The 210,125-nt window shown below is 36.2% G+C and overlaps 3 protein-coding genes across 6 annotated transcripts; 2 read left to right on the forward strand and 1 right to left on the reverse strand.

The window, feature by feature from the left end:
* Positions 1 to 28,880: 28,880 nt before the first annotated feature.
* Positions 28,881 to 174,087, reverse strand: CDC73 (cell division cycle 73). Its single transcript, XM_020984445.2, has 17 exons — positions 173,605 to 174,087; positions 168,052 to 168,157; positions 165,855 to 165,924; positions 163,368 to 163,430; positions 163,228 to 163,280; positions 152,841 to 152,929; positions 147,947 to 148,163; positions 112,202 to 112,300; positions 110,522 to 110,600; positions 106,002 to 106,066; positions 54,410 to 54,467; positions 47,800 to 47,835; positions 46,917 to 47,004; positions 37,805 to 37,966; positions 36,261 to 36,361; positions 34,190 to 34,331; positions 28,881 to 31,958 (listed from the first exon to the last, which is right to left on the reverse strand). The coding sequence occupies exons 1-17, from the start codon at positions 173,733 to 173,735 to the stop codon at positions 31,922 to 31,924; spliced, it is 1,596 nt and encodes a 531-aa protein (XP_020840104.1). The 5' UTR covers positions 173,736 to 174,087; the 3' UTR covers positions 28,881 to 31,921.
* On the forward strand, positions 75,420 to 83,292 carry B3GALT2 (beta-1,3-galactosyltransferase 2). 2 transcript variants are annotated; one of them, XM_020984447.2, is made up of 3 exons: positions 75,420 to 75,559; positions 75,789 to 76,024; positions 80,640 to 83,292. In XM_020984447.2, exon 3 carries the CDS (start codon positions 80,775 to 80,777, stop codon positions 82,041 to 82,043), a length of 1,269 nt encoding a protein of 422 aa, XP_020840106.1. In that variant the 5' UTR covers positions 75,420 to 75,559; positions 75,789 to 76,024; positions 80,640 to 80,774; the 3' UTR covers positions 82,044 to 83,292. The 2 variants fall into 2 exon arrangements, with proteins under 2 accessions (XP_020840106.1, XP_020840105.1); XM_020984446.2 differs by having other exon boundaries at positions 75,420 to 76,024.
* Positions 174,088 to 188,323: 14,236 nt separating the features above from the next.
* Positions 188,324 to 207,754, forward strand: GLRX2 (glutaredoxin 2). Of its 3 annotated transcripts, none has more exons than XM_020984444.2 (4): positions 188,324 to 188,343; positions 195,645 to 195,708; positions 203,415 to 203,591; positions 207,467 to 207,754. In XM_020984444.2, exons 2-4 carry the CDS (start codon positions 195,646 to 195,648, stop codon positions 207,602 to 207,604), a joined length of 378 nt encoding a protein of 125 aa, XP_020840103.1. In that variant the 5' UTR covers positions 188,324 to 188,343; position 195,645; the 3' UTR covers positions 207,605 to 207,754. The 3 variants fall into 3 exon arrangements, with proteins under 3 accessions (XP_020840103.1, XP_020840102.1, XP_020840101.1); XM_020984443.2 differs by lacking the exon at positions 188,324 to 188,343 and adding an exon at positions 188,428 to 188,637; XM_020984442.2 differs by lacking the exon at positions 188,324 to 188,343 and adding an exon at positions 188,429 to 188,648.
* The last annotated feature ends 2,371 nt before the right edge of the window (positions 207,755 to 210,125 follow it).

Raw genomic sequence — 210,125 nt, forward strand, 5'->3', positions numbered from 1 at the left:
CTGGCAGTTGGTCCACTGAGCCTACTTGTTGCTTTCTATTTCTAACATACATACGTGTATATACTTATGTACATGTTATCTCCCCCATTTAAACATAAGCTTCTTGAAAGCAGGGATGATTTCTTTTTTGTGTTGGTTTTTTTCATCCCCGGAACCTAGCAGAGGGAATTGCATAAAGGAAGTACTTCATAAATGCCCGTTGATTCTTTGCTTGATTGACTGGTATTCACTTCCTTATACATGCTTAACCCTCAAACAAACGTACCCACATTTTAGTCCCATATTTTAATGCCTAACTTTTGCCCCCCCCCCACTAACTGGTTTGTCTGGATACCAGATCCTATCCTCCCCTTTTGGTCTACCACCTGCTGATGGTCTTGGGGAACCGCTGTCAGTGAAGAGAGCTTGCTTGACAATGAAGCATATTCTGTTTTCAATATGTTTTCTTCAACCAAAAATTCAGAAGGTAGATTTTCTTTGCATTTGTACACTTTCTGATTAGCAACATCTTGATGTTATTTGATTGAGAATTGTTACCAAAATTCCTTGGAGGATGACTCCCCCTTTAGAGTCAGTCCCCTACAATCCTAAGGATATATGATAATTGGAAATAGAGCACTCTTCATTGGCTGAACCCCAATAAATCACTTATATAAATCTTGAAATTACATTTGATTCATACAAGACCAGACTGCACATTCCCCATTTTGGGAAGATTTTAGTTTAAAACAACCTTGCAAATCTACCCAAAACAGTTTCTGCAGATGAGATAGCTACTTTTCAAAAAGCATACCCTAAAAATCCAGCTGTGCTCACAAATGCACGAGAAAAATGGAATTGGATTATATGTCACCACAACCCCAGTGCTTCAGCCATGAGACATGGAAGTCCTAACCTACACAGACTGCAGGGAGTAAGACAAGTGTTCACACCCCAGGGCTGACACCCAGGAAGAAAAACAGAGAGGTGCACAGTTGCCCAGGACTCAGGCCACGACTCAGTAAATAAGAGAAAATGTCTGTATTATTTTTTAAACCAGAAGTCGTGCGATATATATGAAATGTTTACCTGTTTTATTCTTTCAACCAGAGGCCATACAATATAGGTTGCTAGGTTCAGATTCACCTTCCTAGAAATGCTCTTTTTCTAAGACCTGCCACTACTACCCAAATCCTTCTGGTACCTCAAGAGTAAAGTTACATTCTAAACTCTATAAGGGTACCTATTAGCCAATTTCAATGTGAGCATTTACACCTCAGTCACACTACAAACCAGTGTTTGGTTTATTGTTTTGTTGATTGCCTAGACTTATGAAAGTAATGGAAAAAATGTTAATAAAGCAGATTAAACTGAAAAGTACATTGTGCTTTTTGGAGAGTCAATTTGCTGGCACACCTGTGCCTGCAGTCCTCTGGTTCCCTGGGAGTTATTTCCCTTTAAGAGAAAGGCTGGTTTATATCAGAGGATTTTTGTCCTGTCATCAACTGAAAGATACTCACTTGTCCTAGACCTACCCTTTTTACTTTCAGCCAGGTTTCCAGGATCCAAAGGAGGACACAGATAAGAAACTGCATAAAATAAAGGTTTCACACCGCACCATTGAGGGAGTACCTATTCCAATAAAATAATAAATCCCTCGGCGTAGGGAAAGTAAATATAATTTTGTCCACCTCATTTCAGATCACAAAAAATGTCAATCATTTCTCAAGAACTAATATAATAATAGCAGTTTATATTTATTCAGCTTTTCATTGTTTACAAAGCACTTTCACATAGATTATCTCATTGGACCCTTATGACTAAAGTGTGAAGTGGGCAGGGCCGTATATTATTATTAACCCCATTTTCCAGGCAAGAAAATTAAAGTTCAGAAGTATTAAATCATTTGCCCAAGTTCACATGACTAGTAAGCAATGGTGCTGAGAGTAAAACCTAGGTTGTCTTTCCTCTGGCCAAAGTCTTTTTCTATGGTAGATTCTGTTTTATGCATACTTAAAAAAAATTCTTCAGTGAATTTAAGTTTGATTAGAACCTTTCTCCTAATAATAACATATCAGAATTTAGTAATATCTTTTCAGAATGTAAGAGTATTTAGGTATTAAGATTTAAAACACGGAGAATAACATTACGATATGGTCTCTTCTGTCTGAGCTTTTATGGCTGCTCTCCTGGCTCTCTAAAGGTCCAACCTCTCCTCATCCTCTGTCTCTCTCTGCCTATCTACCTAGCTATTTACCTACCTATCTATCTATCTATCTATCTATCTATCTATCTATCTATCTATCTATCTATCTATCTATCTATCTATCTATCTATTTCCGTTGAGGACATCACCATCCTGGTGACAGAGATTCACTATTTTGGAGTCATACATTACTCTTCACTTTTACTCAACTCCCATAAGCAAACAATTGCCAAGCCTTATTGATTCTGCCTCTATTATGATTCTTACACCTATCCTCCTTCTCTCCCTCATATGGCTACCATTCCAGTTTACGCTATCATGACCTAAACTATTGCAATATCAGGTCAGTCTCTTCCCCCACCCCCAACCCATCTTCCACACATAGCTTTCTACCTCTGGTGTCCATACCTCAGGTCAGTTCTGCCACCCCCCTTGATAACAGCCTTTCCAGAAGCAGCCTCACGTTCTCCCCTCATCTCTGTCTCTACTCATCAGGATTATTACCTGAGTTCTTCCCCCTCCCTACCCCTATGGGGCCTTGTGTCCCAAGCTCCAAGGTGTCTCCTACCCCAAAATGAATGTCTTAGTGCTTGTCCTAGGCCCCAAAATTGCTAGTTATGCCTCTTTGTGTGCCTTCAGTAAACTGTAATTTCCTACAGTACAAGAAACATTTGCCCATAACAGGTGTTTAATTAATACTTCCTGAATTGAAATGAATTTGTTGAGCAAGGTAAGGATTAGAAGACCAAAAATACCCATTCCATGGAATAAAAACATGTTAATATGTCTTGCATAAGGAGGGCTTATTAGCTGTGGGGCTCGAGAAGTAGCAAAGTCCCCTGAGTATTTTTAAAGAATCTTGGCAAAAGATACCTAGAAAATATTCAACAAGTAGAAAAGGAGTTTCCCTTAAAATACATGTTATACAACTTGTCCTTCAACTCTAAGGCAGTGATTTCTCCCTTTCCTTACCACGCCCCTGCCCAAATCATTTATTTGCTTTTCAAGGAAAATTAAGAGAGATATTTATTTGTTGAGGAGACTACTGTTATAATGGAAAGAGGGCTAGACTTGTGTCAGAGTATCTGGGTTCAAATTTGAGATTAGGCAAATCATTTAATCTTTATGGTCTCCATTTCTTTATCTGTAAAATTAGGAAGTTGCAATAGATGGCCTCTCCAATCCTTTCTAGCTCTAAATTTATGATACCATGATGCCATTTATTTCACTCTACAGGACTTTTTTTTTCTTTGTGAGGCAATTGGGGTTAACTGACTTGCCCAGAGACATAGAGCATGTAAGTGTTATATAAGTGTAAGGGATTTGAACACAGTTCCTCCTGACTGCCAAGGCCGGTGCTCTATCCACTGCACCACCTACCTACCCCAGGAGTCATCAAGGCTCGACATGACCCTAGTTCACCAAGGTGGATTCTAAATTCTACCAAGCTAAAAAGGCAGGTTCTATTAGTCTGTAAGGCCTTAGATTATAGAACTGGTAATAGAATGTGGTCTGAAGATCAGTCTGATTTCAGAAAGCATCATTTCGAGAGGGTTGGCTACAAGGTCATACAACTTTTTAGCCCTAGAAATCTACATAATCTATCTGGTAATGTATATGTTGGGTGTAGGGATGTGAATAGGACCAAAATCTTCATGGGAAGAAGGAACAGCCCATTAGTGAAATCACAGACTTCTAAAGTAGTGAAGAGATTATACTGTACCTTTGCTGACTTTTCCCATCAGTTATCATCTGATATCATTATGATGTTGTTTTCAAAGATTGAAAGAAAAATAGATATAGATATAAATATAGATAAATATAGATGTCATTAAAAATGAAGATATATGTATAGATAGACAGATACATACATCAAGATAGATAGATAGATAGATAGATAGATAGATAGATAGATAGATAGATAGATAGATAGATGGATAGAGTTAGCCCCTGCTCGGTATGAATCATGAATCCCCCAAAGTAGTCACACTATTTGAATTTGCACTGAAGACTTCTTTTGGGTTGGTACCAACTACCATTTAAAAATATATAGATAATTATAACTTCTAATATTACAAATTTTAATGCAGAAGACTTCAGAGGGTCCATAATTTGCACTAATCAGGATATAGATTATGCCTATATGTATATATACACATGCATACACAGAAATCTGTATGTATAACATGTATGCATGTCACACATACATACATGCACACACATATGCATCTAGGTTGATAGTAATGGAAACAGAAGGCCTTATTTTAACTTCTAAGGTAGTGGAAGTTTCCATCAAGCTTTTTCACACTGTGTAGACCCATGTCAAGTAGTAAATCCGTAAGTAGTTCAGTTTCTGTGCTCATTCAGCTTTGGACCTTTCCTGTTAAGACTGACAATAAGGAAAGCTGTAGCAATAGTATCTTTTGTGATGCAGCTATTATTCTACTAGAAATTGGACTGAGAACAACTCATTTTACACAGAACATCCAGCCATTGGCTGATAACATTCAAAGTATCAAGTTGTACTGGATTTGGAGCAATGAAAAAACAGGGGGGAGGGTACAGCTAATGCTTACATTCCCTTGGGAATTCAGTCCCTATTTTGTCCCATTTTTCATTTGAACATTTTTTGACTTGGAATATAGCTAGCCAGATTAATTTGATAATTAATGTCACATTAAAAAGCAGATAGAAACAAATACCTGTTTTATAAAAAAGGGACTTAAGAACAGTTAGAGGACCTGAGTTTAAATTCTGCCCCTTTTGCTTACTAGCTATACTTGGTCCCTACCCTCAGTTTCCACATGTGGAAACTAAGGGGTTGGACAAGATAGTATCTTTCTAATTCCAGACCTATGTGATCCTACAAAGTTTAAAGTAGTGGAAATTTTTGGCAGTGATAGGCCATAACTATATTTTAAAGTTAATTATCAAAAATACTAATTTAAAAAGCCATTCATAGTCTCATTCATAGAACTCTTAGAATTCAGAGCCTTGACATTAGACCATCCCTGAGATTGTGTAGCCAGAGATTCTTAACCTGGGATATGTAAATTTAAAAAAAATTTTTTGACAATTTTATTTTCATATAATTGTTTTCCTTTATAATATGATGTATTTAATTTAATGCATTTTAAAATGTTATTCTGAAAAGGGATCCAAAGATTCCCTCAGACTGCCAACTGCCCTCCCCACCAAAACCCCTTTAACACCTCTACCCCTACTCTCCCTCTTCATTCTCACAGACTAAGACAGAACAATTCCATTCCGTCTGTGGTCTTTAAAGAAAATAAAAGTATTAGCTCTTACTTCAAAACTTCAAAGATCTACAATTTTGTTGATGTGGGTAACTACCTACCCCGAACCAGATCTCAACTCTAAGTATTACAGTTCATCAAATGAGATTTTATATACACACACACACACATACACATATGTATGTGTATGTATATATCCACACATAGAAATATATATAATATACATTATTTTGTAAATCTAAAGGTAATACAAATATTAGCTATTGTTATGAGGACTGTTTACTAAGGTATAAATCAACATTGGAAAAAATTACAGTACACTACACATTCATTTATAGATTTAAATCCACACCAATGGTTTTTTAAAATAAGAAGTAGGAAAAAAAAGAACACAACATTTACATAGAAAAGCATACATAAACAAATAGGCAAAAATTCAAGGGGCTCTTTTGAGAAAAATAAATAAAGTTGCCAAGCATGTGGTAGGCACTCAATAAATTCTTGTTGTCTGACCAACTGAGTGGTCAGTGCTACTAAGTGGCAAAAAGTTGATGATGCTAGATTTGCCCTCCTAGACTTTAAAGCATATTACAGAATGGTTATCTTATGGTTCTTTCAAAGGCATGTTACACTAATATTTAAAGAAATACAAGTTAAAGCAGTTCTCTGATACTGATCCAAATGCCCAAATTATTTTTACCAGTGCGTACTGGCATGGGATGTGTATCCACACGTGTATATGTGTGTGTGTATGTGTGTGTGCATATACATATACATATACCTAAGCTTATAATAATGGAAATAGAAACCCATACTTTAACTTCTAAGGTAGTTAGAAGGCGCAGTCTCACATTCCTTGAGCAACTGCAGGTAGGACCTTTTTGAAGAGCAGCCTAGCAACACAGCGAAAAGAGTTTCAGAAATAATCATACCCTTTGACTCAAAAATATCCAGTGATGTTGGTTGCTGATGAGAAGCTGGATAAAGGTCACTTGTAATATCTCCACCTTTTCTGTATTGCTGCCAAGTTAATTTGCATGGCAACCAAATTGAATATAGGGAGATCCATACTAGTGTCTCAAGGATTCAACAGGACTTAAAAGGAAGTTCAGATTAAACAATAGGAGGGGGCAGTTTCACATTCACGATCCTTCACAACCTGCCTCCAGCTTCCCTTTCCACACTTATTTCACATTACTTTCTTTAAAATACTCTATATCTCAAGTCAGACTCCACTTGACATCGCTCTTACAAGCAATCTCCACCTCTATGCCTTTGCATAAACATGCCCAGAATGCTTTTTCCCCTGTTATAAAGGGGGGGAAGGAGGAAGCAGGGGAGGGAATGGGGTGGGGGGGAGAAGATACATACACATATCCACAGATAAGTAAATACAAAATAATTTTCCAAAGGGAAGAGTATTAACAACTTGAGGGTGGAACAGGGAACCCAGAAATACTTTGTGTAGGAGGTGGCATCTGAACTGAGCTTCGATGAAGGAAGCTAGGAATTGTATGTCAAAATTCCTCATGATTCCTAATGTCTTATCTTAAATCTTACCTTTTCTACAGAAGGTTGAACATGATAATAGGTTACACGTGAGTTTTGTATGGGCCAAATATATTTGGGGAGAGGAAGAGAAGGGGAGCACCAGAGGAGTATGAGCTATTCTTAAACTAATCTAGTAATGGACAGGAAGTTATATCAGATAAGATGGGAAAATAAGTTAGAGCCACACCGTAAAGGTTTCTGAATGCTAGGCTAAGGAATTTGGACAATTCTGAAGGCAAGTAAGTGTCATTGCAGGGTTTAAGCAGGAGAGAAACATAATCAGAGCTGTACATTTGAATGATTATTCTGGTTTTGGTGTGTAAGGTAAATTAGAGTGGACAGGGCCTGGTGGCAGGGAATGTAGATAAATGCTAACAAGTCATTCAACAAATAGTGTTTATGATATATCAGCCTTTATGCTAGGTGCTAAGAATAATAAAGGCAAAAGTGAGAAAAGTCCTTGCCCACAAGGATTTGATGTTCTAATGGGGAACACAGCATATGTTTAAGTATATAGACAGTACATAAAAATAGAAACAAGGTAATTGGGGTGGGGCACTGGCATCTTTGGGCTGGGTGTGGAGAACCATTAAAAAAAGAAGATGGCTTTTAAGTTGACTCTTAGAGGAAACCAGGGATTTCAAGACAGGGATGGAGGGAGAGAACATTCTAAGCATGGGGTAAATAAAGCCAGTGCACATGTTCTACATGAGAGGATAGCAAAAAGGAAAAATTTAGCTGTGTAAATATATATACACACACACACATATATATGTATTTATATGTATATATGTATGTGTATATATATGTGTGTGTATATATATATATGTACATATATATATATATTATATATATATATATATATATATATATATATATATATATATATATAAGTCAAAAATAAGGCTAGAAAGGTCAGAAAGAGGTCAGGTTAAGAATGGCTTTAAATACCAAATGAGGAGTTTACAGTTAAATCAACAAGTGATAGGGAGACATTTGAGTTTACTGAGTGAGGGAATGCCATGGTCAGATTTGTACTTTAGGAATATCACTTTCATGGCTATGTAGAAAACAGATCAAAGTGGGGAGAGGAGTGAAGCAGGAAGACCAAGTAGAAGGCTATTATAATATCCCATGGGAGATGTGATGAAGATTTGTAGCTATATAATTAAAGAGAGCAGGAAATATGTAAAAGATGTGGAGGCAGAAATGAAAAGATCTGGAAACTGATTGGCTACAAAGGGTGGGAAAGAGGGAGGAAATGAAGATAACACCAAAAATGTGAACCCAAGTGGTTGGAAGTATGGTTGTGTTCTCAACATGGTAGAAAAGTTGAGAAGAGGGGTTAGCTTGAAGGGAAAGAGAATAAATGAATTCCTTCCATATGGGAATAACTTATACCCATAGACAGACAGACAAACTTATTCAAATTCCATACCATGAAGTTCACCCATGCATTTGACTGACTAAGTATTTACTGAACACCATTGACATAACTATCGCCTTGCTGAGGCATAAGAGGCAGGTAAGTGAGAGTAACTAAAGAATGACTTGGTAAACCTTCCTGGGGAGACAACACTAATGTGTTAAAAGCAAATAAAGAACAGTGTATGAAAAATTATTAAATTCAATATGATTAGGTATCCAAATGACATTGCTACACTTGGGGTCAGGATGTTCTAGGTTCAAATCCTAACTCTGATACTTAGTAGTTGTATGATCATGAATGGATTGTTTGAATTTCAATTTCCTCTTTTAAAATGGGATTGATAAGCTCTTTAGTATCTACTTCACAGGAATATTGTGAATTTCTAATGAGATAATTTATATAAAGTGGTTTGTAAAAATCTTAGTGCTGCATAATTATCATAAAATTAAATAATTTTATTATTATTTATATTATTCTCCTCTTTTTCAATGGAGTTCATATGGAAACAGTCCTTTACAAGTTGTTTTCCAGGTATTATTCTTTTATATTTAATGTTTGGCAGACATGGGGACAAAATTGCTTTTTGCAAAAGCATAAAAGTACTGAGATTTATGGAAGGCATTAACAGAAGCCATGTTAGGGACAACTCCAGTAGCAGATAGGTTGATATGGATATGCACCACATCCTTTTCTCCCATGGTTTTGATTTTTTCCACAAGGTTCTATATTTTAAAAGCTTTACATTCCACATACATTAGAAATTATGAGTATTATGGAAGTTCTATTTGGTTGTTGTCCATTTTCAAAGAGGACCAAAATGACATCACTATGTTACAGTCACGTTACAGTGTGTCCAACTGTAGCTGATCAAACCAAACTTAGAATGCTCTACCACAGGTTGGGCACAAAGAGTCCATGTGAACATTTGGGGTGGATTCTCTAAATTTGCACATCTTGTGTTTCTCTTGAGCTATTTCAATTCTGTTTTGCTCATAGAGCACAGCACCTTCTCTGATGAGGGCATGCCATGCTAGATGGTCCTGCTGGTTTCTCCAATGTCATGCAATCAATTCCAAAGTTCTTAAGATAAGTTCTATTCAAAATGTTATTCAATAAGAGAAGCTATAATGAGCTACTTTTTGAACCCCTGGGACTTTTGGGCACACTCTTTTTGCTCTTCATCCAATGTACTATTTTCTTGAAAGTGCTTATGGGTTGTTTTAGTGATGTAAGCTGTAAATCCTTTGAATAAAGTATACATACACACATACACACATACATATGTTTGCATATACATCAACACACACACATACACACACATACATATATATAAGCACACATAATTACTCTATATTTGTCAGTCAGTCAACAAGCCTGTACTATGGGCACAGCAGTGTGGTAAGTGCTGGGGATACAAAGAAAGGCAAAAACAGTCCCTGCTCTCAAGAAGCTCACATTCTAATGTAAGGACCAATGATTTTCTCATCATTTGGTACTAGACACAAAATGTCTCCTGTTAAGAAAGGTAGGAGCAGGCTTGCATCTGAAAGGAAGCTGGAAAAATTCACTTCTGGTAATACGTGCACGATCCTGAAGCATTTGATCCAACAATCATACATCTTATCCAATCCTTTTAATTTCTGATTTTACACTAAGCTAATATTTCAATCAACAACCTTAATATAAATGTTCTGTCATTCATCATATTACAGTGCACAAGCTTTCTATTCTGCACTTGATCTAACTTGTGTTTCTGTCACATTGGATTTCTTGAGATCATATATGAAACATTTTCCATTCTTTTTCTTTAAGGATTCCTATTGCCTCTAATTCATCTACTCCTCAAGCCTCTGTAGTCAATTTTCAGTTGATGTGGAATTACTTATTTTATTCTTTGCTCTGCTTTGATTCCTTGCATTATTTTAATCTTTTGATGACCATGTTCAATTGCTGATTTAAAAAAACCCTATAATTTCTAGTATGCTTTTATCTTTCAGATTCTTTTCCATGTGTATTTTTGTTTTTAATCAAGTAATATGTCATTTAAGTTTTTTTTTCTGAATTCACAGTCTTCTTCCAGTTCTTCTATAGCTCTCTTAGGTCATCTCTGCCATTTGGTTTTGAATGCTTGTCCTTAGATGCTTTCTTCTTTCCTCCTATGGCTCTTACAGTGGCAGTGGTTGCTGCATGTACTGATGTGTATGGTTTCTGAAATTTCTTCTTTTTATAATTTCTGTCAAATAATGTGAAAGAATGTATTCATTCTACTTACAACAGCTACAAGTTTTAAAAAATTAATCAGTTTTGGTTTAATTGATCTATTAGTTGCATTCATGCCACCAATCTCAATAAGGGCTATTCAAAATTCCAGCATAAGTATATCCATCTCCTTTTTCAAAATTATGAGATATTGGTGCTGTTTTGTCCTGTATTTTAATACTACTTATAATTTCAGATTTCATTAAATGAAGATTTTCCATAACTTCAGATTATTCAAATTTTCCTCCTTCAAATTGTAATAGCTCCTGAATTTTGTCTTTTATTTCTTCTATTCTAGGGTTAGAGATGAAGTTATGTTTTATTATTACCACGTGTTGGTCACCAATATCCTGTTATATGATGTGGAAAGTACTTGCCTACAACTGGTGACATTTGTATCCAGTTTCAATATGATATAGTACTGGAACCTAATAAAAGCATTCATGTCTTCAGTTCTTTTCATGTGCAATAGTGGTTTCCCTGCTTTATCAGAAAGAACCATCTGTACTAAAGTATTTTTGGAATGTGGCATTTAAAAAAAAATTATTCTGATGTATCATGCCTTTTTGTGGTATCATAACATAAAGGAATACCAGTCACTATGCTGTCATAATGAAGATTTCATGTCAGGTGAGGCAGCATTACTTTGCTGCCCAGTCTATTTCTTAGATTCACAGGAACAGTTTCATCACACTAATAAGGTGTTGAAACAATCTCTGGCTTCTCTAGATCCCAACTGTCCAGGGTTTCAGAGCTTCTACTTGGCCTTCACAGCTATTGTAGTGCTCACAGGGCACATAAAGTCCCTCCTGTACATTGCTTTTGTTGGTATTCTCTTACAGGTGATTATGCCACCCTGCCCACCCCTTTGGAAGATGAACTGGGCTTCAAAAGATGTATTATTATATTAATATTACTATTTTCATTAAGTGCCATGGTGGTCAGGAAGCAAAGGACTCAGTTTTTGTTAGAATTATTTATCAAGGAAAACCTGTTTCTCATGGAGGAAGGTGGAAGAGCAATGGGAAGGAGAGAATAGGGTCAGGCCAGTCCTTTTCTGCCTGCAACTCCTACTGCACCAGAAAATATACAATAAATATGGCACTTTACCTTGAAAAAGACCTGGATGTTTGTTCATGGAAGTGGGTATGGGAAGGATTGCAGCTTGTGATGGATGGAGCCATGAACTCCAAAACTTTCATTCAAGGATGGAGCTCGGCTCAGACCTAGCAGAAGCTCATTATTGAGAAAACCATCATTATCCTACAAAGACTCAATCTCCCCCCTCTAATTAGAGGATGGAGCCATGAACTCCAAAATCTCCATTTAAGGAGGGAGCTTAGCTGACTTCTCACCTGGATGCACTACTTTGGCACTTCCCTGACTTCTCCACCATGTCCCTGTATTTGATGGCACTGCTCCATCCACCACCCCGCCATATCCCCCTTTTAAATTTTCTTTTGTATGTTTTCTTCCCTCATTGCATTATAAGCTCCTTGAGAACAGGGACTGCCTTTTTTTTTTTTTTTTGGTATCCCCAGAACTTAGTACAGAGCCTGGCATATAGTAGGCATTTATAAATATTTATTGACTATTGTGAGTTATTTTGAAATAGTGTTATCTGACAATACAGGATAAAACACTGGTTGAATTGACGTACCTGGTAGAGGTTTGAGGTATGTGTATGTTTTAATTTTATGTCTGGTTCTCTTTCTCAATAAAGAAATACAGCATAAATAAACACAATATTCAAGGTATACTCTATTTGTTCCCTAAATATCAATGACCTTGGAGCAAATTTGTATTTTCAAAAGAGTGTTACAGCAGAACCACCAGAGATTGCTGAATAGCAGAATGACATGGTCAAACCCATTCTTTAAGAAGATCAATTTGACAGCTGAGTGAAGGATAGAGTAGAGTGGGGAGAGACTAGAAAGGGAGACCAATGAGTTGGATATTACAAAGTTGGATATTACTCGACGTTATAATGGCGTATGTTGAAGTGGTGGCATTGTGAGAAAAACAATAATTTCTCAAAGCAACAAATCCCTGCAGATAATACCCATTTGTAAGGTCCCCATTTTCCACAGAATATTTCTAGGCTCTCATAGCAGCATTTATTAGTGGTCTCCCCTCTAACCACTGAGACAAGACTTACCCCTTTCTTTTCCCCTTTTTTAATTCCTCTCTTTGCCTATTCTCCGGTAGGCTCTCATATTCCTGAGAAACTGTTTTTTTTTTTCAGTTAGCCTTTGATTCGATTAGGATTCTTCATATATTCCCCCTTTATTTTCTTCGCCTCCCTCCTTCCCCCCCCCCCGCCTTTTATGCATGGGAACACTGGGAACATTCTGTCATTCAGACCTACAAAAAAACCACTGATTAACTTGTAGGCAGGATGTCACGAGGTTTAATCTATGATGTTTTGGGCCTCTTTCTCCACCTTCACCTCCATTTGATTACAGCTTTCATCTTTGTCTCCTTGCAAACATTTAGAAAGAATTCTCTTAATGGTCTCTCTGTTATCATGTTATTGTTCTTCTTGGTTGCCGTAATTGTTTAGCCTTCTTATATTTCTGTTGTTTGGGGTGTTTGAGAAGCAGATAAAGTCTAGTTTAGTCTAGTTTTCTTCCTTTCTAGGAATGTTTTAAATGTGTGTGTTTTTTTTTTAATGAATGTCTATCTTTTTTTTCATTTATGGTTAGGCTCTGATTTTCTAGATGGGTTGCCTTGCTTTTTTTTCTTAAGCTATTCACTTCTTGGAACATATTATTCCATTCTCTCCTATAATTTTTAGTGGGTGCAGAATAGTCTTGTACTATTCAAATTTTCTTTCCTTCATGTTTAAAAGTCTTTCTCCTGGTCACTTGCAGAATTTGTTGCCAACAAAACTTAAATTTAACCACCATGTGTCTTGGAGTTTGCAGCAGAGGTTTAGTTTTTAGTTGTTGCTTGTTTTTGTTTTATGGAGGTAATCTGTGGATTCTTTTGATTGGCACTTTGTTTTACATGTTCAGAAGTCCTGGGCAAGTTCTCTCTCTTTTTTTTTTTTTTTTTTGCATTATTATGGTGGTGTTTTTTTGACTTGTGTTCTTCTGAAAGTCCTATAATCCTATTTTTGAGATCAATATGTTTTGTATGGAGATCATGCTTTAAAAAAAAATATTGCTTTTGCTTCTCTTATTCCAAATTATCCTTCACTTAGGTGTATTTGCATTCCCAATCACTTATCCTCTCTTGATTCTTTGGTGAGACTTACCACTGTAGATTCAGGCTTTTCTATTCTGTCAGTTATTTCTGCTGTGCAGGCCTTAAGTTCTGCTTTCATAATTCTTATTTCTCTTTTAAACCATTCAGGAACATCCTACTGCAGTTTTATGCTCTCTTGGGAACCCACCGGGTTCTCTGTCTTACCAGGTATTGACTCATTTTCCTTTGTCTTATGTTTTTTCATTGATACTGGAACTCTTTTACCTGATCTGGAGGCCATATTCCCCTTTACCATTTATATCTTCTTCTCTTGGTTTATCTGCTTGTGTTCAAAGTCTTGAGTTTTCTTCCTCATGAAATGTTTGGTACTTTCTGTATTTTTTCCCTTATTTTTGCCTATTGTTCTCTTTCTGACTCTCTCCCCTTTGATGGCAGTTTCCCTGTGGGCTGGATCTCAAAGCCACTCAACCCTCTCCCACACTGGGTAATTCACGGTTCACCAGCTTCAGTCTCTGCCCCAAGTGACTTTTGAGGGGACAGAATTGGTTTCAGGATGGACTCTTTCTGTAAGGCTTGGTGGAGAGGCCTACACATCCTGTTCCCTCTCCCTCTGTTCCTCTATTCTTTGCCAGTGTTTTGTCATGCTCTATCATGACACAGATCACTGCCACACTGATATCATAGTCTGCTATTTTGGTCTCTGAGGCACTAGGAGGATGGAATGAGCATTAGAGTGTACAGTTGAGTTCTGTTGCAATTGAAGGGGTAAGCTTGTGAAGAAGCCCTGATGCCAGGAGCACAGGTGGGTGGTAGGGTATGGAGGCTGAATAAACAATTTAGGAGATAGGGATTAGAGTTCTTTATTATTAGGTCATAGGGTTTTTACCTTGCTTGCATTCTTCATGTCCTAGACTATGGAAAGTTGGAACTTGATTTATCTTTTTTTTGAATAATTGGAGAGGTTAAACACATCATGAGAATCAGAGAAAAAGTCTGGTCCTTCTTCTTACTGGTGACATGACTCAGAAGTACTACTAATTCCATTTTGACTGATTGACTGTAGGTGGAAGTTGGGATTAAGAGAAGGTTTAGTAGAAGTAATAAGAGAGATGGAGGAATTAGAGACTGTGATCAGAGAATGTCAGAGTTGAATTTAATTGAGTCCATGTTTTGAGGTGGCTAAGATAAACAAGGAGAATTATGGGACAGATAAACTCGTACTTAGAGTACTAGGATTCAGGCTGTTTTAAGGGACATATTTATGAACACTGAAGTCATTAAGGATGAGAGCAGTGACTGGGGTGGAAGAAGTATGAGACAAGTGGGAGCCAGGGATCAAGTCCTTGAGCAAGGAGGGAATGACCTTAAGACCAATAGATGACAGCCTCTGGAAAGGGTAATACAAACAAATGAAGTGAACCTCAAAAGAGAGAAGTTTGCCTAGTGATGGTGGAAATGAGAAGCAAGTGTGTACACTGTAGGTTTGTTTCATAGGGGGAATGAGAACAGCGATAGTCACAGGAGATGGTGGCAAAAGAACAATGTCTTCAGGAGAAATTTAAGTTTCTGAGGATACCAGAAGATGGAAACTGTGTGAAAAAAAACATCTAAGCTTAAAGGGAGTTTGTTAAGCATAGAGCAGGGATTTTAAAGGGCATAGGGAAATGGAGGTTTGGTCATGGCAGATTTTACCTCCAGAATGAGAACACTTACTAAAGTTTGCCTTCGGGCCACAAGGAGGCAAAGGAATGTGTAGGTGCCCCTGATTAATTTCTACACCCAGTTGCCTTGTACAAATTTAAAAGTCTTCTCAATGTTTTTTAAGTAGCTATTCATTTAGGGACACTTGAATATTAGGATTGGGAAAAGTTCTATAGGAAAAGTTGATTAGATAAGAGGTCTTCCACGTGGGCCATCTTTTTGGGTCTTAATCTAAAGCGGAAAATATCTGGTCAAATTCATATCATAGCCATAAGGAATGTTGAATCTGGAAATAGGTTTTGTCACTACTATATGACTAAGTAGAAAAGTCTTAGAGAGTTGCCTGAGACACACAGAGGTTAAATGACTTGCTTAAGCTCACAATGCTAGTAAACATGGATGTCAAACTAAGGTCTTCTTGACTCCAAACCATGAATAATGCCAAACTGCCTGTATCACAACTACATAATCAATCAATCAATATTAGGTGACTACTAGCAACCCTTCAATGCTTCAGTGCTAGATCTAGTCATGCAGAGAGATAGCAAGCTATTCATGCTTTTTCTTTTACTTTTAAAATTTTTTTTCATGCTTTTTCACTTATGATTCTTGTATGTACTCTAATAATACCTGGTTATTCTCCCTTTCTTCTCAAAGAGTTCAGTACCTGGGTCAATTTTCTTTTCTCTAACTCCTGCCTTTATATTAATTCAATTTAATATTTATTAAGTACCTACTAAGTGCCAGGTACCTCACTAAGCACTTGTGAACGTAAATAAGAAAAAGATAGTCCCTGCCCTCAAGGAGTTTACAAAAAAGGAAGCAGTAAGGTGGATGTGGTGAGTGGCGTATGTCTTGTTCTGGGGAACTGAAACTAAGCAGAGCTGCAGATGGAAAATTGTAAATACAAATTCTGCCCTCTATAAAGGAAGGCTTTGGGAGTAGTTTAGTGTTCTGTCTTCCAGTGGGTAGGGGTTGATTATCAAAGGCTGAGTAAGCAGCATGGTGATGAGATTAGAGGTGATCGGTTTATCCTAGGAAGGGAATCATATTCTCTGGAGTTGAAACCAAACAAGGCTGCCTATGTCTGGTCTGGATATCTGGAAAATGCTCCTTTCACCTTTGCCTGATAGAATTCTTCACATTTCCTTCATGACATAGCTCAAACATCACTTTTTTAGTTCTCCCCAACTGCTTGTGTCCCTTACCCCCCCCCCCCAACTTTTGTTGTTCAGTTGTTTTTCAGTTGTGTCTGATTCTTTGTGACCCATTTGAGGTTTTCTTGAAATAGGTACTGGAGTGGTTTGCCATTTCTTTCTACCAGGTCATTTGACTGGCGGAACTGAGGCAAAAAGGGTTAGGTGACTTGTCACACCTAGTAAGTGTCTGAGGCCAAATTTGAACTCAGAAAGAGGAATCTTCCTGACTCCAGGCCCAGCACTCTATCCACTGAATTACCTAGCTACCTTCTCATTAACTATCTTGTATTTCATTATCATACATGTACAGAGTATCTTTCAATAAAATGTAAGCTTATTGAGAACAAAGATTATTTCATTCCTTACTTTTAATTCCTAGCAATTCAGGACACATAATAAATACTTGTTGATTATCAGTTAAATACTGGCAGAAGTGGATTCTGACTGAGCTTGAAGTCACAAAATACACATAACTCCCCTCTAATGTTGCTGAGTTGTTTCAGTTGTGTCTGACTCTTTGTGGGGTTTTCTTGGCAAAGATACTGGACCGGTTTACCATTTCCTTCTCTAGCTCAATTTACAGATGAGGAACTGAGGCAAAAGGGGTAAGTGACTTGCCTAGGGTCACATAGCTAGAAGGTGTCTGAGGCCAGATTTGAACTCAGGAAGATGAGCCTTCCTGATTAGTTTTGAACTATGTGATCATAACTTCAGGTAACTCCCTAAGACTATAATTTAAAAAAGACTGATGTCCTACTTTGAGTTTTGTTCACACCAGACTTACTAAAAGTAGTGACTGCCTATGACTTTAAAATGTTTTCTGAAGCCATAAGATAAAAAAGGACCTCTTTCTTAAGTGATGATTATTCTATTATTAAGTAGTTGGACCTTATTTACAAAACCCTCAACTTTTAAAAATTTAAAATTAGGACTTGTATCTTATTAGCCATTTCTTAATTAGGAACACAGACACATCTAAAAACAGAAAGACACGGGAACTGAAGAGGAGATTAAAACCCACATTTTAGTAAGTATGAACTAAATGAAAATTAAATTCAAACATTGTTCATTAAGCATCATAAAAGGAATTTTGTCACAGAAGTTGCACTCATATTACTTCTAGAGCTACTTAAAACTATTATGCTATTGATGATCGGATAATGCCCAAATGATTATTTTACTTTTTAATTGGTTAAAATCAGAACTTTCACTAAAGTGTAAAGACAGTGCTGTTAATAATGTATTAGAATGAGGGACACCTGACTTTATAACCAGACAGTAAATTCAAAAGAGAGCATATACCTTGTTACTCAGCCCATGACCTTATCATTTATTAAAAGAATAAATACTATTAAAGCCTTCCTATCCAACTTAAAAATTCCAAATAACTTTTGTTAGCTTTTCTTGGAAGAGAATATATAGCCTGCTGCTTTTAAGAAAAGCTAACAATGGTATTGATATCTAATACTGATATAAAATCTAATATAATTTATTTGGATTTTTAGAGCCACAAACGAAAAACTGCAATGGGATTAAATTGTTCATCTATCAATCAATCCAACAATCATCTATTAAATGTCTGCTATGTGCCAAGTACTCCGCAAGGTGCTATGGATTTAAGTACAAAGAATGAAATCCTACTTTAAGAGGAGCCCCGGAAAGACAAAAATTCTATATATTGCCAAATGGCAAGACTACTTCCTTTTTAATTCCACTGGATCTAAAGTCAAGACCTAGGTTTGACTCTCGGTCTTATACCAAGAGGTGTGATCTTGGGCAAGTTTTTCTCTGAACTTCAATTTCTTTATCTGTTTTGAAACTAGATGATTCCTCAATTCCCCATCTCTCAACTTATGATCCTCTAAAGTTCTAGATCTAGCCAGGAGACGAGTCCCTTTTTTTCTGATATTTAAATACAGTGCTTTACGTGTTCTCTTAAAACTAGAACTGAAACCCAAAAGTGTTGAGGGCCGATCTTAAAAGAGTCTGATAAGGGTTTAAGATCCAAGGCAGAGTTTGACCTCTGCCCAGGCTTTTCCCTGAAAGGGCTCAATGATTAAGAGGTACGGTTCTCCAATCCCTTCCTGATTAGGAGGTTCCTGAGACATTCGTTCTCATTCTTTGAACCTTAGATTTGCCCATTCACTCCTCTATGCAGGTGGTGCCAAGGCGCCTGGGAAAAACCTTGGAATTTACAACCCAATCTAGGAACCCTGATAACGAGGAAATGTATGTTGTCACATCCTCAGCAGATGTGCTGTGGAGTATCTCAAGGGGAGGACTCTTTGAAGTTAGGCTAGATTTTCTCTATATATCCTGTACCCTCAGATGAATAAACTGAGTCAGTTCTGCTGCTCCGCCTGGCCCATGTCTCAAGTTTATTTCACGCCTCTCCGTTCGGTGTACAATCTGATTGTGGGCAACACAAAAGAATCCAGGTTAAAATGGCATTAAAATAAGAGTACTTTGATTAAGCCATATGGCTAGTTCAAATTTTAGCTTTATTCAAGATCTGCTTACTCAAGGAGGAACACAAATCTGCACTCAGAATGTCACACAACTTGATCATTAGACACCATTCCTGCTGTGTGCATGCTGACTACAGTATATATTAAGTACTATAATCAAGTTTCCCATTTAAGTGGCTTTTAGATAAATTTAAGTAGAGAGAAATAGAATTAAATAGATGCAAACAAAATTCCTAAAGAGTGACAATTTGCAGAAGAGTCTACATATTGTCTACTTACTTTTAGTTTTAGCAACAAAACTGGTTTTAATTCATTAGCTTTACCCATTTAAGAAGGCTTGTTGCATTTTGTGTAAATGTTCACATTTGAGTCTTGAAATACTTAGTACAGTATCTATAAGTACATCTATCCACAAACCCTAAAATGCCACTTTAACCTCAGTTCTGAAAAAGAATATACAATCTAAAATAATTCAGTACCTTGAAGCTGCTTTCTTCCTCTAACCTCAGCATAGTATTTGCTTCTTACTCGTTAACCCTAGTAAATGTCACTTCTATCATCAAAGCCAAGGGATGATGATGTCCTTTTCTTTTGGTTGATAAACTCCCTCAAACACGGAAGGCCTGTGTAATACCCCATCCTCCCAAACATAATCAGTTAATAAACATTAATTAAGTTCCTACAATGTGCCAGGCACTGGGGATATAAAGAAAAACAAAAGATAGCTCCTGCCCTTGAGGAGTTCACAATTTAATGGAGGAGACAATATGCAAACAATTATGTAGAAACAAGTTATATACAGGACAAATAGGAAATAATCAGTGGTGAGAAAGCAGTAGAATTAAGAGTGTTTGAAAAAGGCTTCCTGAAGGTGATTGGATTTTAGCTGGTTCTTAAAGGAAGCCAGGAGGCATAGCTGAAGAGGGAGAGCATTCCAGACATGGGGGACAATCAGGGAAAATTTGAGGAGAGGAGAGATGGAGTGTCTTGTTCAAGGAACAGCAAGGAGGCTAGTGTCACTGGATCAAAAAAATGTGGGGGAAGAAAAGGTGTAAAGCATTGAGAGGGGTGTGTGTGTGTGTGTGTGTGTGTGTGTGTGTGTTGGGGGAGGGGGAGAAGAAAGGGGAAAGCTTGGTTATAAAGGGCACTGAAAGCCAAAGAGAGGATTTTGAATTTGATCCTGAAGGCAATAAGGAGATACTGGAGTTTATTGAGTGACATAGTTAGACCTGTGCTGGAGTAGAGAGATTTGAGGTAGGCTGACCAAGCCTCAAACTATTTCAATAGTCCAATAGGTGATTAGGTCCTACAACAGAGAAACACATCAGAGGGGAGAAAAGGTATTAGAGAGATGTAACAAACGTAAAATCAACAAACCTTGGCAACTAATCAGATATGGGAAGAGATAGGAGTCAAGGATGACGCTAAGGTTGGGACCCTGGGGCACTGGGAAGATGGAGATTCTCTTGACAGTAACAAGGAAGTTTGGAAGGGAAAAGGTTTTTTTTTTGTGGGGGGAAGGGGAAGAGATAATGAGTTGTTTTCAACAAGTGGAGTTTATGATGTCTAACAGGTAGTTGGAAATGTGAGATGGAACACAGGACAGAGATTATGGTTTGCTAGGTCAATGAATGATTTACATAGAAGTGATCTTGCAACTACGGGAGTTGATGAAATCACCAAGTGGAACAGTATAAGAAGGGTAGAGAAGAGGACCTAGGATAGAGTCCCTTAGGATACCCAGTGTTAAAGGGTGTGACCTGGATGAAGACCTAGCAAAGGAGACTGAGTAATGTGAATCAGAGTAGTGTTCTGAAAATCTAGAGAGAAGAGACTATCAAGGAGAAGAGTGTGATTGACAGTGTCAAAGGCTATTGAGAGGTCAAGAAGAACTGAAAAAAGGCCACTGGATTTGGCACTTAAGTGATCATTGGTAAGTAGTTTCAGTCTTAATGATGAAGTCACAAGTCAAATTGTAGAGTTAAGAAAGTGAGACAGGAGATACCTATTATAGATAGCCTTCTCAAGTTTAGCTACAAAAGTCAGGAAAGATGTGGGAGGATTGTTAATGTGGACAAAAAGATCAAGTAAGGGTTTTTTGAAGTAGGAGACATAGGCATATTTGTAGGCAGGAGGGAAGCATCCAGTACACAGGATGAGACTGAAGATAAGTGAGAAAGAAAGAAGGGATGAAAAAGTGAACAATCTGCTGCAGGAGACAGGATGGAAGAGTCACATGTGCATGTAAAGTAATGGGCCTTGGCAAGGAGAAGCACCACCTCATCATATCACATAAAAGAGATAATAGACGATGAGGAGGGGAAAAGAGGAAGCTCTCTACAAATGGCCTCAATTTTTTGAAGATTTCTCAATATGAGAACCTTGCAAATGTGAGGTAAAGTTCTCAGCTGAGAGGATGGGAGAAGGAATGAACATGGGAGGCTAGAGAAGGAATGAACAAGTCTGGAAAAGCCATTGTAGTGAGATAGTGATTTAATTAGGGAAGTGTAAAAATATTGCCTAGCAGCAGTGAGGGCCCAGTTAGGTTATGTAATATTTATAATGGAGCAAATCAGGAAGGTTGCATGACTTTTTCCACCTTCATTTGGCAGCCTGTATGTAGGAAAAAAGACAATGGATTTTGGGAATGATCCAAGACTGAGGCCTGACAGGGCATAATCAGCAATATAATAAAGGGACAAGAAACTCAAGAGAAGACAGCACAGCATTGGTTTACCAAGGGGTCCAGATGGGGAAAAGAGGAGTGTGACTAGTGCATGGGTCATAGCCTGGGAAAAGAGGGGCCAAGAGATGGGAAATCTTGTGTGAATGAAGAGCAAGGTTTGGTATTGAGAGAGAGAGAGTTGGAAATCCAATACACTGTGATCAGTTAAGGGCATTTCAAACTTCATGAACATGGAGATGGTGATTTGAGGGTGATGGAAAGATTAAGAAATGATCATCTTTGTGGGTGGCTAACTTGGGGTGGACTAACTCATGGAAAATTATTTAACTGATGAATTGGGATGTTGGAGTGTTTCAAAGAGTATCAATCAACATTTATATCGAAACCCCTAGTATAAGGACAAGAGTTGGTGAAGATTGTGAGCCTAGTACTGAATTCACTGAGAAGAAGGAATGTCCTGGAGATTTATAGACAATAGTTAACAGGATATTGATGTTCATTTGGTCAATGTGAATTGCGTGAATCTCAAGAGATTATTGAGTAATGGGAATAGGGAGACAAACTGGAAGTCGCAATTGGAAGCAAGTATTTCAACTTCTAACCTTGACCAGTGAGCGAGGGGGAATGAGTGAAAGTACAGCCAGTGCTGGAAAGGGTGGCCAGGGAGGTTGTTATGAGGAGTGAGCCAGATCTGGGTGAGAAGATGCGGGAGTGGGAAAAAATTTAAGATCCAAGCAAGTATGTTGCTTATGGAACAGTCATTTAATAGAATGCAAGGGATGGGGTGAGAGCTTTTTTTTTTGGGGGGTTGGGAGGGTAGTTTGAGTAGAAAGGGAATAAGGAGTCATGCAGTGGTAATAGGAATAGAGTTTGAATGATGACCTAGGGGGTTCAAGAATCACTGGATGGGAGGATATGACCAGGGGTAGTTAAGCACTAAGTGAAAATTTTAAAATTGTAAAGTCAACAGTATTATAACCTAGACATGTGGGGAAGAATGGGGAGAATTCAGAGTTTTGGGCAGTTCAGGAAAGGGAGCTAGGATTTGGAGGACTGGTGATACTCTCCTTCCCCCAAGGCAGGAGACCTAGCTGGAAACATGATGGAATGGTACTCTCTCCCTTCATCTTATGGCAGGACAATGATATGAGGGGAAAAAGCACTTCTCTTCCCTCTAAGGCCGGAGATTAGGCAGGAGAGCTATGGATGTCTGGCAGGATGATGGTATGGCACCTACCTCATCCCTTCTTACTCCCACCAGAGGCTGGAGACTAGGGAGGAGAATCATAGAAATTAGGCAAGGGACCAGCTAGGAATGATAGCATGGCACCCAACTCTACTACCACTCTCACAAGGATGCTGAAGACCAGGAAGGAAAATGGTGGGGCATGACAGTAATGCACCCTTTTCACCTTTCCCTTTGGAGATTGGAGATCAGACAAGAGACACACAGGGCATGCTGGGACGGCATTTACCTCTTTCCCTCCCATTTCCACTGGAGGCTGGAGATGGGTAGGACATGATTGGAATATTCCTCCCTTCCCTCCAGAAGCTGGAGATGGAGAATGATGGCATGACACCAAACTCTCCCTCTCCCACAAGAGACTTGGGGAGAATAGGCAGGAGATATGGAGCAAATTCTTTCACTTTCACAGTAACAGTAGAAGAGTATCAGAAAAGAGAACAGAGGGTGCTGAAAACCAAACATTTCTTAGACTAACAGTATTAACGGCTAGCATCCACAACTGTGACCTCTGTATAATGACCAATCACAAACTGGCCCTAATGGAGGAACTGTACTCCAACACATGAATATTCCTGCTATACAACCCAGGAAGAAGTCTCAGGTAACAGAAAGGCAGCTAGCAGGAAGAGAAGTGAATAAAAGAACTGGCAGATTGAGTTTCACTGGGCATGGAAAGTCAACAAGAATATTTCGTGGGACATTTCCGTAATCCCTTTGCAGATCTGCACAGGTTTTAACAAATACAGACCACCATGCAGAAAATTGCTGTTTATGTGCCAACAATCTATTGCACAGAATGAAGAACACAGAAATTCTATGAAGAACTTGAACATTCAAACATCCTCCAAAGTAATTTAACAGATACCTTGACATTCTGTAACTTTAATTGTGAAAGTGGATCCAGGGGAAAATGATGAAAATAATGTTGGAAAATATGATTCAGAATCAATAAATAAAAGAGGGCAAAGGCTGGAAGGCTATTTAGAATATATATCACAAACTCTTTTTAGGAAAAGCATTTAAAAGTGATAAAGCAGAGTGAGTGGCAACCAAACAGCACAAGAAAAAGTCTATCTTAAGAAAAAAAACTGGTTAAAGCAAGTGTTAAAAAACATCAATTTTTAAAAAAGGATGAGGATGAGAAAGTATTCCCTGGAGTTACAGCAACTCTAGCATGAGTTTTTCAGGTTGCTTTTTTGGATGTCAACACTGAACACATACACAAGGATGCAAAAGAAAGAAAAAAGAACCAACATATACCAAAACATTCTTAACACTGCATGTGTGTATGTGTGTGTACATGTATGTGTGTAGAAGGAAAGAACTACTATAGACACAAACATGAGTGTTAAATGGGAAATGGTTTACCAAGTTGTGGTGTAAATATAATGAGATATTGTGCAGTGAAAAAGGATGCAAATGAAGAAATCAGAGAAAGGGAAATTCTGCATCAATTGAAGGGATAGAAACAAACTGAGATTAATATACATAATGATTTCATTAATATAAACAAAAAAGTAGATAAAAACAGCCCAAGTGGTAGGGTGCTGAAAGAAGAGTGGAGTTCAAGTTCTATCTCTGATATGCTAGCCGTATGACCATGAGCAAGTCATCCAATAGCTCAATACCTCCAAGCAATTCCAATAAACCAATCATCCTGGACATATAAAGGCAAAAATGCAACAGTCTCTGCCCTCAGAGAGATTGCATTCTGTAAGGGAAACAACACATACACATTAAAGTACATGGAAAATCAAAAGAAGCAGGGACACAGCAGCAGCACTAGTTAGTACCTGGTGGAGTTCAGGAAAGGCCAGATGTAGATGGTGCTTGAATTGAACTTTGAAGAAAACTAGAAATTCTTAAATAAGGAGAGATAGCACTGCAAACACAAAAAATAGCCTGTACAAAGGCATGCAGATGGGAGTCAGGCATGTCTTGAGGAACAGTATAGACCACCAGTTTGATAGGACTAGAAAATACATGAAAAAAAGTTGCAGAATAGTTGTGGATCTGCATTGATAGAGGAAATGTCCTCTGGGACTAGAAGGTCCCTTTATCAATGCAATTACAGATCCATATCCCTGCTTTAACTCTATGACAAAAATAAGACATTTAACAGAAGAACTCCAAATAATTGTAATGACCAATCTTGGAGCCCGAGACCCAATTATGACATATCCTCCCTGCCCTTGACAGAGGTGGAGTACTACATACTGTAGTATGTACTAAATTCTGTACATACTGTCAGATGAGATCCACATATTGGTTAATTTTACTTTACTGTTTTTCTTAGAAAGACAGTTTTAATATTAGTGGGGTGGGATGCCATGTCCAGAAATAACAACGCTTATATGATGTAAAAGGCATCAGTTAAAACAGCAAAAATGAGTAAATTAGCTGTTTTCAGTCTTTCTCTTTTTTGATCTGGATCTGTAACTTCATTAGTCAATTATGGGTATGGAAATGGCCTCCAACCAATGCAGTTCACCAACTCTATACCTTATAGTTTTAGATAATTGCCTAGGGCACATAGAGGTTATTTATTTATGGTTCCTTAGAAGGACTTGAATCTAGGTCTTTGGTGGCTTCTGACTCTCAAAAATGAGAAATGCATGAAAAGCCATTGCTTCTTTTACCAATTCCCAGAGAAAGTTAACTCATGTAAAAGTCATCACAATGACATAGAAAGCTTTCTCATCATCACAAGCTTGCTGGCAAACAGAAAACTACAACAGACATGGGCAACTTTCCAATTTGATGATAGCAAAATACGTTCATATATACATATGTAATACATACATGCATACATATCTATGTATGTATATAGGGTCAGGATGGTGTAGCAGGAAGAATGCTGCATTTGAGAGGAGAGATCAGGACACAAATACTGACTGATGCAGTAGGTATACTGTGTGCCCATAGGTTAATCTTACTGTGAGCCTTATTTTCCTCACTGACCAAATTAAGATACTTATAGTCTCTCCATCACAAGATGGCAAAGCTCAATTTGTTGTAATGTGCCTTGTAAACCTTAAAGTGACAAATCAGTTATTATCAAGATGTATTTGTACTAGGAAATCCAAGGAAGCATCAGGAAGAACATTTGGGAAAGGATCTATAAAGAGGAAAAGCAAAATCAATACAGTTTTGGAATTTATTTATAGTCTGACCAGCAAGAGAAAATGGATGATGAGTTTCAGAAGCAGATAGCTATCACAGAAAAAAAATATGGTAATTACATGGACATCTTAGAAAGTGAATTGGGAGTATTCTTTGAGATAGCAAATGTTCATAAAGAAATAGTCACATCAAGCTAACTTTATTCCCCCCCCCTTTCCAAGTTTACCAGACTGGTAGAAATGTCACAGAGGTAGGAGTATGCCTTTAGTCACACCATTTTAAAATATCTCACGACATCCTTGTGGTCAAGCTGGAGAATTATAGGCTAGAAGAAAGTAGCATGAGATGGTCTGGGGAGTTATTAAATGACTGAACCAAAAGTTACATGGCCATCAAGGGTAAGTAATACTTGAAAAGAAGGAGGGCCAGTTACACAGATTTATGAGATTTAATTATGAGAGCCCAAGTCTTATAAAAAGAATAATAAAACGGTCTGTATGGAAGATTAATGGAGATAGAAAATTAAAACATGTGAAGCAGTTAAGACCTGCATCAATGGACACAGTGCCCCATATCCCACAGTAATGAAATCAAGAGATACATTTAAATAATTAATTATGTATATGTTGGATAAATGACACAGATGGAACATGAATTAGGTCAAGAATTGAGCAGGAGTAGAAATGGTCTGGATCACATTTGGGAAATAGTCTGGTACTCTGTGAAATGTGGGTATCGCATCTATTAGTACAGATCTCAACCATTCCTCAGAATCTCATTTTCTTTGCACAAATTACCCAGAGGCCCATTTCTTTTCTTTTCTTTTTTTTTTTTTAAAGGGGGGGGTACCAGTAACCCTTGGGCTAAACCAATCTCATACTACATTTTATAATATGGTCAGAAAAAAAGTGGTTTGATCTCATATTGACATTGTACAGTCTGAAGAGTAACATGGTACTCCTGAGACATTAAAAAACCTGAAGGCGGCCTCTAGAACTTTGGGTGGATCTTCTACTTGGGATTTCTGGGGGAAAATGGGCAACAATTACAAAGGATGAGGTGTGGAAGGATTAGCAATTGATATCAGTGGTATGGTAATTAAGTTTACAGGTTCATCTTATAATCTATTGTCTTATTTTTCTTTAATGCTGGAATCCTTTATTATCTGGAAAGGTGGATACTACTAAAACAGAGTACTTTATAAAGCTAACTCGGCCAGTGGAATGGCATTTTAAAAGTCCTATGCACCGAGGCATACTAAAGGGAAACTTGGGTTCAGGTCCTACCTTTGACCCACTCTGGCTACGTGACCCTGGACAAGTACTTAACCTCTAAATGTTCTAGCAGGCTCTCTTAGACTAAAAGAGTCTCCTTGTGTTGTTAAGAAGGGGCTCCTCAGCAGCAGTGAAATCTCAGGTCAAGTCTGCCCCATCTTCCTAAGTCTCATTTCTATCTTCTTTACAAATAAAATCTTCTATTAACTTAGGACCTCTGTACTGATGCTTAAATGGTCAAAATAAATGAATAAGGACTAAATTCAAACAAGAAATAAATTCAAAACAAAGCAACTAAAGCTAATGAAATTAATCATCTTTTCTTTTTTCTTCTCTATTAACAAAAAATAACCATTTACTGTCAACATTTCAAAATACACAAAGCCAAATTTCTATGGCACTTGTTACTTTACAGATGATTTGTTTTTCACATTGTGCATGAACTTTAACCTAATAGGCCAACTACTTCCTGAGGCAGGGATTTTAAATTTTTCATGAACTCATTGCTTTAATTAAAGTACTCTGCATTAGCTATGGTTTTTGCATTAAAATGAGTACAGCCTCAAAACATTAAAATTTAAAACCACAGTGTAAACCATTAATTTTGACTGACTCTTTTTATAAAAAACTTTTGTAACATGAGACACTAGTCACTATCAGCCTTTTTTGTTGCTGTCATTCAGTCATGACCAATTCTTCCTGACCCCATAGATACCAGGCACACCAAGGCCTTCGATACTCCACTGTCTCCTAAGTTTGTCCAAGCTCATGTGCATTGCTTTCATGACACTACCTATCCCCCTCATCTCCTCTACTGTCTCCTCCTCCTTTTGCCTTCAATCTTTTCCAACATCAAGGTCTTTTGCAATGAGTCCCATCTTCTCATTATGTGGCAAAAGTATTTAAGCTTCAGCTTCAGTATTTGACCTTTCAATGAATAGTGTGAATTAATTTAAGTATTGATTGATTTGATCTCCTGGCTGTCCAAAGGACTCTCAAAACTCAGCCTTTTTTGAGAAACGAGTAATGTTTAAGTTTTTATACACTAATTAAATAAGATAAATCTAAAAACAAATAAGACATTCAAGGAGATGTTTATCTTACACAACTATCATTATCCTTAACATAAATGAAACACTTTAGAAACATATCTATAGTATATCAACATATTACCTTTAGGTAATGATAAAAATATAGGTTAATATATAAAAAAAAGTAAAAAAGAAAAGAATCTACTTTTATTCCCACTTTTCCCCAACCCTTAAAAAAAGAAGCTTATAGCTCAAACTCACTTGTGAGTCACAGAAGAATTTTATTTAGGAAAAATATTTCCTGCAATTGACTACTAGATAATTAATCCTACTTAACTGAAGGATTTAATTTTTAGTGTACAGATTCATTTAAAAATGACCCTTTTATTTGCAAAAGCAAAGTGCTTCTATTTTATTCTGCATGGCAGATAAGAAATGGTTTTACTTCTTTCTACTTTAAATATTCAAGAGAAGTTCTCTCTTAGAAATATACTTCCTCTTCCTCCTCCCTCACATCCTACTCCCAGCCCTCCAGAATTAATGAAACATTGCCTTGTCTTTTAAAGTTAATATCTGATATGGAAACATGGGAAATAAACTATAAGCTTTAATACTAATTAAAATGAAACATATATTAAACATTGTTTAAATATTAAACAGTAAAATTCTCTCTTCTACATTAAATAAGTATTGACATCTTTAAGAGTTTGTCATTAATGGGACCCTGAAAAGATCACTGCCCACATCACCACCAACTGATCAAGGGCAAAGGGCAACCAATATGAAAAAATAAGAAACATAATATTTAATACTTTTGTTTTCAGTTTTCAATGTCAATTTACATTTGAAAATAAATTTGTCAAAAGCACCAAATTCAGGAGTGTGTCCTGCACAAATGAAATACAGTTTTCCCTTTATAGAGCCTGCAAAGTATCTCTATTCATAGTAACTAAATCTTATAGTCATGTTTATTAATTCATAATTCAGCTTTTAAAAAAATTTTGCTTATGCATCTTCATTTCCAGTAAACTACATCTTTGCACACCAATACTGAGTAGTTGTATACTCAAATAATTTTGTAATACATGAGCTGCACTGAAAGTGCATCATTCATTCATGCAACAAATACTTACTGAGAGCTTACTATGTGCAAGGCACTGTGCTGTGTGCTGCTATAAGACTCATAATGACTTTTTATGTGTGAATGAATAGTGATTGCCTGATGTCTGCTTCCCATCCAAAGTTAATTACCCCAGACTGAAATCAGGTACCCAACTTCAAAACAAAAAGCATAAAAGTCCACAAAAGGTACAGAGTATTTTCATTTTGTCTCATGTTCCTTATAGTATTTGAGTCTGTGCATATATAGATGTAAGGCAAATTGAAGAGAAAATAAACTCTGTTGAAAGTGTATGTCCCCACATCTGCACAAATTGAAATTCATAACACACATAGGTATACATACTAAAAATATTTATGGAAAAGGTAGTTGGTACCTACGTATAGTAGTCTTAACAAATATAACTAATGGTTATTTTACCATTACAGTTTACAAGCCAGGACTACAGTATTTTATCATGGCAAGATTTTTCCACATACATAATTATGCCTCAAGACTCGGAAAACAAATCAATACTGTTGAGAAATTGTGTTGTGGAAAACCCAAAAGTCTATCTGGGCAGGGAGAGTTAGACAGAAGAGACTGTCCTAATTTTTCAAAAATAGAAAAACCTTGTAATACAACATTCAACCAGAAAACTTCTTCTACAGAGGTTGAGACTTCCACAGAGCAAACATCCTTTTTACTCTTCATTACTGGTGTAGATTTTTGTGATTAAAAAAAAAATTTACAATTCTGTACTACTTTTAAATTTCAACATGAGCCCTAAGCAATGCCAGTTTAGCACAGATGAAAGTGCATTCCATTTTTAAAACACCATGCTACCCAAAAGAGGTGGTATGAGAAAATGATGTAAAACAGAATGATTATTAATTACTCAATTTATGAAAACTCTTGAGGGAATCCTAATGCTTTTAATTAACAAAAGAGGCAATCACAAGTGAAAAATGTTACTTCGTTGTACACCTTAGACACAACACGCCGGTCTTTATTTAAAGTGGAGAAAGAGGAAAATGCTATATACCCTATTCTAGAAACTTAAAAATAAGGTTTATAACTATTTTGTATGATATTGAAGGAACACACAGAAATACCAGTTTTCTTTTACTTCTCTTGTGTTCACAATTTTCAGTAATTAAATGTATTCTTTGGTGCTTAGGAAATTTCATCAACATTAGTGGAGAGCATGGGACAGGAAATCCAAGACCAAAATGTAAAGAAAAAAATGGTTTAAAATCTCTTTGCCACAAAAAAGAATGAAAATGATGAAGGTTAAGGATTTTATGTCTACATGGCTGATGCACTGAATGAATATTCCATTCTGAAAATCATACTCTGGCTCTCAAAATAAAATGTATTACAACCTATTTAATCAGTGGGTTTAGACTTCTATTTGGAAAGGTACTCCAGTATATGCCATTATAAACATTCTAAGTTTTCATCACTGAAGTCAGTGGGAAGAATGAACATTCATTAAATGTTTCCATAATAACGATTTCTTAGATTGAACAGTTCAGCCACAGCCAAAGGGTGGTTCTTGATTTTTCATTATCCCTTTTTAACAGAATATATAGTACATATACAAGATGACATTTTGATTCTCTCAAAATAGTCATTTCACTTTGCTTATTAGTTTTTCAAATTCTAAGGACTAAAATTTAATATCATTCACAACATAGTATTTTCAAAAAGTAAAACAATGGAGCAATGAAAAAAAAATCAGAAAACCAGAAGCAAAGTGACTAAGAGCCTCATCACATCTACATACACACACACACACACACACACACACACACACACACACACACACACACACGCACACAACCTCTTATCTTCTAAGGAGGAACAAAACTTTTTAAGTGATGCTAATTTAACCAATGGAGAAAACTTCTATCAAAATATACAATTTCCATTATAGACTAGAAGGCTAATATTATTATTATTATTATTATTGTTATTAAAAAAATAGTTATAAGCAAAAAGCTTTTGCTTATAATGATGGCAGATATCAGCCTGTCAAAGCATGAAGCATCAAATAAGGTCTTAGAAAAAAAGATTCATTAATGACCCTCATTTGTAAAGTTCTTGACAAATTCATTAATCAAGAGCCTCAGTCCCCAGAATGGAGCAGTTTCATGCTTCTTAATCCAAATTTCTAGAAGGAAAATGGTAGCCAAGTAATTCAGAATCTCAAATGGGATTTATGCTTCACCATGTACCTGTAAAACAAATAAAAACAAAGAGTATTACATTAAGCTACTGTAAATCTGTAATTTGGAGGCAAAGGAACTGGGATCAAGTTCTTCACTTGCCATTAACTGCTTATATAACCTTTGACAAGTCATTTAATCTTACCAATTTATGTCTCCTGTCTACAAAAGCAGCTAGATGACCTTTCTGGGGTACCTTCCAGCTGTAGATCTACGAGCAAATATGAAATGTAGGTACCAAAAATTCTGAACTAAAAAAAGTATACATGTTTAGCAATGTTTAGGTCACTGGGCCATAGGATTACAGAACCTGGAAAAGAACTCAAAGCCTATATAGTTCAGAGGTTTATCTTAACTCTGGGTGTGTGTGTATGGATACATACATATATACATGCATGCATACACACAACTATATTTCAAATTCCTATGCATTTTTCAGTATTAAGAAACATTATTCTAAAAAGGGATCTATAGGCTTTACCAGACTGAGAAAGTGGTCCATCACACATAAAAGGTTAAGAAACCTTGATCAATTACAACCTCCTCATTTTGCAGTTAAGGAAACTGAGGTCCACTCAGAAAGGGTAAATGAGTTAGCTGCCCAAGGTCACACAAGTGGTAAGCAGTGGAAATGCTTGCCACCAATCCAGGTCCTTTGATTCTAAGGTAAGCTTTTCACTTATGTTTTGACCAAGTGTTACCAGTTAAAATCTGATACTGCATAAATTACAATCATTAAGTAAGATAAAAGAATTTCAGATCATCAAAGTGGAACACTTATAGATAACGGCAAGATCAAGAGTGTGACCTTACCTATGTGTTGCTGAAGACAGCATACAGTCATGGAAACTGAGTTGTTTGAGGAACTGGGAGGTTAAATTATTTGAGAGGACGATAACCTATATGCTAAAATCCCCTAGGAGGAGGGCAAGAGTTGGGGTAAAAGAGAGAGACTGAAAGCATTAAATCCATTTTTTATATGTGAGAGGGGGAAAGTGTTAATAAATAGCTAGGAGACCAATAAAGTGTATTGGAGGGATACCTTAGCAATGTCTTAAAGTAAGTTATACATTTTTAGAGGCAGAAGTGAGGAAATGCATTCCAGACATGGGAAGACCACATGTGCAAAAGTCTAGAGGTAGCAGACAGAATTTTATGTGCAGGGATTAGCTGGTGTGATGGTTCAACTGCATCATGTCCATTTGAGGATCCTTCCAAGGAAATCCAGGAGAAAAAGTTTACAGTATGATGTCTTGAAAGTTATGGAAAAAGAGTATTCAGAAAGCAGCACATGACCAACAGCGGCAAATACTGAAGGGAGGGTAAGGACTGTGAAGCTACTGAATCTGGTGATCATTATTATTTCCCTTTGAAATACCAGTGGCAGAAAAGGAATAGGAGTAAGAAGACTGCTAGGATTTGGAAATTAAACAAAGTGTTGAAGTAAAGACACTAGAAGTACACATTTTCAAAAGGGTTCAAAATAAAGAGAAGAGAAATATGAGATGATATATCTGAGTGAAGGAGAGAGGAAATGCTTTTTTTTTTTAAGCACTTGGGACACAAGTATATTTGTGGGTAAACAGGAAAGGTAAGGGGCAACTAGGTGGTACAGGTCTGAATTAGTTATTCTTCAAAGTCTCTTCTAGCACAGTAGACACAGCACTAGGCCTGGAGTCAGGAAGACCCAAGTTTAAATCTGGCCTCAGACTCTGTCCAGCTGTGTGACCTGGGCAAGTCACTTAACCACTATCTGCCTCAATTTCCTCATGTGTAAAATGGGGATAATTAACAGCATCTACTTTACAGGATTGTTGTGAGGATCTAATGAGATAATAATTGTAAAGTTCTTAGGGCAATGTCTAGCACATAGCAAATGTGCTATACTATCCTATATACTATGTAGTACTATATAAATGCTAGCTCTTATTATTATTGTAGAGAGAGATTAAAGGGATATAAGAGATTAGAATGTACGATTGTTATAGTGCCTTCATATAGAAGGAGGGAGAGAATGGGATCAAGGGATCAGTATGATCAAGTAATGGGTAGAGGGGTTAACCTTAACTAGTTAGTAGAGATACTTTATCCTTTGAGATAAAAGTGAAGAGGAGAAAAAAAGTGACAATATAATAAGTTTTGAGGATGTGGTCCTAGTTTCAAATTTATAATCTATATGGAGAAACAAACAAGTTTGATAACCAAAAAGTAAGTGTTTATATTTTACTATTTAGATTTACCTGTCCAATGTTTCCCAAAAACGTAAAAACACTGGTCTGTCCAAATGACGTTTGTGATAGCTCAATTCTAATACTGTTACATCCCATTTCTGTACATTTGGATCTAAGCGTACTTCATCATACTTTAGATGAAAGGCTTTAACTGTAAGAGAGAGAAAATGAAAGATTAAATGAAAGAAAATTATGACATTATTTTACATGAGATAAAAATACATTTATGTAATATGAGAATGAAACAGAAGGTCCACAAAATTAATTCAATAATTTTTCTATGTAAGCACTATAGCTACGTTTTAGAAGAAGCTTGGAAGTCATAACAAAAGAAAAAAAAATTGCAATTCAGTCTATGTGCAGTAACATAAGATTTCATTATATTTTATGTTTTTAACATACAAATAGAAGAAGGAAGGTGGATAAAATGATGAAATTCATGTGGTAATTAATCTGGTAATGACATGGATTAAAAACCCTAATTGTGATATGTTGAGCATATATTCTTTACTCATTGAAAAAACCTAGCTTAAAATTAAAGACTAAATTGCATTTTCTCCATAAATAGCATTCTGAAAATATCATTCCATGTTAAAAAGACCAGTAAGAAACAACATGACTAGTATTTATAGCTGATATGTTTCATATTCTTCCATTTAAAATTAATCAATTGGTTAAATAAGCATTTTCTAACTGAAGATAATAAATGTGGATTACACCAGAAGTAAAATTTCTATTCATAGGAGTAGATTTCCCAGGATTAAATTATTTAGAAAATTACCCAAGAATAACAAATTGCATGGACACTGAAAGTCTCCTAATGCTAATGGAAAAGAGAGATTTCAAGAACAGCCCTAACCAACCTCTCTGATGTTCTCTTCATTCTGATGTGAAAAACATAACAGCATTAAGCATCCCATAATCATGATAGTTTATTCTACTGGTTCAGACTTGTGGCTTCACTGAAGAAATGGAAATACTAATATAATAAAACGTCTTCCACCAAGGTAGACCAGCAAGTCAACTGTAACTTACATTGTCAGAATGGCCAGGGGTACTAAAATACTGAGAAGTTATGTTACTCGCCCATAGTCACACAGCTAGAGTGTGTCAGTGGCAGGATATGAGCCCATATCTTCCTGAGACTTCCAAGACTGGCCCTCTGCTATACAATGTCAACCCTCAATGATGATTAAGATGATAAGAATAATGACAACAGAGCAGGCACTTAATGACTGTGTGTTGATTGATAAAGGTACATGTGCTGAAGCTTTCATTAATAATAAGGCAGCTAAAATAAGTGGGGTGTAGATAGAATGCTGGACCTAGAGTTAGGAAGACTTGAGTTAAATCTAACCTCAGACACTTACTAGCTATATGAGTGTGGCTAAATACAATCTAGGCAAAGCGCACAATGAAAACTTACTGTTCAAATTAGGGCTGAATTAGATAGATTTTTATATGCATATGAAGAATATAAGCATGTAAAGATCCACAAACCAATTTTTTACATTTCAAAATTAAAGCACTTTAAACTCATTTAATTTAAAAATAAATCTTATAGTCACAACAGACTATTACTAATCCCAGATTGGTATTATGGCCAAGAAAAGTTTGATCTTCTGAGTTTAAAAATTTCCATCTGTAAAAGTTACATGTAAAGTTTTACAAATTACCAATACAGGAACAAACTGAGTTATCTCAATGACAAACTCTATGAGAACTGACAGTATTAAAAATACTCTATTGGGAATTTACTGTGTTTTCTAAGTGTGTGTATATAAAATCTAGAACCAATAACTGCCAACATCAAATACCAAGGTCTTATACTGATTGTACTTGAAGTTTTCAATCAAATCATGTATTTGGTGCCTGCTCCATAATAGAAATTATGCTGGATGTTAAAGATACAAATCAAAAGCAGGATGGACAGTTCTAGCCTTCAAGGAGAGAACATATATTTGCCAACAACTAAAAAAATGCAATTATTCTTTCTTTCTACTAAATTTCTAGGGAAAAAAAAGTGATTCACAAATATTGCAAGGGGAAAATAATATCAAAGAAAAAATGAGAAACTCACTTTTAGCAAATATGTCAACTGGTGATCCATCAGGTAATAGCCATGGCCAACCTTTGAACTGCCATGCAGGGCCCTGTACAAAAACTGCCACAACACGATCCCTATAAATAGAAAAGAAGGAAAAGACACTCTTATTAAAGACCTTGAGTTTTAGTTACTGTAAATCCCTAAGGAACTAGTCTCATAATTATTCATGTGACAGAGTCTGCTGTCAACAGTACTGTGAGGCAAACAGAGCACATTAGCATAATTTCTCTTTATAATGTCACTGTTATAGCACATTAATGACTGCTATACCACCAGCGCATCTGCTTTTTTGCAGTTATATGTCTTTTCAGCACAAATATACATAAAGCTATTTCTATGTGTGATCCTTCTGGTCTTTTATGCCTGTTCTTTTGCTAACTGCAAAATGATCTTAAATTTTACCCTAAGACAAATCTCTTTTGACTGTTACCAGAATTAACTGACTTTAATAAATTATTTTTAAATTAAAAAAAAAAAATCATGTTGACTAAAAAAACATGAAATTTTATAGTATAGTAAAATAGATACTGAAAATACTGAAGAGAAACACTTTGTTAGTCTTACAATGCTAAATAAATTCGAGCTAATGTTTATTTTTAAAAGCAGTGGATTCATTTGTAACCTCTACTTTCATTCTAGTGGCTGCAAGAATTACCCCACTAGTACAATAGTCAATAGTGATATTAAAAAGAAACTATGCTAATATACTGCCTGCTTCACAGTGGGATCACAGATCTTGAACTGAAGCCACGAAGTCCTACACACTCCTTCTGCATAGAAGAAAACTGAAGCCCAAGGAAATTAAGTGACTTGGCAAAGGTCATACCAGTATCAAGTGCAAGATCAATATTTAAGCCTGGTTCCTATGACACCAAAGTCAACATTCTTTCAATTGTAACATAAAATATAACTGTGCTTTTATAATATATTTAACATTATTAAATTTATAATATATTTAACACTATTAAATTTAACATTAAATTTATATGCTTATATTCTTCATATGCAAATAGAAATCTGTTTAATTCAGCCTTAATTTGAACAGTAAGTTCTTATACTATATAGAAATATTACAGGTCATCAAGTTTTGAAATCTCTAAACAATTTAAGTAAACTATCATTTAATTCTGCTTTGGCAAAACAGGCTGATGACCAGGTAGAAATATCCAAATATTGGGGAAGAAAATAATTTTATGTACATTAAAAAAGAAGAGTGTATATAGTGTGTTGCACATGCATGCACAAATTATACTGATCAAGCTTTTAGAAAGATAAGTGTCCTATAATTTAAAGTTAATATAGTCTTTTTCACATTTAAATAAACATGCATATACTGTTATAATGAAAAACAAACTAGTCTTTTTCTAAGTTGTTAAGACAGATTTAGATTTCAAAGACCAAAAAGATTTGGTTATTTTGAGAAACTATGATGATGAAACTTGAAAGCTTAGGAATTTAACAACAAACTTAAAAACTAAAAAATTAATTAAATATTTTAAACTGTAAAACCAACTTACCAGTCTTGAGGCATAAGTTTGAGGGGCTGATCTACTACTCGATAGGGGACTGTTACACTTATGGCAGTGCCCCCGGGCTGCATCTGATCTTTTCGTCTCTGAATGAGTGTTTCATTTTCTCTTTGGCAGCCTTGTTTTTTCTTCTCGTCTGATGGGACAAATCTTTCAATAAACAGAAATCAGAAAAGAGATTAATATCATAAAATATCAGAGCTAGAATGGATTTCAAAGGCCATCTAATCCAAACCACACTTGAACATTATATTTTAATTCCCACAGGTACAAACTTTTAAGTAATGTCAATTTTCAAATATGGATATCCAAATCTGAATATTAAAGTCAAAAGAGAAATTTTAATGTAAAAAAAGTAGTAAGTTCAACATGGCAAAATTCCATGTATTATGTATACAAAGATGAGTAATCTTAATAATAAGACTTATGTCCTTTATGTCTTAAAATTGAACTTACCATTCTGAAATTATATAATACTAGAAACTCAGTATCTGATGAATTCTGACAGGTAATATTTAATTCTGTTCTCCTAATTTACATTATCCTATTTTCTATGCTTCAACTGGCAACTCTAATACTTCAACATTCTCCGAGTGCTTCAGAGACATATTACTACTACTATGTAGATATTTATACTATATTATGCACCATTAAACTTAATTGACAATGGCACACAAACCACAACAAAAAGTGAAACATCTGAAGAGAGAGTGAAAAAGAAACACATATTAAGTCTAGGGGATATACCCAAAGAGAACTGTCTTCCCTGCTAGCTCTTATCCCTAAACAAAGGGCTCATCATCATGTAAACTGTCAATGTTAATGCTATAGTCAGAAAAATGTTTAAAAATTGAGGATGATGAGTCACTAAATATCTGTTCTTCCTTTCTTAAGTATCTCATACTTGTTCTACACAGAAGATAAAACATTTTAATAAAAGCAGTTATATACTACATATTAATCTTAAACCTCTTTAATTAGATATCTTATTATTTTACTTTGGACCCATGATCATTCTGATCATGTGTTTCATTTATGCAGGTTTTGAATATATACAATTCCTCTAAGCTCTATACATAGCACAAAAAGCCAAAAAAACAAAAACAGAAAAACCACCTAACCAAAAATAACACATTTTATGAAATAAATCATTAGCCTATATTAGCTTATATTAAAGCATCTATTATGTATAATGTACAGTGTCAAGCACTATATAAGATACCAAAGTAGGGCCCTCAATAAGTTGCATGACATTGCAAAATAAAACTATATATTAATGTATCTGCACAGTTGCTGGGACGGGAAACATAAAAGCAAAATTTTATAAAAAATGTTAATTAAGATTACCTGTGACCTTTAAATTTCATAATTATTAACACTTCAAATTGATATATAATTCAACAGAAGCCTCTGAAACAAAAGTCTAAATACCAATGAGTAACACAAAAATACTATTCCATGAACACAGCTAAAAATCATTCATACAAGACAAAACTTTTTATCAGTACTAGAATATTCACACGTTCTAGTTTCTTTATTCCTAAATACCACCTGGGCCAAACAACAGCTTCTCCTCTCGGCAGTGGTAATTTAAAACTATTGTCTCAGTGTCACAGCCTCCTAACTCTACCAGACAGACAGACACAGACACAGACACAGACACACACACACAAAGTAATTAAAGCAAGAACTAAGAGAGGATAAGTAAACAGAGATCACTTTTATCAATCTTCATCCATCTGGATCTCTCTATAGCCTTTCAATCACCCTCATCTCTTTAATACTCACTTCTCTATTGGCTTTTGGGACACTGCTCTCTCTCCTGTTTCTTTTCCTACCTGTCTAACTGTTCCTTCTGCCTCCTTTGTTGGACAATTATTCAAATCATGCCTGCTAACTAACCATGGACTTAGGCTCCTGGGCCCTATTCCTTTCTCTCTTTATTTCACTTGATGATCTCATCAGCTCCCAAAGTAACAACTGTCATCTTTATGCAGATGGGTCTTAAATATAATTGTTCAATTTTTTTTCCTTACCTGACAAATGGCCATCCATCTACAACTGACTATTAGACATTTTGAAATTGATGTTCTGCAGACATCTTAAACTCAACATGTCCAAACAACTCATTATCTTTCTCTCCAAACCTTCCCGTTTTCCAGACTTCCCTATTACTGTCAAGAGAAACACATTCCCCCGGTCACACAGACTTGCAACTTAGGTGTCACCCTCAACTCCTTACTGTTTCTCACCACCCCCCTCCCCCACTCTCCCTCACATCCACTCAGTTTCTGACACTACTACCTTAGCAATAATTCTTGGAATACACACCCTTTTCTCCTCTGACACTACTGCCAACCCCAGTGCAGCCCTAATCACTTCATGACTGGACTAATGCAATATAACCTGCTGTTTAGTCTCCCTGCCTCAAGTCTTTCCCTACTTTAATCTATCCTCCACTGAACTGTCAAATTGATCTTCCAAAAAGTACAAGACTAACCACGTTCCATATTCATAAAATAAGTTCAGTACCTTACGGACCAAATATGAAATCTTCTTTTGGACTTCTAAAGTCCTTCATTATCTGGTCTGTTCTTACCTTTCCAGTCTTCTTACTATTACTCCACTTCAAATACTCTGCAATTCAATAATAGCTGCATCTTTGCAGTTTGTTCCTCACACACAACACTCTCGTCTCCTGACACTGAGAATTTTCACTGGCTGTCTAACAAAACTGAGACTCTCTACCTCCTCATCTCTGTCTCCTAGTTTCCCTCAAATATCAGCTAAAATCTACATTTTGCAAGAAGCTGTTACCAATCCTTCATATCTCAGTGCCTTCCCTTCTTAGATTACCCTCAATTTATTCTATTAAACATGTGTTTGTACATAATTGTATGCATGTTGTCTCCCTCATTAGATGTGAGTTCCTAAAGGAGAAACTGTTTTTTTTTTAACCTTTCTTTGTTAAAGAAAGGTTAGCTCAGGGCTAAGCACAGTGCCTGGCGCTATATAAACACTAACTTCTTGTTGTTTGTCCTTTGTTCTCTAAGAGGACCATGACATCATCATGACATTAGGGAAGTGATGCCAAGACATGAAAGTGAATTGGATTTAAGTGAGGGAGGGATATGCAAAGATACCAACTTCACTTTCTCCTCCAGAGCTATCTGGGTCCAGTGGCAAGATATAGATCAGTACTGGAGATGGCCCTGGATGCAGTGGGAGACCTTGGCCTTTTTAAGCTAAAGTCTTTAATAGGTCTCAGGTTAAGGCTAGGTAAGAAATGAGGCACAGAATGGCCTTTCCCCCCCTAGTTTAAAAAAAAAATCAATCTGGGAGGGGGAGACCCTCAAGGTTTCTGCTACTTACATTCACTCTGAGCTAATCAAAGCCCAAACAATGACCAAGTGGGACTGGGCCTGGGACTTGCTGTTGGCCAACTGATGAGAGCCAGAGTGATCTGGGTTTAAGGCATGATCCTTAAGAAAAAAATCTAGCCCATAAACCTCAAGACATCTTGCAAAATAACTGATGACTATACCTAAAGAAATTAAAATCAACATTACATGCAGCTGTTTCACTCATGCAACATCAAAGCCAAATAATAAAGGGTACAACAGTTTTGCTATTTCTACAACTGTAGTTTTGGAAAATAATAAATTGTTGCATTAAAGCTCTAACTGTGTCTAAACATACCTGACGCAAAAGTCAAATGAAACAGATGGACCACTCCTCTCAGAAACAAAGGTAAAAGTTAAGCCAATTTTGTTTTGTCTTGACTACTTTATTAAAAAAAAAAACTTAAAAATAATTTTGATTCTATATCTTTTGCCACAATCTCAATAAATCTACAGTTATCAAACCTTCACTACTTTCCTATGTGATGAGTACCTTATTTCCATTATACAAAACTCAAAGTAGATAAACACAAGCTATACAACAAATTTATATATAACCTAAAAAATGAATTTAACTATTTGAATTCATGCTTTAATTTATTCTGGCAGTGGGGCATAGTGGGTAAAGTACTAGACTTGGAATCAGAAGATCTGAGTACAATCCTGTCTCTGACATTTACTGTGTGACCATAGCTAAATCATGTAATCTCTATGAGCCTCAATTGTAAATGAAGGATACTAAGACCTGCACTTGTAACATGCTATTTCTTACATGGTAGTTGGGAGGTTCAGATAAGATAAAGTTGGAAAATATTTTGGAAACCTTGTAGTCCAATATCAATGTCAGTGATTGTTATGTCAAGAACACTAAAATTTCAATGCAGTAAATGGCATTTAATTGTTTAAAAGTCGGTATATTTTAATTTAAAAACTCATACAGATAACGATGATAAAATGTTTAATACCTGCTTACCATTAAGTTTGAACAGAGCAAAGCGAAACAACCAAAGAGGCCACAATCCTAAGGTAATACATTCTTAATTTTACTTTTAAGCTTAAGTATTTCAATGTTTAATACCTCATTGCAACTGACAGCTTCCCTGTAGTGTAAGTCAGCTGGAGGCCTTGCTATATAATTAATGCATAATTGAAAACCCCCCTCAACACAATTATAGTACCAGCTGTAGCCCATAGTTCATGTTGGCATCGATTCAATTTGGGTTCTGCATAAATTTGAGTATTCTTTTTTTGTCATTTCTTCAAAAAGTCACAATTTTCAAAATATCCGGTTCACAATTGACACAATTAAGTTTATAAATGAATATTATAAACTATTATCAATTATTAAAATGTATGATGTGGAAAGAAATTTTATTTAGACTGTAAAGTTAAAAAGAACATGTATTATAAAACAAAATACTTCCCTATTAAAACAACTTAAGCATTACTATAAAATACTTTCTTAAACTACAATTTTCCCCCTTACAGATACTTGTCACTCTGCACTGCTTCTCTAAAGATTTATATCAAAACACAAAAAGTAAGATAATTTCTAAGGAAAATAATAACTTTGGAATGTTACATAAGCAATTTACATTGATACAATGTACATTTATACCTACAGCACTGCCTAGCATTACATCATCACAATTCATCAGGAAAACCAATTCTCACTTCTGTTTTTTGTAAACATAATCATTTTAATTGTCTCAAATCAGAAAGCAAAGCACTAAAACTAAAGATGATGTTATTATTTTTCCATTAAAATAACATTACATGTGATGTATAAAGATTAAATCAGAAAGAGTTAAGTGCATTAAGGATTAGGCTAGTTTAAAAAACAAACCGCACAATAATTCCAGTTACTTATAAATGCAAACTTCTTTCCCCATTTCTAATTCCTAAAAGTCACAAACTATACTATTTGAAATAAATATCTGAAATAATTTGAAATAAATTATATTTGAAATAAACATACCAGAAATGAAAAGGAAATGACTACTTAGGAAACTAGGTATGAAGGTTGGCTAAGTATTGTGCCAAGCAGATATGGTGTAGAATAACTCCTTTCAAAGGGATTATGGAAACAAAATATTTCATCATTTATTTGAATCAAAAAGGGTTTCTCATCAGGTAATGCAGCTGCACCTACTTTCAAGGATGAAACGTTTATTAGTCTGCTACAAATATTTAAAACTATTAAGTCCTTCTCTGCTGCCTCAATGTGATGTCGCGCTGTAGTATAGAGGTGACTGTGAGAACTCAGTGGCTAAGTCAGGGAAGCCAAACTACAACAACTTCTATCAAACTGGAAAAGGGTCCTAGAATAATTTTAGTGATAGATTACATCTCAGAAGCATTCTGAGAACTAACCAAACTCCATACAAGCAGATTCCTGTGATGAATTCTTGGCTGTGGCAAGCCAAGAAACAAACAAACATCAAAAACAAAATAGTGTTCCTACACAAAGGTAGGCATGGGGGAGGAATGTGAGAAGTTATTAGAAAATTAGGCTCAGAATAACGACAAAGGCTTATCCATTACACAAACACTTTCATCAAGAAGCAGGGAGACTTTGGATAGGGTGAATGAACAACAAACATCACAAATGGATCTTAACAGAAGGGGTAAGACTTTCTCAGAATCACAGAATCTTTGAGGTGGGAGGGAACTCTCTTTCAACCATACTTGAATAAGAAGACTTATGCAAAGCCTATCTCTGATACAAACTAGTAGTGAGACACTGGGCAAGTCTGATCCTTTACAATGAAGATAATATTCTCTATAATAGTTCCTACTTCACATGACTGATGTAAGGATCCAATAAAATAATGAATATAAAGCACTCCACAAACTTTAAAGCACTATAGAAATGCTGTGCATCACTTTTTTTTTTTAACGGACAAGCCACTTTACCTCTATGACTCCTTCTCATCTATGAAATGGAAAAATAGTCCTTGCACCACCTACCTCATGGGTCTGCATTATGAAAAGTATTACACAAATTCGAGCTATTTATTAAGAGTAAATATTAACAGACAATGGCAGTGAAGACAGACTGTTCTCGATGCAAATAAAAACTTTTAATATACCAGGTATACTTAAATTTAGATTTCTGTAGAGGTGGGAGCCATTTCCAAAAAAACTCTCTATATACTAAGACAACACCATTTTGTCAGAAAAAAAAACCCTAAATCAACACAAAATTAAAAAGATACAGTCACATTTGAAACAGCTCCATGCTGCCTTTATGCCAAATAAAAGGATCTATATTTTATACTACAGTTAAGTGTGTGCACTCTTATAAAAAGTAAAGTAACATGGTCAGACCTGTGTTTTATGAATATCAATTTAGCAGTTTTATGGAAAACGAACTGAAGCAGTGGTGTCAAACTCAAACAGAAATGAATGCCTACAAGGTTGCATATTTACTTAGAAAACCACACAGTGGTTTACATTATATTTTATATATTATTATATATTATATAATATGTATTTATATATATATATTATATTTTTTAAAAATATTTATTTCCCAATTATATTTTAATCTGGTTAGGGGCATTCTAGAGTTTGACACTTCTGAATTAGAGAAAGGAGAGACTAGACCAAGGTGACCAATTAGGAGGCTTTTGCAGTTATCTGGGCTGGCCACATGAGCAGAAAAAAGGGATTAGATGAAACAGATGTTGGGGTTTGGCAAGTGATTAGATATAGGGTTTAAGTGACAGGGAAGAGTCAATATAAACTGAAAGGCTGGGGACATAACTAAAACAATGATGATGCCATTAAAAATGCAGATACATAGAAGACTGGTAAGTGTGGGAAGGAAATATAATGAGCTCTGTTTGCTGATATGGAGCTTGACCTGTCTACTGAACAGTTAGGGCAGAGATGTCAGTTAGCTACATTTATAAAGCCCCTACTGTGTCCCAGGTACTGTGCTACGCATTGCGGCTACAAAGAAAGACAAAAAAACCAGTCCCTGTTCTCAAGAAGCTCGCTGTTAATTTGAGAAGGCCATATGCAAACAACTATGTACAAAGAAATTATATGCAGTATAAATTAGGGGTAATCTCAGAGGGAAGACATTAAACTTAAAGACTAGGAAAGTTTGCTTGTTGCAAAAGGTGGGATGTTATGAAGTCAGAAATGACAGAAAGTGGCAACTGACTGGATATGGGAGATAAGAGAGAGTGAAGCTCAAGGATAACATCTAAATGATATCCAGAAGGCAGTAGGTAATATGAAATGGAATTCAGATAAGAGAATAATAATTGCTAGCCTTCATATAAACACTTTAAGGTTTGCAAAGTTATATCATTTGATCTTCACAACAACCCCATAAGATAGATATTACTATTATCACCCCCATTTCATGGATAAGGAAACTGAGGCTGAGTGAGGTTAAGTGACTTGCCGAGAATGACAGTAAGTGTCCCTGGCTAGATTTGAGCCCATGTCTTCCTCACTCCATGTCCAACACTCCTACTCATAGCGTCACCTCCCTGCCTCTAAGCAGGCAGGACCATTTCTTAGCTATATGGTTAAGATCAAATGTTTATTTAAAAAATATGCACACTCATACTGATTTAATACTGATATTCAACATAACTTGTTTCCTTTGAAATCCTCTGCATTTTATTTTATGCATTTAAAAATAACATTCTGTTGGGGCAGCGAGGTGGCTCAGTGGATAGAGTATTGGCCCTGAAGTCAGGAGGACTCAAGTTCAAATCTGGCCTCAGACCAAACACTTGACACTAGCTGTGTGATCCCGGCCAAGTCACTTAACCCCAATTGCCTAAAATAAAACAAAATAAAATAAAATAAAATAAAAATAACATTCTGAGAAGGAATCCTATACTGCCAAAGCAGTCAATGACACAAAAAATGTTAAGAACCCCTTTGCTAGGTATATAAAAGTAAAAACCAAACAAACATTTATACACAAAAGCTTCAAAAAATGTGAGCACCTAGTAAATCTAGTATGAAAATTTAAGTTCTAGTGCTGGTCCTTCCACTGACTGGCTGAAAGAGATTTGATTACATCTAAATTTGTCTGTTTCAAACTCACTGTATTACTTGTTTCCCTATCCTTCTAACAGTTAAAGACACAAAATGCACCTTGATGTTGAAACTTCATAAAATACAGAAAGACTATATACTATTCAGACTCATCTTCCTGATTTCATATCTGGCCTCAGAAAATTCCTAGCTGTGTGACCCTGGGCATGTCACAGAACCCTGTTTCTCTCAGTTCCTCATCTATAAAATGACCTGGAGATGTTAAAAGCAAACTACTTCAGTATCTTTGCCAAGAAAACCTCAAATGGAGTCACAAAGGGTCTCTAACATGACTGAAATGAATGAACAATATACACTATTTCAAAAAACTAATTTTATGATTCTTGATTTAAGTATGTTGCTAATATATAGAATATTATGACAATCATATTAAAGACTTTAAATGAGGGGCAAGTCATATTTAATTGTTTAAAAAGTCTCCAGTCATAAAGGACATATTACCTATCATTCCAAGTGATATGTGTACATTATAACACTAGTAAAAAAAAAAAAGATAAGACTGAGACACAACAATCAACAATAAGCACTACAGTCAGTAACTACTAATTCTGAATGTCACTTCTATATCTGAAGACAATCTTTTGGAAAACATATGTTCATCATCTACTTACTTTAAGTCCTGGAGAAGGTCTTTTGCATTAAGCATAGTTATTAAAGAGGTGGTAGCTGCTGGAATAATGATAATGGGTGTCCGAGAGCCTAGAAACGAGAAGTAACAAATGTTTTCAATGAAAGGAAATGAAAACTGCAAACAGCTATAAAGTGCTACTTCATTCCAAATGCCAAAAATCAAAAAAGCAATAGTCATTTTTAGAGTGACTAGGAAGATAGTATATAGAACTAAGAACTAGTCCAACCATTCTTGAAATCAATTTGTAGTTATACAAGAAGCGTCACTAAACTGCTCATATTCTGACTCATTCTGCTACTAGGTATATATGCCTCAATAACGTCAATGACAGAAGAAAATGTTGCATGTATACCAAAATATCCACAGGCATACTTCCCTTAGTAAACAAAGCAAAAAAACACCTAGAAACAAAAGAGGTGGCCCAATGAATGGGAACAGCTGGCAAACTGAGGCATACGGATGCAGTAGAGAATTACTGTACTGAAATGAATGAAGAATTCAGAGAAGGCTTGTATGAAGTGATGGAAAGTGAAGTGGAACTAGAATAAATGTAGAGTGACTAAACAACTTAACAGGATACAATATTAAAAGATAACCATGGATCAAAGGCATTGGTCAATATTTTGTTAGTTCTAGCAAAGAAGTGGTAGAGTATGAATGAGTAAGAAAATGTTATATGCTGTTAGTTGTGCTCACTATACTGTACAGTTTTACTCAACTTTTAAAAATGAATTTTAAAATGTTTTAAAATAATTGAGATGATCATTTAATTAAATAAATTTTCTTCCTTGGCTGAAAACCCATTTATCTATAGTGCTCATATTTATTTGGTGAAAAACATTTAGAACTATATAGGTACTTACCTTTTTTCTGGTTTGGAGGTGGTCTTGCTTGGGAAACTATAACATAAAAAGAAATCACAGAATTCGGAATGTTACAAAAACTGAATTACTTTTAAAAATTAAGATGATCTAAAAATTTGGAAAAATCACAAAAATGAGACTAGTACAATAATGGTCTAGTGAAGAGAACATAAGCTCCACTTCAAGGGCTAAGAAATTATCATTTCTTTTCTCTACAAACACATCAGAATCTCAAAGTACTAGGTATAGCCTCTAGCCAAAAGTTATTAAAACATAACAGATGATTTTATGTGGTTTTCTGTTGAAAATTCATCCAGAATAAAAAGCTTCACAACATTATTAGTTTTTTAATAGAAATATTTCAGTTCTGGCCCCTTTCACATGTAGGAAGGACATCAACAGAAAAAGAATTAAGTTCGTAAGCAACTGTTTAGCCAACGTCTTTAATATGGTGTATACAATAAGATGTATTTCATCCAGCCCGTCAAAATAAAAGAGACCATTAAAAAAAAACCACAGATAAAAGATGTTTGGTATCCTCAACTCTATGGGAAATAGCCTTCAAGACTATAGAATACATGGAAGGGAGAAAAGAAATGCATGCTTAAATCAGTAGCTAGATGATAAAACTCTTAAGAATAACTGATTAGGCAATTTTGTTATTTGTTAGTAATCAAGGCAAAAAATTTAGTTTCAAGCATTTTAAATTACTGGTCAAAAGAAAAAATATATATACATTACGTATAAGTAAGCCTCCTTTATCAACTATCCACTATTAACGGAAAATTGAAACCATCCCTTCTTAGTTCATTAGCTCTCACCTAGTTCAGGCCTTCATTACCTCATGCCCTGATTATTTCAATAGCCTCCAGTTTCTTTTCCCTCTCTAATTCATTTTGCCTTCTTCCATGAGATTAATTTTATTCAAGAACACACTCTGATCTTATTATTTCCCTACTCAGAACCCATCACTAGTTCACCAATTAATGCCTCCTGAATAAAGTTCACATTTTCTGGCATGATTCTATAACCTGGCTCCAACCTACAGAAAAAGTGGATTAGACTGGGAGGGAGAAAACACATGCCTGAATCCTAATTCTACCACAGAGTGAACATGGGTCATCACTTAACAATTTTTTAAATCTGTTTCCTTTGTGTTATGACAATATTTATACTACTTCACAGGACTTCCCATAATGATCAAATGACCAAAAATATGTAAATGTGTTTTATATAGTGCCATATAAATCTAACTTGCTGGTATTACTTCCTGTGCTCTATTCCAACTATTCTACTCATGTAACACACTCAACTTCTAGAATGTTACCCTTCAAAATCATACTCATAGTATCACAGATTTAGAAGTGAAAGGGATCCTAGATACCGTCTAGTCCAACCTTCTCATTTTATAGATGAGGAAATTCACATATAGTGACAAAAGCAATAACTGAATTCAAGTACCCTAAATTAAAAGTCAGTGGTCTTTCTTGTCACTCCCTCCTTGCCCCCATGCTCCTAGTACCTTTCCTCTGAAACTGCCTTCTATTTACACTGTATATCTTAGATATAGAGTTGTTGTTGTTGTTCTTTGTTTTTGCATGTTGTCTCTCCCCCATTAGAATGTAAGTTCCCTAAGGGCAAAGCTGGTATATGGCCTTTCCCTGTATTCTCAGAGCTTAGCACAGTCCCTGGCACATGACTTAGTTTTGTTCATTCTTCATTTTCAAAGAGGACCAATGACATCATATGTCTTGACTTTTAACGGAACTGGATTAAAGTGAGACAGAGTGCAGAGTCATCAGCCTCATCAGCCTCACTCTCTCTTCCTGAGCCCTCAAAGTCCAGTGGCAAGACAAAAGTCAAGACAACTGAAGATGGCCCAGGATGCAGTGGATGCATGTTAAGTGCTTAATAAATGCTTGTTAAATGACTGCCTCTCAATTTAATCCCATCCCACTGTACCTACTCAACCTATTTTTCAAAGGCTAGCTCAAATGATACCACCCAACAGTAAATGATTGCTCTGTCTTCTAAACTTGTATAGGGTTTATTATTTGTCCCACTATAACCACGATTACTGAATGCCCAGAAAAGAGTTTTCTGCAGTCGAGGGAACTGTGAAATAGTTCAACAGTATAAATGGTTACAGTTTAACAGTGGAAATCACCTTTAAGAAGATATATTATCACCTCCTTAGTTAATGCCTCCATAATGACCTCAAGGCCTTGCCATTGAAACCTATATGTTGTGTTCACCTGATCAAAATGTGAATTCTTTAAGAGCAAGGACTGCCTCTTCTTTCTGTATTCCACAGATGAGCACAGAGCTTTGCACGTAGTAAGCACTTATTAAAATGTGTTTTCATAGGGCAGGTAAGTGGCGCAATGGATAGAGCACCAGCCCTGAAGTCAGGAGGACCTGAGTTCAAATGTAGCCTCAAACCAAACACTTGACACTTACTAGCTGTGTGACCCTGGGCAAGTCACTTAACTCCAATTGCCTTTAAAAAAAATGTGTTTTCATTCATTCATTGTAGTTGCTTATATACAATACAGAAGCATAATTTATGTATATGTATAATTCACTCAACTATATTACAAATTCACATTTTAAACCTCTCTGTAGTCAATTCAGTTCCACAACTATTTATTAAGCACTTATTCTGTAACATTAAAATACTAGGTGCCAGAGATGCAAATAAGAAATTGATAATACTTGCTGCTTGGGAGTAGATGGGGAAGATGAGAGGATTGTGGAGAAAGAATGGCATACACACAACATAATACAAAGCAGAAAGTGATGGAGTAAGTGCTATGAGAAATTAGAGTAAGGCCAGGCCCCTTTACCAGAGGGAGGGCATGTATAAGATTTTATGGAAGGAATGGTAAATGTTTGTGTAGGACCTTGTAAGAAGAGAGGGTCTTCACTTCCTCCCACAGTGACTAGCAAAGTACTTGTTACATGGTGTGGATTCAAAAAGGAAGAGGGTCTGAGATGGGTGCTGAACCTATGATTTCACTGGTATATGGAACTCCAGATGAGAAAACACCCTCTACTGGTGTGTACTGGTTCTTTTCTACAATTTATATTAGAGAGTTGCCTAGGGTAATGAGAGGGTAAGTGACCTGCTCGGCGGTCACAAACAGTCTTTATCAGAGGCGAGGCCTCCACCTAAGTTTTCCAGGCTCTGATGAGGAATAGAGTATATGAAAGGGAGAAATTATTCTGTTCTTGCATAAAAGCACAGTAAAGAGAGATTAGATTTGTTCTGCTTAGCTCTAGAGAATAGAATTTAAGAAAGTAAATTTAGGTTCTGTGTAAAGAAGAAAAGGGCTTCAGTAAATACTTCAATGCAACAGTTCAGTAAGATAGATTTTCAAATGGTTGTATAACTGGACCCAAATAGAGTAGTAATTAACAGGTTGAGGTCAACTTGTATCAATCAGGAGGAAGATCTCTGTAGTTTAATGCCCTACAACTCAGTTTTTTAGCCTTTCTTTTTCTCCACAAGGTTTTCAGTGAGTTGAAAATACAAAGATGTCATTTGATTATCAAGTTCTGGAGATGAAGTTAGCAAGGACTGCAAATTTATTAGTTTACAGAAGTGGGTTCAACACTCTCTTAAAAAGGCTAAACTGATGGACACATTTCAACAAGAACCTCACAATCAGTTTATAAAATTTTAAAATATCCTTGATACGTGGCAAACATGGAATTTCTAAGGAATTTCCACCACTTTCCCCTCACTCACCATAAAGCTAGGTGACTTTGTAAAGAAAAAGAAACTGGACACTATAATAACTGTAGTGACCAAGTCTGGAGCTGGAGAAAAGTGGAGAAAATTCAACTACTTCTCTTCTTTACAGAGGAATGGGTGGGGAATTTTGTATATACTGACAGACACAATGGTTGGCGCCCACTGGTTTTGCTGCTCAAGACTTGGAGTTCAACTCTAGCATCTGACAAATAGTGGCACGTGACCCTGGGCAAATCATTTAACCTCTCAGTAATCGAGACAACTCTCTAAGATTGACTCTATATTGCAAAGAGGGTTTTGACCTGAACTGATTAGGAGCTCCCTACACCAATTAAATCATAAGTCAAATCCTTATTTCCCTACCTACCCATTGCCTATAATTTTGTATAGGAAAAACACTCAACTACAAACTTTTCCAGTACATAAATTCTAGAAAAATAATGAATTAATGTGAAAAGAATAAGAAAATGGGAGAGGTTCAACTTCAGATACTAATTGTCTCATCTCAATAATCCTAATCCTCAGAATTAACTGATCACATTTATACAAAGTGAAGTACATGAACACATATTTGAGGAACAAATTCCTTTAAAAAAAAAAGGCTATGCAACACTGAGACCTCATGGGTTTAAAGGTGCCCCAAGATAATATACAACTGGGGGCCACACGTATATTTATGTACTTCATATAAAGTCAGTAGGAGTAGATGTATTACCAATATAAGGCCTAATTTATGTGTGCTATGTTTCAAAAATGTTTGTTTTAGACAGCTGATAGAACTCATAATATAATTTCCTATAAGACACAGCTTTATTAACAGCAATTGAGTTCCCAGGGGAGCATGCAAAAGTCTACCTAATTCATAAAATCTCCCTAAATAATGCTTTAGAATGTAAGTACCATTTATAAGTATTTCTATGGGAAACTCATTCTGAATTCAAAACTCCTAGAACCTTCTGTTTTCTTACCAGTGAAAGCTTAAACTGAGTTATTTATAAAAGCAAGACACTAGTAGCAGTGGGGCTAAAGAATAAGGAAGAAGGCAGAAGTCTAGAAAGTGATCAAGCATGTACAACTAACACCAACATTATAGGGGTGCAAGAGAAAAGGGAAATTTCAATGGATGGTCAAGGAAGCAAGTCCACTAACCAGGAGAATGTTGTTGATATTTAGGACCCGAGGGTATTAAATCATATGTGACAAACCAGGCTAGACAGCCGTAGGGGCAGGTGCAGAGCAGGGGAAAACAAATATAGAAAATAAAGACAAAGTAGAGTATAAGAGCAATAACAGAAAGGAAAAAAGCTGAAAAAGAAAAGAATGAGAGTTGCAATGAGAATAGAGAATCAACCCTCCAAAATCAAATAGAGAATAAGCCAAAATGAAAAGAACACAAAGAGTACCATTTAAGAAATGTAGGGTAGAAGAAAACCTGAACATAAAAGACTGAAAAGGATGAAGGAACAAATATGAGCAGAAAAAAGAAACTAGAGAAAATAAGTGCTAACACAGTGTAGATAGAGAAGACAATTTATAGGAAAGTAGATAGATGGTCAAAGCATTCAAAACGTAAATAAAAATAATTTTGCATAATCTTAGTGCCTAGTGCACTCAGGATAGATTAGAGCCAGAAAAGAGGTTTGGAATTACTGGACTAGCAATTTTAAAATTTCTTCAAAGAGGTCCTGAATTATACTAGCCTGAAATTCAACTATTTTATGCAAATGCTAAAAAAAAAAAATTGTTTGCTAAACCTGATGAAAGGTAATAATTGACACTAAATTCAATCCAATATGATCTTTTCATGATGCTCAGTTACAGTAACTGTTACATACTGTAAACCTAGCAGCATAGGCACATTCACAAAAGTTTAAATATGAATTTTTGAATGACTATTTCTATTTCTTTCATATTTTTGTATCAAGTACATTCATTCCTATTCTCAAAAACCCTGATAAGATGAGCAGAATAAGAAGCATAACATTCTTACGTTAAAAATTACACAAAAATTGCAAGTAAATTTCAATGCACTATTGCTGTCTAAATACATTTTAAATATTCAATATCTGGCAGGCACCAAGGGGATAAAAAGTATTTTTATAAGAGTAGAACAAAGGGTTATCCTTGCTAAATATTCAGAAACAATGGCCTTCCATATATCACATGATTGGGAAGTAGTTACTTAAAGTAGGAGACAAAATCATATATTAGAGTTATTAAATTCTAGTGGGATTTTTTTTCATAAACACATAACTTAGAAAGTGTTTAACACTATGAAAATAGGACTTAAATTAAAGCTACATAAGAAACATTTCTGCCTAAATACTTTTTTTGTGCTCAAAAATGAAGAACATTTTCTGAAAAATTTATGCCTGGATCATTTTTTAAAAAAGTCATTCCACAAACCTTTTGACCATATTCTGTATCTTATTTAAATGTGTTCACACATCACTTAGCAAGACTTTTTTTTAAAGGATCAAGTCACGAAAGCTTAAAGTTATGTTTAACTTGTGATAATATTAACCAAAGCATTAAATGAAGAAAATTAACTAACTTTTTAAAAATTACAAAGCAACTGTTCACTTCGGAGGTTTATATAGCAAGACAAGAATATAAATAGTCCAATAAGCACCTCTTTTTTTTTTAAAAGTGCTATTGCTTCTATGAAAACACAAGGATAGGATACAATTCTAAGATCTCTCTGTGTGTCCTGAAGTGACCTTAAGAACAAAGAATAAAGTGCATTAGCACACAATTTCAACGTATTTAATTTTTAACTTTTTCAAGTCATTCAACATAATTTTCACCGCTATATTAGCTTTAAAATAAGGCACCATTCTAAAATAATTTTACCTGGTCTTGGTACTGGCTGTGCAGCTGGAGTCTGAGTCTTACGAGCTGATGCACCCTCCTTTAAAATAAACAAATAAAAGTAAAACTTCCAAAACATCCCAACATAAAAACATTTAAATGAATGAAAATCCCTAAGGGCAAAAACATCCATCTTTAATAAATAAAGCATTTCTTGATGCCAGAAACATTTAGGTTGGGAACTAAAAGAGATCTAGAGAAAGCCAAAGAATTCTCATTTTTTTCTGCTGCTGTGGAGTATCCATCCTCCTTGTACAAATGGGTTTGGTGGCATAGTGTCCCCTTCCCCTGAGCCAGGTCATAAGGCATTGTCTGCCCTTGCCTACTTCCTGACAGGGCTAGTCAGGAGCCTCCAATAAAGTTTACATGATCATAAGCAGCAAGAACAAGCAACATGGCAGAAATTCGGGCCAGAAGTTCACTTAACAGAAACACATGACTACCAAGTGTCTGTGGGTTCCATTTCCAGCAACAGCTTCTGGGGAAGTAATCATTCACCATGCTAGTCTTCCAAAATCAGACTCAGGTATTGCTGGACAAGCTTTTTCTTTAAGAAAGTCAAGTCAAGCATTTATAACAAACAATTCCACTGGAATCTCCAGAGTCTTCAGGAACTTTCCAGGTTGATGATAGCATTATTGCTTGTGACCTGGCTCAGGCCACCTTGATCCAGTGATATCATCCTTGCTATTCCTTGAACAAGATACTCCATTAAGACTCATGAAACAGGCAGCTATGTGGTGCAGTGGATAGAGCACCAGACCTGAAGTTAGGAGGATCTTAGTTCAAATCCGGCCTCAGACCAAACACTTGATACTTACTAGCTGTGTGACCCTGGGCAAGTCACTTAACCCCAATTGCAAAAAAAAGGCTGACAATGGAAATTGCTACCCACATCCAGAAAAAGAACTATGGAGTCTGAATGCAGATGGAAGCATACTAGTTGCCCTCCTTTTCCTTTGTTTTGTTTTACTGCTTCATTCTCGTGGTTTTTCCCATCAGTTCTAATTGCTTTTTTACATTATGCCTAGTGGGAAAATATGCTTAATATGAACGTATAAATAGAGGCTATATCAGAATGCATGCTGTCTTGGGTTGGGGGAGAGAAAATTTAAAACTCAAAATCTTATGGAAGTGAATGTTGAAAACTAAAAATAAATGTTTGTTTTTTTTAAAAAGGGGGGGATTTTCACAGGGTTTCTCCATACATGTATTTTGTGGAGCTCAGCTGCCTCATTTATTTCCTCAGGGTTAGCTGAAAAGCCAGCTGAGATCCTTTTCAATTCTCAATCTATGATCTGACAGTTATCTACTATTTTTATTTTACAGATGAGGCTTAGGTAGGTGAAGTACCTTGTCTATGATCACAAGCTAGTGAATTCTAGAAATGAGATATGGACCTAATTCTTTCTTAACTACAACTCTAGTACTCTATTACATCACGATGGGCAGTTAAACAGGTATTTTAAATCTTTTAAGATTTCCTATATACCGCTGCATCATTCAAGATATGTTACCTCTCAGTTTGGCTAAATAATTGGTTTATCTTTTCTAATCACACACTTCCTTGATTTTAATACCACAACACTTCTTATGTATACAAGCCAAAAATAAGAAATTATGCCTTATTTGCCATAAGTCTCCAGTAATGTGTGTGTATGTATGTTTATGCATGTATGTATAAAAAAGTAAACTTAAAAATCAAACGTAATTAATGAAATACTTCTTAAATGTTTAGGGAAAATGACTAAGATACTAGATATGTTACATGCTCCATGGTGGTGAATCACACTTCACCTTCAATGGAATTCATATCATGGGACTGAAACCATGATTTATGAAGACAGAGAAGAAGTACAACATATTTTATATTTAGTTAAGATAGTTTCTCCTCTCAATTCATAATACAAACAAAACAGGAAAACAGGAAAATATTTAGACATCAAGGTTTAGATGAGTTATGAGCTATGGTATCCTTATGACATTGCTAAGGGGTTTTCACATAGATCTAAACCATACTGATTTCTTTTCTTAACTATGCCACTTCTATAACAATTCATAAGACCTCTTCTTCTACTCCTTAAGATACATAGAAAATATTTTTGAAAAACAAATTTAATTATTTCAGAGCAATGCCACTACCAGATTACTATTCTAATGATACAACTGACTCATTTGGTTTAAAGTCAGTTAGAAAGGCCAAATATATTTTTTTAAAGTATATAAACAGAAGCTTCTAAAATGCTTGAGGTACTTTAAAAAATAATTGGTCTCTTACATCAAATAGTACAGAAATACCCCAGATAATCTTATTTGCACAATTATTTTGCTAAGGAAACTATTTCTTCAGAGACTACAAATATAAACTTTAGCCCTACTATACTTGATTTATCAAAAATTCAAAATTTGCAGAATTCAGTGAGTTTTAAATATACGTGAACAAGTCAAAACTACTATAAACATTTCTATCAGACTTCAATATTTCAGCCCCACTGTATCCAAAATCCTGTTAACAAAATTATTCTAGAGTATTAGAATCATAATAATTCCAAAATAATATTTATTCAATCTACTATATGAACTTATGTATCCTCTTTAAAAAGTGAGCGATTTACATGATAAATTGCCATCATTTGGTACAACACGCTGTCACTTGACATCTGTTTTGTTATGAGTGATAACAAAAATGAGTATGAAGAGAATATATTTCACTCTTGATGAAGGGATAGATTAACTCTTAAAATTCTGTAAGAATACAGGTTTATTACCACAGTCATTCTAGCAGCACCTTCCCTTTACCCCAAAGCAAAGTACATTGGAGTTGGAGCCAGATCCCCTTACACCTCAGTGACTTGGGACAAGTCACTTAAATTCTTTTGCCTCACTTTTCTAATCTGCAAAATCAGGGTGATGGACCAGATGATTTAAGTTCTCATTATATTACACTTTTGGATAATTTTTTTGGGGGGTGGGAGAGGGGAGAGATTTCCTCATGGAAACTGTAGACTAAATATAAAAACAAGATGCAAGCAATAAGAGAAATTCATTTTGAAATACCTAGGTGGATGGGAGGGGAGTATAGTGCAATACAACATTTGATTTGAAATAAGATGATGCTGAACTTGAATTTTTGGCTATTATGCTGTGTGCCCAAAGGCAGGCAACACAATCTCTGGGATCCTCAATTTCTTCATCTAAAAACTAGGGGGCTAAACTTTTAATTTCTAGCTCTAAATACTTTGCTCTTATAATTTCAACTTTTCATCTCATTCCCTTACATCAAATAAGAACCAATTAGCTTGAATAATTGCACTAGTATTACACTTATTCTGATTGGAGATAGAGGAGTCAGAAGAAAAGGGAAATCAGTACAAAAAAAGAGAGAACAAAGTTTTTAGGGTCTCTTTTTTGTTTGTTTGGAATAGCAGACGTTAATGAAGGAATAGGCAAACTGGGAATATTTTTAGTCCTTGTGTCAAGTCTAAAGGCAATGTCTAGTACCACCCCCTAACGGCTCCATACTGGAAACCAGCTGTAGCTGTGTTTTGTCATTTTGTCTAAAAAATAATATTTCTCTCATTACTGATAAATAATTATAGCATTCTATTCAATGTTTGGCAGATAGATAGCAGTGAATAAATTAGCCAAAATGTCTCAGTGTATATCCCACAACTTTTTGGACCTTTTTTGTGGTGAAGATCTAAGAGTGTGACAGGAAAAAAAATACATCTCTGGATAGTTGAATGGGTCCCATAAGCGGAAAATGCTCACAGCTGTGAAAACCAACATAAAAAATTATCATGAAGAACATATCATAAAGTGGTACTTTTTAATAAGGCAGAGAAGTAGACCAAGACCTTAAAAAAAAACAACTTTAATAGTTTAGATGTACACAGCACACTGAAGTATGCAAACTGCTTTATATACACTATATTATCTGAGCTTCCTAATCCTGTGAGGTAAATAACATGGTATTATTGTTCCTATTTTACATATGAAAAAGCAAAGACTCAAGGAGGTTAAATGGTCACATACCTAAAGTGACAGAAATAGTAACTAATTCAACATTCATACTAGAATATTAGAGAAAATGAGATGCGGAAGGCAAAAATTTTTCTGGTTTTCTCAGGAAACTTGAAAAAAAAAGATTAAATTTTTCTTTACTCTTTGAATGAAGGCACTGGTAAAATATGAAAGGATTTAGTTTTTAAAATGGAAATTCCAAATGATCACTTTAGACAAGAGAGTTTTTTATCCTATTAATTTACTATGTTACTATTCTAAACTAAAAGTTCTTAGAATGAGATCTATGAACTCAAAAACAAAATTATAACTATTTCTTTTGTAATCTGTATTTTATTTTAAGCACTTAATATTTGGACATAAAATCCATAGGCTACATCAGACCGCCAAAGGCCCATGACACAAAAAAGGTTAAAAATTTTTGTTCTAAGACAAATACAGATTATTAACAGTGGGAAAAAAAAAGTCCTTGAAAAAAGTCTTCAGAGTTGTTCTCTTAAACAATATTGTTTACCTTCTATAGGTACACATATTTAAATTAGGAAAATAATAATCATATCACCTACATCTCAGTGAAGTTACAGGAAAAGAATTTTGGGAACTTTAAAGAGCCATTTACATGTGAGTTATAATCACCATAATAATCACTAAACTAACAACTATTAAGTGCTGCCTATGGAGAATCATAGAATCTTAGATTTTGAAAGAAACTTAGAGATTATTTATCTAAATCTTTTTATTTTAGAGAAAATAAAGGTTAAATAATTTGCCCCAAGACCACAGACATATAACTGATATGGACCCAGAATTAGCAATATTTGATAATAACAAATTGATAATTACCATTCAATATTGAATTTTTCAAAATATTTAGAAAATATTATGTGAAAAATTCTCTAGCCAGGAGAAGAAAGGCATCAGCACCAAAAAAAAAAAAAAAGAGAGAGAAAAAAGAGCTGACAAGATGTGTTAACTGGAGAGGAAAACCTGCTTTCTTCACTGAAGTCAGAAAGAAACCTCATAACTTCTGCCAAGATTTCAAAAGAAAAAAAGGGGGGGGGAGAAAGACACCTTGAATTAAGATAAAAGGAGAGAAATACAGATTCACAGTTGCAAACTGGCAGAAGACAGAGCAGGACACAAAACATTAGGTATTTAAGTCCTCAACGACTTTTTGAATAAATTAAGATTATACCCCAGAAAAAGTAAATAATATAATGTTATTTTACCAGAGAAACAGGTGATTTAATTTTCAGAAAATAAAACATGTAACTTGCATCAGTAATACTGACAAGTATGGTATTATGTAGTTTTAACTCCAGTGAATCATAGTGTGTTTTGGCTGGAAAAACAAACAAATAAAAAACAAAAAACAAACAAAAAGCCCATAAAACACCATACCTGATTCATATGCAGATACTGTGCTAGCTGAAGTCAAGGCTACTAAGTAATAGAATACGAATATTCTTAAACTAATTTTGTCACAAAACTACGCAATTTGAAAAAACATCTGCCTTTAAAAGATTACTTACACAGTATTTTAATAATAAAAAATAAGTCTGTTAAATCTAGTTTTCCTACTTGACTATGAAGGCCATATTCAGTTAACACATAATTTACAAATTTAACATCAAGCTCTTAATCACTTAGGAATAACAAACTAATAAGGATAAAAACAATAAGTTCTAACTGCTCAGTACCACTGTCTTAAGGTTTGGTTTATTGTTAAATATTTGGACATGCAGTGCTCAATTAGGTCAGTCACAGCAGTTCACATATTTTTATTCTAGCACCACAAAATTAGATTTTCCATTACAGTATCTGAAGAATATTCAAATTTAGCAAACTATGCTAAAATCAAAATAAAAAATGGTAGTTCAAAATAAAATTCAATATTCTGATTCCTCTAAGAATATTTAGTTTCCTTACATAGCAGCTGGATTATACTGGATAGATACTGCCAAAGGGAGTGAGATTTAGAAACAAAAGAAAACTCTTTGTCTTTACTATCTACTTCAAGGCATTTGCACTTTTAACACAGGCACACAGAGTCTACTATTGTACATAGACACAAATACATTAATTTGAAACCAAATTTTAACAATTCTAGAGAGTTAAACCTCAAAACCATCACAGCTACAGGAAACACCAGAGATGGAAGTATTAAAACTTTACTAACCTAAACAATTAAGCTTAGAATTATATTCCTTATGTAAGAACATTTTAAAAAATTATAAGAGCTTTCTTATTCCCCCTTCAATATTTACAACCCACTTCTTCTAGTTCTTTATTTTTGTCACTTTCTGCTGAATTCATTTGCTAATGATAGAATGACATAAATAATGTTTTATAATCTGTTATTTTCCATAAATATTCTTCCTTTTTTGGGTTTTAATGGTCTTTAACTGAATTAGTTTCTGTTAAACTTCATCTGTTTTTGTTCTTAAAAACTATTTTACCATTGTTACTAATTAAAAAAAATTACTTAAATATTTCAAATATATGATTTACCTCTTGCTTTACAGTACAGAGAAACAAGAAATGTTAATCTGTTATTTAATCATAGGTGATGCTTTTTTAAGGAACTGTAGATTATACAAAACGTATATAGAAGATAATTTTGAGGGGTTAGATACTAATAACTGAGGGGAATCAGGTAAAGCTTTAGGGAGAAGATGGCACTTGTTTGCATTTGGAAGGAAATTTTGTGGATGACATTGTGTGCTGATTTCATCAAGTCCTAGAATACTTCAGAGCCTCTCAGAAGATCTACCTCCATACACAGGAATAACCAAGTGAACGAAGAAAGTATGCTGACCAGATTGATCTATCTGGACGGACAACCTAAAGAGCCTGGCTATTTCTCTACTCATTTTTAGTTCAGTCCTTCATCACCTTTCACCAAGACTTACAAAGGTCTTCAAACTGGCATCCCTGCCTCAAGTTTCTCACCAGTCCCACTGAATCCTATTGTCAAAGTATTTTTCCTTAAACAAAGATCTTACAAAGTCTTTATTCTACTCAGTCAAATTCAGTGGCATAAAATATACTGTTCTGGTTAGTTTTTAAAGGCCTTCACAACTTACAACTTACTTAAAGGCCCGTACTATTGAATATTACTCTCCTTCCTGTGCCTATGATCCAGGCAAATTGGCCTTCTCTCTGTTCCTCACATATGGCAGGTACTCCTCTCCCTGACAGAATATAAGTTTCTTGGAAATTAGGATTGTTTTTGATAACTGTATCCACAGAGCTGAAAACAGTGCATGGACCACCATAGGCACTTAATAAATATTTGCAGATTGACAGTACAGCTGCATAACCAGTTGGGCCTACATTTGAACAGGAAAAGGAGAGTAGGATGGAATACCACTGAAAACTTATAAAGCTACTTTAATGACATCAAGTTCCTCCCGAAAATAAAAGCTCATTTTTTTAAAGCCAACATTGTACTGGTGTTGTTGTACGGCTGTCTTTGATAAAAGACTATGAATAAAATCACAAAAATGAGTATCACATAGAGGGCAATGGAGAGGCACAAGGTAGGGCTGAGCTCACTGTATCATATAAACAATGAGGAACTTTGAAGAACAGGAGTAAAAAACATCATCAGGGAGATTCATGACAAGAAAAGAAAATGGGTAACTGGCAATGATAAGGGATAACAGGTGGACATTCAGAGAGTTCTTCTGAGACACAGCAGGAACCTAATATATGCCTACTGATTAGCTGATGTAACACTAAGTTAATTATGATGGTAAATTTAAACACAAGTTCAAAATCCTTTATTTAAAAGGAACAAAAGTGGTGCCAACTTTAAAACAAAGGAACTATTAATATCACATATTTAGGCATGATTATGATATTATGTATTAATAGTATGGGTATTTTTTGGAAAACAATGTCCACAAAAATTTCAAGGCTCCTTTTAGTAACTGATTTACCCTTCTATTTTGCAATTCTTCAGATATTCTCTTCAAGTACTTCCTCTAAAAGTGTTTTCGTTTTTTAAGAAGTCTTCACAGTTTAATTTCATAATAGTACTATACTACTAAATTCACCAATCAAATAGGGTCTCATTAACCTGAATGTCATAAATCAAATATTAATTCATTCAACAAGTATTTATTAAGCGGTTACTACATGTAAGGCACTGAAAAGACCTGAAATTATAGTAAGTAAATCTAACAGTTTATGTTCTAGCCATCTAGGCCTACACACCATGTCTTCTTCTGCCTCTACCACATTAGTCATCTTGTTCCCTTTGCCTGCAATGGACTCTTTGTCTGAAAATCACATGTTCTTTCCACTGATTGTGCTCTGGTGCCACATCTTCCTCGAAGTCTTCCTTTAGCCCCACCCCGACCCCAGATATTAGCGATTTTCTCTCCTAAGTCATCAAACCACTCCATTTAAAACTCCTATATATTTATCATAGAGTAACTTATAAATAATTATTTGTGTATGTCTTATCCCTTTCTCTCTAGACTAGAAGCTCCTTGAAGGTGGTCCTTATTTAATCTTTGCATTTGAAATGCCTTGGATAAAATAAATACTCAAATTATTTGTTGAATTAAGGAACAGAGCAAAAATCCTCAAGACAAAATCATTGACTGAGTACATGCACTATCCTAACTTTACAACTTTACCTTTCATGCAATCTTACAAAAGCTTTTCATGCCCAGAAATTAACATGGAAAAAGTTAACTTAGTGTTTCAACAATGACTGACTCTCTTAAAATGAAAATGAAAAAAAAAGAGTGATTCTAAACCAAAGAAATTTAAAGAGTGAGGAAAGTGATGGGGACAAAACAGTAAGGGAAGAAATTTTGTTTCTACTGCCTCAGTAAACACGTTCAGAAAATTTTGGCATGCTCACTGAAGCTTTCCCTGTGTGTCACTGAATCATATGTTATACTCTGAGAACAGCACATTCTCTAAGCTATCAGGAGCTACTGCTGGGGCAAATATGCATTAGAGAATTGAAGTACTTTATAAAAACAGGGGAAAAAAATCTGAAACACTTTCCTCTCCCCCCAGCTGAAGACAATCCTTTCTAGTATCTCTGAAATCTATTCCTTCTTTTCTTGTTCCACTTCCAACTCCCTATTTCATATAACATCTTAACTAGCAACCCAGTCTTTCTCTAGTCTCTCGCCTCCAAATCAGTCCTCTCATCAATCAGTAAAGCATTTATCAAGAACCATCTATGGGTTGTGTACTAAGTATGCCCAAAACTCTTCAATGGCTCCCAGTAGCTATCTAGTAAAATAGTATGCCATTCAAGGCTTGCCCTGATGTGCTTTTTTTTTTTGAGAGGCAACTGGGGTTAAGTGACTTGCCCAGGGTCACACAGCTAGCACATGTCAAGTGTTTGGTCTGAGGCCGCATTTGAACTCAGGTCCTCCTGGCTTCAGGACCGGTTCTCTATCCACTGCACCACCTAGCTGCCCCGCTGATATGCCTTTCTAGAATTATATCCCCTATTCCCTTTCACATAACTTGCAGACTATGTAATTCTGTGACTTTACTCATTCTGCCTTGAATCTTTTCCCTGCCACTCACAGCCTAATATCTGCTTTTGCTGTGTACTGCCATTTTACTCACAAGTTAAGGCCCAGACAGATCAAGGGCCCTCTTCCATGAAGGCTTTTAGCATTTCCTGGCACTTGGATGAAAATTTTCATCTGGGATATGAAGAACCTTCCATGCAAAGAAGAGCAATTCTTGCTTCAATTCTAGGCCACCCATCTCCTGCTACGTTTGTCTTTTGAGGGTAGAGGAGTGATGCCCTGTACTCAATAATTAACATTCTTACACCCAGTCACACCCATTACATCCCAGTGAATCTGAACTCCTGCACACAATAATCCAAATCCTATTCCTTACCCCCTACCATCTCATTCCTCATTCCTATCCCCCTCATTTCTCCTTCCCCAAAGTTTCATCCTAAACTCCACTCATTCCTTCCACAGTATGCTCTGTGATATGTTTCATAGGCAACAAATTTCCCTTCATCTTAAATCTATTCCACTCTTTCCATCTACTAGGTCTTACTGAAACCTGGATTCCCCTTGATAACAGTCTCCCTGGCCAATCAGAATAGTATTGGCTGCCCTCCTCCATCACATAGTCACCTCTCCTCCTTGGAGGGCCATCTTATTCATAACTATCCCCCAATCAAAATCCTAGCTGCTATTATCTACAGGTCATTCTTCTTTCATCCTCAGCAAGTTTGATACCTAGTTTATGAATTTTTGCTTCTCCTTAACTCCTCATACTGGAGGATTTCAACTTACATACTGATTTTCCCTCAAATACTCTAACCACTCAGTTCTTCAACCTACTCTCCTCCCACAAGATAATCCTCTATTCAACCTCAGACCACACAAAGACGGTGATCTTGATCTGGCCATCATCCACAAATGTACCACCTTCACAATCAAGAATTCTGAAATCTTCTTATCTGACCATAATTGGTTAGATTTTTCACCTCTCCCTCTGCCTTCCTCCCTTACATAATAACCCTTCTCTTTACCTGCACTGTACCATGACCTCCAATCTCTTGAACCCTTGATTCTCTCCTCCGTGGCCATCTCTTCTGCACTAGCCTCTCTCTTCTTTCCATCTTGATTCCCTGAATTAATTCAACTCTACAATGTTCCCCTCTATTGAATCACTATCTCTCTTATATTGATAATTACGCCCAGTCAAACCACAACCTTAGATCACTCTCACCATTCGTTGCCTTCACTCCTTCACACAACTGTTCTGACTGGGTCCACTACAAATTTATGTTATAAAACCTAAAGTGGGCCCCAGGAAATCCTACTATACTATAACTCCATTATTTACTCACTATTCCATTCTCCAGAGTGGCTCTTCTAAACCTTTTCATCCCTCCTCAAACCTCCCATGATTCCACCTACGCCCATTCTCTCAGCTGAGAACCTCATCTCATATTTTACAGAAAAACTGAGGCCATTTGCCATGAACTCCCTCTACTCCTCTCTTCTTCATATCCTATCTTTCAGATACTTTCTGCAATGTTCTCCTCCTTTACCTATGTCTTACATGATGAGTTGGCCTTAGTCTTTACCAAGGCTAACTCTTCTACCTGTTCAAGTAGTTCCATTCCATCCCACTCTTTCATTTATTTTCAATCTCTCCCTCTCTACTGAATCATTTCTTACTGCCTATAAACACGTGCATGTCTCCCCTATCTTGAAAAACCAAAAACCAAAAACCCTCACTTGATACCTCTATCCCTGATAACTATTGTTCTATTTCTCTTCTACCCTTTGTGGCTAAACTCTTTGAAAAGACCATCTATATAACAGGTGCCTCCACTTTCTTTCCATACCCACTCTACAATTCGGCTTTCAACCTTATTCCATTGAAACTGCTCTCTCCAAAATTACTAATGATTTCTTAGCTGCCAGATCCAATGGCCTTTTTCCAATCCTCACTCTCCTTGACTTCTCTGTGGCCTGTGACACTGCTGACCACTTTCTCCTCCTTAATACACTCTTTTCTTTCTATCTAACTGCTCCTCTTCTATCTGCTTTGCTGAATCCTCCTCCAGATCACATCCTCTAACCAGAGATGGCCCTCAGTATTCTGTCCAGGGCCCTCTTTTCTTTTCCCTCTACACTATTTTATTTAGTGATCTCATCATCTCTCTTGGATTTTAATTATCATGTCTAAGATGATGATTCTCAAATCTACCTTTCCTGTACCAATTTCTCTGCTGACATCCAATCTCACATTTCCAATTGCCTTGTACACATCTTGAACTAGGTGTCCAGTAGACATCTGAACTCGACATGTCCAAAACAAAACTTATTATCTTTCTGCCCGAACACTCCCCCCACCCCCACCTCCTATCTTCCCTACTACTGCAGAAGGTAACACCATCCTCCCAGTCCTTCATTCTGGAATCCTCACTACTTCAGCACACCTGTATATAACCAAACTGTTGCCATGTCAATTACACCTTTGAAACACCTCTCAAATCCACCCGCTTCTCTCCTTTGACACTGCCATTACTCTAATGTAAGCTCTCATCATAACACACCTTGACTTGCAACAGTCTGCTGGTAGGTCTGCTTGCCTCAAGTATCTCCCAACTCCAATTCATCCTCTATTCAGCAACTAAAGTGATTTTCCCAAAGCTCAAGTATGACCATTTCACCCCCCTAATCGAGACTTCTTATTGCCATCAGGATCAAATACAGCTTCTTCTCTTCAGCATTCAAAGCTCTTTATAACCTAACCCAATCCTTAAGCCCTGACATATACTCTTTGATTCAGTGACACTGGCCTCTGCCTGTATCATGAACAAAATACTGTACCTCTCAAATCTGGGCATTCTTTCTGGCTGTCATCCCCCATGCCTGGAATGCTCTCACTTCTTTGCTCTAACTATGACATCCCTGGCTTTCTTTAAGTCCCAACTAAAATGCCATCTTCTGCAGGAAAACATCTTCAATCCCTCTTAGTTCTACTGCCTTCCTTCTATTACTTATTTTCTATTTATCCTGTAGAGATCTTGCTTTGTATATATTTATTTGCATGTTGTCTCTCTCATTTGGAGAGGTAAGAAGAGAACCATGAGAGTACAGTAACATAAAAGTCAAGGGTGGTGAGAACATCAAAGAAGCAAGTAGTCAATAATGTCCGATGCTGAAAAAGGGCTCAAGAATGATAAGGACTGAAAAAGAGCTATGAATTTGGCAAAGAAAAGTTCATTATTGACCTGTGAAAAAGAAGTTTCAATAGGATTCAAAAAACAAGGGTTTAAGGAATACTCAAAGTGACTGAGAGAGAGACTGAAAATCAGAAGCAACACAGAGACTATTCTTTTTAGGAATTTCATAAGAAAACACAGACCAGTAACTTGAAAGAACAGAAAAGACTTTTTCTTAAGTAGGTGAAAATAGGTAGAATCTGATCATGTGGGGAAGAGAGGGGAAGCAGTAGGAGTTGAAGAGGGAGAAGGGAGAGAAAAATGTATGATTATCAAAAAAAGGCTCTAACAGAAACAGAAGAGATGGAATCAAAAACTGTCATTGTCAGAGAACTGTCATCCGTCCCCACATCTTTAGTGTATACCACAGGAACAGCTAAGTGGTGCAGTGGACAGAGCACCAGCCCTGGAGTCAGGAGGAACTGAGCTCAAATCCAGACCCAGACACATAACACTCACTAGCTGTGTGACTCTGGGCAAGTCACAACCCCAACTGACTTGCAAAAAAAAAAAAATAGTGTATAACACACACAGTAAGTGAAAGACACACCCACCTTAGAAATATAGGCAGCAGAAATAGCCTTTTAACATAAAGCCAGCTCTGGCAGAGGGAAAGGAAGCAGTGCAGCTGCAGCCTGTATTCAACAGTTGACATGGCCAAAAGAACCCCATGAATAAATGACAGGTTAATAAACAAACTATGGAAATATTAAATTTGTTCTTACAATTTAGCTAAATACTAACATAAGCTATGGATTTGTAAAGTGCTTTACATATAAAGAAGCACTGCTTCTAACTGGAAAAAAAATCTGAGAGAATAATAAAGCTCAGAGGACCATTAAACCAGGAGTAGTCAAAGGACCAAAATGTGAATCCTGTCTCTGCTACTTCCTATCTTAACTACTCTAAATCCTCAGACTCTGAATTTTAATAGGACAGCCACCATTCCCTTAAGATCACCTACGCTCCAAGACTTTCAGATTCAATTCCAGGTGACTTCTAAGGTGTTCTTCAATTCTAGATCTATGATCTTATTAATAAAGTACAACAATATACTGTTGGGGATGTGTAGTCACACATGGAAAACTAACAAATATCCACTACCTTCACAATTTCTATAACCAATAACTATTGTCAGCTAATACTCAATATTCTTAGGTGATTGAAAATAAAGTGTTTAGGATAAGTACCACACAAAAATTATGTGTCCATTATGTGAGAAATAATTCATTTGGCCACCTACTCTATTCCAATCAGTATTAATCAGTTTGATATTCTACAGAAATCATATAGGTGTAGATAGGTTCTCATAGTGGGCCTCAAAATTTAATGCAATGTTCACTACTTGTTTACCAAGTTATGAGGCTCACTTGAGGAACCACAAGAATGCTGACAAAGATATCTCCATCCTGTTTTACTCAAATTCCATGTCCAAACCCAGTATGGGCGGGATGCCTTGATGCTCTGGAAAATTCCAATTTATTTTTTTACCTCCAGACCATTCGCTCTTGTCCAACACAAGCAAATGACCAATTTATGACCACTTTGTCAGTGGAGATGCCCCAAGCTTTACCCAATCAATGATTCTCCCCACTACACTCCTCCCACTAACATGTCACTTTAGGCCCTCAAGAGCAATCCAGGTCTATCAACCAATGAGATTCTGTATTTTGCCATACCTCTTTTGCATATTTGGATACCAAATGCTACAAAAACAAGGCACAGGAACAAGGGGGGCATCTCAGATTGTGAGGAAGATCTGAGGTCCATTTCACTAAAAGAGGAACATGGACCTTTAATAAAGAGCCATTGGCTCACAACTCTGCCTAAGTCTATTTTATTGTAGGTTGGACAATTTTAATTACCACAATTAAATAACTATACTTCTTATGCTTATTCAATATTACAAAAGGATAGCATTCAGAACTTCCATTAGACAACTCTATGTTAAGGTTATGATAAGCTCACATCGGTGGGCCATCTAAAAAAACACAAAAAACTACATAACTCCAATTTCCTCCTATGATCTTGTTTTAAGGCTTATAGATTCACTTTTATATTTAACACACAAATATAACAAAGTTATATTTAACACATAAAGCTTTCGCTTCATATCCAAATAAAGTTTTCAGGCTCATTCAATGGCTTTACTTCCAAAATTATCATATAATAAGAAATGGCTAATGGGGCCAAATTAATTTAAGAAATTTCACTGAAAGCTCTGAACTATATTTATTGGAGGGAAAATCAAATATTAACACACACAGAAGATAAATTCATGCTTGGATTTCCACTGTTATATATAGAATGTAATTGGTGAACTTATGAATAATCCATACATGGAATCAAGTCACAGCTTCTATGGCACAGTCCCTGCTGCTACTGGAACTCTTAGGGAAAACAATGGAGTTCTTAGAGAATTTATGGATTATGAAACTTAGACTTCCCAGACAAGTCTATCTTTCTGTCTCAAAATACCCAAATCAATGGTCATCTTATTTTCCCAGGGCAGCTAGGTGGTGCAGTGGATAGAGCACTGGCCCTGGAGTCAGGAGGACCTGAGTTCAAATCTGACCTCAGACACTTGACTCTAGCTGTGTGACCCAAGGCAAGTCATTTAACCCCAACTGCCTAAAAAACAAAAACAAACAAAAAAGAAAATTGCCTTTTTAAAAAATATATATATTTTCCCCTATACTAGTGAATATTTTTCATTTCCCCCTCTCAGACAGCTAGAATTTCTACTTATCAGAGATTTATCCAGTTGACAAATGTATTCTTAAGAATGCAAATACTCCTGGGAGGACTAGGTAGTCATCAATCTTGCACACATTAGTATGAATTATGATGAATGTTTTCCTCTTAAACATTTAGTAGAAATATGCTTCATAAAGAGTATGTAAATTCTGACTAAAGGAAAATGGACACAGGTGATTTTGGTAAAACTATTGAAGTGAGAGGATTGGGTAGTTTGATATTAGACATATGTTGCAAGGGTTTGTTTTTTATGTTTAAAAAAATTGAGTAGTGGAAGAAGTTAGAATAAAAAAATGCTTGTTAATTAGAGGGGATTAAAAAAAGAAATTAGGTGCAAAGTAGAAGAAGGGTACAGAGAGGGATTAGAAAGATATCACAGACAAATTTTGTCTAAAGAGGAAACATGGTGAGTGGAAAGTTAATTTAAATAATAAAAAAGCTGAAAAAATAAGATGACCACTGATTTGGATATGGCTAAACAAACTGTACTGTGTGAATGAAACAGAATATTACTGTTTTGTAAGAAACTATGCATGTGATGAATACAGAAAAGCATTGTCCAACCTACAATAAAAGAGATTTAGGCAAAAGCAAAGACTTAAAAGAACTGATGCAGAGTGAAATAAACACAGCTAAGAAAACAGTATATAGAATGACAACAAAATAAATGGAAAAAACAACCACAAGACAATCATATGTGAACGTTGCAAAATTACAAAAGCATAGATCCAAAGAAGAGATGAGAAGACTCTAGCTCTGACTCTTTTGCAGAAGAAATAGGAGGTCCACAGATGTGGAAGATTTTATATATATACACATTTTAGATTTTTTTTTTTGATACATTGACCATTTTTGCTGAGGGGCATGGGGAAATTCAAGTGACATAAAAATAAAAGATATTATAAACCTCTATGTATTTAAAAAATTGAAGACTTAAACAAGATCTTTATCTCTACCACTTACTAAACTACATGAGAGTGGGAAAGTCATTTAACTCTGACCCTTGGTTTTCTAATCCATAAAATGCAGATTTTTATGACCTACTTCACAGAGCTGTTAGGAGCAAAATGCTCTGAAAATAGTAAATGTAGCAATAAGAACAACTGTTTATATTGATCATACTTCTCAATTTTACTACAGGTTTGCTTTGCTCTCAGGCAAAAGAAAGAGCAGCTCTCTTCTTATCTTCTCTTTTATATATATATATATATATATATATATGTATATATATGTACATATATATACATATATATATATATATATGTATATATATATACACACACATACACACACAATACCCTCTTCTCCTCCAAGAACTCCAAACTCAGGCTAGACTATTAACACTATAGCTTAACTAGTTATCTCTTAAATAGGATCTTGTGAATAAGTCTAAGAAATCACTACACATTATAACATTGTTTCTATGGGAAAATGCATTTTTAATTTCCAAACCATCATTTTCCAAAGTATTACAACACAACCCAACTAGTGAGTTATCAACCATACAAGGTAGGTTACTCTTAGTAGGTAAAACAGAATGAGATCATTCCTTATATAGTTGTATCTTGTTCCTTAAATACACACTTTGTGAAAATATAAAAACATATATGAAAATATTCAGAGTTCACACGCACTTAAACCATATTTCTTTTTGAATACTCTAATTTGGATAAATCAAACTACATTAAAATGATTAGCTTTGAAAGTAAATTTTTAAAATAGTGCCTTTCTTTTAAAGTCAAGATTAATCTTAACCAAAATACCTTATTAGGGTATACTGTAACATCACAAGTATTTAATGATTACTCAAAGAATGAAGTAATAGTTTTACTACATATTAGCTTCTGAGCAACAGTGAAAATCTCAGCAGGAAAATAAAGCAGGCAACACTGACACGTGTGGTCATTCTGAGATTGCCAATTTGCAATCTTAAAAGTTAAGCTAATCCTTAAACTATCTAATTTAATACAAAAGCAAAACAACACAAACATTAAACCTTTTTCAAATAAAAATACTAGAAAGTAAATATATATATATGTGTGTATGTACGCGTGTACATGTACACTGGTAGTACAAAATAGTTTCCTTATAAATGTGAAAAGATTTACCATTTACTCAGAAAATAAATTTAAAATTATATGAATTAAATCTCAGATGAAAAAATTTATAAAAGGAAATTTGTTCTATTTCACTGAAGAAAACGATAACCGCAAAATTTCACATGAATGCCAGCAATGAAGCTTTTAAAATGTTAAAAACAACTTAAAAGTTATTATTAAATACTATCACAATTTATTGGATTAAATCATTTTAAAAAACGGAAATACCTCTATAACCAAGGAGTCACATTTCCAAAGTAGCATCATCAGAAATAAAAGAGAAACACTACAGATGAGTAACATCTGACTTTCAGAACTGTTACCTAACTGAAAACTTTTGCAAGAGCTTTACTAAATAACAATTTAAATATTTAATATCAAATAAGCTTTTACATGTAAAAATCTAGATTACAGGTATACGCCACACAACATTACTCTAACATCATTTCCCAATAATATTACACATTATAAATAAACCCACCCAATCAGCCCTGTGATGAACACTGGAGATAAAAGATAAAAATTAAAAGTGTTTGCCCTCCAGAAGCTTAAATTCTACAACAGTAAAAGGAAAAGTACAAAATATATACAAAGTATATGGAAAGTAACTGGGAGAGGGTATGGGTGTCCAAGTGGCAACCAATCTGAGTCTTGAAGAGAGCTAGAAATTCCGAGAGAGAGAGAGAGAGAGAGAGAGAGAGAGAGAGAGAGAGAGACAGAGACAGAGACAGAGAGACAGAGACAGAGAGAGAGAGAGAGAGAGAGAGAGAGAGAGAGAGAGAGAGAGAGAGAGAGAGAGAGAGGGAGGAAGGAAAACATTCCAGTCATAGGGCACCTAACAGCTTACCGGCCCAGAGGTTGAAGAAAAAGGAATGTCACGAACAGGAAGCCACAACTAACACCCATGTGACCAAGTATCAGCCAAAGCACTTAGCATAACACTTCATACATTTAATGTTTAATAAAAAGTTTCAAGAAAATTACTCATTTTGTTGGTCGGTGGTACAGTGGATAATGTTGTTGGGCAAGCAGTCTGTAAGACCTGAGCTCAAATCTGATCTCAGATTCTTACTAGCTGTGTGACCTTGGGCAAATCACTTCACTTCTGTTTGCCTCAATTCCTCATCTGCAAAATGCAGATAATAATAGTACCTATTCCCTAGGGTCATTGTGAGGTTCAAATAAGATAATAATTATAAAGTGCATAGCACAATGCCAGTCTGGCACATAATAAGTGCTATATAAATGTTAGCTATTATTACTATTCTTATTAACACCTTTATGAAAGGGAGCAGAAGAATATGTTTTTCTTTTTGGAAGCTTTGAAAAGGTTTTTATGGAGAATGAAATTGAAATAAATTGCTATAATAAATAGCAGCTAGGCAGCATAGTGGATAAAAGGCTAGACTTGGATTCAGGAAGACTTGAATTCAAATCATAACTCAAATGACTAAGTCTGTATTACTTAACCTCTCAGCCTCAGTTTCTTAATCTGTAAAAATGAAAATAATAATACCACCTACCTCCCAGGGTTGTTGTGAGTATCAAAAAAGATAATATGCTAAATTCTTTGCAAACCTCAAAGCACTATACAGGCAACAATTATTATTTTTCGAATTACCGACAAAATAAAAGGATTTTGGGACTTCATTCATCCATTCAATAGCTCTTCCCCATAGTTATTTTTAAAATCACCACTCAATACATAAAAAAATATATATCATTTACAGGTGACATTCTTGTGTTTCTGAGTTTATCCTGTTTCTGTACTCTATATTATCACACTGTCTCTTGAAACTAAAATTTATGAACAGGTTGATTCCACAATTTGTATATATACACACATACATTTTTATAGGTATGTGTATTCACATGACAGAATCTAAGACTCTACCAAATCATCCCCAGGAAGCAGGAATTCATTTTCTGGACCTAAATGGATTAATCTCAAGTGTAAGTACTACAGAGGTAAATGCTATAATTAATGTTTTCCTCATACTAATTATTGCTTTTGGAGAACCAGTTATTTTAGGGAAGTACCCTGAGTATTACTAAGCTCCTCAATTTTATCTTGTAGTTAAAATAGAAAGTAGCTGGAGTTAGAAAACCTGGATCTGATGGTCACGATGTGATTTTGGGAAAATCATTTAATATCTCTAGAACTCAGTTTCCTTCTCATTAGTTATCTCTCAGATTTCTCCTTCTGTCCTAAAATTCTCTAATACTAATACAAATATGAATAAATAAATATATATATATATATTAACTAAAAATTTTAAATGGGATTACATATAGAACTTGAAGATAAAGCTTATCTTAATGCACTTGAGGAGATAAGATACTTCCACAACAGTTTAAGGATGTGCTCAGTACATGCTCTGGGATTTCTAGGAACCAGTTATTGTTCTAGACCCTTGGCGCTAAAACTGAAAATGGAAGCTATTACAAAGCCAATTTTCCCTAAGGCTTTCCAAAAAAAAGGGGGAGAGGGAGGGATGTAAGTCCAGAAGGACCGAGGTTAATATCTAAGTTACTACAAATTTGCAAGAAAATGACACTCAGCCATTCTGAAGTTTTAAGATATGTGAATAAAATCAGTAAAAACTCATTAACACCCATAAAGCATCTTCCTCCAATAAGCTCCCCCTGATCTTCCAAAATAATACACAGAATAACATGCTTTTTTTAAGAAAAAGAAATATAAGTTTTAAAAATCTGACATTAGAGACAATAATAAAGGACTACCCTCAAGCACACCAGAAAAACAAGGTAAAACAACGATGACAATTTTTTTTAAACAGGCTACCTTATATCCTGATGTCAGTAAAAAAATTAAAACTAAGTGATTTAGATTAACTTCAGAAATAAGGAAAAACTTCTAAAGCTTTAGAAGAGAAATGTGAGTGGTACTCTTTGGGTCTCAGATATGAAACAGCAAATGAAAAAATTCTGGGGATGAAGAATGGATGTCAAAGGAAGAAACTGTAAAGCTGGTGCTATAAGGGTTAAACCAAACTAAGTTACATAAAAAAAGCTTTACTTCTTACGCACTGCAGAAGTGTGTTAGGAATATGAAAACTAATATCTAACATTAAAAGCATTTAGAAACCCAGTTTGGGAACAAAGAAAAAAATGAGAATAATCTGAAAAAATAAACTCATAAACCATGTTATTTCATAATCATCCCACTTTCATATTATTCACTCATCACTATACTTGTACTGAATATGGATCATATTCACAGAAGTAAAACCTCCAAGCCTCCTCCCTGCCTTGCTTGGGATTTTAGTCAAAATGAATGCAAACAATCACGTGGGATTCAGCCAAGCAGTGACGTTAAATTCTGCTCTGTCAGAAGACAGCATCTGTCAAAGCCCACATTTAAACTGCTGCCTGCCCGTGCAGCAGCTGAGGAACCATGGATTTCATTTTATAGAGCAAAATCTCAGTAAAACTGCTCAAAATCCTTCCTGCAGCTGCTTGGCAACAATGAAAAGAAGAGAGGTAAATCCTATTATTTTTCAATAGACTCAGACCAGTACATTCTAGCTCTAGCTGCTTCACATTGCAGCTCAGCACTAAAAATATGGATACTGAGAAGAGAATACAGCACTGCATTGTCCGACAAGGAAAAAACGAGATGTAAAAAGCTTCAATGCATCAATTGTGGGGGGTAGACAAAAGTGCTCCAAATAGAACGGACAACTAAAGCTCTTTGTTTAAAATTTAAAAGGAAAAAGAAAAAAAACAGGAACACCTCAGAAGACCAGCACACATATGAACAAGAAAGGTAACTCGGAGACAAGCAGACAGATGGACAGATTGGATCCTATGAAAAGCAATCGCAGGAAGCAGACTGTTGGGGGATGTGCGCATGTTCGATAGCATCTTTTTTGCTGAAGTGATGGCGTGCCAAAAGTATTTTCAGTGAGCATAATCCTCTCACCATAAATGGCTTGACCAAGGAAGGTATGTCAAAACATTGTGTGTGATATTAATTTGATTTTGTTACCTTTACAACCCTAGAGGCACAGAGTACTATGCTTAACATTTGAGTTCTATAAATTACTATGTTAAAATAGATAAAGGATTTCTAATGTACACATTTTTGGTTTTGTATTGTTTTGGAGAAGAAAATATAATATTGTTTTATTCAGATAAATATGTAGTTTACAGTTATTTTGTAGTACGTAAGTACAAGGGGAAAGAAATTGAAAATACTAAAACAGAGGTACTTGCAGAATTCACTGGGAAATTCAACTTTAAAAAAAATCTCCGGGGGGTGGGGGAGGTGGGGAACAGACGAAGAGAATGGCACAGTAAAGCAATCCTTTATCAACTGAGTTCATCCTGAATCATTATCTCAACAAAATTAAAGCAGTGGTAAAAATGGCTATATGACCCTATCATCAAACCATCAATCTATGCCATGTAGATAAATTATACTAAGCACCTTTAAATTGTAGTACTGTGAGCTGTTTTTTTTCCCTATACTTCTTTTAAAATATAAAAATGTCATATTAAATAGTAGCCAAACCTAATTTCGTAAATCTGTTTTCTCTTGCATTACCCTCACAGTAAATGTAAAAAACAGTGGTCTTATACAGTAGTCCTATTAGTTACCAGACACAGTTTATGAGTACTACTAAGCTGAAGATACCAAAGCAGAATCTTGACTATAAGATGGAAGTAACCTACAACATGGCACCACAATAAATTGCCCATTTTCCTATTAATGGCTAAAATGCAACTCTGAACAAAAAGACACTAATATTATGCAATTAAAATAATTTGACTTGACACAATCATCTTTTCTCTCTTAACATCGATATCAGAATTCAAAGAAATATGCAGAATCCAAGTGATTTCTTCTAAAATTTACCAATAAATCAAACTAAGGAATTTGAAAGTTAAAATGTGTTTACTATGCTACAGGCTATGCTAAAATGTAATAAAACCAGTGCAACTCTGTGTACTAAACCAAATATGTCGAAATCCAATTAACTATTTTAGCAAGTTACTATTAGAGTGAGAATGGCTGTTAAAGATTCCAAGTGTATTTCTCAAACCTAAGAAAATTAGCAAGGTTCAACATGGTGAACTTTTCTTACAATCACTAAAATTGCTAAATAGGGTGACGATATTAACTAATAACAAAAGGTGAACAACGTAAGAATTAAACAGCTTACTAAACTCCAAGGTCTATTTTTGATTGATTTTTAGCATGGTGCAATAACAATTACTACTGCTTATCATTTAATTACCAACTCTCAATCATCCTATCAATTTTTCTTCTAATAATGAGTTATCTCAGGAACTAAACACAAAAGTGGACGTATTAAAGTACAGAGTCAAGACCCTATTTAGATTCTATTATCCTAATAGTTAAATAAACACAATTCCATTAGCAAACTACAAACTAAACATTTCAAAATAAAATTAACAATATCTTTAAAAGCTGGGGCATTTAAATCTAGCACTGTTTAAGTAAGAAAAAGGACTAAAGAGAACAGTTTTCAGAGGATAAATGAAAATACACTGAAATGATATTTGCTATTATACGGAATTTTAAAATAACAAAATGCAAACATCAAAACAAAAACATTTCACATAGTGAAATGAATATATTTCCCAAGGTACCACATACTTTTTAAAACAAAGTTTTAAAGGCAATTGAATAAATACCACTACCCTACTACAGAATGCAGAAGCCAGATTTTGACAGTTGGATAGTACCTAAACTACTCCAGTATTTTAACATGTAAAATATGAAAATTTTGAGAAGAGAAACAGAATGGCATTTATCATAAATTTTCCTCATCATAATGAATAGCTTTAAACAATTTATTTTTCATAAAAAGTATGAAACACTTCAGAAACTTCTTATCTTAAAGAGCTATACACATTCTTACAGCTGTTTATTTTTAGAAGACTATGAACAAATCGAACATATAAACTTCAAGTTTTAAAAGCCTATCATCTACTCATATAATTATATTAGCATATATAAGTAAAGATATAGATTAACATTTAGCATATGTATATAATTTTAAACTAATGAGATTCTACAAGCATAAAACATTATATTCAGTTCTGACCATGAAGTTGCACAGAATGCTTTCCATGAATGGGTGTTTAAAAAAAAAAAGATCTATAGTTCTTGGCCTTATCCGGTTTTTAAGCACAAGAATATCAAAAACAGACTAATAAACTGTCACATAGTGTAATAAACAAGTAATAAATAATTTGGGGCTCTGAAATTTTAATTGGTGCCTTGACCCTTCCACAGTTAAAAATTTAAAGAAAAGTTCATTTCCTCAAAATAAAAAAGAACCCATGGAATTTAAGAAATCATTCCTTTGAAATTAAAATGGTTAGATGTAGTTTCCCATCTTAGTATACATGTAGGCCAAGTGTTTACAAGTTGAGTGGGGAGACTTTCTAAATCAGAACGTTCAGCACTAACTTTTACAAGGCTTAGCCTTAGGAAATACTTTTGTGATGAAATAAGATAGCTTTGCATTTTCTTTATAACAAAATCATGTAATTACATTCCAATTTAAAAAAATTTACACAAAACATCTAGTCATAAAATTTTTAAACAACTCCAATTCTTTCGTTAGTTATGCTGAAAATGCAAAAAATAAAATTTTCACCAATGAAAACTGCTATAAAAACTCAAAATACTCTGTAAACTTAGAAACTTGAAAAAATCACATAGTATGGCCTGTATAGTACGTAATACTTTAGAAATCATGGCTAAAATTTCCTATTTTCTTGCTCCCCCTAGTGGCTGTTAATAAGATAGTCACAAATTATTTTCATTCATACACTTCAACCACTTCATGGAAGTATCAAGCTTACACATGAATGACAGGAGTAGATTAAATAAAAATTTTCACTTTGTATCTAAGTTTCTACTTCCTTATAAGCCCATTTCTCCTCTTTGTCAAGGTAAAAGAAACAATTAACCATAAATTTAATATAATCAAAATCTAACAGTTCACATACTATCGAATTTACCAACATTAAAGTTATCCATAATTAATTATGAACAATTAGATATTCTGAATTAATCAAAAAGATGTGAGAATAGTAAGTAAATTACAAATTTAACAAAAATATTTTGTAGCTTTTTAGTGGAACTCATGCTATGAATTACTTGTTTTTTCTTCTGCACTCAGAACTCCTGGGTCCAGAAATAAACTAGAGTAATATTACAAACAAATTTGTACCGTGCAATAAATGGCCTGATCTTGGTAAGTGACTAGGTTTTAATATGCAGCATTATAAATTCACCACAATGATTTCCCTTAAACTTCAAAAACAAATGTAGGCTACAATGTGACTGAAAGTTGTAATTATATAACTTTCTATGTACAAATAACTGAATTTTAAAAGTTTTTGAGGTTAACTGTATATAAAACTATGACTACAGTAGTAGCCATATCCTATGCTTTACATTATACAACAAGTTACTGAAAGTAGTTCTTTATTCAATTCTATCATGTAGATGTAATTGTAAAACCATCTGTCTTATCAAAACTATAGACAACGAAAAATAACTGAATGTTAGATTTCAAAATTAATATGAAGACCCAGGCAACAAAATGTTCCTAGAAAGAAAACATGGTATGGTAGAAAGAAGGATGGATTGAGAGAAGAGAGAGAAGTGGTTCCTTGTACTAGCCCTACCACTAACTAGCTGTTTGGCTGTGAACAAATCATGTTATAATTCTGGGTCTCAGTTTCCTCTAGAAAATGAAGGGCTGTGGTTAGTTGATGAATCAAAAAGTAAACATTTATTGTTTACCATGTAATCACTGAAAAAAAAAATTCTGAATTTTAAAGTTTATGAGTATGTTTTTAAGTAGTTAAAATTATTCATCATTTCTTGCTGTCTAAAAAGCCCAGCACAGAGGTTACTAGACCCTGAAAATTAATTTTGACAGGTGCATCTTCTCATTGACTTTCTGAACACAGTAGGGGCCAATGGAAACATGCCAAGCAGTGTACTGTGACTAAATGAACTTTGCTATAATCAACCTTGTACCGTCTGTCCCACTACTAATACATGACCATTTTACAAAAAAAGGCAGCTGACTGTGCACCATACTACCCCACTGTATGTCAAATCAATTTTAATTAATACCAATAAACCTTCCATATGCTATCAAGGCATTTTTCAAATGGCCTCTCACAGGACATAGAGAATAATTTTCTCCTCAAAATGGGTACAGCTGCTTTAAGTCATTAACTTGTGTCAAAAGTAAAACTACATCAAGAGCTTCTGTGAGCAACAGAAAATGGATGGAAAGAAAATCCTTTTTAACAAGAAGTTTACTCAAAGATAGTGGTTTTGGCTCATTTAAGTGGTTTAACTGGATGAAGACAGTTATAATTCAATTCAGTCATTTACTGTGTAATCTACTTTAATATAATACATTAACAAATTATTTCAGTATATTTTTGTAATCTTTTTTCATATAAAAAAAATTAAGTTTACTAAAATCTGTAATTTCTAGTCAATCTAACAAAAAAAAATGCAGAACATTTTGAAATATTCTATTTTTCACTTTTACAGAGTGATTGAAGAAGAAAGCCCTTTAAGATCAGACACAATTTAAAAATGATTACCAAAGAATAGCACTGGTTCAGAAGAGGGAATCATCATTTTGTTCTACCATTATCCCATATCCCATTATTGGATATTTACAACATGCTTCAGTGGAGGAGACGACACTGCTGCTTTGCAAAGATGACCTGGAATGCCAAGAGGTCTTTGTTTCGTATGCATATCATTGGTCTACTCTCTCTTGTCTTTCTTTTTGCTATGTTTCTTTTTTTTAATCATCATGATTGGCTGCCAGGCAGAGCTGGCTTCAAAGAAAATCCTGTAACTTATACTATACGAGGATTTCGATCTACAAAGGGCGAGACAAACCACAGCTCCCTAAGGAACATTTGGAAGGATACAGTCCCTCAAACTCTAAGGCCTCAAACTGCTACTAATGCCAACAACACAGACTTGTCACCACAAGGAGTAACTGGTCTAGAGAATACACTCAGTGCCAATGGAAGTATTTACAATGAAAAGGGTACTGGACATCCAAATTTGTATCATTTCAAGTATATCATAAACGAACCTGAAAAATGCCAAGAGAAGAGACCTTTTCTAATACTCCTTATAGCTGCAGAACCTGGACAAGCAGAAGCAAGACGAGCTATTCGACAAACTTGGGGAAATGAAAGCCTGGCACCTGGAATTCAAATTGCTCGCATTTTTTTATTAGGCTTAAGTGTTAAGTTGAATGGCCACCTTCAGCGGGCCATAGAGGAAGAAAGCAGACAATATCATGATATCATTCAACAGGAATATTTAGATACTTACTATAACTTGACCATTAAGACACTAATGGGCATGAACTGGGTTGCAACCTACTGCCCACATATTCCTTATGTTATGAAAACTGATAGTGATATGTTTGTCAATACTGAATATTTAATACATAAGCTATTAAAGCCAGATCTGCCTCCTAGGCACAACTATTTCACAGGTTACCTAATGAGAGGGTATGCACCCAACCGCAACAAAGACAGCAAATGGTATATGCCACCAGATCTCTACCCAAGTGAGCGTTACCCTGTGTTCTGCTCTGGAACTGGCTATGTTTTTTCTGGAGATTTAGCAGAAAAGATCTTTAAAGTTTCTTTAAGCATCAGACGCTTGCATTTAGAAGACGTATATGTGGGGATCTGTCTTGCCAAGTTGAGAATTGACCCTGTTCCCCCTCCCAATGAATTTGTCTTCAATCACTGGCGCGTTTCTTACTCAAGCTGTAAATACAGTCACCTAATTACCTCTCATCAGTTCCAGCCTAGTGAACTGATAAAATACTGGAACCACTTACAACAAAATAAGCACAACGCCTGTGCCAATGCAGCAAAAGAAAAGGCAGGCAGGTATCGTCATCGCAAACTGCACTAGAAAAGACAATTTGTATCCCATGTGCAATCTGTAAATATTGCGGAAAGCATGTAGAGTAAAAACCAATGAGCTTCATGGGGAAGTTTTTAGTTAATTCCCATCACAGGATGGAATTAAAAATATTTTTTTAATTTCTAAAGAGTTTAATTCTTAAGACAAAAAACAAACAAAAAAACCCCCAAAAGGTATCCTAAGAGAATCTGTGAAACAAACAGCATAAAATCCTTATGTGTGCTAATATGCAGTAATAAGCAGGCACACTTCAGTCGCACGATTTCTAGTTTATGTGCCAATAAAATATAATCCACTCTATTTTCCACACAAAGTGTAGAGAGATGGAGTCACAAAACCCACTTCATTTCTCAATCAGTTTTCTGTTATAAAGAATTACTGTAAATAAAAACATATACAACCTGTTTTAAGAAAACTTAAAACTGTACAAAGAAAAAATTTTCTTTGGTCTACTACCCTAAAGTATTTTCATAGCTACACTCCATGAAATAAAACTTAGTTCAATTATCCCATAAAACATTTACAAAGATCAAAAATTTTACAACACAGGTCTCATCAAGTTACTATTTTAAACTACTGAAATAATCATTTTAATTTAACACTGCTCACAAAGAACAGAAGTATTACTTTGATATGTCATGTGAAAGAATGTGACCATCAGTGTGTCTCAGGCTAAAGTTTAAAAACAAAAGTCACTGAACAGCACCACGTGCACAAACTCTATTTCTTTCTGAGTATGTCATATTACTAACAGCATTCCTTTCTTAACTCATTCAACTAGATCTGCTTATTGCAACTCTCCTAACGAGTGCCATCTTTTAGCAGCAAATGTATTTGATTCTAAAAGATTTGTCATGTTCCTTTAAATGAAGGAAAAGTGGAAAAACAACAATGGGGATGTATTATTGAAAAGGATGAAGAGTGCAGAAGCAGTTTCATTCAATACATTTTAAAGATGCATGTCTGCCAAAGTGCAGCATATGGGAAGCTCATTTCCTGACAGCAGGTGTGCACATGCTGATACTTAATCATTTTATGGCACTATTTCTGTTGTCAGAGTGCCAAGTTTACAACCCTACAATTTTGATTTTCGGGATAACATTCTGCATCCTCAAATAAGACCTTTTTGGGGGTGGGGGAGCCGTACAAATGTTTGATGAACATTTGATTCTAGTACTAAAAAATGTGTATGATGCACTTTTATCAAAGTTTTTAATAAAAAAGAGTAAACAAGAAACCCAAAAAAGCTTTGTTGAGTTTCATGAGTACAACGAATTCATAATAACTCCACATCCTTTGGTCACTAATTTGAAAATGAAAAGAAACTAAGTTATCATCATGACAATATCTAGTTACTTCCAAATCATTTCTGATATATAAATATATCAATCTTCATTTAAAATAGATGTCATTTTTTTCACTTTGATTTTTTAACTGTTTCTTGGACAAAGCATGTGAAAAGAATTTTGATAACTGCATTAAGAAGTTTTGCATTAGACGCTATATTACAGGATCATAGATTTGGAACTGGAAGGAACCTGAAAGTCCAACTTTCATAGATGAGGAAGCTGAAGTACAGAGTAGTTAAGTGACTGACCCAGGCTTTCATAACGAATAAATGTCCAAGATGGGACATGAATTCAGGTCTTTCTGACTCTAGGCCAGTGCTCTATCGATTATGCCATATGAACTATTATTATTTCAAATAATAGAAATAAATTTCCATTGTGTAAAAAAAAAGTTTTGCATTAGAAACAGTTTTTTTTTTTAACATTTCCTTGCTCAAAATTCATGTCCCTGTTTTTCAGATTAGTCATATGTTTAGTATGTTCTACAGGATGATCAAATTTAATCCTGATTCAGGCTTGTTTCTTGTTTTATTTATGAGATCAAAATTACTATATAAGTTATATGTTAAAAGTTATAGGATGTCATTGAAATGACAAATATTTTAAGTTAACACCAATGCTTTAGGTCAAACAAGTAAACTTGATCATCAAAGGCAAATTCAGGAACTTTCCCCAGCGTATTACAAATCCATACACCTTCAATGAACATCATTTTACTATCTGTTCAATTTGTTATTACAAACAGAAACCCTGCATCTATCTTTATGTCTATAAAAATTGATTTTTTTAAATATAAAAGACCTGCAAATTGAATTCTTGAGGGGAGGGAGAATTACACAATTTTCTTCACTTAACTCCTCTTCTTTCATGTAAAAATTTCAAATCATTTCAATATCAATCATGGAAAAAATGTCCCAGATCTTATGTCTCTGAAGAGTTTGAGAATTTTCAAATCAGCAAGTTGTAAAAATATTAAGTTCCTAGGAAGTCACCTATTTATAGTGAAAGTTGTTTTTTTTTTAACTGACTCTTTTTCCTAACTGTACAGTAAGTATTTTATCAGGTAAAAATAATCATCTTTCTTCCCCAAATTGTATCTTTGGTAAAATACATTTCCACTCAAATTCCATACACAGTACAATAATGTTATATATGTATACTTCAAGGATCTGTGATTTCATTAGTGTCAATTCCTTTCATGATGCAGATCAAAAATGCCTTAAAGCCTTAAAGTAAAAAAATGCCGGTGAGTTCCAGGGGTAAAAAAAATATCACCACGTGGCGATGAACCTTTTAGACACTTTGATGAAAGATAGAGTGGATAGTGAGTAACCAATAAATGTAAACTGAAAAAGACAAGCTATAGTCGATGCTTTATTTGGGGGCAATGTACATTAGAAAACAGATGCTTAATAAATGTTTGTTGAATTCAACAAAACAATTCCTCTTCAGAATTATGGAAAAGCATGTCTTAGACCAAAGTTTCCTTAATCAAAGAAGTAAAATGAGGTCTCTGGTCAAAAACAGTCTCAAGGTCACTTCCAATCTATAAATATAATCAAGATTTAAAAATGAGCTTGCCTACATATTTGCCAACCAAGTCTGCTGTTCTTTTATCTGGAAGGAATTAAGAATCAAAAAATGTAAGAATGTACTAAGACTTAACACACCAATTGCCCTAGTTGTGTGTCACTGTAAACTGTAGCAGTTATAATCCATGTAGCAGCAAGAAAACAAACTTCTAGCTCCAGGAATAAATTCCTCTGCATGTGGAATAGGGATCAGGTTTATGGAAGGGGAGAGTAAGGGGGAATTGCAGGAGGAGGTTATTTTGAGGGGGTGGCATGGCCTAGAGAATAATATGTCATAGAAGCCTTAAAGAAGCTTGTGAGATTACACAGAACAATTCCATCTTCAGTTCTAACAGAAAGTGGCTAAACTGAGACAAATATCTAGATATCAGTCTGTTCCACTGTCGCACTGAATTTTACAACTGCCAGTTGTAAGAAGATTTTAAGTGTTGAATATTACTTTTGATGGTGCCCTAACCATATAATTAGGCAGCACAGAGTAATAGAAGGGTATTCCTGGACTTGGGACCAGAGGATCTGCATTTGAATCTTGGTACTGCCACCTGTTTGGCCATGGGCAAATCATCTACCTCTCTGGGCCTCAGCTTTCACATAAATGAAAGAATTGAACTCAATCATTCAATCAGTCTCACCAAGTATACATTATATATACATCGACCACATGCCAGGCACTGGGCAGGTATATGGGTTTCAAGACAAAAATGAAACAATTCCAGTTTTTAGGGGGAGAAGAGAAGTGTACATAAATAGTTCATACAAAATAAATACAAGGTATATTCTGGAAGGGAATCAGGAAAGGATTCATGCAGAAGGTGTCATTTGTGCAGTTTTCTGAAAGAAACAAAAGATTCCAAAAGGCAAAGGTGAGGCAGGAATACCTTCCAGGCATGCGGAAACAGTGAGTGCAAAGTCACAAAGATGCGAGATGGTACAACACTTATTGGGGAGTAATGAATAATAACGTTGGAAAGTTATGCTGGGCCAGGTTATAAAAGACTTTAAAAGATGAGTTTATTTTGATCTCAGGAGCAATGGGAAGACGCTGGAGTTCAGTCAGAGTCAGGTTTGGACTCTAGAAAAAAATTTTGGCAAACTGTGTGAAGAATTAACTGAAGAAAGTTAAGTTCCTTCTAGCTCTAAATCTGTGGTTTTACGAATACTACTAAAAGCAACAGTAATTCTACACGAAATTAATACTGAAAAGGAAAATGAAAGGAGCAATAACAATAAGTAAGCTTTTATATATGGCTTTAAGATTTGCAAAGAATTGTACATGTTTTCTCCTTTGGTCCTCACAACAACACTATAACACAGGTGCTATTATCATCCTCATTTTACAGATGAAGAAACTGAGGCTGAGAAAGGTTAAGTGCCTTGCCCAGGGTCATACAGCTAGTGTATGACGTAGCATTTTAACTCAAGTTGTCTTGACTCCAAAAGCACCTCTCTTACCCACTCAGCCACCAAGCTGACTCATTTATTTTCAAATGCATGATTTAATAACAAAATTCTTTTGAACTTAAGTAGATAATAATGCCACCTACTAGCATTAATCAGTTCTCCCAAAATATGAACAATATTTTTATAAACAGCAAGTAGTTCTATGAGATGTATATACACATACAACAAGCAATATGGTGAGACTGTCCAAAGATGCTAGCTGAATGACTTTATGGTAAAGTTTGGCCATAAAACAAATGACTTTATAATGAAATAATATTTTTAAGAGCAAAGCTCAGGAGACAGAATATAGTTGGGAGCAGATCACAGATCCGAGAGATAAAAGGGCCCTCAGAAAACATCCAATGCAACTGATTCTACTTAAGTGACAGGCTCAAGATTACAAAGCACTAAGTTACAGATGCAGAATTTGAATCCAGTTTTACCAACTCTAGGGTTAGTGTTCTTTCCCCTGTGCCTCCCAATGACTTCACAGACAATAATGTAATAAATAATGGCTGGTTTCATGCAGCAGTTAAAATACAAATAAAGTACTCATTTCAATACAGAAAACCAACAAGATTAGCAAGTTGTCATAGAAATAAGCTTGCTAAATATTTAGGATTTAAGCTTATCATTTCAAAAGAAGCTAAATGATAATTGATTATGTTACGTTAAGACTGGGCCTTCGCTATTCATAGCCATAAAACTTTAAAGCAAATATCAACTAACTTCAGAACAAAACAAAAACAATTTTAGTAGCCTTCCAAATTAAATTAATGCCACTCTCATGTTTTAAATAATGTAATAAAACTAGAGTGATACTATCATATAATATTCTGTAAGATGACCTTATCTAATGACAATATATCACATTTAAAAATCTTTAGACAAGGGTTCAAAACAACCTTCTATTGAATTTGACTTTAGGAACACAACTTTGTAGCTAGTGCTTGTAGAGTGTTTTTGATATTTTAAAACAAGGTAAAATGCTTTAGGTACAAGGCATTTAAAATCCTAAACTGAAGAATCACATATAAAACCTCATTAAAAAAGAAGGAAAGAATATATATATATACATATATAATATATGTATATATATGTTTGTGTGTATTTGTATGCATTAGTAATACGCATGTTTCAATGGATTTAACAGAATTTACTGATGCTAAGTCAACTAGTGGTCTTAAAATTGGTCAGTCACAAGGACAAGAAAAAAGCACCTCTAAGGAAATCCTAAATTAAAGATGTTAAAAATGAGTTGCATTGTATAAGTTGATTATGTTACAAGAAAGTTGATAAAAGTGAATAAAGCATACGTCTATATAAAGATAAAGATCAGCCACAAACCTAGAAAATATGCATACTTGTTTCCTTCTGTAAAACTGTACACAAACTACAAATGAAGCCTTTTACCAGCTAATCAAAATGAATTTAAGTATTTCTTAGGTGTTGGGGAGGGGAGGGGAGAGGAGGGAAGGAAAAGAACCTACTGTCAAACAGTTTTACCATACTCCAAGCTAACCTATTTCAGTATCCAAAAAGTGATATGCAACACTGCTCTAGATTGTCTACCATTTACCAGTGGGACTTAAGAGTTGTAGACCTGCAACTATTCAACATGAGGGCTGTGGAGCAGATCCTATCCGTGGGCTTAGTAGGAGGGAAAGTTCTCTATTCTATATGCATTTTTGTTTTTTCTTTTTTCTCTGCCTGTGGATGGGCTATAAATATCTGACAGGAGGGAGAGGTTAAATATGTTAAATAACTGGCATTAAGTGTCAAAGAACTGATGGATATAGGGAAAAGAAAGATTTATTTTATTCATGAACCAACAGATAGGTCAAGAGTATTTATTAAAATTATATGAACTTCCCTCTGTGCAGACTCCTACATCTAAAAATGGATTAAAATAAATTGTTTTACCATACCTACAGTGAGTGACTGTGTATTTATAAAGGTCTATATGAAAATAGGCTGCCCCACTGCAAAAAAAAATGAATCTTTTTTAAAGAACAGTATCAAATACTTTTTAAAAAACCCAGAACCTTTTAGTCAATGTTTCAAAACAAACCTTAAAAATTATTTTAAAGTAATTTTGAATGTTTGTATTTTCATTTATTCATTTTGGGAGCTGGGTCTCCTAATCTTATTCAGGCTGGAAGTTAAGTGTTCACGCAAGCCCAATCCCAGTGCTGAGCAGCAGAGAAGCTCTGGCCCGCTCTTTTCTGACCTAGGCCAGTTTGCCCCTTCTTAGGCAGCCTGTGGGCTTCTCTGTTCCCAGGGCTTTATCCTATGAAAGCAAGACTTAGTCCAGAGAGCTGTTAAGGTTTTAACCCAAATGAAGCTCAGAACCCCAAAATTTCAGCAATTCAAATAGCCTCAGCCTCCTAGGCAGCAGAGACAAAAGGAGTGTGCCACAATACTTAGCTCCATTATACTTTTAAATCCCAGATTTGTTCTGAAAGTAGGGCAGGCAAATTTTCCAGGCTACAAATGGGATAAATGGGGCAGCTAGGTGGCACAGTGGATAGAGCACCTGGCCTGAAGTCAGGAGGAACTGAATTCAAATCCAGCCTCAGATACATAACACTCACTAGCTGTGTGACTCTGGGCAAGTGACTTAAACCCAACTGGGAGGGAGGGAAGGAGGGAAGGAGGGAAGGAAGGAAGAAAGGAAGGAAGGAAGGAAGGAAGGAAGGAAGGAAGGAAGGAAGGAAGGAAGGAAGGAAGGAAGGAAGGAAGGAAGGAAGGAAGAAAACTCATCACAAATGGGATAAATCATTTGAAAATCAGTGGACTCCCTGAAAACCAATATTAAAAAAAATATCTTAACATGATATTTCAAAAAATCATAAATGAAGATGGATCAAATCTGTTAGTCTGAAAAGGCAAAGTAAAGATAAAAAGAATGCACTGAAATCCTCCTTAAAGGAACTCAAGAGGAAAAAATCTCAGGAACATCATAACCCCAAATCCAGAACTTACATATCAAAGAAAAAATACTGCAAGCAAGCAGAGCGAAGCAGTTTAAGTACCAAAGGACCAGTTACAATCACACAAGTTTTTACTTAAAAACAAAAAGACAGGCAGACATCTTAGAATACAGTATTACAGAAGGCAAGAGAGATAGGTTTATAATAAAAAATACCTTACCTTGCAACAATGAGTATAACAGGAAAAAATAAGCCTTCAATGGATATAGGACTCTCAAGCATCTTTGATAAAAGAGATCAAAGCTGAATATGAACTATGAAGAACAAACATAAGAATAAGAGAAAACTAGAAAGGTAAATTTATTTGAGCTATGAGAATGTCATTCTAATCACAGAAGGAACTAGGGTTCCTTCAGAATCTTAATGTCCTCAAAGGGCACTGAGTGATAAGTAAGAACAACAAAGGTCCTGGGGGTGGATTGGTTCTGTTCTTAGGGTCTGAAAAAGAGCAAGTGAATCAACCAATTAATCAGCAAATATGCATTAAAAACATACTCTGTACCAGTCACTGTGCTAGGCCCTGGGAATATAAGTATTCACAAAAAGCTTACAGGTTAATGGGGACAAGGAAGTACAAAAATCATATGGCATAAAAAGAAAGCGAATAAATAAGTGGGTATACACCATTATATGTGTGTGTGTGTGTGTGTGTGTGTGTGTGTATAAAGTTAAATAAGGTATTACAGAAGAGAGAGCACTAGCATTTGGGCAATCAGGAAAGGCTTTATGCGGAACATGGTGACTGAGTTGCATTTTAGAGGGAGAGAACTCTATAAGGCAGAGGTAAAGAAGGAATGCATTCCAGGTATGAGGGACAGCCAAAGAGATGGGAAATAAACTGTCCTGGGTGAGGAACAGAGAAATGTCCAGTTTGGCTAGATTACAGAATGCAGGAAAGGAAGTAACGCGCTCTGAGAGCTCAGGCTATCTTTTGATTTTCTTTGTTTCCCTAATGTTTAGCACAGAGCCTAGACCATAATAAATGTTAATGACTGACCAACAATGTGGCTCAAAAGTTAGGCTGAGACTTATAGGGCTATATCCCAAAGAGATCATACAAATGGTAAAAGGACCCACATGTATAAAAATATTCATAGCAGCTCTTTTTGTGGCGGCAAAGAACTGGAAATTGAAAGCATGCCCATCAATTTGGGAATGGCTGAACAAGTTGTAGTATATGAATGTAATGGAATACTATTGTGCTATAAGAAATGATGAACAGGCTGATTTAAAAAAAAACCTGGAAACATTTGTACGGTCTAATGCTAAGTGAGGGGAGCAGAACCAAGAGAATATTGTACACAATAATAGCCATGTAGTGCGATGACTAATATTGATAAACTTAACCCTTCCCAGTAATACAAGGATCTAAGACATCTCCAAAGGCTACATGATGGAAAATGTTATCTGCATCCAAAGAAAGAAATATGGAGTCTGAATGCAGATCGAAGCATACTATTTGCTAGGGTTTTTTTTCTCTTCTGTTGAGTTTTGTTTCCTCTTTCTGGTGGTTCCTCCTATTGGTTCTAATTCTTACTTACAACATCACTAATGTGAAAATGTTTACTAGGAATGTAAATGTATAGCCTATATCAGATTGTGTGCCGTCTTGGGGAGGGTGGTGGGGAGGAAAGGGGAGAAAAATTTTAAACTCAAAAGCATATGGAAGTGATTGCTGATAAATCAAAATAAATTAATAAAAAATAAAATTTAAAAAAAGTTAGGCTGAGGTCAGATTGTGTACAGCTTTAAAAGAAAAACAAAAGACTTTATATTTTATTCTAGGGCAACAGGAAGCCACTGAAGTTGGCTTAGTGAGGGAGTCACATGGTCAGATCAGCACATAAGGAAAATTACCTAGGCAGCAAACTGTAGAATGGACTGGAGAGATGAGAGACTTGAGGCTGGGAAACCAATTAGGAGGATATTATTAATAACTGATGTGTGAGAAGCAGTGAGGTTCTAAAAGGTGATAGCTTTCTTTGTGAGAGGAGAGAAATAGTCAGATGTGAGAGTGAAAACAGAAGGATTTTGCAAATGACTGGATAAATTGGGTGAGAGAGAGTCAGGAATCAAGAATAATGTGGAGATTATGAACCAGACATACTGAAAGGATAGTGATGCCTTCAAAAGATGGAAGAAATTTTGGAAGGTAGAGTTTAGGGGGAAAGACAGTGAATTCAGTTTTAGACACGTTAAGTTCGAAAATATCCACTAAGTAAAGGTGAAATGTGATTTTTTTTCATGTGAAAAAGAGCATGCATTACACAAAGCTCCAGCAGCCATGAGTAGCAATCTTCAATACCATGAAACACTAATTTGAAATAAAACTAGAAGGTTTTAAGTTAAAGACTAAATACAACTGTTGTCAAATATACCATCTGATACTATCTTTTTTCTTTTTTTTTCCTTTTGATTCTAGTTTCTCCTTTCTTATTACTGAAAATGATTTTGGCGATTTATTGACTGAATTTCACATAAGTATAAGAAAATGAGAAAACTGCATAAAATAATCTAAAATCAGAAGAAAATTTCCATAAAATCTGTCACTTTTGCTCATCAAAAATGCCTCACACTTTGCAATTACAGTAAATATATTCCTATCTTTAAAACAAATATGCTAGCATAGCATTTTAAGAGCTATCAGGCTCCAACTGTACAAGAAGTTCATCTCATGACTACCAGACAACATAACTGTTAATCTTTAAAATTTCTGTATTGGTACTTGCATTCAATAAGACAATAAACAGTTATGCACTTACTACATGCCAGGCATTTGCACTAGGGATACCAAGAAAGGCAAAAGATAAAAAAACTCCCAAGAAGTTCATGGCCTACTGGGGGAAACAATATGTAAATAATTATGTGTAGTATAAACTGGTAAGGAGAACCATTGAAAGGGTTCCTTTAGAAGGTGGGATTTTAGGTGGGACGGAAACCAGGAAGTCAAACAGTTGAGATGAGGAGGGAAAGAATTCGGGGGGTGGGGGCCACGTGGCCACAGATGGGAGGACAGTCAATAAAAATAAAAATGTCCAGAGTCAGGAGATTAGAGTCTCATTAGAATTTTGCTTTTGTGTTTTAATCTTAGATTTTCATCTCATCTTAACAACGTTTTATTTCTTAAGCACCTGAGTCTAGACCTACTCAAACAAATGAGTAAACTTGAAAAATAGACTGTGGGTAGAAAAAGATAGATAGATATAAGCTCTTACAATTTCATATGTAAGTTTAACCAATATGAATGAACTGCCAGGACAAGGAGAATATAAAAGCACTAAAAAAAAATATTTTGTCAAGAAAAACCTGACTTACTTGTCAATGGAAGAAAATGGCAGCCAAAGACAAATTTCAAGAAAATTTTGTCAGACCAAAATAAGCAAAGTCATCTTGTGTGAATTTAAGATAAAAAACAGAAAGACAGTAAATAGTTTTGTTGGTTTTTTTAAGTGATAAAAGACATGAAAAATAACAAACTAACTTCATCATAAAAGTGTTGTGTGGTGGTGATAGAAGGGAGGGCAGATGGGGGAAGGAGTATTCAGAATGCACGCTGTCTTGGGGTGGGGGAAGGAGAGAGATGGGGAGAAAACTTGGAACTCAAAATCTTTGTGGAAGTGGATGTTGAAAATTAAAAATAAACTAATCAATTAATTTTTTAAAAAAAAGCCATGGTAAATGAAAGATTCTACAGATTTATTGTTATTTTAAAAAACTGTCCTAAAAAATTCTCTTCCAATACTGTGGGTCCCATCCATACATAAAAACTATTTTAAGAGTTTTCGAAAGACAGAACAAAGACAACCTTATAACATTCAGATCATAATTATCCGAAAAAGTATAAAACAATGAGATGAATTCTCACCAAAGGTATTCACCACTATGATTGAGGAGATGCAGAGTACAATCAGTGTTAAGAAGAGATTCCCTATGAATGGTGAGGTTTTCTATATGCTGTTTCTAGGTGACCTCATGCTGACTGCTAACCAAGCCTCATTTACGGAGCCTTTTGCAAGAAAGCTATAACCTATCACAATAGTTTGACTTAAACATTAACAAAGGGAAAAAAAGTGCATAAGGAAGCCCACATTTTGAAACCCAATTAGTGAAACAATCTGCAGAGCTTGTCCAACAATTTATGTAACTGGAACAGATAGTAAGACAATGAGGTGCAGACAAACTCAAGGAGGCAAGAGGGACTAGAGTACCTTCAAAAAATTGCAATGCTCCTTTAATAACTCCAAACTTCTCTCAGAAATAAATGTTCAGCTATCAGTCATATAAACTACAATCTCAGAGAAATTAAAAATAACTATCAGAAATTTTCCAGCATTAACAAAAATAAATGAAGAACTAAGTGAAAATTAATGACATTTTTAGTCCTTGAATAAAGTCTATTTATTGATCTATAATCTCATAAATTTACTATATCTTCAATCCTTGAGAAACAGCACAGTAATAAAGGGATGAGAACATTCATTGGATTTAGGGTCTGATAATTCTTTCTCAGCTTACTCAGAACCTATCTGTGACCATATGAAATATTAAGACATTTAACCTTTTGGATCTTATTTCCTTATCTTGACAAGGCTGAACTAGAAATGATCTCTATGGACCCTTCCAGGTTGTATCCTACAATCTTAAGAATTTTGTGTTTTGGAAAGAGGGACAAAGAGTTAGTAATAAATAAAAGATGGAAAGTACTCCCTTCATTCTAAAACAAATAAATCATTTCAGAAAGTTACTACTAAGACTACCATACCACACAGTTCTTTTGAAAGCAAGTCTTTGAACAAGTATACATACCTTCCCTCTCTATGTAACCCATCTGCTTTTTGTAGTCTCATTTCAAACTTTCAAAAGTACTAGCTATTCATGACACTATGCCAAGTATTTTCTTATAGAACAAATAGTGAATCGGGATATAATAGTATCTTCTGGCCTAACAAAGAACATACAGGCAAAATAGCCACTTTAATGGGCATAAAACCACCAGGCAGCAGTTCTTAACCTTTTTGTTATGAACTTCTCCCATATCATGGGCCATTTGATGAAAACTAGAGACCCCTTCCCAAAATGTTTTTAAATGCACAAAATAAAACAGTGGTAAGTGGGAAATCAATCATAATGAAATATAACCACAAAAATAGTATAAAAAAATTCAAGATCCCAGGTTAAGAATTCCTGCAGTAGGAATTTCACCCCAAGTAGGTGCACTTAAAGCCATTTTTTGTTGAAGCAAAGTGAAGCAATAAAACTCAATTATGAGAGACACCATGGAAAAGGACAAAACCTGAGTTAACACTGTAACCATGACTTGAATCTGTCATCCCCTTTCAAGTTATTAATCTATATATCTTCTCCCTTTCATAGCCAAAATCCTAGAATGAATTCTTCTAAACTAGATACTTTCCCTGCATCATCTCGCACTCCAACTCTGGATTCCTTCCAAATCAGATTACTATAATAAAAAAACTTGCAAAAAGTTACCAACAGAAAACATTTTTCTATCAAATATTTCTTATGTCTATTCAGGATACACACACACACACACACACACACACACACACACACACAGGGGCAGCTAGGTGGCACAGTGGATAGAGCACCGGCTTTGAAGTCAGGAGGACCTGAGTTCAAATCTAGCCTCAGACCAAACACTCGACACTTATTAGCTGTGTGACCTTGGGCAAGTCACTTAACCCCAAATGCCTTAAAAAAAAAGATACACACACACACACGTACGTATATATGTAAATTTCCTATGAGACTGAGATACATTACCCAATAGCTAAGAATATGAACAAATGGATTTTAAGAGATGAACTACAAACTGTCAACAACTATATAAAAGACTGTTCTAAACTACAACTAATAATGCAAACTAAAACAAGTCTGAGGTTTCACCTCACATCCAGCAAGTTGGCAAACAAAAGATAAAAATAGTCCATAACAAAAAGCTGTTCTAATGTGCTGTTTATGCTGTTTGTGGAGTTATAGACTGCTCCAACCAGTCTGTAAAATAACTTGTCATTATGCCCCCAAAGGGAACAAGATGTACATATTTTGAAGCAGTAGAATTTGGAAAGCACTAACCTTGAGCCACACTACCCAAGATTTAATCTCAGTGTGACCATAGGCAAGTGGTATAATCCTTCTGGGCCTCTGTTTTCCTCAGCTCTGAAAAGAGGAAGTTGGACTAAGGTTCCTTCAAGCACTAAATCTATGATCTTATGATTGCATTATCCTTTAACCCAGAAATTGCCCTACTAGGTACACAAGATTGCATATACATCAAAATATTCATAGCAACCCATTTTTGTGGTAGCAAAGAACTGAGAATAAAGTGGGTGCCTCACTAATAGAGAACAGCTAAACACACTGTGATAGTGTGAATGTTACAACGATACTGAACCAGAAGAAACGAAGAATATAAGGAATTCAGAGAAATGTAGGGAGACTTACATGAACTAATACAGAATGAAGTTAAGCAGAACCAGGAAAGTAATATACACCATGGCAATAACGTAAATTAATCAATAAGCATTTATTACACCTCCCTTATGTGTCAGGCACTGTGTCTAGTGCCAGTGATACAAAGACAAAATGACAACAGTCTTTGACCTCAAGTAACTTACCTTCTATCAGGAGAAACACGAAGCACACAGAAGTATGCACAAAACCTACATACAAAGTAACTAGCATCTGGGGCGATCAGAAAAGGACCCATACAGGAGGTAGAACTGAGTTGAGATTGAAGTGAACCAGAGGTTCTAAGAGCTGGAAGAAAAGTTTGAATGCATTTTAGGTGTATGGGGTAGCCAATTAAAGGGCATAAAAACGGAGATGGTATGTCATATGAAAACTACAGTGAGAAGGCAAGGTTGGCAGGAATGTAGAGTGAAGAGAGGAGCACTGTATTAAAAGATAGTAAGATAACTTAGAGCCTGGATGTGAAGGGCTCTAAATGTCAAACAGAGGCATTTAGCAGCTGTGTTGAGGACAGAGCTTTGAAGAAAGTCAAACAATTAAGAGGTCATTCCAATAGTCCAGGGTAAGATGTGAACCTAAACTACAGTGGTAGCCATGAGAATGGAAAGGGGGGGAATGTAAAAGATACTCACAAGTAGAACAGACAAATGACTGACATATAGGATGAAGGAAGTGAAGAGGTGAACATGACTCTGAGATTTAAGAACCTAGGGGCCTAGAAAGAGAAGTCTGGATGAAGAGTGAGTCTAGATGGTTGAAGAGTAACTTTTGTCTTGGCGATATTGAGTTTGAGATGACTACAGTACACTGAGTTTGAAGAATCCAATAGCTAATTGGTGCTGTGGGACTGAAGCACAGGAGAAAGAATAAGTTGGATAAGCAGACCGGGAAGACATTTTCATAGAGATGATAAACTCATGGGAACTAATCAGCTCAGCAAGAAAATGTAGAAAGAAAAGAAGACCAGGAGCAAGTCTTGGGAAACAACCACAGTTAAGGGACATGACATAGATGATGATCCAGCAAAGGAGACTGAGAAGGAGCATCACAAAAACTCCTAAAGGAAATGGTATTCTAGAGTAGGGAGTGGTTAACAGTATCAAATGCTACAGAAAGGTTCAGAAGAATGAAAAGACCATAACTGGCAATGAAGAGATCAATGGTAACTTTGAAAAGGGTAGTTTCTATTGAATGATGAGGCTGGAAGCCAGAGTGGAAGAGGTTGAGAACTGAGTGTGAGAAGAGTACAAAGTAGAAGAAACAAGTACAAACAGCTTTTTAAAAATGTGACTATGAAAGGCAAGCTACAGGAAAAAGAGAATGGTAAGGTCAAGTGAAGGTCTAAGTACATTCAAAATCTAGATTCTCTGAATACAAAAGTTCAGGGTCAATCTTGATCAATTTAGAAAAATCCCAGTCCAAGTCATACTTAAACCAGAAAATTACTCTGGGAAATTTTACTACTTCATGGGCTTTATATGCCTATATCTTTCATTTAAATCTACACAAATAAAATTCGTGACATTTGAATACTTTCAGGAAAAACCACAATCTTGACAAAAATTATAAAAGGTTGCTTATTTATGAAAACAGCTCAAAAGTATATCTATTGTTTTATATGTTTTTCTCACAGACTAGTGTAATCCATGACATTTCCTATCCTTTTTCTTACTCCAAAGATTCTATACATTACTTTTTAAATTCATCCTCTTGACAAACAGGTCAAATCACATCACTCCTCTAATTAAAACCTTTAATGGTTTCAGAGTATCTAGATAATAGAAGTTCAAAATCCTTGAACATAGTAGTATTCAAGGCTTTTCAAAATCTGACACCAGCCTTATCTCAAAAGTACTCTTCGTAAATTACTCTATGCTTTAGATAAACTGCTCAACCCATCTACATATCTTGTATTCTCCAATTTCTGTGCCTTTGATAAGGTTATTGTTTATTTCTGTAAAGCCTTCCATCTATAATTCTCCAGATGTCAACATTCTATTAAGACAATTTTTAAAGTATTTTATTACTTTATATTTTAAGTTATATTACAAAAGACACCTTTAAGGTATCACTCAGATGCCACTCTGAGAAGCATTTCCTGATCAAGTGATCCCTCCTTCAACTTACCTCCTAGCTTTTTAAAAAATTACATTTGTCTGATTACCTCTGTTTTAATTTTATGCATTGATCATATTCTATTTGTATTATATTTACATGGGAAATGTCTAATCATCTCCTATTAGCTTATAGGATCCTTAAGGCAGGAATTATATCTTATTTATACTTCTATCTTTCTTCAAGTGTCTAACACAGTGCATTACACATGGTAGACATGTTAAATGAGTGAAGAAATCAATCCACTGATATCTTAAATTAACCTTGTTCAGCATAAATAAAATTATTTTTTAATTATATTACTTTTTAATTTAATGATTTGAAAATTTTAACAAATCTTTTTTAAACTTTTTCATTTTTTGTTAATTTTCCTTTTTGCCCACTCCCCCCACCCATGCCTACAAAACTTTATTTATAAGGCATCATCATGACATCGTCATGAAACAATCAACTTTTTTGAAAAGCTCGATTCTTATATTAGGGACAGTTAAGGCCTTAATAAGTTATAGGGTACTGAAAGTAATAAAAGAAAACTATTTTGAATAAATGGAATCAAGGTTTCCTCATATAGAAAAGCTTATTAATCAACAATTAGATTATTATTTTCATCTGGGATAATAGCACAGTTGAATATCTGGAAAAGTTAACAGGAATATATGTAGATTAGAGATACCAGAATAAATGAGCACAACTTTCTCAATGCAGATTTTTAGAGAGAATAAGGTCCCTATCTCTATTTAAAAGTGTAAAGGTTGAGAAAATAAATGATAAAAGGCTTATTAGGATCTGGACTTCACTATTTGTAGAAGGGTAAATGTAAAAAGGCATCAAGTGTTCCAGAGTGAAATATGATGATTTAAATGTTAAATTTTATTTAAATTAAATCTACCTTAGTTTTAATAGTCTATAAGGCTAGAATGAATATGCTGCAAAGAAGAGAATTGCTTATTAATTCCAATTAGACTACAGGAAAGCTGAAGTATTAAAAGACAAATTCCCACCTACTAATTGCTTTAACTTCTGCCTTTTTTAAAAATAAAAAGTAAATCCCAAAAAATAATGTCCCTCAAGAATGTCAGATGATAATATCTTCAACTACTTTGAAGCAAAGCACTATGCTCAACTCTGAAATAAATACTTAATATCTATGCTAAAACAGTAAGATATGGCCAGACCAAAAGCAAATAGAACTTTGAACACAGAATTCTTTTTAAATAAATGAGGGAACAGTCAACACTCACAGAGGAACATGAGAAGCAGGAAAGACAAGAGGAAGAACAACACTAAAAGAAACAGCCATCAAGAAAAAGACCTGAAAAAGAAACCAAAACTTAGAATTAAACATTAAACCAGAAAAAAGGACCACTAGATAATCCAACTAACACTGACAAAAATAAGAGAATGTCATCTAAAAAGCTAAAAGGCAAGGCTAAAAGAAAATGAATAGTTTTAAAACATTTCACTAAAATCTTGAATATCACAAAATATCTCTGAATCAACAAAAGGAATAAGACATCAGAATGACAGAAAGACTATTTCACAACTTTAAAAAAACTATCAACTATAAATAATTTAATTCTAATTCAGAGAATATAAAACTAAAATTTATAACAAATTAAAATTTTCTCTTTAGTATATGCTATTTACAGCTAAGAAAAATTTGGTTACGTACCTGTCAAATTACTTATAATGATTACAATGGCTGCTGTAAAGCATTTGGAACTATAAATTATGTGTTAAGTTTTAAAATAAGATTTTTTTTTAGTTAAAAGCTATATTCGTGAGGGTATGAGTTATAGACAGAAAGCTATAGAACAGAATAATCCAAAAATCTAAATTAATTTTTGCACTAAGTGAAAAAAAGCTAAAATATTTTATCACATTAAAATATAAGATTTGTTTGAGTTTTAAGTTTAATGTTAGATTTTCTAAAAGCATTTTACCTTGATATTATTAAAATTGTACAAGCTCTTCCCCATCTCCCAAGTTTCTTTAGGCATTTCCTCAAATTATCTTCTTTCTGCAACAGTTTTAATACTAAATCTCAAGAGTATAGTGGATATAGGTTTACATGTAATCATATTACAAATAATATTATATTCTAAAATGTGGTATTATTAAAGAAAATTTAAAAATCTGACCTGGGTAAAACAATGTATTCTTTATATGCTCATTTTAAATACTCTTAGAATGTTTGTACAATTGTGAAATTATAATTTTGATAAAATATCTAAAAGATTTTAAGTTAAAAACAAGGCCATGACTCCACATTAAAATATCATTTCAAATGTTTTATTCTCAAGACATGATATATACAGGGCAGGTAGGTGGCGCTGTGGATAGAGCACCAGCCCTGAAGTCAGGAGGACCTGAGTTCAAATCCAGCCTCAGACAAAACACTTGACACTTACTAGCTGTGCGACTCTGGACAAGTCATTTAACTCCAACTGACTCACCAAAAAAAAAAAAAGGACATGATATATACAACATAAACACTAAATTATAAAAGCTGGCTTCCAGTAAAATGATCAAGTATACCTCATCACATCTCAAAACTATTCTAGCTCTCATATATCACATATATACACAATCTTTTATCTTCTTCCTCTACCACTCCTCCCTCAGTCATAGTGAATCTGCTATTCAGGCAATTTCAACCTTACATCCCCGGACATCATCTTATTACTCCAGGACCTTAGGTGGCACTGGGCCTGGAGTTCCAATCTGGTCACAGACACTAACTAGAGCTTTGTAATCCTGGGCAAATCACTTAACTTCTGTCTGCCTCATTTTCCTCATATGTAAAAATGGAATAATAAAAAGACACTGAAGATCAAATGACTTGTTTATAAATGGCTACGTCTATTTACTTGTCCTTCTAACCCAGCCTGGACTCCACGATTAGTTATTTCAATGGTAATTTTGCTAAAACCTCAGAATCTAAGATCTCACTTCCTTGTCTTTCAAATCTCTGACCTTTTGAAAGTGGATGCCACTCACTTTCTCTACACCTGCTCCCAGGCTTCTAAAGAGCTGGAACAGAAAATCATGAAACTAAGCCAGCTGGCTCCACTACAAATGCATACCATCAAACCTCAGCTGGGCCACCAATACAGCTTGCTGATCCTTATTCTTCTCCAACTAATGTCTGTTTAAATTTATCACAATAGTTGTGCCAAACCACACCCAATGACACCCAGCTTTTTAAACAAAATTTCCACCCTTTATCTCTGTATATGTTCTTTCTACCTAAGACATGATGTGCTGCATGATGAGTAAATTTAGAAGACAGTCAGCAGTACTATGGTGGTAAATGGTAGAACAACAGACTCTGAACCCAAGAAAATCTGAGCTGAAATCCTACCTTTGGAACTGGTGGGCTACATGACCATGGGAAGATCACTTATGCATAAAGGGGCTTAGTTTGCTCCTTATAAACAATGTTGCCTAATAGTGTTTTTTTGGTAAGGTAATTCTTACAAGAATTATATTTTAGTCATATTCAAGCTCATCAAATCAAAGTGATATATATATATATATATATATATATATGTATATATATATATATATATATATATATATATATATATATATATATATGTATGTATATAAAGGTCAAATTTCTTTCCCTTTATAGAATTTTGTTTTCTTGGACTGTGCTTACAGTAACTTCCAGGAAAGCTGTCAACTGCAACTCCCCACCATCATTTTGTAGTTACTCTATATCATATATAGTTTAGTCAACATAAATAGGTAGTTTTCTCCTTCCCTATTCCTTTTTGATTTTATGGTCTTCTGATTGGATTTTTATAAGCAGCTAGAGAAATTATTTTTACCAACCCCGGTAAGATATTATCCATCTCTTGTCCTGTTTTAAGTTTTAGTCCAGAAATTTACATACAATTCTCAGACATTTTCTTCTCCAGCTTTTTATTTCCTCACTCTCTCTTTCTTTTCTAAATCTCATGCCTTAAATAGGCATAACGAAAACATCACCTATGCCTGTAAGGTCTGCAGTTGCTTGCTCAAGATTTCATGATCTTCGGAACTGTGCTCTCAGATGCTTCAAACAGCATCATTTGTGCCAGTAACAATCACTAAAAATAAGTAGAAGACATCAGTTTTGACAAGTCTCAGGATGTTTTCTGCTAGGAAGAAAGTACATTTTTTTAAATTATTATTGCTATAAACCTGAAAAACAGCTGCCCAACTATCCCTTCATCAGTGAGAGGTATTCAACTATCACCACTCTTCTCTTATTCCACTGCCTTTTACTGGACGACTGCTCACCCAGCACAACTGGAAAATGGCTTTATCATTCTCTGGAGGACAGTCCTCCACTGAGCATCCAGATCCCTTCTCTTCAGAAAGCCTTCAAGAACTTCAAGAATTTTTTTCTTAGCTTCAAAATGATCCTTCTTCACTTGTCTTTAACATTCTTCTACCATCCAACCTTCAGACACAAGCCAGGATTCATCTCTGCCTCTTCAGATCCCTTTTTCTTCTCAGTTTTCAAGAGGCTAATAAGCTATCTTTGAAAAAATATTATCATTAAAAATGAAATACCTAAGCCTTAAAGTAGACTTTACAAAATGGAAAGGAACAAAAGACAATGAATCTAAGGCAATGGAAATTTAGGGAACAAGGTAATGGGACAATATTGTGATTGTAGAGGTGGTGATTTGAAATAGAAAAATGATGACCAATAAATTTAAGATCACCAATAAAAGGTTTCTTCATGCGGGGCCTCATTTAAATTCTGTTAAAACCTAAACGTGCACTTCACTGCTTACCTTCTGTCATGAGGGATAATGAAATAGTTACATAAAGGTTATAAATATTACATATGCAAGTCATGGGTGACTTCATTATTCTTATATAAGTCAGCTGACAGCTTGTTTGTGATGACCTTTAAAATCTCATCAAACTGCGGTGAGAGCAAAATACTTCATGTTTTCTGACTTCCGCAATACTATTGTCTTAGAATTCAGTTTTGCATGTATAATTCAGCAAGTAACCTACTTCAAAGAAAGTACAGTAAATGTAGGTTTACTACATTTCCTCCTATCTTATATTTCAATTTGGTTTCCTTCTAAGTAATTTTAAAAATGTTACTAAAACTATGAAACAAAAATTTTTGAGCCATTACTGTTAAAACATAGATTACTGCAAAAACAAAATGTTCATTTAGATTTCATTTACCCTTTTAAATAACCTAACACCTCTTAGAATCTGTCTGCCACTCCAAAAGAATAAAATATCTACAATTTTTTTTTTAAGCATGTGAGGTCAGGTCAAGAAGAAATATCTAGATAATTCAAATCCAAATTATCAAAAGAAAATTAGGGAACAATTAATTACCTGGATGTCTTAGGACTTTGTGGGGTTTTTGGCTTGTTTCTACTTCTACTTCTGAGGCTACTCTTTCTGTCTCTTGTTAAATCTATTTCCTCCTCTTGCTCTTTGTGTTACTCTGGGTAAGTCAATAAGCTTCTCTAGACCTGTTTTCTTACCGTAAAAATCAGGGGGTTGAACTATATTAATCTTTATATCAATGATCTTATTATCTTACGACTCAGTCCTCAGGTTTCTTTATTTTCTAAGTGTCACACAGACACTGACTGTCCCCTACAACCATTATTATCTCCAATATCCAGCACACAGTATGAACCTGATAAAACTTTATTAATGATAATGATGATAAATCTACCATCGAAGTACAAGAACCCAAAACAGTTACTTCCCTCTGGGTTATCTCTAAATTAAAAAAAAAATCACTTAGTTATTTTTCTGTCCTTTCCCATATTTTGAATAGGATGCCAAAACCCTCCATCCCACCCAAACAAAAGCAGCCACAGCAGTAGCAACACCACCACCTACTAAAATAGTTTTTGCCAATTGCTATTCTGTTGCTGTCAGAGGAACAGAACATGTAAAACAAAGAGTTAAATTTTCATTTTTATTGGCATGATCAGTCATTGTAAGCAAAGGCAAACTTTTTATGTCAAAAATGCATCCCAAGTATGCAAAGTATATGGTTTATCTAATAAACGCACTCTCGAGATAAGTGGTGCCAAACTGAGAAATAGAGCCCTGGAGGCGACATCTAAACTTAAAAAACTACAAGTTAAAATTATTTATGCTGTATTGTGTTTTTTATTATTTTGTTAAACATTTCCCAATTACAATCTAATCTAGTTCATTACTCATTTACACTCAGGAGTTTTATAGGCCACTTGGGGCCAAACTTTGAAACCTTTTGTCTAGATTACAAATTCATGTTCCAGGATTACATTTTAATCATTCTATGAAAAATGTTGAAGGAATTGTGCTTGACCTTAAAAATAGGAAAAATGGAGAGGGCCTAGAATTCACACTTTCTACATCTTTGCCCTTCCGAACACTTATCTTCCTTCAAAACTCAGCTCAGTTCCCATATCCTCTGTAAAACCTTCCCTGAGTCCTTCAGCTGTTAGTATTCACTCTCCTCTTCAAATTACCTTGTATTATGTGCATATTAAATCCATGAAGAATAGACTTTCTTTGAGGGCAGAGATTACCATTTTTATTTTTATATTTCTCACATCTAGTATAGTGTACTGTATTTAATAGACACTTAATAAATGTTTTGGTGAATGGAGAGTGGACTATATTTTTTGAAATTTCATTGGACTTTCTGAAAAATTACACATATGATACATCACTCTGACACTTGTTAGACTACTACTGAAATCAGGCTAATGTTCTGAAATACATGTACAATATGAATGGTGGCTACTCTAAAAATAGCCACATGTTATCAAAGCAAAAAACAAAACGAAGCAAAACAAAAAACACCTGATTCAAAAGCTGCATGTGACACAAGACAGTACGTCCTTCACAAGTATGTCCCTGAGATTCATAAATCACATAGTAATACCCTTTTTCAACTGAGTAAACCAAACCAATGGACAGTCTACCCAATCATCAATTAGTTGGTATACTTAAGCCGTGATTCTAGTTCCAAAAGGACTTCGATGCTGTAAGAGTCACATGATTTTTCCAATAAGTGAAAGATAAGAAGGAGAAGTGACAGGAGGAAAATGATAATTCAATTTCCTCTTTAAATGGAAAGTATATAGTAGTCCTGAATCTCTTGAGTTTGCTACAGTAATTTGCTGATGCTTATTTAAAATAAAATGAGAACAGGCTTCCTTTAAGAGAAGAGCCTCTGTGAAAAACATTAGGTATCTGTTTAAATCCTTTCAAACAATTACAAAAAATATTTTTATGTTCAAATAAAGCATTTTTAGTATCACCACTAACCATCAATGTCTCCTAATTAACTTGAAAAAGGCAAAAAAAGGTTAAAAAAAACTTCCATAAATTTAGGCTTATAAACTCTCACTTTTACATGAACCATAAGTGTATCTATTTAAAATAGTGTCACAACTAAAAAACAGTTGCTAACAAATACAAAAAGTTCAAGTCAGCAGGAATTAAGGTGATTCCATTTACATTTTAGGAAATATTTTTTGTTGAATTAGAAAGGGAGAAAAAGAAGTATATACCCAGATATAAGAGAATGTTCAGTGTGTCTACTCATCAGACTTATGTTGGTCTACAGATGACAAAATTCTTAATGATGTCCCATCCATTAGCATCTGTTCTATTTAGCTCGAGCTCTAAACAGCATTTATTTGAACATACACAATCCAGTTTTGCCAAGAGTGAAAAGGCAAGGTACAGAATTCAAGTTAGTCTCTTACTCTATTCTTCAATCTTCAAAGGTTGGCACTACTCAGCTTAAAGGTACAACATGTCAATTACAGCTAGTTTTAACGATATATTTGAAACATAAAGTACTCGAAATATTAATTTTTAAAAATATGCTCTACTGACACATCTCCTGTGGCAAAAAGAACCACACCATTGGTTACTTAAACCAAAGCCTAGGTGAAAAATGAAGAAATGTTTACTGACCGTTACAGACTTTAGAGTCATTCCATGGTAGGTGCCCATTGTATCAATTTTGAAGCCTTCCGTTTCTGTAAAGACAAAGGATTTCTAGTTAAATCTTTTGCACTTCACAAACAAGATCTGTTCTATTATAATTAGAATGTCACGTAGGCAATGAATGGTAGTACAATATTTTTTTTAACAGACTGGTTAAATGTTTTACCAATATTAAAACAGCAAAAACTCCAATACATACAAAGGTCACTCTAGGTGTATATAAGAGGTGACTAACATTCGTCTGATGTCAGTCCTAAACCTCTCTGCCAGCCCAATCCCAGGACTGGATCCAAGTTAATAAACCCTACATCTCAATATGAAGAGGCTGAAGCATTCTATCCAGCAGCAAATGGGGAGGGGCCAGCAAGTGAGTGACAGAGGATCATCAACAAAAGGGCAGACAACAACAAAGGTATCAAAAAAGAAAATCAAAATAAATGCCCAGTACATAACAGATAAATCAACAGAAAGGATCCTATGATTTGAAAGGAGAATGCTCAAAACCTCAAAAAGAAAACAAAGCTCTCATATGAAGAAGTTGAAACAATGCTTAATTAATGGCAGAATTCATGAACTCCCCAGAAGTATATATGGTGGGATTAATATCCTGACCCCAAACCCTATAGAGGTTAGGCTAGTTTTTCCTTTCAAAGTACTGAAATCATTCCTGAGACTTGACTGGCTAAGCGAACTAAAAGCTCACGTTATTAATAATAATTAACATTTATATGGTACTTGATATGAGCCAGTGCTAAGCACTTTACATTACTATGTCACAACAATCCTGAAAGGTAGGTGCTATTATCATCCTTACTTTTCAGAAGAGGGCACCAAGGCAAACTGAGGTTAATTAAGTGACTTGTCAAGGTTCACACAGCTAGGAAGGTTCTGAGGCCACATTTGCACTCAGGTCTTCCTGACTCCAGACCCAGCACTCTACTGCACCACCTAGCTGCCCTTGCCCCCTTAATTACAAAATAGCCAAGAGACACAATTCAAAGGCAGGTAAGATTAGATGAGCTGAATTAACTTCATTGTTCTCAATGAATATACTTGTTAAATATGCCCTGCTTCTTCTATTGCTTCTTTCATTATCTTCTGAATGACTTATAAGTGTCCCACCAAAGTACTGGCCTGTGTCAGGTTCAGCCTAAAATAACACGGAACATGAGAAACTTCAGAATGGTTCAACAGAGAAATCCCTAAAAAATGAACACTACACTACTGAAGAAGAGAAAAACTTGGCATAAGAGAAGCAAAAAGAAGAAACATTAAAAGAATATGTAACTTCTACACTAGCCAAAGCATCCAAGCTTGAAGACAGGATACTCTGGGATAATTTAAGTATTATAGATCTCCTAGAAGAACATGAAAAATATCTCTGATAAGGACCTTATATCTAAATTATAAAAGTATTTAAACCAAATATATAAGATTAAGAACCATTTCCCAAGGGGCAAATGGTGAAATATTATGAACAAAAAAGAATAGCTAACTGTTAACAACAATATAAAATACTTCTCCAAACAGAAACAACTCTGGGGTCTCAGCCCAAGTCCCACAAACTAGATATTAAGAGGCAGAGCTGGGATTCAATCAGAAAAGAGGTGATCATTTCACAAGAAAAAGATCTAAGCAAATCTAAGTGAAAAATAACCCAAGAACCGCACTAGAACCCAGGGAATGTCATACCAAAAAAGGAAGGCTTCCAACACAACAGGTAGCTTCTCCTCTAAGGAAGGTTTTGGGGAGACATGCAGAAAAGTTGCATGGAATGAGAAGGCCTGAGTACACTGTGTTCTGCAAGTGATGGAGGGAATATCCATACTGATATGATAAAACAGACACAATGAAATATACAAACAAAAGGCAATTGTATGATAATCTACTACCCATCAGAATTTTGCTCTAAAACATTATGCTTCAAATAAGCTTTTTCAATTAAGATGATTGAGAAATGCAACTAAGTTGTTTTCACTCACTAACTAAAATGAAATTGGTTCTAAAATATATTCTTATTAAAACATCTGTACAAAAATTATTTTTGTCGTATCTGACATAATGGGAAAACTTCGATAAAGCTGGACTAGATGGCCTCTGAGGTCCCATCTAACTCAAGCTGCAAATGCCACCAATAACATTTACTACATGTATGACCATGGGAAAATTCTGTTTACCTCCAGTAACTCTCTAGAAATAAACTCAAGTCCTAAACAAGTTGTCATTTGTCATCAGTAGCATAAATTACTAAACTAGCTATTCTGTACACTAACAAAAATCACAGATCCTTCATACAGAAGGCAGCTGGGCGATGCAGTAGAAAAAGTGCTTAGCCTACAGTCAGAAAGTTTAAGTTCAACTTCAGACTACCAGCAATATGAACCTAAATAAGTCACTTAACCCCCATCTACTTCAGTTTCCTCAACTGTGAAATGAGGCTGACAATAATAGCACCTACGCCAGAGGGTCATTGCGATAATAACTGTAAAGCACTTAGCAAAGTGCCAAGCACATAGCAGGTGCCGTATATGCTAGTTTATTATTACTATTATTATTACATATTCCAGTACTTAGATTTTAAGTAACAGAACAGGGGTTCAAATCCAGATCCTCTGGCACCAAACATACTATCCACTATGACACATTATTTAATCTTTCTAAGCTTTAGTTTCCTCATCTATAAAATGGAAGGAAGAAAAGAAGACTGACTCTAACGTTCCTTCTTGCTATAACATTCTTCGGTTCAACTACAAAGAATAAGTGAGTTAAGTATAAAAGTCTCTTTCGAAGTAAAATGGAGTGGTTTTCTTTTTTAAAAATAATATATATAGTCATTAATTATTTTCAGTGCTTGATTTATGCTTCAGATATAGTAAACCAAGTCTAAAAGAAATAAACCAACCAAATTACCATACAGCAACATCAGTGATAAACAGAATTTTATTTCTGCAGTTTGAGAGGCAATGTGGAAAGATATAAAACAAAAAACCTTGCTTAAAATAGTTTGCATAGCTTCTTGCCTGTGTAACCTTGGTTGGGCAAGTTGTTTTCTCCTATATGGGCTTTAATTTCTGCATCTAAAAAACTAGGGGGGGGTGCAGTTCTACCTCTCAAAATTACACTCCTTTGGTAAACAAACTGAGCATACATTAATTATTGCTGCTTTAAATGGCCATTTACTGTGACACGAATTTTATCTAGTGAGAACTGCAAAAGCAACAGAGTTTTTCTGAGGTACCATATCACACCTATCAGATTGGCCAACATGACAAAACAGGAAAATGATAAATGTTGGAGAAGATGTGCGAAAATTGGAACACTAATGCATTGTTGGTGGAGTTGTGAAATGATCCAACCATTCTGGAGAGCAATTTGGAACTATGCCCAAACAGCTATAAAAATGTATATACCCTTTGACCCAGCAATAGCACTTCTAGCGCTATATCCCAAAGAGATCAAACAAATGGGAAAAGGACCCACATACACAAAAATATTCATAGCAGCCCTTTTTGTGGTGGCAAAGAATTGGAAATTGAGAGGATGCCCATCAATTAGGGAATGGCTGAACAAGTTGTGGTATATGAATGTAATGGAATACTATTGTGCTATAAGAAACAATGAACAGGCTGACTTCAGAAAAACCTGGAAAGACTCGTATGGTCTGATGCTGAGTGAAGTGAGCAGAACCAAGAGAACGTTGTACACAATAACAGCCACATTGTGTGATGACTGATATTGATAAACTTAACCCTTCCCAGCAATACAAGGATCTAAGACATCTCCAGAGGCCTCGTGATGGAAAATGCTATCCACATCCAAAGAAAGAACTATAGAAGTTGAATTAATATTTTTTTTTCTCTTCTGTTGAGTTTTGTTTCCTCTTTCTGATGGTTCCTCCTACTGGTATTAATTTTTACTTACAACATCACGAATGTGAAAATGTTTAATAGGAATGTAAATGTATAGCCTATATCAGATTGTGTGCTGTCTCGGGGAGGGTGGTGGGGAGGAAGGGGGAGAAAAATTTTAAACTCAAAAGCATATGGAAGTGATTACTGATAAGTCAAAATAAATTAATAAAAAAAAAAGAATAAAAAAAGGCAACAGAGTTTTAAAGAGACCATTTCTATACCTTCATTTCTTAGAAGCTGCTCAGTGTAGCAGTATTGAATATTCCAAATCTTCCATGGAAACAGGAATTCTTCATTGCAATTAGCTGCTCTATATCCACAGTACATTTTATTTTATAACTGGGAAATTATAGGACCATAGGTTTACACTTGGAAGGAACCTAACCTAAGAGATTATCTCTAGCTAGTCCTATCATCTCATTTTACTCAGGAGGAAATGAGGGCCAAAAAAGGGCACACTGGCAAACAGTAAATTTGAACCCACATCATCTGATTCCAAATTTCTTTTTAAAATTATCACCAACCAGTCAAGATGTGTACAACAATAATATGGAAAGGTAACAAATGGATACTGACCTTCTTTTCCTTTGAATCTTTCCTGATCATATCTGTTATAGGCAGCTGGAATAGGTGGCTTATTCCGTAATGTGGGATCCTTGAAAGAAAGGTACAATTAGCCATATTTTTCAAAGCAAGTAATATCGCATAGCAAAAAGAACTGTTTAACTGTCTATCACAACTTGCATATTAGCATGGAGGTTTTCCCCTTATAACCATGATCAAAATAGAAAGGAGAGTACTACTTGTTCCCACAGATTGAGATTGTACATTCTCAAAACTGCTGAAAATTACTACTACCTGTTCACAAGAGTACCAAGTACTTAACAATATTGGGGGAAATAAAACCAAACAAATGCTACAAACATGTCAAATGTACCTTGACTAAGTGAAGTAATAAAAATGTTGGCAGCCTTTCATTATGTCTTAGTTTAATATGAGATACTTGTGAAAACTACTTATTTTTATACTGAAATAACTTAACTAGTTGCCTTTCTTTGTAGCCCAAACACTTAGGCTGGCACATAGTAGGTTCTTAATAAATGCTAGTTGACTGACTGATTCAGTTACAAAAGGAAAAGGAATAATAAAGCTTTAAATTTTTTCAAAGAACTATACAGATTCAGGGAATCATATAACAAACAATATTAACATTCTCCTTTCACTTTCAAATAAATTCAATTTTCCTACACTCATTCAACAATTCTCTTCCTACTGATTTCATTAGTCAAATTAATTACACTGCTCATTATTTGACTTGACTATCAAGAATTTTTAGTAATTTGTATGACAAAGCCCTAATAAATTGTTTCTTGCTCAAAATCACATGTCCTGCTCAAAAGCAGAATTAAACGAAAAAGTTTAACCTGTATAGGGGGAATTACCAGGGTAAAACAGCAAAAAATTATTTTTATACATAATTTTTAAAAAGATGACTTTGCTTCAGTTATAATTTTTTAAAGTATATTTGAAAAAATATTCCCAAGATTGCTTCTATGACTAACCGATACAAGTTGCCAATATATCCAACTGAAATACCTAGACATTTTCTACCAAATCAATTTATATATGACACATGTGGAATTTTAAACATTTAAATATATAACTGTTACTTTACTCAAATATGCTAGCAACTTTATGTACTAGTGTCATGCAACCACTGGGCCAAATGAAATGCTCTTAGACAACCCAGCTACTCCATATGCAAAACATTTAATCTACAGTAAACATTAACATTCCAAATAATTCTAATGTCTAGAAAAATACACATAGATTTATAGTGTCTTGATTAAAATACTGAAATGCTCTTATTTATTACTTTTGCTTCCTACCCATAACCACAGAGAAAAAAAATCTTAATTACTGGAAAACATCAACCAATTGATAAGGCTACTAATAAAAATCATAATCAGGGAAGAGACTTTCCCAAGCATCAGAAAAATTGTTTTACCTTTAAACATTAGTGCTAATAAAAGTGCAAAAGAAATGGTTACTCTCAATTATTACACAGACAATATTACAATTGAATTTTCAATGTATTTTAAGATAATCATGAATATCATTATCCAAGATAAAACTGAATTAAAACAAAAGCAGTTGACCATTTCAATTAAAATTTTATATTACTCTCTGAAATGTGCCTTTTTATTAATATGAAATTAAAAACTACTGAGTCAATAAGCACAGAAAAGTTCTTACCACAGGTGCCGTATTAGGTGCAGGCCTCTGCTCAGGTGCACGTCCCTCCTCCCTGGCTTTAACAGACTGAAGAATTGCAAAAATATTCTTGGCAAAATTCTAGAATGTAAATTGATTTTTAATTAATCTCATTAAAATAAATTAAAAATACTTCAAAGAGCTATACTTTATAACATTATCTCCAAGCCTCAAATTTAACTCACCAGATCTTCCATAGTATGTCATCACCATAGTGCTGTAGAATCTCAGGGCAATAATTTATAACTTCTGAATTCAGTTCATAACTAATTCAGAAAGCTGCATTTTAAATCCATTCAAATCATTACTTGCCTCCACACCCAGATATTTAAAGACCCAAGGTTGTTTTGGAAAGCTCAAGATCTATAAACCAATATTAAATTTTATATCAAACTATGAATTAGCTGATTCTATTGATTTCCTATTCAGATTGTGTTGCAATAGAATGAGATTTATTTTTCTTGACTTTTTTTTCACATGACTAATGCAGAAATATGTTTTACATGGCTTCATATGTATAATGGGTACTTCTTGCCTTCTCAATGCATGGGGGAGGGGTGGAGGAAGAGAGAATTTGGAACTTAAAAAATAAAGCTATCAGAGGTTTTTTTAATTTCCAAAAAAGAGAATGGCTTTCTTCAGACATCACAAACAGCTCCCGACTTACAGAAGGGGTGAGCCTCTAGGACCAGCAACCAGGAGGGTGGGTATGGGTGGGCTGGTCATTTCCTTTCCTAGAGCTCTTACTGGAGAGGCTAGTCTTACTGTCTCACTCTTGTAGTTCACACCTCCACTCTTCTAGTCCTCTCCTCCACGTTTTTCTCATTTTTGTTCAGCCATCTGGTGATTTCAATGAAGCATTTGTCTCCAACTGGTGATCTAAGTGTAATCATGGCACCCTGTATTAGCTTTCACGCAAGTCTGGTCCTAGATGGTCTTAAATGAACTTTCAGCTACCTCCAATTTTAGAAAGGGACAATACATGTGAGAAATGATTATTAATAGCCGATATCTGGGGGAGATTCAGTTTTCTCCCCTTCTTCTAAATTCCTCATTTTAGTTAAGTTACTTGGAGGACATAACTGATAATGAGACTGCATTAACTCTCCTCATCTTGGTCAGACCCCACCCAACTTTACAAGGAATTTAACTTAAGGTGGGGAAGCCTATTGTGTTTCACTGAAGCTTGGATAGAGACAGATCCCTTTGTCTAGACAGCACAAGGCTGAGGGTGGTCTGAGTAGAGATAATTTCTCTGTCCAAGCATGACATGATGTCTCACGAGCAGCCCCATCTTGCTTCAAAGGGTATATAAAAACTGTGAGCCCACTCCATGATTGCCTTTGGTCTAAGAGACACAGCCAAATGACCATCCTTTTATTAATAGCTTGCTGGCCTTATTAATAAAATGATCAAATTATCCAGAAATTGTCTCTCAAACCTGTTTAAAGGTCACATACAGCAGAGGCAGCGAGGTGGCTCAGTGGATACAGCATTGGGCCTGGTATCAGGAAGACCTGGGTTCAAATATGCCTTCAGACATTTACTAGCTGTGTGACCCTGAACAAGTCCTTAACCTTGACTTAATCCACTGGAGAAGGAAGAGGCAAACCACTCCAGTATTTTGGGCAGCTAGGTGGCAGAGTGGATAGAGTGTCATCCCTGGAGTCAGGAAGACTCATCTTCCTGAGTTCAAATATGGCCTCAAACACTTCCTAGCTGTTTGACCCTGGGCAAGTCACTTAACTCTGTCCCAGTTTCCTCATCTGTAAAATAAGCTGGAGAAGGAAATAGCAAACCACTCCAGTAAGCTCTGCCGAGAAAACTCCAAACGGGGTCATGAAGACTCGGATACAACTGAAAAACAACAATATGGTGGAGTAATCTTACAGGATGCAAAATAGCAGGGCAACATGGGTGTTTCCCAGGGAGGTGGTCCCAGGCACTGAAGGAAAAACCCAGGTGAGTCTCTAGATGAGTCATGGTGTAGTAGATTGGGAAAGTCAGGGGAATGTACACTGGCCAGCCTGTACCCAAGGTTCTGAGGGAAGATCCAAGGTGAGAATGTAACTGAGGCATAATATTGATACCCTGAATGTTTGCTGCACTGCTGGAAAGAGGGAGTTAGTTGGACTGAGACCCTAACCAAAATGGAGGGGAAAGAGAGTTGGATGGACTGAGACCTTACCAAAAATTGAGAGGAAAGAGATTTTGCTGACCTGGGCCTCTCCCCAAAATGGAAGTTGTAATACAATTTCAACAACTGGAGAAAGGGCCCCTCTGGTATGATCATCTTCCATGGTGTAAAGCACCTGGTCCACATGGATGTTCCATGGTGAGGGAGCCTCAGCAAGTGACAGAAATTCCTGGGTGAGATTATAGGTGCATTTAGGTTTAGAATGTCAGAAGCACAGCTGGATAGGGAATGCAGGTTAACCAGGCAGGGCCACTTGCGAAAAATGGAGGCATTTACAACTATTGACCAAAAGGGGGCCAGTTTGAAAGGATTTTCCAGGATAAGAAGTCCTCAAAGTCCAAGCATGTTCCTGGGTAACATGACCACAGTGGCTGAGGGAAGTTCTAGTGGGAGACTGCAGCTGGCATTAATATCCAGAAAGTTAGATTCATAGCTATAAGGTGAAGGAAACTTGGCTGGAGCCCTGTGAAAGACTCACCAATAGGAAAAAGGGGATATTAGGCTGGAGTTATCTTACAAAGCCATAGGACTGCAGGGCTAATGGAGGGTGAGGGGGTAAGGAAGTTCCTGGGTGAGAATGCAACAGAGGCATGGTATTTACGTCTATAAATTCAGAAGCACATCCTAGAGGGAGAGAAGGCTGGCCTGCCTCTGCCTCTCACTGAAAGGGAGGCTCCTGGATGAAGTCAGCAAGTGGATAAATGGGCTGGCAAATGGCAGGGATATCGAAGAGTGAACAGGCAGCAGGGTTCCATGGATGTTCAGGTATGAAAAGGTTCCAGATACAACTGAAAGTTTTAGTTGAGACTGAAGGTATTGAAGTCTGGAAAGCCAGAAACACAACCAAGAGGGGAATGAAGATTAGCTGGTCTGGACATCTTTAGAAAATGGAGTTCCTGGACAGACAGAGATACAGAGAGTATCTGGGGACCATTCTACTGGCTGATGTCTTCCTTAGGAAGTTTGTAGAGCCAGGGAGTTGCCAAGGTATGAACCAGTGACCCTCCGTCTTCTCAGGAGAGCTCTCAAATCATCCCTTGGAGGACAACCTTACTCTGCCTTGCACCAGGGTCCCTTCCTGGAGATGAGAGGTCCTCAGGTGTCACACACTGTACATGTTTTCTGACTTTCTCAATTTCAAAATACTGGTAAATCCCAAATAAAAAGATGTCATATTGTTACTCCCAGTCCAATATAATAAGCACATGTGCCAATTTCAGACTATTTCACCTTACATTAGCTACTCTGAAAAAAGGTGAAGAAATTACGATCATTTTACACTTTTTGAATAACAGACTTAGAGAATACTAAGTATCTATAGTCATATTTTAAATTTCTGTATCAACTCAATACATTTGGAATTACCCTAAGAGAATATATTTCTCAGTACATATGGCCTTAGATTTTTATAACTTTTAGTAACAGCCTCAATTTCAAATAAATTAAATGAAAAATCTAATAGTAAATAGGCATTTATTAGGCCCCTATTATGTGCCGGGCAATGTGTTAAGCACTGGGAGTACAAATATAAAAAAGAAAATCTCTAGCCTCAAGGAACTCAAAATCTAACAGGAAAAGAAAACATTTGAAAAGAAGTTGAAAGGAGTCAAGGCATGATCATGATGGAATCCAGTCTAAAACAGCGTAGCCAGTGGGAAATAAATAGTTGACATGGAAGCACTCATTAAATGGATGCTTTGGGGGAAGTTCTTTGTTCTGCCCTGAGGGGTAGAGGGAACTAAGAGTACTAATTGAGGTGTACCCTATCAAGAGTGATGTAATCTTGCAGTATAAGTTTCTTGGTAATGAGGTTCCTGGGCATATGATCAAGATAGTCCAATTTAAAAGAGTGCGGTAGGTGGGAAATGAAGGGATGACTGGCCTGGGAACCCTTTGCAAATGGAGACTCTTTAAATATACAACTATTTCTTTCATCTTACATTTGGAAAAACACTGGAGCAGTACTGTCACTTTCTGCTATATCCCCTCTCTGACCATCTCCAAGTCACCAGAAAGTCTGGGGGAGCCAGGGGCTCTGAAAAGTAAGCCTGTGCCTTATCATGCTCAGAACTAAGCTTCCACGTCAAGTTATCTTCCTCACACACCATAAGGAGGTAAGCTGTCTTGAGTAAGGGACTATCCAGTTTGCTTTTACCTGTATCCCCAGTGATCAGCATAGTGTCTGGTATAAATGGCACAAAATCCTTAATAAATACTCTATCCATGTATCTATCTATCTAGCAGTAGAGAAGGAAAATCACACCACCCAGAGTCTGTCAACTATTGTCCACCACCTTCCAGATCATTTTCTCTCCTTTCTTACTGAGGATAGACAGCTTAGTCTTCCTAGCTACCCCTTCTCTTTATGTCTTGTGAATTCTATATGCTATAAAGCGTTTGCTCTGGAGGCTAAGGACTTGTTTGAAGCCTTTTTCTGACACTTGCTGCTTGCATCACCACTGGCAATTATTCCTTAACTGTAAACTTGAGGGCATGTTAAAACATTAGAAAGATTATGCTGTCCTAAGTATGAAGGACAGACTGAGTATACAGTGAGAGTAGAGAAAAGAGGGTCTATTAGGAACTTATCATAACAGTCCAAGTGGAGGGTAATGAGGACCTATATTAGGATGACGGTCCTGGAAAGTGAGAAGGAGTCATGCAAAAGAAACTGTGAAGATGAAATTAGCAGAAATTACTGACGGACTGATTAGGAGAGTAGAGGGAGAGATTAGAGTCAAAGTTGTATAGTAGGAAGAACACTAGATCTGTAGTCACAGGACCTGGGTGCAAATCCTGACTCTACTTCTTACATGTGTAACCTTGAGTTTGTTACCAAACTTCTCTGGGTCTCTGGTTTACTCATCTGTAAAACGGGAGGGCTGGACTAGATAATCTCTAAGATCCCTTCCAGCTCTAAATTTGATTAAAAAATCCCAAGATTTCAAACATGAGAAATTAGATGAACAGTGATTTCAAAGAAAGAGAGAAGGAGGAACAAGTTTAGATAAAGAGAAAATGAGTTCAGATTCAGGAATGTAGTCAGTGAACATGTATGTAGAGATGTTTTATAGGCAACAAGAGATGTAGGTCTGGAGCTCAGAAAAAAAGGTCAGGACTAGATATATAATTCTGTTTATGCTTGGTAACTGAAGCCCTGGGAGCTTAAATGAGATTAATAAATGAGATAAATAAAACAGAGTAAAGAGAAGAGATGAGACACAAAAACAGAGTACTTAGTGAAAAAAAAAATCCACATTAGTAAGTCAGAAAGAAGACAAGGAATGAGGTAAACACAGAGTTGTTAGATACACAGGAACAGAATCAAGATAGTGTATTATGTCTAAAGCACAGTGAGGAGAGTTTCCAGTGGGAGAAAAGTAGCCGTTGTGTCAAAATTAAAACATGTTACCAAGCATGAGGATTTTTTAAAAAAGGTCTTTAGACTTGTTGATTTGGAGATTTTTGCAGATTTCTGGCAACAGTGGTAAGAGTGGAAGCCTGTACAAAAGGATAAGCTGAAGAAGAGGAAACAGAGACACCAGTTCTAAACAACTAGGTCAAAGAGGGAAAGAAGGGATGAATGAATAGGCTAGATTTTGGGGGAGTATTCAACTTCAATGGGAAAAATTAGATCTCTATTTCAATATAAGTGGTTCCCATGGTAATCCCATCTATTTTATGTATTTTTAAAAATTTTTCTAAGAAGAGAGTTCACAGGCTTCACAAGATTGCCAAAGGGGTCCATAATACAAGAAAGGTTAAGAACTTCTGCTGAAAACATGTCCAGGAACCTACTAGTATCATTGTAGGGGTTTAAGAAGGGCGAGACAGGTCTCAATACAGGAAAATGGAAGAAACATGAGAGAAAGAAGTACAAAATAAAGAGAATGTGCCACAGGGCACAGTGGAAAGGGCAGATAAAGCCAGAGTGAGACACTGAAAAAGTGCAACCGAGATGGGCAGAAATGAGACCAGGCAGCAGGGGTTGAGGAAAGGAGGTATTTTAATCTCAGGCAGTTGGGAACTAAGTATTAGTGGGACTAGGAGTATAAGAGAGTATAGACGTTTGCTTATTATAGTACTCACTAATCATAACAACTAGTATATACATACATGCATATCTATTTCTACATGCGTGTGTGTATAAATACACAAAAGCCTTCCAAAAATTACCTTCTTTTATTCTCACAACAACCTTGGAAGGTAGGTGATGTTATCCCCATATTACTGATGAGGAAACTGAGGCAGAACAGAGTCTAAAAGACATGTCCAGGGTTACACAGCCAGATAATATCTTAGATCATATTTGAACTCAGGTTTTCCTGACTTCAGGTCTAGTGTTCTACCCACTGTAACAAGTAAGAGTTCAGGTATTGGTAGCAACTACATTAATGATTGGCAGAACCTCAAGGAGGTCGTCACATGCTAAAATGCACTCTGAGTTCTCTTTTTCTACCAAATCTGGCCTTATTCCCAAACTTCCCTACTAATGACTAGAACATACAATCTTTCCAGTTACACAGGACTGAAACCTTATTATAATCTTTAACTTCATATTCTTTCTATGTAACCTATCAGTTACCAAATCTTGCCACTGATACCTTTCTCTTTGACATCTCTCACAGACACTTCCTTTTCTCCACTCATTGCCACCACACTAGTTCAGGTCCTCATTATTTCTTATCTCAAAATAGCCTTGACTTGGGTCTCTCTGCCTCAACACTATTCCAAATTCAACTCACACAGCTCAAAGTTGCCAAAATGTGACACAGAGCTGACCATATCATCTCCTCAATAAATTTCAGTGGTTCCTTACTTCCTCTAGGATCATATACGAACTCCTATATTTGGCATTTAAATCTATTCAAAAGTTGGCTTTTTTCTGTCTTTCTAGTTTTCTTATATGTCACTGCTCTCTACCAGTACAATCTAGCTACACTTGCCTAACTCATTGCTCTGTTTCTGAATTGCACATCACTCATGCCTGAACATACTTCTACCTAACCTCTACCTCTTGGAATTCTTAGTTTCATGAAAAACTCAGCTCAAGTACTACCTTTTACTTGAAGTCTTTTTTGATTCCCCCAGCTGCTAGTACACTCCCTTTCAAAACTACCGTCTCTCTCTTTTTATATCTATATGTGTGTATATGTACATATGTGTATATATAGACATTCTATAGAGTAGCCACTCTACAGAATATGTATTTAATCTATGTATATACATATGTATAGAACGTGTGTGTATATATACACACACACACACATATATTCTATATTGTAGATACTCTATAGACTGTATATCTATGTATATATGCATGTGTGTATACATATGTGCATAAGTGTGCATATACACACATTCTATAGAGCAGACACTAGAATATCTAATCTACATATGTATGTTATATACATGTGTACATATGTATGTATGCATATATACATAAACACATTCTATAGAGTAGACACTATGGAAAATATCTAATCTATATATGTATATATGCATTTGTACACATGTGTGCATATATAAACACATTCTATAGAGTACACACTTTATAGAACATATCTAATATGCATGCATATACATATATGTGTATATAATATAGAGACAGCACGATAAAATGGATAGAGAGCTGACCCTCAAGCCAAGAAGGGTTTCAATTCCTGCCTCTGACATAGGTTATGTGTAAAAATCACTTAATCTCTAACTGATTTAGGCTAAGACTATAAAAGCTGCAAAGAACGTTCTGATTTATATTCAGGAGTAGGAGTTTCCGCAAGTGGGAGTCCTCCATATCAATGAAATCACAGGTTCCAGTCCCAATCCCGATTGTCACTCAGTTAAAATGTAAGGAGCTAATGGGTAGGGGCTGTTTCACTTTTGTCTTTCTATCACCAGTGATTAGCACAGGGCCTTGTACATAGTATGTGTTTCATAAATGCTTCTTGATTGATTTATTATACAGTAAGAGATGAATGGCCTCCTCTTACGCCACTTTTGAGGGTCTAGGCTGATTTATCCTGGCACTGAAGAACTTTCACAATCTGGTTTCAATCAACTTTCCATTCTTATCTTACATTGTTTCCCTTTATTCAGTCTACATCACAGCAAAACTGAATTACTAGCAGTTTGTCTGAAACAGCAAAAGGGTCAGTTTGGTTGCAGTGTGAATGAAATGTAAGAATGCATAAGGTTGGTAAAGCAGAATGGGACCAGGTTGTGAAATGCTTTACATGGCAAATAGATTTTATATTTTATTCTAATGTTAATAGGCATGAAGTATATAACTTATCTTTTTCAAGGTTCAACTGAGGTGTCATTTTTGGATAGCTTTCCCTGCTCCCTTCTTCTGGCTGCCCCTCCTCCCCAAAAAAGTGTTTTCTACCACTTCTACCACCACATTATAGCCCAAGCTTGGAAATGCTCTCCCTCTTCACTTCAGCCTCTTAGAATGCCTAGTTATCTTTGAGACAGCTCAAATGCCATTTCTGAAGAAGGCCTTCACTTGTCTTCCCAGATGTTAAAAGACTTTATTCTATATTCTATGTATGTTACATGTACCTATTTCATGTTGTATCTCCCATTAGAAGGTAAGTTCCTTGAGGGCTGGGACTGGTTTTATCTTTATTTGTATCATCAGCATTTAGCACAGTGCCTAGCATATAATAAGTGTTTATTAAACGGATGTTAACTGCTCAACCATCTTCTAGACCAATATATATTCCAACAGTCATTCCTACTACAATCAACCTGAAAAATGGTTATCAAACCATTTGGAATCTAATCCAATTGGAAGATTTCCAGTGAGGGAGTACTGACAACTTCACAAGCTACTACTCTGAATAAACCTTCCCACCACCTAGTCAAGGGAATGGAAGTGGGAGGTGGTTATGAAGGACCAGTGGTGTTAAGGTACTCCAGAGCATCCTTTGCTTCCAGATCTCACCCTAGAAGGCACTTCCTGACTTCCAGGTTTGTTAATCCATATATCTGGAATTCTCTTAAGAATTGTATTGCTGATAACACTGTATGGATTAACATCAAAAATGGGGAAAAGGTTTATGACTGTATTTTATCTACAAAAGACTGGAGAAATCCTGCTCTGGCATGACATGTGATAATAGGGTAGCTGACTGTCTAGCAATGGTGGAAGTAAAGAAAGTAGAAAAGCTTGTCAATGTTTAAGTATCCCCAAAGTTTGACAGTGACAATAATCATGCATAAAAGCTTAGGGGTTGCTAGAGAGCTTAGAGTTCATCTAGCATTATACCCAACTTCCCACTCCAATCCCCTCCCCTTCACTAGGGCCCAAGAAGACCAAAATTCCAAATCTCTACCTGGTAATCACTAGCAATGAAGAACAAGAAATTGTGACTCCAAGACTTGCCTACAAACTCCTAGCAAGTACTTTGTATACAAAGGATGGAATTAAAAAGTAAGTAACCTATAAGTTCTTTGAGAGAAGAGACCAAGAATATTGTACTTCTCACTCTAAAGACCCAGTAACACCTACCACAGTGCCTTATTAACAAGGGTTATTTAATAAATATTCATTGAAATATCCTTGGTTCAAAACTCTGAATTCCATAAACCCTCATTCTTCATTCAGTTGACAAATCTTACAATTTCTCCCTCCACAGTATCTTGCATATCTTTCTACTCATATAACCAATATTGTCCCTCAACATCTCAATACCTTTCACCTAGATTATTGCAATGGCCTTCTAATTGATCTTCCTGCCTCAAATTTCTCACCATTCCAATTCTGTAAATAAACCAGTCAATCAATAAACACTTATTAGATGCTTACTATGTGCCAGGCACTATGCTAATCCGTCCTCTACACAGTTATCCCCAGTGCAGATCTGACAATGTCACTCTCTTACTCAAAAAACTCCAGTTGCTCCCTCTTGCTTCTCGGACAAAAGATTCTTCTCTTTGACTTTTAAAACCCTTTACAACTTGACCACAACCTATCTTTGGAGCTTTGTGATAGATAGAGAGATAGATGTCGATGTATCTCCTCCATTCCCACATGCCTTTCAAGCTGGTTCCTAACACTTTCACACTGGCCATCCCTCATAACTGGAATAATTTCTCTCCATACCTCTGCCTCACAGACTTCCTTTCTTCCTTCAAGATACATCATCAACTCTTTTGTGAAGCCCTTCCTAGTCCTCCCAACTGCCCTCTCTATCCATTGTATATCTACAGACATAAGTACTCATCACTTTATTGTCTCTCCTTCTCTCTCTAAAACGTAAGCTTCTTATGAATAGTGATTGTATCATTCTTTTTATTTGCACCCCCCAGCATCAGTATAGTGCCTGGAATACTGCAGAAGCTTATTAATAAAATGTTTACTGATTGAGAGTACTAAATATTAAATTAAGATTACATGCACAAGTTATACGTTATGAGAATAATGTAACTAAAATATCTATAACCTTTGTCCAAGAGATTCTACAACCAAGCATATGACCCAAGAAAGTCAATGACAAAAATTTTTAAAGCTAAATATATAACAAAATACTTATAGCTGCACTTTTGTAGCAGCAAAGAATTGAAAACAAGTACATACTGTCTGACTGGGGAGAGGATAAATAAGTGGTGGTCCATGAATATAATGGAACATCGTAATACACAAGAAATGATGAATATGATGAATAAGGAGCACAGGAAGACATATAAACTGATGCCAAGTGAAGCAAGCAAAACCAGAAAAACAACATATACAATAACTATTAGAATATAAATGGAAAGAACAATAACAGCAACAAAAAACAGCAACCGAATGTTGCAAAATTATAATGACCAAGCTTGGCAACTACAAAGAAATATAATAAGGCACCTCCCTGAATTCTTAGAAGAAGTGGGGGGAGCAATGGGTATGGAACACAGCATATAAAACTGTGCATGCATAACCTTTGACCCAACAATACCACTACTAGGTCTATATCCCAAAGAGATGTAAAAAAAAGAAAGAAAGAAAAGGACCTATGTACAAAAATATCAACAGCAGCTCTTTTTGTGGCAGCAAACGACTGGAAATTGAGGGGACGCTCATCAATTGGGGAATAGCTGAACAAGTTTTGGTATACAATTGTGACAGAAACTAGTGCGCTATAAGAAATGATGAGCATTATACACAGTAACAGCAAAACTGTATGATGATTAACTATGAATGACTTAGCTGTTCTTAGCAATACAATGATCCAAACAATTCTGAGGAACTTATGATGAAAAATGCTATCCACTTCCAGAGAAAGAACCTGTATCTAAATGTAGACTGAAGCCTACTTTGCAACACAGCTAACATGGAAATGTTTTGCAAGAATGTACATGCACAATCGATATCTGATTGTCTTCCCAATGAAGGGGAAGGATAAGGAGGGAAAGAATTTGGAACTCAAAATTTTAAAAAACAAATGTTAAAAAAATTTTGTTATTGAAAAAAATATAAAAAAATTTTAAAAAAGAAAGAAAAAAGGAACATAATAAAACAATTTCTGTAACACAAAATTAAATTCTGGGCTAAAAAACATGCATTCAATGGTTATTACTACAAAAGTAAAAAGAAAAAATTAGAATTCATTCATTTGTACTAGAAGAGGTGAATGAAATATCTAAAGGACTCCTAAGTATGAAAAGAGTTGAATAGAAGCAGCTTTTCCTTCAATTTGAACAATGATTAAACAATCATGAAGGGGTCTATGAGTATTTCTCTGAGTAAACTAAAAATATGGAAAAGGACAAAGCCAGAATTATTTTGGAAACAGTAACATAAATTGTTGGACCCCAGGTCCACCTCTCAACAAAGATGGAATAAAAGAACAGTGGTCAGTCTTTATAGGATTTTCTTTATTTTTTTTCTATTTTTTAAAATTGTTTTTTCATCACCTTTTTTTTTAAATTTTGTTAATTTATTTTTAGCCTTCAACATTTACTTCCACAAGATTTTGAGTTCCAAATTTTCTCCCCATCTCATCCTCCCCCCACCCCAAGACGCTGTGAATTCTGAATAGCCCTTCCCCTAATCTGCCCTCCCTTCTATCACCCCTCCCCTTCTCTTATGCCCTTCCCCTTCTATTTTCCTGTAGGGCAGGATAGATTTCTATACCCCATTGCCTGTATATCTTATTTCCCAGGGGCATGTGAAAACAAATTTTTAACATTTGTTTTTAAAACTTTGGGCTCCAAATTTTCTCTCTTCCTCCCTCCCTCCCACCCTCATTGAGAAGTCAAGCAACTCGATACAGGTTATACATGTGTAGTCACACAAAACACTTCTGTAATAGTCATGTGGTGAAAAACTAAATATATTTCCCACAATCCTATCCCACTCCCTGCTTATTTTATTCTCTCTTTTGATCCTGTCCCTCCTCAGAAGTGTTTGCTTCTGATTACCCCCTCCCCTAATCTGCTCTCCCCTTTATCATCTACCTGCTCTCTTATCCCCTTCCCCCCCCAATATTCCTGTAGGGTAAGGTAGATGTCCATACCCAACTGAGCTTGTATGGTATTCCCTCCTTAAGCCAAATCTGATGAGAATAAGATTTACTTATTATCTCTCACCTTCTCCCACTTCCCCTCCAACGTAAAAGCCTTTTCTTGTGTTTTATGTGAGATAATTTATTCCATCCTACCTCTTCCTTTCTCCTTCTCCCAGTATAATCCTCTCTCACCACTTAATTTTATTCTCCAGACATCACCACTTCATCTTCAACTCACCCTGTGCCATCCATCCATCTATCTATCTATCTATCTATCTATCTATCTATCTATCTATCTATCTATCTATCTATCTAATTTTTTTCCCCTGAAAAAGGTCTCATGAGTTACAACTATTATCTTTCCATGTAGGAATGTAAACAGTTCAACCTCAATAAGTACCTTATGATTTCTCTTTTTGGTTTACCTCTTCATGCTTCTCTTAAGTCTCGTATTTGAAAGTCAAGTTTTCTATTCAGTTCCAATCTTTTCATCAAGAATGCTTCAAAGTCCTCTATTTCACTGAATGACCATTTTTTCCCCTGAAGGATTATACTCAGTTTTGCTGGGTACATGATTCTTGGTTGTAATCCTATCTCTTTTGCCCTCTGGAATATTATATTCCATGCCCTGCGGTCCTTTAATGTAGAAGCTGCTAAATCTTGTGTTATCCTGATTGTGTTTCCACAGTACTTGAACTGTTTCCTTCTGGCAGCTTGCAATATTTTCTCCTTGAGCTGGGAACTCTGGAATTTGGCTACAATATTCCTAGGAGTTTTCCTCTGGGGATCTCTTTCAGGAGGAGATCTGTGGATTCTGTCAATTTCTATTTTACGCTCAGGTTCTAGAATATCAGGGCAGTTTTCCTTGATAATTTCTTGAAAGATGATGTCTAACCTCTTTTTTTGGTCATGGCTTTCAGATAGTCCAACAATTTTTAAATTCTTTCTCCTGGATCTATTTTCCAGGTCAGTTGTTTTTCCAATGAGATATTTTTTTTTCTTCTATTTTTTCATTCTTTTGATTTTGTTTTACAATGTCTTGATTTCTCATAAAGTCACTAAGCTTCCATTTGCTCCATTCTAATTTTTAAGGAAGTATTTTCTTCAGTGAGCTTTTAGACTTCCTTTTCCATCTGGCCAATTCTGCTTTTCAAGGCATTCCTCTCCTCACTGGCATTTTGGACCTCTTTTGCCATTTGGGTTAGGCTATTTTTTTAAGGTGTTTTTTTTCTTCAGTTTTTTTTGGTTCTCCTTTAGCAAGCTGTTGACTTGTTTTTCATGATTTTCTTGCATCACTCTCATTTCTCTTCCCAGTTTTTCCTCTACTTCTCTTACTTGTTTCTCAAAATCCTTTTTGAGCTTTTCCATGGCCCAGAACTGATTCATATTTTTCTTGGAGGCTTTGGATGTAGGAGTTTTGACTTTGCTGTCTTCTTCTGGTTGCATGTTTTGCACAGTTTGATCATGTTCCCAGCCAATTACTTAACTTTTAAACTCTTTGTTAAGGTAGGGGTCTGCTTCCAGTGTGGAGAATGTAGTATCCCAAGCTTCGGGGGTTTTGTGCAGCTGTTTTCAGAGATACTTCTAGGGACCTGTAAGTTTTCACTTCTTCCAAGGTGGTACAATCAAGGGCGAGATGTTTACTCCCTTCCTGGCCTGTGCTTTGGTCTATGAGTGACCACAAGCACTCTTTTCTGTCTTGGAACTGTGAGGAAAATTCCCTCTCCACCACCACTCCAAGCTCCACCACACCAGAGCTCCTCCTCACCCCAGGATCACCACCCAGCACTGTGACCCAGATCCAAGCACAAGCAAAGCAAGAGATTCCTGCCTCAGCACCAGCAAAGAGATCCCTGCAATCCCCCAATGATCAGCTCCTCGATTTCCCCACCGTTTGTGGGCTAAGAACTCTGGAAGCAGCTGCTGCCCCAGGGCTGCGCCAAGACTGGGGCTGGGACTGAGCTTCTCTCTCACCAAGTTCAAAGACCTTTCCTACTGACCTTCCAAGCTGTCTTTGGCATTTGTGGGTTAAGAAGTCTGGAAACCGCCACAGCTTCCCATAATTCAGTCCCCTGAGGCCTGGTCTTTGCCTGTGCGCCCACACTAAACTGCGCTCCCCTCCCAGGTAGGGACAATAGTCCTTTCCAATCAACCATCCAGATTGTCTTGGGCTGGAAATTTGTTTCACTCTGTTTTTCTGTGGGTTCTGCTGCTTTAGAATTTGTTTAGAGCCATTTTTTACAGGTATTTGGAGGGGTTTAGGGGAGAGCTCAAGCAAGTCACTGCTTTTACTCCACCATCTTGGCTCTGCCCTGCTATTCTACAGGATTTTCTTTACTCCAACTTTTGGTACTCCCATCTTTTTTGGGAAATGGCACACTAGTAGACAAAAAGGTACTGATCTGGACAATAATCCAGGCTGGAGGTCAAGAATGCAGAAATAATCTAAATATTACCATTAGACATATAAGAATTTATTTTTTTTTTAGAGATCTGACTTCATTTCACATGAATTATGTTAAAAAGATTAATTTCTAAGCTGCTTGAGAGCAGGTACTGTCTTTTGCCTTTCTTTGATTCCCTAGCACTTACTTAACATAGTTCCTGGAACACAGTAGGCATTAATAAATACATATGAACTGAGTTTTAATTTATGAGTATGTCTACATTAAAAGACTATTTCAAGTAACACTTTGAAAACTTATGAAAGAACTAAACTACTTATTTTGGATGTTTATAACAAATGAAAAACTGCACAAGAAGATGCTTTAATCACATCTCTTGAAATAAGACATGAATTTCCTATCCTTTGCTCCTACAAATCTGAAAGGCAGACTACAGTACCAACAAAACAGGCCCACCTGAAATCATAGTGCCTTATCTACTGATTTTTAATACCACAAAATTAAAATATTATATTCATGTATCATCACTCAAAATATGTATATTTATAATTTTTAACAAACACTAGTATTCATAGAGGAAAACCAATGGCAGAATGAAGTGAAACTTTGGATTAAAAAAAAATGGGTATCAAAATTATTTACCATTCAGGCTGCCAGACAATTTCAAAATCTATTGAATTATTTCAAGTGCAAGAATAATAAAATCATGTTACAATTCTGCCACCTACAGCTCAAAGAGAATCATTCATCTGGTGATTCTCAGTCTGAAGTGCTAATTGTCTGAAAACAGGAGAATAAAACTTTTTTTTCTCATTCTCTATTTGAGTATCATTGCTTCCAAAAGATTTAACATCCATGTTTTGCCTCACTGAAACTGAAGGGCACATAATGATCAACACAAGCCACAACTCTAAAATAACTTTTTGCCACAAATGTAAGCAGCATACAGCATCAGCACATCACCCTCCGGTACTAATACAATGACTGAAAAAAAATAAAGTGTTCTACTATGTTCTCAGATCACTTAAATAACTCTATAGCTGTGAAACATACGCTGTATAACTCTCTGCCTCAACACATCTTAACTCACAGAAGGCATTTTACTCCTAAAAAGATACAAAGAACTTCAGAAATAAACCAGGCTAGAAAGAGAAATTTTCTACATAGCTTCTGAAAGTTTAGTCAGTCAGATCTAAACTTCCACATCTCATCCATTACTCAAATATAAGTTTCCACAGGCTAACTACAGGTCACCTAATGAAGAATAAGTAGTTAAATACTAGATTTGCTTAGAGCAACAGTGTTAAGTGACAAGGATACTTCAGCTGGCAAATATCAAAGGTAGGATTTGAACCCACAGATTTCTGACTCTAAGCCCAATACTCCATCTACTAGGTCATACTTCAGCTGGCTGAAAAAGAGGAATGAATGCTGAAAAAGGGAAAGTCTATATACTTTCTTCAAAACTGATGGTGAAAGTAAGAGAATAAACTAGGCAAGTAAATAAGTGATTTAAAATTCTTATCATTGGGAAAAGGGTGCCCAAAGATATAAATAACCCTTGAAATGATTTTTTTTCTATGAAATGGTACTGAATAAATGAAAAACATTCATTAAAAGCTTACTATGTGTAAAGCTAAGCACTAGAGATAGAAATAGAAGACAGTACCTGCTCTAAAGGAGCTCACATTTTCAGATTCTTATCGCAAGGAAGATGATGCTCAGTCAAGAATAAAAACTGAGAGAGTTCAACATAGATACCAGTACTTTTGAAATTTCAAATTACTACTTAGCATAGAAATATCACAATATTGTGAACAAAAATAAGCATCAGCAGAATTGAGTTCTGGTCCTGGTTCCACCACTTTTTCACTGAGTGCACGTGGGCACGTTTTTGAAACTCTCTGAGCCCTAATTTTCTCATCAGTGAAATGGAGGACATAGACCAAATTATCTCAAAATACCCCTCTGATCTGCTAATCTCATTATTTTACTGGCACAATTTTAATCCATACCCTCTCTAGAATGCCCTGGGATTACCAAAAGAGGTGGCTCTCAAACCTGTGGGTTCTACTTCTTTATCTATGCTTGATATTGCTAGCAAATAAATTTTATGTGCAGTTTTGATGTCATTATAATCTTAAAAAAAGGAAAAAAGACCTGCTATATTCAACTGCCTTCTATTTGACACTTATTCTTTGTGCTTTCTTCAGGTTTTCAATTTTCTTTTGTATTAAAAAATTGATAAAACATCAACAAACATGAATATTTCCCTACACGAAGAACAGAAAAAAAAGACAACAATAAAAACACGAATCTCAATTTATATACACCTTGAAATTTTTTAAAGGATAGTTCGAATTTAACATGAAAATTCTAACATACTTCTGCTCGTCTCATTCTGAACTTCTTTTGTTTGCTGTAGTCTGCTCATATTTTTAAAGATTCAATGACTTCCTTTTCACAATCATAATCTCCCCTGATTATGACACAATGCCCCCTAAATAAAAGCCCTCCCCTGAAAAATGTATATCATGCACACCAAATCCACATTGGCTGTTTCTAAAGATGTATTATTTGGCACTCTAATCCATTACTTTTCTGTCAAAAAGGTGAAAGGTATGATTCATAATCACTTTACTTAAGTAGTGACTGGTTATTGCATTGATCACAGCTCCCAAGTCTTTCATAGCTGTTTTACTTTACAATGTTGCAGATACATTATTCTCCTGGTTGGTTCAGTTCACTCTATATTAATTCATACCTGTCTCCCTAAGTTTTTCAAAATCCATCCTATGTATCATTTCTTATTGTCCATGTCATTACAGTCATACGCCATAATTTGTTCATCCATTCCCAAAATGATGGGTACCTACTGTTACTTCTTGCTACAACAAAAAGGTGCTACTATAAATATTTTTTACACAAGAATCTCCTTCCTTCTTTTTCTAATCTTTTTGGAGTATAGCCTCATTGTAGTAGTCAATCAATCAATCAATATTTGTTAAGTACTTACTATGTACCAAGCACTGTACTAATGCTGGGGATACAAAATGAGGTAAAAGACAGTTTAATATTGTTATAGTGGCAGGGTCCATGTCTTTCCAATTGCTTAAGTTAACTTTGATTTCTATAGTGTTTGATCCAGTTATCCCGGATTCCTCACTATTTCTCACCCCTCAACTCTCCCTATATCCAAGCTTGTTGCCAAGACTTGTACATTTCACTTTGCAACATCTCCCAAATATACTCCTTTGTGTTCTCTGACATCACCATCATTTTAGTGCAGGCTCTCATCACAACACAACACAACACAACCGCAAAAGGCTGCTGGTGGGTTTGCTTGCCTCAGACTCCAGTCTATTTCAAACCTCTACTCAAAAACCTCCAGTGGCTTCCTATTGCCTTCAAGACCAAATACAAAATGCTCTGTTTGGCATTCAAAGCCCTTTGTAACCTAGTCCTATCCTTACTTTTTCAATCTTCTCACTGGAGTCCTTGACACATACTCTGATCCAATGAATAAGATACTCCATCTCTCAGATCTGAGCATTTTCTATGGCTGTCCCCCATGTCTAGAATACCTTCCCTCATCCACTCCAACTATAAACTCCCTGGCTTCCTTGAAATCCCAATTAAAATGCCACCTTCTACCAGAAAACTTCCCCAATCCCTCTTAATTCTACGGCCTTCCCTTCTAGTCATTTCCTATTTATCCTGTAGATGGCTCACTTCGAATATATTTCTTTGCCTGTTTGTATCCCTGGTTCTTAGAACAGAGCCTGACACATAGTAGATACTTAATGCTGATTGATTGTTGTATGAATATAATCAAATAATTCCCATTTGTATCTTTGTAGCTGTTTACCATGCTCTGACTAGCATTCTCTGCCTCCTGGCTTCCTTCAAAAATCTCAGCTACAACCTCCTGCAAGGAGTCTTTCCCAACCCTCTCTGAAATTTTCTCCAATTTACCTGGTATACGCACATATCTTACCTTGTATATATGAAATCGCCTTCAATTTGCCTGCATTTGATTGCATGTTGTCTCCCTCCCATTACAGTAGTTCCCTTAGGACAGTCTGTTCATGTTACCTTTCTTTGTATCCCCAGCATGTAACACATTGCCTAGCAAGAAACAAGCTCTTTAAAAATTCCTGCTTAGTAGGTTAGACTAGCTCGATTTCCAGATCTCTTAAACATTTCAGTAGTTATTTTGAATAGAATTTCTTTCTTTATCTGTTCCAGCTGGGTTTTATTGGTAATATGCAGAAAGACTGATAATTTAGGTGGGATATTTTATAACCTGATATTGTACTTAAGTTAACTGTTTAAGTACTCAGTTGGCTCTCCAATGTTCTCTAAGTAAACCATGTTATCTGTAAAAAGCAATCATTTTAGATCTGCTTTGCCTATGCTTATCCCCTCAATTTCCTTGTTTTATTTTTATAAGTAACATTTCTAGGATTAGATATGATTGGAATTAGACCCGTTATTTCACTGAGCTAGAGAAGTCCCAGGGGACAAAGTCCCCTCTAATGCTGTTTCCCCCTCTGCAACTTAAGAGACTTAATGTGTTGGCTAGAGCACCCAGATGTTAAGTAACTTGACCAGGTCATGTAGCCAGTACATGTTAGAGATGGGACTTGTGGCCAGGACTTTCTACTTTTGAGGCCAGCTCTCTATCCATTATCATACACTGCCCCTAACATTTAAGAACTCTATCAAATAATGGTGGCAACCAAAGACACTCTAATGTTTTCCCATTACAAATAATGCTCCCTGAAAAGAACACGTTGAATTTATTCTATATTTTAAAAGAAAAGAGAGCTCTATGTACTGCAGATTTAGAGCTTCATGTACAATCTCTTTTTTCTGTATTACTTTGTATCTGGAACTTGTGTGAAGTTTAAGCCAGAGGTATATCATACCTAACTTATAAAATTTGATTTCAATCATTATCTTATTTATATATTTGTCTAGTTCTGAAAGATGAGTTTATGATGACTTCAAGCATGATGTTTCCTTCTTATATCTTTAACCAACATATAATTTTACTTTTGCCTTGTCCAAGCTCATAATTTTTACTTCAATTTTTCTGAATTTGCCTAAAATATAAGAAATTCTACTCCAGCCACTAACTTGAACTCTATATGAATCTTTGTTTCAAGTGTGTCTCTTGCAACCTGGATTTTGCTTTCTATTCCATTATATTGCTTTTTTAATGGGTGAACAAATCTCATACACAACTATAGTTATTGTTAAGTCATTATATTCTTCCTTCAGGGTTTGCCATGTAGGCTTTTGGATTTTTCCTACTGTTTATTCATTTCCAGTCTCAGATCATGGATGAAATTTCACGGTCATGTGAGACCTTCCATTTACACTGTATGTACTGTATGTTATATCGATATAATTTTTGCATGTTTTTCACCCGTTAGAATGTGAGTCTTATTGTGCCCCCCATTTCATATGTTATTTCCATCATCTGACTGAAGTCTCAGTGCCACAACAGGGTATGGAACCAAATCCTGATTGGACACTATACAAAGTTATTAACAAGTCAACAAGCATTTATTAAGCACCTCCTAAGTGATAAGGACTTAGGGATACAAACAAACAAAAAAAGAATGAAAAGAAAAAGAAAACAGTCCCTGTCCCCAAGGAGCTCAAGTCTAATTTACAAAGAGGAAGGACAGACCTGCTAAGTCCAGAACCCACAGTGATCACTAGCAGAATGAGAAAGAAGACAAGCAATGGGACAAAGTGTGGGACTAGCATTATCCACTCTATTCATACTGGCAGGGGGAATGGCACCCAGACTATAGGATGAAAGGGATAAGCCTACTTAACGCCTCTAAGAATATTTGTAAATAGGGGCAGCTAGATGGCGCAGTAGATAAAGCTCTGGCCTTGGAGTCAGGAGGACCTGAGTTCAAATATGGTCTCAGACACTTGACATTTAATCGCTGTATGACCCTGACGAGTCACTTAACCCCGATTGCCTCACCAAAAGCAAAAAAAAAGAAAAAAAAAGAATATTTGTAAATATTATAACTTGTGCCCAAAGTCCCTTCCATTGAGACTAGAAATAAGAGTAAACAGAAAACACCAAAAACTATAAAGAAATACTTTGGCTTAAAAAAAAAAAAGCCCAAATAGTAAACTCAGAAGAAAAATGTAACCCCACAGTAACTATAAGCAATGCCTCAGGGAAAGAAAAGGCTTGGCCACCAGAATTACAAAAATACCTGACAGGAAGCAAGAATTTTTTTAAAATGAAATTAAACTTTGGGGGAAAAATGGAGAGGAATAAGTAATTAAGAAAAGAAGGTGGAAAAATCTAACTATTCAGTAAACTCTCTGAAAAACAGAATGAATCAATGGAAGGCTCCAGTCAGATGTTGGAGATCATATATGAAATAGGGTTATAATAGGGTTCACAATCTAATAGGGAAGAAAACATGCAAAAAATGTATAAGCAGGACATATACAGTGTAAATGGAAGGTAACAGCTTCCTATGATTCATATTATTTACAATAACTCTATACTTACAAATAACTGTCTTGGCTCTAAGAAGAATGTGTTTTCAATGTATACAGACAGCTGACTCAGGAATGACTCTCAACATCAGTATCGTCACTTCTCTAAAAAAAAAAATCATCTTCATTTTCTGTGATTAAATCTGGTGTTCACCATGTCCACCATCCACTGATTGTTTTCTTGAAAAAGTATTTACAGTAGATACGTATGAAGCTTCTGTGTGCTCTACAGGTCTTTTGTTCTCTCTTAGTCCTTATTCCTAATTCATATTCTCCATTATCTTTTTTGCTATTCTCACCCTTTTGTCAGTTTGCACTGAAACGACCACATATTTTGACATATGGTATATCTCCCTCTTGCCTTTTAGGAACCTTACTAATTAAGTCCCAACACTTTATCTCAGCATTCAAGGTCCTTTATTCCTAGATTATTCCTATTAAACCAGCCTAGCTTATCTCACACAACCCCATGTATACAATGTTCCAGCAAAACTGGTTTACTCTTTGTCCCTGCTTTCTTTCTCTGTGACACTGACCATATTATTACTTAAGCCTGGAATATACTTTTTATTCCCTCTCCCTTCCTCAAGATCCCTGCATATTTCAATCCAACCCATCCATCAAGGGCCAATTCAAATGCTATTTTCTCCATGAAAACTTTTCTTATCCTCCCTTCTTCTCCCTCCCCATTTCCTCTCAGAAATAATATTCTCTCAGAAGGCTTCAAATAGCACTTTGTGGAATTACTGTATCTGTGTGTTATGTGCTAGATCATTTATTAACTCCATAAAGGCAGGAAATATATCTTGAGATTTTCTTAAAATACTGCTTTGTTCATAATAGCTCTTTTCCAAGCAGCTATTAAATTATTGTATATGAAATTTAAGCAAACTCTAACCCCAAATGCACTAATTCTTAGGTCGTCTATATTGTACCTTAAAAGAGGGAAATGAGGAAGAGAATAAAATAAAGAGGCAGGACAGTGAAGTGCATGGACAGCTGCATTCCAAATCAGAAGACTCCACTCAAAATCCTATTCTGAAACTTAATATTGGTGTGACCTCAGCCAAGTAACCTAACCTCTCTGGAACTGTTTTCTCATCTATAAAATAAAGGGGATAAGTCAGATGACCTATAAGATCCTTGCTAACTGTCTGTCTATTAATATTTTCTCTTAAGGTCATAGTACAAGAGTAAAAAACTAATACTTCTATTATGTTCTATACTTTGGGTATATTACCACACATTCTACAATAAATATTTCAGTTGATTTTAGATGTTATCATTACTTCAGCAATACAGCAACCCGAAGAACAACTTTTGAAATTGGCTTTCTTAAAAACATGTTTCATAGCTTTAGGCCTTTCTTTGCTTCCCCTCCCCCTCCATTTTGCTCATTTTGCTAATTTTATTCTACTTACCTGTTTAATTACATTTTTTTTCAATGAATCAAGATCTACTTTCTTTCCCTCCCACCTCTTCACCTCTCAATAGCAAGAAAAACAAAGTCCTTGTAATAAATACACATACCAAGCAAAACAACTTCCGGTATTGGCTATGTCCAAAAATATACACATCTCAACCTGAACCGAGTCCATCATGACTTGATGAAGGCAGGCAGCATTGTTTAATCATGAGTTCTCTGTAATCATAGTTGCTCATTGTGTTGATGGAAGTTCTCAGGTCTTTCAAAGATTTTTTTTTATAATATTGTTGTGATGGTATAAATTGTTCCTGACTCTGCTTACTTTACTCCACATCAGTCTGTACAAATGTTCCCAGGTTTTCTTACAGCACAATCGTACTCCATCACATTTGTACATAATAACGTGTTCAGTTATTTCCTAAGTAAAGGCAATTATTATCTCAGATTCCTGCTCTTTGCCCCCCCAAAAAAGCTATTATAAATATTTCTGTACATAAGGGAAATTTTTCCTTTTCTTTGATCTCTTTGGGGGCATCTAGTAGTAGTATTTCTTGTTCAAAGTGACTATAGTTTGGCAACTTTGGCAGCACAGTTCCTAAATGCTTTTGAAAATGTTTGGACCATGAAGGTGAAGTGGGGGAAGGTGAGAAGGAATGAAAGAATCTTACTCTCATCAGATTTGGCTTAAGGAGGAAATAACATACACACTCAGTTGGGTATGGAAATCTATCTTACCCTACAGGAAAACAGAAGGGAAGGGGACTGGGGGGGGGGGCACGATGATAGAAGGGAGGGTGGATTGGGGGAGGGGGCAATCAGAAGCAAACACTTTTGAAGAGGGATAGGGTTAAAGAAGAGAATAGAATAAACGAGAGGTAGGATAGGATGAAGGTAAATACAGTTAGTTTTTCACAACATGGCTATTATGGAAGTGTTTTGCATGATTACACATGTGTAAGCTGTATCAAGTTGCTTGCCTGCCTTCTCAATGAGGGGGAGTGAGGAGGGAGGAAGGGAGAGAATTTGTAACCCAAAGTTTTAAAAACAAATGTTAAAAATTGTTTTTCCATGCAACTAGGAAATAAGATATACAGGCAATGGCATATAGAAATCTATCCTGCCCTACAGGAAAATAGAAAGGGAAGAGGATAACAGAAGGGGGCAGGCGGGTTTAATAGAAGGGAGGGCAGATCAGGGGAAAGGGTATTCAGAATGCATGCCATCTTGGGGTAGAAGGAGGGGAGAGATGGGGAGAAAATCTGGAACTCAAAATCTTGTGGAAGCGAATGCTGGAAACTAAAAGAAATAAAATTAATCAAAAGAAATTTTTAAAAAGGAAAGGAAAAAAGAAAAAAGAAAAAGAAAAAAGACCCTAAGGTTTTTCTAAATAAACCATTATGCCAGCAACAACAACAACAACAACAAAATGTCTGGACTAGTCACAGTCTTACCAACAATACATTAAAGTATTTGTTTTCCTACATTCCCTCCAGCATTTGTCATTTACCTTTTTTTGGGGGGGGGGTTAACTTAGCCAATCTGAAGGACTGGAAGTGGAACTTCAGAGTTTTAATTTTAATTACTCTAATTATTGACAATTTAGAGCATTTTTTCACATTGCTATAGATAATTTGGATTTTTTCCTCTGAAAACTGTGTTCATATCCTTTGAACATTTCAAGTGGGCAATGGCACTTATTTTTACAATTTGAATCAGTTCCCTATATATATCTGAGAAACGAGACCTTTATCAGAGAGATATGCTGCAAAGATTTTTTCCCCAATTAGCTTCTCCTCTTCTAATTTTAGCTACACTGCTTTGTTTCTACAAAACTTTAATTTTATTTAATTAAAAATCTCCATATTTTGTTCTGTGATCCTCTCTATCCTTTATTTGGTCATCAACTCCTCCCCTACTTAGATTTTAATTTCTTCCTTACTCCTTTAGTTTATGACATCACTCCTTATGTCTAAGTCTTGTAGCTATTTGGAGCTTATCTTAGTATATGGTGTAAGAAGTTGGTAGATATCTAGTTTTTCCAAGACTGCTTTCCAGTCTGTGCAAGTTTTTGTTATATGGTGGTTCTTTCTCCAATAGTTAGGATCTTTGAGTTTATCAAACGCTAAGCTACTGTGCTCATTTGCTTCAGTATAGTGAGTACTTAATTTATTCAAATGATTTATCTTTCTATTTTTCAGCCAAAACCAAATCACTGTGATGATTACTCCTTTGTGATACTATTTAAGGTCTGATACTGCAAGATGACCTTCATTTCTACTTTTTTTTTGGGGGGGGGCTAGGCAGTGGGGTTAAGTGACTTGCCCAGGGTCACACAGCTAGTAAGTGTTATGTGTCTGAGGCCGCATTTGAACTCAGGCCCTCCTGAATCCAGGGCCAGTGCTCTATCCACTGCGCCACCTAGCTGCCCCCATTTCTACTTTTAAAAATTATTTCCACTGAGGTAATTTCCATCAACTGGAGAATGGCTGAACAAGTTGTGGTATATAAATTTAATGGAATACTATGTTGCTATAAGAAATGATAAGAAAGCAAATTTCAGAAAAATCTGGGAAAACTTACATGAATTGAGGCAAAGTGAAGCAAGCAGAACCAGGAGAACACTGTACACAGTAACAGCAACATTGTACAATGATCAACTATGACTGACTGAACTCTTCGAAGCAATACAATGATCCAAGACAATTCTAAAAGACTCATGATGGAAAATGCTATCCACATCCAGAGAAAAAACTGATGGAGTCTAAATGCAAACTGAAGTACACTAATTTTCACTTTATTTTTTTTTCGTGGTTTTTTTCCTTTGGCAAACTATAATTTTTTTGCAAACTGTTTCTTCTTTCATACTAACATGGAAATAGGTTTTACATCATTGCAAATATATAACCTATCATCAAAATGCTTGCCATCTTAGAGGGGGGAGAAGGAAAGGAGGGAGAAAATTTGGAATTCAAAAATTGTATTTTAAAAAAAAGAATGTTAAAAATTGTCTTTACATCAATTAGAAAAATAAGATAGTATTAAAAAATTTGAAAGAAAATTAAAAAAAAATTTCTATAGATATTATCGGTCTTTTATTCCTCCAGATGAATTTTATCTTAATTTTTATTCTAGCTCTATAAAGTAATCCTTTGGTAGCTTGATTGTAATGATGACAAGCATTTCTGTAGTGTTTTAAGATTTGCAAACTGTTTCTCAATTATCTCATTTTATCCTCACAACAACCCTGGGAGGGAGGTACTATTACTATTTTCATTTTGTAGATGAAAAAACTGAGGTAGAGAGAGGTGAAGTGACTTGCCCAAAGTCACATAGCAGTAATTGTCTGAATCTAAATTTTATTTCATACCTTCCTGTCTCCAAATTCAGCACTGAATAAGTAATTTAGATAGTATTGTCATTTTCTGATAATGGCTTAGACTGAAAAGTGAGGAATTAAAATTTCTCCAATTATTTAGATGCCTTTGTGTAAACAGTGTAAATTTGTGTAAACAGCGTTCTATAGTTGTACTTATATAGAACGTGTGTGTGTGTGTGTGTGTGTGTGTGTGTGTGTGTGTGTGTGTCTTTGCAACAAGAATTTTCTTTTTAGAATACTTTCTTTAGTTATTTTAAATGGAATTCCTCTCTTCCTGCTGGGTCACTGGTAATATGAAGAAATGTTAATGATGTTTAAAGGCTTATTTTATATCCTAAAACTGTGCTGAAGTTCTTAGCTGTTCCAATTACTTTTTAGTTGACTCTCTATGGTTCTGTAAATAACCCATTTACAAAAACTAATTAATTTTGTTTCCTCTTGGACTACACTTATTTCCTCAACTAATTTTTTCTTATTTTATTGGTATATTTAGCATTTCTAGCAGTGTATAAAATAGTAACGGTGATAACAGACATCTTTGCTTTGCCCCTGGTCTTACTGAAAAGGCCTCTTTTTATCCCCATTACATGTAAAGGTGGCTCTTGGTCTTATATAGATACTATTTATCATATTAAGGAAAGATCTAATTTAGAACTATGCTTTCTAGCATTTTTTTTTTAAAAAATAGGAACAAGTTTTATCTTTTTAAAAATGTTTTCTGCATCATGTCACATGATCACATGATTTGTTTTTACTTATTGTTAATATGCCCAATTAAGTTTATAATTTTCCTACTACTGAACAAACCCTGCATTAACTGAAGACTAACAATTCTAAAGACTGCGTGGGTCAAAAAACAAATCCTAGAAACAATGAATAATTTCATTAAAGATAAAGATAACAATGACACAATGTATCACATATTAGACACGCTGTCATAACAGTCCAGAAGAGAAAATGTACATGTCTAAATACTTTCATCAATAAAACATTAAAAAGACACCACAAATCAATGAATTGGGAATGCAACTAAAAATGCTAGAAAACCAACAAATAAAAAAGCCTAGTTAGAAATCCTGAAAATCAAAGAAGAGATTAACAAGATTGAAAACAAAAAAAAAAATTAAATAAAACTAGCAGCTGGTTTTTAGAAAAAACTTAAATAGGTACACCATTAGCTAATTTGATTTTTTTTTTACTAATTTGATTTTTTAAGTAAAGAAAAACAAATTACCAGTATAAAACATGATAAAGGTAAATTCATATTAAATGAAAAGAAATAAAGGGAGTTATTTGAAATTATTTTGCCAATCATGTGCCAATAAAAGCAACAATCTAAATGAAATTAACATTTACAAAAATATCAAATTCCCACATTAATAAAACAAAAAGAAAAACAGGGCTTAAAACACCCAATCCTAGGAATAGAAAATTAAAAAGTCATAAGTTAGCTCCCAAAGGGAAAAAAAACCAACCCAGGATCAGCTGGACTTATATACAAATTATTTCTATCAAACACTCAGAGAACAATTAATTCCAATAGTACAAAAGCTGTTTGAAAAATTGAGAAAGAGTCCAAACAAATTTAATCTATGATACAAAAATAGTCTGGATACCTAAACCAGGAAGGAACAAAACAGAGAAAGAAAACTACAGAACAATATCTCTAAAGAATAGCAAGGCAAAAACTTTAAATAAAATATCAGCAAGAGGACTATAGCAACATATCACAAAAAATACACATTATGACCAGATTGGATTTATAGCTCAGAATGCAGGATTGGTTCAATGTTAGGAAAACTTCAGGTTGTTTTGATTTTTTTATGACTCACAGTCACCATAAACATCAATTACTAATACCATATTGTGGACCAGTCAGTCAACAAGCATTTATTAAGTGCCTACCATGTTCTGGGCACTGTGCTAAGGACCGGGGACAGATACAAAGGTAAGCAAAAAAACAGTCCCTGCCCTCAAGGATTATATACTATGATAGGGGAAACAGCATGTCAATACCTACATATGTAGAAAATATGTTCATGGTATATATTCTAAAAGGAAAATGTTATGAGCAGCTAGGAAAACACAGAAATGCCTCTTACAGAAGGTGGGACTTGGGCTGAGCCTTCAAAGTAACCTGGGAAACTAAAATGTGGAGAAGAGGAAAGCACATTCAACACATCATCAGAGCAAAGGCATGAAGACTGGAGATAAAGTGTCACGTTTGAGAAACTGTAAGTACGTTGTCACTGGATCACAGAGTGCATAGAAAAATATAAGATAAAAGGTAGGAAAAGCAGAAATGCATCATTTGGCAGCCCAAGCACCAGCTATACATAACAGCAAGTAGAACCAGACTAGTGCCCAGATTACTACACTGCCAATACAGTCTAGGTCACAGCAGAACAAAGAACCAGGTAATCACATGGGAAACAAAGCAGCTAAGATCTTTCAGGAGAAGCTTTCTACCAGGGCAACAGAAAATACCAGGCAGGGTCAAAGCAAGGGATAGAGTCAACTTTAGGTTCCACACTGTGCAAGGAGACAAAGCAGGGGACAAAGCCAAAACCTAGTTTTGTTTGCCACATCTAAGAAAAAACAAAGCCCGCTCACACCATCCAAATAGGCCAGAGATAAGAACAGAAGAAAAGGTGTACAGAGTGAAGCAGTAATATTGACTGAGAGAAGCCCAAGAGGCCAACCCAGAAGAGTAATCCCATAAAATATCCAAGTAGAGTCCCAGAAGAAGAAAATGTCCTGGTTACAAAAGTACCTGGAAAAATTAAGTAAAAGATACAAAATGACAGTGAGAGGAAAAAATGACAATTAATAACTTAAGAGGACACGGTAATCCTTACCTATCCTTACCTAAGAAAGCTTGCTGTGGCTGAAGCAGCAGCTTGTCCACCTGCTGTAGTACAACACAGCTCAAGCAGAGAACTAAGGAGCAGAGGGAACAAGGGCAGGGCACAAGCCTATAGCTGGCATTCTGCTAGGCAGGAAGCAAAAGGGACTGGCACCTAGTTGTGGCCAACTGTATCCCCTTATAAATCACTTGGGCAGAGAATGAGGTCAGTGAAAGATGAATACTCTGATGTGGGAGGAGACTAAGACAGCTTTCAAGTACAGAACCCGAGGGATTCCCTCCCAAAGTGGAAAAAGTAAGAAAATGAGCAAGAAAGAAACATAAAGGAAAAAAAGAGACTAAATTTACCAAAGATCTGAGGAAGAAAATTCAGTTAAAGACATTGAGCTCAAGCAGACATTAATAACAGAAGGGAAATGTGGCCTCCAGATCTGCTAAACAAGTCCTCCAGATCTACTAAGCAAGTCCAGATACCTATGAACGAATATTGCAAGACAAAGAAAAATGAAACAACATCCGAAAAGGCAGAAAGCCCTACGGATTCCCAAGTAAGAATGCAACCACTAGCAGGATGTTCCCAAATGACTTAGAGAAATAAGATTTATGAAAGCAGAATTTGTGACTTGCACAGTCGAAGAAAGAAAGGAAAAAAGAAAAGCTTTTAATCCACAGTGGCATACCTCACAAAAGAAACAGAGAACAACTGATTGGAATGAAAATGAAGAGATACCTGGAAGAGAAGCAAAAAGCAATAATGGTAAAAGAAAACATGAACTCTATACAAGTAAAATATCTTGATCTTGAAGGCAATATGCATTTAGACAACCTAGAGATCACAGGTCTCCCAAAAGAACAAGTGGAAAAAAAAATAATCTGAACACCATAATGCAAGAAATAATACAACAAAAATGCCCTGGAGGCAGCTAGATGGTGCAGTGGATAGAATTCTGGCCTTGGAGTCAGGAGGACCCAAGTTCAAATTCAGCCTGAGACACTTGACACTTACTAGCTGTGTGACCCTGGGCAACTCACTTAACCCCGACTGCCTCACAAAAAAGCAAACAAACAAACAAAAAAAAGCCCCAAATTTATGAACACAGAAAACCAAATGCCAAATTAAAAGAATTCAGATTGCCTTCAGGAAAAACAACAACAACAACAAAAAAACCAAAACCAAAACTACCCTATTCTGAAAATTCCAAGATATGTAGCAGCTACAGTAAACAATTCCAAGGACAAACAACAAATTCTGAAAGCAACCAAAATATATGAAGGAAAGGAAAATTTAGTAACACAGAGACTATTTTGTACTCACCAGAAACCTAAGAAAGGAATGAACTAATGTGCTCCAAAGTCCAGAGGAGACTAAAATGCAACCCAACGTAGCACGGTGAAAAGCTGAGCCAAATCATCAATGAAAGAATATGGATGTTCAATAAAAGAGAGGCATTTGAAACATTCCTATAAAGAAAACTAAATCTCAAGAAATATTTGCTTTACAGACACCCCTTAAAGACAATACAGAGAATCAAGATTGAAAGAAGCAGCCAATCTGAAAAAAGTACATACAGAAGAGATCTGTGCTAGAGACAACATAATTTGGTTGGCACCGAAGGATTGGTTTATATATCTAAGAGGGTAAAGACAACAAAGCTATGACATATGTTGAACAATTAGTTCTAGTGATCAATACAATTTTGAGTATCAGAATACTGTAATTTTTTCTTACTACTGTGAATCATTTCCTTTCCATCCCAAATTTGTAGTCATACAAATAATACAAACAGTAATAGGCGCCGACAGGATACAGAAAAAGGAGGGAGAAAGAGGGAGAGGAAAACAGAGGAAGAGAGAAAGAGAGAGAAAGAACAGAAAAGTGAGGTTTAGAAAGTTTTTTAACAAAATTTTGCTGGTTTTTTGGATGTATCCCCAGTATCTAGCAGAATGACTGACACATACTAGGTGTTTAAATAAATGTTTATTGATTTTTAAAGTCATACTTGGTGACAAAGGGAAACTGTATAATTTAATAGTATGTTTTTGCCATCAAAAATGCTGGAGGCAAAGTTTTCAAAAACATCTATTTTTCCCCAGTAAAATTTAGCCATTACATTATCAAAATAAGAAAGAAAAATTCAATGCATATTTGTGCCTCATTATGAAGTTACAGAAAAGATGACTCTAAAATGAAGCTTCCCCCAGAAGAGTTATATAAACTGATTCACAATGAAGTAAAACAGAACCAGAAAACTATATATAATGATGTACACAAAAAGCAAACTAAAACAAAGCTAAATTCTGCATCACTGTAAAAACCGATCCTTACCCTAGAGACCACATGATAAAACACATTTCCCCTTTTCAGTAGAGAGATGGGAGATGAAAGGTGAAGAATATTGTAATACTATCAACTGGTCTAGCTTAAAAGCTTTGCTTGGTTATAAAAAGCTGCTCACTGAAGAAGAGTGGTACATACCAGAAATGACTGAAGTAAAAACAAGAAGCTTCAAAAAATTAATTTTTAAACTAAGTAAATAAAAAAGGAGAAGAATAAAATTAATTTTGATACTTCCCTCCCATTAACTTCTTTTAAGAAATTACAGATGCCCACAGGAAGAGATGGTACCAACATATAGCTTTTAAATGAAAAAAAAAGGGGGGGGCAGCTAGGTGGCGCAGTGGATAGAGCACCGGCCCTGAATTTAGGAGTACCTGAGTTCAAATCCAGCCTCAGACACATAACACTTACTAGCTGTGTGACCCTAGGCAAGTCACTTAACCCCATTGCCTAGCCAAAAAAAAAGGAAAAAAAAAATTAATTCACCAAATCTTTTAAATTACAGATTTAAAGAATATTTGAAGAATCATTAATTTTTTAGAAAGGGTAAGGAAACCAGACCTGTAATTTCATTGGTACACAGAATTTTCAGTGGGAAAACTCTATCAATAGTGATCTGTTATCTATTTTACAAGTTGCAGTTTTGAAGACCTACTTGGGTGTCTGAGAGGTATAATAATTTGCCCAGGGCTCCACAGCCAGTATGTGTCAGTTGTGGAAGCTGAACCCAGGTTTTTTTCTAATCCCAAGGCCAGCACTCCACCCACTATTATATTCTGCCTCTCAACAAAGTATTATCCAATATTTTAAAGACTACTTGAAATATTCGGCAAATCACAAAATACCACTATCGCAATAAAATGCAAAATATTTTAACAGACTGTTAAAGAAAACAACAGCCCAATTTAATTTCTCCTTTTTTGGATGCAGCTCTACTCTGTGTCTCTCTCTTCCTCTCCATACTTACTTAATACTCTCTCCTGGTAACCTCACCAATTCGAATGGGACTAATTATCATTTCTATGCAGGTGACTCAGATCTATATATCAAGTACTGGCCATTCCTGAGCTTTTGTCCAGCATTATCAACTTGCCAACTGGACCCTTCAAACTGCATGTCCTGGAAATTACCTTGTCCAAAACTAAACTCATTATCTATTCCCTCCCATCCCTCTTACAAACTTCCCTACTACTGCCAAAGGCACTGGGTAATGTGGAGTCATAACCTCAACATTATTCTCCACTCCTCACTCTCCTTCAGTCCCACAGATCCAATCAGTTGCTAAACCTTAATGTATTTACCTCCCCATGCTATCTCACCTCTCATCTCTCACATCCAATCCCTTGCTACTACCCACCTTAGTTCAGTCCTCAACCCCTTCTGCCTAGATTATTCCAAAAGTCTCATAAATAGCCTCTATGCCTCAAGTCCATCCTACACACTGTTGCCGAAATGTGGTCTGATGATGACACTCCCCTATTCAATCAACTCCAATGGCTCCATAAATTCCTACAGTTTAAAAATATGTACGCTTCTGTTGAGATTTTAGTCTTTCACAACCAGGCCCCAACCTCAAATGTTTCCAACCTCACTCTATGTTTCTCCCTCTGCAACACTGCAATCCAGCCAAACTAGCCTTCTCTCTATTCCTCAAGAGACATGCCATCTTGTCTCTCTGCCTGTGTACTGGCCTTCCTCCACAATAGGAATGTCCTCCTTCCTCATTTCTGTCTAATAAATAATCTTCAAAGAGGCAGCTCAAGTACTCCTTTCTCTATACAGCCTGTCCCAAATCCCACTGTGAGCACTGTCTCTCCCATACTACCTTACTGTTAACTACTTTGTATTTGTCTTCTTTATGATAGTCTGTATAAACTGATATATGAACTCACTATCTCCCATATTAGAGTGCAAAACTCTCTGAATGTACACATTGTTTCATTTTTTTATATTTGTGTTTATAGAACCTAGTACGCTGCTTGGCACACACAGCAGGAGCTTAATAAATGTTTATTATTCCACCTAAGCTTTGATGTGCCAGCTTTGGCCTCATCTTACTTAGCTCCAGACCTCCACAGCACTTCTCAGTGTCTCCAGCCACACAACCATGGATCTTTCCAACTCCCTCTTCACATTTGATTCGAATTACAACTATGTCAGGTAAATGTTGCAGGTATTACCATCTCGGTTTTATATGGAAGAAAACAGGCTCAGGGAGGTAAGGTTGTTTGCCCAAGTTTAGCACAGCACTTGGCACCTGGAGCTTATTTAATGCTTTATCAATCTAGTTGATTAATTGAATAATGGTCTAGAGAAGTATAGCGATATCTAAAATAAAATTCATAAATTTTATACTAAATGGAGTATTTTTTAAAAAATGATGCAGACTGAAAATATGCTGATTCCATACAAAGACGAAAGTATTAAGTCTGAACTTCAATTTTAAAGATTTTAGTTAACTACAGCCATATGAAAGATGGTTAGGCAGACCCTTACCCTTGTCTAATTAACACAGTATTATACTGAATTAAAGAGCTGTAACATAAAGTGACAATCAAAGAAAAGATATAAAATATAGGTCCTTGGATAAATTTTTAAATTTGCAAGTACTTCTTCAAACATATGTCTCTGGGCCTATCTAAGAAAAGTTAAAGATATTATAACTGAATGTTATAATATGGCAATGGCCAGCCACATAATCACCTCCTAAATTTCTGAAATCACCAAAAGTGATAATACAGTTTTGATAATACAGAGGTAATACTGCTAAAATCTCCAAGTTTTACAACTATTCTGCTAATCATCACTGACCCCAAGACAAGTAAGTCCTTGACCAACAATTATGAAAAATTTTGGCAAGTATGCTCCCAACACTTTTGAGAGAGAATTAGACATGAAGGTACACAAATGTATACGGATAGATAATTTTTCTCATTTATAAGGTTCATCTATGAAATAATCCTCCAAGAAGAAAGATAATTTTACTATTGTAATATCAAAAAGCAGAGCTGCAAAATACCAAACCAGGACACTATAACTGAATTATTATTAACTGACTCACACATACATTTAAACTCAAGTATGACTAGTGATTAAGATTAATGAAACCAAGTCTGGAGCCATAATTAGTATTTTACATATATTCTTCTCTGAGGTAAGGCTTTTTTTAAAGGTTTATTTATATTTCAATAAAACTTGACAAAGTATCACCTATTTATGACTTTTAAAAGACATCTAAGGAGTTGTGATGTTATTTAAAGATTGATCACCATTAAAAGATATAGAAGTACCAGTTACAGAAATAATTGTTGAAGTTCTGCCTTTAATCAAAAAGTAATATCACTTTTGGTAAATATGATCACTAAAGGACCTTTAACACTGATTAGCACTAATATCACTTATATGTTGTATTATCATCAAACAATACTGCTTGCCTTCCTTATCAGATATAATTTGTGATGTAATGAAGAGAACACTGGATTTGAACTCAGCAGATCTAAGTTTAAGTCCCAATTCTGATTCTTACTGGCTGTGCAAACTCAGGCAAACAACCTCACCTCCTTGAACCTCAGTTTTCTCATCTATAAAGCCAAGATAATAGCTGCAACACCTACCTCATACAAGTGTAATAAGGATCCAATTTATGACATACATAAGTTTTCTCCCGGTAGAATGAACTCCTTGACAGATATTGTTTCATTTTTATTTTTATAACCGCAGCATCTATTACAGTGCCTTGTTTATTTAAATTTAAATAATTGTTTAGTTGTTAAAAGATCCAGGTAAAGTATATTGTAAGATTTTACAAAGCTTAAAAGCACTATATAAATTTCAGCTAATTAAGTAGAAATAAAGAAATAATTGTTTTCAACAAAGAAAAATGGTGGCATGTAGACTAAACACATCTGATAGGCGGCTACAAAACAGAAGAGCAAAGTTAGTTTATCTATAAAAGAATGGAACTAGAAACCTCAGTTTCATGAGCATCCAGTTTTAACCAAACGTACAATGAATCCCAGGTTAAAAGGATGATACCAGAGTACAAAATCACTACATGTAATTACTAAAATTTTAAAAGATTACCTTTCCTGTGCTTTGCAGAATAGTAGTTCTTGTCCTCCATACCCTCTCTCGACTCACAATATCTCTGGTCACATCTACCTCAGCATCAACAAAACTTCTTTGTTTAAGTGCAGTTATGTCATCATCTAGATCAGTCTTGATAGTAGACCTTTTCTTGGCCATAATTTTAGCTTTGATTGCAGCAATTTTTTCCACAGACATAGCCTCAGATAAGGACCTAAAGACAGAAACATTGATTTTATTTTTCATCAAAAAAAAAAAAATAAAACACCTATGATAAATTATGGTAACATTTTTTTATATTTAGAAGTTCTTCCCTAAAGAGACAGCAAACATAAACAGCAGAAATTAAAATTCTTCTTAGACTCTTCCTTCAACAATTCAACAGGTATTTATTAAGTGTCCCCCAAGTGATAGGCACTATGCCAGACAATTAGAATATAAAGACAAACAAGAACAATCTCTGCCCTCATGGAGGACATGCTACTGGGATACAGAACATATTCACAGATAAGTTATTAAAATGTATATAAACAAAATAAATAGTTATTTCAGGAAGGGACACAACAACAAAAACTGGGGATTCAGGAAAGGCTTCTTGCATGAAGCAGTACTTGAGCTGAACTCTCCAAGTGGCTTCAGTGCAAAAACATTGCATCCCAGGGATGAGTGCCATACTATCCAAAGAAGAAATGTTGTGTACCACAAACAACTGAAAGTAGGCCAGTTGATTTCGAACATAGAGTACATCTAAGAGAGAAATACTGGAAAAATAGAAGACAAACAAAAGGCCCAAGACAGACCCGGGAATATGCCCACACGTAGGGGACAGGATATGAAAGATGAACTTGAATAGGAGTCTAGAAATGAGTAGTCAGACTGGAAGAAGAACTTGTATCAAAAAAAGCTTGGGAAGTGAGAGTACCTAGAAGAGAGTGGTTAATGTCAAATGCTACAGAGGTCAAGAAGGATAAGAATTAAGGAAAAAGTCATTTGATTTAATTAAAAATCACTGGTGACTTTGGAGAGTTTCAATTTAGTAGTGCAACTGGAAGTCAGACTGGAAGGAATTGAAAAGTGAGTAAGAGGTGAGGAAAGGGGAGCAACAAGCATAGACAGATTTTTTACAAATCTGGACGTGAAAGGGAGGCAAGACATAGGACAATAACTTGAGAATACAGTAAAATCAAGTGAAGATTTTGAAAGATCAGGATGTTTTTGGGTAGAAAGGGGGGACAAAGAGGATAAGCAGAGACTAAAAATGATGACAAGAAAGGGTATGATAGGTTCATACATCTCTCTCTCTCCCCTCTGCTCCTCAATATTTGTATATAGGTCCCCCCCTCCACCTCTCCCCGACTGAGAGCAAAGTCTAGTTCATACTTATTTTTCTATCAAAAAAAGCCTAGCACAACACCTCACACAGAGTAGGCACTTAACGAATATTTAATGAAGCAAACATATTTTGGTCCAATCTGAAAGGTGTTTACAAATAAGGACTACATAATGAAATAGTCTATCAATAACTCCTTAGAAAGAAATGCGGGATATTACTAGTAAACTCAGCATACAATTCAACTTTTTTTTTTTTTATAAAAACATATGCTCACTAAGTCCAGATACCTATGTTAAATGGCATATTTTCTGGAAAAAAAAACACTAATTAATCTCATCCCATCTCTGGGAACAATAAAGTTCCACTTCTGAAAAGAAATATATATTTTTTAAAAGCCTGATTTTCCTAAAAGTTTACTTCAAAGTTCCAAACTATGATATAAAGTAATTCTTCACAAAGAATTTTTAGGAACTTGTGAATTTCATGGGTTAGCAGAGTAAAATGAACTGCTATAATGTTTTAGGACTGTTATTTTGACACTGCTTACAAAACAAGTGTTCTGCAATACAAAACATAAAAATCTGCTGATTCTCAATGTATAAGATTTATACAATGGCAACTTGGGGTTATTTGGCTGAAACAAAGATCTTAGACTCAATGAAATTCTGTTTTCATGAGATGTAAGAATTCATTGGATATTTTTATCTGAAAGACACTGGCAGAGAAATCTCCTGAGTCTGAAACCTAACGTACTTGGGACACCTTAAGGAGTCTTTCACTTATTCATATGTACAAACTCAGCTCAGTACACAGCAGATGAATGACTGGCTTTGGACTATACTTTATAATCTTTTCCCTCTAGGAAAAGATATACAATTGCACAGCTTAAAAACAACATTTTTCTTACTTTTCCTAAAACAAAATTTCAATATCTAATCAATTTTTTTACATGTGAGAGAGACATTAGAGACACTCTTAACAAAGACACAAATAAAACAACATAGGTTACAAATATGGTAGCATTAGAAAATGAAAAGTGAACTTTCCTGGTCAAAGTACATTACTTATACTTCATGATTTTTATAAAAGATATATCTGTGCAGCTTTTAAACAATTTTAAATCCATGAGGCATGGATAACTAATTTTAATAGACTTAGCTCTTCTCAGCAATGCAAAGATCTAAGACAACTCCAAAAGACTCATGATGGAAAATGCTATCCACATCCAGAAAAAGAATCATGGAGTCTGAATGCAGATCAGAGCATACTATTTGCCCTTTTCTTTTGTTCGTTTCTTCTTTCTCATGGTTCCTCCAATTGGTTCTAATTCTTTTTTACAACATGACTAATGTGAAAATATGTTTAATTTGGAATACATATGTACAGCCTACATCAGACTGCACAATGTCTTGGGGAGGGAGGAGGAAAAAATTGATAACTCAAAATTTTATGGAAGTGAATGTTGAAAATAAAAAAAAAATTTTTAAAGCATAAGGCATAAAGCAAAATGTTTATTTGTGCATGGATTAAATAACTGATTCAAGACACATGTAAGAGAAAAAAGTAAAAAACAGAAATTATCTGCCCAGTCCTCCTAGAAATACGGAAGATTTTAAGTTTAAGGTAATATTTTAGAGCAGTGGTTCTCAAAGTGTGGCCTGAAGACCCCCTGAGGGTTCCTTTAAACAAGGTCAAAACTATTTTCATGATAATAATATCAGAACAACCAAAACATATAGCAACAGACTAAATTCAGAAGCAGGTAAGGATTGAACAGTCTTCTGTTAAGCCAGATAAGAGATCTGCAAAAATATTTAAAACAATGCCATTCTTCTCACTAATTTTTTTGTTTTAGAAAAACTATATTTCATTTAAAAAGTTGATGTTAACATGTAATGAATTTCTTGTTATTTTTAAATAAATTAACATTTTAAAAATTTCTAATACAGTAGATATCAATACATATAACCCATATAAATAAAAAGTTTGTGGGGGCTCACAATAATTTTTAGGAATATAAAGGGGATTAACTGAAAACTGAAGAGACACACATCAATTAGAGAATAGCTGAATAAGCTGTAGTATATGACTGTGATGGAATACTACTGTGCTATAAGAAATGACAAGTAGGATATGGTTTCAGGAAAACCTGCGAAGACATAGGAAGTGATACAAAGTGAAGTGAGCAAAGCCAGGAAAACACTGTACATGGTAATATTATACGATAATTAACTGCAAATAATTTAGCGATTCTCAGTAATACTATAGAATTCCAAAGGACTCATGACGAAAAATGCTATCTACTTCCAGAAATGGAGTTTTAAATAGAGACTGAAACACATTTTTTAAAACTTTTTTTTTCTTTTTTTGGGGGGGGTGGGGTGGGGAGGGAGAGTCTGTTCTTTTTTGCAACATGGCTAATATGGAAATATGTTTTACATGACTGCACATGTATAATCTATATCAAATTACTTGCCTTCTCAAGAAGGGAAGGAGAGGGAAGGAAGGAATTTGGAACTCAAAAATTATTTTTAAAAAAGTGTTAAAAATTGTTTTTACATATAATTGAGAAAAAATAAAATAAAAACATCCTTCCAAAAAAAAATGTAAAGGCACCCTAGGACCAAAAGCTTTGATGCTTTGGAGGAATAGAAGGGTCAGTCTGATCTTTCCTACACCAAACCTAGAAGGGTAATTTCCATGGTGAGGTATGTTTAGTGTCATTATGCACACCCCTCACTATTGCTACTGTTACCTCAACACTCTCAGGTAAATGTCAACACTCCTTCCCTAGCAACTGCCTTAAAAATTCCCCAAAGAAAGCAATCCTTCTTCTTCACCACAGTCAACGCATTACACAATACACTACAACAAAGGTGTCCAAGTCACAGCCTAACAATGCTTCTGAGTGTGGCCTGAAACAAATTAAAATGTAATTGAGATATATTTAACAGTAAAAATACAATAAAACATTGATAATATTGCATTTTAAAACTAAGTCAGTATGTGACCCCCAGGGATCCTTACATATAGTTTAGTGGCTCCAATTTCCTTTTGAGTTTGACACAATTGGATTACAAGAGGTGTTTTTTTTTTAATTTGCCTGCTATAATTTTCCTTCTCTGATTAAATCTAAGAGTACCTCAACACTAGGAAGGCTCTCTATGAGACCTCGTCCTTAAAGGAATTATTATCTAGTTGGAACAGTGATCTACACACAAAAATAACTTAGGTAACAATTACAAGGCAGTTTGTGGTTTAAATTCAAAATGAAGTCTTGGGAGTTCTGAAGAGGTAAAGATGTACATGTGGGATAAAATAGTCAAGGAAATCATCTTCAGGAAGCACATGTATTAGGGACTTCAGTTTATCTAATACAATGGACCCAGCAGCCCACCACTTGTTCTACTAGGCAAGTATACATGGAAGCCAAAAATACAGGCAATTTATTAATAGTAAAGTCAAACTAAATGTTAAACTACCTACACAAAAGTGGAGCTATCCACATATACACTCCTGAGTATTAAAAGGTCAATCTAAATTGAGGAAATTCCTTACCTAATCTGCTCTGTCTGTACAATCCCTTCTTTGTGACCCTCCAAGCGAGCAGCCAATCGCTCCTTATCAAGACGCACACACTCTTCATCCTAGTAACATTAAAAGCTGATTAGTTATGAAGCAAAACTTTTATTTCATTCTTAATATAAAATGCCTATGCTGAATATTATATTTTTTAGTCTCCATTAGGGTCTCCAGTAATTACTAAGTTGGGTAACTATCACTTGGCAACATTGCATAGTGCAAAATATAAATGATCACAAATACATACTGGACTTGCTAAAAGATCATAAGCAAAATATACCTGTAATAAAATAAGGAATTAAGATAAATCTGTAGTTACCATGGAACACATATACATTCTACCAATTAAAGTCTTAGATAGGAGGTAGACTTTAAGGTTCATACAAATTTTACTCTTTCACTAAAGAAATATATCAATGTAATGACTATATATTTAACAAGCCATTAAGTTTTTTTTTTCCAAATGAAATAACAGATGCTGTACTTCCTGGTGATACCAAAAATTTAGCCATCAAAATATTTTTGCCTCTTTTCAATCTGAAATTATGTTATGTTGTTACAGATCAGATTTAGCACAGTGACTTTTATTCATTCAGCTAATGACACTGATATTTTTAAAAGCACAAGCTATATAAAACTTTAAAAAAATACAACAGAATATTCTTGAACCATAAGCAGCTAGGAATTCAGAAAAAGCCTGGGATAATTTGTATCAACTGATTCAGGACAAGGAAAGTAAAACTTAAAGAAAAAATATACATAATGACTACAATAATGTAAATGGAAAGAATAAAATTAAATTGAACTGTGTAATTTAAATGATCAAGCTTTAGAGCAAAGAAGAGATGAGGAAATGTACTTTTCTACTTTCATGAGGGAAGGAAGGTCTAACGTAGAATGTTGAATATGTCAAAAATGATCAACTTGTTAACAGATTCTGCTTAACTATGTTATTTTTCTTTCTTTCCTACAAGAAAAGGCTCACAGAAAGAAAATACAGTACATTTGGAAATGACTGTGATGTAAAAACAAAAAAGATATCAATACAACTTTTAAAAAATACAGGTCTGTTATGCTTAGAATATGATGGCAGGATTTCTTATGCTACATGATTAGAACCAAGACAATAAAATGTTACATCATAAAATCTGTGCAAATGCAGAGCAGACTAAAAAGATATTAAAGAATGATGGAATTATTAGTAATAAGATAAGCCTTTAGTCTTGTTGCTGCCAGAGCATGAGAGATAACTAATTAAATATTAAATACTTGGTATAGAAAGAGCTATGAGTTTAGCCAGAAGACTTTGGTTCAAATATTTAAATGATCAAATATTTGATTCAAATATCAAATACTCAAATTATTGCCTCATCATAACCTCTCAGTCTTCAGTTTCTTCATCTGTAAAATGAGTTGATGGGACTAAAAAACTACTAAGGTTCCTTAAATCTTTAAAATTTTAAAAGCAGTCCAATAAATGGAATATAATGGATTTGGAATCAGAAAACCCAATTTCAAATCCTAGCCCTATTACTTACTACCAATATGGTTTTGACCAAGTCACATAAACTCTTTGGTCCTCCGTTTCCTCATCTATAAAATCGAAGGAACTGGGACTAGATGACCTCTAAGGTTCTTTCTAACTCTAAATCTGTATTCCTATACTTTGGGGAAGATGCAAAACATATTTCTAAAATAGGGGCAGCTAGGTGGCACAGTGGATACAACACCGGCCCTGGAGTCAGGAGGACCTGAGTTCAAATACGGCCTCAGACCAAACACTTGACACTTACTAGCTGTGTGACCCTGGGCAAGTCACTTAACCCCAACTGCCTAAAAACAAAAAACAAAAAAACCCCACACTTTTTTTTAAAAGCACCTACTTTCTCCATGTTTAGCTTATTAATAACTTGTACAAAGTTCCATCCCGTTTACTGAATGTAAGAAAAAGGAAAGCAAAAATAGGGAACACTGGGAGAACTGAGGGCAAAATGTATTTCCATAGTTTAAGCAAATAATTCTCCATCTATATCAGTGGTAGACCACTTAAGCCAAAAAGATAGAACAACTTTTGGCTACACTTTTTTTCTCAGTAAAAGAACAACTCTGTGAAATGTTTTCATATTAACTACTGAGTTATTCTCCAAACTATAAAATAAGACTTCAAATTTTAGAAGAGGTATGATATCTTTTCGTCCTTTTCATAAAAGTAAACTATTATAAAATCTATCCCCTCAACATGACATGTCCACTATTCATTTTTATAATTCTTTATTAAAACCCCACACTATTACTCTTTGTGCTTTCTATCACGGAAGAAAAGGAAAGAATAAACATTTACCAAGCACTTATTATGTGCCAGGCACTGGGCTAAAGCACCTTACAAATCTCAAATGTGTGATCCTCACAACAATCCTAGGAGGTAGGTACTATTATGATCTCCATTTTAGAGCTCAGGAAACTGAGGCAGACAAAGGTTAACTTACTTGCCCAGGGTCACACAGCTACTAAGTGTCTAGGCCAGATCTGAACTAAAATCTTCCGGACTCTAGGCCCAGCACTGCACTGTCTAGCTGCCTTCAAATAATATACATTCTTAAAACAGCTAACATGCAGGACAAAAGCATTAGAATTCAAAAACATCTTGAAAGGCTTACACACCAAGAGAAATCTAATATTATAAAACTGAATTACAATAAACATATCATACATAAGTTCAAAAAGTCAATTACACAAATACCAGATGGGGAGTCATAGCTAGTTCCCCATTCATGTGAAAAAGAACTTGGAAGTTTAATGAACTACAAGCTTAATATGAATTAATGGTATAAAATGGAAGCCATTAAGCTCTAAAGGCTGACACTAGAAGGCACCAAGAGTAAGATAGGTGGAGTATTCTGGTAGTACCCTACCCCAGTCAAACAGTAATTGTAGTACTATGCCTATTTCAGGACACTTTTTTCAAAGAACATTCACAAAATAGAGTATCTCTGGAGGAAGGTCAACAGGATGTTGAGACAACCAGAAAGAGTACCATGTACGGATGAGTTGACGGGAACTGGGGATATCTGGCCTGGAGAAAATACTTAGGGAGATAAAAATTATAGCTTCAAATATTTAAAGGGTTGTCATGCAGAAGTATAGAATTATCTTTGTTCTGCTGGGTCCAAAAGACAGAACTAGAAGCAATAAATCTAAGTTTAAATGAAGATTTAAGTTCAACAAATCAAAATACATCCAAGTCATCAGAGCTGTTCATGACTGGTACAGGTTGCCTTCACAGGAAATAAGGTAGAGATCTTCCAGGTTGGCCTAGAAGAACATTTCATGAAAGGATGTTTTGCTCTTTGATTACTTGATTGGATTAGATGACCTCTGGGAGATTCTTTCCAACTCTAAGATTCAATGACTATGTATCATTCTAAATTACCTGACTTTTAGGTATCATATTCTTTGACTATCAAATTAACATTTAAGAAGTTAGAATTCAAGAAATTTAAGAATCTTAAACTAAAATTAAGTTTTTAGTCAAAGCAGTGGATTATAAAAAAAAAATGACAGAGGAACACTTGAAACTGTCACACTGCAGGGTAACTCTAATATTTATTATTCTACACAGTAGCAAGTAGCCAGAAGAGGAAAAGAGAAAGTTCTTTTTGTATCCTAATCAAAGAGAGAAGAGAAATCTCTAATCTTAAGTTCCTCTAAGAAATAAAAAAAAAGAGAGCAGTGGTTGGGTTGAACAAACTCTAAAGAACCAAAAGGATGAGTTAGTGGGAAAAGGAAATAGTTATGAAAGATCAAAACTAATTCCATTTACATATCAGTTGGTTGATTGGTGATTGTCCTTGGTTCTCGAAGAGGACCAAAATGATATGACTAGGCTAGAGTCAAGTTTCAATGTGCCAGATTGGTTAATCAGACCAATATGAGCATGGAATGTTTGGCCACAGGTTGGGAACAAATAGTCTGTGTGAACCTTTGCGGTAGATTCTCTAAAACTGCACATCTTACATTTTTTTTTGAGCTGTTTCAATTCTGCTTTGCTCATAAAGCGCAGCACTTTCCCTGATGTGGGCACGCCATGCTGAGGGGTCCCATGCCAGTTTCTCTCTCACATGTCACAAGATCAGTTCCAAAGTTCCCAACAGAGACCTTGAGAGTGTCCTTGTACCACTTCTTCTGACCACTATGTGAACACTTGCCTTGTATTAGTTCTCCATAAAATAGTCTTTTTGGCAACATACATTTTGTATTCAAACAATATGGCCAGCCTATGGGAATTATGCCACCTGAAGCAGAGTTGAACGCTTGGCAGTTTAGTTTAAGAAAAGACCTCAGTGTCTGGTATCTAATCCTGCCAGGTGATCTTCAGAATCTTCCTAAGTCGATTCAAATGGAAGTGATTTAGTTTTCTGGCATGGCACCACTGGTACACTGTCCAGGTTTCACAGGCATACAACAACGAGGTCAGCACAATGGCTCTGCAGACCTTCAGTTTGGTAGTCAGTCTAATATCTCTTCCTTCCCACACTTTCCTTCGGAGCCTCTCACACACTGAGCTAGCTCTGGCAATGTGTATGTCAACCTCATTATCAATGTGTATATCTCTGGAAAGTACACTACCAAGGTAAGTAAACTTATCCATGGCATTCAAAACTTCTCCATTTGCTGTAACCAATGATTCCATATATAGATGGTGTGGTGGTGGCTGATGGAGCACCTGTGTTTTCTTGGTGTTAATTGTTAGGCCAAAATTAGTACACGCAGTAGAGAACTGAACCATACTTTGTTGCATCTCAGCTTCAGAGGCTGCACTGAGTGCACAATCATCTGCAAACAAAAAATCATGTACCAAGATACCCTCCATTTTGGTCTTGGCTTGTAGCCTTTTCAAATTGAAGAATTTGCCATCAGAGAAAGTTGAGCCAACACACAACTGGCAACAGTGAAGCAGAAAAGAAGTGGACAGCTTTCAGAGATTTGGTGTATAGCACTGCATTTGCTCATCTGGGTCAGAACACTCGCAAACATCAAGACTGGTTTGATGAAAATGATGAGGAAATTCAGAAGCTACTAAATGAAAAACAAGAACTCCACAGGGTTTACGAGCAGGATAGTTCATCCATCTCTAAGAAGGCAGCATTTAGATGAGCAGGTGGACTTCAGAAAAACTGGGAAAGACTCGTATAGACTGATGCTGAGTGAAATGAGCAAAACCAGGAGAACGTTGTACATGGTAACAGCCACATTGTGTGCGTGCTATGACTAACATTGATAAACTAAGCCCTTCTCAGCAATGCAAGGATCTAAGACATCTCCAAAGGTCTCATGATGGAAAATGCTATCCACATCCAAAGAAAGAACTATGGAGTTTGAATGCAGATCAAAACATACTATTTGCTCTTTTTTTTTCTTCTGTTTTGTTTTGTTTCCTCTTTCTGGTGGTTCCTCCTATTGGTTTCTAATTCTTCCTTACATCATCACTAATATGAAAATATGTTTAATAGGAATGTATATGTATAGCCTATATCAGATTGTGTGCCATCTTGGGGAAGGAGTGGGAGAAAAATTTTAAACTCAAAAACTTATGGAAGTGATTGCTGATAAATCAAAAGAAATTTAAAAAGAAAAAAAAAAGGAGGCAGGATTTAATTCCATCAAAAGTAAGGTACAAGTGGGCACCTAGGTGGTGCAGTGGATAGGGCACCAGTCCTGCAGTCAGGAGGACCTGAGTTCAAATTGGGCCACAGACCAAACACTTGACACTTATTAGCTGTGTGACCCTGGCAAGTCACTTCACCCCAATTGAAGAAGAAGAAGAAGAAGAAGAAGAAGAAGAAGAAGAAGAAGAAGAAGTAGAAGAAGAAGCAGAAGAAGCAGAAGTAAGGTACAAGCAAAGCTTAAGAGAGATGCAGCATTCTTGGCTCAGTAAGAAAGCAGATAAAATTCAGTTTTATGCTGACAGTAACAATCCAAAGCACTTTTATGATACCCTGAGGGTTACTTACAAATCAAAGACCTATGGTGCATCTCAACTACCCACTGCTAATGGAGCCACATTGATTAGTGCTAAGAACATGATCCTAGAGAGATGGGCTGAACACTTCCATAGCGTTCTCAAGAGACCATCATCAATCAATGCTGAGGCCACTGAGGTTTACCTCAGGATGAAGTCAATCCCTCCCTAGCTGAAGTTTCAACTGAAGAAGAGGTTCTGAATGTCATTAAGCTCCTTTCATGTGGCAAAGCACCTGGTGTTGATTCTATTCCAGCTGAGATTTACAAGGCAGAGGGTCCATTGTGCATACAAAAGCTGAATGAAATTTTCTAGGTTATATGGAAAGAGGAGGTTATTCCCCAGGAGTTAAAGGATGCCTCCATTGTCCATGTCTATAAAGGTAAAGGAAATAGATTATCCTGTGACAATCACATGGGAGGGGAAGGGGGGAATCTCTCTCTTAAGTCAGTGCTGGCAAGTTTCTTGCCAGAGTCCTCCTTAATAGGCTGATTCTTCACCTGGAAGGTAGTCATCTACCCGAGAGCCAGTGTGGCTTCAGAGACGGCCAAGTAATGGTCAATATGGTGTTTGCTGCTGACAACTCCAGGAGAAATGCCAGGAACAGAACGGAGGTCTGTACAATGTTTGCAGATCTGATCAAGGGCTTTGATACTGCCATTCATGAGAGCTTACGGAAAATCACGTCAAAATACGGTTGCCTGGTGAAGTTCATCAGGATTGTATGTCAATTTCTTGATGGCATGCTTGCCTGGGTTATGGATAATGGACAATGCTCTTATGCCTTTCCAGTCACCAATGGAGTAAAACAAGGCTGTATGCTTGCTCCAATGCTTTTTATCATGATGTTTACAGCCATGCTGTCAAATGCTTTCAATGAGGATGAACAGAGAATCAAGGTTACCTACCACACTGATGATAAATTCTACACATCAGTAAAAACCAGGGTTACCTATTATTTTTAAGATTTCTAATGTTTTACATGTTTAAAAAAAAGTTTTCACATGCCACTGGGAAATAATACAGGAAATGGGGTACAGAAGTCTATGCTCTACAGGAAAATAGAAGGGGAAGGGGATAAGAGAAGGGAGGAGAGACAGAAGAGAGGGCAGACTAGGGGAAGGGGTATTCAGAATGTATGCCATCTTGGGGTGGTGGAGGGGCAAGATGGGGTGAAAATTTGGAACTCAAAATCTTGTGGCAGTAAATGTTGAAAACTAAAAATAAATAAATTTATATAAAAAAACCCAAACAAACAAACAAAAAAACCCCAAAGAGTTGGACACTACTGAAAGGACTGAACAATAACAACAACCACAATTTGTTTGTTTATTCCGAAACCAATGTGTATCTACTTTGTTTACAATTTCTTGTTTTCGAAAATTCTTATATTACTCTGAATTTCTCTATATATAACTTCTGTTTAAGCCTTTATAAAGACTTAGAGAAATTTTTCTTTTAAATATCAGTTTTTCACGGAGATTGGTGAAAAAAAAAGATTTCTAATGTTTTATTCTTCCCCTTAGTTTTGTACTATTTAAATTCAGGCTCTATCAATTAATAGGCAATCTTGGACAAGTCACTAAATCACATAACCTCTCTAGGTCTAAAATAAGGTGGCTGAACTAGATGACCTACAAGGTCCTTCCCTGCTATATATCCAAAGATTTGATTTTAAATCCCAGCTTCCCTTTCCCTACAGCTACTAAAGTAATTTAGTAAAACAACCAAACAACCTTCAGAAAAACCTAAAAAAATTATTGTGCATTCATTTCATAAACAATGGGATTGGAAAGGAATTAGAAAGGTTGATTCGTTTCCCCAAGAGGATTTGAGTAAAAAGTTATTCCAGAAAGAAAAAAAGAAGAGGGAAGGATAATAAAAGAGCAGTCGGTCCAAGCCTAAAGGCTCCTCAAAGGAAATAAAACATTCCAGAGGTAAAAAGAATGTGTCAAATGCAAGATTCTCTATTAACATTCAAGTGCCTCTTAAAAGAATGTAAAACCACAGGTAAACCTGAACAAAGTAAGTCTGGTACCTAAAAATGGAATTAATTGTCAAAGGAGATAGCAAATTTCCCCATCACTCTAAGTACCCAAGTAGAGGTTAGAAGAGCATCAAGTTTAGGATACCATAAAAGGGATCCATGCATCCAGTAAGGTTTAAACTAGATGACCCTATGCTTGGCCTTGAGCTATTCATAAAATCTGTAGATGACACAAATCTAAGATGGATAACTAACATGTTGGATAACTGTCAGGATCCAAGAAGAATTTCTGAAAGGACATATCACTGGGACAGAGAGAAAAAGATAAAATTTTATGGATAAATGGTGTTCAGTTCCAGGCATTACATTTGAGGAACATAGTAAGCTGGAGAACTTCAAAAGGAAGGTAACCACAATAAAAGTGCCAAGCCTTGAGACAGTGTCATATTTGAATTATGCTTAAGAAATTAGGGATGTTTAGTCCAAAGAGAAAACTGAGGTGATATACAATAACTGTCTTCAATAAATCAAGGCATATCACATACCTTCTAATCTCATAGAAGAGATTAGATTTGTTCATGTTGATCCCAAAGGAAGTAGGAACAATGCTACATTTATTGCTATTCAATCTCATCACATTAGATTTGTCTCCATGTCTTTAGCTGGTTTAGATCTTTGTGAATCCTGATTTCATCATCCAGTGTGTTAGCCATCAATCTTAGAACCAATAAGCATGCCAAGCACAAATCTCTGGGGAACTTCAGCTCCAAGCTGGTATGTGGATGGGACACTACAAGTCTTTTAATCCAACGCACACCTGAACAAAAAAAACGCCCTCTTTAGAATGACCAACAAATAGTCATTCAGCCTGTCCTTAAAGACTCCAGTAAAAGGGAATCTACTGCCATATGGGGAAGCCTGATTTATTTCTGGATAATTATCATAATTCCCCTTACGTCAAACCTAAATTTCCTCTTGGCAAGGCAGCACAATATAGTATCATAATAATAACACCAGACCAAGAGTCAGAAGACAAAGGTTCTAGTCTGTATCCTACCACTATTTTGTAGAAAGGGGCAATACAAAACTATGTTAAGCCTGTTTCTTCATCTATTAGAAAAGATCCTTGCCCTACCTACCTCACTAGGATACTGTGATGATGTTTGTGAAAGCCATTTGGGAACTATAAAGATCTAATTATTATAACTTGATCTTTCTGGGTAGCCGCATTGGAAAAAAAGTAACAGAAATTTTTAACACCATTCATATCCTCTGGCCAGATATGTCTAGTTTGGGGAATATACTTCAAAGAAACAACCAATACAGAAAAAATAATAACAACATGTACAAAGATATTCAAGACAGAACTACATATACAATGAAAAACTGAAAACAAACTAAATGATCAAGGACAAATACCCAAAGTGATAGATTTGTAGTCAAGAGACTTAGGACTAAAACTAATTAAATGGCTGGACCCAAATGGTAGTTTGGGTTTAATATGGACTAAGTCTCAGAAAAGTGCCCTACGAATCTATGCTATTTAACAGAGAGGTGAAAGGGACCTCAGTAGTCAAGACAACCCAATCCTCCTTATTTTATAGATGAGGAAACTGAAACCTAAAGAGCTTAGATGACTTACCTTGGGTCAAATATGTAGCATGTGGCAAAACCAGGATCCCAACATTTTTTATCCATGTCTTAGATAAAAGCATACATGTCATGCCTCTTAAAATTACAAAGAATACAAAACTAGGAGGAATTGCTAACACAGTGAATGATCGAGTCAGGGTCCAAAAGGATTTTGGCAGTCTATAACTTTAGGCTAAATCTAATAAGATGAAACTTAATAGAGCTGAAAGAATATAATAGGCTGTCATAGGGAACAGTAGGCTATATCTTGCTAGAGGTCTTCAGGCAATGTCTGAAAAGGGGATTATAAAGAGAATTCCTGAACTAGATAGCAAGTCCCTTAACCTCTCAGTGTTTCAAGTTCTCTCTCTTAAGGACACTTGTATTAGGTATCCCTCAGTGCCAATGTGAATAAAGCACTTCACAAACCTTAAAACACTAATGTGAGTTCTCACTAACATTAGTATGGCATATTAATATGAAGCAATATACATATATGAAGTACACATATGAAAATGACAAGTGTGTGGAACATACTGATATATGAAATACATATGTATACAGTAGCCTTAAGTTTAGAAAAATACAAACTAATAATACGCAGAATATAGTCATGTAAAAATGTAAATAAGGCTTAATACCCAGAGTTTTTATAATTCACAAAAAATTAAAATACAAACATAACCAATTTGTTGTAACAATAAATCACATTTTATAATCATTACCTCAATTCGTGGTTTCTTTGCCTCTGCTAATATTTCATCTGCTGCTCTTTTTACTTTAAGAAAAAAAAAGGATAATTTTAAGTACACAGCTTCCAAATGAACTAGAATTTAATGTGAATGTAATAATATTTGAGACATACCTTGCGTGGATCGTTGAAGGCCTATTTCAAGGGGTGCACTTCTGTCGATACTTGCAGATGTTGCTAAAGATTCAAAAAGACTCATTCAGAAAGTTCAATATTCACAGTTTGCTTTGATATGAGGCTTTTGTTTTCACACTGTTTCATCTGATCTTTAAAAATGACATCCTGATAACTCTGGTGAAAATACCCCAGTCCATCAACCAAAAAAGGTTCACCATCCTGCAGATCTCAATGAAAACCCCTACTTCTCTTAGATTCTCTAGCATTATTTCATTTAAAAGACAGGCAGTTTACAACATCATTGATGCAGAACTAGAGGTGACCTCAGAGGATAACTAGTCCAACCCCTTTATTTTAAAGATGAAGAAACTGAGGTCCAGGAAGTTTAAATCATTTGTATACAGGTAGAGAATTTCCTTTGAGTTCAGATCCAGTACTCTTTTCATTATACCATACTGTCTCCTTTTATAAAAGGTTTATATAAATTCCTTCATTATAAAAGATTCCTGATTACGAATGTTATAAAATTATATGTAATATAAACCTATCTACGAAATATCTAGATTTGGGCATCTATCATATCTAGAAGTTCCATGAAGTCAGAACATGTCATACTTATCGTTGTATTTCTCTCAGAAGCTAATGTTCTAAACAAAGATAGCATCTATTTTTGTTCATTAAACAACTGAAAATTTATCTTAAGAATCTTTAAGACCTTCTGTTTTTTCACCTGACTCGGGTCCATTTTAAGTGTTTTTTAATGTTTCTATATTCATTTTTAAAAGCTCAATTTATATAAGATGGAAAGCTCTTTTAGCAGCAATTTGTTTTTAGGTTTTTGTGACCATTTAATAATTTGTTAAAATAGGTAGGAAAAAAAAATGGTTAAAAAATAAAAAACTCTGATATTACCAAATTGATATGTAGGCTTCTTAACCTAAGGTCTGTGAACTTTTTAAAAGACATACTTTAGTAACACAACTTAATTATTTTCCTTTGTAATTCTAAATATTTTATTTTATGCATTTAATTATATCATTCTGTGAAGGGATTCAAGGGCTTCAAACTACCAAAAGGGTCCGTGACACAAAAAGATTAAGAATTCCTACTCTATAAAATAAGTGGTAGATAATAAAATAGAAGAAAAGAATATTTGCTAGAGGTTTGCAAACTCTGGAAAGAAAATGCTAAAAAGGTTTTAACCTGAGTTGATGCAAAAATTTTCCCTAATGTGAGACCTGGCAATAGAAGAAAATGTTAGACTACAATATTCTTGTTAGCAATGTCTCCACCTCCAAAGGTTCCCAAGGTAGGTGATACCACCCCCTAGGGGAGCTGGAATGATCCAGGGGTGTGGTAGTAGCCTCGAGTGCAATTGGGGGCATTAAATAAAAATAAAGGGGCAGTGGAAGCATAAAGAAGAGAAGAAAATTTTGAAAAACCGTTTATACATATTTCATCTGCTGTGTAACAGAGTTAAAGTCATAGTGATTACATTATTTTCCAAATAAACATGTAAAATGCAATTTATAACCAATCAGTGGTCAAGTCCACTGACACGTCTTAACAAGCAAGTGTTGGCAGGCAAGTGCGTTGTGCATTGTCAGAAAGTCCAGCGTGTAATGGCAGGAATAGGTATGTGTAATAACTTGTTTACAATACATGATGCAACAGTACATCATCAAAATTTCCATGCAGGAAAAGAAACACAAATTTAAATAAATTATTAAATTTAAGATGTGTCATTTTTTTAAAAAAATTCATATTTTTTTGAAATGATGCAAAGGGCGATGCTGAGTAATATTTTTTTTTTCAAGAGAGGGTGGTAGGCCAAATAGGCTTGAGAACCTCTGACTCATAATTTATATGAAAGCTGCTAACGAATAAATTCAACAAACATTCATGAAGTAAACTGCCTATGGTACAAAGTACAAGGCAAATAAATAAGACCACAGATTCTTCCCTCCTAGAGTTCAATGTCTAGTAAGAAAGTAAGACAATTACATAAAAAAACTGTTCCAAACCTTGTAACCAACTACACCCAAACTCTCACAGCCTTTTTTTTCTATCCTGGCTTTCCCGTCTATCCCAAACAGGCTCTGACAACTTTCTGTTCAGTTCTATTCATCCCCCATTCCCATTATGTTCACAGAAACATCTCCAACCAAACTGATCAAACAAATCAATCAGATATGTGTTAAGCCCTTTTAAATATATACCAGGTACAAGGGTTACAAAGTCAAATAATGAAACAATTCCCTCCTTTTAAGCACCTTAAAATAGAAAATTGATGGTATACATGTGGGAGATTGCAAGAGAGCAGGGACCAGGAGCAACAGTGCCTCATAATTCTAAGAGGTGAATCAGCTACATCAGAATGTAGGTAAAATCTACATTAATACAAGCTGATAAAATCAACTGTAATTTCCCTTTCTGTAAGCCAGAAAGTTTTTTATCTAAAGAACAATAGTAGTAATTACTCACACGTTTCGCCATTCAGATATGCAAGTAAATCTTTTCTATCAGGTCTTCTAACCACAGGAATGTTTTCAGTCTAAAGATAAAGTTATAGATTTGACATCAGTAAACAGTACTTTAAAAGTTATGAAATGTGCTCAGTTAAAAACCACATGGCTTCTTGAATTCCACTCAAATATATCTACATATCAAATATCTTTAAATATGATAATTACAGAAAGAAGTCAGTCAAAAGATGCTAATGAATCTAAACTTTTTTTCAGAAATAAATTTTGGCTGAATTCTTTTCAAATACATAGGACATTTAGAAATATTTACTCTTAAAAAGAAACTCTAAGTTATGTATATATAATATTATATATTTATATATTATACATATGCTACATATAACTATAAGTTATATATGACCTTAAGATTTACAAAGCACTTTTTTTCATAACAATTTTGTCAGAATACAGATAATGTAACAGTTTCAGGTATTTAATTACTTCACCAGTCACACAGCTAGTAAGTGTTGGTACTAGGACCTTAAACCAAGTTTTCTGATTTTAAATATTCTTTCCACTTTCCTCAATGCTATCATTTTTACAGTATCTATCCCACTTCAATCTCCAAAACAAATTCTGAACATTCACTATTTTATCATAGATGTCATACTTTACACATCTGAGAAATTGTTTCTTTTGCTCCCCAAACTGAAGACACTCCCTACACAATGAAGATCTTCTTAGCTCATCAGATGCCTTTCCTGCTTCCTCTACTCTCAACTGGTACTTTACAGAATGAAAATTTAGATTGGATTCAGAGCTGAAAGGGTCCTTAGGGTTAGCCTAACCCCCTCATTTTGAAGGGAATGAAACCGAGGCCAGAAAAATGAAATGACTTGCCCCAAGTTACACGTACTAAGTGCCAGTGACAGGATCTGAACACGAATTCTCTAATTCCAAACCAATTCTCCTTCCATGTAGCTTCTTTTTCTTCTGTGTAATTTCCTGTTAATAAGGTTCCATATACAGAAAAACAAACTACCCTCCTCAAATAATAACAATGCAGGCTATTTCAGGACGATGGAAAATAAGCTTTAATAAAACTAAAACGCAGCAAGTATCTACATTTTAAGGAAGTGATTCAGATTTCTACATTTTAAAAAATACTACCAAGGCAGGTAGAGGTCAAGAAAACACTGGGCAAATTTTCAAAGTAAAATAAATTCGGGGACCTGAATCAACTGGATATTATATAATTGCCTCAATTCTCCATTTCATATTTCTAGTATATACTATTCCAATTTTACCAACAATTAGGCCTACAATAATGACATGCAAGAGTAGTGCCAACTGACTAGAAAGAATATAGGCACACATTTTGGTCTTATTATCTCATTCTACATAGTGTACTCATTTCACTGTTAAATATAGTACAGAGGACAGTGCCAGACACTGTGTGAAAACCTCATGAAAAAGATAATCAAAGAAATGAAAACATTCACTTTACAAATAAGATTATTCCTAAGTCTGTCATAAAAACGTAAAGCTAATTCTTAATTCAATTTTATAAACTGCCTATACATGATCAATATGCAAGATTTTTTTAAACTAGCCTACTTACATAAGATACAGAAATAATTAACTCTAACAACAATTACATATTAATTCTAATTACTGTGACAAGATTTTTAAATGTTCTTATCACAGCCTCATATTTTTTGCACAGTTTTTAAAAACACAGAGATAAATTTCTCATGGTTATTTTTAAAGCTCTATCTGCTTCTAATAGATATATAAACAACGCTATTGGTGAAACTACCATATGACTGTTGAAGCTATAGGGTCACAGAATTTTAGAACTAGAATTCTGCCCTTCCATAGCTTTTGGAATATAACTACAAAATACACAATGTATCATAAAATATCTTATATCATCAAATGCCCTACTAGATTATATTACATAGAGGTAAGAATCATTTCAGCAATTTCTCCCTGTTTTTGTTAGTGTGAACACAGGAATACGTTTCATATGAAAATAACAAAAATCACAGACATTAGCCTGGCTTTTCTTGCCTGTGTCAGTTTCCCTCCCCTTCGTTCTTTTGAATTTACAAGCAGAAAAATTAAAAATATAATTAGAAATTTAACTGTCCCATATAATTTACATAAAACAGTAGTTCCTATAGCAACAAACCATTGAAAAGAGTTCTACTTACTGCTGCACGTCGGACGTATACAGGATGAGAAAGATGTACATTATTAAGCAGGAACAAGATAGAATCCAAAGTGTAGTATTCTCTGGGTTGGCCTTCCTTCCCTGTACTGAAGTAAACAAAGAAAGAGTTTTACTCACAAGCAGTAAAGTGCACTGGGAAAAACTAAAAGTGCGTGGCCCTAGGCAAGCTATAACCTCCTAAAGCCTCAGTTTCCTTATCTACAAAATCAGTTAAATTGGACTAGATTACTCTGATGTCCCCCTAGCTCTAAGTTTTATGATCTTACTTAACTATTATGTTTAAAAGATTATTAGTATCCTAACCAGCTTTCCACTTTACTTCCTCCCTAAACCTTTTTTATTCATCCTTCACAACTGGGGCAAAACTTTCCTTTCACATGCTTACCTGATCCCTATCATTTCTCAACTTAACATTCTTCCAATTTCTCAATCTGCATTGAAAGCCCTCTTTTCCAGCCTTCTCTCATACTAATTCACTCCTACCTATTCTAAAGTCCAAACTAACTGGACTACTTGTCCTTCCCCATATATGCACAACACTTTTTGACCTCCATACCCTCTATGCCTAGAATGGTCTTCCCTCACTCACTCCAACCCCATAAAAATCTACACTCATTCTTTAAACTCCAGGCTAAAATGTCACCTTCTCTGTGAAACTTTCTCCAAGCTCCCCTCATTCACACTTATCCCATTCTTGGACTTGACAGCATAGCACTTTATAACTATATGTACTAATGAGGTATTATTCTGTATTATATTTATTTTTATTATGTCATATCCCCTATCTGAAGCTCTATGAGATCAGAGGCTGACTTGTTAATCTTCGCATTTTCCCTAGTACTACATACCATGATAGGCACTTAATAAGTACTCATAATGTTAGTGCAAAATTATAACACCATCAAAATATTTCACTATAATACACTGACCTAATAAAATGCAAATTTAAAATCCTTAAAAATATAATACTTAGAAAAAATGATTTTGAGAAATTTAGATACAACTGACCACAATATGTGTGATATAATTTTAAATAACTGTTAAGAAGTTTCACTTTTTTTTAAATAAATTTTCATTTATTTAATACCAGTCCCTTGGCACAGGATAATTAATATTGCCATCGACATAAACATTTATGTAGGGCTTTAAAGTTTACAAAGCACTTTACATGCGTTATCTCACTTGGGCCTCATAATCTGTGATAGTTCACCTAGATCAGAAATGTCAAACTCATTGTCCCAAATTCAGCTTTGGTGTGTAGCCCAAAACAGATTAAAATTTAATTGAGAAATGTTTGATACAACAAAAATACAACACAAACAATGTTATTTTGTCATTTTCTAAGTTAAATGTATCCTGCAGGTTTCACACCACTGACCAAGGTAATTATCCTATGTATAAAATTTTATACAAATATATGTGTATATATATGTATATATATATATATATAAATACACACACACATATGTATGAGAAACATTTTAATTATAAGTTTAACTGTCAGACCACTAAAATACCTGAGGGAAAAGAATAAAAGAAGATAACCTCACAAGATTAAAACATATTTAAGAAGTATTCTGGCATAACCACTGCTACTGACATATTATCTTAACTTTACATTGTACTTTGTATCTATCATCTCACTTTAACTTCACAAAAATCCTGTGAGGTGAGTAGTGAAGATCTTATTAGTCTCATTTTACAGAACATTCTAAGCACTATGCTTTGATGCACAATAAATGAAACATCAGACATGGAGACAGAAGACCTCTATAGGTTCAAATATCACATCAGACTTAATAACTGTGCTGCTGTAGCACTGAACTTCTCAAAGTGTGTTTCCTCACTTGAATACTTCTACTACATACCTCAAAGGGTGTGTTAACCCTTTAACAAACCTTAAATTACTACATAATTTTTGAGTTTTATTATTATTATTAGGTCTTATAAACTTTCATAACAACAAACTGGCATAATCAACTTTTGTCCTTTACCAACTTCAAGCAACACGAAAATATCTCACTCACAGCTTCAAAAATCCTTTTGATCAAGATGCCAGTGATCTTTTCCCAGGAGATCTAAATACATACAGAGTACTGAAAGTTTTGTGTCCTTTCTACCCACAACTTAAAACAGATTTCTAAAACCTGAAAAAATAAAATGCTTTCCACAAATAATCAAACTATCTCAAACTGCTCAATTCTTCTTGAGTCAAGTTCCTTAAATCCTCAGGAAACATCATCTATGATCTGGATCTGTTTTCCTCTCCCCTTCACTCAAAAGTGTTTGTGTTATATTCTATTTACCCATCTCCAAAGCCCAGATCTCCCCTCCAAGTAAACCATTCATTGAAACAAACCACAGAACATACTGTTCTCTCAAGATTCCTTCATCAGGCAAATGCTCCATCCCACTTATTATAGGCCCAAACCTCGAACAAAAAACCTTTACAGTACTTCCATGAAAATACACTGGGATCTCCACATTGTGTTACTACATCTGAAAAGAGGTAGTAGAAAAAGATCAAAATTATGTATCTCTGTCCTAGCATAAAGAAACAAATATGCTTTGAGCTTTTGATGTTCTCTATCTTGCACAATTATTTAATTAACAGAATGAAGACAGTGTGAAATGGTTTAAAGTCTTTTGATGGGAAAAATGTCAATATACTGTATTCTTTATGCCACTGTTAGCTCATATTAAATGTCTCCCTAGAAAATCTACACAAAATACCTTGATCTAAGGAAAGGTCTTTAGTGTGTACATTCAGTACTATACCACAGTATATTAGGCTCCAAAAGCCAGTATACATGTACGTATGTACACATACATCATACTTTCATAAAATGATTTCCAGTTGGTTAGTGGAGTCTAATAAACCCATGCTAAAGGTTTAAGTACAAAATCAATTCTGTTATGGTTTGCATAACAAAGTTTTTTCAGCCCATTCTCATTCAGGGCTTGGGTTATCCAGCCAGGAAGTTCAATGGTTTGATTTTTCCTCCTTTTTGCAGCTCACGTTCTTGAGAATTTCACTGTTAGCACTTCCATCAGAAGATGGGAAACATGAAATTAAGATCAATATACCAAGCTAATTTATAAGAAAGTTCAGTAGGGGCATCGTTACTTGGCAGACTTGGAGGCAGGAAGAAACAAATTAAAAATCCTACCTCTGTTACTTACTACAGAAGTAGTGTAGTACAGGGGAAAGAACATTGATTTTGTATTCAGAGGACTTAGGTTCAAATTCTACCTATAATATTTACTACCTTGAAAGTTATTTAACCTCCATAGGCCTAATATTCCTCATTTGTAAATTGAAGGGAGTTGGACTAGTTGATTTCTGAAGTCTCTTCCAGATCTGGATCAATAATCCTATACTCTTAACCTCTCAGTGCTTCAGGGAACTGCCTGGGACTTTATTTGCCAAAGGTCCCTAGGTCTAATGTAAAAACAAGAGCTCCTTCCCAAACCTACATATTGTTTCAAACAAACAAACAAACAAACAAACAAACAAACAAACATCACTGACCAAAATGAAGTGTCTTCAAAAGGTAAAATGAATATGTATGCATGTATATTCCATACACACAAAATGAAATATAGCACTGACAACAGTCTGCACAAATGTAATACATACCAAATGGGGGGTGTGGGGGTGGGGAGAGGAAGGCTGTATACTTCAGTCAAAACAATATTTACTAGCAATACAGTTTTAGGGGCAGCTAGGTGGAGCAGTGGATAGAGCACCCGCCCTGGATTCAGGAGGACCTGAGTTCAAATCCAGCCTCAGAGACATAACACTTACTAGCTGTGTGACCCTGGGCAAGTCACTTAACCCCACTGCCCAACCACAAAAACAAAACAAAACAAAACAAAAAAAGCAATACAGTTTTGAATAGGTGCTTCAACGGGTATCCATAATCAGGTCCCAGTACAGCTTCCTATGCTGGTCTCCTATTACTTTTCTAATCCCCCCCCAAACTGGACTACTTTCTTAAACATATTCTAAGTTACTTTGCCTCTATACTGTTGCACATGCAGTTTCATCTCCCTTTAAAGTCCTCCCTTCCCAAGTTCTACTTGGGTAAATCCTGCATATCCTTCCAGAACTAGCTCAAATACAGTCAAGAGTGATCATTCCTTCTCTGAAGTCCCAAGGCACTTATCACACGGTAATAAACATCTACGAAAATGTCACATCTAATAGACTATAATCTCCATTCAAATACAGGTGGAACTGTTTTTTGTCTCCCCACTACCCTAGCAGCTCAGTGAATGTGCTTCATAAAACAAAAACACATAATTTTAAAAAAAGTTTTGTGACCCTGTGCAAATTCTGATAAGAATTTAAGAAAAGCGGAGTGTCACGTGACATACAAAAATCAACCAAAAAAACTAAACCTTTCTGCAGTAAGAATTCAATGTGACAAAAATCACCCAAGAATAATTGAATTTCACCTGTCCTTTCAATTACAGTTCAAGTTCTACACCTTTCCCTTGCTGAGAACTGAAGTTTTTGCTCCCAAGAGCCTAAATGTTAGAGTGCAAACCTCACCAAGTATAAGACTGACATAATAAGTAAACAATGACAGTAAGGGTCCTGGTACAATCTTCATGCCCAAGAATTTCCAATACATCATAATTTTAGTAAAGCAAGAAACACAAAGGGACTTTATAACATGGAAAAACCAGACCTGACAAGACAAATGCAGGCCCACATATACAATCATGTTCCTTTGCTCCATCACACCAACTTTTAAAAATACTCATCCCTTATGTCTACCTCATCTCCATTAGACTGAGCTCCTTGGGAGCAGGAATTGGGTTTTTTGCCTTTGAGCCTGGCACAGAGTAGGCGCTTACTGAATGCTACTTGATTGATGTCAACCACAATCTCCGTGAGCACCTACTTGCCTTCCCACCTAAACCTGACACGGCATCCACCTCCCAGACTTTCAATGAGATCCCTCGCCTATCCCTAAACCTCACTGGGCTCCCACCTCCCCTGAGCACACCCAACCAAACTCTTCAGTCCCTCCCCTCGAGAGGACACCTGCCCAGCTCTTTCTCCTCCGTCTCTGGGTACCCCTAACAGCATGCTCAGACCCCTGGCCAGCGGGGAGACAGAGGAAGAATGCGGGGAGAAAGCGCGAGGTGGGGGGGCGAGCGGGCGGGGGAAGGGACGCCCCACACATGGCAACCCGCCAGAGCCAAGGGCCCCCGGGGGGATGAGTCCGCAAGTGGGGGGGGGCTCCGGGAAGGCCCGCGGCCCCTAGGAGCCCTCTTGGTCCCGCCCCCCCCCTCGCTCCCTAAGGGTTTAAAGGAGGAGAACATCTGCAGGGACGGCCCTTCTCCTGCCTCTCTCGCCCCCAAAGTGAACTCCAGCGTTAGGGGGAAACTTTCCCCGCCGCACACTTCCTATCTCTTCCCTCTTCCCTGGATCCCGGGAGGCCGGGCAGAAGGGCGAGGAGGGGGCGCTGTCCTTCCTCCCGCCCGCCCTCCCCCTGGGCGGCAGCGGAGCTTCACTCACCCCCAAATCACATAGTTGGTCTTGACGTTCTTGGGCCAGGAGAACTCGCCGAAGATCACCTCATCCCCCTTCACCACGATCTCCTTCTTCTGGATGTTGTACTGGCGCAGGACACTCAGCACGTCCGCCATCTTCCCCCCCCCTGCGCTTCGGCCGCCGCGCTACCTCGGCCGCTGCCGCTCCGCCGGCCCCACCGCCTCTGCGCCTCCGCCACCGCCTCGGCCGCCTCCCTCCTCTGGGCTCTCTGCTCCCCCTGGCCGGCAGCCGCCGCCACCACTACAGCGCACCAACAGGAGCCGCACTAACAGCCGCCCGCGAAGACGACAGCACTAGACACCTAGGCAGCTGAGGACCCCGCGTTATCGGGCAAGGCCCCGCCGCCGGCTGCCCGAGCTGAACGCCTGAGCTCCAGTTGCCGCCGCTGTCGCTGCCGCCGCCACGGTCCCGCTGCCGCCAGGGGGAGCCGAGGCCTCCTGGGATAGGAGCTCGGCCAGACACGCACGCGGCGCCGCAGACAGCGCAACACTCACACGCTCAGTCTAGACTGACCCGGGGTACGCGCTTGTGATGCGCGTGCGCGTGCGGCTCGAGCGCAGTCGGGCAGAGCGCGCACAGCCACGCGCCACTTACAAACAAGCCGACTCTGGGGCGTGGCCAAAACGCCGAAATCTGGTAGTTCTCGCACGTCTCGGCTTTGTGGTCTCTCCCCGGGTCTTCAGATTTAACTCCTATCCCAGTTGTGTTCTGCGGTTATTAGGTGGCTGTCTCTGACTCTTCCCTGGTCATGCCTACTGTGCACTTTCTTATGACTTGTGAAGGTGGGTTGTTTCGGGGTGTTTAATTTGCGTAATGCTGTCTTCCTCTGTGAACTCAATTTAAGTAGGCTGGAAGGCTTTGGGAGAACTGGAGGCTTGTATCTTATTTCTAGTACGATCAATTCTAGTCAACAAGCACTTATGATTGAAGCAAAAAACAGGCCCTGCTCTCTTGGAGTCAGTAAATCATTTGTTAAGCAGCTACTATTTGCCTGGCACTATGCTAATAGCTGGGTATACAAGGAAGGGTTAAAAAAAAGTCCCTTTCATCAAGGCTAATGTAGACAACAGGCAGACAACTATGCACAAACAAGATGTATGCAAGATACATTGGAGATAATCCCAAAGAGAAGGTTCTAGTGTTAAAGAAATTTGGGAAAGGCTTCTTGCAGAAGGTAGAATTGTATCTGAGCCTCAAGGGAATCCAGAGGGAGAGATGAAGAAAGAGACAATGAGTTGAGAGCCAGTGAAAATGCTCGGATTTAGGAGTCTTATTGAAGGAACAGCCGGGACTCATTGGATTGTAGAGTTCACAAGGGGAGGTGAGATAAAAGTTTAAAAGACCACCTCGCTGATGCTAGACAAGTTGTGAAAGAAAAGCTCTTTGCAGCCTTTAAAGGGGTTAAAATAATGTAGTACATAATCTAAATAAAATAATAATTGTGATGGTAGGGTTACTAATTCATATTTATGGAAAAGACATTTATTAGGCATCTACTATGTGTCGGGTGTTGTGCTAAGCACTGTACAGCTATCATCTTACTTGATCCTAACAAAAACCCTAAAAAGGAGGTACTATTATTATTATCTACACTTTACAGATGAAGAAATTGAGGTTCAAGAAGGCTAAATAACTTGCCCAAGGTCACACAATTAGGTAGAGCTAATAGAGGCTCCTTTTGCCTGACCCCACTCCTCCTTAGTAGAGCAGTGAACAGATTTTTTAAAAAAACACTGAAGGGTATCACTGATGTTGTTTTCCTCTGTACCATAGCTATGGTAACAGTGAGAATAAGAGAGTTAATGAGACTGCTTGGTGTGGTCATGGATAGAGCCCTGGATTTGGAATCAGAAGGACTTGAATTTGAACCTTGTCTCAAGCATTTAAGCCCCTGTGACTCTGAGTTAGTCACTTAAGTTTTCTTGGCTTCAGTTTCTTCAACTGTAGAATTGAGGGAGTTGGACTGAATTCTAAGGACCCTTCCCATTCTATGACATCTATTCAATGGAGTTATGGCATAATATATATTTTATGTATGTGTATGTGTATACATATATGCACATAGATGTGTGTTTTAAAATATATGTACATGTATATATGCATATACACATGGTGGCTGAAGGACTATATTTCAGGACTGTTTGGGGTGATATCTATAATGAAACCAGTTTAAGCCTAATATTCAAAACCCACACACCTTAAGGCTGTATTAATAAACTTTGTTTAAATTTTGTTCAGAATGTAATGTTATTTTGTAAGGAATATTTTTTTAATATTCTAAGGGAAATTTTCAAAGAGTTTTGTGAAGAAGCCAGAACTAATAGGAACTGGCAGGTAGGGTATTCCCAATTGAAATCAGACTACAATAGGGCAACGAGACAACTAGTATTAGTTGGAAATTCACTGTGTAAGTACTTATTTGGTAAGTTAGTTTACTAGCTAGGTGCCAGACAGTGGGCTAAGTGCTGTGAATTCACAGAAATGCAAAAATAGTCCGTACCTCTAGGAGCGCACATTTTAAAGGAGAATTCTACTAGCGAACAACTATGAATTTACAAGATGTATACAAAGTGAATGAATGTAATCCCCCAGGGAACGCTGGAATTAAGTAAACTTCCTGCAAAAATTGGGATTCGAGCTGAATCTTAAAGGTAGCCTGAAGAACCCGCCTGTTGAGAGAGAGGAGGAAGTACATTCTAGGTGTGAGGGGGTTGTAGGTAAAACCTACGGAGTTAGGAGATGAAGGGTCTTCTGCAAGGAGTTTCAGCAGCTTAAAATAGTAATTATTCTAAGCCAAATTATAGAGAAAATGATTATAGGTATACTCAGAAGGATATTGGGAAAAAACTCGCCACTTTCCATAACTAAAAAGAATGTGATTCTACTTCCATGCATATATATTCTCAACAATACTAAAACCGCTGTCGAGATTTGAGCAGAAAGAAGGGTGGCATTTCTGGCTTTAGATAATTGATGGTAAGTGTTAGGAAAGCATTTTTCCTTCACTCTGATTAAGTTGGAGACAGACAAAAGACTAGCACCAAAGAAAAGTCAACTGCCGCTGTTTGAGGTTGGCCCAGGAGAGCTTTGTCATCAAGTTAATCTGAAGCCCGGAGTCCTTGGGATTTGGGGCTACAACTTAAAATTCAGTATGACTTGATGAAGTAAAATTCAGTTAAGAAAGGTATTTTAGACATTGATTTCTTTAGAAGTTGCTCTTTCTCTTTTACTTTTCTTGGAATAATATGAATCTCTCTGTCTCTCCTTTGTTTCCATTACCCTATACCTTGTAATATGCATTTCTTCATGTACAGTTTACATGTACATGTAAAATCCTCCTCCCCTTTCCGTGGTAGAATGTAAATTCCTTGAGTGCAGTTGACTATCATTTTTAAAAATTGGTATTTCCCGTGCTTAATACACCTAGAGGGAGGAGCTGATGATCTTCTGGCAAGGGAAATCTCTCCACATATATATAGATCACAACTTGAAACAGGCTTAGTAGATACATCTAGGAAGTTGCTTTAAACACATGGAAGTTAAGTGACTCGTCCAGGATAACATTACTTGCGCAATGGCAGAGACAGGATTTCAGTTCAAGTTTTCCTGACTCCAATCCTTGTGGGTGCTTAATATTAAATTGAACTGAAATGATCGTTTTGCATGGAATAGTTAATATTAAGATCAGCTGTTTTCATAGGATACTACATTGAGAGGTAAAAGTATCTTTAGAAGCAATCAGATCCAAGATCTCCCCATTTTACAGATGAGGAAACTGAGGCACAGAGCAATTAAATGACTTGTCCATGATCCTGCAAAATTTTTGTTATTTTGTACTATTAAGGTTTGGGAAACTCCATTAGAAGTATCACCAGGCTTAAGCAGGGCATGCTCTTTGATATAAAATGGGATGGGTGGTTGGGGGGAGTTTGAACTTGATAGCTTTAAAGACCCTTTTAGTTCTAAATCTATTATGCTATGAAAACAGCTTCTCGATATCAACCAGTCTTAATGCCTATATTTTTCTCATAGTTCCATATTACAGTCAAAACTACCACCTGCTATTAGCCTGCCTAAATTATACGGGTGACATAACTGCCACTAAAAGTTCAATCTTTAAGCCTAGAGCTACAAAATGACAGCACATTCAACACTCATTATTTCAATACTTATTACTTTAATGAATAATTGATGTCCTCCCTTCCCCATGATACTCAAGTGGTACAGATCAACATTCTGTGCAACACCTACTTGCTTGTATCCTCCCTATTGAAGAAAAAAAAACATTAATACTCTATGCTTTTAGGCACCAGTTTGCCAGAAACAACTTTCTTTAAGATTATTGTAATTATTAGCCATTTCTGACTTAGAAATGTCCAAAATGGCAGTTTCTCCATATCCTTTTGTGTGTGTGTGTGTGTGTGTGTGTGTGTGTGTGTGTGTATTTGTTTTAGGTAAGTTTTATTGGAAGCCAAGAAGAAAAATCACAATACATCACAATGCACTTCTGGGTTAACATGCCTAATAATTACCCCATTCTGGGTAGTGCAGAACACTCCTGCTAAATATTAAAGCCTTTGTGTTGAGTGTAGTTGAAAATGTAATGTGGCACTACTGCCACCTAGAGGCTTGACTACTAAATTGCAGGGGTGACTTTTTTTTTTAAGGGTTAACTCTGTTAAGCCTAAAGCTAAAGGGTGGGTGGTCTTCTAAAACAGGCTCTTGATAAAGAGATGGATATGCAATAAGTTATTCTCTAGTCATTGTACATAAAAATATGAAGACTGGTTTGTGAAGCAGACTTTATAAAGAATCAGATGAGATATTTGTAAAGTGTTTAATCACCCTCCTTCATTCAGGCTCTTTACCCCAATCCCTTTCTATTGCAATGGCCCAGACTAATTCCCCTCCTGGGCCTATGTCAGTCATTCCCATTCCCATTTATGGGCAAGGGGCCTTGAGAGTGGCTTACTACCATTACCCTCAGGGCTCTAGGATTAACCCTGAGGGATTGCTTTTGAATGTATGTGTACATATATGTATCTAAATATGCATGTAGATATACATATATACATACACATACATATGTGTATATATGTGTGTGTGTGTGTATACATAAAATCTTGAGACCCTACTGTTGATCTCCTTAGCAAGAACTGATAAATTTTTCTTTGTTTTGGAAGTATTACTTGTATATTGAATATCTTAATTTAATGTGCACTTTGTCTCTGAATGTGGAGTATTTGATTACTGAAGTATAGTTATGTCCTTTGCCAAAATATTATTGCTCTTCTCATCCTGTATGTTTGCTTCATTTCCAGTGAATGTTTTTTATGTTTTAATGTAGTCATGTTTAGGGGCAAACATGTAAACATTAAATATAATAAATAGCCTGATAGAGTAAACATTATTTCTATTCTATACTAACACTTCAAACATGAAGAAAATGACACAATTTTGAATTCAATTCAGCAAATATTTATTGAATTTAAGCAAATCTCTCAATTACATGCTTACTGTCATTACTTAAAACAAAATTCGTGTTGTGAAGTTTCACTCATAACACTGGATTTTCAGTTTGAGAAATTAAACACCTGCTATAACAGCAGGTCTTATTTTTCATATCATTTTGTGCTTGTCTTTAGATTAATTTTTTCCCCCCATTCAGGTTCTTAGCAAATTCACAATTTTGTTTTTGAGCTCTAGAACATCATACTTTCAGTAAAATAATGAATGGGAAGAATGATGTGAAATACTTAAATGGAAGCTCAGATAAACTATTCACTCAGTCCTTCACAGGCTGACCAGAAAAGCTGAGATGTACATTATGGTTCTGTATATTTAGGAGGATCTGAAATTCAGCTAATGACTAATGATATTATTGTATCAAATTGCATCAAGAAGAGGAAGATCTAGGTAAAACAGAATAGATTTTAAAGTTTTTGGGAGGATTAGATGCTAGACATACTTTCTCCTGTGCCTTGTAGTTAGGATTATTTGTAACCTTCAGTAAGTCACTGAACTGCTCTAGGCCTGATTACTTATTTAGTCACAAGGAGTTTACATAGTAGAAGAGATAAAACACATACATAATTATGATGCAAAATTGTTGTTGTTCAGTCCCTTTTCAGTCATGTTCAACTCTTTGTGATCCCATTTGGGTTTTCTTGACAAAGATACTGGAGTAGTTTGACGTTTGCTTTTCCAGCTCATTTTACAAATGTTAAGGGGTCCCCTGAACTTGTCTTTTTGAGTTGCCATATTTTCCAGAAACACTGGACCCAGACTGTGTAGGAGAGTCCGAATGTGTCAAGAACAAAGCCATGCCCCCCCCAGCTGACATAATGTATTATTTGCATACCAAGTTGTACTCCCTGTGTATCCTTGAGAGGCAAGACAGGTGCCAGTCAGTGTGCACTAGACTAAGAAATTGCTTGTGTAGCTGGAAACTTGATAGATAAGCAGCCATCCTATCTTCATAGTCTAGCAGTTCCCAAAGGAAAAGAATGTGGCTTTTGCCATCACCTTGCTCCTCCCTGGAAGGAGTGTTGTCCTTTTCCCACTTTGACTGCACCTTTCCCCCTGCCATGCCATGCCCCTTTAGGTGGGGATTTTTGATTTCTGAAGGAGTTCCTTGGTCCTGCTATTATAAAAATGCAAACTTCTGTATGGGTTATGAACTCTTTGGGTTCCACATGCAGGTTCATTTCTCTTGTAATAAACCTAGTTTTCATGTAACTTTCGTGAAGTTGTGATTGTCTGTTGACACACATGAAGAAACTGAGGCAAACAGGGTTAATTGACTTGACTGGAGTCACATAGATGAGAGTCTGAGGCCAGATGTGAACTCCAGAAAATGAGTCTTTCTGCCTCTAGGTTCAGTGTTCTTATCCACTGCACCACTTAGCTGCCCATAATGCAAAATAGAATTTGATAAATACATATAAAAACAGATCAAATGTTATAAAGCAAATATAATTCCCTACAGGGGAGGTTCCATGATATGATGGACCAGCTTCAAGGAAGAAATTTTATTTGAGCTAGGTCTTGAAGGACAGGTATGATTTCAATTAGCAGCGATCATAGGGGTATTCCAGGAAGTAGAAATAATTAAAAAGGCATGGAGGTTAGGACTCTCATAATGTGTTTATAGACTGGTCATATAATGATAATTATGTGTAATATTTTAAAAACATTCTCATGAACAAAGGAATAATAAAATGGAATTGGCATTATCTTGGAATGGAAGATAGCTTAGAGTTATATATTTGTATATAATGTATATTATATGTAATTTGTGTATAATGTATAGTTGTGTGTTATATGTATAGTATGTATATGTATATTGTATGTAATTTGTATATAATGTATAGTTGTATCAAACTCAATCCTCGTGGGCTGCATATTGATTTAGAAAACCACAAATTAACATTACTTACATTGTATTTTTGTTTATTTTATTAAACTTTTCCTAATTATATTTTCATCTGGTTCTGCACTACTCTGGAATTTTGTTCGTGGCGATATTGACACCTCTGACTTAGAGAATAGTTAGTCTAACCTTGCACAAAATATAGGAATATAGATAAGTAGTTCAACATCTGTTAAGTGCCAGTTATGTGCTAGGCACTGTGCTGGGTAGTGAGGATACAACAACAAAAATGAAACAATCCCTGCCCTCAAGAAACTTATAATCTCTTGGGGTGATAGAGCAAGTATACATAAAAGTGCAGTAGAGGGTTTGAGAACTTACTGACATCCTAAGATTTGTAATTCAAAGAGACAAAATTCCCTTCAGAGAGCCTAGAAAGTCATTTGAGACTATCACTATTTTTGCATGGTAAGGTGGAATTGAATCACACCCCAGAGTTCTTAAAGAGATACACAGGATCTTCAAGAAATAGACTGATAGTAAGGAGTGGGAACCTCAAGAGCTAAGCAACAGCAGCAACAAGGGGGGTCAGCCACCTCAACCTTGACCAGAAATCAAGTTGACCCAGAAAGATCAGAAGCACAGGGACATCAGGAGAAACAAGTAAATGAAAAGACAGCCATAAGCCCCTTTCTGCAGGGGCTTATCTCAGAGTACACCACTAGCCTAAAGCTACTAGTGTATGCACTTCTTCAAAGACTCAAGGAAGTTTCCATACAAAGGTCTACTCTTTCTCCAACCTTCCCTCCCCAAGCATGTCTAGTCATAGAGATGAACAACTTTAAAGTAGGCCAGAGAGCCATGTCTTTGACTCAAGGTTATCAGTTTCCCTAATTGGGAGCTCTGAGCTATTGTAATTTTGCCACCATTTTTTCATCTTACATATACTCCATTAAATGTCCGAGGGGACCACCTAGACTCATGAGACCATTATATCGCCAATAAGCTAAAAAATGAGACGTGTTCTAACAGTGTAACTGATTTAGATCTCCAGAGACAAAGAGGGTAGAGAGTACTTGGACTAAGGAGATGTAACAAGAGGGGCAAGTCAAAAATGATCCCATGGTTTTGGCTCAAAGACAGGGAGGATTGATTTTAGGAAAATCAATTTAGAGCTCAAACAGATGGTATCATTAACAGAAATGCAATTCCCAGGTAGTTTGTTAATTAAAGGGGGAAGAGAAATGTGGTACTATCTTGAGGGAACAATAGGATGACGGGAAAGTTTCTTTTAGTACATGGAAGACCTGAACCTGTTTTTTAGTAGAATGGAAGAAGCCACTAGAGAAGGAGAAAAAAATAACAGCTCATATTTATGTAGTGCTTTGAAGATTTATATACATACATTATATTAGTTGATCCTCAAAACTGTGTCAAGTAAGGACCACAAGTGTTCTGATCTCCATTTAAGAACAGTAAACGGAAGGTCAGAGTCCTGACACAACTTGCCTCTGACTCAAACAGCTAGGTAGTGTCAGAGGTAGGATTTGAACCTAGGTTTTCCCTAAGTCTAACACTCTCTCCCCCACACTAAACTAAGATGAGATAATAAAGCAAGCACCTGGAGGAGGTAAGAGGGAATAGATGAGACTGAGACCATGCATGGAGGGTTTAGTTTTGGAAAATGAGGAATACTTTTTCTTCCAAGAAAAACAGGGCAAGGATGAAGAAAAACTATATAGTCAAGAGGCAAGAGATTGAGGGAACTCACATTGGATGGCCACAGTTTCACCAAGTAGGAGGTAAGGTCATCTGCAGAGTAAGAGACCTAGGAAAATGTAGGGGTAGAGGATGGGAGGGAATGTTTGAAATTACTTTTCGGAATTTGATTGAAATCAACTAGAGATGAACTTGCTGAATAGACTTGAAGGTCCAATTAAACTTCTTTACATAAACTTATAGAGGAATTAATTTACTTTGTAAAAGCTCCACTATGTCACTTAAGTACTTTTAATCTTCAGAACCAAGCTAATAATAATAATATTAGATTTATGAAATGGATTATTTATCCTATATGGTACTTGTAGCTTAAATCTAAAAAAAAAAAAGATTTAATGAAATTTATAAATCAGTTAGATATAGAGATGATTGTGTCTACTATTTTCATAACTGAATTAGTATTGCTTGAATCTGTGATCACTCATGAAGAAGGAATCCTAAATGAGAGATTGGACTAGATGATCTCCAATGTCCCTTCTAAATCATATCAACTAAACTAACATTTCTTAGATTCTTTATGTCCTCTTAGGTATTTATTTCTAGATTCCTTTATTTTTTTCTCTTTGAATTAAAAAATGGTAACTATCCAATCAGTATCTTATCCTCTTGACAAGAGAAAGTAAGAGAATGGTTAATTAATATTGGTTACTTGTAATGGTAAGGGGGAAAGATCCAAAGAATAAATGTATTCAATACTACACTTTGAACACCAGATGGCACTGCATATCTTTTTTTAAAAATTCAATCCTTTAAATAATATTTTAAAAATATCTTCCTACCTCTTAATATAAAGCATTTTGTTTTGATTTCTTAAACCTATAAAGACTCTGGGATTAGAAAACATACTTTTTATGGCTATAGGAATGTTCTTTAAGTAAGAGATGATGCCAAGTGGAGGTCAAGAAAAAGCTGCTGTAAATTGGTTTGTTATACTGTACATTCAGTTAAATTCCTTTTAGATTTGAGGATCTCTACAACATCCACTGGGGATATGAGGTGATAAAAGTTATGGCACTTTAAGCCATATTCCACAGACTCTCCCCCCAGCCTTCCTCCTCAGTGGAGCATCACTCAATAAGCATTTCAATAGCCGTTTAAGCACTTACTATGGGCTAGACAGAGTTAAAAGCAGGAAATTGAAAAGCAAAGTAGAAAGACAAGTCCCCTCTCTCAAGGAGCATACATTCTAATAGAGGAAGACAACACAAAAAGAAGGTGAAAGGCCAGGAAGGAATAGACAAAATCTTGCTTTGAACTTTCAGAGTACAGCCTGGAGAGGTTTGAGAACACTGGCCTGGGCTCCCTTCTAAGATGGAGGCTCTGGGAAGACCCACCCAATAAAAAGCTACAGAGCCCAGGACACTTCCTATGTGTGAATTCCAGGGTTGGAGGGAGGCTTCAAGCTATAGAGGCAGGCAGTAGAGGAAAGTCAGAGTGCATCCTGGACAGCAACGAAGACCATCCTCCCAGTTCCTCAGGATCACAACTTGGGTGTCATCTTGGACTCCTCACTATCTTTCACCCTCCACAGCCAACTTATTGCCAAGCATGTCAATTTTACCTTTGCAACATCTCTCCAATATGCCCCCTTCTATCCTGAAACTGTCACCACCTTGGTGCAGGCCCTCATTACCTCACATCTGGACTATTGCAATAGCTGGTAGGTCTCCCTGTCACAAGTCTCTCCCTACTCCTGTCCATCCTTCACTAGGGCCAAAGTGATTTTCCTAAAGCTCAGGTCTGCCCTTGTCACCCTCTGTTCCATAATCTGTAGTGGCTCCCTATCATCTCCAGGATGAAAAACAAAAGCCTCTGGTATTCAAACTCTTCATTACCTGCTCACATACACACCTCCCTCCCCCTTCTCCAGTCTTTTCCATATCTCATATTCCCTCACATATTCTCTGATGGACACTGGCCTCCTTACCATTCCTCCAACAAGATGTTATCTCAGAATTTTCTCTGCTTGTCCCCCAATCTTGGCCTCCTGTCCACCTTCAAGTCTCAACTAAAATTCAACCTTCTCCAGGAAGCCTTTCCCAATTCCTTTTAATTCTAGTGCCTTATCTGTGTTAATTATTTTCTAGGTATTCTACACATAGTTCATTTGCACACGTGTGTTTGCTTGTTATCTTCCCCATTATATTGTGAGCTCCTTGAAGGCAGGGACTATTGTTTGTTCGTTTATTTCATACCCATTAGCACTGTGCCTTTCTCATAGGCACTCTATACTTACCGATTGAATGACATAGTTGGCCTGGCACAGTCCTTTATAAATATATGTGCAGTTCAGGCCTCATTTCAGGACTATATTTAGGAAACTTCCAGCCCCTGTTTTTTTTCTAATTTTCCCCATTGAGAAACATAGTGCCTCATGTATTTGGGAGGGTCGGTGTAGAGCATTCAGTTGAACACTTGAGGACTCTAAGAATGTCCCTACACACATCCTCATTTTCTTTAGTACATGATGCCAAATGATAGGTAATTATTTTGACTCATGGAAAATTATAGTAACAGGTATATTATTTTCATAATCTAAATTCTAAATTAGTACAGTGCCTGGCAGATAGCAAGTACTTAATAAATGCTTGCTGACTTCACTGGATGTTCTTAAATTATGTTTACAGGTTGATGTTTGTCCATTGTTTTGCCAAAGAGAACCAATGACATCACGGGATGAGGTCTTGTGTGTGTGAATTTGGATGTAAGGCAAAGTTGCATAAAGTCATCAGCCGTACTCTTTCAGTCATCAAAGTCCAGTGGCAGGATAAAAGTCAGGACAACTGGCAATGGCTTGGGTTGCAGTGGATGACCTTGGCATCTTCTATGTCTGACTGATGAGGTCCAGAGGTTTAGGGGTGCTGGGACCCCAAGATCACGATGCAGGCCCTGCCTGAATGAATTCAACCCAAATCTTCCAGCCAGAGAAAAAGTTTATTAGAGATAAAACATATAAGCCAGACTCTTAAGGAATCTGAAGTTTAGTAACGCCCTTAGGGAGGATCGAGCATGAGAAAATCTCAGCCTTTTGGGCAAGAGAAAGCCTCAGCGTTTGAATAGGGGCCAGGATGGATCTTACATACACTAAAGTAACTTTGGGTGGCCAGAGGAGGGGACTGGGAAAAGGGTCTAGGTGAGAATTGATTGGAATGAAAGAGAGATTGAATAGACAATGGGAATAGATAATGAAGGGAACTGGAAGGAAGAAGTTTGAAAGGCAACTGAATAAGGTCAAAAGGTGGGGCTCTAGGGCTTTCAATGGGAGATAAGGGGAGTCCATAAGGAAAAGTTTTAGGGTTTTCTGGGGTCATAGACAAATAGGAGCCAAATTCTTTTTGGTGAAAGGGGAAAAGGTCTTGGCTTTTGAAACTGAATGATGGGCCCATACCCCATCATGACCAGGTTCCAAGTGCTTCATAATGCCTGCTTTCAGTCACCTTCATGGCTGTTGGAACAAAATGTTCTCACCTGCCCATTCCTATGGGGTCGGGGAGCAATGGGGATAGCCTGTCAGTTACTCTCAACTTGGTTTATAGCGTCTGCTTGGGAAGGTTTACCCAGGGTGTGGCCACTGTGTGTGCTACAGCTTCTTGGGAGCCACAGGTGCGAATCGGGTGACCCGGTTGGACACCAAAGGTGCATAAGCAGCCCTGAAAAGGGCTTAGCAAGCCCTCATACCACAGGTGCTAGTCCTTCCTTAACACTCCATACACCCCATGTTTCCTCTTAATTGTCTTCTTAATACAGAGCTATTATAAAAAAAAAATCTATTCTAGTAGCTTGTCCCATTATTTTGAGGAAAATACGAAAAAAGTTACTGGTAAAAAAAAAAAGGAAAAAGTTACTGGTGTAAATGTATGCAAAAATACTTTTCCTTGAAGTAGGCACACCAGTATGCAGGTACTGAAGTAACCAATTACCTGAAAAATCCTGCACTTAACGTAGGTTTTATCTACAACAACTTTTTAAGAACTGATCCCTTTCTCAAGCCAAATGATGATATAGCCCTTTGATTTTTATGCAGTACTCAGTTATATAATTATGGTGAAGACTCCATTCTCAACTTTTAGGTTCATAGAATCATAGGATTTAGAACTGAAGATGTAGCAACTGCCCTCCCTTCCCCTAACATATTTGTTTAATATTAAAGCATGGTTCCCTCCTTCCCCTCATTGTTGCCATTTCTCAATAAGCCCCAACAGAACCCTCCTTTGTTACAAAGTAAAATTAAGCAAAACAACCCAATGCATTGACCATGTCTGACAGCCCATGTTTCATTCTCCAACTGTATTCTACCATCTAGGTTGTACTACTGGAGGGAGTACCCATCTCAGTGAGATCAGAGACTCCTGGAAGTATTTCTGTAACATAGTCTGTGCTTTATGGGTTATTGTGAAGTTTGAAAATAAAGAACCCAATCAGAAACAGAGTTCTGATTTGTACCTTGGCAATCAGAATCATAAACTCAGCTATTTTATCATGAAGAATAAAACAAAACAAATAATCCAGCTGGTTCCAATCAATGCTTCTGAAATTTCAGGGACAATTTCTGTCATTGGCTTCCATAAAGTCCTTATCTGTCTTTAAAAGCAAGTTATACAGATAATTGTTTTATAGGCAAAATGCAAAGGATGTCGAAGATCCTCACCGTATAATTATGTAGCTGAGTACAGTATAAAACCCAAAGGGTTGCTGTTATCACTGCTTGGCTTGAAAAATGATGTTTAAATTAACTGCCACGGTATGTCTTTAAAGGCACCCAGAAAATTGGCTGTGTGTTTCTCCTCTCTCCCCCGCCCCCCAAATGAATGTTGCCAAGTTCTAAAGAACAAGTTTGGTCCCCAGGCAAAGCAGCATTTATCATTAAGCCCTTTCTTACTAGATGCCTGGTACAGTGCTAAGCGCGAAGAGACATAAGCAGAGGTGAGGTCCACAAGTGTGGAACATTACAATTCATTTCCCGACATTTTTCGGTATATTCATGTTGGGTTGATGTGATTTTTCTTCTTGTATAGAAAACTTGTTGTTATACCGGAGGGGTGACGAAAGGGAAATCCAGGAAATGTAGGTTTGACAAAACCAAAAGATAGTAACATTTATCTTTAACAATTAGCTTTTTCAAAGCATAATTCTTCGCCCGAGCTCTGGGCTACATACAGGGACTGCAATTTAGTTGCAGACTCGGGTCGCGGGATCGCCAGCCCCCGACGCCGTCCTCTCAGCCGGGAAGGGTCTCCCCCGCCCTCTCCCCCACCCCCTGACAACCTACCCAGGGCTGGGCTCTGTGCGTGACAAAGGCCGCCCGGGGAAAGACGCCGGCCGAGACAGGGAGCTCAGTCCGCCCAGCCCGCCGCCCCGCCGGTCACCCCGCCGGTCACATCAAAGAAGGCGGCGAAGACGAGGCAGCAGCGACGCCCACTGCGCCCGCGCCTCCCATGCCCGGCAGGCGCAGCCTACGAGTCCCGGCAGCGGGAGAGCGGGGAGAAGCATGGACAGGGCAGGGCGCAGCCGAGGCGACGCCGAGCCGCTCATCCGCGGGGACGTCGGCGCTGGTGAGACCGGTCACAGCATGGCCAGCAAAGCCTGGGGGCGGGGTGGGGCGGGGCGTCCCGGCGTCCGCTTCCTCTGACGCGTTCCGTCTGTCCCGGAAAGGGAGGTGGAGAGGAAATTTCTTCTCACCCTGTACTAACTCCACCGGTTCCCGGGGCCGCGGGTGAACTGAGGAGGGGAGGCCTCGCCTCCGGCGGACGGGCCCTGTCCCCTCTCGGGCCATGTCCTTGCTCAGCGGGGCGGCGATCGCAGGGGCCCGGCTCCTCGCCCGGAGCCGCTGGGGCTTGAATGCCTTGGTCTCTGTCGGGTAATGTGCCGGGGGGGGGGGGGGGGGGGGGGAGAGGGGGAGAAGGCGTGCCGCGGTGGGGTGTGGGCGGCCCCAAATTTGGGGTGGGATGAGGAAGGAAAGGGGTGGCAGCCCCGAGGCCTGAGGGGAGAGTCCTAGCCGCCCTGAAGGAGGGTGTGGGCAGCCTCGCGCTTGGGGAGTCTCAGCGCCTAAGAGGGGGTGGGGTGGGGAGACAGCCCTAAAGTTGGCTGGGGCGCGGGGTGGGTGGGGGGGAAGGTGGCCTGCACAATTGTAGGATTATTCACGTAGAGGTTCTGACTGAGGGGCGTCCTTTCTCCCCTAGGCGGAAGTCTTCTTTCTCACCTCCCTATCTCAGGACGCCGAAAACTTAGGGGTGGGGTTCGGGGCGCCACCTCCCTCTGTAATGCAGAACATTATTTTACCATTTAGGTAGTAGAACCCTTTAGGCCATGGAAAACTCCAAATTCCTTAGCAAGACCCTTATCTGGCTGCTCCGGCTCCAGCCCTCAGATCATATCTCTGGAAGCCTCCATTGTGAGAAAGTTTGCAGAGCATTATCATATCTACACAGAGGGAGAAGGGTGTCCTTGACCAGCCCCCAAAAAAACCTCTTCCTCTTGCCAGACTTCAAAGATCCATCCCCCTCCCTGTCCTGTATACTCCCTATATAAACCCTAGCTCGACCCCTGATGGGTGCTGCTTGATTTGGATGTGAATATCCCTGGCAGCCGCGCGCTGATATAATAAAGTCCACAATTTAAAATTAGCTTGGGTGGTCATCTCGCTCATTTCTCGGTATAACACCTCAAGATCTATTATCTTGGCTTTTGGGCCACTGAGAATTCCCAAGACAAGTAGGGGAAGAAGAGTTCCCAGCTTCTGCTCACCCTTCATTTTTTTTTTTACCGGTAAACTATGAGACGGAGAAGGAAGAGGTGGGAAGAATGAAGTTTACTTTCCATATAGAAGTTTAGTTACTCCTCACCACCATCACCCTCTAAAAAGAAGTTAGCATAACGATGCATTTATATATCACTTTAGAGTTTGTAAAATACTTCTGGAGTCAGGAAGGCTTGAGTTCAAATTTGACCAGACGCTGGCTGTGTGATCGTAGACAAATCACTTAACCTCTACCTCGATTTATAGCATCTACCTTCTCAGGGTTGTTTGGGGGATAAACTGAGAGATTTTTGCGAAGCGATTTGTGACATTAAAGTGCTAGCTATTATTAAAACGATTTATGTGTTCTCTTAATTGATCAGTGGGGGAAGGGAAAATAGGAACTGGAATTCTTTATATGTGGCAGATAGTACTTTGAGCAACTGGAGTAGGAAAGGGGGCTCTCTAGAGATGGGTCATTTGGAGATCGGTTTCATAAACGGTATCCAAGGGGAATTTGGAAGTTGGGTTTTTTTTAAGAAGTGGAACCCAGAATTCCTGGACAGTGGAAAAAGGACATTCAGGAAAGTTAGTTTTCTCCATTAAGGATTTATATAAAGAGCTAAGAGTCTTAGTAAGGATAAGGGACTAAAATGACCCCTGCCCATAGATCTTAGGAAAAAAAACACTGCTGAGGATCATATATATAATTTCTTTTGTTGTTGTATCTGGGGAGAAGAATAACAAAGGGAAGGCCTGCTGCTTGCAGAAGTGTAATGGTAACTTGCTAACATAAGACAGAGCCACTTTGTTCCTATTCTGTTTCCACTGGGCAAAGACACTGGCATTTAAATTGGAAATGTTAGAACAACGTAAAAAGGAAATTGCAACAGAGATAAACACCTTTAAATGAGTCAGTTGTCCAGATTCGGATGAGTTATGATAATAACCTCTGGTCCTGAAGGATTTTGAAGATGAGATATTGGGAACACACTTTTTAGTAATGATGGAAATAGAACTACTCAGGAGATTGGAGGAGAGCAAGTGTTTGATTTTTTTTCTTAAAGGCAAAGAATAGATTTTAGAAACTACACATCAGTAAATTTAACATCAATCCCTGATATAATTCTAGGCCATTTTATTAAACAGATAGTTTGTGAGTGTTTATAGTCCATGGAGGTAGGAAGATATGTTACCCCAGACTTTAAGGAGCTAATAAAAAGTACAAGATAAACTGGATGAGATTAGCTGATTGTAGAAGTAATATAACCTAAAGAGATGGCATATGAGAAGTCTGATCTGTAGAAAATAAGTTATCTACTCAGTTGCATTGTTACTTATGCAGAATACATAATCTGCCGGGTTAGTCTTATGGTTAGATTGTAAGCTTCTAAGAGGGCTGGGACTGTCTTTTGCCTATTTTTTTTTTGTCCCTGATGCCTAATACAGTGTTTGGCACATAGTAGGGGCTTTAAAAATGTTTATTGATTTATTGATCTCTGTGGAGTCTAGAAAAAGAGCCAAATAACAAGAATGTTTTTAGTGTTTATCCTGCACTGGTCATGGTGAAGTACTGATGCCATTTCTTTAGACAAAAATTCCTGGAGTGAATATAGGCAGTTTATTAATCAAATCTACCTTGGTGGAAAAAAATAACTAGCATTTAAACGGAGCTTTAAGATTTAATTTTAGTAATAGCTAACATTTATAGAAGGTGTGCAAAATACTTTGCATCTGTTATTTGATCCTCTGACAACCCTGTGAAGTAGGTGCTATTACTATCCCCATTTTATAGATGAAGAAATTGACTTGCCCAAAGTCACAGAGCTTTTAAGTGTCTGAGGCAGAATTTAAGCTTGAGTCTTCCTGACTCCAGAGTCCAGCATTCTATTCACTGCGTCATCTAGCTGTGGAAAAACAGGAGCCTTTAAGAACATCTAACTCTTTTTGCTTTAAGTTTATATTGGACAAGCAACATTTTTTTTCAGGCCGTGAAGGATTAATGAAGAGATTATTGTATAGGGGGTTGGGAGAAGTAGGCTGATGATAATGGGATAATAAATAAAGGATTATTTGGGGGGGATAGTGTAGGCTGATGATTTTGAGTAATTATAAGGAGTCATACTGCTTAGCCGTTACCTTCAGTCTATTTTCTCTTCCGAGGTAAGTATGACTTTTAGAAGTGGAAGAGTAGAACAAAGTAGTTAGCAGGGACTCGAAGCCTAAGGTAAGAGATTCAGGGGTGGGGAACCCAAAGCCCTCTAGGTCCTCAAGCTTGACCCTTTGACTAAATCCAAACTTCATAGAACAAATACCCTTAATAAAGGCTGCACCCAAGACCTAGAAGGCCATGGCCTCCAGGCAGCAGGTTCCCCACCCCTGGCAGATGGTCAGGTGACAATCTTATCTTCCCCTCAGTGAAATTAATTCCCCATGCCTTGATATCCTAGACCTTTGGAAGAGCTTCTAGATAGCAAGCATTTTTTCAGCTTAGAAAATGGGTGATGTGTTAGAGAACTGGAGAAGCGGACTATAGACAAGTAACATTCATATTCTTGGCAAAATTAAAAAACACATTAAGAAGGTAGTTTTGTGCTGAATCTAAGTAAAGTACTTAGACAAAGTCTAGTTGTCCACTTTTAAAAAAATTAACTTCCAGATTCTGTTCTTAATGAAGTCAGGAAGGCTTTTCTTGATCAATTTCCATTTTTGAGAGAAGCATAGTGTGTAGAACAACAAGATTATAATTTTTATATATTCTGCACTAGATTATTGTTTTTAGTTCTGATTGCCACACCTTGGCACATGACATAAAGCTGAATATGTGCAGAAGACAATCCCCAGAATGGTGAAAAGAGTGAAGAATATGCCATATAAGATCAGTTCAAGGAACTGTATATTCCCAGATCCTGGAGAAGAGGAAGACAGTGGAACATGATAGCAGTTTTTCTAGTATGCAAGGACTAGCCTGTGAAAGAAGAATTAATCTTATTTTTCTTAGTTCCAGAGGACAGGACCAGAAGTAAAGTAGTGGGTATAAGGGAAATTTCAAAAAGGCACATTTAGGCTCATTGTAAAGAAAAAGTTCCTAACTATTTGAGCAGTCCCAAAGTGAATCATGTTGCTCCTTGGAAATCTTCCTACTGCTTGTTGGGAATGCTACAGCATTCTTTTTCAGGAATGAATGGGCAGGACTAGATGGCCTCTAATGTCTCTACTTAACTGTCAGGAATCATATATTCTTTACAGCTAAATTACTAATACCAGTTTTCTTTCCAAGCATATCATCTCCCACTGTAAATTAATAAGTTAGTTTATATAGTAGTAGCAGGGATCATATCCCTAGAGCTACTTTCTGGGTGGGCGATTATAGCTTTTCTGAGCTTGTTGAGTTGAGACAGAAGGTGACACCAGGAGTATGTGTTCAACCTGAGCTTTTAGTACTGGCTTTTTAATTTTTTATCGTGATAACACTGGAAGGGGGGAGTAAGAAGATTGAGTTTGTTCCTTGGGTAAGTGAGTTCATCACTCTAGTTCTTTTTCCTTGTATGTAACTTTAGGTTGTACTACATAACATAGCATGGTTTTTAAGGCCTCCACTGGGAATTAGGGAGACAGTTCCTGATTCTGCCATAGATACTGCTTTTGTGACTTTGGGCAAGTCATTGAACCTCTTTGTAGCTGAGTTTCCTCATCTATAGAAAGATGGAGTTGGACTTAATGTCCTTCCAACTCTAAATGTATGGTCCTGTGATCTCTGAGATCCTGTCTGTCCTGATCATCTATTAAAACTGAGTATTTCAGAAAGGAAAAATTAATGGTCATTAGGAGTTGATGAAATTCACTTAGAATAAATCTTATTTCCTTTTTTTTTGATGGTTTCCACAAAATAATCTTGGATTATGTGATGAAACATGAGCTAAATAGTAGCACTGTTGAATGGATTTTTAGCCATTTGGGTATAGTTGTACCCAAAAAGTTTTGAATGGTGTCTTGTTGTCATTTCATGTCCAGGATCACCATTGTTCTCTGTTAAAGTTACAGCCCCTCAGATGACTTGGATATGACTGTAGGTGAAGGAAGGTTATGCCAGCAGAGAGAGCATAAGCTCTGGCAAGTCTTGCTATGTTAGAAAAGCCTTTGGGATGGATTTGATGACAGGCTGTCATCTGAGGATTGGTTTAACCCTGTCTGAGAAATCTTGTCACCAATAGAGGACTGGATATGATGCTTTTATTATTCATTTATTTTGGGGTCTGAGACAACTCATTAAACTTTTAGTAAGGGATGGAGGGATTGTAATATACATTAACTAAAGACATTATCCACTTGGATGAAACCACAGATCTTTGAAGTACTGAAGTCAGACTATAAGATATATGTTTAGTAGAAGGCCATAGAGATATGCCTATTATGCATTCAACACTATCATCAGTGATTGTATATAAAAGCATAAGTATGCTTATCAGTTTTTCAGTTGGCACAAAGCTGGAAAGAGGCAGCTAATGTAACAGATGACAGATCATTTTTATTACAATCTTAACAAGATAAAATGGGTTTCATGGGTTGTTTTAGGCAAAAAAAAAGCATCACCTGATTGCCAACCTCTTTATAATAATAAGCCTCTGCATAGTGAGCTTTTCCCATTGACCTCTTTAAGATATAGTCTTCAAAACCCCGCATTTATGTCCACACCACAAGAACTTTTGTGGACATAAAATTTAACAGATAAAAATGTAAAGTCTTGGTTTATGTTTAAAAATCAGTTGCACAAGTACAGAAAGGAAAGGCACTAGCTCAACATTAATTTATTTTAAAAGGATCTAATGTTTTAGTTGACTTAATGCTTAATATGCTTTAGCAGTGTGATGTAGCTACTAAAAAAAAGGAAAAAAGAAAAAGGTATTAAGAGAAATATAGTGTTTTTAGATTATGGGAAAGTCATAATCTAACTACTTAGAGCTGGTCAGACTGCATCTGTAATACTGCCACAATGTAGCTTCCATTTTTTTTTTAAAACAAATAAGAGTGTTTTCAAGCATAGTACAACAGGAGGATAGTCTCAGGCTTGCAGAGTGACAAAGAATCTAGGATGTGTAAATAGTTTGGAAAGGAGAGACATTTTACTTAACTTCAAATATTTAAAGGACTGTCACTTAGAGGAAAAATAGACCTGTCGTGTATTGTTCCAGAAGTCAGCAGTAAGCCAATATTGATGGAAATTGAAGACAGGAAGTTGTCAATTCAACTTTATGAAGACCTTCTGCAACAACTGGAACTATCCAGCAATGTAATAAATTATCACTGGTTCCTGAGAAAGTGCACTCACTCACTAGAGATTTGAAAGCAGTGACTGGGAGACTGTAGGGGAAGAAGGATCCCAGTTTTTAGACTCTGTAATTGTCAAGTTAAAAAAGATTTATGCTTCAGTGTGGGACTTGAGGGAATCTATCAGAATTAACAAGATTCTTTGTTGAAATGATTGTTGCGGACAAAGAGTATTCTGTATAATATAACAATAGAAGCATTGGGTTGAGAATTAAGAGCACGCTCCCCTCCTCTTTCATTCAAGTTCAGAGTATGCTGAACTTTGCAGGATCAGGGCAGTAGTCCTTTTCCCCTGCTGTGTTTTAAAACCTCTTCTGCAAAAGAACAAAGGGGGAAGGGCAGAGTGTAAAAACCTTCCTTTGAAAATTCAGTATTAAACTGCTAAACTTCTGGTTATATAGGAAAAGTAAATTTTAGGATAGGAGTTTACTGAACTTAAATTTAATATGGACATGTATTTTCTTGATTAATCTCTATGGAATCATGGTGTACTGGAATCTAGGATGTCATACTTGCACAGTAAATTCCTGAAGTTGATTATAAAACTGATCATTAAATGTACTTGAGGAGTTAGAGGTGGAAAATTTATACTATTCAAGGTAACTCTTCTATAAATACTTTGGTTAAGTAAATTATCTTTTTTTCTCATGTGAATGGCCTTCACCTAATTTATCTGTTTTGTATCTTATATTTTTACATTTTCTCTCTTAAAATGGTACATATATAATTTATTATCCTTAAAATGTATAAAACACATAGTTGTATAATTTAAATTTCCTCCCCCTTTAGGATGGGGAACAGAACATCCTCTTCCATGGAGAAATCAGAAATTGCTCCTATAAATCAGATCCAGGTGAGTTCAGTTCAACATCAGTTTTTTGATTGTGAGAAGGGAATTCTTTAATCTTAATTGATTTAATGGCTTTACTCAACATTTTACTTTATGTCGTTGGTAGTTCAGCAAAGTATTTGCTAATTCAGTAATATCTTAAAATCTGTTTTTTAAAAAAAAATTATGAAGAATATGTAATCTTTGGGACTAATGAGTCCTGGGCTTCAAGTAAGTAAAAATCTAGTTTATTAATGTCCATCCTATACGTTTGGGTGGCTAGATAAATGACCCATCTTGAGGTCACTTTGGACAGCCACAAAGCTGTGCTATTGGCTCTATCTAGGTGTTGATGTAGGGAGCTTAATTAACCTGGTACCTCTTCAATATAGTCTCCTTTCTTCTGTTTTAGATTATGAAATGCCATTTTCTTCTTTTCTGTCCTCTCGTCTTTGGTCTTTGCTTTCACACATACCCTTTTTAGTCTCCTTCCTTTTTCCCCCTTATCTTTTTCAGCTTGTTACCCAGTTAGCTCAGTAAAATCTGCCTTCTATTTTTCTCTTCCTGTATTCCATTAATGTATGGAATTAATAATGTTGAAATGACTTATTATGAGTTATAATCATCTTAAAAGATGTGCTAATGTTGATGCTTGTATCAAGGAATTTCAATTTAACATTTAAAAAAATTGAATCCTATAAGATGAAATTTAGAAAAAAAAAATCAAAAATTATATTGTTTACCCTATACCTGAGATGAAATTCTTACTAGGGTTCCTCTTAAAGACCTTTGATGATAGAGAGATCTATTTCCTACCAAGGTAACTCACTCATCTCTTGAGAATCTTTAATTTGTTAGGAAGTGTTTTTTTTTATAATAAACTGAAATCTGCCCTTCTGCAATTTCCACCCATTACTTGAAGTTTTACACTGTAGCAGCAAGTAGAACATGTTTATGGATAAAAAGCTGTACTTGAAGTTAGGAAGCCTTGAGTTAAAATCTTGCCTCAGGCACTTAACAGCTGTGTGACCCTGGACTGTTTGTATTAGGCTGTGTGACACTTAACCTCTCCCAGCCTCAGTTTCCTCATCTGTAAAATAAGAATAATAATAGCATCGATTCTTACAGGGTGGGTGGTAAAGCTCAAATGAGATAATATATGTAAAGCACTTTACAAAATTTAAAGCAGTATCGAAGTGTTTATTATTATTATTACCTTTCCACACAGTAGTCCTTCAGATATTTGAAGATAGCCATCATATACTGTCTCTGCCAAGTATAATTTTCCTCAAATCAAAAATCACCAATTCCTTCAGTTGTACATCATGGCATACTCTCTAGTACCCTTACTATTCTATGATCATAAACATCATCTTTCACTTTCCAAGTGCAATAACATTTTGTCAAATTTCTTGACCTTTTGGCAAAATTTGACACTTATTTTTTGCTCTTTCCTCCTGGATTCTTTTTTCTGGGGCTTTATGAAACTTCTCTTTTTCCATTCTCTTACCTGTTTGACTGCTACTTCTCCATCTCCTTTTCTCATTCATCTATGTCATACCCCCTAATTGTGGGTGTGACCCAAAGCTCTGTCCTGGGTTCTCCTCTTCTCTATACACTAACACCTGGTACCCTCCTTAGTTTGCATTGGTTTAATTATGATTTCAGTGCATATGACTCAGATCAGCCCTATTGTCTTTCCTGAACTCCATTCACATATCTCTCAGTACTTATTGGACATTACAAAACTGGATGTCCTAGAGGCATCTCAAATGCAACATGTATATAATAGAACTTTTTTTTCTCTCCTCTTTATCACCCCTCCCCACTCTTCCTCCAACCCACTACTCTCTCAAAGTTCCCTGTTTCTGTTGAGGGAGCCACTATATAACTAGTTTTACATGCAGTTTTTACATCTTCAGCATTATCCTCCACTCCTCCTCCCTGATTCCACATATCCAGTCAGTTGCCAAATCTTGCTATTTCTACCTTCTCAGTGTCTCTCCCCACTGCCCTCTTCTTTTCCCTTACACATGTACCACCCTATTTCTGGCGTGTATTTATTTGTTGCTTTAGATGATTACAATGGCCTCATATTTGGGCTGTCTCCATGTGTCCTCCTCCAGTCCATTCTCCACACAGCTGCCAGAGGGAATCTTTAGTGACTTTTTACTACCTTTAGGATTTAAATATAAACTCCCCAAGCTTTTAAAGACCCTCCTCATCTTGCCAAGACCTACCCTTTCAGCCTTATTAAATACTACTTTCCTTCACTGCATTTGTGTTGGAGCCAGACTGGCACTGCCTTTTCACTGGCTTTTTGCACTTTAGTGTCCCCTGTGTCTCATAGTACACAAGAAGTATTTCTTCCTCAGCTCTGCCTCTTAAAATCCCTTGTTTCCTTCAAAGCTGAAATGCCACCTTTTTCATAAAGCCTTTCTCTTACTAGTGTCCTTCCTGCCAGAATCACCTTTTGTGTATATGCACATCCATGTTATTACCTTGCCCCCAAGGGGAGTGATTGTTTCATTTTTGTCTTTGTATCTTCAGTACCTTGAACAGTGCCTGATATACAGTAGGTGCTTTATAAATGTTTGTTGATTGACTGATCATGGTTCTTCTCCTCTGCATGTGTTTACAATTTGTTAAATCTCCTTCCCAAACTGTAGCACTCAAATCTGATTTGCTCTAAATAGAATAGATTACAATGGGAGCTGTTTTCTAACTTGTTCTAGCTAGTTTGCATTTGTTAGTGAAACATAAGATTTCATTATACTTTTTGGCTACTGTACCACATTGTTAATTCGTATTGAATTTACAAGCCACTTCAGGGTTTAAAGAAAAGATTATAAACAATACTGTACTAATTAAGCTTTATTATCAACAGTACTTTGTTATTTTAACACATAAAATATAACTTTTTAGGTACCTCCTCTAAGACACGATTCTTTTTACATTTGTTATCATTTATTTCTCCTCTTATGTTGTCAGAGTTAGTGTTACATAGTTCTGGTTCTGCTTTTTTGATTTGCTTTATTTTTTAAAAGTCTTTTCAGATTTCTTTGCATCCCTGATACTCACAGGTCTTGTTTGCGTCGCAGCCCCATTTCTGTTTAGAGCATCACTGTTCTTCCAGTCACCAATATTTGCAACCTTTGAGGCATACTTGATTCCTTCCTCTTCCATCCCTACATATCCAGTCAGTTTCCAAGTCTTGTTTTAGCAGTCAGTTAAAACATTTAATAAGTGCCTACTGTGTGCCAGGTACTGTGCTCTGGGGGTCCAAAAAGAGTCAAAAGATAGTCTTTGCCCTCAAGAAGCTTACAACCTAATGAGGGAAACTGCATGCAAACAAATATATACAAAGCAATAGATATACAGGATGAATAGAAAATAATTAATAAAGGGAAAGCACTGAGATTAGGGGTTGGGAAGGCTTCCTGTAGCAAGGAAGATTTTAGTTGGGACTTAATGGAAGACAGGGAGGCTACTTGGTGAAGTTGAGGAAGGAGAGAATTCCAGGCATGGGGGCCAGAAAATGTCCAGAGCCAAGAGATGGAACATCTTGTACGTGGAAAAGCCAGGAGGCCAGTGTTACTTGATTGGAAAGCATGTGGCAGGGAGTAAGGTATAAAAATACTGGAAATGTAGGAGGGGGCTAGGTTAGAAAGGACTTTGAATGCCAAACAATGAATTTTATTGAGAAGGGGAATGACAGAGTCAGTTTTGGACTTTAGGAAAATCACTTTAGTGGTTGACTGCAAGATGGATTAGAATTGGGCGAGACTTGAGTCAGGGAAACCCACCAGCCGGCTGTTGCAATAGTCCAAGCTCAAGGTGATGAAGGCCAGCACTAGAGTGGTGGCAGTGTCAGAGGAGTAAAGAGGGCATGCTGGAGAGATGTTGTATGCAAAGGTGAAATTGACAGACCTTGGTAACAGATTTGATGTGGGAGGGGAGGAGTGGGGTGAGAGATAGTGAAGAATCCAGAATGACTCCTAAGTTGTAAACCTGAGGATCTGGGAGGATAGTGTTGCCTTCTGGAGTAAAAGGGAAAGTAGTGTGGGGGAGGGGAGGAGTGGGGTGAGAGATAGTGAAGAATCCAGAATGACTCCTAAGTTGTAAACCTGAGGATCTGGGAGGATAGTGTTGCCTTCTGGAGTAAAAGGGAAAGTGGTGTGGGGGAGGGGAGGAGTGGGGTGAGAGATAGTGAAGAATCCAGAATGACTCCTAAGTTGTAAACCTGAGGATCTGGGAGGATAGTGTTGCCTTCTGGAGTAAAAGGGAAAGTGATGTGGGGCAGTTAGGTGGCACAATGGATAGAGCACCGGCCCTGAAGTCAGGAGGACCTGAGTTCAAATGGGGCCTCAGACCAAATACTTGACATTTACTAGCTGTGTGACCCTGGGCAAGTCACTTAACCCCAGTTGCCTAAAAAGGAAAAAAAAGTGGTGTAGGAGTGTTTAGGGGAAAAGATAATGAGTTCTGTTTCAGACATAGAGTTAAAATGTTTACTTCAGCACTTCTTATTTGTCTGTCTTTTTTGTTTTTAGGCAATTGGGATTAAGTGACTTGTCCGGGGCCACACAGCTCCTAAGTGTCAAGTATTTGGTCTGAGGCCAGATTTGAACTCAGGTACTCCTGACTTCAGGGCCGGTGTTCTATCCACTGCACCACATAGCCACCCTTACTTCAGCACTTCTTAAACTGTGGGTTGTGACTGCATATGGGGTCTCGAAAAATTAGGAAACAGTAAAAGGTTTCTGAACATGCAAGACCAAAAATTAGTTAAAAATCAATTGGGTAATGAATTTGAGGTGTTTCTGGCAGCACTTGCCTGTGCAACTTCACTGAAGTGTTGGTTCTGAACACAAAACAAGTGCACTTTGCACTGTGCATGCCCTCAGACCAAACAACACCTTGAGAATGCTGCTGAAACTTGAAAAGGGGTCCTGAGTGGAAAAAGATTAAGAAGCCCTTGTCTGCTGGACATCCAGTCTGAGATATCTGCGAGGCAGTTGGAGGTGTGAGATAGGAGTTTACCAGAGAGATTAGGGCAATATAGACTTGAGAATCATCAACATAGAGATCGTAATTAAATTCATGGGAGCTGATAGATCACCAAGTGAAATAGTATAGAGGGAGAAGAGAAGTGAACCCAGGACACAACCCTGAGGCACACCTATGGTTAGGAGGCATGGTCTGGCTGTTGTTCAGCAAAGGAGAGCGAGAAGGAGCGGTCAGCTATGTAGGAGGAGCACCAGGAGAAAGTGGGATCCTGAAAACCTACAGAGAAGAGGAAAGAGTAATCAACCTTGTCAGAGGCTGCAGAGAGAACAAGGAGAATGAGGACTGAGAAGATTTGGCCCTTGGATTTGTCAACTAAGCAGTCACTAGTAACTTTGGAGAGAGCAGACTATAAGGAGTTAAAGAGAGAATGAGAGGAGAGGAAGTAGAGGCACCTATCATAGATGGCCTTTTTGAGGAGTTTGACCTCAAATAGCAGAAGAGATAGTTACTGAGGATGACAGGCTCAAGTGAGGGTTTTTTTCAGGATGAGGTAGTTTATAGGGAGTAGACGAGGAGAAATTGAAAATGAATGATAGAGTGGGGTTGCCAAAGGAGACAATTTATGGAAGAAGACTAATTTAAAGTTAAAAGGGGCCTGACAGGTCATCTAGTCCATCTCCCTGATTTTGCAGATGAGTAAAGAGGTACAGAGAAGTTAAATGACTTGCCCAGGATCATAATTAGTGGCAGGGTCAGGATTTAAACCCAGTTTCTGACTCCAAATCTAGTTCTCTTTTTCTATACTATGCACAGTCACCATTCTAGCTGGAGCTGTCATCACCTCTTGCCTGGTCTCCTCATTAGTGTCTACTTGCTTTAAATCTCCCTGTCTTCAGTATAAATTACTCTCCTTCATTCAGTCTTTGGTTTGGCTAAACTGGTTCTCTGTGCTTCACATGACACTCCATTTGCTTTCTCCATGCCTTTGCACTGGTAGGGATCTTTAAGGATGTAGAGGACCACAGGCTGTTCATGAGGTCTCACTGATGGGTGAAGGCCCCTCTCGGGTGCTGATCTTTGAGCAAAGGTCGCCTGGTTCGGTGCTCCATTGTATGGATCTGTAACAATCTTTAACTCCCCTAGTTATTGTATGGTCATTAGCAGTCTATTCTGGGATTGGAGTCAGATAAGTGCACAGGACGTGTATGCACTGTCCTCGAGCACAGCGTGGGCTATACGTCATTGTAACTTGAGAAGGAGTTCCTGTTATTTTACTACATAAGTGCTTTGCTAAAAATAAACGGAGTTGCTTCCATCTTGTCTCCCGCCTCATCAATGCGCATTCGAGATAGAAAATCAAGCTGGTCTTGATTCATCAGGTGATTGGGAAGTCCTAGGTCCTAGGTAGGCTTTATAGCCAAGTGAACTAGTTGTGCACAGCATTGCACAAAAAACATGCCTTCTGTCCTCACTTGTCTGGAATTCACTGTCCTCACTTCTCTTGGAATCTCTAGTTTTCATCAAAACTCATAGCCTACTGCCTGAAGCCTTTCCTGATTTCTCCCTATCTGCTTGTGACTCCTTTAATAATTTATCCTCAGTTAATTTTAGTATGCATATATGAAGATATTTGTCTTTGGTAGAATGTAAGCTTCTTAAAGGCAAGGACTTGGTTCTTTCTTTATAGTCCCATAGCCATATGACAAATGCTTACTGATTGATTTTACTATTTCATTAAGTTAATGTACCCTAATTTATTTAACCATTTCCCATTATTGAACATTTAGGTTGCTTCTAGAAATGGACATTTAGGTTAGTTTTTACCTTTATAATTGCTATTCAGCTGCCAAAGGGATCTTCCTAAAATGCAGGTCTGCCTATGTCATTCCCCTTTTCATTAAACTCTAGTGGCTCCCTATTGCCTCACTTTATCTTTTAAAGCACTTCATAATCTGATACCTTCCTACTTTTCCAGTCTTATTAAACTTTATTCCCTTCTACGTACTCTATGATCCAGTGACTCTGGCCTCCTTGTTGTTCAGTCTGCAAGATACTATGGCTCTTGACTCTGCATTTTTCCTGTCTGCCCCTCATCTCTGGAATTTTCACCACCCTCCTCACTTCTCTGCCTCCTGGCTCACATCTCACCTATCCCATTTCCTTCAAGAACGAGATTATCTCTAATTTATTCTGTCCCTATCTTTTTTGTGCATTGTTGTTTGTATGTTGTTTCTTCTAATCAGTTATGAGCCCCTTAAGATCAGTGATTGTTTTTGCTTCTTTTTGTATCCTCAACATTTAGCAAAGGAACTGGCATATATATAGTAGGTGCTTAATAAATGCTTCTTGACTGATTTGAAAATTTTTGAACAGATAGTTTTTATGTTTGTTTTCATAACACTTTTAGAGTAGATTTCTGACATTGAAATTATTAGGTTAAAGGATATGATTTATTTTTGTAACTTGTATTGTGAATTAACTAATTTCTCTCTTAGAAAAAAGCTCCTTCAGTAATAAATGAAAACCTGTCTCTCACCCCCTTCAAGCATCTTTTGTTATTTAAAATTTTTTGTTTGCCAATTTGATGGGTAAGATGGGACCTTATGATTATTTTAATTTTAATTTGCACCTCTTTATTAGTGCTATTAAAATGCCTAGACCTCCACTTGAAAGTCACTACAAAAAGTCCAACCAGAATAAAATTATGCATTTCTTTATAGGAAACAATTTCACATAATTGTGTAGTGATCTTCTCAAAAACATCCTGTTCTTATTGCACAATGGCAAAAAAGCTTTTCAATGACATGGACATAAAATACACAGCTGTGGAATTGGACATGCATAAATATGGAAGCCAGTTTCAGGATGCTCTTCACAAAATGACTGGTGCAAGAACTGTGAGTAAATTCTTTACATTCCCTATTTTTAAAGTATGAACCTTTTTTTGTATTTCTTTTATACTTCTCTTAGGACATTCTACTTTGTATTATAGTTGTATATACATAGCTCATCTTCCTTAGCTTCATTATGATCCATTTGGAAAGTAAAGGCTATGCCAAAGTTATCTTTGTGTCTCCTTCAGCACCTAATACGGTGTCTGACCTACGGCAAGTCCCCAGCTAACATTTGAGTTCAGTCTGTGGTTACACAGAATTGGAAGAGGCTTAGGTCCTCAAGCCAAGTAAGTGGTACTTTCCTGAGCCAACCCTTTGAGTACTAAAACTAGAAGGCAAGACTGGGGAAGCAGCACATTTAATTCAATGTATAGATTTTTCTCCTGTCCCTCTGTGAAAGGGTCCACCTGTGAAAGGATGAGGAGTATGCATCAGAGGTTTTTTTCTTAGCAAGCAGATCTTTGTGACCATTTAAAATCTCACAGGACTTTTTCTTCAATAAGCATTCACATGGACACTAACCTCTATGTAATTTATTCCATTGTTTTTTGGGGGGTGTTTTTGGATAGTTTTGTTTGCCAGTGAGCATATGACTGAAAGCGTGATGTTTCCCTTCCAATTGCATTTTTCTGTCCTGTTTAGGTTATTTTTGTTTTCATTCAATTAATTAGTTGAATTTATATCATAGGGCTTAGCCAGTCTTCCAACTTTTTTAGCCTCAGAAACTTAGAGATTTCTCATAATATTTAACTATGAAATAGGTGTCAATTCAGTCAAATGCTTTTTGAAGATTTGGCTTGCGTGAGGCCTTCTGCTAGGTGCTATAAGGGATAGAGAGATGAATAAGAGGGACAGTTTGGTGGTGCAGTGGATAGAGCACCGCCTGAGTTCAAATCCAGCCTCAGACACCTGATATTTACTTGCTGTGTGACCCTGGGTAAATCACTTAAGCCCATTGTCTAGCAAAAAAGGCAAAACAAAAACAAGATGAATAAGATACTGCTCCTGCCCTCAATAATCTTTTAGTATATTAGGAAAGGGACAAGTATACACAAAACACTGAATGCCATATAGGTGAGGTAAGTGCTGTAGAAAAGTTACTGGATGCTGTAAGAATCAAAGGGAAGAGAGAGAAAATCAGGCTTGGAAATTTGAGGAGTGTTGTTGAGTTGGAAGTTGGGGCATTCCAGAAAGAGGAGTGAGTGGGCGCAGAGGTAGCTGAGTGTAGGGAATTATCGGGAAAGTAACAAATACTTCAATTTGGTTGTAGTATAATATGTGTGAACACAGTTTTGAGAGAAAACCAGAAAGGTAGGTTGGATTGTGGAGGCTCTGCATGTGTATATATAAAACATAACATATATTTTTGTATACATTCTTTTCAAACCGTAAAACACAGGATTACATGCTAAATAATAATGATGATAGAATTCATATGACACTTTTAAGTTTCCAAAGCACTTTGCTTATGTTATCTCATTTGCTCTGCAGTAAGAAGTTGGTGCTATTATCTCCATTTTTACAGAAAAGGAAACGGAGGCAGACAAAGGTTAAGTAACTTGCCCAGGGTCAGTCAGCTGGTGTCTGAGGTAGGATTTGAACTTAAGTCTTCCTGACACCAAGCCCACCACTGTTTACTATGCTGCCTAGTTGCATTAGAGAGGTCCAAAATAAGCATCTGAGAGGAAAGACTGTTACTGACTAGGAGGGGTGAGAAAATGTCATGAAGGGGATGGCATTTAAGTTAGTCTAGATCTTGACATCCTAGGTTTAAACTCAGCTCTCTCTCTCTTATTAGCTATATGAGCTGATTTACCTGTCTGAACCTCATTTTCCTTATCTGTAAGATGAGATTGTAAGACTACATGATTTTTTTTGTTTTGCATGACTGCACGTGTAAAACCTGTATCAAATTGCTTGCTTTCTCAAGCGGGGGGGAAGGGAGAGAATTTGGAAATCAAAAAAATTTTTTGAAAGAATGTTAAAAATTGTTTTTACATGTAATTGGAAAAATAAATTTTTTTAAAAGGCTAGAGTTCTTTTTTTAAGTTTTTTACTGTTTTTAAAAAATTAATTTAATTTTTTTTAAAATTAATTTATTTTTGAATTATCAATAATCACTTCCATATTCTTTTGAGTTTTATATTTTTCTCCCCTTCCCTCCCCACACCTCTCCCCAAGATGGCATGCAGTCTGATATAGGCTATACATATACATTCCTATTAAACATATTTTCACATTAGTGATGTTGTAAGTAAGAGTTAGAATCAATAGGAGGAACCACTGGAAAGATGAAACAAAACACAACAGAAGGAAAAAAATAGCAAATACTATGTTTCGATCTGCATTCAAACTCCATAGTTCTTTCTTCTTTGTGGATGGCATTTTCCATCATGATGAGGCCTTTGGAGATGTCTTGTATTGCTGGGAAGGGTTAAGTCTATCAATATTAGTCATCACACAACGTGGCTCTTACTGTGTACAACAGTCTCCTGATTCTGCTTACTTCACTCAGCATCAGACCAGTCTTTCCAGGTTTTTCTGAAGTCAGCCTGTTCATCATTTATTATAGCACAGTAGTATTCCATTACATTCATATACCACAACCTGCTCAGCCATTCCCTAATTGATGGGCATCCTTTCAATTTCCAATTCTTTGCCACCACAAAAAGAGCTGCTATAAATATTTTTGTACATGTGGGTCCTTTTCCCACTTGTATGATCTCTCTGGGATATAGCCCTAGAAGTGCTATTGCTGGGTCAAAGGGTATGCACATTTTTATAACCCTCTGGGCATAGTTCCAAATTGCTCTCCAAAATGGTTGGATCATTTCACAACTCCACCAACAATGCATCAGTGTTCCAATTTTCCCACATCTTCTCCAACATTTATCATTTTCCTATTTTGTCATGTTGGCCAATCTGATAGGTGTGATGTGGTACCTCAGAGTTGTTTTGATTTGCATTTCTCTCATCAATAGTGATTTAGAGCATTTTTTCTTATGACTATAGATGGCTTTAATTTCTTCATCTGAGAACTGCCTGTTCATATCCTTTGACTATTTATCAGTTGGGGAACGACTTGTATTCTTACAAATTTGACTTAATTATATATTTTAGAAATGAGGCCCTTATCAGAGAGACTGGTTGTAAAAATTATATTTTAAAGCAGCAATCATCAAAACTACTTAGTACTGGCTAAGAAATAGAGTGGTAGATCAGTAGAATAGGTTAGGTATACAAGACACAGTAGTCAATGACTGTAGTAATCTATTATTTGATTAACCCAAAGACCCCAGCTTCTGGGATAAGAACTCACTCTTCGACAAAAACTACTGGGAAAACTGGAAAGGAGTGTGGCAGAATATAGGCATAGATCAAAATCTCACACCAAAATAAAGTCAAAATGGGTTCATGATTTAGATATAAAGGCTGATATTGTAAGCAAACTGGGAAAAGGAATAGTTTACCTATCAGATTGATGGAGAACAGAATTCATGACCAAACAGGAGATAGAGAACATTGTGTAAAGCAAAATGGATAACTTTGATTACATTAAATTAAAAAGTTTTTGCACAAACAAAGCCAATGCAGCCAAGATTAGAAGGAAAGTAGAAAATTGGAAAAGAATTTTTACAACCAAGGCTAGATGATTTCTAAGGGCCCTTCCAGCTTGAAGTTTAACATCCTATGTGTAGACATATGTTTGTGTTTATTTGCATTTGTATACATATGGAAGGCTTTTTATAATGTGCAAGAACTATTTATATGTATTATAATTAAATGTGATATTTTTAGTGTATAAGGCAGTATCATATATGTATATTATTGCAAAAAGATAAAATAATAACTAATCTATTTTCTATATACTTAAACAGGTTCCAAGAATTTTTGTCAATGGGACTTTTATTGGAGGAGCAACTGATACTCATAGGCTTCACAAAGAAGGCAAGCTGCTTCCATTAGTTCATCAGTGTTATTTAAAAAAGTTTGGAGCAAAGAATTTCAGGCAGTAATGTAGACTGCCTTGGCTGTGCTGGCAAATGTCAGCTTTTTAGTCACTTTGCTTATAAAACATTTTAAAAAATTCTTTGAAAATGTGAAATCTTCCTCAAAGAATGGCCTAGGAAATGATGAACAATAAAGACCTGTGGAAACCTATTAAATATTCTTATTCCTATAGCACTTTTTAAGGCTAGGTTAACTTTTTTGGCAACATGGAGACTGGTACTTTGTATTCTTAATTTTGTAGTTAAGCAGTGAAACCACACAATGATGCAATACAACTTTTCTTAGAATATATTAAGATATTGTTAGGACTGTTATGTGAAAACTGAAAGCTAAGGGTTAGGATTAGGGATTTGCAGTCTACAGATTTGATACCCTACTTTCTGTTAACTTCTGTTAAACCCAATCAAGGTTTAGATGTCAGTCTTGATCATCAACTATCCAGCCTTTGTGTAGTTAGGAAAATAGAATGGGAATCAGTCAGTCTTAAAGAAAATAAATTAATCATTCTTTATTGATTGTTACTGCAAATTGCAGTACTGCAGCTAACTGGTAGACATTATAGGCATATTGCTTTTGGTGTGTTAAAAGGTAAAGAACTTTATAATGATTAGAATTGATCTAAAATAGAATGGGCTATTTTATGAGAGAGTAGTTTTATTTCCCATCGTAAAAATATTTAAGCAGAGGTTGCATTATAATCTGTCTGGCATGTTGTAAAGAAGATTCTTGTATTAGATGGGAATTTTAATTAAAATTTTATCAGTATATGCCTAAGAATGCTATATATCCCAAACCCAAACTAGTTAACTCAGAGCTGATTAATAAATATTTCAGCTTAAACCACCCCCTTAACCCAGATTTGAAATGCAAGAGGAAATCAATTTACAACATAAATAAGGAAAAGCATGTCTTAATCACTTCCTATGTTGATCAAGTTTTATCTCCAGTCTCTTAAATCATTAGTACCAGTTTACTCAGTGTCTGCTTTGTGCAGGGTAGGGTACTACTGTTTTAGGTTATGTGACATCTAGAGAAGAGTTGGCTACACGTATTTATGCCAGGATGGTTGAGAATCCAGAGGGAGAAAATACCTTCACAGAAAAAGATACAGGCTTCTGTATCTCTGATTAATACTCCATTTAAAAAGTGGCAGCTCAGAGTAATCAGGATTTTCCTAGCAAGTTTTTCTTTCCCCCTCAAATTTATACGCACTACACAGAAAACACTGAGACTCTTTGAACTTTATAGTCCAGTCCAACAAGCATTTAATAAGACCTATTACTTGGAACATGGTGTACTAGATATTGGGAGTACAAAAACAAAAAAAATGAAACAGGTCCTGTTTTTAAGGACCTTACATTTTTCTGGGGAAATAATGCATATTTGTGTATGATAATTTGAAGGAGATGAGAAAGCACTCAACTACTAAAGATCAAGATATTAAGAACTCTCAATATTCCAGGAAAAACTGTTAAAACACCACAGCTTTTGCTATAATTACTAAATATGGATGAGGGATTTTGTTCTATGCCATTGGTTCAAAAGCAGTAATGCTAGACATCCTTATTTTGAAAACCGTAAATTTCTTTAAAAAGCTAACCTAATTTTATATTTTACAATATTCGTGCAATTTGAAGAAAATCTCAACATTTGAACTCTTAAGAGTAGGAACAAGAGCAGCTGTTAATTTCAGTGTTATTTTCATATAATATACCTGTATCAGGTGGGTCTTAATGCTCCCTACCAGGCTTAGTATGTTTTATAAGAACAGTTGGTTTGGCAACATTTATTCCTGAACTTTCATTTCATTTCAACTCTTGCCTTACAGATTAATAAAAATCTTCTTAACTTAGTGTCCACAGATCTCTTCATAGATTTCAGGGTGGTAGGGTCTGTGAATGTGGCTGGAAAAAAACATTATTTTTATTTTCACTAACCTCTAACAAAATTTTAGCAATTCCTCCAATTATGAATGTAAAACAACAATATTCTGAGAAAGATCCATAGGCTTCGCTGTACTGCCAAAGGGCTCCATGAAACAAAAAAGGTTAAGAACCCCTGGTCTACATGAACCTTAAGCAAGACTGACATTTCTGTTTCTCTCTGCTACTTTGTTTGGCTCCCATGTGAGAGAGAGAGAGAGTATATGTGTGTTGTGTTGAGGGTGGGAATGCTACAACATCAATACCTTACAGTTACAAAATCTCTTAAATTCGTTTTATCATAATTTTAAGAGTTGAAACCCCGGTAAGTCTCTTCCAGCTCCTTTATTGAGGTAACAGGGAGCTTTTATGATTTGCTTAAGGTCATCCTGCTATTTTAGATTGTTATACAGGTGTCCTGCCTCCTGGGCCACTGTGTTTTTTTTTTCATTATACAAGATCTTATTCCATTATAATTTTAATTTTTATGTTGTAAGAGGTAAAGCTTAGGGGATATTATTCCTCAAAAATGTGATGTGTTTCATTCACCGTCTTACCAATGTTTTCTTTGCTTTTACCTAAACTATGTTAGTTGGGAAAGTTG

This window comes from Phascolarctos cinereus, unplaced genomic scaffold (assembly GCF_003287225.1).
Source record: "Phascolarctos cinereus isolate Bilbo 61053 unplaced genomic scaffold, phaCin_HiC Scaffold_5;HRSCAF=322, whole genome shotgun sequence".
Taxonomy (NCBI): Eukaryota; Metazoa; Chordata; class Mammalia; order Diprotodontia; family Phascolarctidae; genus Phascolarctos; species Phascolarctos cinereus.

Coding starts and splice junctions, on each gene's coding strand:
- CDC73 (XM_020984445.2), bottom strand. CDS start 173,735: ATGGCGGACGTGCTGAGTGTCCTGCGCCAGTACAACATCCAGAAGAAG. Junction 112,301..147,946: donor TTCTGCAAAGCACAGGAAAG/GTAATCTTTTAA, acceptor TTTACATTCTAG/AATTTTGCCAAGAATATTTT. Junction 34,332..36,260: donor AGTTGACATATTTGCTAAAA/GTGAGTTTCTCA, acceptor TCTCTCTTACAG/TTAAAGCCTTTCATCTAAAG.
- B3GALT2 (XM_020984446.2), top strand. CDS start 80,775: ATGCTTCAGTGGAGGAGACGACACTGCTGCTTTGCAAAGATGACCTGG.
- GLRX2 (XM_020984442.2), top strand. CDS start 188,563: ATGTCCTTGCTCAGCGGGGCGGCGATCGCAGGGGCCCGGCTCCTCGCC. Junction 188,649..195,644: donor AATGCCTTGGTCTCTGTCGG/GTAATGTGCCGG, acceptor CTCCCCCTTTAG/GATGGGGAACAGAACATCCT. Junction 203,592..207,466: donor AAATGACTGGTGCAAGAACT/GTGAGTAAATTC, acceptor ATACTTAAACAG/GTTCCAAGAATTTTTGTCAA.